The sequence below is a fragment of the Pan troglodytes genome, chromosome 20, assembly GCF_028858775.2.
Source record: "Pan troglodytes isolate AG18354 chromosome 20, NHGRI_mPanTro3-v2.0_pri, whole genome shotgun sequence".
NCBI classification, from domain to species: Eukaryota; Metazoa; Chordata; class Mammalia; order Primates; family Hominidae; genus Pan; species Pan troglodytes.
In genome coordinates, this window is record NC_072418.2 from 54,685,903 (window position 1) to 54,962,937 (window position 277,035).

Genomic DNA, 277,035 nt, shown 5'->3' on the forward strand with positions numbered 1-277,035 from the left:
AATAAATAACTCATAACTCAGCCCTTTACCTTGCTTTCTGCACATAAACACTCAGAAATTGTCAATTCTGTATTGTGAACATACTTTCCTGATGCACTGGCAAAAGACACCACTCAACATGAATATCAGGCAATCCTGTTATCAATGTTCTCACTCACCCCACTGCTTTACTCAGTTAATTTTCTTCTCCTCTTCCCTTCTGTCTCTCCTAAAGTTATTTGCATTTCCAAGGCAGAGCACTCTGCGCATTTCATTTGCACGTTTGACTCCTATAAATGCTTTAGAGTTCCCAGGAGGTGTTTATTCTTAAATGCCCAGCCAAGGTGTAGCCATAGAAAATAAGGAACAAGGCTGGGCATGATGGCTGACTCCAGTAATCCCAGCACTTTGGGAGGCCGAGGTGAGTGGATCATTTGAGGTCAAGAGTTCTAGACCAGCCTGGCCAACATGTTGAAACGCTGTCTGTACTAAAAATACAAAAATTATCTGGGCATGGTGGTGTGCACCTATAATCCCAGCTACTTGGAAGACTGAGGAAGGAGAATTGTTTGAACCTGGGAGGCGAAGGTTGCAATGAGCTGAGAATGTGCCACTGCACTCTAGCCTGGGAGACAGAGAAAGATTCCATCTCAAAAAAAAAAAGGAAAAGAAAAAGAAAAAGAAAATAAAAAGGCACAAGGACAAAACCTAGATAGGAGAGCCAGGGCTTCCAGATGGGCTAATTAAGAGACTTCCTCCACTGCCAGGACAGGGGATTCTTACTATTCCTTCCCACTGGCCTTGGTTAATTGCAGTAAAACAGTGCCTGCTACATCCTCTCCATTTTTCTTTTCCTCTTTAGGAGTTTTCATTGTGGAGTCTCAATTCCCATTGCATTATGATATATTGTGGGTTCAGGAAACTGAGATTTTTTTTTTTAAAGTTATGGGACAGTTACCACAAAGAAATACTTCCCAATGTATGTCCATGTGGATGGCTCACTAACTTCCTGTATCAGGCCTGGTCGGTCTGGGACAGCACTACTGCTTCCTGGTTTTAGATTTTTTGTTGCTTTGTGCAACTTAGTACTGCTGTTGTCAGGTGTTGCCTTGGGGACTCTCCAGAAACTCTGGTGAATATAGACAGCTCTCTGAGCCTTCAGGCTCCCCTGCAGCTCCTGGAGGGCAGGTTTCATTGTAATGAGGATGTTTCGCTATGAACAGTAGTCACTCTTTCTCCAATCAGGCCCCTGGTGACAGGCCACTACTTGAGGGCACGTTGTCCCTTGAGCTATATATGCTGCTCTTGTTACATGGGGTCTTGGTAGTAGTCTGGCCTGTACTGGGTATAAGTTGCAAAGTCCTGGTCTCCAGCCAGAGTGAGCTGGCCAGTATGGTGAAACTCTACGTCCATCTCTGCCAGGGTCCAACCTGGCCGAATGACAGATGAAAAATGCACTCTGAGACTGATATCCAGTGAAAAAGCAGGCTAGGGGACTGGGCAGCTCACAGACACCGAGGAGGGAGCTGTAAAGAGTCAGTAGCCACGGCCCCGACAAGCTGGCACTGTGGGCATTTATTCAGTACAGATTTAATGACAAAGGCCTGGAGTCAACACATCTTGTGGGTAATTAACATCGTCACCCCCCACCCCCCAAGACAGCAGTCCTGTGCACAGATGATTAAAGACCAGGTTCCGAGGCCTAAGTAAACTAACTTATCTAGATCAATTCCTTTACACTTCCTTGTTATCCATTCTGAGAAAATTCAGCTGCCTTCAGCCAAATCCCCTTCTGAAGCTATGCAAATCCCAGGCCTTCCAAGAAGGTTTGCGTCCTTTTCCTATAATTTATCTTACAATTTTTCCCACCATCCTGACCGATCTCCTACACATCTCACTGATGAGAGAGCCACAGGATACCAGGCTCCTGGGTAGCAGCAATTCCCTCATAGTGAAGTCAGAAAAGATGATAAAATGCTGGGCTTCAGTGTGTGGATAAAGGAGAGCCAGGATGAAAGGATCAAGTCACCTAAGCCTAACCTGTAATATGACAACTGCACGAGTCCCCTTGGCAATTTTCAAGAGCAAGTGCTGCTGAGGCCAGTGCCTCCTTGGTTGCTGCATTCCTTCCTGCTATCACTCCTTGTCCCCACTAGCCACTCAGAGGTCAAGTGGGGTACCTTCAAAAGGGAAACAACTGCCCACAAGGCCAGTGCAAATGGAGCTCACCCCCAGATGTTTTTAGTAACAATTTGTAAAGTCAAAACAACAGGGTGCCAAACCCAAGGTCATCTAGATTTTCTCCTGTTATCTTCTAGGAGTTTTATAATTTTGTCTTTTACATGTAGGTCTGTGATCCATTTTGAGTCCTATTTATCTGGTGGAAACCTGACTGACATAGCATATGCTTCTAGTGTTAAAAAAAAAAAAAAACAGAGGAAAGATGAAGCATTAACTAATATAAATTAGTAGAAATTGAGTGGAAGAAATGAAAATAGTCTCTCTCTCTGTCTACTTTATCATGCCATTTTCTTTTTGTGTTTTTGCCATCAGCATATACATCTGTTCTCTAATCTACTAACTGAAAACATAAAAAGCTTTTGTACCACACACGTCCTCCTGAACTTTACAACCAATTTCTCTGCTCTCCTTGACAGCAAACTCAAGGGTCACTTCCAGTTTCTTTCTCTACTTCCTCATTTCACATTTTCTCCAGAACTCATTCTAAATGGGTTCATGTCCTGATTACTGCAGTGGGACTACTCTTATCAAGGACAACAGTGACATCCATTGCCATGTTACTGCACTGCAGGTTCAGACATTTGGTGCTTGCCTATGAATCCAGTGGAGTAAATCTAAGTCATATATGCTTATCTGATAATGATGGGAATCTTAGGCCCCTAAGCATATATGACTCAGTTGTCCACACCCTTTTATTTTAAAATATATAATTCTCTTGGTGACATCACGCTTGTTTGGTTTTCTTCCTACCTCAGTGATTTATCTTTCTCAATCTCCTTGACTGGCTCTTTTCTGACTTTTAAATGTTGGTGTACCCAAGGGCTCAATTCTAGACCCCCCTCATCTATTTGCATCAATGCAGTCATCCTAGGTAATGTGTTCCTATAACTTGAAATCCCATCTGTACATAAATGACTCCCCCTAAACATCCATCATAATCCACAACTTCTCTTCAGGACTCCAGACTGGTATCTACCTCCCTCCTCTGCATTTCCACTTGAAAACCTATGGGACATCATCAAAGTAAAACTATCAATTTGATTCCCCCTAAAACAGTTGCTTGCCAAATCTTCTACATTTCTTCCAAATTTAGGAAAAGTCATCACACTCTACCAAATGTCTTAAGTCCCAAATATAAGTAATTATTGATTCTTTATTTTATTTATTTATTTTTTATGAGATGGAGTCTCACTCTGTTGTCCAGGCTGGAGTGCTGCGGTGCGATCTTCACTCACCGCAACCTCTTCCTCCCAGGTTTAAGCAATTATCCTGCCTCAGCCTCCTAAGCAGTTGGGGTTACAAGGTTCATGCCACCCCGCCTGGCTAATATTTGTATTTTTAGTAGAGATGGGGTTTCACCATATTGGCCAGGCTGGTCTCAAACTCCTGATCTCAAGTGATCCACCTGCCTTGGCCTCCCAAAGTGCAAGGATTACAATGAGCCACTGCACCTGGCCTATTGATTCTTTTAATCTAATCCATCACCATATCCCATTGACTCTATGTCAAAAACGTGGACCAAATCTGTGTGTTTCTTTCCTGTCCACTACCACCTGACTTCAAACCATCACCATCCGGACCACTACAATAGTTTCCTAATCTTTCTGCATTCACTCTTGCTCTACAGCAATCAGTTATTTACACAGCAGCCAAAGTTTTTTTTTTCTAATATAAACATGATCGTGCCCATCTCTTGATTAACACCCTCCAATAGCTTCCCATCATGCTAATAATAAAAACATCTGAATCCGCTATCTGACTCCCAAAGCCTCATATTATCTGGCTTTTGCCTGTCCTTCTGATGGTCTTCCTCAACAGTTTTTCTTTCATCGATTATGATGTTAGTAATTACACTAGTAATATCTTTATTTCTCAAACATACCAAATCATTCTTGTCTCAGAATCTTTGTAGTAACTGTTGTCCTGCTTGGAATATTCTTCCTCTTGAACTTTCATGTGACCAGTTCATGTAATTCTAATCTCAGCTTAAACATAACCTCCTCAGAATATTTTTTTCTGAGTCCCTAAGATAACGTAGCCTCTCAGGCTCTCTCCAGTCTAGTTCAGCAAATATTTTAGTTCTTTTCATAGCACTTGTTGTAGCTTTCTGTCAATCACAAAATCACCTCCCTTCTCTCATTCTTTGCTGGTCTGAGAGCCTTTGATGCCTCTGTTTTTCTTCATCTATTGTAGCAGCCTCCACATTCATCTGTCATTTTTCAGTGAGAAAGAGAGTGGGTATCCAGAAAATGAGGTCTGAACCATATACAGCAGAGTTTGTTAAGCCTGAGGTAGACACCTGGTAGCCATTAAAAGATGCAGAGCAATGTGATGATCTGCTCTATTTTTTTTAATTTGTATTGAGTCTAAAGCTTAACCATAATTTTTTTTTTTTTTTTTTTTTTTTTTTTTTTTTTTTTGAGACAAGGTCTTACTCTGTTTCCCAGGCTAGAGTGCAGTGGTGCAATCTCAGCTCACTGCAGCCTCTGCCCCCCGGGCTCAAGTGATCCTCCTGCCTCAGCCTCCCAAGTAGCTGGGACTGGAGGTGCAAACCACCATGCCTGGCTAATCAACCATAAAAATTTTTCATTTTTATGAAGTCCAACTTATTCCTTTTTTACAGATTGTGCTTTTGGTGTCATGTCAAAGAATTCTTTGGTTAGCTCTTGGTCCTGGACATTTTTTAATGTTTTCTCCTAAAAATGTAGTAGTTCTACATTTAATATTTAAATCTATAATCCATCTTTAATTATCTTTTGCAAAGAATGTGAGGCTTAGGTTGAGTTTCTTCTTTGTTAATATTTTTAATGTCCAATTACGCCAGTATCATTTGTTGAAAATAATATTCTTTCTTCATTGAATTTTTTACGTATGTCAAAAGTCAATATTGTGTGTGGATCTATTTCTGGACTCTATTGTGTTCCATTGGTCTGTCTACCGTTTAGCCAATATCACACTGTCTTGATAATTGTAGCTTAATAGCAAGTCTTGACATACTCCAATGTTGTTCCTTTACAAAAGTAATTTGGCTATTTTAGTTCCTTTGCCTTTCCATATAAATTTTTAGAATTAGGTTAATGTTTTTTTAACTTGAATCACATTGAATCTATGGATTTGCTTGAAGAAGAATTGATGTCTTAATCATATTCTGTCTGCAGTACTCTCTTATTCAGTACTAATCTTTCAACTCTATCTGCCTTGTTCTTCCCAACTCCCAACTTTATCTTCTTATTTCAAACTCATTTCAAAGAGTCTACCGGGCTCTACCTGTGTTTCCCCTCCTACTCTGTGACCTGGGAACTCTCTCAAGTCAGTAATCAAGGCAATCACGGGAATCATCTTATTTGTTTCCCCTTTTTTGGAGATTACAATGCTATACTACCTGTTGTCCAGTGTCAGAAAGCCATTCTTTCCCATTTTCCCTAGATTTTTAGTTGTTTAAGGTAGGAGCATAAATCTGGTCTGGTCTCTCTTATGCCATCACCGCTGGAAGTAGTTATGTTGATTGTGTTTTAAAAAGTCATTTTTTGCTTCTGTTCATGGAGAGAGAGAGCTGTTTGCAAAAGCTAGTTCAGGCATCCAGACAAGAGATGGCATGAGCCTGTAGGTGATTCTTGGGGTGCATAAAATCAGCAGCACTTGGATTTTGCTTACCAAATGAGAGAAAAATCAATAATAAATTTTAGACTTGGCACTTAATCTACTGAGAGGACAATGCCTCTGATTCCTAAAAGAAAGAAAACTGAGGAAGGGGCAGGTCAGGGAATAGGAGAACTGGGGATACTGTTTTCAGAATGTTTAGTTTGTCATGCCTACTGCTTGTGTTCACAGAAATTCCAAGAAGTCGACTGATTTTATGAGGCTGGAATTTTGGGAAGTGGTCAGGGCTGATGGTTTAGATTAACAGTTAGGGGTACAATATATTTTTTTCTTTTAGTTTTAGTTCACATCATAATTGTACATATTTAAGGGATACAGAGTGATATGTTGATACATGCATACAATGTGTATAATAGTCAAATCAGGGTAATTAGCATATCCATCACCTAAAACATTTATCATTTCTTTGTGTGGTGAAGATTCAAAATCCTCTCCTCTAGCTTTTCAAAAACACACAATAGATTTTTTTTTTCTAGCCACTTACGTAGCTACAAAAATAGTACTGGAGTAGGGGCAGGGTCTTGCTCTGTCACCCAGGCTGGAGTGCAGTGGCACAATCATAGCTCACTGCAGCCTTAAAACCCTGGGCTCAAGTGATCCTCCACCTCAGTCTCTGGAGTAGCTGAGGCATGTGCAGCCACACTCCTTTTATTTATTTATTTATTTTGTGGAAACAAGGTCACACTATGTTGCCCAGGCAAACTCCTGGCCTCAAGATACAGAGAATTAAAAAGCACAATCAAGTAACCTGACATTTATAAACCATTTCTTACACCTAAGAGTAGGATATTTCACATAATACCCAATATAATTCTTTTCAAGTGCTGGGTTATAAAATAAGTTTCAATAAAAATCTAAGGCTTTAAATTATACTAAGTATATTCCATGACCATAATCTATCAAATTAAAAACCAGCAATAATAACATAACTAGCAAATGCCCAAATCTTTGGAAACTAAACAACATATATGTAAATAACCCATGGGCCAAATAAATCTTAATGAAGATTAGAAAATATTTTTAACTGAAGGATAAGAGGAGTACATTTCAAATTTTGTGATTTAAAGCTAAAGACAGTGTGCATAGGATTTTTTTTTTAAGACAGGGTCTTGTTCTGTCACTCAAGCTGCAGTGAAGTGGCAGAATCACGGCTCACTGCAGCTTCAACCTCTTGGGCTCAAGCAATCCTCCTGCCTCAGCCTCCTGAATGGCTGAGATTATAGGCACTCACCACCATATCTGGCTAATTTTTAAATTTTTTTGTAGAGGTGGGGTCTTGCTATGTTGTCCAGACTGCTCTTGAACTCCTGGCCTCAAGCAATCATCCAACCTGAGCCTCCCTTACAGGGGAATTTTTACCTTAAGTGTTTTTATTAGAGAATAAGTGTGTGAACTCAATGATCTAAGTTTACACTTCAAGAAGCTAGAAAAATATCAAATTAAATCTAAAGAAAATGCAAGAAAATAACTTTAAAAGTGGAAATAAATGAAATAGAGGTCAATAGAAGAGGAAATATTAAAGTTATGTTAAGATATCAATAAAATGGATATGTTTCTAGCAATACTAATCAAGAAAAAAGAGAAAATACAAATGACCAATCTTAGGAATGAAAAAAGGAACATTATTACAGAGACTAAACACACTAAAATGATATTACAAATCACTTTATAACATTATATTTGACAATTTAGATGAAATGGACAAATTCCTTGAAAAGCACACATATGAAACTGTCATAAAAAGAACTAGAAAATCTAAATAGTCCAATACCTAGTAAAGAAATTGAATTTCTAATCAATACCCATTAAAAAAAAAAACAAAACTTCAGGCCTGCATTGTTTCACCTGTTAATTCTACTGAATATTTAAGAAAGAAGTAACATCAGTCTTACAAGAAACACCTCCAAAAGACAGGGAAAAAAGGAACACTTACTAGTTTACTTTTAAATACATCTGTTCAATACAAAAATTGTGCTTGAAGAATAAAGTGATTTTTATGAACTGAAGTTAAAATTAATATTAATTCATTTTTTATTTTAACCAATATTTCAGAAAAGTTGTGTTTTCACTGACATGGCCAGACATAACTGAAATCAGTATCTTTTTTTTTGAGACAGAGTCTTGCTCTGTTCCCCAGGCTGGAGTGCAATGGCACGATCTCGGCTCACTGCAACCTCCGCCTCCCTGGTTCAAGCAATTCTCCTGTCTCAGCCTCCTGAGTAGCTCGAATCACAGATGCCCGCCACCACGCCCAGCTAATTTTTGTATTTTTAGTAGAGATGGGGTTTCACCATGTTGGTCAGGCTGGTCTTGAACTACTGACCTCAGGTGACCCCCCTGCCTTGGCCTCCCAAAGTGCTGGGATTACAGGCGTGAGCCACCGCACCCGACCTTGAAATCAATATCTTAAGTAATGTTTGGATCATGCAATTTTAAAGTGACACATACTTTACACATTAGTGGTTTTAAAAAGTTTTTCTCACATTGATGTCACGGCAATAAATGGAAGAAAAAAATACCTAGTTCTTGAAAACAATAATAAAAACCTTTGTTTCTAGTGATTACTCATCATGTGGAAATTTGCAGTGAAACCAAAATGAAGCCAAGTAATTTAATTTCTACTCTTCAAAAATCTCTGTATGCAGTATTTCTGGAGTATCTGACTAGTATAATAAGGTTTTTTTGGCTTTATTGTCAGACACTTCATTAAATCTTAAGGTGGTAAAAACAGTGTGAAATCATCATAAAATCTTACCATTCAAATAAATTGTACTTATGTTTTACACTTTTTGAAACAGATATTCTGACGGGGGTAAGATAATATCTCATTGTGGTTTTGATTTGCATTTCTGTGACGATTTGTGATGTTTGGCTTTTTTAATGTACCTGTTGGCCATTTCAATGTCTTCTTCTGAAAAACGTCTGTTCATGTCCTTTGCTTACGTTTTAATGGAATTACCAGTTCTGTTGTTGTTTCCACACAAACATTTTCAGATGAACATTCATTGAGATTTTATTCATAAAAGCCAAACCTGGAAGCAACTCAGATGTCTGTCAACTGGTGAATGGATACACTATAGCATATCTGTATGATGGAATGTTAGAGTTAAAAAGGAATTGCTAATAAATGCAACAACACTGTGAACAAAAGTTCCTGAAAAGGGCTGGGTGCGGTAGCTCACACCTGTAATACCAGCACTTTGGGAGGCTGAGGCGGGTGGATCACCTGAGGTCAGGAGTTCAAGACCAGCATAGGCAACATGGTGAAACCCAGTCTCTACTAAAAATACAAAAATTATACGGGCATGGTGGCACACACCTGTAATCCCAGCTACTTGGGAGGCAGAGGCAGGAGAACTGCCTGAACCCAGGAGGCAGAGGTTGCAGTGAGCCCAGAGGGCGCCACTGCACCCCAGCCTGGGTGACAGAGTGAGACTCTGTCTCAAAAAAAAAAAAAAGAAAAAGAAAAAGAAAAAATTATCTGAAAAGGAATGTGAAGGAAACAGACTTTATTCCAGCAAACAGCTGCAAACTACAGAAACACAATCTTTGCTGTAAAATGAAGGTGTGTTCCAGGGAACAGAGGGAAGGCTCCGGTTTTAAAGCAAAAGTTTCTGCCCAGGTTCCCTATCACCTATGTTGATGCCAAGAAAGAGTTAAACTTACTTAGTTCTTATTGGTTAACACAGCTCAGTTCTGATTGGTTGATACAGCTGAGCCCTGATTGGCCAGGGAAGGTGAACTCTGATTGGTTGCTTCAGGAGAGCTCTGATTGGTTAGTTTCCAAGCCCCAAAATTAAAAGGTGTGAGTTTTGAGGGGACTTAGAGTACATGTATGACCTCTAGACAGCAAATGGCTGGTAGGTTCTATTTTAAATTTAAGCCCAAGTAACCACACAGGATCCATCCCAAAAGATTGGCTCTTTCAAATTCACATTTGTTCACAACATGAATGCATCTCAAAAGCATTATGCTAAGTGCACAAAGTCAGACACAAAAAACTATCTCTTATATAATTCCATATGTGTGACGTTCTAGATTACAAATAACTATAGTAACAGAAATGAGGTGAGTGGCTGTCAGGGAACAGGAGGTGGGGAAAGGGGATCAATAATTGCAAAGGGGCACAAAAAACTTTGGAGTCAATATAAATATCTATTTTCAGATGATGGTTACATGATAATATTTATAGGCCCATTTTCATTTATAAGTATAGCTACAAAAATCCTAAATAAAATATTAGCAAACCATATCCCAAAATATATAGAAAAATATTGTACTATGACTAAGTTGCATTTATTACAGAAGTGCAAAGGAACTGATTTATGCCAACCACCTGACTGAGCTTGGAGCCAGCTTCTTCCCCCGTCTTCAGATAAAAGCCCAGCCCAGATGACACCTTGGTTTGATTTTGACCTTGAGATCCTATGCAGAACATTCAGCCAAACGCATTCAGATGCCTGACCTACAGAGCTATGAGCTAAAACATGAGTGTTGTTTCACACTGCTAAATTTGTAGTCATTTCTACATAGCAACAGAGAACAAATACAAATATTATAATACTATTTATAAAACTTAAAAATCTAAATATTGAGTTCTTTAGGTATCCACATATAAGTGCATATTTCTAAAAATCAAGGAAATCACATACACAATTCTAGATGCAAATTTTTAGCGGGGTGGGAGTATTGGAATGATTAGGCAAATACACGATTGATGCAAAGATGGGACAGAAATGAAAGACTTTGTCATTTGCATATTATCAAACATTACCTTTATTAAGCAAAAAAAGCCAATGGTTAAATATGCATTTAAATGTTTAATTAGAAACTAAATTATTCGTTGTGCACATGTACCCTAGAAGTTAAAGTATAATAAAAAAATTTTTTTTAAAATAGCCATTCTCCCTGGTGTAAGAGGGTTAAAAAAAGAAACTAAATTTTTATATTTATTATATAATTATATAAATATTTATATATAAGTATAAACATAAATATATATAAATTTATATTAAATTAAATAGAATTTAATTTTAAATTTAATTTAAAAGTTTAAATATGCGTTTAACCTGATCTGCTTTATGTATTTAAGAAAATGAAATATCCATACTATGCAGTTCAATTTAATAACATAGTACAAAAGATAAGTTTGGTATAGATGGTAAATTGTAGATGCTTTTACTATTACTGCCTGGTTTTTTATTTACAAGCATGTAACAATTTTTGTAATAAATAATTGTTGTAAGGAGATCTTTATTTAAAATCCTCAGAAGTTTTCAAATATGTACTCAAAGATAAATTCATATAGGAAAACGAACTATATGAAAGCAGAAAAGGAAAAGTTAATTAGATAATTAAAATTCCCACAGAAAGGTATATATTTGAATAATAATAAAAGAACATTTCTCAATTATCTACTATAAACCAGGCACTTTGCTAGCATTTCAGGCACACCATTCCAATAATCTTCAAAAGAAATTTGCAAAGGAGATACCATCATTTTTTCCTAACAGTAAAACTTACAGCATTTCAATACCTTGCCCAAAGTCACGCAGACAGTAAATAGCAAAATCGGCATAAAGAATCAGGACTAAAATGTTATTTCAAAGGATTCATCAAGAAATAAATTATGTTAGCCAGGCGTGGTTGAGCATGCCTCTAGTTCTAGTTACTCAGGAGGCCGAGACAGGAGGATCACTTGAGCCCAGGAGGTTGAGGCTGCAGTAAGCTATGATCACCCCTCTGCACTCCAGCCTGGGTGACAGAGCAAGACTCTTTCTCTAATGATTAAACATAATAATAAGAAGAAGAAATTACACACACATACCCATACACATGTACCAAGTATTTATGACACAATTTTAATAATTGCTGAATCTAGGTGATGGGTACACAGGTGACCACCGTGTTGCTATTCCTTCAGTGTACTTGAAAGGTTTCAGTATGAAATGTTGGGAAATATGGTTGGGTACTTAGTACAGCACCCAAATCCCTGGCATCTGAAGCAATGAAGTACCTCCTTCCCCAGCCCCTCCCATCACCGATAGCCATAATGGCCCCCAACTCCGCATCGCTTGCTCGCTTTTCCTGGTTCCCCAGACACCGACTTCCACTTGACGCTGAGGATGCTCCAATCCAGACCACAGAAGCCCTCAGTGGCTAACCCCCAGCTTCAGATTCCACTGACCATTCCCTGAAGCCTTCTTACACCGCAAACCTCCTCAAGTACCCCATGCTGGTCGCATCCGGTCAAGGACCCCAACAGTGCCGGGAAACTCACCCTACAGCTGGAGTCGCACAAACATTCGCTTGAGGACTAGCAGGTTTCCGTAGCCTCTTCACTCACTGCCGTAGTCACGCTCTTGTGCAGACTCAGTAGCACCTTCGCGGAACACAAGATGTCTACAGACTTTGAAACCAGGCGTGCACATGGAAGCAGCAGTCTTGGAAGATGCTTCTTACAGATAGCGAGATGGTCATTTTCTGGCGACTAAATTCCATCGTGCTAGGAAGGAAAGAGGCAATGCAGCTGATCTTCTACTGTCCTTTTCACCACCTCCCCAGCTGCTACCAGCAGCGTTGTGCATTCTCAGGAACAACATTCAGCGTTCTCACCTGTCTACTTCAAATCTAGCAACAGCCCTAAGCCAATCACAGACAAGACCTGAGCAGAAGATGGCTGCACCTATTTAGCCCCATAGGCCCTTAAAGCAGCAGGTAAGGCGCAGCCATATTTGAAAAAGTTTTGGGATCTGTTGATCAAAGACTAGGCAGTGGAGCAAGGAAGTGGGAGCAGGCAGAGGGTGGATTCTGGGAATGTGTTTGTCGAGAGAAGTCTTAGGAAACCAGAATTGGGTCTGGAGGAGCTCAGGTAGTAAGGGGGAAGCCACCTGGGTACATTTGGGTGTGGGATTGTGGAGAGAGACCTTGAGGGGTAAGAACTGGGCCAAACTGGTTGTGGAGCAGACACTGACAACCACAACCCATTCCAAGAGAATATTAGTTGTACTTCAGAAAGATCATGTGTATTCTGAACAGTCATGTGAAATAGATGTAAAAGTCATGAAGAAATTATTAGCAATCAAATCTAGCATTATACGAAAAGAATGAACTTCAAGATCAGGTTCCCAGGAATACAAGGATGTTTTATCCCTTAAAAATAAATAGATGTAATGTATGGTGCCAGCCATGATTGAGTAAGCCCCCTAGTTTATCACTCCCACTGGTTAGAGTTAAAACTTTTGAAAAAAAACTAATAAAAACTACTTGAGAACTTTTAAAATGAATAATTGCAAAGAGATTGGAGAATAAAGTATAGAGTTGAAAACCAAGCAATGCACAGAGTAAGTTCCCTCATTTTTTTTCTGTGTATATCTCCTGCCTTTGACTTAAGGGTAAGACAAATTAGGAAATTGTTAGTCCAAACTGCACCATTTTGGAAGCCCCCCACCATTTCACAAAACCTGATCAAAGTGAAACATTCCACAGGGGGTTCGGGCTGTGAGAAACATCCTGCCTCTTATTATATTCTGCTGGGAGAAAGTGCAAGCAACACCACTTTCCGCGGGAACCGCCTCATCCTGGGAACATGTCCCCCCAGGCCCCTCTCACCCAGGCCTATAAATTGCCCCAGCCTATAAGCGGTGGGCACTGGCATTAGGCTGTTTCCTCACTTCTGTAGGTCTTATGCTGGACGTAAAGCCTGCATTTGCTGTACAGCCACCGCTCCATGTCTTTCTTTAACCCTTGCCTTCCCTTCAAAACCTAACAGAAATTTCGCTGCTGAGGTGAAGAGCAAGGACACTAAGAAAAACCAGTCTTAATGGCCAGAAAACAGAGAAAATGAATCCACATGAGCCAAAAAGTGTGTTGTGGGGATCTCTATTTTATTTTATTTTTTCCGTTTTTCTAGCATGGTCTTGCTAGTTCTACTGTTGAAACTGCACTGCCACAGTACTGGCAGTGACATGGACACCTAAAACTCAAGAAAAAAAATCTGTAGATAGAAAATATTAGGCCCGATGCGGTGGCTCACGCCTGTAATCTCAGCACTTTGGGGGGCCAAGGCGGGTGGATCACCTGGGGTCAGGAGTTTGAGGCCAGGCTGGCCAACATGGTGAAACCTCATCTGTACTAAAAATACAAAAATTAGCCAGGCATGGTGGCAGGCACCTGTAATCCCACCTACTTGGGAGGCTGAGGCAGGAGAATCAGTTGAATCTTTCTGGTGCCAATCATAAGCTTGCCACATTAGTTCTAGAGAAAAACAAACAAAAAACAATGAATTCTACCATTATCATGAAATGGAGAGGGATGGAATCTCAAGTTCATATACAAGAAAAATTCAGAAAGTGATCTGCAGATACACAGTGTAAGAGACATTCAATAAAAGAAATATATAATAGGCTTGAAGGACACAGGTGTCATCAAACTTGGAAAAGATTCTAGGAATATTTGAAAGCATACTAGAAGAGGTCTATAAATACTGGTAGGAGGTGAAGGGTGGTTGTATCTAATAGGCTGCAAAAGAAAAGTGACTAAGCAAAAAGGCAAGGGCCAAATAGGCAAGAATCTCAACCAGAGGGAGAAAAAGAGGCACATCTCCTATGAGTCATATATAGAAATATAGTGCTATGGTCTGATGTGTCCCCCAAAACTCATCTGCTAGAAAGTTAATCCTCAGTGCAGCAGTGACAGGGAAGTGGGGCCTAATGGGAGGTGTTTAGGTCATCAGGGCTCCACCTCATGAGCAAATTAATGCCATGATAAAAAGGCCTTGTGGGAGTGGGTTTGCTACTTTTTGCTCTCCTGCCATATGAGAACCCAACATTCATCCTTACTTGCCGTTCTATTATCTGCCATGTGAGGATGCTGCAAAAAGGCCCTCAGCAGATACCAGATACTGGTACCCTGATCTTGGACTTCCCAGCCTGCAGAACTGTGAGAAATAAATTTCAATTATTTGTAAATTACCCTGTCTCAAGTATTTTGTTATAGCAGCACAAGTGGACTATGACAGATAGTAAGAGGAGAAGAAATTGTTCATATTGAAGACCTCTTTTCACTCATACTCTAAGTCACCCTTAAAGGTTCACAGACTATGAGAAAATGTATTAAAATAACAAGGGTGCCAACCCATCAATGGCCAACTAGTACTTTGGTTCCACTAACTCCCATTGCATTGGTTTCACTCACCTGGACTGCACCAACTTGGGAATTCTCTCTCTACTATTCCTTGTTCTTCTTTCCCCAACTGGAATATTGCTTCTGGCTTGGCAGCTTGATAACCTGTCAAGAGGTAATCACAGAGAATCTGAGCAGCATTAGAGCTTGTGAGAAAAAGTTCTGTTTCAGGAAATGCACAGTATACATCTCAGCAGAACAGAAACCTTTCATTTGGAAAGTGAAATTACATATGGTCACTGTACGATTATAAAGTAAAAAAAGTTCTAAAAGTCAAAGTCCAAAATCATTGAGGATATCAGAGTACCCACAAATTGTGGCAATAGAAAAAAAGGCAATTAATCGGCTTACAGTGAGATATTTAGGAAAGTTGTCTTTACCCAGTGACACTAGGTTGTTGTAATTTTCCAACATCACATCCTGGTAGAGGTTCTTCTGAACAGGGTCTAATAGCTTCCACTCCCCCAGGTGAAGTCAACAGCCACATCATTGAATGATGATAAACCCTATAATAACATAATCCTTTTAAATCTGGAGTTAATGTAATAAAATTCAGTCTATAAGACTCGTAGGACATTATTCTCTTTATCTTTACCACAAAGATTCACAAACGAAGATTTTCCTGTGCCTAGTTTTGGTTTGCACTTTGTGAGTGGAATACATTAAAAACTATCTTTTCTTTGTGCATTCTTCATTCACTTGTTTACTCTTTCATTCATTTGCCCGATGTAAAGTGTCTTTTAAACCTTTAAACTACCTAAAAACCATCTGTAACCCACCTTAGGAGCATTTAATGTAATTCATTATACATATTACAATAAAAACAATAAAGGTTAGTCCTTCCTTCAAGTGTTTCTGATCTTGCACAGAGTAGCAAATACAGTCCCATGCAGAAAGCCTATGTATTGCATGGTATTATGGATTAGCAAGGACTAAGACAGAAGTATGCTCAAGCTAATATGTGAGCACAATTAGGTAAGGCCATAATTGTTCTTAAGAGGTAGACAAGCTGGTAGCATGATTAGTAGTGAGTTCTAAAGGAAGAAGTGGAAGAAATGGGGGCTTCCTTGGAAGGGGGCAACATATGTATCTGTATTAAATACCATTCTGCGTTCAAAGAAATGCAAATAGTTCATTAAGACAGGAGAAGCTGAAGAGAAGAAATGCCCATTTGAAAAGCAGGAACATGTCTTGGAGCAAAGGGTACACATTTCCTTAAGATACTCGATAGCCACTACACTTTTTTTTTTTTTTTTTTAACATACTTAAGTAAGTTACGGTCAGAATTGCATTTTGGAAATTGTGCTACAAATTAAATGATGATACTCATAAAGAAAAACACAGACTTCTTACTATGTGCTATGTATCATTCTACAAATTTTACATATATTAACATAATAATCTGCACAATAAACCTTGTTTAAGCACTATTATGTTCTTTTTATAAATAAGAGATTTTAAGTTTCCTAGCTGTGCCTTTCATATCTCCCACATTTCCTTAAAGATTACTGTTCACTGGGTCCATATGCTGGCACACAAAAACTGAAGAGGAAGAGGAAGATCCATCAAAGACATTTCTTCACACTTGATGCCCAGGAAATATTTACTGATATCAACGATTTTATGTGCTTTCTCCTTCTGGACAAAGTAAATCTTGTAACTTTTAAAAATTCTCTTGTGATGGTTGTCAGTACTGCCACAAAAATGTTTGCAACTTAATTCTAGATCCTGCTACTTATATGGCAATTGTCTAATTATTAGCACCTTTCAGGACCCTACAACATGGAGATAGATCTCCCTTCCTAACTGGCTACTCTTGATCATTTATTCTGTCTCCTACTCTAACCACATCACTGCCAGCCAGAGTGTACTTATATTCATTTTTCTCTTTGATTACATACATTGTTATAAACTTCTAAAAATCTACTGGGAAGTAAATAAACACCTCACTTGGAACTTTGTCATGTTCAAGAGCTTTCAGAAAATGGCCAGTACTTTTAGTATCTGTTTGTCCTGCAATTCTGATAATGTCTCATCAAGGGTATCCTCAACAAAGATGAATTTCTGGACATGAGATATACTTTTTTCCTTTACAGGAGCTGCCTCATTCTAAGAAGTCAGCATCTATGAATTCAAACAAAAATGTGTTTTAAAGTAGAAATAATAAAGAGCAAGTCCGCGTAAATAAAAAGACTTTTCTTTTTAAAATTAATTCATTTCCTATAACTAACAAATAAAATTGTATGTATTTATCAGTACAACACGTTGTTTTGAAATAAGTATATACTGTGGAATGGCTAAATCAAACTAATTAACATATGTATTACTTCACATACTTGCCATATTTTTGTGGTGTGAACACTTAAAATCTATTCTCTTAAGCAATTTTCAAGAATACAATACTTGGCCGGGCACGGTGGCTCACACCTGTAATCCCAGCACTTTGGGAGGCAGAGGCAGGCGGATCACCTGAGGTCGGAGTTTGAGACCAGCCTGATCAACATGGAGAAACCCGGTCACTACTAAAAATACCAAATTATCCGTGGTGGTGTATGCCTGTAATCCCAGCTACCCGGGAGGCTGAGGCAGGAGAATCGCTTGAACCCGGGAGGTGGAGGTTATGGTCAGCAAAGATTGCACCATTGCACTGCAACCTGGGCAACAAGAGCAAAACTCTGCCTCAAAAAAAAAAAAAAGAAAGAAATAATACAATACCTTGTTATTTACTACAGTCACCATGTTGTACAATAGATCTCTTAAACATAAAAGTTCATGTCCTATCTAACTGAAATTTTTTATTCTTTCACCAACATTTCCACAACCCTCTCCCTCCCCCAGCCTTGGTAACCACCATTCTACTCTCCATTTCTATGAATTAAATAATTTTAGATTTCACACGTAAGTGAGATCATGCAATATTTGTCTTTCTCTGTGAGGCTTATTTCACTTAACATAATGTATCCCAAGTTCATCTATGTTGTCACAAGTGACAGGATTTCCTTTTTTTTTTGTGGCTCAAGAGTATTCCATTGTGTATATATGCCACGTTTTCTTCATTCATTGTTGTTGGACACCTAGGTTGATTACCTCTCTTGGCTATTGTGAATAACGCTGCAATGAACATGGGAGTGCAGCTATATCTGCAAAGTGCTGATTTCATTTCCTTTCGATATGTGCCCAGTAGTAGGATTGCTGCATTATATGGTGGTTCTATTTTTTTTTTTTTTTGAGACAGAGTCTTGCTCTGTTGTCCAGGCTGGAGTGCAGTGGCACTGTCATGGCTGACTGCAGCCCCAACCTCCCAAGCTCAAGCAATCCTCCCACCTCAGCCTCCTGAGTAGTTGGGACTACATGTGTGTCCAGCTAATTAGTCCACCATGCCCAGCTAATTTTTTATTTCTAAAAACAAATAAATTTTTATTTGAGACCAGCCTGTATAACATAGTGAGTTCTTGTCTCTATAAGAAATGAAAGGTATACATTTGCATAATAATAGCTACCTTTTGTCAAGTATCTATTAATACGTATTTGCAGATGAGTCACTGGAAGGTAACTAGGGTTAGATGAGGTCATGAGGGTGGGCCTTCAATATGGAATTAGTGACCTTAAAAGAAGAGATATTGGCTGGGTGCCATGGCTAATACCTGTAATGCCAACTCTTTGGGAGGCCGAGGCCGGTGGATCACTTGAGGCCGGGAGTTCGAGACCAGCCTGGCCAATATAGCAAAACCGTGTCTCTACTAAAAATACAGAAAATTAGCCAGGTGTGGTGCAAACGCCTGTAATCACTGCTACTTGGGAGGCTAAGGAATGAGAATCACTTGAACCCGGGAGGCAGAGGTTGCAGTGAGCCGAGATCGCGCCACTGCACTCCAGCCTGGGCCACAGAGCGAGACTCCATCTCAAAAAAAAAACAAGAAGAGAATTTGCATTCTCCCCCTACTGCCATATGAAAACAGATGGCCATCTGCAAACCAGAAAAAGATCTCTCACCAAAACTCATCCCACACTGGCACTGTGATCACGGACTTCCAGCTTCCAGAACTATAAGAAAACAAGTTTCTCTTGTTTAAGCCACTCAGTCTATGGTATTTTGTTATGGCAGCCCAAGCTGACTAATACATTACATGCCAGCACTTTGTCAGGGACTTCAAATGCACTACCTCACTCAATCCTCAAAACCCATCTGCAAGGTAGATATTTTCAATTTGTCATAATGGAAAAACTGACACAGAAGTTGGGTATCTTGCCCAAAGTCACACAAAATAGGGTAGAATTGACATAAAAAGCTAGTACTAATTTCAAGTGTACACAAACACTCGTGTACGCACACACATGCACACACATAGCATTTATGACACGATTTTGACAACTCATGAATTTTGGTTGTACAGGTTATCATATTGCTATTCTTTCGAGTTTTCTATATACTTGAAATTCTTCGACATAAGATATTGGGAAATATAATACCTCAATGTAAAATAGAGCACCCAAATGTCTGTACAGCTGAGGCCTCCTTATGTTCCAGCCCCACCAGCCTCTCCCGTCGATGTCCGTGTTGCTCTCCACCCAAGCATCTTGCTGTTGCCTCACTCACACCTCCCCAGACACCTACTTTCAAGTGGAGCATAAAACGGACCCTCCAAATACTCAAACTTGGACCCCTGAAACCTCAGATCACTAACCGCCAATCCTTGTCCTCGCCGACCACATCCTGACGGCCCCCTCCATCGGTGGCTCTCCCAGGCCTCTCTCTCTGTGGCAGGGAGCACGATGAGGAGAGGATATTTCACGAGAAACGAGAGAATGGTCTCTAGTTTCTTCCTCAATCCACAGCTCTAAACACTGATGCCGGCCCCAAAAGCCCTCAACAACCCCGAAGCGGCCTTAAACGGCAACCCCAGATGGTACTCATCAGAAACCAATCCCAAGTCACGGAATTCCCACAGCACTGCGGGATTCCTAAGGGCTTTAGGCAGAGTCAAATGTAATCTCACACAGGAGTCCCGTGAATTTACTCCCTGGAAGGCAAAGCTTCCATACGTCATTTCCTCTTCTGCTCACTGGGCTGGATGGCCAGGCTTTCCAGCTATTATACAAACTCAGTAGCACTTTGGAAGGCCAGGATCCATCTACAGACGCGGATCCCGGTCCCACCAGGAATGATCGCTCAGCAATATGGTCGCGCCCAAGCCCTGACATTCTGTTGGAAGCCACCATCTTGGAAGACGCAGTACAGACTGCGAGACAGCCATTCTAGGCGACCGGATTCCGCTGACCAGGCCGAAAAGGAGTAAATCTAACTGATCCTTTCTAATCTTCTAAAGACCTCTCATCCTGTACTTTCCACCTTCTTTCCTGTCAGCGTAGGGCATGCTTAGTAGGATTTCGGCACTTTCAACTAGTCTTCCGACCTGACCAATCAGAACACACCGAAACAGAAAATGGCTGCGCCCACGCTGCCTCGTTCTTCTAAACCACACGAAAGGTGAGGCCGTATTGAAAAGCCTGGGTCCCTAGAGGAAAGAAGGGACGGAGAATTAGGAAGCTTGTACAGCTAAGACGCGGAAGACGCTGAGAATATACCCAAAGGAAATGAAATCACTATGTGGAAGAGATATCTGTACTCCCACATTTACTGAAGCATTATTCACAATACCCAAGATATGGAATCTTTCTCCATACGACTGAGAAAGATGGAGATTAGGAGACCTAGAACTGGATCTGGACGAACAGAGGTGGTATGGGAAGAGCTCTCTGGATGTGTGATTTGTGGGGAGAGATGGTGAGGGCTTAGGAACTGCTGTAAAGATGCCTGTGGAGCAGACACGGGCAACCGCAATCCAGGCCACAAGAAAAGCATTTGTAGCTCACAGGGATCCTGTGTATCTTGAAGAGCACAACCTACCCAGACATTTGTCAATACTGTGATGTAGGACTCAACTTTCTTTTTTCCCTGGCTAGATAATTATCCCAACAACATTATTTAAAGTTGATCTCTTCCCCAATTTGCTAATATTTTGTAAGGAATTGTACATCTAAGTTCATGGGATATTTGGTCTGTAATTATCTTTTATTTTAATAATGCCTCTGTCTAGTTTTGGTGTCAAGATTATATTGCCTTTAGATAATGAGCTGGAAAAAAATCATCTTTTTGATGTATGTAGTTCTAAACCATTTTTTTGTTTTAATATTCCATTGTATGAATCTGTTTTCTGCACTGACACATTCAACACAATTGCCAAGCTGTTACCCCCTTTTAAAATATGTGCACATTTTCTGTCTCTTTTATTACATAAAAACTTGAACTACTTCCACAGTTTGGGGAAGGAAACTATACACAGGTCTTTCTGTGTCATTACCTACTCTTCTCCAATGGAAAAAGGGTAAGTTTAACAAAATAGGTTGTGCATACAAAACAGGTTGTGCATGGATGGTTTATAACACTTCCTTTTTCTATGTTCTTTGTGTTTGGGTTAACCTGTCTGCAGGATGAAGATTTGCTCTTCAGAATACATTTGCTATGTTCTGAATGTGTCCCCTAAAATTCATGTGTTGAGACCTTAATTCCCAGTGCAATGGTGTTGGGAAGTGAGGCTTAATGGAAGGCGTTTAGTTCATGAGAATTCTACTTTCATACCACTTGTAAAAGGACTTACAGGAGTAGGTTCACCCCCTTCTGCCTTTTGCCATGTGAGGACACAGCAAGAAATCTTCACCAGATGTCAGCACCTTGATCTTAGACTCCCTGCCCACTACAGAACTGTGAGCAACTACATTTCTGTTCTTCATAAATTATCCAGTCTCAAGCATTTTGTTATAGCAGTACAAATAAAGACAACACTGTTAAGGAAACGATACTGGAACCCTCATACACTGTTAGTAACATTCAAAAATGGTACTTCTTTGAAAAAGTTTGGCCACTTTTTATGTTAAACAAGCAATCTAACTATTAAGCATTTACCCAAAAGAAATGAGAAATTATTCAAAATAGTGAAAAACCCAGATGCCTATCAACTGGTGCAGATAAACCTATTCCAGTTTACGTATACAATGGAATACTATTCGTCAACAAAAGAACAAACTACTGACATATACAGCAACATGAATGAAGTTCCATTTTATTATGCTAAGTGTAAAAAGGTAGACTCAAAATGTTATGTGCTGTATCATTCTTTTAATAACATTATGGAAAAGACAAAATTAGACAGAGACCTGATTTGTTCTCTGTTCTGGGGATGGGGAGAGAAGGGTTGACTAAAATGGACAGAAGGAGGGATTTTTGGGCGGTGGTGGAACTTATGAAGTAAAGCACTAATCTTCTCCAAAGAGAGGTTTGGCCCTTGCTCTCAACTCCGGGGAGATGACCTCTAAACCTCTGAAATTTCCTGCTTGGGAAGAGTATCTTTGTTTACCTGGTTGCCTTGGGCCATGCCAGATATGCTAACAATATGTTTTATGATGGGGGCCCTTAGGCCATGCAGTATGAACTCCACCTGTGCAGACTATGGTCACCCATGTGGATAGTCAATCACGTCTATGTGATTGAACCCAAGTAAAATATCTGGACACCAAGGCTTGGGCAAACTTCCCTTATTGGCATTATTCTGCATATTGTCGCAAATTGTTTCTGAAAGAAATAGGTGCTGCCTGCATGATTTCTCTGAAAGAAGACAGCTGGGAGCTCTGTGCTTGGTGTCCACTGGACCCTACCCTATGCAGTTCATCCCTCTACTGACTTTGTTCTGTAGCCTCCTGCTGTAATATACTGTACCTGTGGGTATAATGCCTTTTCTGAGTCTTGTGAGTAAATTATTAAACCTGAGGGTAGTGTTTAAACTTTGAAGTTGGTGTCAGAAATGAGAGTAATCATGGGTATCCCCAAATTTACAGTTGGTATTATTATAAAAAGTGATATTGGGGAACACTGAACTTGCAGCTGGTGTCAGAAGTGAAGATGGTCTTGGGGACTCCCAAATTACAAAACTGTTTTGCACCATAATCATGGTGGTAACATGATTCTATTTGTCAAAAGTCATAGAACTGTAGACCAAATCAGTGAGCATTACTATATGTAAACTAGTAAACAAATAAAAAATTTAAAGATACAAAACATTGTGTATAGTACGGTGTAGTTAGTAAGTTGAAGGTGATTTTTACTTTTGTTTAGGATAAGCATATAATTTTGTGATAAAAATAGAGATCACCATTTAAAATTATGGAAAGTTCTCAAATCTATACTCAAATTCATATAAGATTTAGGATATACATTTAGAAGAAAGTTAAATCAGAAATGGCATAATTACAATCTTTATAAGGTATCAGAAATGAGGATAAATATTTGAAAAATAGCTACCATTGGTCAAATACCAATTATAAGCCAGTCATTTTGCCAGGCATTTCAGATACCCCATCTTATTACTTTTTCAAAACAAACTTGACAAGTAGATATCATTTTTCTTTTCCTAATGGAAAAGCTGAAATTTGTAAGAGTCTGTGTACCTTGCCAAAGTTCACACAGCCAATGAGTAGCAGAAATAGATTAAAAATTAATCTTACTTTCAAATAGCTCAGTAGGAAAAAAAGTACAGATACACACATACAAATATACATTAAGTATTTATAAAACAGTGTAAATAATTGTTGAATATGTAAGTGGTGGGTTACTATTCTTTCAACTTTCCCATACGTTGAAAATTCATATTGCACCCAAACTTCTCTCCTGAGTCCTAACTACTAAGCTCATCAGCCATCTCCTAGCACTGACACCCATAATGCCCCCATATCCCCACACCTCACATTTGCTCCTGTTCACAACTCCCCAGACACCTTATTTCACACAGACCCTAACACAGACTCTTCAACTCCTCAAACCCAAAATACAGACAGAAGCCCCAGATGACCAAGCCAGCAGCCTATGCTCTCAATGACCATTCCCTGAAAGCTAGTGGGTCTCCCAATGCCAAGATCTGGAGCCGCCCTGTCACTGCCCCAGGAAACAACCCTTACGTCTGTCATTCCTTTTCCACCCACAAGGTATTCTTGTAAACACAATGATGTCTTTAGGACATTCGCCCCAGACACTTTAGAAGCTGCCTTTAACCAACCCCAATGAATACCCTCACGCATCACCTGCCACATCCCCAAGTCACGAATCCCTACAGTGGCGCATTCCAGCAGTTCACAGAAACTGAAACTTTGCCTTAACTTCTACAGTGACCTGCTGCCATGAAAGTATAAGGCTTCCTACACTGCACATCCGCTTCCACTCACTGGCCTGGCTGTCCTGCCTCTAGGGCTATTGCGCAGACTCAGTAGAAACTGGAACGACCAGGAGTCCCAGATTCTGATGTCTAAAGCCTTTAGCTTCCTGCTCTTTGGAAAGCTCATTTCAATCAAGTCTGCAGGAGGTAGCCATCTTGAAAGAAGTGCCACCCGACAGCGTGCTGGCCCTTCTTTTGGGCTAATGGGCTGCCTCTGAGAGGAAAGAAACAATTGCAACCCACCTTTTCTGTCCTTTTCCAAGACACGTCAGCACGAGCATTTACACCTGTCCAAAAGTTGCAAGGAGTGTGGCTCATGCTCAATAGCATTTCCGTGATCCCACCTATCTGTCATGAACCTCCAGACAGCGAAAACCAATCACCAGGTCAAACCTAAACTGAAGATGTCTTTTTGCCCTGTTAATATCTTGTCCATTTTGGAGGAATTTTGAGGTTCATAGAGCAAAGAATACATTCCCTCACCGAGGAAGAAGGGAACAGACAGGGCAGAATCTAGGTCTACCTCTAACAAAGAGGTAAGCTAGAGAAGTGAAACTGGCTGAGGGAAAGTGCTCCTGGCTTTCTCTGTGTAGAGATCTTGCCCATAGAAGGTGAGAGGTGGGATGTTTATGAGGAATGGATAAATAGGACTTCTGGAATGCTCCATTGCTTGATCTGAGTGGTATTACACAGTTGTCCACATATAGGTGTTCCCATCACGTTAAAATGTCATGTGTGTGTAATTGTGTTTAATATACTTTTGTAATGATATGAATGTTTTAATAATTGTATATGCCCTGTCTTTACACGGCTAGCTGTCAGGTAGGGTGAATGGCTCTTTAAAAGACAGTTTTCTTTTCTTTTCTTTTTTTTGAGACAGGGTTTCACTCCCATTGCCCAGGCTGGAGTGCAGTGGCACAATCTTGGCTCACTGCAACCTCCGCCTCTGCCTTCGGGCTCAAGCAATTCTCTCGCCTCAGCCTCCAGAGTAGCAGGGATGACAGGCACAGGCCGCCCCACCCAGCTAATTTTTGTATTTTCTGTAAAGACAAGGTTTCACCATGTTGCCCAGACTGGTCTCGAACTCCTGAGCTCAAATGATCTGCCTGTTTTGGCTTCCCAAAGTGCTGGGATTACAGGCATGAGCCAGGTGATGGGCCCTGACCCCAAAGACAGTTTTCTTACTTCCTACTCCTTACTCCCTTTCTCTAACTCAACACCACTGGGTCTTCAGTGGTCAGCTCAGCAATTACAGATACTTCTTAGAACCCACTATCTCAAACTTCCCAATAGGGACAACAAGTTTTGGCCAGCCCCAAGTAAAAAGTGAGCCAGGAGCCAGTAATCTCATGCAAAAAGGGCACTATCCTAAGATTTAACATTTTTTCTCTTTCTCTTTTACCTGCTGGATCTTGGGTGAACTGTGTTGTATTGGTCTTTTTACAGATGCATTAGAGGATTTCGGTCAATTGGACCAATCTAGAGGATAACGGCTGTTCAGCTTCAAGAACAGGTAACTGTACGGGAGTCTATGTAGTAGAGCCTGGTTCTGAACCTGGCCATATGATCTTTAAAGATAATGAAGGCTCTGTTGCTACCTTCTATAGTATCCCCAGATTTGTGAGCTTCTTGGCTTCCTTGAAACTTTCATTGAAAATAAGTTTCTCTTTTTCAGCTTGCTAGTCTTCTTCAGTGTGTAAGCCCCCTTCTTTCTTAAATACCACACCCCTAAAGGATTGACATCGTGAAGGTGTTGTGCTTTGTAGGACAATACATTATTATAAGCTCCAAGTTGAGGTATTTGGGAGTGAAGGGTTATGATGTCTGCTATTTACCTTCAAATAGTTCAGTCAAAAGAAGCAAACTGGATAGAAGAGCGAGATAGATTATAGGTGGAAGATAAAGCAAATATGGCAAAAATTAACATTTATTGAATCTATGTGATGTATGTAAGGGTCTCTGCTATACTATTCTTTAAGTTTTTCTATATGTCTGAAAATTTTTATAATAAAAACCTTGAGAAAAACTACCAGTGACTGATTCTGGATTGTATGTAATTGATTCTTGGGTTGCTTGTTTTCTGTGTAGCAGAAAATCCACGAATAAAGTAGAGGTTCTGTCTATCATATATCATTGGCATAAATATTCTCAGTGCTCATCTGATAATAACCATTCTGCACCCATCTGGGAAGGACCAGGTTTCTGTTTAGTTTACCAGGATGAAAGCCTGTGGAGAAGGTAATGAATTCATGCTATTTGGATTTTTTTTTTTTTTTTTTTGAGACAGGATCTCACTCTTGTCACTGCAGATGGGGTGCAGTGCCATGATGATGGCTCACTGCAGCCTTGACCTCCTGAGCTCAGGCAATCCTCCTGCCTCTGCCTCCTGAGTAGCTGGGACTACAGGCATGCACCACCATGCCCAGCTAAATTTTTTTTTTTTTTTTTTTTTTTAGAGATGAGGTCTCGCTATGTTGCCCATGCTTCTCTTGAACTCCTGGACTCAAGCAATCCTCCAATCTCAGCTTCCCAAAGTACTGGGTTTACAGGTGAGAGCCGCTGTGCCCAGCCTATTTGGAATTTATTGACCTTCTCAGATGGACGGAATAATTTTCATCAAATTTGGGAAGCTTTGGCCATTATTTCTTCAAATATTCTATCTGTTGCTTATCCCCTTTATTTACTTTCTGAGACTTTCATTACATATATGTTGGTGTGCTGGAAAGTATACCATATGTTTCTAAGAGTCTGTTCACTTTATGTTTTTCACTTTTTTTGTTTCACTTCTTCATGTTCCTCAGACTGGATAATTTCCATTGACCTAGCTTCATATTTGCTTATTCTGTCTTCTGCCACCTCAAATCTGCTGCTGAGACCTGTTCTCTTTGTTGCTACTTCATAGTTCTTTATACATGGTTTACTTCAGTTCCTTGAACATAGTTAACATAGCTGACTTTTAATCTTTGCATATTAAGTCTGACATATGAGCCTCCTCAGGGGTAGTTTCAGTTGACAACCTCATTTCCTGAATATGGACTATACTTTTCTGATTGTGTGTCACAAATTTTTGTTGAATATAGAAATTTTAGATCATATAAAGTTGTTACTTTGGAAATCAGATTCCCTCTCTCCCCAGGGTTTATTGTTGCGATTGTTGTTGCAGTTTGTTCAGTGGCATTCCTGGAGTAATTTATGTATTCCCTGCAGTGTGCAGTCACTTGAAGTCTTTTCTTAGTTAGCTAATGATTAATCAAGATTTCCTTCATTTCTCTGAGCCAGTACGTCTTCCACTCTTTGCTGAGGGTGCTGTGTGTGTGTGTGTGTGTGTGTGTGTGTGTGTGTGTGTCTACTTCAATGCTCAAGCAGTTTGTAAGTCTACTTTAGCCTTCTCTTCCTTCTTCTCAAGGGCTTCAAGATCAGCTAGAGGTGAACTACTGGTACCCTCAGGTATCTCATGGGCATGCACACATCCCTGTGTATGTGTTGGGCCTTCTAGATCCTCAGGAATATGTCAGAGTATTTAAGAGCTCCCTATTAACATCTTGTTCTTCAGATGTCCGTTTAACAATTTTTCAGAGCTCTTGTTTGCTCCCTAACAGTACTGCAGGCTGAGGCTACTACAAAGTTAAACAATTGAAGCTGATCGTTTTTGACCAGTGCCCTAGTATCGCACTTTTCCTTCAAAGTGAGCTTTGAGTCAGGTGAGAGAATGAGTTAGGACAAAGAATGGAACCACATCATGGAGCTGTAAGACAAGATATATAATGACATTGCTCTGAGGATGAGGCTTTTTGAGGATTTCCAAGCTTATTTGTCTCCTCTGATACAAGGGTGGTGGTTGAAGGCTGATGGTTTTCATGGCTACTGTGGTTCTGAGGCTGCTGTTTTCAACGGTAATGCAGATCTGGGGAAAGGGATATGGAAGTAGGCCAAATTAAAATTCCACATACCCCACTATTTTTAATGAGGTTCAAAATTTTTTTCTTGACAAGAAAATGCTGTTCAAAATATTGTAAGCCTTTGGTTATTTTCCAAAATTGACTGTGATGATGTTTATGTTGTTTTAATGAAAGGATGGATACGCAGAGGCCTTGCCTCTGCTATTCTGGACATCATGCCTTATCACATAATTTATTTTTTGCACAGTAATCTCTGGGATAAAAATTTATTAACTTTACAAGTAAATACCCTAAGTCTAATGATTAAATGGTTTACCATGGGTTATACAGTTGATACACAAAGCCATTACTGTTTATCAATATATAATACTGCACCAATTTAATAATTGTGCTAATGAACTGTTAAAAATTCGAATATGTCCCCAGATTATTTCTACCCAACCTCACCTCCATGCTTCCATCAAGTATCTCAAAGAAAAAATACAGAGAACATCAGGATAATGCTAACAGACAGTTTTGTGTTTATTTGGTTGTATGCCTGCCTTCTGAGTAAAGAGTAAAGCCTCTACATCGCTAAGTCAATGTCATACAAATCCTTTAATTATCCGTATTTTGGGTGTATGTCTGTCATATTCTAGACATCCACATATCCTTGCTTTATTAAGTGAATAACCAGATTCTTTGAAGAAGAGACACTGTTGTGAACAGGACCATCAGTAATTTTCGATTTTTTTTCACCATTTAAGACGAGAAACTTGGTGCTCGGGGACCTTGAACATCAAGACCGGGGGGCTGAGGGAGGGATAATATACTGCATGAAAGGTGGTAGTATATTGCAGCCAGAGGCTTGATTGGAAAAGAACAGCATTATGAATGAGCAGGATAGAACTGATAAAGTAAAACAAAATGAAAGTACTTCCTAGAAGCAGTATGATTTGAATGGCTTTTGCCTCAGGGGAGAATCTGTAGGAGTTGCTGAGGGTGTGAATACGCCTCACTCTCCGGTGGTGTCTATATAGGAGGAGTACCATGTAGACACTAGCTCCAACCATGAGTCCATGAAGACAACATCTGGGAAAGTCAATAGAAATGTGTATTTTGTGTAATCTCAGCACTTTGGGAGGCCGAGGCAGGCGGAACATAAGCTCAAGAGATCGAGACTATCCTGGCCAACATGGTGAAACCCCATCTCTACTAAAAATACAAAAATTATCTGGGTGTGATGGCGCATGCCTGTAGTCCCAGCTATTCAGGAGGCTGAGGCAGGAGAATCGCTTGAACCCGGGAAGCGGAGGCTGCAGTGAACCGATATCGTGCCACCGCACTTCAGCCTGGCGACAAAGCGAGACTCCATCAAAAAAGAAAAGAAAGGAAGGAAAAGAAAAGGAGAAATGAGAGAGAGAAAGAGAGAAAGAAAGAAGGAAAGAAAGAAGGAAAGAAAGAAAGAAAGAGAAAAGGAAAGAAAAAACAAAGAAAGGAAGGAGAAGAAATGTGTATTTTGCAGTAGATGTTTCAGGATTTTTAGAAGAGCATAGACCACAATTTCATATCTTGGTAGAATTGGGGATATGCCGAAGGGCCTCTACATGTATAAGAACAAAGATTTTTATTGTAGGTTGGAGAACCAATACAGAAAGCAGGAGAAACCGATGTTCTTCAAAGCTCTGTCTTTGAACCTCATCCACCCACCAGCCTTCGGGTGGGTGATTGCCTGAGAACTGCTCAAGTGGCAAGTGACTGTAGCTTTCAGGCTGCTCACCAGAAATATACAGATACATATATATCTGTACACATACACACACACACGCACACACACAAAACTCTAAGAACCTATTATCTCATGTGCTGCTTTGAAATCTACGATTATTATTTTAAAATTTTTTGTAGAGATGGAGTCTCGTTATGTTGCCCAGGCTGGTCTCAAACTCCTGGGCTCAAGGGATCCTCCAAAGGATCCACCTGTAATCCCAAAGTGCTGGGATTACAGGTGCGGGCCATTGTGTCTGGCCTGCTTTTAGTCTTTGAGCTTTACAGGGCCCTGAAGGCCTATCTTTGAATTCCCTTACTCTCACCAGATATGCTCCCACTGCACAGGAAAGGCTCCCACCCAGCTAACTCCCCAGTCAGCTGAACAAGCTGCACCCAACATGGTCCTCAATCTATATTCAGGCCATGGAATTATACAAAGCAATTGCATTCTTCCACAGAAACCATGGGCACATTACCCTCTCATTATATAAAGCCTACTTCCCACAATCTCCGTACTTGTTCACTCTATTCCTGAGTGCAATACCTATATGTAATGACCATTTCTCTCAGGCTGTATCTGTGACTAATAAACTGCTGTCAATTTCATCTAGCCAGTGTCAGGTGTTGTGTTCAGCCATTCCATACTACTTAGGGTAGGGAGTCCCTCCCTCATGCACCAGGGTGAATAGGAGGTTGTCAGAACATATGACACACACAAACACACACAGAAAAATGTTGCAATGGTCAAATCCAGATTAGTGTTTAGTACTCCTTAAACATCTTTATGTCTGAAGATTTTCATAATAAAATGGTGAAGAAAAGATTTCTTGACAACTGTCAAACAAAATGGGGAAGGGGCAAAAATCTAGAGAAAAAAATAAGCAAGATTTTGCTGGTACATTTTTACAGAATTCCTTGCAAAACAATAGGTTTCACTGATAACCAAAATAAGTCAGTTATTTCACATGGAGGTAAAAAAAACCTTGCTTTTTAATAACTAGAATACTCACTAGAAGTTTTATAGAAGATTCAGTCAAGTAAGTCTCATTTTGTTAAAAAAAAAAAGTCCATATTTGAAGTGCCAGAGTTCATGCAATATTTTTCTTTTTAAATATATTTTCTTCATGTAAAAATTCAAATATTAACCATTTTAGAGTGTACAATTCAGTGAAGTTTAGCACATTCACAATATTATGCAACCACCATCTCTATCTAGTTCAAAAACATTTTCATCATTCTAAAAGAAAACCCCATACATACTATGCAGATAGATGCATTCTCCCTTCCCCTCTAGTGCCCAATAACCACTAATTTGCTTTATTTCTCTATAGATTTACCTATTCAGAGTATTTGATATAAATGAAAGTATAAAATGTGGAATTTGCATTTGGCTTCTTTCACTCAGTATGTTTTGGGGCTCATTCATGCAACATGTCATCAGTACTTCATTCATTTGTATAACTGACTATTCATTTATGTATTCATGTGTACATGCATGTAGCACATTTTATTGATTCATCCTTTGATAGGCATTTGAGTTTTTTCAACCAAATGCTATTTTGGCTATTGTGAACAGTGCTATAAACATTCATGGACAAATATTTGGTTGAGTACCTGTTTTCAATTCTCATGGGTATTTTACTTAGGAATGGAATTCCTGGGTCATATGGTAAGTCTGGATTTAACTTTTTGAGGAACCACCAAAGGAATGGCATATTATCATAACAAATCAAGTTTCTGTGTGACACAAACTTGAAATATATAGCCATAAACTCACCTCATATAACCTCACACTTTTTTCTTCCATTACTCTAATGTGTTGCTGGTTTTTAAATATTTTAGGTAAATCTTTTATAATCTTTGGATGTTTCAGAGTTATAAGGCTCTAGAAAAATGTAAACTTCTACTTGTGATGGATCATCACAGTTGGCAAAAATACTACAAATGACAGCAAAAATAAGGAATTCACACTTACGTGGTATAATCCTTTAGACTCCTTAATAATGAGTCAAATATGTATTACAAGACATTTTGATTCATAAGAAAAAAACATTTTATTTGCACTACATTGAATTATTCAACATTTTGTCTTATGTTGAGAATTTCTTTAACCCTGAAAATTGTTTCTTCATGTAATTCCAAGTAAACAATGAAGTTTATAAATATATAAAGTACATGTCACATAGTACAGTCCACAACACAACCCCTAAGATCCTTTGTCACTATTTGACTAATCCTTATTATATTCTTATTTTTCATATATTCAAAAGGAATATTTGACAATGAAATGTCTAATATTTATAGAATATTCTCTGGAATCCTTTCTATAATAATTATGCAAAACCATTATAAAAGTATATATACAGGCAAGGGTAATTACTCAAATCTAAAGTGCCATCACACATTTTAAAAGCCCTGACAATTACTATGACATTCCAGATCATAAGATGCTTCACAATTTAAGACATGGTAGGATGTGAAGAAGTGAATCCATGAAATAAAAAATAACTTATCACTGATGCTTTTACCACTTTCATTGCATTCATAAAATCTCTGTATGGAGCAAATTCTGCTCCTATATTTAAAAGCTTATGATGCTTAATGCTATCTAATCCTCCACAGAAATTATTTCCTGTGACCAGAACCATTGCTTTTAGGTAAATGTATGACTCTGCTGAAGCAGAATAGATATGGCTCCATTAGGATTTTATACCTGCATTGAACCTAAATATTATTGCCTTCGAGAATAGGATCTTTCTGATAACTGAGTTAGGGGGCAATTCAGCTCTGAATTTTAAATAAAGAATTTTAGACAATCACTGCAATTCTTTCCTGCTATGCAATGGGTTTTGTGGCCAATGGCCAAGTTTAACTCTATCGTTCTCCCTTCTGATTTAAGTATCTGATGTATATGTCACTTTCAAAAGCTTTCCACATTCCGTTTCAGAAGGACCTATCTACCACATGAGTTTGCTGATATAATTAGTGACCTTTGGTATCTACATGAAGGCTTTACCACATTTACTATATTAATAGGGGTTTCCTCTTGTATGAGTTTGCTATAACAAGAAAGATAAACATTAACTGGGAAGACTTTATCACAATCACATTCACTGTATCTATGAGATTTCTCTCGTAAACAAGATATTCAAAGAGTTTTGACTTTCAGATTTTAATTTTTACCTGCAATGAGGTGTGATTCTTCTTAGCTTTCCTGCATTCCCTCCATCTGTAGGGTCCTTCTCCTGAATGAATACCCTAATGTGTAACAAATATAATTTGAGAATGATTTATCATTTTCATTACATCCACTGGTGCTGCCTACTAAATGGAAAGCTTCTAGTTTTCTAATAAACTTTTTTGACAATCACTGCACTCATAATTGACTCTCTCTTTTTTTTTTTTTTTTTTTGAGACAGAGTCTCACTCTGTCACCCAGGCTGGAGTGCACTGGTGCAATCTCGGCTGACTGCAACCTCCACCTCCTAGGTTCAAGAGATTCTCCTGCCTCAGCCTCCTGAGTAGTTAGGATTACAGGTGTGCACCACCACACCTGGCTTTTTTTTTTTTTTTGTATTTTTAGTAGAGACAGGGTTTCATCATGTTGGTCAGGCTGGTCTTGAACTCCCAACCTCAAGTGATCTGCCTGCTTCAGCCTCCCAAAGTGCTGAGATAACAGGCATGGGCCAATGCGCCTGGCCAATGATTCTTCTTGTGAGATCTCTACGGTAAACGAAGGATAACTTCAAAAAAGAAGGCTTAAAATATTCATTGCATCTATAAGGTTTCTCTCCCACAAGAGTTCCAAAAGGGCCCATTACAATCATAGTATTCATGGAACTTCTATTGTGTCTGAGCTGATGTGACTAATCAAAAATGCTCTCTCATATTTCAAGTCACTGCATGAAGGACTTTCTTCCTTTCTGCTGGGGTTTCTGATGATTAGTAATAGCCGATTTCTGAGTAAAGCTCTTTGACATTCACTGCATCTATAGGGCCTCTTTCCTGTGTGAGTTCTCTGGTGACCAATGAGAGTTTACAAAGTAGCGAATGCTTTCTTACAATCACTGCATTTATATGGTTTCTCTCCTGTATGAATTCTCTAATGTACAGTGAGACAGGATTTAACTATGATGGCTTTATTACACATGCTACATTTGAGGAGTTTCTCACCTGTATAGGTTCTCTGTTATATAATGAGAGTTGACTTACAGGACAAAACCTTCCCACATCCACTGTATCCATAAGATTTCATTCTTGCATGGCAAGTTTTTCGATGCTTACTGAGACCTGTCTTTTGGGTGAAAGCTTGTTGACCTTCATTGCATCATAGGGTCTCTCTCCTGTGTGAATTGGCTGATGAGTCATGAGATATACCTTACTGGAGAAGGCCCTATCACAGTCTGAGCATTCATATGATTTATTTCCTATATGAGTTCTCTGATATACAATGAGATTTCCCTTTGATGTGAAGGCTTTATCACATACATTGCATTTGAAGGGTTTCTCACCTGTATGGGTTCTCTGATGTATAACAAAGTATTTTTTGGAGGATAAAACCTTCCCACATTCACTGCATTCATGGGATTTCCTTACTGCATGATGAGTTTTCTTATGATTGTTGAGATCCAACTTCCAGATGAAAGCTTCTTGACATTCACTGCATCCATAGGGTCTTTCTTCTGTATGAATTCACTGATGCTTCATAAGCTGAGCCTTTTTCAAGAAGGCTTTCTCATAATCCAAGCAAGCATATGGTTTCTCTCCTGTGTGAGTTCTCTGATGTATAGTTAGCTGTGTTCTAACCATGAAGGCTTTATGATAGACTTTGCACCTGAAAGGTCTCTCTCCTGAATGAGTTCTGAGATGCAAAATGAGGTTTGACTTCCAAGGAAAAGCTTTCCCACATTTACTGCATCCATAGAATTTTCCTTTTCTATGAAGAACTTTCTGAGGATAACTGAGCTCAGATCTGGTCTTCAAAGCTGTTTGACATTGAATGCATTAATAGGGTATCTCTCCTGTGTGAATTCACTGATGAATCATGAATAAAGCCTTTTTTGAGAAGGCTTTTTCACAATCTGAGCAAGCATATGGTTTCTCTCCTGTGTGAGCTCTCTGATGTACAGTGAGATGTGTCCTAACCACAAAGCCTTTATCACATACTTTGCAAATGAACGGTCTCTCTCCTGAATGATTTCTTTGACATAAAATGAGTTCTGACTTCCAAGGGAAAACTTCTCCACATTTGCTGCATGTACAGACTTTCCCTTCTCTATGATGAGTTTTCTGATGATACACAAGCCCTGAATTTGTAATGAAGGCTTTTTGACATTGATTACATCAGTAGGGTCTCACTCCTGTTTGAGTTTGCTGATGAGCAATGAGCTTTAACTCACTGGGAAGGGCTCTCCTAAAATCATGAGATTCCTGGGATTTGTTTCCTGCATGAGTTCTCTGAGGCATGGTCATGAGTAGTTTACAAGTATTCACTGCACATTCACTGCATCCATATGATTTCTTTCCAAAAAGAATTGGTTATAATTAGCAAGCTCTGACTTCTGGATGTTATGAAAGCTAATGTACGCACAACAGAGTAAGTGAGATAACAAGAAGAGGTCCAGAAAAAGGCTTCTTTTCCCATTTACCATAAAAAAATATTAGTAAGATGGTTAAATTTGAGTAAGCTCTGTATTTTAGATAATAATACTGTATCAATGTCAATATTCTGATTTTGATCACAGTATTCTGATTATGCAAAAGAATGCTCTTCTTCCTATGAAATACACACTTGGGTTTTAGGGTAGAGTTCAGAAAAACCATATGTACCTGTGTGTGGTGTGTGTGTATAGATGAAATAAAGCAAATTGGTAAAATCATATTTTGGGGAAATTTGCAAAAAGAATGTGCAAGAATTTTGTGTATCATTTTGGAACATCTCATTAAATCTAGACCATTTGGAGACAAGCATTTTCAAAAGGAGAAAATAAAAATAAATAAAGATATTCATGAAAACATACATAGGGACACTAAGTATAATGGCCTGAATTATACTTAGTGTATAATTATACTTAGTGTATAATTAAAAGAGATAAACAGTGTAATATTCACCCAATGCCATTCTGCACAGGACTCAGATTCTTGATCTAGGTGCTGGTTGCACAGTGTGCTGACTAGAAAGTTACCTAGCTGTAGAATTACATTATATGTATGTTATACCAAAACATGTTTCATTAATAAGTAAACAAAAACATTTAGGCAGAAATCAGGGAATGCTCCCTTGTAGGAGGATCCTGAAAAGAATTTGGATCTTGTGCTAACAGTAACAGGATGCCATTACCAATGATAGCGGGAGCAGGATGACATGTCCTGATTTCCAATTTAAAAGCAACATCCTGTGTGTATGTTTATCAGTAATTAACACTGACCATGTCTTAAATATTATGGCATGAATATTTTTAGGCTTGCACCCTGTGAATGAGTACGGATTTGCTACATCATACAGCATTTTTTAGACCATAATTTAGATCTTTCCATCCTCCAACTAAGGTTTACCTTTTTATATGAAGCTTTAATTACTTTCCACAACACTTTTGTCAAAATCTGAAGTCTTTTAAGAACCAAGATGTTTCTGATGTTTATTTTAATGTTCAGGGATTTTGGAGGTGAGGGGCTAGAAACACTGACTCCTGCCCCTGACTCCCGCATTTATTTTCATAAATGAAAATAGTAAAATAAATTCATTAAGGGTATTATGTGGAGAATAGAAACGAGTAAAGGACTGAGAGTATATTACAGAAAACTATCATAATTTTGGCAAGAGATAATGGACATCGAAGCTTGAGTGAAAATAACTGTTAGAGAAAGGAGTAGAGGACCTCGAGATATAAGGAGAAAGTAAAGACTAAACTTGCTAAATGGACTGGATTTGTGGGATGAGTGAAACGGTGAAGCAAGGATGACTTGAAGTTTGAGTTAGCTATTAGATCTCCAAGCAATTCCCAGGCAAATGTAGGAGGATAAGGAAATATCTAGCCTGTAGAGAGAAATCTGTGAGTCATCAACATATAAATAGCATTGTTAAGTCCATGAAATCGAAGAGGTCACACTGGGAACAAAGAAAAGAAATTACCAGTGATGAAGCACCCTTACGCCCTCCAACTCTGAAGGCTTTAGGAGAAGGAGATGCCCAGAGAATGGAAAAAGTCCATCCATCACGCTCAAACAATAAGTACCCAGAAAAGAGGCCAACTTAAGTCTTAGGAACCAACATCTGTGGGAAGCAAGATAGAATGAAGTCTTCTCAGCTCTTCACATAAATGTAAGTGCTGTCACTCTGTTTCAGATTCATTCTTCTTTAATTCTGCATGCAACAGTCAATGAACTTTCCCAAAGATTTTTTTTTTCTTGAGACGGAGTTTCGCTCTTGTCAACCAGGCTGGAGTGCAGTGGCGCAATCTCAGCTTACTGCAACCTTCGCCTCTAGGGTTCAAGCGATTCTCCAACCTCAGCCTCTGGAGTAGCTGGGATTACAGGGCACTCGCCACCATGCCCAGCTAATTTTTGTATTTTTAGTAGAGACAGGGTTTCGCCACGTTGGCCAGGCTGGTCTGGAACTTCTGACCTCAGGTGATCCACCCACCTCGGCCTCCCAAAGTGCTGGGATTACACGCGTGAGCCACCATGCCCAGCCTTCCCAAAGATTTCTAACACCATATGTACAGAACACCACTGTGGTGAGCACTCCCACCTTCTAGGTTGCTTTGATACATTCTCATATGATTCACTGAGGTCTGTAGGAAATACAAAAATCAGGCCAAATATCCTTACCCCAGGATAAAAGGCAGTGCTGTGATGATGTGTCGATTGTGAGAATCTAAGTCAATATAAAGAGAGAAAAAGGCACATTTTCTTTGAAACGCCAAACAAAAGAGAGCCTCATCAATGATCTAGGTATCTGTAGTCACCTTCCAAGTCTTTGCCCTGTTAAACACATTTGGAAGGGGTCCATCCCTCATGGCCAGCTCCTTTACTTTCCAGGTCTCCCATCTTGTTGGTTCTCACTCACCTGAAATGCACTGACCTCACATTTTATCCTCTATTCTCCATGACTCTTCTCCATGTTTGAAATTAAATATCACTGGCTGGGTGCGGTGGCTCACACTTGTAATCCCAGCACTTTGGGAGGCTGAGGCGGGCAGATCATGAGGTCAGGAGATTGGGACCATCCTGACCAACATGGTAAAACCCCAGCTCTACTAAAAATACAAAACTTAGCTGGGTGTGGTGGCACACGCATGTAATCCCAGCTACTCAGAAGGCTGAGGCAGGAGAATTGCTTGAACTCGGGAGGCAGAGATTGCAGTGAGCTGAGATGGCGCCACTGCACTCCAGCCTGGCGACAGAGCGAGACTCCAACTCAAAAAAAAAAAAATTAAAGATATCTGGTTTGGTAGCTTAAGAGCCTGTTCATGGGAAATGACAAAGACTTGAACACTTATAATTGGGCTTGATGGGAGGTGTCTATGAACAGCACAGAAATGTTTCTGGAACTGACACACTTTCAGCTCGGCAGATTCAACATCTACTATGACAGAGGTTGCAGTGAGCCAAGATTGCACCACTGCACTCCAACCTGGGTGACAGAGCAAGACCTGTCTCAAATAAAAATTAAAAATAAAAAAAAAGTAAAATAAATAAATAAGAGAACCACCCCCAGCTGACAGCCAGCAAAGAAACAAATCTCAGAATTAGTCTGCCAATACCCTGGATAAGCTTGGAAGTGGATTCTTCCCAGATTCTTCCAATAAGAGCCCTGTTGGCCCACACCTTGACTTCAGTCTTTGAAACCCAGATCAAAGAAACCAGTCAAGCCAATCCTGACTTCTGACCTAAAGAACTGTGAGACAATAAATTTGTGTTGTTTCAAGCTGCTAAATGTTTGTGAGAATCTGTTTTGGCATCAACAGAAAATTAATACATTATTGACACCAGAAACATCAGAAACAGGCCAGTTGTGGTGGCTCATGCCTATAATTCCAGCACTTTGGGAGGCTGAGGTGGGCAAATCACCTGAGGTCAGGAGTTTGAGACCAACCTGGCCAAAATGGTGAAATCCCATCTCTACTAAAAATACAAAAATTAGCCAGGCGTGGTGACACACACCTTAATCCCAGCTACTCAGGAGGCTGGGGCAAGAGAATCACTGGAACCCAAGAGGCAGAGGTTGCAGTGAGCCATGATCGTGCCACTGAACCTGGGTGACAGAGTGAGATAAGAAGAAAGAAAGAGAGAGAGAGAAAAGGAAGGAAGCAAGGAAAGAAAGAAGAAAGAAAAGAAAGAATCAGAAACAACTTAAGTACATCATACATTCTTACATATTTATTCACCTGTATTCACACTTAAGGCACTCTGTATGAAGCTACATTTCCTCATTCTACCTTTACCTGAATCTTGATTTTATGGTTTCTGTTTAGTTTTCCTTAAATTTTTAAATTACAAATGTATGTATTTCCATTTGATAGTTATTTGTCTTAAGCCTGCAAAGCCATTGGAAAGAAAGGCAAAAGTAAGAAGCAAAACCTCACCGGGGCTTTTATCGTTTTTTTCTTCGGTTCTTAGGAAGAGGATATCATTTCTAAGGTATGATCTAGATATTGTCTTTTCTGATTCTGAACATCGGACAAAAGATCTCTTTTCAAGAGAAAAGAAGACATGTCAGAGAGAGGCCCAGCTTTTAGAATTGTGACAATTACTCAACTTCCCTCCCTTAATGAAGGACAACTTTTTAAAAACACAAAGCTGGCCAGGCGCGATGGCTCACACCTGTAATCCCAGCACTTTGGGAGGCTGAGGTGGGCGGATCACAAGGTCAGGAGTTTGAGACCAGACTGGCCAACATGGTGAAACCCCGTCTCTACTAAAAATACAAAAAAAAAAAATTAGCCGGGTGTGGTGGCAGGCGCCTGTAATCCCAGCTACTCAGGAAGCTGAGACAGGACAATCACTTGAAACCGGAAGGTGGAGGTTGCAGTGACCCACGATTACGCCACTGCACTCCAGCCTGGGCAAAAGAGTGAAACTCCATCTCAAATAAACAAAAAACAAAAACAAACAAACAAAAAGAACAAAGCTAGGGTTGGAAAAAGCCCTCAGAGGTCAGACTAATCAGCACCAATGAGGAATTTCCAGTCCTCTACCCCCACCCCTAAATACAGATACAGAGAAAGGCAATGAGAACCTGGAATGTCTTCTCCCTTGCATGGGATCAGAGCCAGGCAAGTTCTGGTGGGAGAGCTGACACTGGATTTCTACTCTGAGGTCTGGCAGGTTCTAGTATTTACAGACCCAAGTTCTAAACTGGGAATCAAGACAAAGTGGATGGAATCTGTAAATCTGTGCACCAGCAGTTGTAGGTTTTTAAGTGTGTCAAATTTCTTTATACATAAATCATCTTCCCACTTGTAATAGAAGTTCTTTTTAAAAGTTGCTGACTTAGTCCTCAAAGCACTGCATTGTAGACACTGTTCTAGAAGCTTTCTGTTAACAGTGATGCAGTTGTTAATAGGCCAGTTCCGGACACTCCATAGGACACAGACACCTACACACCTAAAAAAGTTTCATCTGGGGTGTAAAAGGAGAAAGTCAGCAGAGTAAGGTTAGGTAAGACCCATGCCCTGAGTCCCCTCCCCAGCCTCCAACATGGGATCCAACTGGCCCATGAGAGCAGGAAGAACAAGGGCAAACATGTCCCACACAACAATGGGATTCTGTAGGGCTGCTTCCCACCTCAGCCACACAGCAGGGCAGACTCACCAAGAACCGACTGGGTCTGACCCACCAAAGTCTGCCCCAGCCAAAGCAGAACTGCCAGATGAGCTCAGAATTAATATGCCCAAGGCCAATTCCCTCATAATGTTGCCTACAGAAGCCCCAGCAAGCACCAGCTAAGGTTCTGACTACTACCGTCTTCAACTGCCTTGAACACCCAGATAGAATTCACTCACGTGTGTGGGGGAAAGAAAGATAGATCAGACTGCTACTGTGTCTATGTAGAAAAAGGAAGACATAAGAAACTCTATTTTGATCTGTACTAAGAGAAATTATTCTGCCTTGAGATGCTGTTAATCTGTAACCCTAGCCTCAACCCTGTGCTCGCAGAAACACGTGCTGTGTTGAGTCAAGGTTTACTAGATTTAGGGCTGTGCAGGATGTGCTTTGTTAAAATGTGTTTGCAGGCAGTATGCTTGGTAAAAGTCATCACCATTCTCCAGTCTCGAGTACCCAGGGACACAATGCACTGCGGAAGGCCGCAGGGACCTCTGCCCAAGAAAGCCTGGGTATTGTCCAAGGTTTCTCCCCACTGAGACAGCCTGAGATATGGCCTCGTGGGAAGGGAAAGACCTGACCGTCCCCAAGCCCGATACCCATAAAGGGTCTGTGCTGAGGAGGATTAGTGAAAGAGGAAGGCCTCTTTGCAGTTGAGATAAGAGGAAGGCATCTGTCTCTTGCTCGTCCCTGGGAATGGAATGTCTTGGTGTAAAACCCAATCGTACATTCTATTTGCTGAGATAGGAGAAAACCACCTTATGGCTGGATGTGAGACGTGCTGGCAGCGATACTGTTCTTTACTGCACTGAGATATTTGTGTAAAGTCAAACATAAATCTGGCCTATGTGCACATCGAGGCACAGCATCTTTCCTTAAACTTATTTATGACACAGAGTCCTTCGCTCATGTTTCCTGCTGACCCTCTACCCACCATTACCCTATAGTCCTGCCACATCCCCGTCTCCGAGATTGTAGAGATAGTGATCAACAAATGCTGAGGGAACTCAGAGACCAGGGCCGGTGCGGGTCCTCCGTATGCTGAGCACCGGTCCCCTGGGGCCACTGTTCTTTCTCTATACTTTGTCTCTGTGTCTTATTTCTTAGTCTCTCGTCCCCCACTGATGAGAAACACCCACAGGTGTGGACGGGCTGGACCCCTTCAATGTGGAGAAAAATGGCCAAAGGCAGATGTGTGCCAGAAACCCCTACAGGGGCTAAACAGTCAAGACACACCAGCCGCTAACTAGAATAAGTTGTTAGGCCTCCTAACTGTACTTCCCATAAACCTCAACTGCCCAGCACAGGTGTCTCAAGCACTGCCCATGGCCAAACTACACTTCCTAGGAAGCTCAGCAGCCCTGTTCAAAAGCCTCAGTTCCCAGAAAAGGCAAAGAGGGGCTAAACACCAGGTAGACTACACTGCACAAATTCAGCTGAGCTTGCTTCTCCCTCTCAGGGAACCTGGTGCTGATTGCTGGTAATTGCCTCCTTCTGGTCCCTCCCTGGGAGGATTAACATCCTAGGGGCATTGGGTCCAGTGCGTAGACTGAGCTTCATCTGCCCCTTGTTCAGGTGGGGGGAACCCATCAGTAAATTATAGTTTTTATAATCCACTTGATTCATATGGGACATTTATAGCAGCTATTTCTAACATCCTTTTCTGCTATAAGTGTGCCACTTCTGGGTCTCTACTGAGTTTTCTTCATGTTATGGGGTTATATTTTCCTGCTTCTTTGCACACCTGGGTAAGTTTGTATTGGATGCCAGACATGGTCAATTACTGACTGGTAGATTGCTTTCTATTTCTTTATTAGTCTCTGTTTGGAAAACTGCTAACTTACTTGGAAAGTATGGCCTTTTCATGGCTTGCATGTATGCTTTGTGAGGAGAGTTCGAGGCAGCCTTTACTGTAGAGCAAATCTGAGCCACCCACAGAGGCGATACTCCTTACTTAAGGTCCACTGTGATTCTCCAAATGTTAGGAGGCGTTTCCATTCCAGCTGGTGGAAATGCTTGTGTGTAATCCAAGGATTTTTCTGCGTGTTCATTTCTTCCTGTTCTTCCTCCAGCCTAGGGGGGGTTTCCTCACATACATATGCTGATTATGACTCAAAAGGCGTGTGGGGGAAACTCTACAGAACTCTCAATTCTTGAGTGCAGCTCTTCTCCAATAATCCAATTCATGAATTTGGGCCACCTTGAATTCCTCAAACCCTAAACTCTGTCTCAATTCAGAGAGATGGCTGGGATCTGCTTGGGTTTCTCCTCCCAATCCTGCAGACTGGAAACTTTCTCCAGGCACTAAGCTGGGGCAATCATAACGCTCATTTCATTGTTTCCTTTCTCTCATGGAAAGCTGTCCTAAGCCCTTCTCAATGTCTGATGAAGTTCATTCATATATTTTGTGCATCTTTTTTAGATATTTAAGGCAGGAAATTATATACATTAGACATTTACTGTAAAAGAAAAAGGGACTGTTTGGGTTGGCTATGAAAAAGTTAGTCAATATCCAGGTGCATTATGTCATATGCATTCCGTACTCATAATAAAGTATGTTAGTTTCTTTTTCCCCCCTTTTTTAGAATCAGAGACTTCTTCTGTCACCCACGCTGTAGTGCAGTGGCACGATCATAGCTCACTGCAGTCACTGCAGCCTAGAACTCCTGGACTCAAGCAATCATCTTGCCTCAGCCTCCCAAGTAGCTGGGACTATAGGCACACACCACCATGTCCAGCTATTATTTTTTTTTATTTTTTTTGTAGAGGTAGTCTCGCTATGTTGCCCAGGGTGGTCTCAAACTTGCGGGCTCAAGTGATCTTCCTGCCTTGGCCTCCCAAAGTGCTGAGATTACAGGTGTGAGCCACTGTGCCTGGCCAGGTAGGTTAATTTATATAATTTCAGAATAGATACAAATTTATGTTTAGCAACATTTCAAGCATCATAAATCTCATGTTCTTTTTGGACATCGAGGAGTTATTTTCCAGTGCTGATGTGATTTTAACATTTCAATAGCATCTATAATGCTCACATACAACAATCATAGCATAAGATTCTCTGATTATAGAATAAAATCTTAACATACTTGCATCATAATAAGATAGGGAGATTATCCTGGCTTATCTGGGTTTTCACAGTGTAATCACAAGGGTCCTCAAACATGGAAGAGGGAGACAGAACACTCAAGTGTTTGAGTGATGTAAGACTGATTGGCCATTGCTGGTTTTGAAAGGAGGCCCCAAACCACAGAATTTGGGCAGCTTCTAGAAGCTGGAAGGGCAAAGAAAGACGCTCCCCTAGAGCCTCCAAAAAGAAAAGCAGCCCTGTCAACAGCTTGATGTAGCCCCGTGAGATGCATTTGGACTTCAGTCCTCCAGAACTGTAAGATAATGATTTTATGTTGTTTTAAGCCATTAAATTTGTGTTAGTTTGGTGCAACACTCATAAGAAACTAACACAATTTTACTTCCATATTTGTTATATTCATAGGTTTTCATTACATAATACCATTCCTGGGGTTCAAGATTTCATTAAACATGTCCCTCCAAGACTCTCAAGACATAAAAGTATGATACATGAGTTAATTTGGTGAGTTGCCATCATTTCTTACTTTCAAGAGTTTTTCTTTTCTATAAATTCTCCCATATTTTATGAAAAATGTTTTCCATATCCATTGCCTCTACAGTTGTCTATGTTTCTTTGGCACACGAGGCACAATTTAGCGCTAAAAGCACCATCACAATCTTTCATAAATATTCCTGTAAGAATTCTTTTGATACCAATTGAGATATCATCTCCAGGTAAAGACTTCCTCCTAACAGCTGCATTTCTACCCAACATGATTTCAATGGTGTTTAACAGGTTTGAATTCTCACAGAAATGTCCTCCACAACCACTGCCTCCACAGTGTTTCAGCCCTAAATGAGCTCTCTGGGATATAATGGCTGGAGGATTCCTACTAAAGATTTTCCCACCTTTCTGGTATCAGAAGATTTATTCTGATACAATATCTGTAAGATACAAGATATAATTTATTACTGATGGGGCCACATTCACTTCATTTGTGAGGCTTATTCTCTGTTCAAATTCCTGATTAACTACAAAGGCTTGATTTCTTGGAAAAGGTTGTTCCACAATCACTACATTTCTGCCCACTAGGCGCTCACTCTTGTTTAACAATGGTGGGGTTCCTGAGGAAGGCATTTCTATAGGTACTGTGTTCACAGTCTTTTGCTCTTGTATGAGTTCACTCATGTATAAGGGGGTATGACTCCTTGAGGAAGGTTTCTCCACCGTCAGTGAATTTATGGCTGTCTCTCTTATGTGAGTTTTCTTATGTTTAATGAGGACTGACATGTGGGCAAAGGCTTTGCCACATTCACTGCATGAATATGGTCTCTCTCCAGTGTGAGTACGCTGATGCTGAATGAGCTTCGACTTGCTTCTAAAGGCTTTTTCACACTCACTACATTCATAAGGTTTCTCTCCTGTATGAATCCTCTGATGTCTGGTCAGGTCTGACTTAAAATAGAAGGTTCTTCCACAATCACTGCATTTATAAGGCTTATCTCCTGTGTGAAGTCTCTGGTGTGCAGTGAGGTATGCCTTCTGAGAAAAGGCTTTCCCACACACACTGCACCCATAGAGTTTCTCTCCAGTATGTGATCGCTGATGTCTACTGAGCCGGCACTTCCGGCTGAAGGCTTTTCCGCATTCGCTGCATCTGTAGGGTTTCTCTCCTGTATGGGTTCTCTGATGGACCATGAGCTGTGACTTTCTGGAGAAGGCTTTTCCACATTCACTACATTCATGGGGCTTCTCTCCTGTGTGAGTTCTCTGATGCTCAGTGAGCTGAATCTTCCTCATGAATGTTTTCCCACATTCACCACATCCATGGGGTTTCTCTCCTCTTTCAGTTCTCTGATGTTGAATAAGCTGTGCTTTCCTGGAGAAGGCTCTCCCGCACACACAGCATTCATGTGGTTTCCCTCCTGCACAAATTTTTTGTAGGTCATTGAGCTGTGATTTAGGGCTGCTGGGTTTAACACATCTATGGTATTTAACTCCAGTAAGAGTTTTGTCACGCTTGATATGGAGGCATGATCTCCCATATCCACCAAATGCATCAGAATCTTTTCCTGCATATCTTCTACTCTGGATAACAAAACCTAAATAAGATTTCAAACTTTTACAATGCGAGCCAAACTTATTGTGTCTTTATATTAAAGGAACAATGCTCTTACATAAACCAAACTTATTTCCAAGGGCATAACTTTGTTGACATCTTTCAAAATGTTTAAGCTCATTTTGGTTTTCTGGGTACCACCGCATATGGTAAACCCCCCAAATTTCTTCTAGGAAAAAGCACAATATGAACATCCATGATAATTTTTTGTGGAGGTGGCAGAAGGTGCAAAAATGCCATGGTTTTGGCTGGCTTTTATAAGATCTCAGTCTCAGAGTAATGTACCTCACACTCTGTGAAAAAGGATGATACTATAAAACAGCAAAAGGAAAATACAGCAACTTCAGCAACAACAATGGATACTCTATAATGAATCAATACAACTTGGGCTGCCTCCCAAATCGGACCTTGCAAATGGAGACAGAATAGAAACAGAAACACATTGCAACTGGAATAAATCAAAAATAGATGGAGGGGATGGATGTATTCACCCAACAAACACTGAATAGACTGGTATTTGGGATACTACAGTGGCTAATCATTATTCTCTCTCTCCATGAACCTGTCATTCAGGTAAAGACAGAGAATCAACAGGTATGCAAAGACGTAAGAAAATTACAGAATGTGAAGAACAGTACAAAGGAAGTGGCTCGCATCATAGGGTAAGAAAAAGCAATGTTATGCAAAGAACAAAATAAAGAACATTCCAAGAAAAGGGAACAGCCAGTGTGAAAACCCAGAGGCAGAAAAAACTTAGGTGTGATAAAAAAAAAAAATGTAAGAGAAGCTGGTTTACCTGGAATATCCTGAGCTTGAGTGAAGTAGAAATACAAAAGTTTGGCAAGGCTGGCAGGATTAAAAACATGAAGATTTTGGAGGAAGACTTTGTTAGAAACTGGAATTTATGCTAAGAACAATGGCAGTAAGCCACCAAACATTTTTTTGCCAAGAAAACATGTTCTGAATTGACAGTTCCAAAACATGACTGTTCTATGGAGAATGAATTGAAAAGATGAAATTATAGAAGGGAATATGCTGGAGGTTATGGCAGAATTCAGATGGCTTGATCAGGAATAATTACAATGGAGATGGAGAAATGTGAAAAAACAAGAACATAAGTATGGAGGAGGAAAAGATAGGATTCACTCTTAGAACACATGTTGCCAGCAGAAAAGCGAAGAATTGAGGATAACTGCTCAGTATGTGGTTTAAACGCCTATGTAGGTGCTGGTGCCATTTAATAAAATGAGGGTAAAAGAAGCCTCATACCAACCAGTAAAACACACACACAAAACAATATATGACCATTACTAAGTTAGTGCAGGATAGACACAAAGGAGATAAAAGTCAGAAAAGAGGGTGGCCAGGCGCAGTGCCTCACGTCTGTAGTCCCAGCACTTTGGGAGGTAGAGGTGGATGGGAGGAGTTCAAGACCAGTCTGGCCAACATGCTGAAACCCTGTCTCTACTAAAAATACAAAAAAAAGGATTAGCCAGGCGTGGCGGCAGGTGCCTGTAATCTCACCTACTCGGGAGGCTGAGGCAGGAGAATCCCTTGAACCTGGGTGGCGGAGGTTGCAGTGAGCCAAGATTGGGCCACTGCACTCCAACCTGGGCAACAAAAGCAAAACTCTGTCACAAAAAAAAAAAAAAAAAGAGAGAGAGCTCCAAATGTGCCCTGAAATAGTCAAAAACTAGTTCTTGGAAGTAAAACAAGAGCCGACAGTGAAAGAGGGCAGTATCTGGATGTAAAAATGCAACATGATCAAATGCACAGATGTCAGTCCTCATGTTATTTGACATTATCTGCAGCATTCAATAAAATATATGTCTTCCTCCTCCTTGGAATAATTTTGTCACTTATTTCATGGACATCTTCTGACTCTCCCACCACAACCCTGATACTTTTTCTACATGGCTGGGTTCTCCTCTTTTGAATCTCTGAATATATGTGGACCTCTTCTTTCTTCAAGCAACACTCACTCCTCATGTCTTCTCATCAAGTTCCAGTGCTTTGATGGCCCCTGCCCAGAGGGGAATGAAGCCATCACATCAAATGGAACTCACAGAAAAACAGAAGTCAGTCAAACGTGCAGCAATGGAGGCGATAAGAACCTCTACTACCATGGCCTACTGTGAAGTGGGACTTCAGAGTGGAGTGTTCAAAACAATAAAAATTAACAGGAGCAGCTGAGACATTCAGACATAGAACAGAGTAAACCGAGAAGACTCAAGGCAACTCCAAGGTGACCAGGCACCGGAGTGATGAGCAATACAGCAGAACCTAAATATAATGCACAGGGAGGGAAAGGATTTTCCAGGAGGAAAGAGAATCACAGTTTCTAACCCTGAAGCTGAGGGAAGAAGAATTTCACAGAATACTCGTCCGGGGTGCTGGCAAAATATAGAATAAGAAGGCAGGTGAGATTACAGAAAAGGAGATATCTGCATGAAGCTATTTGTCAGAAGACAGAGCTGAAATCTTTAGTATATATGAGTATACTACATGATGGTAGAAACAACTCGGAGAAAGGAGGATTCTGGTTTCACATCCTGGAAGAAGGAAATATTCGGAGAGCTGTCCTGGTGGCTGGCGACACACAGCGGGTTAGAGTGCAGATGAGACATTAGTAGCAGACATGTTAATTTGCGAGTCTCCAGCAGGGGCCAGAGAGCTCAGGCCCTGAGAGTGAATTAAACTTCTACCAGGAGAATCAGCAGAAGATAAAAAAAAAAAAAACAGAAGCTGGAAAGGCGGGGAGCAGTGGGTGAGTAAGTCGACAGAGATGCCCCAAGAGACATGGTGTGGGGGCTTTGACGTGAGCTAAGGTGAGGTGATTTTCAGTGAAGGAAATCGGGCCTTTCCAGAGGGGCCGGGATACGCTTTTAAGCAACAGAAGTGCTAAAAGTAATGCAATCCAGCCAGGCGCAGTGGCTCACGCCTGAAATCCCAGCACTTTGGGAGGCCAAGGTGGGTGGTTCATGAGGTCAGGAGTTTGAGACCAGCCTGGCCAATGTAGTGAAAACTCGTCTCTACAAAAAATACAAAAAAATTAGCCAGGCCTGGTGGCCGGCACCTGTAATCCCAGCTACTCGGGAGGCTGAGGCAGGAGAATCACTTAAACCTGGGAGGTGGAGGTTGCAGTGAGCCAAGATCACGTCACTGCACTCCAGCCCAGCCACAGTGCGAGACTCCGTCTCAAAAAAAAAAAAGGCAACGTAATCCAGATGGGTTACGAGGGGAATTTCAAAGCAAGTAAGGAAGGGGCAAAAGTCAGGAGCAGGCTGGGAAGAATGGAACCAGGTAAGAATTCAAGGTCTTCGATGACACGGACTGAAATCAGATCCAGAAAATAGAAGAAAGGAAGACATTATCCTCTGAGAGCCGGCTCTATTAGGGATGGACACAGATGCAGAAAGGCTGATTAGGTTTCTGGGCCACCAACTACTGTAAAGTCCTCTAAAGAACACTTTAAAAGCATCAACCCTTCTCCGACCAGCTGGGATTTTCAGGCCATTTCTCCCCATTTTCTTAGTTTTCACTCACTTACCTGGACAGATTTGACTGTGGGCTGCTCCTTCTACTATCCCTGGGGGTTCTCCTTGCTCCAACTTGAAGAGCGAATCTGGCTTGGTGCCTTGATACCCTGTAAATGGGAGATCACTGAACACTTGGCACGTGTGCTTGGGGAATGGATGAAGATGGAGAGGGTTATGTCTCAGGAACCACAGCATTTGCACTTTGATAAAGCAAAACTCTTTCACTCAGGAAAAGAGCACAACCACTTTGTGCCAGGGAGGAAAATAACAGTCTGCGTGACACACCCATACCCATTAGGATGGCTACTATCAAAAAAACAAACAGACAAACAAAAACAGAAAATAACAACTGTTGGCAAAGATGTAGAGAAACTGGGACCCTGTGTACTCTTGGTGGGAATGTAAAATGGTACTGACATTGTGGAAAACTGTTCCTCAAAAAATTAACAATGGAATGACCATATCACCCAGCAATTCCACTTCTGGGTATATACCCCAAAGAATGGAAAGCAGGGTCTCAAAGAGATTATCTGTACACCCATATTCATAGCAACATGATTCACAAGCGCTAAAACATGGAAGCAACCCAGTGTTCCTTAACAGATAAGTGGATAAGCAAAAGGTGGTATATACATACAAAAGAATATTATTCAGCCTTAAAAAGGAAATTCTGGCACTTGCTACAACATGGATAAACCTTGAGAACATCATAATAAGTGAAATAAGCCAGACACAAAAAGACAGACACTATATAATTCCACTTATACGAGGTACTTAGAGAAGTCAAAATCCTAAAGACAGAAAGTGAATGGTGGTCGCCGGGAGCTGGGGAGAAGTGGGGGAATGAGTAGTTGTTGTTTTGTGGGTACAGAGTTTCAGTTTTAGAAGACAGAAGGTAGTGTTGGTGGCTGCAAACACTATGAGCACGAGTGCATTTAACCCACCAAACTGCACGCTTATGGTTAAGACGGTAAATTTTATGTTATATATTTTACCACCACAACAAAAAATCTATAACATACAATGCTTTAGTCTAAACCATTAAATATTTATGGGACCGTACAGTGGTCACCAAATAAGAAAGAAAAGGTAAGTGACGGCAATGCTGTCCTTACCTATTGATACTAGGTTGCTGTAGTTCTCCAACATTACTTCCCTGTACAAGACCTTCTGAGACTGGTCCAAAAACTGCCACTCCTCCCTGGTGAAGCCCACAGCCACATCTTCGAATGACAATGACCCCTATAATAACAATTCCAATGCAATCTGAGGTGGATAACAATAGATGATGCGGAAAAGAGGGACGGGGACATGTCTTGATCCTTTTCTCCATGACAACGTATGCACACCATGGCTATTTCACATACCAAAGGACCATGGAATTCCACCAATTCTGCCTACCCTAAAAGTACTAAGGCAGTACTAGCATAGATATGAAACAACGTGTAATAAGACTGTTCATTATTCCTTTGTTTCTCATAATGAAAAACTTGCCAATAATCTAAATGTCTATCAAAAGCAGACAGGGTTAAATTACAGCACCTCCATGCTATAATATACTGCAAAAATGTTAAAATCAATGAGGTAGATGTATACATACCCACAAGATTATCAATGATCTCCAAGGCAGTCTCTTAAATGCAAAAAATTAAGCTCCCAAATAATATATGATCTAAGACATATTTTAAAAATGTAATAATACGGCTGGGCATGGTGGCTCACACCTGTAATCTCAGCACTTTGGGAGGCCGAGGTGGGCAGATCACAAAGTCAGGAGATTAAGACTATCCTGGCTAACACAGTGAAACCCCATCTCCACTAAAAATACAAAAAATTAGCTGGGCATGGTGGTGGGCACCTGTAGTCCCAGCTACTTGGGAGGCTAAGGCAGGAGAATGGCATGAACCTGGGAGGCGGAGCTTGCAGTGAGCCAAGATTGCGCCACTGCACTGCAGCATGGGCGACAGAGCGAGACTCCGTCTCAAGAGGAAAAAAAAAAAAAAAAGTAATAATATGGCTGGGCATGGTGGCTCACACCTGTAATCCCAGCACTTTGGGAGGCTGAGGCAGGGGGCTCATGAGGTCAGGAGTTCGAGACCAGCCTGGCCAACATGGTGAAACCCCCATCTCTACTAAAAATACAAAAATTAGCAGGGTGTGGTGGCACACACCTGTAATCGCAGTTACTCAGGAGGCTGAGGCAGGAGAATTGCTTGAGCCCAGGAGGCAGAGGTTGCAGTGAGCCAAGATTGCACCATTGCACTCCAGCTCTGGGCGACACAGCAAGACTCCAACTTGGGGGGAAAAAAAAGTAATAATATTTACAATTACATATGTATAAGTATACACATGTATGTATACATAAATGTACATAAATATGAATATATTCTACCAGATGTCAATCACAGGGAGGAACTAGATAGAGACCCAAACTATGAACACTTATTTAGTATCCTTTGGGTTGAAGTTTGGGCAGAAAAAGGGTGAAAGGAGATACTGTCTTTTGATACAAATACTTCTGTTTGCTTGAATCTCTTGCGTGCAAATGTAGCCATGTATCATTTCAGTAATTAAACATAGAAAAAGCAAAACAAGCAGAACTGGTGCTTTGTTTTTTGAACCTGGAGTTAAGAAGGTAAGAAAGAAGCATTGTCAGTATCTGCATTCAAAGCTGTTACCAAAGAATGGAGCTGTTAGTTGTCTCCTGCTGTCTCAATAACAAAAATCTGGATGAGAGAATTCTTCTTCAGGGAGGATCATTCAAAAGTCAAGCAGCCCATTCATTCTACTGGATACTCCAGGCTTTATTACTGGGCAAAGTCAGATGACCAGAAGCCTCTATTTTCAAGGCACGCTATTTTCGAAGAATTTTGTCCAATCCAGTTTTCCTTTGGCATTACTCCTTAGCTTACCCCACTAAACAATAGGAAAAAGCCATAGAAAACATCCCATGCCTTTATTACAAGGCTGACTTTGAGGATACTGTCAACCACAAAAGCTCTCTGAAGGAAAGAAGTTTCTCAAGCTCTAACAGCAATGACACATTTACCTCCCCTGAAGAACTGCCTTGCTCTCTCCTCACAGACATTACAATCGTGGCATTTTTCATGTGTTTCCTGTTATTTCAGCTGCCAAAAAAAAGGAGACACAGTTTAAAGCAGAGAAAACCCACAGGGTCTTAACAGTCACTTAGCTATGTTCCGACATTAAGAACTTTCGCAAACCCCCTGATCCATATATCTTGTTTCTTAATTTGCCAGGATTTTAAGATTCCAACTTAAACTTATTTTCCCACAGATCCTGATTTTTATCAGCATACACTATCTCATTTAACCAGACTGCCTTTTACAAGCTTCCACAGACCCATTGGGAAACAAAGGACAAAATAGGTAAAACAAACCTCACCTGGGCCTTGCCCATTTCGTTCAACTCTTAGGGGCTAGCAACTCTAGGATGTTCTCTCTCTTCTGTCTATTCTGGGCCTTCCCAGAAGTGGTGGTCAGGTATCATCTCAGGTCAAGCTACCACTGGAAACGATGATCTTCCCCAGCCTGGAAGCTCCTTCTTCCATTACTGAAAATGTCTTGTTCCTATAGGCCAGAACCTGTGGATTCAAGACCAAATTCAACGATAAGAAGACATGCTCCTAGGATCACAAGTCTCCAATTGCCATCTGGACTCACATTAACATCAGGTTCCAATATTTCATCTGTCTCCTTAACACCCTGGAAGCCATTACATCATGGGGCAGTGATCCAGAGGAAGATATGGAATGTGCAAGAGGAATGCCTTTTTTTTTGGTTATGTCAGAAATAGAGTGGATGTGAAACAGGAGAAAGTAAACAAAAACCACCTATGGTCTTGTCCACTGCCAAGTTCTCACATATATCAGTTTTAGGTAAGACAATGAAGGAAGTGGTAAAGCCAGACATGGTGGCATGTGCCCTAGAGTTCCAGCTATTGTAGAGGCTGAGATGGGTGGATCTCACCTGAGCTCCAGAGTTCAAGACCAGCCTGGACACATGGCAAGACTCTGTCTCTAAAAATAAAAACATAAAAGAAGTGGTGGCTCAAGAAACTGACTTAAAATCACCACCGGCAGCCACATGCTCCTAAATTTTTTGTTTATTGCACTGTCTTACTAATCATACAAACCATAAGCACTGTCTTACTAAACCCTCGATACTACTTTATAAGGTACTCATTATTATTTCCATCTTAAACATGAGTGAGCTGAGGCTTGCTGAGACGAAGTGCGTTGTGCAGGTTAACATTCTTCCTAATTAGTAGCATGGGAACTTGAATCTACATCTGGGGTCTCTCCCTTGTGATACTTCCCTCCTACGACAGCCTTACAGTGCAAATTTGTTCTCTTTCCTACCCACTTTTAGAACTTTACTTCCCAGCACTTTACACTGCGGGGTGGCCACATAGTCACAGCTACACAAACAAGAGCCTGTGATCTCCTAATGCAATATTCAGTGTGGATGCTCAGCCTGCTCCTTCCACACAGACAGGAAAGCAAAGGCGGTCCCATCTTTGCCCCAGAAGCAGCAGTTCAGAGATCAGTCTCCCCAAGAACCACTCTAGAAACTCACACTCTGAGAACACCCACACTGTGAGAACAACTTGAATTTTGCTGTCATCCCAGCAAGTCATTCTCAAGACTCTCTAGCAAGCCTGTATCCTTTACACCCAGAGAGCTCATCTCCAAGCCATTTTCTGACCCACTGGTAAACACACTGGTCAAGATGCAAACCTCCTCCACCTTCAATCCTGACACCGCCTCATCCCAGCCCCAGCCCTTCAGTCTAGCCTCCCTACAGGACCAGTCCAAAAACAGTGGTACCCAACCCAAATGCAGAAATCCATATGGATAGCTAAGAGGTAGAAAAGGCCATTACGCATGAATGGGTTGGAGCTGAGATCTCCAGGGTTGAAAAATCCAGGATCCAACCACTCCTAGAAGCTCATGGCAGACTTTCCCTCATACGTAATACATCAGAATTGCACCAAATACTCACACGGAGAACATGGCAACGTAACCGAGAAGGGCAATGATACCACCCTGATTGGTAAGAATAATCTGGATTTCCTACTGAACTGAGGTTCAGGTCAAATGTCCAGAGGACACTACCTAAATTAAAGAGGAATTTTCTTAAGAAAGGGGGCTTAGTTGTCAGATTGGCAGCCAACAGTATCCAATAAAAAAAAAAACAACTAGGGTCTGCTGTGTTGGCTCAGGCCTGTAATTGCAGCAATTCTGGAGGTGAAGGCAGGAGAATTCCTTGAGGCCAGGAGTTCGAAACCAGCCTGGGCAACATACCAAGACCTTGTCTCTACAAAAAAAATTTAAAAATTTGCCAGGCATGGTGGTGCATGCATGTAGTCCCAGGTACTTAGGACGGTGAGGCAGGAGGATCGCTTGAGCCCAGGAGTTCCAGGCTGAATTGAGTTTATGACCGCATCACTGCACCCCAACCTGGGCAACACAGCAAGATCCTGTCTCAAAAAAAACAAAAAGGCAAAAAAAAGGCTTTCACTTCAAATAAAAGTTAGGATGCTTCCAAACCATTACAAGCCCTCAGCCTTATCTACTTTTGGGAGGAATGAAGCAGGGAGGAAGGAAACAGGTGATTTCTCCCATATGATGTCCTACCTTTGGATATGGCTGACTGCTGTATCACGGTATCATTTTGTGTGGGCTTTTAAAAAAAATTTTTTTTTTTTTTTTTTGAGAAGGAGTCTCAATCTGTCGCCAGGCTAGAGTGCAGTAGCGCGATCTCAGCTCACTGCAACCTCCACCTCCCGGGTTCAAGCAATTCTCTGCCTCAGCCTCCTGAGTAGTTGGGATTACAGGTGCCCACCACCACGCCCGGCTAATTTTTGTATTTGTAGTAAAGACGAGGTTTCACCATCTTTGCCAGGCTGGTCTTGAACTCCTGACCTCGTGATCCACCTGCCTCAGCCTCCCAAAGTGCTGGGATTACAGGTGTGAGCTACTGTGCCTGGCCAAATTTTTTTTTTTATAGAGACAAGGTCTCGCTATGTTGGCCAGGTTGGTCTTGAACTCTTGGCCTCAAGCAATCCTCCCACCTCAGCCTCCCAAAGTGCTAGGATTACAGGCATGAGCGACTGCTCCCAGCCTCATGGTATAGTTTAACTTGTTGTTCTCTACCTACCCAACTCCCAATTTTTCCTTTTAATTAAGTGAGTAGTTCAACTTAGAGGTTTGATTAGTCCCATGTTCAATTTTTTTAGGTAAGAATCCTTCATGGATGGTGCTGTGTACTTCCTACTGCAACATATGAAGAGGCATGAGGGCAAAAAAAACAAAGAAAAAAAAAGGGGGGAGCTGTTATAGAATTAAAGAGATCTAAGAGATACAACAAGCAAATCGAATGCACCCACATCATTTGGATCATGATTCAAACAATTCAATGTTAAAAGACAATGATGAGATGATCAGGAAAAAACTGAATGTGGACTAACTATTCAATGAACTAAAGAAATAGGCTGGGCACAGTGGCTCACGCCTGTAACCCCGGTACTTTGGGAGGCCGACATGGGCAGATCACTTGAGGTCAAGAGTTCAAGACCAGCCTGGCCAACAGGAAGAAACCCCATCTCTACAAAAAAATACAAAAATTAGCCTGGTGTGGTGGCAGATGCCTGTAAGCCCAGCTACTCGGGAGGCTGAGGCAGGAGAACTGCTTCAACCTGGGAAGTGGGAATTGCAGTGAGCCAAGATCATGCCACTGCAGTCCAGCCTCGGTGACAGAGTGAGAGTCCGCTCACCCAAAAAGATAAGGAAAGAAATTATTATTAAGTTGGATAAACTGAAAATGGTCTAGGATGGGTGAAGTGGCTCACACCCGTAATCCTAGCACTTTGGGAAGCCGAGGCAGAAGGACTGCTTGAGCCCAGGAGTTCAAGACCAGCCTGGGCAACATAGCAAGATCCTGTCTGTAAAAGAAAAAACAAAAAGGAAATGGTCTAGTGGTTATAAATTTTTTTAATGACCTTACTGGTTAGAGATTCATACTGGGATACTTACAAGTTTCAAGGCATGAAGCCTTGGATTTGCTATGAAAGTCTCCAGACTAAAACAAAAGTGGAGGCACAGATAAATATGACTGATATGACAGATGAATATGAATTGATAACCACTGAAGCTAAGTTATGGGTAAATATTATACTCAATTTCCATGAAAAAAAGTTAGAGTCATCAGAGCCTGATGAGTTCTATCTAATCTTTACAGTACAGAGATGACTCCAATATTATGCAACATTCATAAATCACAGAAAAAGTGAAGCCTCTCTAACAATTATATAAAACCAGCATTTCCAAACACAAATCAATAGAATAAAAAAAAAAAAGAATTACAGAGATAGGTGCTTTTCCATTGATTTTCATCCTTCCTTCTTTTCTAATACTTGCATTCAAGGTTATAAATTTCCTCCACTGACTGCTTAGGTTAAATTCAACAAGGGTTTACATGTAGAATTCTTATTAAAATGCAATTGAAAATATTTCCACTGTGATTTTTTGAACTCAGATTATTTAGAAGCGTATGGCATAATTGCCAATCATTCTGACAAGAAAACAGCATGTTCTGAACTGATAGTTCCAAAAAGTCACATGACTATTCTACGGTGAATAAATCATTTTGATATTGATTTATAGCTTAATTCCACTATAGTTAGAGAAAATATTCTATATGGTTTTAATCCTTTGAAATGTATTTAGATTTGCCTGATGGCCAACCATACGGTGACTTTTTATAAATGTCCTATGTGCATCTGAGGAAAATTATTGAGTGCAGTGTTTTATATTGGTCAAGTTTGTTAATTAGGTATGTCATTCTAACCTTTCAGGGGTTGGGACTACAGTGGGTTAGCTGAATGTTTTTGTAAATAATGTTTTATCAGAACACAGCCACACCCATTTGTTTATACATTCTGTACAGCTACTTTCATTCTATAATTGCAGAACCTAGTAGATGCAGACAAGACCGTTTCGCCGGCAGAGACTAAAATATTTGTCGTCTGTCTGCACCTTTACAGAAAGTTTGCCAGCAATGGTTAATCTATACCCTTTTAGCTTTTTGTCTGCCTGTTCTCTCAGTTACTGAGAGAAGTATGTTAAGAATTTCCCATTATGATTGGGCATTTGCGGTTTCTCCTTGTGTCTAGCATACTCCATTCCTCTATACTTAACACACTAAGTATATGCTCTATTGACTTTTTTTTGAGATGGAGTTTCACTCTTGTTGCCTAGGCTGGAGTGCAATGGCATGATCCCAGCTCACTGCAACTTCTGTCTCCTGGGTTCAAGTGATTCTCCTGTCTCATCCTCCTGAGTAGCTGGGATTACAGACACCCGCTACCACGCCCTGCTAATTTTTGTATTTAGTAGAGATGGGGTTTCATCATGTTGGCCAGACGTCTCGAACTCCTGATCTCAGGTGATCTACCCGCCTCAGCCTCCCAAAGTGCTGGGATTACAGGCGTGAGCTCTCACGCCCGACCCTCAATAGAACTTTTATGCACCAAAAGACATGTAGAAAAACGTTCATATCAACAATTCTCATAACTCCCATAAGCCATAACAATGTCTCTTGATAGGGGAATGGATAATATGGGGTATAATCATCAATGGAATACTACACAGTAATGAAAAAGAAATGAGCTACTGCTATATGCAGCAACTTAGATGATTTTCACAACAAAAATATTAAGCAAAAGAAGCCAGCCACAAAAGAATGTGTACCTTAGGATTTCATTTATATAAAGATGACAACCAAGCACATCTGTGGTGTTTTTAGGATAATAATTACCTTTGGAGAGGAGAGAGAAGGTGAGGGCTTCTGGGATGCTACATTATTCTATTTTTTTAACCTGGTGATTTTCAAGTATAATCACTTGAAAAAAAACTTAAGAGACCAATTTCTCTTATAAATGTATAGGCAAAAAATTTTTTAAATTTTCTACTATGAAAAATTTCAAGCAAAAGAACAGTATACTCAAATTCCACATATTCATCATGTGACTTCAAGAATGATGAACTCACATCTAATTTTGTTTTATCTATACCACCATTCAGTCCCTCTCCAGCAATGGATTATGGATTATTCTGAAGCTAATCCAAGATATCTTTCCATTTTTTTGATGCAAAAATATTAAATAAAATTTTAGCAAATAAAATCCAGTCTCATATTAAAAGAACAAACCATTATTGACAAGTATGGTTTCTTCCCTCAGGAATACATGAAATTGGGAAATAGAGCAACATAAATCAAAGAAAATTTTAAAGAGAAAAAAATAAATGAAAATAATTGTAAAGGTCAAAAGCCCTTAGGAAAGAGAAATAAAAACTTGATAAATCACAGTAATTATTTATTCAGACCATACTACGTACCTAGTACTACACTTTGAACATACTTAAAGAACATTTGCTCACTTAATCTTCATAATGATTCCATGAAAAAGAAACTATGACAGCTTTTTTCCACAAATAAGGAAACTGACTCAGAGATTAACGTACCCAAGTCAGAGGCAGAGGCAGGTACTTCTTACTCCACAGTCCATACACTTGCCACCTGGCTAAAATTATTTGCAGATGACAAAAATGCTCAACTAGAAAAAAGACGTCAATTTATAAGTTATGTGTAATGACATGAGTAGAATGAAGTGACAGAATAAACATATATATTTTTAACTTCTGTTCTTGTCAACTAAGTGAAATTAGGAACAAAAAAGGAAAGGGGGAGGGGTCTTATGCGAAAAAAAAGTCACGATTTACAACAAAAAGTATTAACTATGTAGAAATAAGCATAACCAGAAATGTGCAAGATACGTATGGAAAAACACTACAGATAGTCAAACAAATAAAAATATTGGGTTAATAGAAATCCATCACATGTTCCTGAAAGTGTTGTATCTAGATCTACATCAATTCTACCCAAATTAAAGCAACCACTTGATGAAACTCCAGCAATTTAAAAAACTCTCAAAGAGCATGTAATATGGGAATACGAAGTTGACAAGATATTATTAAAGACGAATAAAATTATACCAATACCTAGACACCTGATCCCAACATTAAACATGAAATACACTAAACCAGAGTTATTTTCTGGAGGAGTATTTAAAATGATGGGGATGTTATTACTTGGGTCGCAATGAACCTGAAAACCAATTTTCTACAGAATATACAGTAGCAGGGAAGCAAGGGGACCAGCAGGCCCCTTTTTAAGTACGCATGTGATAAGCAATGAACACGAACTGCCCAGAGCAGTCTCCAACACTGACACGATTCGCTTCCCCACCACGACGCCCTAGCGCTACTGTGCAACGAAGACCTCCCAAGCGCTGGTTCCAATGCGGAGACCATGGGCTCCCAGACTCTGGGAACCCCAACACGACTGCGAAACGAACTCCGAGCGAGGACTCCCCGAGAGCTCCCCGCAACACCGACCTCACGCGCTAGCGAACAACAGAAAAAAAAAAAAAAGCGCGCTCTCCCTGCCCCTGAAACATTCCCAGAAGCCCACGCAGACCAGACCGATGACCTGTCTCCACTGCTGGAGGCGAGTCAGAGACCCTAAGTCTCTAAACACTCACCTCTGCCCGCCGCCCCGCGAACCCCACACACTGCAGACGCGACACTCGCAAGTTTCGGGGATGGCGGCCGGCGAGGGCCATACGGCGTCTTTCCAGAGACGCGGAATACGGCACCAGCCGTCCCTTTATGACGCAATATGTCTGCGCCCAGGGGACGCTTGCTGGGAGCAGCCATTTTCAACCCTACTGCCGTAGAGCAGGCGGAGTCCCTCTTTTCGCGCCTTAAGACAGGCAGGCTCTGACGATGAACAGCAATTGAAAACGACCCATTTCACCCTTTTTCCAGTCCACGTGAACTGCTAGATCTTGGCTTTGCAACATTAGCCAGGGGCGCTACATAAACTGCTTAGTTTCTCAAAGGCTCAAGCCTGCCCTGATCTGTCTACAGGCTGGGTAGAGATGGTCACAGACATTTAGGCACTTTGATCCTAAGAAGAATGGAAAGAAACCATGTGGGCGCGGCAGTCTTACAGGAATTTCAAGAGGGAGGGACCTGAGCAACAATCGGAGGGGTTATTACTCCTGAGGATGCATCTGGCTGGAGAAAGCAGCCTTTGAGAACTGCCTAAGAAGTATCTACATCTACATCAGATGTAGCCTCAGAGGAAGGAGTCAGTCACAGAATGGATAAAACAACCGCGTGTTAAAGCTTTGGTTATAATTGGTGTGGAGAATGGAGAACACAGTTGATCAGCGGCTGACAAAGTGGGGAACCAACACTAAAACAGGGCTCTCTCACCCTGGAAAAGCCAAAGGCAGAACAAGCCTTTACATCCAGGAAGGTGGGAGCTACTTGAAATCAAAACTCTGAAGGGGAGATGATTCTGTTCAATACTGAGACTCAGCTGATCAATTAACTGATGAATTCTAGCACCAAACCTGCTCCCTATAATTTTATAACCAGCCTCAGAGAACCTTTAAAGGGATTGATCATTCACTCATTTATCCAGCGAATGTTTATAAAATGCCTAATGTGTCAAACACTGTTGTGCGTGCTGGGAATACAACAGTTGGAAATTCAGGCACAAAGACTCTCATTCATGGAGATTACATTCTACTGGCAATTTCAGTGTGTGAGCTAAATTGAGTGGTGCTAACTGTTGACTTGGCTGGTTGACTGAAACTTGGACTCAAAATTTGCCTACACTAAATGAAGTTTAAATGCCAGAAATTTCCTCATATATTATAAAGTACCCAAAGATAAATGGAGTTAGGAATGCTAGAATGAATTTATCATGTAAAATCAAGATTACCCATACCTCAAATATGTATTCCAGTAGCATCTAGAAGACAATCTCTTCACTGACACTGATCTGGTCACAGGAAATAGAGATATACTACTGTAAGATTATTTTATTATACAGTAAGTGATATAATGTCCTTGAAGTTAGAATGATAAGTTCATGATTTTCTTTCAGTCAGTTCAGGCTACTAGAAAAAAATATACCATAGACTGACTGACTGCCTTAACAAACATTCATTTCTCACATTCCAGAGGCTGAGGAGTCTCTAGAACTGGACTCTAAAACACAATCAAGGTGTTGGCAGGTCTAGTGTCCAGTGAGAGTCCATTTCCTGGTTTATGCATGGTCATCTCATTCTGTCTTCACATGGCAAAGAGCAGAGAAAGAGAAAACAAACTCTCTTCTGTGTTGTCTCATAAGACACATAATCTCATCATGAGGGTTCCACTTTCAAGATGTAATTACCTTCCAAAGGTCACACTTCCTAATGCCATCCCTTAGGGATTAGGACTTCAACATGTAAATTTGGAGAGGACATAAATATGCAATCCCTCACAATGATGTATGCTATAAAATCTCAAGGAATCAAATGACAAGGATTTACAGTTAATAAGCCAACAAAGGAGACAATATGTAATATAAACACACTCAGCTACTCTAAGGGAAAGCAGAAAAAGAAGAAAAGGAGAACAAAGAAGACATAGAATAAACAACAAATAGTAAGTTAGTAATTTAAATCTAAACACATCAATACATTAAACGTAAATGATCTAAATACCCCAGTAAAAAGACAGAGATTGTTAACTGGATAAAAAAGGAAGGCCCAACTGTATGTTGCCCACTAAACACCCACTTTAAATATGAAAGCATAAATAGGTTAAAAGTAAAACCATGATAAATAAAGATATGAAAGATATAAAAGGGAAAAACCCATGTCAAATTATTAGAGGTTAAAAATTACAATTTCTGAGAGAAAACATACTTTGGATGGGATTAATGACAGATTAAACACTGTGGAAAAAAGATTAGTGAACTGAAAGACATAGCTATGAGAACTATAAAAAATGAAATAATGAAGGGTAAAATAATAAAAAGCATGAACATCATTTTCATGTACATATGTGTATACACAAAAAGATTTGTGAACAAGGCAAGAGATACAATCTAAACTACAAAGAGAACAAAAGCTAACCCCTACCTTGGCCCCCGGAGTAAGAGATATCATTCTGAGGAACACCAAGTGGAAGCCTCTAAAACTGCCCCCCTCCCCAGCCAAACTCTATGATCAAGATAGTAAATGAAAAACAATATTGTGGGAGGGGTAGTGAGGTTTATAAGATATAAAAAAGTAAAATATATTTCATATCTTGTAAACCCCACTATACATATTAGTGCAGGGAGCCAAAGGCCCATGGGACATGACAAACTCAGCATTCCGCTGGAGGCTATATGATCAAACAGCAAACTGTTTATCATGAATGCAGGATGTGGGCAAACTCACACTGCCCTGCCACCATTGCCACAGTTACCATATTAACAGGGCTTTTCCCCTGCACATGTTCACTAGGACTTAAGCTGTGACTTGCTGTGGAAGGATTGTCCACCTTCACTGAATCCCCCTGTTTCTCCCTTGAGTGTATTCTCTTATGTTTAACAAGGCAAGACATATAGAAGTAAGCTTTCTCACACTCATCACAGCCATAGGGTCTCTCTCCCGTGTGAGTTCTGTGATGTACAATGAGCATTGTCTTTGTAAGGAAGGCTTTCCCACAGTCACTGCATTTATAGGGTTTCTCTCCTGAGTGAATTTTCTGATGTCTAATGAGTCCTGACTTCTGTGAACAGGGTTGCCCACATTCAGGACATACAAAGGGAGTCTTTCCTGTATGATATCTCTGATGTGCTACAAGGCAAGACTTCTGGCTGAAGGCCTTGCCACAGTCAATGCATCCATAAGGTTTCTCTCCAGTGTGAGTTCGTTGATGTATGTTGAGATTGCCCTTCTGAATGAAGCCTTTTCCACATTCACTGCATGTATGAGGCTTCTCTCCTGTATGAGTTCGCTGATGTACAACGAGTAGTGATTTTCTGGAGAAAGCTCTCCCACATTCGCTGCATTGATGGGGCTTAATTCCCGTGTGAATCCTTTGATGTTCAGTAAGCTCAGATTTCCTGGGGAAGGCTTTCCCACATTCACTGCACCCGTATGGTTTCTCTCCTTTGTGAGCTCTCTCGTGTTCAGTGAGCCTGTACCTCTTGTAGAAGGCTTTCCCACACAAGCTACACCCGTGGGGTTTCTCTCCTTTGTGAGTTCTCTCGTGTTCAGTGAGCCTGTACTTCTTGTAGAAGGCTTTCCCACACAAGCTACACACGTGGGGTTTCTTTCCTGTATGAATTCTCTTATGCTCAGTGAGCTGAGACTTCTTGAGGAAAGCTTTCCCACAGTCAGTGCATTCATGGGCTTTCTCTATGTTGTGTGTTTGCTGATGTTTAAGGAATTGTGACTTGGTGCTGATGGGTTTTCTACTTTCAGGGAATTCAATTTCCATAGGCATTTGTTCATGATTATCATGGAGAAAAGCTCCATCTCCATTAAACTCAGCAGGCTCCTTTCTGCTGTATCTTCTGCTCTGGTTGGTTAAACCTAAATATGATTTCAAAGTTCTTCTGTGTTCATAGCGTTGTCCCGTCCTCTTCAGTATTTTTTGGTTTTGCAAGGGCTGCTGCAGATGATCATCAGCTTTCTCAATTTCTAAGAGAGAGAACAATAAATCCTTCCATGATCATCACACGGAATAAAACTGCTTCAAAGATGCCTTGGGGTTGGCTGGCTTTTTACCGGAACCCCTATAATACCAACATGGAAGGAATTCCAAGTATAAATGTTCCCTATCTGTTAAAAAAACTTTTAAGAATTGTAGTTAAATACATATAAGATAAAATTTGCCAGCTGGGTGCGGTGGCTTATGCCTGTAATCCCAGCACTTTGAGAGGCCAAGGCGGGTGGATCACGAAGTCAAGAGATCAAGACCATCCTGGCCAACATGGTGAAACCCCGTCTCTACTAAAAATACAAAAAAATTGGCTGGGCGTGGTGGCACGTGCCTGTAGTCCCAGCTACTCGGGAGGTTGAGGCAGGAAAATCGCTTGAACCTGGGAGACAGAGGTTGTAGCAAGCCAAGATCGCTCCACTGCACTCCAGCCTGCCAACAGAGCGAGACTCCATCTCAAAAAAAAGAAAAAATTTGCCAGCCAGACACAGTGGCTCATGCCTGTAATCCCAGCACTTTGAGAGGCTGAGGTGGGAAGATCGCTTGAGCCCAGGAGCTTGAGACCAGCCTGGGCTACAATAGGGAGACTCTGTCTCTACAAAAACTTTTTTTTTAATTTAAAAAAGAATAATCCTGAGTAGGGAAACAGCAGACATAAGTAGTAGAATAAATATCCCAGAAAGGCAAGTTAGAATGTTGGATACACAGCCTTTGACTTCATCCTAATCCTATTAGACTGTTGGGTGCTAAAATATGCCCTTCTCCATTCTGTAGACCATCATCACGCTAACTTTCCTAGAGCACCAATCTCATATTTCCAGGAAAACTGCAGTCAATACTCTAACCTTTGTTAAAACAGAGATCACAAGACTGATGGAACAGACTCTTTGTAGCAATAAGATACCAAACTATAAACTAGGTCTAAGGACATACAGGTAAGGGTTAAGTCACACACCCCCTACATTTAAAGAATAAACTATGTTCTAACTGCCACGAGTGTTTTTTGTTTTGTTTTGTTTTGTTTCTTTTTCTGTAGCAGCTAAACAAACACTGGCCTTGGGACAAGCAATATTGAAACAATTGCAGCTCCTGGACCACCAGATGCTGACTAACTGATGCCCCTCACCCCCAACAGCATTCCACAGGCCATAACTGCAGCTATGATTGGACAGGAGACTGATCTCAATATCTTTCTCCTGATAAACACCAGCTGTTTTGGTCAGCTGCCGGAGTCTGTGCAGACTTTTCTTATATCCTGTAAAAGACCTGCTAGCATACAGTCAGATTCCACCTCATTTTAATGTTAAAACTCCACTGCAAAATGAAAGTGGATTATATGTTACATATATGTTTGCTCGCTATGCACATGTTTGCTGATTCTCATAAAGATATTCATTAAGACTCCCCATCTCTCACTGAATAGGTATGCAAAGCAAATCCTACAAGGCAAAAAGCCTCCTGCAAGGCAAAAAAAAAAAAAAGAGTTTCCCCTCTTCAGTGATGTGTGTTTTTTCCACTTCCTCAAAGTCACACCACTCAGATCTGCGAATCATCTTTTGTTAGAATATAAAGTTTCTCTTTGCCTCCTCAATTTTTTGGTTAACACCTTGTATCTACCTGGCTATGATATATTCTCATATGTTCCAACAGAAAGAGAAACAGGGTGATCCCTATGGACTTTCAGAACATGCAAGCAGAACACGCGGTCCTCTCCACACAGCTCTGCCACTGCACCAAATATGGAAACTGTCACCTTCTTCATCATGCCCTACTTGCACAGATGTCATATTGGATTTTTTTTCCACTTTGCTGTCCCTAATATACTAATCCCTCACCTTGCCACTAACAGCCTCTACTCTCTGAATTTTGTACTTATGTCTCTGTTGGCATCAGTGAATGGAGCCCTCAAGGACCACCTCCCTACTTCTGAATCAAGACTTGAGGCAGCTTTACTTTTAGTTTTTCTTAGAACATCAGCTATACAGTATGATTGCTACAATACTGCCACCAGGTGAAAGGTAAGCTCTACCTAGAGCTAGAAAAATACAAAACTTTACCTCCACCACTACCCTGAATTACTGGCACAGAAAATTCACAGCAGGAGCTGAACAATAAAAGTTTTACCATTACCATGACGCATCCACTTTAAGTTCCCACTTCACCATTTCCCAGCAAATATCTTCTAACTGTGGCCTCCATGTGACCAGTTTCAAGCTAATCTTTTTTTTTTTTCTTTTTTTTTTGAGATGGAGTCTTGCTCTGTCACCCAGGCTGGAGTACAGTGGCACGATCTCGGCTCACTTCAACCTCCGTCTCCCAGGTTCAAGCAATTCTCCTGCCTCAGTCTCCCAAGCAGCTGGGATGACAGGCACGTGCCACCACGCCTGGCTAATTTTTTGTATTTTATGTAGAGACAGGGTTTCACCACGTTGGCCAGACTGGTCTCAAACTCCTGACCTCAGGTGATCTGCCCACCTCGGCCTCCCAAAATGCTGGGATTACAGGCATGAGACACCGCACCCGGCCTTCAGGCTAATCTTCTGACAGTCCCCACATGGCCTTGCATTTCCAGTTCTACAACTTCTTGTCATATGTCTTCATCTTAATTCAATACCTAGCTATGTCTCTTGCATAAGATATTTTATCAGTCTGTCATTCTCCATCTAGTCTAGACCACTGTAGGTTACATTTCTTCTAAAGTCCTACAGTTCTTTCTGTATTTACTATTCACTTTAACTTTGTATAGCCCTGAATTGTAACAAAAACATTTCACACGTTCAAAAGTTTAATTTGTAAATATTACATAAAAATTTGCCCTATTTTTGCTAACAAAATCTTTGCTCAAGAAAGACATTTCTGTTTCTCACTAAATTCAGTCTCTTCTACTGTGTATTATGGCTACAGTTCATCAACTCATAAAAACAGCCCCCAAGAGAGCTTCGTGTAAAGACACGCCCAGGCCCCCAACTCAATTCTAACAAAACCAGCCTCACAGAGCAAGAGGCCTTGGTATGGACAGTGTCATGAAAACTCCTTTAATAAAGATCTAGCCTTTAAGAAATGCTTAATAGATGGAAAAGTATGACCTCTCTTCAGCCTGGCTAATCTGTCCTTCGATGAAGAAATGCATGAATGACAAAGATGTATTTCAATCTTACATGAAGAAGAATGAAAACCAGGCCCTTGACTCCAGAGTAGCAAAGGAACCTCAAGCACCACCAAATCACACTGATGTGGTATCTATGGGAGTGGCTTGTGTGTGATTGGGATGCAAAGTAGAATGGGAATTTAGACATGGAAGATATTATTATATTGTAGTGTATCAAAAACCATTTCATGAAAAGAAAATTCAAGGTGAAAAATACATAGTGTCAGAATGTGAAAAACAAACCATAATCACATACCTATGCCTCAGTTTTTTTGTTTTTTTGTTTTTTGTTTCTTTTTGTTTTTTGAAACAGAGTCTCACTCTGTCACCCAGGCTGGAGTGAAATGGCGTGATCTCAGCTCACTGCAACCCCTGCCTCCTGGGTTCAAGTAATTCTCCTGCCTCAGCCTCCTGAGTAGCTGGGACTACAGGCACATGTCACCACGCCCGGCTAATTTTTGTATTTTTAGTAGAGATGGGGTTTCACCATGTTGGCAAAGCTGGTATCAAACTCCTGACTTTGTGATCCGCCCGCCTCAGCCTCCCAAAGTGCTGGGATTACAGGTGTGAGCCACCATGCCCGGCCTCCTATGCCTCAGTTCTTATCTCACTTGATGAATCAGTAACTCTAGACAATGCTTATGGCGCTCTTTCTCCCTCTCTCTCTTATATAAATGTATATATACATATAAATATATAAAGTATATATATAAATGTATACACACACATACACACACATATACACATATACACACACGCATATACATATAAATGCTGTTCTAGCAAATTAATCAAACTTGAGGAGAGGGTCTTGGGAACCCCTACTTTACAGCTGGTTGGTCAGAAGCTGAAGTGACAACCTGGGACTTGCCACTGGCATCTGAAGTGGGACACAGTCTTGGACTGAACCCTTAACCGGTGGGATCTGATGCTGTATCAGGTAGATAGGGTCAGAGCTGATTTGAAATAGACGATACCCAGCTGATGTCTGCTGGAGAATTGCCTGGGGTGTGAGAAAACAACCCCTATATATCCAGTGGCATAAATGCTGTGTTGAGTGACTATGTGACAGAGGAAAAAACAGTTTGTCGTTTTTGCCTCAGAAACACAAAATGATCCTCTGACAAGTGATGAAGAAGACTGGGAAGATGTGAAAATCCAAGCAAGAAGAACTTATGGGAAGCAACTCAACATCTAAGAAGAAATGAATAGGGATCAGTTCCAAGAAGAGATAAAGGGGTATGTATGTTTCTCTGAATTCCTATAAGAAAAAGAGCTCTTGTATCCTAGGGGAGAAGAAGATGTGGCAGCTGTTTCTGTCTCCCTAGACACTTTCACAACTGTCATGCCTTCTCTAAATGACCAGAATGTGACTTCCACTGCCTTCCCCTCTTGCTGGTTCTCTCTCACTTACCTGGGTGGGCTGGACTGTGGATTTCATCTTCTAGTGTCCATAGTGGTTCTCCTTGTTCCAACTTGGTGAGGGCATCAGGTTTGCCGGCTTGATACCCTGTTTGTGGGAAATGGGAGAAGACTTAGGCTCACTGAATTGCACCACGTGGCTCTGATGATAGGAGAAAGGTTACATGTTAGGGATTGCATAATTTGCATGTTAGCAAATTAAAGGCTTTTTTTCTAAGATGAAGGAAGATTATGCCTCTTCCTGTGGGACCAGAGACGGGCCTGAGGATCTGCCATGTGGGAGCACAGCAGACATACCAAAGCTTCCAGAAGCTGAGAAAGCAAAGGCCACTGACTGGGCACCCTCTGAGTGACACAGGGCAGCTGTCCTCACCCACTGACACAAGGTTGCTGTAGTTCTCCAACATCACGTCCCGGTACAGGTCCTTCTGAGCAGGGCTCAGGAACTGCCACTCCTCCCAGGTGAAGTCCACAGCCACATCCTCCAGGGTCAGTGATTCCTGTAATAACACAGTCCTGCTTAATATGTTTCTCTTTTATTGACATGGAAGAAATATGAAGTTGTTCGGCCCATTTTCACCACATAAGCTGCACCTGCACAGTTGTCCCTTGGTATACTCAATGGAATGGTTTCAGGATGCCCCACATATACCGAAATTGTGCATACTCATGACCTACAGTTGGCCTGGTGGAATCTGCTTATGTTACTCTGTATAAGTGAGTTTCACAACCTGAGAATACTATATTTTTGATTCAAGTTTGGATATAAGTGGACCCTTGCAGTACAAATTCATGTTCACAAATAAACTGTATTCCTACTTTTTTAAATATACTGTGAAAGAAGCAAAGTCATAGTAAAATATTCTATATTTTATAATAACCATGCAGCCATCCATTAATCCAACAAATCATAAGTTTCTGTAATATGCAGCCATTAAATCCTCTTGCTAACATGAGAACGTCTCCAGTGTTTTTCAGCACCTACTTGCAACCCTACACTATATGCTACAGTCATATAATACGTGCAGAATAATCTAGCATGACCCCCTTCATGTAAACTATACCATGATAGTTAGCAAAACAACAAATAAACTATGCAGTGGCCATAAAAAATAAGCCATCATACATGTAAGCATTGACATGCATAGATACATGTATATGTATACAACGCATGTATACACACACATACACATGCATGCAGACATAGATGTCCTCACAGGTAAATCCCTAGAACAGGAAGACAAGCATTTGTTAGTGACATACTAGGGAATTAGGAAAAAAAGTATACAGAGGGGGAACTTTGTTTTCACACTATGTGTACTATTTAACTTGAGTCTTTCACATTGAAAATCTGTCCATGAGGCCGGGCATGATGTCTCACGCCTGTAAACCCAGCACTTTGGGAGGCAAAGGTGGGCGGATCACCCGAGGTCAGGAGTTTGAGGCCAGCCTGGCCAACATGGCGAAACATGGTCTCTACTAAAAATACAAAAATTAGGTGGGCATGGTGGCACCTAGATGAAGCATGAGAATCGCTTGAACCCAGGATGCAGAGGTTGCAGTGAGCGAAGATCACGCCACTGCACTCCAGCCTGGGCAACAAAGTAAGACTGTCTCAAAAAAAAAAAAAAAAAAACTATGAATCTGTGGTTCTTTCTGACACCAAATACACAGTGTCTTTTCCAGCAACACTTTCTCTGATGCCAGCTGGGTATCCTAGAGTTCGATGCTATGCTAACACTAACTGCTGAGGGTTATCATCAGACTCTGCAGGTTTCAGGGCTCGGTCCCACAAGACTGCCCTCACATCATGTGCCACTCTGGGGTCCCCACGTTATCACACTTCTGTCCAACTTGACCACAACTGGAGGTTGCCACAACCTCCCTGCTCAGGTTCGATAATTTGCTAGAATGACTCACAGAACTCAGGAAAATGTCACACAATTACAGTTTATTATATAGGATACAAATGACAGCCAGGTAAAGAGGTACAGAAGTCAAGGTCCAAAGGGTGCCAAGCACAGGAGCCTCTGATCCCATGGAATTGCAGTGCACCCTTCCCCCACCCCCTACTTCCACATGTGATCTCCAAACCCCATGGGGGTTTTTATGGAGCTTCTACGACGTGGGCATGATTAAATCATCAACCATGGCTGGGTGCGGTGGCTCACACCTGTAATCCCAACACTTTGGGAGGCCGAGGTGGGCAGATCATGAGGTCAAGAGATCGAGACCATCCTGGCCAAGATATTGAAACCCTGTCTCTACTAAAAAAAAAAAAAAAATTAGCTGGGTGTGGTGGTTTGTACCTGTGGTCCCAGCTACTCAGGAGGCTGAGGCAGGAGAATTGCTTGAACCCAGGAGGTGGAGGATGCAGTGAGCCGAGATTGCACCACTGCACTCCAGCCTGGCGACAGAGCAAGACTCCGTCTCATTAAAAAATAAAAAATAAAAGAAATAAATCATCAACCATTGGTCACAGAATCTGGAGGTTGGGGGTGGGACTGAAAGTCCCAACTCTGTAATCAAGGCTTGGTCTTTCTGGCAACCAGCCCCATCCTGAGGTTGTCTAGGAGCCCATTCTGAGCCACCTCATTACCATAAACTCAGGTGTGGTTGAAAGGCGCTGGTTATAAAGAACAAAATACACTCCTATCACTCAGGAAATTCCAAAGGTTTTAGGAGCTCTGTGCCAAGAACCAGAGACAGAGACCAAATATATATACATGTAAAACCATAATGAGTCATTTGCATAATTTTTTAAGTTAAGGCATTAAAAGAGGTGAGAGGTTAATAACTGGATTTGAACACAGGGAAGGGCTCTGTATTTTCTGAGACAACATGACATTCTAAAGCAAACCCTGTGAATCTCAACAACCCAAGCCATTGCCAAAGAGAACTTTCAACTCCCTTTGGTCAAATCTGTACTTAAACGCCAGTTTAGTGACCTGTTCATGGAGCTCCTTTGAAAGCAAACCTTGCATTTTTTAGGCAATTAGGTTTACTCACAGATAAACACAGACTGCAACAAGGTTGGTATATAGGCCGCAGTGCTGTGAGCTCTGGAAAAACTGTGTTCATTAAACCCTTCTTGGTATAGTCCCATAGAGGACTCAGAATAATCATGTAGAAACAGTCACACAAAACTTGCTTGTGTATCTTTTGGAAAAATGCTGTTAAGGACAAAAAGTCTATCTTGTCACCTCTAGCAAAAAGCATCAAACTAATTTCCCAAGATTTAAGTGCCATGAAATACTGACATCCCCTGAGGAACGGACCCGCATTCTCCTCAGAATCAGTGCACATCATGTAACTTACCATGATTCTCTGGGTGTGATGGTGGCCAAAGATTTTGGACACAAGCTGACACTTAATGTAGCCAACAGGGTCTGGCAGAGTCACACATTATATTCCAACACTGGTCACATGTGAACTATGTGAACAAAGTATTCGTGATCCCACTTTGCCCTGGATTAAAGGTACAGTCTAAGTCTGTTTCTCCCCAGAGCTCATTTTTTCCAATTTACACTTTTAATGTAAATGAACTGATTTCTTCAGACTTCCACAAATCCATCAGGGAATCGAGTTAAGAATAAAACAATCCAAAAGTTACCTGGGCCTTTGTCATTTTCTTCTGTTTCAGGAAATACCCAAGAACTGGGATGCTTCGTCTTTGGTTTCTTCTGGATCCTCCCTAAATTTTGGCTAAGAAATCTGAGTCTCCATTTAAGAGTGTTCCCAGAAATGATGACATCCACATCCAGGAACCTCCTCCTTCCTTCACTTGAACTCTCTTGCTTCTGGGGAGCCAGGACCTATGCAGTAAAAATCAAGTTCATTTGGTGACACATTCCCTCCGGGCCCAGATGCTGTCTCTGCTGCTGTAAACTCTCCTGCAGTCAAGGCCAAGCAATATATCTAAGCATCCCTTTGTCAGGTGTCCCCAAGTCTTTACATCCCAGGGCAATAAAATAACACTCTGAATGTGGGGAGTCATATGAGAGTGGGTTTAACCAGGAGCCGGCATATCTGGCCACTTTCCAATGCTTCAAAGGAGTGTCTTTCTCCTTAAGCACAGTGTTTATAAATAAGAGAGCAGGTCACGCTCTGGTCATGAGAACGTGATGGTAATAAGGAGGCTTTCCTCCTCAGAGGCCTCCTGTGACTTTCCAAAACTTATTGTCCCATATTTTTATGGCCAGTTTATGCCAGCACCCCATAGGCCTTTTTCCCAACAATCGTGAGACACACAGAGAAGAAACACACAGGTAAAAGAGAAGGCCATGTGAAGATGGAGGCAGAGACTGGAGTGATGCTGCCACAAGCCAAGGACACCTGAGAGTCTGTTAGAAAAGGGGAGACAGGTGAATGAATGTGGGCAGCTGTGCCGGAGCCCCTCAAGACCACTCCCAGATGCAGTGATTCACTAGGTGAACTCACAACACTCAGTCTATAATCATATTCATGGCAACCACTTATTACTGTGAAAACATACACAGCAAAACCAGCAAAGGTAAAAGGTACATGTGGCAAAGTCTGGAGGAAACCAGACATAAGTTTCAAGTTCAGTCTCTTTGGAGTCACACAGGATACACTTAATTCTCCGAGCCACAAGTCATGACAACACACGTGAAATGCTATAGACCAAGGAAGTTTATCAGAGAGAGATTGTGTGCCATGGTTTTTATTGGGGGCTGATCATGAAGGTGCTCACTGCCTAACATTCACCAAAACTCCAGAATCCTAGAGGAAAGCAGGTGTTCAGGATAAATCACATTGTTTGAAAAAAACAGCTTAGGCACAGTGAGCCACTCTTATTAGGAAATAGTGGGACTGCCTCCAAAAATCTAAGCTCCCAAATGCCAGCTGCTATGGTTTGAATGTTTGTGTCCTCCAAAATTCATGTTGAAACTTAATCTCCAATGCAATGGTATCAAGAGGTGGGCTTTTAGGAAGTGATTAGGTCATAAGGGCTCCTCCCTTGTGAGTGGCATTAAGGCCCTTATAAAAGAGGCTTTGGCCAGGCACAGTGGCTCATGCATGTGAGCCAGCACTTTGGGAGGCTGAGGTGGGAGGATCGCTTGAGGCCAGGAGTTTGAGGCTGCAGTGAGTTGTGATTGCACCACTGCACTCTAGCCTGGGCAACAGAGCAAGACCCTGTCTCTTAAAAATAAAAAAAATAAAAAAAATAAAGGCCAAGCGTGTTGGCTCACACCTGTAATCCCAGTACTTTGGGAGGCCAAGGTGGGCAGATCACTTGAGCTCAGGACTTGGCAACATGGTGAAACCCCATCTCTATAAAACGTACAAAAATTATTCAAGCATGGTGGCACATGCCTGTATTCCCAGCTACTCAGATGGCTGTGGCAGGAGGACTGCTTGAGCCTGGGAGGTTGAGAGGTTGAGACTGCAGTGAGCTAGGATGGTGCCACTGCACTGCAGGCTGGGTGACAAAGTGAGACTCTGTATCAAAAAAAAAAAAAAAAAACCTAAAGAAAGAAGAAATAATAATAAAAATAAAAGAGGCTTCACACACAGATCGGCCCTTTTTGCTCTTCTGCCTTCTGCCATGTGAGGGCACCGCATTCTTCACCTCCAGAGAAATAGCGACAAAACACCATATTGAAAGCAGAAATCAGGCCCTCACCAGACACCAAACCTGCTGGTGCTTCGATCTTAGACTTCTCAGTCTCCAGAACTATAACAAATAAATTTCTGTTGTTTATAAATTATCCAGTCTCAGCTATCTTGTTATAGCAGCACCAACAAGGCTAAGACAGCATCCTATAATTTAATTCAGTCTGAGACTGTGTATCTAGACATAGTGTCAGACACCACAGATTAAGGGCTCAGTTCAAGCCTGCCCCCAACTTCAGACGCAAGTTGCAAGCAGCAGGTTGTCACCTGTACCTCTGATGGACCAGCTATAAATCAGGATTCACACGGCCTCCTCCTCAGGTTCGATTAATTTGCTGGATGGCTCACAGAACTCAGGAAAGCACTTAACATTTACTGGTTTATTTCAACTCTTTTCCTGTCTAGAAAAACGAAGTGCAGCTCGCTGCCAGCGCTTATTTCATTTTACATAAACATGCTCTTTGAGGCTGCAGTAAATCTGATTTTCAATGTGAAAATAAAATATAAAAGCTGTTCTAGGAGTTATTTCTAAACAGAACTAACATCAGAATCATCTGAATCATCAGAATTCTCTATTTGGAATCATCAGAATTCTCGATTTGGAATCATCAGAATTCTCGATTTGGTAAAATCGGATCCATCCAGTGAGTCTTCAGCCAAGAACTGTTTGAGAATGATGTTAACATCACATGTAGGAATGCTACGTTTTCTAGGATTTGACATTTTCAGTGATCGAGAACTACTACATTTTGTAAATGGAAATACCACTACTAAAAACAGAATGCTATAAATAGAATGATGTCTTTTGTTTCCCAAGTTGACCTACTAGAGCGATGTGAAAATAATAAAAGTGAGATCGTTCATGGCAAAGTTATCTCGGGGTAAATGCTCCAGCTGCAAGCACCAAAGGTGAGTATTCTCAGGGCAAATGGGAAAAGGAATAAAGGATATTACAAAGGATACAGATGAAGAGCCAGATGGAAGGGATAGCACAGAGCAAGGTTTGTAGCAAGGGGCGTGGGACTTCCATGCCCTCCAAGGAAGCTTATTAGAGACTCAGTTCACCACCCCTCAGGCACCTCCACATGCTCAAGAATCTGTAAGTTCCCCAGAAGTTCACCAGTCCTTTTGAGTTTTTACGCTGGTTTCATTATGTGGGCATACTTGATTAAAACACTAACCACTGGTGATCAACTCAACCTTCAACTTCCCTGTCGCCGGGCAGAGCTAAAATTTCCAACCCTCAAATGACATGGTTAGTTGCCCTGGCAACCAGCCTCCCCCATCCTAAGGCCAGCCAGAGGCCCCCAGTCACCAGCCATCTCAATGCCACACAAAAAGGCACTGTTTACTGAAGAGGTTCCAAGGCTTTTGGGAGACATGTGCCAGGAAACAGGACAAAGATCAATTATACATTTCTTATAAATCATAACAATCATAGCTAGGCGCGATGGCTCATGCCTATAATCCCAGCACTTTGGAAGGCCGAGGCGGGCAGATCACCTGAGGTCAGGAGTTCAAGACCAGCCTGGCCAACATGGTGAAAGCCTGTCTCTACTAAAAATACAAAAATTAGCCGGGCGTGGTGGCGGGCGCCTGTAATCCCAGCCACTCGGGAGGCTGAGGCAGGACAGTCGCTAGAACCCAGGAGGCGGAGGTTGCAGTGAGCTGAGACCGCACCACTGCACTCCAGACTGGACAACAGAGCTAGATTCCGTCTGGGGGATGGGAGGAAACTTTGATCCCCAAATGCTCAAGGAGACTGATGCTTAAGCAAACTAAATATTGCCTGAGAACGACTCCATACGTCTATATTTGAGTCCTTGTGGATAAACTGCAACCTAGCTTAACAGACAAAATTGAAAACCGAACTTAATCGTATGCACCTGTAACAATAGCTGAGTGGTGGCCAATCCCAGCGGCCATACTCATAGAATGCTGAATGTTGCAACTGCGTTCAAATAAGGCAAACGCCGAATGGTAACCAATCTCACTGTTTCTGGACCTCGCTTCCGATTCCTGTATGTCACTTTACCTTTTTTGTCTATAAATTTGTTCTGACCACGAGGCACCCCTGGAGTCTCTGTTAATCTGCTGTGATTCTGGGGGCTGCCCAATTCGCGAATCGTTCATTGCTCGATGAAACTCCTGTAAATTTAATTCGGCTTCAATTTTTCTTTTATCACTGACTTGAGTAATAATAAAACTCCGGTCTCCCCGCACAGCCGGCTCTGCATGAATTGCTCTTTCTCCATTGCAATTTCCCTGTCTTAACAAGTCGGCTCTGTCTAGGCAGTCGGCAAGGGTGGGCGGTTATAGTTTCACAACTCAACCCCAGCCAGGGGCCTGGGCTTGTAAAATACCAGATTTTACAAGCCTCTGAGCCCCACATGCCTGGGCCTCCCCGAAACACTTAACACACATCCCCGATTCACCCCAAAACCTACACCACACACCCTCGTACGCTGCCCAGCACCCCGGCTTCATCACCGACTTTAAACTGCAGCGTTTGGAGTGATAATAATGGCGTCGGTGATAAAGCCGGCGTGCTGGGCAGCGTCCCCCTAGAGTTCTCCATCCAGTGATCCAGAGGCCTACTAACAGAGTGACCCTCAGAGACCCCAAACTCTGACGCCGAGTCTCAGTCGCTGAACTCGACAGACGTTTAACGCCCGACCACAAGAACTCTCCCACGCCGGACCGCAAAGGCACCCCAACCCGAAGGCTCCACCGCCCAGGCCGCCAGCTCTCCCCACAGGCTCCTCAGAAGCTCCTTTAACCTACTCCACGGAGAGACCCAAACACTCACCTGATTTTCTTCTGGCTACACCTAAATTCCCTGAATGCTTCCTTTCCTGGCCCTTAAACCCCGGCACTGGCACCGGCCTATGGCGGCGGACGAGGGCGCGAGTCAATTCTGCCGCGCTAGGACGATGGGACATGGGCTTCTCTTCGAGGAGGTAACATGTCCGCGCCCTGAGCCACGGCTCTCTGGGCGCGGCCATCTTGGTAGATCTGCCGTACAGAAGGGAAACAGTTGTTCTTGTGTCATTAAACCGGGATGACTCTCCTGAAAGCAAAAATCTGAGGCACAGGAGCATTTTCTAGAGTTTATCTGAACAAACAGCAATTCATGAATTAGGAAGCATCAAACCAAAAGAAGTCTCGCGCTTCTATGCTTAAAGCATTAGACACAAGTATTCACAGGGTGAGTGAAGGAGTAAAACAAAGAAATTATTTGATTAGTTACAATTATAAAAATGCATTTTTTTAAATTTGCCTTGGAAAGTCCCTAATGACATAATAGCATGTGAGTTGCCTACTTTTGATCGGTTGAGATTGAGTTTTGTCCTTCCCTAACACAAGCATTTACCAGAAATGACTCAAGTGAATTGTTGCTTATGTTTGCAGGTTAAGCAAGGTTAAGGCTGTTTTTAAGGCCTACTGGGTTTTGTTTGCTCAGGAGTTTTTGAAGTCTGGTCTGCATTTTAATTTTGCTTTGACACAGGAGACAGTGAAATGGCACTGATGTGTTCCCTCTCCTGACACCTCAACCCCTGCACTGTGAGGTTGGAGCACTAACAACAGTGCACTGTGGGGAAAAGAAAGAGAGATCAGACTGTTACTGTGTCTATGTAGAAAGAAGTAGACATAAGAGACTCCACTTTGTTCCGTACTAAGAAAAATTCTTCTGCCTTGAGATGCTGTTAATCTGTAACCCTACCCCCAACCCTGTTCTCACAGAGACTTGTGCTGTGTTGACTCAAGGTTTAATGGATTTAGGGCTATGCAGGATGTGCTTTGTTAAACAAATGCTTAAAGGCAGTATGCTTGTTAAAAGTCATCACCACTCTCTAATCTCAAGTACCCAGGGACACAATACACTGTGGAAGGCCACAGGGACCTCTGCCTCGGAAAGCCAGGTATTGTCCAAGGTTTCTCCCCATGTGATAGTCTGAAATATGGCCTCGTGGGAAGGGAAAGACCTGACCATCCCTCAGCCCGACACCCGTAAAGGGTCTGTGCTGAGGAGGATTAGTAAAAGAGGAAGGCATCTGTCTCCTGCTCGTCCCTGGGCAATGGAATGTCTCGGTATAAAACCCGATTGTATGTTCCATCTACTGAGATAGGAGAAAATTGCCTTAGGGCTGGAGGTGAGACAAGCTGGCGGCAATACTGCTCTTTAATGCACCGAGACGTTTATGTATGTGCATATCAAAGCACAGCACCTTCTTCTTAAGCTTGTTTATGACACAGAGACATTTGTTCACATGTTTTCCTGCTGACACTCTCCCCACTATTATCCTATTGTCCTGCCACATCCCCCTCTCCAAGATGGTAGAGATAATGATCAATAAATACTGAGGGAACTCAGAGACCGGTGCCGGCGCGGGTCCTCTGTATGCTGAGCGCCAGTCCCCTGGGCCCACTTTTCTTTCTCTATACTTTGTCTCTGTATCTCTTTCTTTTCTCAGTCTCTCGTCCCACCTGACGAGAAACACCCACAGATGTGGAGGGGCAGGCCACCCCTTCACTGCACAAACCACACAGATATTCAGAGGCTCAAATGCAACCAAGGCTGTTGCGGGAAGTCAGGGACCCCAAACGGAGGGACCGGCTGAAGCCATGGCAGAAGAACATGGATTGTGAAGATTTTATGGACATTTATTAGTTCCCCAAATTAATACTTTTGTAATTTCTTATGCCTGTCTTTACTGCAATCTGTAAACATAAATCGTAAAGATTTCATGGACACTTATCACTTCCCCAATCAATATCCTTGTGATTTCCTATGCCTGTCTTTGCTTTAATCTCTTAATCCTGTCAGCCGAGAAGGATGTATATCGTCTCAGGACCCTGTAATAATTGCGTTAACTACACAAATTGTACAGCATGTGTGTTTGAGCAATATGAAATGTGGGCACCCTGAAAAAAGAACAGGATAACAGCAATTGTTCAGGGAATAAGAGAGAGAACCTTAAACTCCGACCGCCGGTGAGCCAGGCGGAACAGAGCCATGTTTGTCTTCTTTCAAAAGCAAATGGGAGAAATATCACTGAATTCCTTTTCTCAGCATGGAACGTCCCTGAGAAACAGAATGCGCACCTAGGGGTAGGTCACTGAACGGGCCCCCCCGGGGCATACCTGTCTCTTATGGTCGAGACTGCAGAGATGAAATAAACTCCAGTCTCCCATAGCGCTCCCAGGCTTATTAGGAAGAGGAAATTCCCGCCTAATAAACTTTGGTCAGACCGGTTGATCTCAAAACCCTGTCTCCTGATAAGATGTTATCAATGACAATGGTGCCCAAAACTTAATTAGCAATTTTAATTTCACTTCGGTCCTGTGGTCCTGTGATCTCGCCCTGTCTCCACTTGCCTTGTGATATTCTATTACCCTGTTAAGTACTTGATGTCTGACACCCACACCTATTCGTATCCTCCCTCCCCTTTTGAAACTCCCTAATAAAAACTTGCTGGGTTTTGTGGCTTGTGGGGCATCACGGATCCTACCAATGTGTGGTGTCTCCCCCAGATGCCCAGCTTTAAAATTTCTCTCTTTTGTACTCTGTCCTTTTATTTCTCAAGCCAGTCAACACTTAGGAAAATAGAAAAGAACCTATGTGATTATTGGGGCAGGTCCCCCGATACAAGGCCAGCACAGTGCCAAGTATGTCCACCTCAGTGAGCTGCGGAGAGGTGACTGCACCCTTTATTGACTGACTACTAGGAAACTGTCAAGAGGCAGCCCACTGAGCATGGCCATCTTAAAGGAATTTCAGGTGTCCCTACAACAGAGAATATGCCTTGAGAAAGGGGGAAAAAATAGGCCACTTAGCTTGGGTAGACAAGGCTCATGACAAGTCCCTGCATCTCAGCTACTGACTTTAAAAGTTGTTTGGGGAAAAGAAAGAGAGATCAGACTGTTACTGTGTCTATGTAGAAAGAAGTAGACATAAGAAACTCCATTTTGTTCTGTACTAAGAGAAATTCTGCCTTGAGATGCTGTTAATCTGTAACCTGAGCCCCAACCCTGTGCCCACAGAGACATGTGCTGTGTAGATGAAGGGGTGGGTTGCCCCTCCACACCTGTGGGTGTTTCTTGTAAGATGGAACGAGAGTCTTGGAAAAGAAAAGACACAGAGACAAAGTATAGAGAAAGAAATAAGGGGACCCAGGGAACCAGCGTTCAGCATATGGAGGATCCCACCAGCCTCTGAGTTCCCTTAGTATTTATTGATCATTCGTGGGTGTTTCTCTGAGAGGGGGATGTGGCAGGGTCATAGGATAATAGTGGAGAGAAGGTCAGCAGACAAACACGTGAACAAAGGTCTTTGCATCATAGACAAGGTAAAGAATCAAGTGCTGTGCTTTAGATATGCATACACATAAACATCCCAATGCCTTACAGAGCAGTATTGCTGCCTGCATGTCCCACCTCCAGCCCTAAGGCGGTTTTTCCCTATCTCAGTAGATGGAACGTACAATCGGGTTTTATACCAGGACATTCCATTGCCCAGGGACGGGCAGGAGACAGACGCCTTCCTCTTGTCTCAACTGCAAGAGGCATGCCTTCCTCTTATACTAATCCTCCTCAGCACAGACCCTTTACGGGTGTCAGGCTGGGGGACGATCAGGTCTTTCCCTTCCCACGAGGCCATATTTCAGACTATCACATGGGGAGAAACCTTGGACAATACCTGGCTTTCCTAGGCAGAGGTCCCTGCGGCCTTCCGCAGTGTTTGTGTCCCTGGGTACTTGAGATTAGGGAGTGGTGATGACTCTTAAGGAGCATGCTGCCTTCAAGCATCTGTTTAACAAAGCACATCTTGCACCGCCTGTAATCCATTTAACCCTGAGTTGACACAGCACATGTTTCCGAGAGCACGGGGTTGGGGGTAAGGTCATAGATTAACAGAATCTCATGGCAGAAGAATTTTTCTTAGTACAGAACAAAATGGAGTCTCCTATGTCTACTTCTTTCTACACAGACACAGTAACAATCTGATCTCTCTTGCTTTTCCCCACAGTTGACTTAAGGTTTAATGGATTTAGGGCTGTGCAGGATGTGCTTTGTTAAAAAAGTGCTTGAAGGCAGTATGTTTGGTAAAAGTCATCACCATTCTCTAATCTCTAGTACCCAGGGACTCAATGCACTGCAGAAGGCTGCAGGGACCTCTGCCCAGGAAAGCCAGGTATTGTCCAAGGTTTCTCCCCATGTGATAGCCTGAGATATGGCCTCATGGGAAGGGAAAGACCTGACTGTCCCCCAGCCCAACACCCGTAAAGGGTCTGTGCTGAGGAGGATTAGTGAAAGAGGGAGGCCTCTTTGCAGTTGAGATAAGAGGAAGGCATCTGTCTCCTGTTTGTCCCTGGGAATGGAATGTCTCGGTGTAAAACTCGAACATACGTTCTATTTACTGAGATACGAGAAAACTGCCTTATGGCTGGAGGTGAGACATACTGGCGGCAATACTGCTCTTTACTGCACTAAAATTTTTGTGAAAAGTCAGACGTAAATCTGGCCTATGTGCACATCGAGGCACAGCACCTTTCCTTAAACTTATTTATCACAGAGATCTTTGCTCACTTGTTTTCCTGCTGACCCTCTCCCCACCATTACCCTATTGTCCTGCCACATCCCCCTCATCGAGATGGTAGAGATAGTGATCAATAAATACTGAGGGAACTCAGAGACCAGTGCCGGCGTGGGTCCTCCGTATGCTGAGCGCCAGTCCCCTGGGCCCACTATTCTTTCTCTATACTTTGTCTCTGTGTCTTATTTCTTTTCTCAGTCTCTCATCCCACCTGACGAGAAACACCCACAGGTGTGGAGGGGCTGGCCCCCTTCAGTTGTGAGGATCAATATGTATACTCATATTAAAGATTGTTTTTTGCTTCAGGCTGTTTGGAAAACACCAAGCGTAGAAACTTGAAATTGTGTTCTATGAAAAAACTGGATACAAAAGCCACTATCAAGGTAGGAGGTGGGACTTGACTCAAGAGACCAGGCTCCAACACCAGACAAAATTAAGGACTAGCTAAAACAGCAACAGGGCAGAAGCAGCTTTTCATAAGACTTACCCACCAGTATGCCATGTCACGTTTACCATTTCCATGGTAACACCTGGGAGTTATTGCTGCTTTCCATGACAACAAGCTGATGACCTGAAAGTTACCACCTTTTTCTAGAAATTTATGCATAATCCACCCCTTACTTTGCATTTAATTAAAAGTGGGTAGAAATATGACTGAAGGGCTGCCTCTGAGCTGCTACTCTGGGCATACTGCTCCACAAGGAGTAGTACCTCTGCTGCTGCTGTGCACTGCCACTTCAATAAAAGTTGCTATCCAAGGCTGGGTGCAGTGGTTCATGCCTGTAATCCCAACAATTTGGGAGGCTGAGGCAGGCGGATCACGAGGTCAGGAGTTTGAGACCAGCCTGGCCAATATGGTGAATCACCGTCTCTACTAAAAATACAAAAATTAGACTGGAGACCATCATTCTCAGCAAAGTATCACAAGGATAGAAAACCAAACACCGCATGTTCTCACTCATAAGTGGGAGTTGAACAATGAGAACACACGGACACAGGGAGGGGAACATCACACGTTGGGGCCTGTCGGGGGTGGGGGACTAGGGGAAGGATAGCATTGGGAGAAATACCTAATGTAAATGACGAGCTCATGGGTGCAGCAAACCAACATGGCACATGTATACCTATGTAACGAACCTGCACGTTATGAACATGTGCCCTAGAACTTAAAGTATATTTTTAAAAAATACAAAAATTAGCTGGGCATGGTGGCGCGTGCCTGTAGTCCCAGCTATGCAGGAGGCTGAGGCAGGAGAATCACTTGAACCTGGGAGGCGGAGGTTGCAGTGAGCTGAGATCGCGCCACTGCACTCTAGCCTGGAAGACAGAGTAAGACTCCATCTCAAAAAAAAAAAAAAGTTGCTATCTAACATCACTGTGGGACCCCTGAATTCTTTTGAAATGTAAGATGAAGTCTTTTTGCAAAATGGAGTTAGTTATGTCAAGAGTGCTCTGTACATGTTGCGAACTCAAAACAGACAACTCCCCATTTTCTCTCTTTTTTTTCCCCCCCTGAGATGGGGAGTCTCACCTTGTTGCCTGGAGTGCAATGGGACGATCTTGGCTCACTGCAATCTCGTGACCCACTATGCTTGGCCTTAATATTTTCTACTATAGTTTATGCTAAATCTTTTTAGAGAAATCCTTCCCCACATCAAGATCATAAAAACATTATCTTATATTTCCTTCTAACACTTTAAAGTTTTGCTGTTCAATTCAGGGTTCCAGGGGTTAGCAAACTGCTGCTCATGAGCCATATCCAGTCCACAGCCTGCTTTGCCCTTGAGCTAAGATTGGCTTTTAATACTTTTAAAGAGTAAAATAAATAGAATATACAACAGAGATCATATGTAGCCTGCAAAGCCTGAATACTTACTATCTGGTCTTGCACCAAAATAGTCTGCTGACTTTTATAGTCTAATACACGAAACATTGATTTGTGTAGGATATGAAGTGGCACCTGTAATCCCAGCTACTTGGGAGGCTGAGGCAGGAGAATTGCTTGAACCTGGGAGACAGAGGTTGCAGTGAGTGGAGACTGCACCAATGCACTCCAGCGTGGGCAACAAAGTGAGACTCCAACTCAAAGAAAAGAAAAAAAAATCCCAAAACTCCCCTTAAGATGCATATACCAGCTTGCCTACAATATCTTTTTTTTTTTTTTTTTTTGAGACAGTCTTGCTGTCACCTAGGCTGGAGTGTAGTGGTGCAATGTCAGCTCACTGCAACCTCTGCCTCCTGGGTTCAAGTGATTTTCCTGCCTCAGCCTCCCAAGTAGCTGGGATTACAGGTGTGCATCACCACATCCTGCTAATTTTTGTATTTTTATTAAAGACAGGGTTTCACCATGTTGGCCAGGCTGGTCTCGAACTCCTGACCACAAGTGATCCACTTGCCTCGGCCTCCAAGAGTGCTGGGATTACAGGTGTGAGCCACTGCACCTGGCCTGTCTTTTGAAAATAGGTGGATGATCTAACTCTGTTTTAAAAGCCTGATTTTGGCTGCAACTTGTGTATATAAAAGACTTCTCAGCAATCTTGTGCCTTGGTTCCCCTGAAACAGGTACCTCACCTATATTTGGTGGTTGGTGATCTGGAGACAAATAGTATCCTGTGTGACTGAAAAAGATCCCTGGAATCTGTGCCTGTGTGTCTCAGAACACCATCATATTTACATGTATTTTATTTCATTGGATTTTATTTTCCATGCTGTACTGTAGCCTTTGTCTTTCTTGGAGTCTTAGGTAAGTATAACTTGTGGAGTCACGTGAGACTGTTCAACATCTTACCCTGAGTAACTGCTATAATTGCAGTCACCTATTTTAGGGAAAAACATTGTACTTGAAAAGGAAACATATTTTTGTAAAATTAATATCAAGTTCAGTGTATTTTATAATTTATTCTCAATTTAAGAAAACCATTTAGGAGACTTTGCTGCTACATTCTAGAGAGGGATTAATAAAAACATGTCTCACATTTGGCTTATGTTGTTTCAAAGGGAAACACATCTTGCACACCTTGTGGCTATGAAGGAAAGAGAGGCTTATTTTATTTGACTATAGGATCAATCCACATTATCTATTCATGCAATAAAACCAGGACTGCAAAAATTATTTAATTTCCATCTCTCTGATATCAGGGACTATCTCTCAAACTATTTAGAATTCAGAAGTGGCATAAAACCCGTGAAGACTCATCTTCCTCAATCCCCAAGTATTTCATTGGTTTACAAGAAACAAAACCCTGTATAAAGATGACGGCTTCTACTATATTTCATCCAATCTGAGATACCTTTGGTTGTATGGCACACCACACTTTTACACACCAAGTTCTCCATTTAAATATGTTAAGCCACATATATAAATAAGTATGCCACACTTAAATTTTAGCAGTGGTAATATGTTGGAAAAATGTCTATCTTAGAATTGATGAGATAAAGTTTTACCCAAGAGTGGCACAACATCTTCCAGACCCATTTACAAATACTAGCAAACACTACGGAGATAAAGATAAACAGTATTGTATTGAGTTTTTTACTGAAACAATGAACCACTGCGGTTCTGTGGGGAGTCGAAAGCCTGAGGGTCGTGACCAATTCAGCATTCCACTGCAGGCTATATGATCAAACAGCAAACTGTTTATCATGAATGCAGAATGTGGGCAAACTCGTATCTGCACCTGCCACCAGAAAGTATGCTGAGGGCAATCACTGCCTGGCATCGTGCTCCTTGAGGTTATCTACTGGGACATCTGTAGCCTACTGTTCAAAGAATGCAGTCATGCAGGCCTGCACTAAATCAAGCAGCTGACCGACAACCGCCCCCCCTCCTTGTTTTCTTTACTCAATAAATATGAAGTGCTATAGAAGCTCAGGGGCCTTGTTCACTAGAAGCAAGGAGCCCCCGACCCCTTCTTCCAAACATATTCTTTTGTGTTTGTCTTTATTCCCACATTCATCCTCCTTTGTTCAGTCCAGTAGGGTCTGTGGCACAGTTCAATTATAAGTTACGTAGCATTATACAAAGATTCGATGCAGATATTCTATGGGAAGGCTTTATGCACATTTAATCATACATACTACAAATTCACAATTGTGATGTTAACACATGCAGTTCCCAAATATGAGCAATCATTTTTACAATAAAAATAGGCACAAAACACTTAAATATTTGGTATTGTTCTGATATTTTTTGCTTTGTTTTCTGACAAGCATATTTATTTACATATTTAATACAATACTTTCTATAATGCTGACTATATAACAAGAGCAGAAAAAAAATACAGATGAAAGCATGATTTCCCAGATTCATTAACATACAAAATTACAAATTTCTTTTTTCTTTTCCTTATTTATTTATTTATTTTTTTTAGATAGGCTGTCACCCAGGCTGGCAAAATCTTGCTCACTGAAACCTCCACCTCTTGGCTCAAGTAATTCTCTGCCTCAGCCTCCTGAGTAGCACTGTCTCCAGCTAATTTTTGTATTTTTTTGTAGAGATGGAACCCTATGTTGAAAACACTGGTCTCGAACTCCTAAGCTCAAACGATCCTTCCGATTTGGCCTCCCAAAGTGCTGAGATTACAGGTGTGAGCCACTGCACCTCACCTAAAGTACAGAATTTCTTCTTTAGTGTCAATTATCTGAAACTGATGTAACTGCATATTATGCCAACAACATCCCCATAATCAGTAATACACAGATGTTCCTTCCTGTTTGTTCCCTCTGGCTTATATTCAATTGACATTTATTGAAACAGGTATTACCTCCTGACTGGCATCATGCCCAGCACTATTCTCTGATAAGAAATGATGTGTAAGCTTGAAATTAAAGTTTGGTCACATTTGCTGCAGCCTTGAGGTTTCACTCTTACATTAACCTTGTGGTATAATGAGCTAGTCCTTCTCACTGCCAACTTTCAGATATTCACTTCATTTATGATTTCTCTCCTTTGCGTGTTTTCTGATGTAGAATGAGGTTGAATTTGCGGAAGAAGGTTTTCCAACACTCAGTGCATTCGTAAGATTTCTCACCTATATGCGTTCTTTGATGTATAATAAGATGTGACTTCTGGGCAAAAGATTTCTGACATTTGCTGCATTCGTGGGGTTTCTCTCCTGTATGTGTTTTCTGATGTAAAACCAGGCTAAACTTGACGGGGTAAGTTTTCCCACATTCACTGCATCCATAGGATTTCTCTTCTGTATGGATTCTCTGATGAGTAGTGAGACTAAACTTACGAGAGAAAGTCTTCCCGCACTCAAGGCATTCGTAAGGCTTCTCTCCTGAGTGAATTCTCTGATGGATCAGGAGATAGGACTTCCGGCTGAAGGCTTTGTGACATTCTCCACATTCATAAGGTTTCTCTCCAGTGTGAGACCGCCGATGAATATTCAGGTGTGACTTTTGGCTGAAAGTCTTCTGACACTGACTGCATTCATAGGGTTTTTCCCCTGTATGAGTTCTTTGGTGTAGGATGAGACTAAACTTGATGGAGAACATTTTCCCACATTCGTTGCATCCATAGGGTTTCTCTCCCATATGAGTTCTCCAGTGAGTATTGAGGAATGACTTTACACTAAAGCCTTTTCCACATTCACTGCAGTGATACGGTTTCTCTCCTGTGTGAGTTCTCTGATGTCTACTGAGCTCAGATCTCTGGATGAAGGCTTTCCCACATTCATTACACCCATACGATTTTTCCCCAGTATGGATTTTTTGATGTAAAATGAGGTTAAACTTAAGGGGGAATGTTTTCCCGCACTCATCACAACCATAGGGTTTCTCTTCTGTGTGAGCTCTCTGATGGATCATGAGCTGTGACTTATTGCTGAAGCTTTTCTGACATTTGCTGCATCCATAGGGTTTCTCTCCAGTATGAGTTCTTTGATGGAAAGTGAGTTTTGACTTATCACTAAAACCTTTTTGACATGTATGACACTCAAAGCATTTCTCTCCTGTGTGAGTTCGTTGATGTTTATTAAGGCACGACTTATCAGTAAAAGCTTTCCCACATTTATTGCACTCATAAGGTTTCTCTTCTGTATGGGTTCTCTCGTGTAAAATGAGACAGGACTTCCAGCTGAAGGCTGTCTGACATCTACTGCATCCATAGGGCTTCTCTCCTCTTTGTGTGCTTTGATGCTTAAAGAGGTCCAACTTCTGGGAAAAGGCTTTCCCACAGTCACTGCAGTCATACTGTTTCTCTCGTTTTTGAGTTTTCCAGTGTTTTATGAGCTGTGACTTATGACTGAAAGCCTTTACACATTCATTATATTCATTGTATTTCTCTTCAGCATGAATTTTCTCATGCTTAGGATAAAGAAAAACTTTGTCATATCCATTACATTCACCTTCATTTCTTGCATAGCTTCTGTTTTGAATAAAGTACTCTAGATTAGGATTCAGGTGTTTCCCAAGTACAAAAGGGGTATGAAGGTTTGAGCTCAGATGAGATGTTATGTTGCCAAATGTATGATATTTGTGGTGTCTGTCCATAGTTTCCAGGCTGCTTTGGTTTTCTCAGTGCCATTCTGTGTGATCATTGACTTGCCAGGCATCTTCTAGAAAGGAGACCAATTAATCCACTGTGATCATGTAATAAAAGGAGTAGAAGCTCACAGCAAGAGCCAAGGAGAGAAGAGGAAGTGAAACTGTGGGTAGAGAATGAAAGTCTGAGATATTTATAAATGGAAGAAGAAAAAACAGAAGAAACTATGAGAGGTATGAAACACATACAAAATGAAGATAAGGGAGGAAAATTTAGGAATACTTGAAAATAGGGCTATGACTATGAATTAGGGGGATGAAGACAGGGAAAAGCAAGTAAACTAAAGATGCCAGGGAGAAAGATTAACCAGGAAAGCAAGTTCTGAGATGAGCCAGAGAGGGATTTGATCAGAGTACCTAAAAGAAGAACATGGATTCTTTTAAAAGCCAAGCAAAAGAGTTCTAATATGGAGCGACTAAAAAGTGGAGGCAGTATTAAGGTATGTGAGGAGCTTATGTCAGCTGTTCTTAGTCACATTCACAACTTTAAGAACTTCAAAAACATTTCTCCGAACAGCATTTCAGAGATGCCCCCCTATTTCTGTTCAACTGGGATATTACTTTAAGTTCTCCTATAGGACTGGTTTTTCACTTACCTGGACAAACCTGACTGTGGATTTCTTCCTCTAGTATCCATGGTTTTCCTTGCTCCAACCAGAATAATGCATCTGCTTTGGTAACTTGATAGCCTAGAAAAGTATCAAGGAAAATTATAAAGGACACATGAATGCAAATACTAGAGCTACAAGACTTCTGAAGAATGATGAAGATTACTTTTTTTTTTTTTTTTTGAGATGGAGTCTCACTCTGTCACCAGGCTGGAGTGAAGTGGTGTGATCTTAACTCACTGCAACCTCTGCCTCCCGGGTTCAAGTGATTCTCCTGCCTCAGCCTCCCAAATAGCTGGGACTACAGGTGTGCGCCACCACACCCAGCTAATATTTGTATTTTTAGTACAGACAGGGTTTCACTATGTTGGCCAGGATGGTCTCGATCTCTTAACCTCATGATCCACCCCCCTTGGCCTCCCAAAGTGCTGGGATTATAGGCATGAGTCACCATGCCTGGCCGAAGATTACATTTAAGGGGTTAAATAATTCGCATCTGGGCCAAGTAAAGGCCTTAACGTCCATTGGAAATGAGAGAAAAACACTCTGTTAGAGGCCAGAAAAGTACTAAAAATCTATGATGTATTAAACTGAAGTCTAAAAAAAGTAAAGTATTTGTGAGGCCCCACCCTTTTTAATTACTCAGAAAGGAAGGGCAATTGATTGCCTACACTACCCAGGAAAACTGTGCTTACCCAGTGATACCAGGTTGCTATAATTTTCCAACATCACATCTTGGTACAGATTCTTCTGAACAGGGTCCAGTAGCTGCCATTCTTCCCAGGTGAAACCCACAGCTACATCCTTGAATGACAGTGAGCCCTGTAATAGAACATTCCTACTCAATTCTAAAGGATTACCATTGTGCAATGCTATGAACATAAATGATAATTTCTTATAATACATTTTCCCAGAGTAAGTTATTTGGCTGCCTTCCATGTAACTAGTTTTGCCTTATAATATATAGGAAAAATGTTTTAGTTAAAATATCCTATTTTGGTACTTGCATTCATTCACTGATTCACATATTTAATCATTCATTCACGAAAGAGAAACAGAACCTCCTTACATCCTTTAATAAAATATTTAATCTGCAACAGCAGTCCCCAACTTTTTTGGCACCAGGGACTCGTTTTGTGGAAGACAATTTTTCCACATACTGGGGCAAGGGGATGGTTTTGGAATGATTCAAGTGCATTACATTAATTGTGTACTTTATTTCTATTATTATTACATTGTAATATATAATGAAATAATTATACAACTCACCATAATGTAGAATCAGTGGTAGTCCTGAGCTTGTTTTCCTGCAACTAGATGGTTCCAGCTGGGGGTGATGGGAGACAGTGACAGATCATCAGACATTAGAGTCTCATAAGGAGCATGCAACCTAGATCCCTCGCATGTGCAGTTCATAACAGGGTTTGCACACCTAGAAGAATCTAATGCTGCCTCTGATCTGACAGGAAGGGGAGCTCAGGCAGTTATGTGTATGATAGGGAGTGGCTGTAAATACAGATAAAGCTTGCTTACTGACCTGGTCCACTTCCTAACAGGCCACGGACCAGTGGCAGGGGTTGGGAAGCCCTGTTCTAGAGAATCATTGAGCCTGAGGGTGGGCAAGGGACACTCAACTAAAATTCACTCAAATTCACATTTAGATATGTCAATGCTGATACAGGAAACCATAAGAATACACAAAAACGTTTCAAGATTGATTATTTTAAAGATGGTGAAAAAGGATTAAGAGGGAACTTTCAGGTTTTGCACTATAAAATTCTATATTGTTTGAAAGTTTGACACTGCAAGTTTTTTTTTTAATTCATTCAAGTTGGAGAAGTATTATAATGATGATGATTTTGTTTAGAGACAGGGTATTGCTCTGTTACCCAGGCTGGAAGCCAGTGGCATGATCACAGCTCACTGCAGCCTTGACTTCCTAGGCTCAAGCAATCCTCCCACCTCAGCATCCTGAGTAGCTGGAACTACAGGTGTGTGCCACCATGCTCAGCTAACTTTTGTATTTTTTTGTAGAGACAGGGTCTTACTATGTTGCCCAGGCTGGTCTCAAACTCCTGGGCTCAAGTGATCTTCCCACCTCAGCCTCCTAAAGTGCTGGGATTACAAGTGTGAGCCACCATCGCCCAGCTCACACTGTGAATATTTTAAGCTTCATTTATATAATTGGAATTTAAAAAAAAATAAGTAGATAAGTATTGGCTTTGAACAGAGAGCTAACACTGCATTCTTGGGTGTGAAGAGATTATGAAGGGAAACTCTAAGACTCTGTCAACATAACTTGGAACTGTTTACTAATCAATGTAAATAGGAGTTTCTCTACCTCAGCACTACAGGTTGAGCATCCCTGCTTCAAAATTCTGAAACCTATAATGCTCCAAAATCTGAAATTCTTTTTAGGGCTGAGGTGATGCACAAAGGTCATGCTCAAAGGAAATGCTTACCAGGACATTTCAAATGTTGGATTTTCACATTAGGGATGCTCAACTAGTAAGTATAAGTAAGTAAGTAAGCAAGCAAGCATTCTGAAAAAAAAAAAAAAATCCTAAATCTGAAACACTTCCAGTCCCAAGCATTTCTGATAGGGGATGCTCAATCTGCATTTGTTGGAGGCCAAGAAAATGGGGGTTGTGACCAACCCAGTATACCACTGGAGGCTATATGAGCAAACAGAAAACTGTTCTCATGAAAGCAGGATGTTGGAAAACTGAAAAATTGCATCTGCCACCAGAAGGAGGGCCAAGGGCAGTCCCACCCGAGGCAGAGTGTTCCTTGTGGTTTGTAGGGAGCCAAAGGCCCATGGGACATGATCAACTGAGCATTCCACTGGAAGCTACATGATCAAACAGCAAACTGTTTATCACAAATGCAGGATATGGGCAAACTCACGACTGTGCCTGCTGACAGAAAGTTTGCTGGAGGCTATCATTCCCTGGCGCTGAGGTTATCTACTGGGACATCTAGATCCTGTTGTTTGAGGAATGCAGTCTTGCAAGCCTACTCTGGACCAACCAACTGACCCGTTCTTCCACACCCCTTCTCACTATCCCTTTTGCCTAATAAATACACAGGGATGTGTAAAGCTCAGAGCCCTTGTCCACTAGAGGCAAGGTGCTCCCTGACCCCTTCTTCCAAATATACTCTTTTGTCTCGTCTTTTATTCCCGCATTTGCCCCCCTTTGTTCAGCCCACCAGGAATCGTGGCAGGTTACATAGTGGCCCCCCCAAACAGTGACAGAATCGGGTGCTCCACAGTGGTTATCTATAGGAACATCTGAAGCCTGTTGTATAAAGAAAGTAATTATGTGTACCTCTAATGAATCAAAGCAGCTGACCAACCATTACCTCTCTCTCCCTATTGATTCTACCTAATAAATATGAAGGGCTGTAGAAGCTGGGGGCTGTCTTTGCTCACTAGAAACAAGGAGTCCCCTGACCCCTTCTTTTAAAATGTATCTTTTTGTCTTTGTCTTCACTTCTGCATTTGTCCCATTTCGTTCAATCCCATAGGAACAGACTGTAACAGGCATTGACATTTTGGTTTGGAGAATTCTTTATTTTGGGGCCCTGCAGTGTCATTGTAGGATGCTTAGCAGCATTCTTAGCCTCTATCCACTAGCTCCAATTAGCACACCCTCCTTTCCCATGTGTGACAATCAAAAATTTCTCCAGACATTGCCAAATGTCACCTGGGGTCAAAAAATGAAAACCACTGATAAAAAAAAAAAAAGCAGAATATTGAGGACTCTTTGTGGAAGACCATATGATGGTCATAGAATCCATCCATCTTAAAAATCTCTACATTTTATCCCTGAATAAAAACAGACCCCCAGGAGGCTGTGGACTTTGGCTACACTGTTCTGGGTCCCTGAAGCACTCTGATCACTGAGTTTGGTTTTGGTATTACACCACTGGCTTATCTGTGGGGGCACTAACTTCTATATGATCTATATCATGACCCATCAAAGAAATTTCTTCTTCTTTAAGTGACATGAAATATTCACTTTTCTAGAGGAGCTTTCTCCTCAGGGAAAAGGAAACGATTTCTTATTGTGTCCATGTGGTAGACTGCATTTCCCAAAGATGACCACAATAATATCTCACATTCCAAAGAAAACCTTCTGCTAAATCTTGCCACTCCCACACGAAGAGATGGAGCCTATTCCCTTCCTCCTTGAACCTAGCTAGTCTTGGTGATTTGCTTGTACCTGCAGAATGCAACAGAGGTGACACAACATAACTTCTGAGGCTAAGGCAGAAAAGCATGGGGGAAAGAATGAGAGATCAGACTATTACTGCGTCTATGTAGAAAAAGGAAGACAAAAGAAACTCCATTTTGATCTGTACTAAGAGAAATTCTTCTGCCTTCAGATGCTGTTAATCTGTAACCCTAGCCCCAACCCTATGCTTGCAGAAACATGTACTGTATTGACTCAAGGTTTAATGGACTTAGGGCTGTGCAGGATGTGCCTTGGTAAAAATGTGTTTGCAGGCAGTATGCTTGGTAAAAGTCATGGCCATTCTCCAGTCTCGAGTACCCAGGGACACAATGCACTGCAGAAAGCCACAGGGATCTCTGCCCAAGAAAGCCTGTGTATTGTCCAAGGTTTCTCTCCACTGAGACAGCCTGAGATATGGCCTCATGGAAAGAGAAAGACCAGACTGTCCCCCAGCCTGACACCCATAAAGGGTCTGTGCTGAGGAGGATTAGTGAAAGAGGAAGACCTCTTTGCAGTTGAGATAAGAGGAAGGTATCTCTCTCCTGCTCATCCCTGGGAATGGAATGTCTCAGTGTAAAACCTGATTGTACATTCTATTTATTGAGATAGGAGAAAACTGCCTTATGGCTGGAGGTGAGACATGCTGGGGGCAATACTGTCTTTACTTCACTGAGATGTTTGTGTAAAGTCAAAGATAAATCTGGCCTATGTGCATATCAAGGCACAGCACCTTTCCTTAAACTTATTTATAACACAGAGTCCTTTGCTCACGTTTTCCTGCTGACCCTCTTCCCACCATTACCCTATAGTCCTCCCACATCCCCCTCACCGAGATAGTAGAAATAGTAATCAATAAATACTGAGGGAACTCAGAGACCAGTGTTGGTGCGGGTCCTCCGTATGTTGAGTGCCGGTTCCCTGGGCCCACTTTTCTTCCTCGATAGTTTGTCTCTGTGTCTTATTTCTTTTCTCAGTCTCTCGTCTCCACCTTGTGAGAAATACCCACAGGTGTGGAGGGGCAGGCCTCCTTCATCTGGCACCCAACATGGGGCACGAACCCATGACCCTGAGATTAAGAGTCTCATGCTCTACCGACTGAACTAGCTGCAGAATGCAACAGAGGTGACACAACATAACTTCTGAGGCTAAGGCAGAAAAGGCCCTGTGGCCGCATCTTGGCTGTCTCAGAGCTAGCATCATGCTGTGAGAAGCCCATCCATGTCACACGTGGAGGTCACACACAGGTGCTCTGGCTGGCAGCCTCTTTGAGCCTAGTTTTCAAGTAATCCCAGCCTGGCACACAGATACAGAGAGGAAGAAGCCTTCAGATGATTCCAGTCCCCAACCTTCTGAGTCTTCCAGTTGAGATTCAAGACATCATGGTGTGAAGACAAGCTGTGCAGTAAAGGATTAACAGAGCAAGTCTGGGTTACCCAGAAACTGAACATTCCAAAGAAAGGCTCAGCCCTTCCCTATACCTGGGAGGTAACTTCTAAACCAAGCTTGTCCAACCTGCGAACCATGGGGTGCACATGGCCCAGGAGGGCCTTGTTTTGTTGTTGGTGGTGGTGGTGCACACAGCCCAGGAGGGCTTTGTTTTGTTGTTGTTGTTGTTTTTGTTGTTTGAGATGGAGTTTCACTCTGTTGCCCAGGCTGGAGTGCAGGGGCACAATCTCAGCTCACTGCAACCCCCAACTCTCAAGTTCAAGCGATTCTCCCACATTCGAGCAATTCTCCTACTTCAGCCTCCCAAGTAGCTGAGATTACAGGCATGTGCCACCATGCCCAGATAATTTTTTGTATTTTTAGTAGAGACAGGGTTTCACCATATTGGCAAGCCTGGTCTGGAACTACTGACCTCAAGTGATCTGCCCACTTCAGCCTCCCAAAGTGCTGGGATTAGAGGCATAAGCCACTGTGCCTGGCCTCCAGGAGGGCTTTGAATGCAAAACAAATTTGTAAACTTTCTTAAAACATTATGAGATTTTTTGAGTTTTTTTCTTTTTTCTTTAAGCTCATTAGCTATTGTTAGTGTTAGTATATTTTATGTGTGGCCCAAGACAATTCTTCTTCCAGTGTGGCCCAGGGAAGCCAAAAGACTGGACACTCCTACTCTAAGCCGTTGGAATATATTGTCTGATGAGGGTCTTTGTTTACTGGGAGCCTTGGGTCACACAAGATCGTCTATGCTAACAATGTATGATGGAAACCTTGGGCCACACTGTAGTTATGGTGGCCTCTGAAAAGGCTGAAGAATAAGGTCAGCCACTCATGTGCTCAGCCTCACCCATATAACTAAAGCCAAATAAAAACCCTGGACACCCAGGCTCAAGTGGGCTTCCTGGACTGGCAATACATCATGCCTGTTGTCACACATCATGGCTAGGACAATCAAACATTGTCCATATGACTCCACAGAGAGAGGAAAACTCAAAGCTTCTGCACAGCATCTCCCAAACCCTGCCCTACACACCTTTCTCTGTTTCTGATTTTAACTGTATCCAGTCTATGTAATAAAATAAAATCATGAATATGACAGTTTTGCTGAGCTCTGTGTTATTCTAGCAAATTATTGAACCTGAGGAACCCCAGATCTTGCGATCCCCAGAACACACAAGCCATCACCATGTCTCACTTCCTGACTCAGTGAATCCATGCAGATCATAAAAATAAATTCACATCTCTAGGTCTTGGGCTGGCTTGCTATATAGCAACAGATTACTTGGAATAGGGAAACAGTCATAACAACATTTTAGTCCATGATGGGTTGCACACACAATGGTGGTCCCTTAAGATTATAATGGAGCTGCCAACAAACATATGAAAAAAAGCTTATCATCACTGGTCATTAGAGAAATGCAAATCAAAACCACAATGAGATACCATCTCATGCCAGTTAGAATGGCAATCATCAAAAAGTCAGGAAACAACAGATGCTGGAGAGGATGTGGAGAAATAGGAGCACTTTAACACTGTTGGTGGGAGTGTAAATTAGTTCAACCATGTGGAAGACAGTGTAGCAATTCCTCAAGGATCTAGAACTAGAAATACCATTTGACCCAGCAATCCCATTACTGGGTATATACCCAAAGGATTATGAATCATTCTACTATAAAGACTCATGCACACATATGTTTATTGCAGCACTGTTCACAATAGCAAAGACTTGGAACCAACCCAAATGCCCATCAATGATAGACTGGATAAAGAAAATGTGGCACATATACCCCATGGAATACTATGCAGCCATAAAAAAGGATGAGTTCATGTCCTTTGCAGGGACATGGATGAAGCTGGAAACCATCACTCTCAGCAAACTAACACAGGAACAGAAAACCAAACAGCACATGTTCTTACTCATAAGTGGCAGTTGAACAGTGAGAACATATGGACAAAGGGAGGGGAACATCACACACTGGGGCCTGTTGGGGGTTGTGGGGCTAGGGAAGGGATAGCATTAGGAGAAATACCTAATGTTGGTGATGGGTTGATGGGTGCAGCAAAACACCATGGCACATGTATACCTATGTAACAAAACTGCACGTTCTGCACATGTACCCCAGAACTTAAAGTATATATTTAAAAAAAAGATTATAATGGAGCTGAAAAATTCCTGCCATCTAGAGACGTGGTAGCCATCTCAAGGTAGTAGCATGCGTTACTCAGTTGTCAGTGATGATGCTGGTGTAGACAAACCTACTGCTCTTCCAGTCATATAAAATACAACACATACAATATGGATAGTATGTAATTCTTGTTAATGATATACATGACTATGTTACCGGTGTGGGGGAAAGAAAGATAGATCAGACTGCTACTGTGTCTATGTAGAAAGAAGTAGACATAAGAAACTCCATTTTGTTCTGTACTAAGAAAAATTCTTCTGCCTTGAGATGCTGTTAATCTGTAACCCTAGCCCCAACCCTGTGCTCGCAGAAACATGTGCTGTGTTGACTCAAGGTCTAATGGATTTAGGGCTGTGCAGGCTGTGCTTTGTTAAAAAGTGTTTGCAGGCAGTATGCTTGGTAAAAGTCATCACCATTCTCCAGTCTCGAGTACCCAGGGACACAATGCATTGCAGAAGGCCACAAGGACCTCTGCCCAAGAAAGCCTGGGTATTGTCCAAAGTTTCTCCCTGCTGAGACAGCCTGAGATATGGCCTCATGGGAAGGGAAAGACCTGACTATCCCCCAACACAACACCCATAAAGAGTCTGTGCCGAGGAAGATTAGTAAAAGAGGAAGGCCTCTTTGCCGTTAAGATAAGAAGAGGGCATCTGTCTCCTGCTCATCCCTGGGAATGGAATGTCTCAGTTTAAAACCCAATTGTACATTCTATTTACTGAGATAGGAGAAAACTGCCTTATGGCTGGAGGTGAGACATGCTGGCAGCAATACTGCTCTATACTACACTGAGATGCTTGTGTAAAGTCAAACATAAATCTGGCCTACGTGCACATCAAGGCACAGCACCTTTCCTTATTTATGACACAGAGAACTTTGTTCACATATTTTCCTGCTGACCCTCTCCCCACCATTACCCTATAGTCCTGCCACATCCCCCTCACCGAGATGGTAGAGATAGTGATCAATGAATACTGAGGAAACTCAGAGACCAGTGCTGGCAGGAGTCCTTCGTATGCTGAGTGCTGGTCCCCTGGGCCCACTGTTCTTTCTCTATACTTTGTCCGTGTGTCTTATTTCTTTTCTCAGTCTCTCATCCCACCGGATGAGAAATACCCACAGGTGTGGAGAGGCTGGCCCCCTTCATAAGGTTGTTGAGATTTATCTATGTTGGTGCATACATCTATGATTTGTTTTTTTATTATTGTTCAGTAGTATTCCAGGGTATGATTACACTGCAATTTGCTTATACATTCATCTACTGATGGACACTTGGACTGTTTCCTGTTCAGGGTATTATGCATAAAGGTGCTAAGAACATTCCTGTGAGTCTTTGTGAGGACATATAATTTCATTACTGTTGTATAAGTATCTAGGAGTGGAATTCCTGAGTCATAAGATTCTTGCTTTTATTTTGCAATTCTCCTAAGGAGTCATATAGTTCTGTAAAGCTTTTCACTCTTCACAGATTTGATATTTTAAGTAACACAGTATGTTTCTGAAATGGAGTTTGCATTTTGGGGCATTTTCTATAGATGTATCATGAAGGACACGTGAAAACTCTGTTATAAATATAAACACTCCACTGCATGCAGGAATTTCCTTCTCATTCTTCCAATGGAATTGTCTTAATTTAGGTTGGATCAGAATTAGAATTTACATTATGATGACTATGTAAATAATATTTATACGTCAGTCAGGTAGTATCCTATGATTACTTTTCTTGCACAACTTTTTTTTTTCTTTTTTCTTTTTTTCCTCATGAAGGGGTTGCCAAGGCTGTGTAGTGCAGTGGCTATTGATAGGTGCGATCATAGCTCACTGCAGCCTGGAACTCCTGGGCTCAAGCGATCTTCCTGCCTTGGTCTCCCCAGTAGCTGGGACTACACGTGTGCGCCATCGCGCCCGGGCTTGCACAACTTTTCATTCTCCCAGAGTCGTCTTATTTATTCCTTCCAGAATTTTAGGCACTTGGTTCTCCGAAAGCCCCGACGTTAAGATTGACTCCACCTACAGCAGAGGGAAGGCCCTTCTTCTCTCTTAAGGAAAATTCCCGCCTCCCGCATTGGATTCCTTTTCCGGTTGGCTGGTGGCTGCTCTCTTTACCTGCACTGGGCGGTGACCGTGTCCCTCAAATGTAAATGAGGTTCCAGGGGTCGCTGTTTTTTCACTTTCCGTCGACGGGGTGAACAATATCCTCGTACCTCGATTGCTTCTCCACACCCTTTTGGTCCTCAAAAATCTTCCTCTTGCCCTCCACATGTAGCTAGATGCGTTTTCGCGGTATATGACTCAGGGTGCGATTGCTCTTTTTCCTCTGTGGAGAAAGCGTTTTCACTTGTACGGACACCTAAGTGTTAAGATGGCCGCGCCCATTGTGTCATTCCCGTCATTCTTTGTGCAAAGCGGATGACTTTTCTCCCCAGCCCGCTAAGGTGCACGTAGCCATACCATGTTTGTCTTGGCTAAGCTCGACCCTCTGAAAATAAATGAAACTTGGGCGCAGGATTTAGGTGCCAAAATATGGAGTTCTTCACCGTCCCGCGCTATCCCTGAATACTTGGGCAGAAAATGTCCACTTTACCTTCCGTACGTGCGGGATTCAAAGATGGCTGCCTCCAGTATCCGTGACGAGAGGACGCGAACTTACTACCTCCCAGTCGTCCGTGCTCCGTACACCTGCAACTTCAGACCTTCCTCGGCCGCCGTAGGCCGGCTTGGAGGCTGGGCGAGGGCCCAGAAGTGGAAGAATTCAGGAAAGTGCAGGCTCTGGGAAGTCTCGGTGGGTTCCCCGCAAAATCAGGTCTGTGTGTGGGTCTGTCTGTCAGGATGAGGGGAGGAGGGTGTCTGTGGGCGTCCGTTTCGTGCGGAGCCGTGGAGTTTGTGGGGGAAGCGGGAGCAAGTGGGAGTCGGGGTATTGGGGTTGGGGCGTCTCCGGAGTCAGCCCTGAGGGATCCCAGTGGTCGGTAGTCAGAGTCTGTCCAGAGCAACACTTGGAAGTCCGTGATCAGGGTTTGGTGCCTTTGCGGGTCACTCTGTAGGGCTCGGTGATTGAGGACTGGAGTGAGGAGTGGTTTTTGTCAAGGAAAACTGTGTCTGCTTCGGATTCGGGGTTTTATTTTTTATTTTTGAGACAGGGTCTCGCTCTGTCACACAGGCTTGAGTGCAGTGGCGCAATCGTGGCTCACTGCAGCCTCCATCTCACGGGGCTCAGGTGATTTTCCCACCTCAGCTTTCCCGAGTAGCTGGGACTACAGGTGAGCGCCACCACGCTATCTATCTATCTAATCTATCTATCTATCTATCTACCTATCTATCTATCTATCATCTATCTAATCTATCTAATCTATCTATCTAATCTATCTATCTATCATCTATCTAATCTATCTATCTAATCTATCTATCATCTATCTAATCTATCTAATCTATCTATCATCTATCTAATCTATCTATCTAATCTATCTATCTATCTAATTTATCTATCTAATCTATCTGTTTATTGCAGAGACGGGGGGGTCTCACTATGTTGCCCAGGCTGGTCTCCAACTCCTGGCCTCAAACGATCCTTTCACCTTGGCCTCCCAAAGTGCTGGGATTACGGGCGTGAGCCTTCGCTCCAGGCTGTAATCAGGATTTAATATGCAACTCAGTGAGGAGGAGCTCGGGTTCATGTGAACCTAGGTGTGTGGTCCAGGTTTTTGGATTAATCTAAGGGGGTGTGACCATGTTAGGGAGGTCTAGATGTGACAGTCGTGGAGACTTGTGAAGGCTGAAGCCTTGGCAGCCAGGGCATCCTGATTGGTGTGTGTGTTCAGGTCCAACGGTACATTCCCTCTCAGTCCCTTTTAAGTTTCTCCGCAAGGACTGGTTTACAAATCTCATTTGACTTCTCACATCTCTCCTTTCTCTCATCCTGGTAAATGGGAAAGCTTTGGGGAAGATCAAAGATTAATCAAATCTAAAATGGTAAGGTGGCCTGGCGCGGTGGCTCACGCCTATATTCCCAGCATTTGGGAGGCCAAAGTGGGCGAATTGCTCGAGCCTAGAAGTTGGAGATCAGCCTGAACAACATAGCCTGTCTCTCCAAAAAATACAAATATTAACTGGGTGTGGTAACACACGCCTGTAGTCCCAGCTACTCGGGAGGCTGAGGTGGGACGATCACGTGACCCCGGGAGGTCTAGGCTGCAGTGAACTATGATTGAGCACTGCACTCCAGCCTGGGCAACAGAGTGAGACCCTATCTCAAAAAAAAAAAAAAAAAGAAAAGAAAAGAAAAGGAGAAAAGAAAAAGGAAAAAACAAAACGAAGAAAATGATAAGGTTTCTATTAAAGATTTTCGTTCTTCTTTCTCAGGTTTACTGTGTGAATGTGTGTATACACGTAAATATTTTCTTTCAGGTTCTGACACAAGTAAAACATCTCTCTTATCCCAAAATGTGTTCCCCAGTAATGACTTTTGATAAGATTTTTGTATATTTCAATTTCAGTTTTCTATGCTTGATTTTCACAATGCAGATAAGCTGCTGAAACATTGGTATAATTTGCCTTATTTAATTTTACATTATAAACGTTCTTATAGTAAACATATCATCCATGTTTTTGTTTAAAAAATTTTTTTTAAGATTTCTGTAATAGTATACCATCAAGAGGCAAAACTGCACCATTGTCACTTGAATCACTAAGTGTATGGATATATTTAGATAGAATTTTAAGACTTAAAAAGTTCACTTACCACATTTAAGAATGGGTTACAATTCTATGTTTACCCTACCATGTTTCTCCCTGACCCTCATCAGCACCTTAGTTTTTAATTTTTTTGCAATTGTAAATGGTGTGTTTTTAATTTTGATCTTTCTGTTCTCTTCTAGTTTACTCTTACATAGAAGAGCAATTAGTTTAGAAAATATTTACATTGTTTTTGGTCACCTTACTGAACAAGCTTCCCTGTTCTCCAGGTTACAAAAACTTTCAAACATATAACATGATTTAAAGAACTTTACAATTGAATACCTGTTTGCCTACCACCTGGATTTTATCATCATTTTATTGTGTTTCTTTTGTTACATATCTATCTATATATCATCCTTCTACTCATCATTAATCCATCTTTTTTTCTTTTTATAGGGATGGCGTCTCACTATGTTGCCCAGGCTGATCTTGAACTCCCGACCTCAAGTGATCCTCTCTCCTTGGCCTCCTAAAGTGCTGGGATTCCAGGTGTGAGCCACTTCACCCGGCCACATTTATCCATCTTGTAAAATATTGCTTTGTTTTTTGGTGCATTTCAAAGTAAGTTGCAGACATTCATACATTTGCCCCTGAATATTTCAGTAGGTTTATCATAATCAAGTTCTACTGACAGCTTTTCCTAATTACAGGTCTATTAGTCCCATACTGTATAATTCAGTGGCTTTTACTATGTGTGGCCATCACCAAAGTCAATTTTAGAACATTTTCATCACTTAAAAAGAAACCCCGTACCCTTTTGTTACCACTCCCTATGCCCTACCACTAAGTAATCTCTAATCTACTTTCTGTCTCTATAGATTTGCTTATTTTGACCTTTCTGTTTTCTTCTAATTTACTCTTATTTCATTTCATGTAAATGCTACAATATAATATGTGATTTTTTGTGACTGGTTTCTTTCACACAGCACAATTTTTTTTTTTTTTGAGACAGAGTCTTACTCTGTCACCCAGGCTGGAATGCAGTGGCGTGACCTCAGCTCACTGCAACCACCACCTCCCAAGTTCAAGTGATTCTCCTGCCTCAGCCTCCCAAGTAGCTGAGATTACAGGTGCCTGCCACCATGCATGGCTAATTTTTGTATTTTTGGTAGAGACGGGGTTTTGACACGTTGGCCAGGCTGGTCTCAAACTCCTGACCTCAGCTGATCTGCCCACCTCAGCCTCCCAAAGTGCTGGGATTACAGGCGTGAGCCACTGCGCCTGGCCAACATAGTATAATGTTTTCAAGGTTTGTCTGTGTCGTAGCATGTATCTGTACTTCATTCTTTTTTATGCCAGAATAGTATTTCATGGTATGGATATGGCATCTTGTATTTATCCTTTCATCAGTTGATGGACTTTTGGGTTATTTCCCCTTTTTGGCTATTATAAATAATGTGCTGTAAACATTTGTGTGTAAGCTTTTATTGTTTTTATTTCTCTTATATATAAGCCTAGAAATGGAGTTGCTGGGTCATATGGTATGTTTAGCCATTTGAGGAACTACCAGACTTTTCCAAAGTGGCTGCACCATTTAACATTTCTGCCAGCCATATTTGAGGGTGTCCATTGCCACCATATACCTACCAACACTTGTTATTTTTGGTTTTTTATTACAGGCATTCTAGTGGGTGTTAGGTGGTTTCTCATGGTTTTGATTTGCATTTCTCTGGAGACTTATGTTGAGCCACTTTTCATGTACTTATGATATACATAACTGAGGTGCATGTATTTTTACTAAATATGGAATTGTTAGTATTTTTAATAGCTAGATAGCTCCATTTCTGGATGTGTGTACTTCTAATCAGCCAATTAATCCTGTTAATAGACCTAAATCCTTTACATCAACTTTGCATGCATGTGTCGCTATTTCCTTTACAAAGATTTCCAAGGTGGATTTTTGGGTTCTAGTAATATCTCAAATGAAAGTATTCAATGCAAAGTGTTATTTCCAAAATTGTTTAGTCACTTAATACTGATAAAAAAAAGTATGTCTATTTTGGAATGCTTGCAACTTTTAGATATAAAATCATCAATCTGACTAAAAACTTATTTTTTATATATGTTCAATTGAATCTATAAAACTGTCACTCTTGCTTAGTCATATAATTTATTTCCTCTTCTCTAATATTGATTATTTATACTTGATTCTTTATCAAACTAATTGGGTAGCCTTTCCAGAATAGTTAAAATAGTGATAATCATCCTGTTCATCTTTGATACTGCTCTTGACTTTACAGAATGTACTTTTATAGTTTCATAGAACTTTTTTCTTCCTTCCTAGAACTTTTGTAGGATGTATTTAATTTTTTAAAATGAGGTAAAATTCACAAGACATAAAATTAATCATTTGAAAGTCAACAGTGCAGTCGTTCTTAGTACATTCACAGTGTGTACAACCACCACTTGCAGTCACTTCACATTCTCCCCTCCAGTAGACCCTGGCAACCAACCATGTGCTTTCCGTCTCTTTTTGTAGAGTGCCCGATTCTGTTGCTGTTTGGGGCGCCAGTTGTAACTGAGCATGATTCCTGGTAGACTGAACGAAGGGGGGCAAACGAGGGAATAAAAGACAAAAACAAAAGAGTATATTTGGAAGAAGGGGTCGGGGGCACCTTGCCTCTAGTGGATAAGGGCTCTGAGCTTTACACAGCTCTCCGTATTTATTAGGCAAAAGAGATAGAGAGAAGGGGGGGTGATTGTCGAGTAATTGTCAGTCGAGTAATTGTCAGTCGGCCTTTTGGTTCACAGCAGGCTTGTGAGATTGCATTCCTTGAGCAATAGCCTCTAGATGTCCCCATAGATAGCTTCAAGGAGCCCAGCACCAGGGAATGGTGGCCCTCAGCAAACCTGGGGCAGGTACAGAAGCGAGTTTGCCCACATTCTGTACTCATGATAAACAGTTTGCTGTTTGATCATGTAGCCTCCAGTGGAATGCTGAGTTGGTCACGATCCCTTTGGCCTTTTCGGCTCCCAACATCTTTTTTTTGAGACAGAGTTTCACTCTTGTTGCCCTGGCTAGAGTGCAATGGCTTGATCTCAGCTCACCGCAGCCTCTGCCTCCCGGGTTCAAGCAATTCTCCTGCCTCTGCTAGGATTACAGGCATGCGCCACCATGCCTGGCTAATTTTGTATTTTTTGTAGAGACCGGGTTTCTCCATGTTGGTCGGGCTAGTCTCGAACTCCCGATCTCAGGTGATCCGCCCGCCTCGGCCTCCCAAAGTCCTGGGATTACAGGCGTGAGCCACCGCACCTGGCCAGTGTGCTGTCTGTATGCATTTACCTAATCTGGGTATTTTATATAAATGAAATCATATAACGTGACATTTAGTGTCTGACATTTTCTTTTTTTTTGAGACAGGGTCTCACTCTATTGCCCAGGCTGGAGCACATTGGCGCACTCTTGGCTCACTGCAAACTCTGCCTCCTGGGCTCAAGCAATTCTCATACCTCAGCCACCCTAACAGCTGGGATTATAGGCACGCACCACCATGCCTGGCTAATTTTTGAACTTTTTGTAGAGATGGGGTTTCCTCATGTTGCCCTGGCTGGTCAAGAGTTTATCTTGAGCTCAAAGCAGTCCTCCTGCCTTGGCCTCCCAAAGTGCTAGGATTACAGGTGTGAGCCACCACGCCTGAGTGTCTGACATTTTCACTTAGCATAATGTTTTTGTGGTTGTGGATTGTGTGCTGGGCTACTCCTTTAATGATTAGCCAGGGCATCTATAAACCTGCCTTACCGTTCACTTCCTGCTTGCACTGAACCTGTAGACATCAGCCAGAAGGAACGTTTTAGAGTCTTCTTAGGTCTTTTCTCAGCCAACATCCGCCCCTGTGCATGCGTGTGGCTTTTATATATTCCTCAGTCTATATGAGTGCTTTTGAATGGTATAATTTCCTCAAGACACTTTCCTCCTACCTTTTTCTCACAACCTTTCCTCTGTGACTCAAGTGTAATCTTTTGCCCCAGGCAACTGAAGGTTGGTATTCTGCTTCACAAAGTGTTTGAGAAATGCCCATTACTTTTCCTCCCTGAGTGAATTCCAAAACAGGAAGGGGCCTGTTGCATAGGTCCTTCAGGTAGTTAGAATAGACAACAAACAATTTTTTTATTTTTATTTTTGAGACAGGGTCTCACTCTGTCACCTAGGCTGGAGTACAGTGACGAGATCATGGCTCACCGCAGACTCAAACTCCTGGGCTCAAGTGATCCTCCCACCTCAGCCTCCCAAGGTGCTGGGATTACAGGCGTGAGCCACTCCACTCAGCTAAACAAAATTATTTGTGAATAAAATCTATTCTGTTCCCTCCAGGGCCTGAATCCAGGTTCCCACATTGGGAATGTTGGCCGCAATCTTTAAGACCATCACTGAGCTGGGGAGGGGGTGGAGCAAAGACAGGTAAAAATGGCACAGAACTTTCCTACTATTTTTAAGTCACCATTTTGTTGTTGTTGTTCTTGTTTGTTTTGTTTCTTTGAGATGGAGTCTAGCTCTGTCACCCAGACTGGAGTGCAATGGTGTGATCTCAGCTCACTGCAACCTCCACCTGCCAGGTTCAAATGATTCTCCTGCCTCAGCCTCTCGAGTAGCTAGGACTACAGACATGTGCCACCACACCTGGCTACTTTTTGTAGTTTTAGTAGAGATGGGGTTTCACCATGTTGGCCAGGCTGGTCTTGAACTTCTGGCCTCAAGTGATCCTCTGGCCTCAGCCTCCCAAAGTGCTGGGATTATAGGCAAGCATGAGCCACCATGCCCGGCCAGTCACCTTTTTTTGACTCAACATTTGCTCTGTTGTTGTAAATCTTTGACTGTTTTTCAGAGTTCTGACCAAGTTTTTGTTTTGTTTTTGATTGTTTTTACTTGATTTTTTGATAGTTTTTTTACTTGAGTTTTTGATTTTTCGATAGAGGGACGGACCCTTGGACCTACCTACTCTGCCATTTTTACTCAATGAGATTTTCCTCCACAGTATATTTGCTTTTATTTTTTTTGTTGTTGGTACTTTTAAAAAAGAAATAAACTGATGCAAGTGCACCTTCAGTGATATCCTCTAATCCACCCCCTTTCCTCTCCTCCATCCCTAGGGATAACTATTCCCTTGAACTAATTTCATATAAGGCATGTTTTATTAAATGTGTACATATCCAAAAATAATACATAGTCTTATTTTATGTTTTTTAATTTTTTAAATATACTTTTCTTTGTTGTTTCTTTCATATGATGATGATTTGTGAACACGTCCTGTTTGGTAATGATGCTTTAGAATTTATGGAAATTTTCTTTATGGCTTCCTATACATACATGAGTTTTCAGGAAATATACTCCTCCAGGGAAAGGACTTAGCCACTGGAGCAAACAGGTGTGATTACATTCTCCAGAAAGCTCATAAGGGTCAAAAATGAAGTAGAAGCTCTTCAGCTATTCCTGGGAAAGGGGCCGTGGAAGCTCATGGGAAAGGAAGCCTTGCCATTTGAAATACACACCCTGGCTGTCACTGAAATGTTGCATCCACCGCCTCCTGCCCAGGAATGTTAGATCATTTGGGTTCTGCACCTTTCCACTAGCGGCGTTCTAAGAAGAAAAGTGTGAAACATCTCTTGCCACAATTATGTGCTTCTGAGATTGCAGAGGGAAGGGGAGCATTTGCAGCTGTGGGTTAAAGGATGAGTCAGTGCAGGCCCTGTGGGTTTGGAGCATGCAGGAGGGCCACGGGGAGCTTGTCACAATGATTCCACCCAGGTGGAAGGAAAGCTCAGGGTGATTCCATCCAGTTGATGCTCTCACCATGTGAGTCTCTTACTTGAGTTTTAGAATTGGGCATAAAAAAAGCCTCTGGGGCCGCCACTCTCTGACCTGCTGCTTTCAGGCCAGGGGTGTAGCGTGCAGTTTTTCCATTTGTCTTTGTGCCTGTGTCACTGTTGGCAGTGCTGATTTCAGAAGGTCAGATTATATGTCTATGACAGTGGCCATCTTCCATGATGAATGAAACTCCCTCAAGGTAGTAGCAAAGAGAGCTAAGATGTATGATGATGGTATGTAGTCCAGAGGAATTCAGCAGAGGCTAAGGTCATGTTCTTGGAGACAGGCTGTGTGGGTTCAGATTCTACTTCTGCTTTTGGACAATATAGTCAAATCTGTAAGCCTTAGGTCAATGTTGGAATGGGAAATAATGATTGATACTTTATAAGGATGTAACGCAGAAGGTAGTAATGAGAATTCAAATACGACAACTCCTCTGCTTGGCTTAGTACATTTGTCTTCAAACTGAGGCATGCCTACATGTGAGGTGTATGATGACTTTTGACCAGGCATGTGGACACACGTGGTTTTAAAGAAATAAATATCCAATTCCTCACCTTCTCTGTCCTTTTTCTAAAACCTGATCTAAGAAGTTTCTTGGTGTTGCAGCATCATGTTGGTGCTGGTTCTCCTTTCCCATCTCCCCTCTCACAGTCACTTCACTTCCATTTCACAGAAGAAAGACATTTTGTAAATGTATTGGCCATACCTGTAGAATCTTATGTTTTGTTGCTCCAGGATTTGTTGTTGCCCCAGGGTGGGTTAAAACTTCTGGGGCCCCAAATAAAGGGACAGTTAGAGATGGCCCTGCATTAAGGTGAGAACACAGCAGCAGTGACAGCACCTGGGCCTGCAGGGAATGTACACTCAAATCAATTTACTCTTCAGCCCGCAGGTCCTACTCCAGGAGCAAGACACTTCAAGTGAGGTGAGGAGGAGGTTCCAGGACCTGGATACCATCCTTTGCAGGGATGTAATTCACCAGAGACCAAGATTTCTAGCCAGAAATTGAGGGCAGCTCAAGGAGAGACTACAGACACAGCATCCTACTTACTGGCTATTTCCCAGTAACAGAAGAAAATGATCAAGTCCCAGGTGACTTTTTGTTTGTTTTAGTCTTTCCTTCATCACATGATTGATTTCTGGAAGACTTTAAAAGTCAGTTGAATTAAGTCAAAAAGTATAATTTGGTAAACTAGGATTTGCGCATCAGTAAATTTAGATTCTAATTTCAACATCTAGGCAAAGTAGGATCAGGACTATATTGTTTACATGTGGTATCATAGAAAGATATTTGGTCTTTGTCTGGCATAGAGCTCCTAAAACCCTTGGAATTTCCTGAATGATAAGGGTCTTTTTTTTTTTTTTTTTTTTTTGAGACAGGGTCTCACTTTGTCACCCAGGCTGGAGTGCAGTGGTGCAATCTTGGCTCACTGCAGCCTCGGCCTCCTGGGCTCAAGCGATCATCCCATCTCAGCCTCCTAACTAGCTGGGAGTGTGTGCCACCAGGCCCAGCTAACTTTTTGTATTTTTTTGTAGAGATGGGGTTTCACCGTGTTGCACAGGCTTGTCTCTAACGCCTGAGCTGAAGCAATCTGTCTCCCTTGGCCTCCCAAAGTTCTGGGACTACAGTTGTGAGCCACTATGCCTGGTCCTCTTTTTTTGTAGTGAAACTACTCTCAGTGGACTCCTAGGTAGCTTCAGTATGGAGGCTGGTTGCCAGAAATAACAAGCCTTGATTAGAAGCTTGGAACTTTCAGTACTACCTCTAATCTCCAGGGAGCAGAGAGAGGCTGGAGATTGAGTTCAGTCACCAGTGGCCAATGATTTATTCAACCATGCCTGTGTAACATAAAAACCCCTAAACAGCAGGGTTTGGAGAGCTGGGTTGGTAAACACATTGAGGTGCTGGGAGGTTGGTGTGTGCAGAGAGAGCATGGAAATTTATGCCCATACACCACCATACTGTGCCCTGTGCAGCTTTTCCATTGGGTTATTCCTGGGTTGTAAATAAACCAGTAATAGTAAAGTGCTTTCCTGAGCTCTGTGAGTTGTTCTAGTAGATTATTGAACCTCAAGGTGGGTTGCAGAAATCCCCACATTTGTAGCCAAGGGACAAAAGTCTTTGTAACCTGGGGACCTCATACTTGTGACTGGTGTCTGAAGTGAGGTTGGTCTTGTGGGATTGAAACCTTAACCTATGGGTCTTCCAGGAGTTGGTGTCAGAATTGAATCTAATCGTTGGACACCTATTGGGTGTTAGAGAATTGGAGAATTGGTTGATGTGAGCAAAAACCCACACATTTGGTGTCAGAAATGTGAGTAAAAACAGCACAATGGAATTCACACAAAATGACTAATGTTGGAACCTAATGTGTGACCGGAGCATCCTGTGGGTTATAGTAGCTGTCACCTTCTGTCTAATGTCTCTGACTGTCATCACATCCAGAGAGTCCTTGGTCACAGGATATGCACTGACTCTCAGGAGAAAGCAGACCAGTTCCCGAGAGGTGTCACTGTTAAATGCACTTAGGTCCCAGGACAGTTTTTGGATGATTCTTCCTAGAGGTGGTGTGACAGATGGTGTCTTTTTTCTTTTCTTTTTTTTTTTTTTTTTGAGATAGAGTCTCACTCTGTCATCCAGATTGGAGTGCAGTAGTGCAGTCTTGGCCTACCGCAACCTCTGCCTCCCAGGCTGAAGTGATTCTCCTGCCTCAGCCTCCCGAGTAGCTGAGATTACAGGCATGCACTACGACTGCCCGGCTAATTTTTGTATTTTTAGTAGAGACAGGGTTTCACCATGTTGGCCAGGCTGGTCTTGAACTCCTGACCTCAAATGATCCTCCCATCTCGGCCTCCCAAAGTGTTGAGATTACAGGCATGAGCCACCACGCCTGGCCCTGAATATAAATGCCATAAGCACAGCCTTCTCATACATGCCAAAGCACAGGTCCTCAGAGACCTTTTTGGGAAGAGGCCAAAGGAACTCAGAGGACACAGTTCAGGGGTCCAAGGCAAAGTTACCCAAGGACCCAGCCTTGTGGCTGGTAGGGTCAATCCAGGAATAAAACCTGAAAGGCTGAGGAAAATGGAAAGATTGCACAACTTTCTTTTTTTATTCTTTTTCTAAATTTTTTTTTCATTTTTCTTCTTTTTCTTTTCTTTTGAGTTTCACATTGTCACCCAGGCTGGAGTGCAGTGGTGTGAACATGGCTCACTGCAGCCTCGATCTCCTGGGCTCAAGAGATCCTCCTGCTTCAGCCCCTCAAGTAGCTAGGCATGTGCCACCACATCCAGCTTATGGTTGTATTTTTTGTAGAGATGGGGTTTTGCCATGTTGCCCAGGCTGGGATTGCATGACTTTCTAAGGTTCTCTGTATGAACAGGTGGCTGACTTACTGTTTGAGACAGGATTGGCAGTAGGGAGTTGAAAGTACTGTTGTCTGGTAAGGGAATGGGTTGTTGGGATCCAGAGGGTTTGCTTTACAACATCCCCCTATCTAAGATAGTGCACACTCTTTTTCCATGTTCAAAGCCAGTTCTTACTCCCTCATCCTTTAATACCTTAAAAAAAGTAAGTATATAAATGTACATGGATATATATATATATATATATATATATATATGCAATATGCTGTATAGGTTTATAGTCTGGGAGCAATAGGCTATACCGTAGAGCCTGGGCATGTAGTAGGCTGTATCATCTAGGTTTAAGTAAGTGCACTCTGTGATGGATGAACAACAGAATTGCCTAATGATGCATTTCTCAGAATGTATCCTTGTTATTAAATGACACATGAATAAATAAATATACATGTATACATGTTTGCATATATTTGTATGTATGTATATATATGCATATATATTTACAGATGTATCTGTCTTAGCCCTTAGATCTTTGGATAGTACCTTTCCATTATTGTATTTTCTCTTTCACAAACTAAATTGGTACATGCTAGACCTTACCTATCCTCTGTATTTATTAATCTTGTCTTTTATATATTGCATCATTCTGTCCTTTTGTTGCATTTTTGGTAGTTTTTTCAGATCTACTTACCAGTTCATTGACTGTCTCTTCAGTTATGCTGCTTACACACCTGATAACATAAATATAAATACTTCAAAACCCATATGTGTGTGTATGGTTTTTGAATAATATTTTGTATTTTCTTTTTTATTATTTATTTATTTTATTTTTATTTATTTATTTATTTTGAGATGGAGTCTCGCTCTATCACTCAGGCTGGAGTAGTGGCATGATCTTGGCTCACTGCAACCTTTGCCTCCTGGGTTCAAGTGATTCTCCTGCCTCAGTCTCCTGAGTAGCTGGGATTACAGGCATGCACCACCGTGCCTGGCTAATTTTTGTATTTTTAGTAAAGATGGGGATTTCACCATGTTGGGCAAGCTGGTCTCGAACTCCTGATCTCAGGTGATCCACCCGCCTAGGCCTCCCAAAGTGCTGGGATTACAGGTGTGAGCCACCATGCCTGGCCTATTTATTTATTTTGTAAGCCAGTCACATTTAGCAGTAGGGGGTAATAATACTTAATTGTCTCTTGTTCTTTGGACATGTTTTGGAAAGAGTCTTTTATTCCTCCTAACATATAAAATATACTTATTTATTATGTAATATCTTGTAGTGTTTGGGGTTTCTTCCTGGTTGATTCTGGTAGTGCACATGAAGATTCATTGAAGATTCATGATGAATAAAGAAGTATGCTTTATTCATCCTGATATTGCTAAAATATATTTAGTACCTGGCAAATAGGTGCTCAAAAAAGAAAAAGAGGATTAGCAAGAGGATTAAATGATTGGTTCTTATAGAAACTTCTGATTTGTTAAATGATAGATAATTACACAATTACAGAATATTTTGCTAGAGATAGATTTTGAATATAGATAGATTTTGGAGATGGATTTTGCCTCTATGACAATGTATTTTTTTAAAGATCACAGCACCTAGATATATAGATGCAGACTATTTGGTGAAAATGAGCAGAACAATGTTCTTCATATTTCTTCCATATAAATGAGAGAAATACTTCATATTAAGCAGGACTCTCTTATTACAGGAATCACTGGCCCTGGAGGATGTGGCTGTGGAGTTCACTTGGGAGGAGTGGCAGCTCCTCGGCCCTGCTCAGAAGGACCTGTACCGAGACGTGATGTTGGAGAACTATAGCAACCTCGTGTCAGTGGGTGAGGACAGCTGCCCTGTGTCACTCAGAGAGTACCCAGTCAAAGGCCTTTGCTTTCTTAGCTTTCAAAAGCTCTGGAGGGCCTGTGGTGCTCTGAAGTGGTAGATTCTGTACCCTCTCTGGCCCCAGATAAAAGAGTGTAATGTGCCCCCCTTCAGAGGGAAAATCCCTTTGCTTTGCAGACACATAAATTACATAGTTCCTAAAACAGAACATGGTCCCATGTTGATAGACCACAGCTCAATTCAATGAGCCTAAGTTGTGTATCATTTCCTATGAACAGGGTATCAAGCCAGCAAACCAGATGCACTCTTCAAGTTGGAACAAGGAGAGCCATGGACAGTAGAAAATGAAATCCACAGCCAAATCTGTCCAGGTGAGTTCAGGGTGAGAGCCAGCAAGGAGGGTGGCTGAGCAAGTCACATGATAGTTGTTCAGCAGTGTCTGAGCTGTCAGGGCATCTGAGGCTGTGTGGACAGAGCCTCCATGTATCCCTCTCCCCACACAAAAGCTCTTTCTCCTTCGGGTATTTAGAGGAACATCTGCCTCTTTATCGCGTCTTGGATTTCATCACTGTTTATTTTTTATTTTATTTTATTTTATTTTATTTTATTTATTTCTTTATTTATTTTTTGAGATGGAGTCTCACTCTGTCACCCAGGGCTAGAGCCCAGTGGTGCAATCTTGGCTCACTGCATCCTCTGCCTCCCAGTTCAAGCGATTCTCCTGCCTCAGTCTTCCCAGTAGCTGGGATCACAGGCACCTGCCACTACGCCCAGCTAATTTTTTTGTATTTTCAGTGGAGACGGGGTTTCACCAAGTTGACCAGGACGGTCTCAAACTCCTGACCTCTGGTGATCCACCTGCTTTGGCCTCCCAAAGTGCTGGGATTACAGGTGTGAGCCACCACACCCGGCCTCATCACTCTTTATTTAATCTAGGTTTGATTTGTTTTTCTCAAGGTTTCTTCCTTTTTAGGATTCTCAAATCTCATCATTTCTTGTTCCCCCATCAGAGCATCACTACCTGTTCCTTCTACTTCTCTTGCTATGAAATTCCTCCTTCCATGTCTGTCTCCAAAGAGTGGTCTTGGATATCAGCACTCTCTCCTGACCACTATACCTTTCTGCCCCTTTAGATAATGTTGATTTTTTTTTTCCAAAGGTCTTCCCACCCTATCTTGGACTCTGTGCCCCCTTAGTAACCTGGTCTATTGCTTTGCATATATTTGCTTCCTTAGCTTCTCTTTTTTCTCCCACTCTGAGGTCCTCCAGAGGTTCTGTTTCCCATTTATTTTGCTCTGTTCTCATACCCTTTAAAAATTTCCTTCATTCTAATGACTTAAGTTCTTGTTCTCTATGGAGATTCTCAGATTGACATCTCCCTAAATATTTCCTAACTTACATGTTTGTACCATATTTTTTACCCACTTGCATGTCAACTCCTTGAGTCGATCCTGGCCACCATAGGGTTACCTTCCCTGCCTCCTCAGCTACCGTATTTAAAGTCTTTGCTCTTTCAATTGATTTTTGAAGTAGTCTCATTCTCTTTCCAACCCAAACCAGATTACTACACCTCATGCCTGCTTTGCTTCAATTTCCTTTTGGAATCATTAATTCTGCCTATTATTTAGTTTCTCTTAAATTATATTGCTGGACTTATTCCCTTAAAGCTTTTCTGTTCTTACCATAGTCTGATGGCACTGAGTCCCAGTGAATCATAGCAGTCATATAAGATGGAAATTTCTCATCTGTCAGGTGATATTCTAGTTGAATCACCATGATATGGTATCATCTTGCCTACACAGAGTTTGCTTTCCTTTTCCTTTTCATAAATTCAAAGCCAACTATATTTAAAGCACTACATTTGAAGTAGTCTCCGCAGTGTGTCCCTTACTTTCCTTGTTTCATTGCCTTAAATATTTTTTGATAGACTATTACATATGGGCCCTGACAGCTGTGAACATCAATAACAACAACAAAATTCTTCTTGGAGATTACCTGCTAAAAGGAAGAGGCACAAAATTAATCAAAATGGATAAATGTCTTGTGGTGAAAAATGCTGGGAAGATCAATAACAAAGTATAATGAGGGATGCCGGGAGTGGGAATGGCTGTTTGGTCAGATGCCTTTGAGCAGCTGTATGACAGACATGAGTACGTCCCTCTGGTGAATTACCTTCCAAGTAGACAAAATAGCAGGTCCAAAGGCCCAAGGCAGGTGTGTGTTTGAGGAACTTCAAGGAAGCCTGTGTGAATACAGAGGAGTGAACAAGAGGGGCAGTAGTCGGAGATAATACGGAAGTAAGGACAGTGTGGTGGGATCTGGAGTTTGGGGTAGACAGGTCATGTATGACCTTTCAAGGACATTTTAATGACTTGATTTTTTTTTTTTTTTTTTTGGCACAGAGTCTCTCTCTGTCTCCAGGCTGGAGTGCAGTGCTGCGATCTCAGCTCACTGCAACCTCCGCCTCCCTGGTTCAAGCGATTCTCCTGCCTCAGCCTCCCAAGTCGCTGGGACTACAGGCGTAAGCCACCGCTCCTGGCTACTTTTTGTATTTTTAGTAGAGACAGAGTTTCACCATGTTGGCCAGGATGGTCTTGATCTCCTGACCTCATGATCCACGTGCCTCGGCCTCCCAAAGTGCTGGGATTACAGGCATGAGCCACTGCATCCGGCCATGACTTGATTTTTTAAAAAATTATGAGATGAGGAAACATGAGGGAGTTTTAAGTAGAAGAGTGACATGATGTCATTTATATTTAAAAGGATCACTTTGACTACTTTGTAGAAAGTATACAGGAGAAGGCAGAGGTTGAAGCCTGAAGTCCACTTGGGAGGCTATTGCTGTAGTACCAGAAAGAGTGATTCTCTTCCATCTAGGTAGAAGGGGTGAGTGTTAGTGAGTTTCAGAATACAGGAGTCCCCTGTTATCCACAGTTTCTCTTTCTACAGTTTCAGCTACCTGTGGTCAACTATGGTCTGAAAATGTTAAATGGGAAATTCTAGAAATAAACAATTCTTAATTACATTGCTCACCATTCCAAGGAGCATGAAATCTTGCACCATCTTGCGCCATCCTGGAACAGGAATAATTTTTTGTCCAGCATATGCATGCTGTGTACCCTACCCACCTGTGTCACTTAGTAGCCATCTTGGTTATCAGATCAACTGTCAAGGTATCACAGTGCTTGTGTTCAAGTAACCTTTGTTTTACTTAATAATGCCTCCAAAGCTCAAGAGTGTGATGCTGGCCTATTGTTACAATTCTTCTATTTTATTATTTGTTATTGTTAATCTCTTGCTGTGCCTAGTTTGTAAACTTTATTATAGGTATGTATGCACTGTACAGGAAAAAACATAATGGATATAGGGTTAAGTATGATTCAGAGTTTCAGGCATCCATGGTGTGGGGGGTGTCTTGGAACATATCGCCCATAGATGAGGGATTACTGTATATTTATAAAAGAGGACATATGGAATTTACTACTGAAGTAGACAAAGGGTGTGAGACAAACATACAAATGAAAGATGATAGTAAGGTTTCTGGCATGAGTCCAAGCAGGAATTAACTTGCCATTTCCTGAGAAATTTACCTTGTTTATACACTGACTGCTTTTATTTTTTGTTTTCTTTGTTTAAATTATAATGGTTTATTCTTGTCCAAGTGACAATAGGCATATCTCCTTGGAGTTTTTTAAACAGTGGAAATAGTGTGGTCAGTAGAGCCAGCCTGTACAAGACTGTTTGTGAAATAGTTCTATTCCATGCTCATGGAAAGATTTATTGTTCTCTTCTTTCCTAGAAATCAAGAAAGTTGACAATCATCTACAGATGCACTCACAAAAGCAAAGATGTCTGAAAAGAGTGGAACAATGCCATAAACATAATGCATTTGGAAACATCATTCATCAGAGGAAAAGTGATTTTCCTTTAAGGCAAAATCATGATACATTTGACTTACATGGGAAAATACTGAAATCAAATTTAAGTTTAGTCAACCAGAACAAAAGGTATGAAATCGAGAATTCTGTGGGGGTTAATGGAGATGGGAAATCCTTCCTTCATGCCAAGCATGAACAATTTCATAATGAAATGAACTTCCCCGAAGGTGGAAATTCTGTGAATACAAATTCACAATTCATTAAGCATCAGCGAACTCAAAACATAGATAAACCCCATGTATGCACTGAGTGTGGGAAGGCTTTCCTCAAGAAGTCTCGCCTCATCTATCATCAGAGAGTTCACACTGGGGAGAAACCTCATGGATGCAGTATATGTGGGAAAGCCTTCTCCAGAAAGTCCGGGCTCACTGAACACCAGAGAAACCACACAGGAGAGAAACCCTATGAATGCACTGAATGTGACAAAGCATTCCGCTGGAAATCACAGCTCAATGCACACCAGAAAATTCATACAGGAGAGAAGTCATATATATGCAGTGATTGTGGAAAAGGCTTCATCAAGAAGTCTCGGCTCATTAATCATCAGAGAGTTCATACAGGAGAGAAACCACATGGATGCAGCCTGTGTGGGAAGGCCTTCTCCAAAAGGTCCAGGCTCACTGAACACCAGAGAACTCATACAGGAGAGAAACCCTATGAATGCACTGAATGTGACAAAGCATTCCGCTGGAAATCACAGCTCAATGCACATCAGAAAGCTCACACAGGAGAGAAGTCATATATATGCCGTGATTGTGGAAAAGGCTTCATTCAGAAGGGAAATCTCATTGTACATCAGCGAATTCATACTGGAGAAAAACCCTATATATGCAATGAATGTGGAAAAGGCTTCATCCAAAAGGGCAACCTCCTTATTCATCGACGTACTCACACTGGAGAGAAACCCTATGTATGCAATGAATGTGGGAAAGGCTTCAGCCAGAAGACATGTTTAATATCCCATCAGAGATTTCACACAGGAAAGACACCCTTTGTATGTACTGAGTGTGGAAAATCCTGCTCACACAAGTCAGGTCTCATTAACCACCAGAGAATTCACACAGGAGAGAAACCCTATACATGCAGTGACTGTGGGAAAGCTTTCAGAGATAAATCATGTCTCAACAGACATCGGAGAACTCATACAGGGGAGAGACCCTATGGATGCTCTGATTGTGGGAAAGCTTTCTCCCACTTGTCATGCCTTGTTTATCATAAGGGAATGCTGCATGCAAGAGAGAAATGTGTAGGTTCAGTCAAATTGGAAAATCCTTGCTCAGAGAGTCGTAGCTTATCACATACACGTGATCTCATACAGGATAAAGACTCTGTTAACATGGTGACTCTGCAGATGCCTTCTGTGGCAGCTCAGACCTCATTAACTAACAGTGCGTTCCAAGCAGAGAGCAAAGTAGCCATTGTGAGCCAGCCTGTTGCCAGAAGTTCGGTCTCAGCAGATAGTAGAATTTGCACAGAATAAAAACCATATGAATGCAGTGAATGTGGCAGTGCTTTCAGTGATCAATTACATCATATGTCACAAAAAACACAGAGGAACAAACTGTGATATATTCAAGGTGGAAAGCCCTTGAATAAAACCTTATGGCTAATAAGCATATACTCAGAGAAAAATAGTATGAAGTGGAGACTGGGAAATTCTTTTATGGGAAGATAGATCCTCTCATCAGTGACCATAGATCACATCTTCAGTAAGCTTATAGTTGGTAGAAATATAATGATCATGGAAAAGTCCTTGTTCAGAAACAGTACCCCAGTAGGTATCAGGGGGTTTACACAGGAGAGAAACTGTTGGAAGACCTTTGAAGGCTGTGAATGTGGCAGGGTTGCTAGTGGTACATTCTGCCTTATCCTCAGAGGGAATCATATAGAAATAAAACTATGAAAATGTAACTAGAACATCTTCATCAAAATATGAAAGAACACACGAAGCAAATAAGCCCTGTGAAAAGGAATATTTTAGAGATTTCGATCAGAAATCTAACATCATTATATGGCAGATAATATACAGGATGTGTATTTTAGGACAATATACCTTGAATCACTAGTTGATATGTCAATGACTAGTTAAAAGGGGTTGTCAGTGTTACACATCATTGGTTAAATTTATAGCACAATGTACCTCTTCCCCCTTTTTTGATAAGAGTCTATTCCCAACCAAGATCATTATATGATTAGCTCTTGTGTTTCTTTAATTCCAAATTTCTTCACTTGTTATTTCAGACTACTGAAGCTCTTCAAAAGGAAAAATGTATTTAATTTAATAATGTAACACAACAAGTTTGGATGTGTTTAACTTTATAAATATCACCCCAGAGGAATGAAGTTCAAAACTTGTGAATAACCAATTGGCCATGCTCTCAATTGAGAAGGTAGTCCTCATCCTAACCCTGTGGTTTGTCTTATTGTTGGCATAAACACCATTCAGAATAGTTTGAATGATCTATTTTCTTTACCTGAAACTATTTCCTTTATCTAGGAACCGTGGATGATGGCAGTGGGAAACAAAGCAAAATTTCAAGCCAGCATTTTTAAAAAGCTGGATTATATGCATGTAGCTATTTTACCCTCCAGCAGCTGTAGTTAAAAAATGCATATGCCTATATCAGTTGAAAGAGACATACAATATAAGATCAAATTGTCCTGATAATTTCTTATTCAAGGGACATATTTGGAGTGGGAAGGGGAAAGGACTCGATTTTCCTTACATAAAACAGGATATGAATACTTTTCTAAAAAGTGTTCATGTCTTATCTCTACCTAAATTATAAATTCCTTGATAGTTTGTAGGCAATTGTATATACCCTAGCAGATACCAAAATAGAAATTAATTATATGTAGATTTGGAAGATGAATGAAGGTGCATGAATAACCCAGTGGACAATTGATCAAAATTACTTTTGCCATTGAAGGAAAGGAACTACTGGCAAGAAATTCTAAGGATTAGTATTATTCTAAAAAAAACTTTTTAAAAATTCTGAATAGAGACTCATTTCTGTCATAAGAGGGGCAGAAGAGAGAAGGAATAGGATTCACAGAATAAGCCCAATAAAAGAACAAAATAACTTCATTCTCTAAAAATAAAGGACAGCATGTAAGATGGGTAAAGGTGAGATCCTTTTGGATATCTTGGATAAGAACTCTTAAATTTATCTACAGACCTGTCACCTTGGAGAGTTGCTACTGTTTCAAAGATCCTGGCTCCTCTGTGGTATGCTGAATTGGAACATACGATTTATCTTCATCATTCCTTCTCACCTGGGGTTAAGACCCTTGTCCTCTCCTATACTCAGATTTCCTTCCCTTGATCTAATAAAGATATATCCATGTTAGAAACAGTCCTGCTCACAAGGAAAAATAAAGTGGAAATTTGCCATAAAGTGGCTGCCTCACAATGGAAACCCAAAGTCTGGGTTATCGGGTGATTACAACAAATAGTTTTTGAGCATCTGCACTGTGGTAGACACTTGTACACACAGGATACACTGAAGAACAAACATAAAGTAGTGGCCTGTAACAGGATGGATTCAGTACAGATGCTCTACAGTTAAGAGTATAAGAAATGAACTCTTCTTCAACCTGGACTTCAGAGTCTCTCTACTTCTTGCCTTGTGAATCTGCACATCCTATCATAGCAGTCGTAGCATCTTTCTCCCTGAACACATAAATCAGGGTGCACTACTGGGCTTCCCAGGCCTGTCCTTGGGACCAGGTGTTGAAATCACCTTTCAGAAGTTGGCATCCCAGCTAAATAAATTTAACTGGATACTCAGTTCCAGGTTGCCTCTTTCAAAAGGCACATCACCCCACGCCTTCATAAAAATGGTAGCCGACATTTATTAAGCATGCGGTTTGCCAAATGGTAACTGCATTATTTAGTAATTTTTAAAAATTAAAGTTTGTTTTCGTTTTTGTTTTGTTTGAGACAGGGTCGTGCTCTGTCGCCCAGGCTGGAGTGCAGTGGCCTGATCATGGCTTACTGAAGTCTGGACCTCCTGGGCTAAAGCCATCCTCCCACCTCAGCCTCCAGAGTGGCCGGGACTACAGGTGCATGCCACCACACTCTGCTAATTTTTGTATTTTTGTATTTTTTCTGTAAAGGCAGTGTTTCACTATATTTCCCAGGCTGGTCTCCAACTCCTGGGCATAAGTGATCCTCCTGACTTAGCCTCCCAAATTGCTGAGATTACATGTTTGAGCCATGGCACCCGGCCTCTTTAGTTATTTAACACTCTTACATGCTCCATTTCCATCTTCAAGTGTTTCAGGGAAATATTTGATTAAATTTGAGGCCTCATTCCTTTTTCCTTATTACAGGTAACCACACACTGTATGCGGTTGCACGTGGGCATTGGTCCTCATAGAGATCGCCCCCGTATTTGGCCTCAAGACAATTCTCGGCTAGACTAGCCTTGCCCATTCTTTTCTGCATCCGTTGAAGGAGATTCAGAACATCCACAAATTTGGTCCACTCTGTGACCGCTGTCCCCCTATTCCCCTTCAGCCAATTCGACTTTGGCACACCTTGTTGGTCCTGAAGAGGCCCTCAGAAATACTCCACATTCCGCCCTAAACTCCCAACAGATTGTATTTTCTACTGAATGGAAACTGACACCTCCTAAGATGAACTGCAGCCACGATGCTTCTTCCTAACGGCTCAATATGGGGTACAGCGCGCGGCCATCTTATTTTTTTGCTCACGCTGTTAAAAGTTTTTATAATTTTCTGACAATTTATCCAGTTTGCGCAGTGACTGAGGTGCCCTGAAATTAATTCACTGTCTTCCAACGCCGTGGTAACAGCCCTTCCGGGTTCTCTGGTGGGAGTCGCCGAGATGGGCGTGGCCATTATACGTCACAATACGAGGCCGAGGGAGGAATTCTGTCGTCTGGGAACGGCTGGTTTCGCGGTCAGACGCCGAGGGCCCTCGAAGTCCCTAGCAACGGCTGCGGAGAGAGATGTAAGTCGTTTTGGACGCAGGCTCAGTGTTTAGTCCCAGCGTTCGGTGGAGTCCGGAGAGACTCAGGATCAGATGAGTCGGGGTCTGGATGTGGCTCCAAGTGAAAGGCCTGTGGGGGTCAGTGAAGGGGAGCCCCCTGTTCTGAGACCGTGTGGGACCCCGCGTCCTGGGGTTCTTTCCGGGTTTACTCAATGGAGAAGCCTGGCTTTGGTGATAGGGCGCCTGGCGGTCAGTAATTAAGAGACTGGAAGATATTAACGACCGACTGTCAAGGTTTATGGTCGTTGAGGGAATGCCGTGGGAATCAGTGGTTGAGAAACGGGGTAGGAAAGTGTGTATCAGTGAATGAACTTGGTGTCCAGTCCGGGTTTGCAATTTAATGTGATAGAGAAGCTTGGGGCTGGAGAATGTTTTAGTGAAAGAGGTTTCAGTTTGCGGTTTCAGATTTAATTTGGAGTCAATGTTTGAGGAGGCCTGTACATGTCTGTGGTTTAGGGGCCTGAAGAGGCTGGAGCTTTGGAGGCCGAAGGGCCCTGGAGAGTGGATGGGTTGAGGCTTAATAATTGACTGCTGGTTACAGTTGTGATTAAAGCTACATTTACCTAGTGGATCTACATGCAATTCAGTTCTTCAAGTCCAAGTCCGTCTTAAAAATAACAATGAAAAACATTTCCCTTCCTATATTCATATCATTGTCTACAAATTTCTGGACGAGGAAATTATGAGTTTGCTACTAAAGTCGAGCTTTTTTCCTCTCTAGTTCCCAACTTTACCATGTCGTTTTCATAAATATTTTCTTTCAGATTTATTCCAACACAAGAAAATAATCTCTGTTACCCACACTTCTGATTTTTATTTAGGAGCATTTTTTTTTTTCGTTTCATCCTACAGTTTTCATAATTGCAATACTTTGGGTAAATATTTGATTTCATCACTTAAATTCTTATCACAAACATACATACATGTATGTATATATAGTATATATATCTCTATATTTCTGTCTCTATATAAATCTATGTATCTATGTATCTATCTATGTATCTATCTATCTATCTATCTATCTATCTATCCATCTATTTATCTATACAAAGAGAGTCAGTCTTGCCCTGTCTCCCAGGCTGGAGTACAGTGGTGCCATCAGCTCACTCTAACCTTGAACTCCTGGGTTTAAGTGATCCTCCTGCCTCAGCCTCCCAAGTAGCTGGACTACATATAAAATTTTTCAATGGCAGTATCACATCAGAAGGTTGTACCAGTGGCTTAGTAAATGGAGTCACATTAAATGTTTGCCTTAATTAGGATGGAATTGACATGTATAAAATATTCAATTCTATTTCTATATTTTCTATCTATATATAACATTCTGATACTCCAATTACTCAAGTTCTTCTGTTCCCACCCCAAGATTTGTGGTTCACTTTTTTATGTCCTAGATCTTATGGTTACATTTATTCTTAAGTAGCTTATACTGGTTTTTTTGATAATTCCTCTAGAAGAGGAAGTCATTTTTTAAAAATTGAGACAGAGTCTCACACTGTTGCCCAGGCTAGAGTGCAGTAGTATGATCTTGGCTCACTGCAACCTCCGCCTCCCAGACTCAAGGGATTCTCCCACTTCAATAGCTGGGACTACAGGCACTCGCCACCATGCCCAGCTAATTTTTGTATTTTTTGTAGAAATGAGGTTTCACCATGTTGCCCAGGCTGGTCTTGAACTCCTGAGCCCAAGCGATCCACCTGATGCATTACCTGCCTCGGACTCCAAAGTGCTAGGATTACAGGCGTGAGCCACTGCTCCTAGCCAAGCATTTCTTAAATCCAAATATTTGCTGGAGTATGCGTACCTAATGCATGTATTAAGGCCTATCCCTCTGAGAGTCTGGGTTGATAGATTTGGAGTACAATCCCTCCAGAGTGTTGATAAAATTCTCTGTGGGATGCTGTTGTGACATACTTGGTAACTCACAGCCCTAATATATGCTAAAATGGATGGAATTTTGTGAGAAACAAGAAAATATCTTCTAGTAGTGATGATTTTTTGTAACAAATATATGAAATATCTGTATGTAATACAGGATTTAAACACAAGGTATTGTTAGAATTCTAGGTTGTGTGAAGTTACATGTCAAGATGTTACTGAAATGCCAAGGGTTCAGTCTAGGTCCCGTTGCTTGCCACACAGAAAGACAATCACTGAGACAATGAGTATTGCGAGAGAAGAAAGGCTTTTTTGGGTAACATCAGGTGGGAGAGGAAAATAAATATCAAATCTGTCTCCCCACAACCGACTAAAATTGGTGGCTTATATAACAGGCAAGGAATATAAAACAGGAATTAGGGAAGGGTAAGGAAGAGGAGTTGGCCAACAGGAATCAGGTGGTCGGTTAGGCAATCATGATGGATGAGGGGTCCACCATCGCATTGTCTAGATGCAGTGATCTGGTAAGTTTCAGTTCCTTGAACTATCTGGGAGGCCTGATTGGTTTCATGAGAAACGAACTCAGATAAAATGAATATAAGTTTCAAGCTTAAGACTAGGAGGGTCAATTTCTATATTTATTCAAAAAGACTGTTAACATCATTTCTGTGGGGAAATCCAGCCAGTTTAAAAAATGATCAGCAAAGATAGGGAATATGGTAGAAATGTAAAGGAAATAGAGGTTAAAGTGATATATAGAGCATAGGGAATGATGGTATGATATGTAAAAGGCATGTCTAAATTTTGAATAAACATAATGAAGGGCAGAGAATGAAGAGATTAAATGGAAAATTTGTCAGGCCATGAGGGAGAATGCCAAAAGATTTGGTCCGAAGCCAACCATATGAAAGCCAATGTTAGAAGGTGTCTGTAGGGGAAGTAGTAGAATAGAAATGTGGATAAGTGGGGTAGTCATAGCAACATTAACTTTTATTGCCAGGCCGACTGGATTTTGTGTTAGTAATTGAGGTCGCATGGTAGAGGGTAGGTTTCTTTTGTATTTTTCTAGCCTATGGGTAGTCTTATCTTTCACCCAGTGACAGCAAGGATGCAATAATAAGGAACAGCCAGAGTTTCATATATAAATATATATATAAATTATATATATATATCTTTTGAGATGGAATATTGCTCTTTCACCCAGGCTAGAGTGCAATGGTGTGATCTCAGCTCACTGCAACCTCCACCTCCTGGGTTCAAGCAATTCTCCCACCCCAGCCTACCTAGTAGCTGGGATTACAGGCGCCCACCACCATGCCCAGCTAATTTTTTGTATTTTTAGTAGAGATGGGGCTTCACCATGTTGGCCAGGTTGGTCTCGAACTCCAGACCTCAGGTGATCCACCTGCCTCAGCCTCCTAAAGTGCTGGGATTACAGGCGTGAACCACCACCTTACATTCTGGCTGGGGAAAACAAAATAAAAACACAAGCAAACTAAAAAATGAGGTAGCTGCAAATTATGAGAGAAAACACACACTGCCTATATCCAATCAGGGAAATAAGCAGACACACTTGTTTTAAACAAATATCTTGGGAGAGGCAAGTCAGAATGTCAGATTTTGACTTCAACGTATCTGTGACACTCTTAGATGGTCATCCTGTTTTTAAAATGCATCCCTTTTCTTCATTCTGTATCATCAAACTAATTTTCCCAAAGCACCAATCTCACATTTAGAGAGAAACTTATTCTCAGTGTCCAACCTTTAGCCTCACTGTGGGCACATTCTCCTGTGCTTCTAAAGAAAGAGGGAAAGATGAGAAACAATGATCATTTGGAAAGTTTGCAACAGGCCAATGAACCATGTAGACCTCTCCAGAAGCAGATGTGCTTCTGAATAGGATAAGATGTGTTACTGAATGGGTGCTACTGCTGGTGCCCACATGTGTTGTCTGTCACCTTCAGTCACATTTGGCATGTAGTACCTACACAGATGTCAGATCTGACTTTTTCCCATTTCATTGTCCCTAATACACTGATCCCTTGTCATGTAACTAATAGCATCTTCTATAATTCTACAATTATGTCTTGGTTGGCATCACAAAAGGGGCCTAAGGGACCGCCTTCTTCCTTTTAAACCAAGACTCATGCCACCTTTACATATTTCTTAGAAAGGAGGATATATAATGGAGGAAGACAAGGCTCACTGATGAGTTCAAAACAAGGGGGCGAAGAAAGTGAGGAACTAAGGTTTGCTCCTAAGTATTTTGCTTGAGTCAAGAGACTCTTTTTTTTTTTTTTGAAAGATATATTTAACATTTTACATTATGTATATAATAGTCAAAAAGTCTTTTATCTCAGTCAATGAATATTTTATTTCAGTGAAAGGGTTTATATATCGGGGACATCTGGCCTGGGATCTAGGAAACATGGAAGGAAATTAATCTGTAATAAAGTGTTAGTCATTAAGAGGTCAAGCTCTATGACTCAGTCTCCAAAGTCAACTTTCCTCAAGTCCTAATAACTTTTAGACGCCCCCAATTTTCTTTTAGGCTCAACTTTCTTTACATAAGACATGTGAATCCACATGTCTATGCCTTCTACATTTTAGTGCAGGGATTAGTAAAAAGTATCTAATAGAGCGCTTTCCAGTTTGGTTAAAGGGAGTCCTTTAACCAAATATCATTTTAGATATCATTTCCAGTAGAAAAAAATCTCCTGGCTGAAGTTCATGGGTTTTAAGTTCTTTGTTTCCTGGGAGTTCACTATAAAAAGAGTCTTTTTTCAAATTATGATTTTTAGGTAGTTGTTTTATAAAGATGTCAGAAAAATTTAATATGTCTTCTTTTAGCATTATGGATTTATACTTTCCTGGGGATAGTTTCATGCATCTACCTGTTATTATCTCAATTAGGGAAAACTGATGTCTAAAGGGGTGGATTTTAGGTTAAGGAAAACCAGTGGAAGGGCCCTTGGCCAAGACATGTGAAAAGCCTGGGTTAATTTTGCCAATTGAATTTTAATTATTTTGTTTATGCATTCTACTAATGCAGATGACTGAGGGGGATATGCAGAATGGAAGTGTTAAAGAATTGGCCATATTTTACATAGTGACTGAATTACATGGGCAGTGAAATGAGTACCTCTGCCCCTATGAAGTTCTAGAAAGACTCCTCAAGTCTAAATAATTTTTCAAGGAGAATTTTACTTAATGTTAGGGCTGTTGCTCTTCTGCATGGAAATGCTTCTACCCAATGAAACTATACAGACTTTCATTACTAGAACATACTTGTATCCTTGTGATGGGGTAGTCGAATAAAATCTGCCACACCTCAAAGGGGGCCTCAGGTAAAGAAAAATGTTCTTAGGAACTATGTAAAGGTTTCCCTGGATTATATTTTGGGCAAATATGGCGCAACTAAATGCTTTATGAGCTATAGTTGAAGAAACTTTTCAAAATACTATTTTTCTCAAGTAACCACTTTATCAGGGCTCTGGTGAATTAAATAAGTCCATAGGGTTGAAAATGATGACTGTAATTCAGTAGGAAGTATAGGCAAGTTGTTTAGTCCACACTGTATTTCACCTTTTTGTTTTATATTTTCTAATTCTGTTTTTAGAGCTCTGGATTGGGTTAATTTATGTCAAATTTGGGGGCTTCTTTCAAAGTTAATATGAATTGTTTTTATTGCCTAGATGTATTTAGGCAGTCCTCACTGTAACCTTATGAGCTAGCTGACTTCCTTCACTTTCTGGAGTATCTGATTTGGAATTTTTCGGAGTATCTGATTTGGATTTTAATAATAGGTAGTGAGTTTTATAATAATGTTTTTTTAATAATAAAGAGATAAGGTATCCATTTTTTATGGACTGGCCGGAAGAGGTTCAGGACCCTCTTTATTTATTTTCACAGTATTACAAAGTCACGAATGACTTCAAAGGTATATCTGTTGCCTGTATATAAATTAGCAGTTGTTCATTTTGCCAACTGACAAACTCTAATTAATGCTGTCAGTTTGGTTTGTTCAGCAGAGATTGCTTCTAGAAGATAAGCACTTTCTATTTTTTTCCCCTTGGGATATTATAACATAACCTGCTTGTAAATTTGAGATTAATCTTTAAGTAAGATCTATCTGTAAATCAAACCACACCAGTGTTACTAAGATGAGTTTCTTGCAGGTTTGTCCTAGGAGAGAAAAGCTGACCAGTTAAGGTTATGTAATCATGAGGCATTTCATCCAAATTTAGGGGGAGAAGAGTAGCAGAATTTAGGTTATTACATGTAGACATTGTCATATGAGGTCCAGAAAGAAGTAAGACTTCTAAAGGGACTAGCTTGCTAACTAAGTAATTCTGAGCATGAAGTGAATTTAGAAGTGCTTCCAGGCTGGCATGCTGGCTCATGCCTGTAATTCTAGCACTTTGGGAGGCCAAGGTGGGTAGATTCCTTGAACTCAGAAGTTCAAGACCAGCCTGGGCAACATGGTGAAACCCCATCTCTACTTAAAATACAAAAATTAGTCAGGGGTGGTGGCAGGCACCTATAGTCCCTGCTACTCAGAGGCTGAGGTGGGAGGATGGCTTGAGCCCAGGAGGCGGAGGTCGCAGTGAGCCAAAATCACACCACTGCAGTCCAGCCTGGGCAACAGAGCCAGACCCTGTCTCAAAAAAAAAAAAAAAAAAAAAGATTATGCAATCACGAGGCATTTCATTCAAATTTAGGGGCAGTTTCATATGAGGTGAAGAAAGAAGTAGGACTTCTAAAGGGACCAGCCTGCTAACTAAATATTTCTGAGTATGGAGTGAATTTAGAAGTGCTTCCAGGCTGGGTGTGGTGGCTTATGCCTATAATCCTAGCACATTGGGAGGCTGAGGCAAGAGGCTCTCTTGAGCTCAGGAATTTGAGACCAGCCTGGGAAACATAAGGAGACACCCCTGCCTCCAGAAAAAAAAATTTAAAACTTAGCCAGACATGTTGGCATGCACCTGAAGTCCCACCTAGGTAGGAGGCTGAGGTGGGAAGATTGCTTGAGCCCAGGAGGTTTACCAGTAGGGTGATTGCTGTATTAACCCCATGCAGGCTGGTAGTCCTCTAGCCACTGAATCCAATTGCTGACTGTTGTATTATATAGGTCTCTTTTGAGCCCCATGTTTTTGGGTCATAATGCCTAGGGTATTTTCTTGATCTTCCTGTACAAACGATGTAAACAAAATAATTTGGATTTCCTAGTACTGGGGCATCTATAAGATCCTTTAAATTGTTCCTAACATTAATTGATTTTTCTCTGTCCAATCCAGAGAGTCTGCTTGTCTCATTTTAAAAGGGTATAGAAAGGTAAGCTTTTAATGAAAAATTCAGAATCTAATTTCTGCAATAATTTTCCACTTCCAGAAATCCTCTTAGGTGTTTTCTTAGTTTTTAGGGTAAGCAAGGAAAATATTTGTTTTATTCTATTTGCATCAATAAAAAGCCCTTTCTTGGACAATAGATAACTCTAAATATTTTACTCACTGTAGACAGAACTCAAGATTTTTTATTGGAGACCCCGTGTCTCTTTGAAAGCAATTTTTGTAGCAAGTGAATCCCATCTTTTTGTAGCAGCTTTCTCATCTTCTGAACAAAGAAGGAAATCATCCACATATTGTATTAAAGTATAGTTTTCAAAAATGCAGCATATAAGACATTTGGTTTCAATATTTCTGAGAAATAAGTTGGACTCTGAGTATATTCCTGAGGCACAATCATCCATGTCCATTGTTTGTCTTTCCATGTGAAGCCAGTAGTGTGGGGGAAAGAAAGAGAGATCAGGCTGTTACTATATCTATGTAGAAAGAAAAAGACATAACAAACTCCATTTTACTCTGTACTAAGAAAAATTCTTCTGCCTTGAGATGCTGTTAATCTGTAACCCTAGCCCCAACCTTGTGCTTGCAGAGACATGTGCTGTGTTGACTCAAGGTTTAATGGATTTAGGGCTGTGCAGGACGTGCTTTGTTAAAAATGTGTTTGAAGGTAGTATGCTTGGTAAAAGTCATCGCCATTCTCCAGTCTCAAGTACCCAGGGACACAATGCATTGCAGAAGGCCGCAGGGACCTCTGCCCTAGAAAGCCTGGGTATTGTCCAAGGTTTCTCCCCACTGAGACAGCCTGAGATATGGCCTCATGGGAAGGGAAAGACCTGGCCATCCCCCAGCCTGACACCCATAAAGGGTCTGTGCTGAGGAGGATTAGTGAAAGAGGAAGATCTCTTTGCAGCTGAGATAAGAGGAAGGCATCTGTCTCCTGCTCATCCCTGGGAATGGAATATCTCAGTGTGAAACTTGATCATACATTCTATTTACTGAGATAGGAGAAAACTGCCTTATGGCTGGAGGTGAGATATGCTGGGGGCAATACTGCTCTTTACTGCACTGAGATGCTTGTGTAAAGTCAAACATAAATCTGGCCTACGTGCACATCAAGGCACACACAGCACCTTTCCTTAAACTTATTTATGACACAGAGTCCTTTGCTCACATGTTTTCCTGCTGACCCTCTCCCCACCATTACCCTATAGTCCTGCCACATCCCCCTCACCGAGATTGTAAAGATAGTGATCAATAAATACTGAAGAAACTCAGAGACCAGTGCTGATGTGGGTCCTCCATATGCTGAGTGCTGGTCCTCTGGGCCCACTGTTCCTTCTCTATACTTTGTCTCTGTGTCTTATTTCTTTTCTCAGTCTCTCGTCCTACCTGACGAGAAACACCCACAGGTGTGGAGGGGCTGGCCCCCTTCATCTGGTGCCCAACGTGGGTGCTTTTCTCTAGGGTGAAGATATGCTAGACTGTGGTCATTGAGGACAAGTCAATGAGAGATTTCCATGTACGTCCATGGTCAGCCTTGTGGTAAGCTTGTGCGCTTGGAGGAACCCAGAATAAAAATGGGACAAACTGATAGTAAATATGCCTCTTATCTCAGCTTTATTAAAATTCTTTTAAGAAGAGAGGGAGTTAGAGTCTCTACAGAAAATTTAGTCACGCCATTTCAAACAATAGAATAATTCTGCCCAGGTTTCCAGGACAGGGAACTTTAGATCTAAAAGATTGGGGAAAAATTGGCAAAGAATTAAAACAAGCAAGTAGGGAGGGTAAAATCATCCCACTTACAGTATGGAATGATTGGGCCATTATTAAAGCAGCTTTAGAACTGTTTCAAACAGGAGAAGACAGTGTTTCAGTTTCTGATGCCCCTGAAAGCTGTGTGATAGATTGTGAAGAAGAGGCAGGGACAGAATCCTGGAAAGGAATGGAAAGTTCACATTGTAAATATGTAGCAGAGTCTGTAATGGCTCGGTCAACGCAAAATGTTGACTACAATCAATTACAGGAGGTAATATATCCTGAAACATTAAAATTAGAAGAAAAAGGTCCAGAATTAGCGGGGCCATCAGAGTCTAAACCACGATGGCCAACTCCTCTTCCAGTGGTTCAGATACCTGTAACATTACAACCTCAAATGCAGGTTAGACAAGTACAAACCCCAAGAGAATATCAAATAAAAAAAGACAGAGTCTCTGTCACAGCAATGCCAATCCAGATACAGTACCCACAATATCAGCCGGTAGAAAATAAGACCCAACAGCCGGTAGCCTATCAGTACTGGCCACCAGCTGAACTTCAGTATCAGCCGCCCCTAGAAAATCAGTATGGACAGCCTGACACCTGTAAAGGGTCTGTGCTGAGGAGGATTAGTGAAAGAGGAAGGCCTCTTTGCAGTTGAGATAAGAGGAAGGCATCTGTCTCCTGCTCATCCCTGGGAATGGAATGTCTGGGTGTAAAACCCAATCGTACATTCTGTTTACTGAGATAGGAGAAAACCGCCTTATGGCTGGAGGTGAGACATGCTGGCGGCAATACTGCTCTTTACTGCACCAAGATGTTTGTGTAAAGTCAAACATAAACCTGGCCTATGTGCACATCAAGGCACAGCACCTTTCCTTAAACTTATTTATGACACAGAGATGTTTGCTCACGTTTTCCTGCTGACCCTCTCCCCACTATTACCCTATAGTCCTGCCACATCCCCCTCTCTGAGATGGTAGAGATAATGATCAATAAATACTGAGGGAACTCAGAGACCAGTGCCGGCGCGGGTCCTCCGTATGCTGAGCGCCGGTCCCCTGGGCCCACTGTTCTTTCTCTATACTTTGTCTCTGTGTCTGAGTTCTTTTCTCAGTCTCTTGTCCCACCTGACGAGAAACACCCACAGGTGTGGAGGGGCTGGCCCCCTTCAGCTGTACACAAGCAAACACCAGATTCTCCATTCTCAGGTTCCATTACTCTATGCTGTACATTTGATTCTTATTCTGCCCCTTCTGAGGTATCTTGTGGTCTTATACGCTACCAGGAATTTGCAAGTACTTTCCCTTCTTGTGAAGTGTTTGGCACACAGGAAAACATGAGGGAATATTAGTTACTCTACTTGTCCTTTCATGAATCATTTGAAATGTCACTTCTTCAGACAGCATTCTGGGATGCCTCTCAGTTTTGTCTTATTTATAATAATGCAATCATTAAATATAAAATTGCAACTCTTAAGTGGGGCTAAGGAAGGGAACTATAGAAGGCATTCAATAGGGAAATAGAGGAAGCATCTCTCTTCCGGGGATAATTGAAGATCATTTTTCCTGATCATCATCATCTGCTCACTTAACTGCTGTTCAGAATGAACTGTGAGTTCCACAAAGGCTGAAGTCTATAATTTTTTTTTTTAGCACCAGTGCTCACAACAAAAACTGGAACACAGCACTTCAATAATAAGACTATTGAACAAATAACCATATTTTGCTGACAGGCTACAGTCTTTCCTTCTTCACTTACCCTCAAGGTGCTGTGCTGCTACTCAGTGATAATTAAACATAGAAAAGATGCAGCTGGGTGCGGTGCCTCACACCTGTAGTCCCAGCACTTTGGGAGGCCGAGGCGGTGTATCACGAGGTCAGGAGATAGAGACCATCCTGGCCAACATGGTGAAACCCCATCTCTATGAAAAATACAAAAAAATTAGTTTGCTGTGGTGGCACGTGCCTGTAGTCCCAGCTACTCAGGAGTCTGAGGCAGGAGAATCGCTTGAACCTGGGAGGCGGAGGTTGCAGTGAGCTGAGATCGCGCCACTGCACTCCAGCCTGGCAACAGAGCAAGACTCCGTCACCAACAAACAAAACATAGAAAAGATGCAAAAGAGTGTATGCTGTATGCCACCCTTTGAAAAAAGGACAAATAATAATATATACTTGTATTATAAAAAGAAACACTGGACGGATTCACAGTAAACATGTTTACCTGTAAAAGCTAGAAGGTCAGGGGAAAACTAGGATTGAGAACAGGATAAGATATTCACAAATGTGCTTTTTTGTACAGCTTTAAGTTTTGAATCGCATGACTACGTGACCTAGTCAAACTATTTCAGAGTAAAAATAAACAGCCAGTAGAGTCTCTATCGCCCTAGGAGTGGAGGCTGATCACAGAGTAATCTAAGGATGAGATCATAAAATAAAACAAACCCTCCAAGCAAAAAAAAAAAAAAAAAAAAAGTTTTAGATGCCAGAAAACATTTGAATCTACAGCCTGCCACTTGGCAGCTAAGTAGCTTGAAAGCTGTCGGAGCAACACTCCTTAATTCAACCAAATACTGTCTCAGCATCTGCGAGGTGCCTGATCTAGTGCCCAGTGTTGGAGGTGAAATGATGAGGAAAAAACAGACCTGCTCTCTTGAAGGGGGCCAGCCCCTCCAGCCCTGTGGATATTTCTCATCAGGTGGGATGAGAGACTGAGAAAAGAAATAAGACACGGAGACAAAGTATAGAGAAGGAACAGTGGGCCCAGGGGACCGGTGCTGAGCATACAGAGGACCCACATCAGCACTGGTCTCTGAGTTCCCTCAGTATTTATTGATGACTATCTCTACCATCTCGGTGAGGGGGATATGGCAGGACTATAGGGTGATGGTGGGGAAGGGTCAGCAGGAAAACATGTGAGCAAAGGACTCTGTCATAAATAAGTTTAAGGAAAGGTGGTGTGTGTGCCTTGTTGTGCACCTAGGCCAGATTTATGTTTGACTTTACACAAACATCTCAGTGCAGTAAAGATCAGTATTGCCCCCAGCATGTCTCACCTCCAGCCATAAGGTGGTTTTCTCCTATCTCAGTAAACAAAATTTACGATTGGGTTTTACACTGAGACATTCCATTCCCAAGGACGAGCAGGAGACAGATGCCTTCCTCTTATCTCAACTGCAAAGAGGCCCTCCTGTTTTACTAATCCTCCGGGGCCCAAACCCTTTATGGGTGTCGGGCTGGGGGACGGTAAGGTCTTTCCCTTCCCACGAGGCCATATCTCAGGCTGTCTCAGTGGGGAGAAACCTTGGACAATACCCAGGCTTTCTAGGGCAGAGGTCCCTGTGGCCTTCCGCAGTGCATTGTGTCCCTGGGTACTCGAGACTGGAGAATGGCGATGACTTTTACCAAGCATACTGCCTGCAAACACTTTTTAACAAAGCACATCCTGCACAGCCCTAAATCCATTAAACCTTGAGTCAACACAGCACATGTTTCTGTGAGCACAGGGTTGGGGCTAGGGTTACAGATTAACAGCATCTCAAAGCAGACTAATTTCTCTTAGTACAGACCAAAATGGAGTTCCTCATGTCTACTTCTTTCTGCATAGACACAGTAGCAGTCTGATCTATCTTTCTTTTCCCCACACTCTCTGCCTTCAGGAAGTTTAGAATCCAGATGGGGAATGCACATGGAAATCTACAAAATGTTAAACTGCAATTCCCCTAAGTGCTAGGAAGAAGAGGAACATGATCCTATGGAAGGCCAGACTGGTGAGGGAAAGCTGCTCTGAATTAGTGATGTTTGAAGATCCTGAAGGAGGAAAAATGCAGAAAATGGGGGGAAAGAAAAGTTCAGGCAGAAGAAAGAGCATGCACAGAGGCCTGAAGGTGATGAAAGGATGTCAGCAGCATATGAGGGGCCAAAAGAGGGCCAGTGTGTCAGAACAGGGAGAGCAAGGTGGAGTATGGGAGAGGGAAGAAAGAACCAGAACATGCAGACTTGATGGCCATTTTAAGGATGTTTGCCATTGTCCAGACCCCAAGCAGAACAGTCATTGCAAGTTTCAAAGTTTAAAGCTAGAGAGTTTCATAATCACAGCTCTATTAAGCTTAAAAAGTATGCTATATGAGGAATCCTTGGCTCAGTGCATGGCAACCTTTTTGTCATCAAGTCACAGTTTTGATTAAGTTCAGGCACACCTATACTCTTGATTCCTCCTCTTCCCCTCACTGGGACTAATAACATTACTTGTATTAATTGTGTTTCTTGCTAGACACTGTTTTAAGGACTTTACATTTACTTCTCACAACAAACCTGAGGCAGATATTTTAAAGCTAAAGTCAAGACCTTGGTCAATTAGTTGCTCTATGGCACATGGCTTGGGCATGGCAGGGCAGGATTCAAACTAAGCAGTGTGACTTCAGGATACATTCCAAATCACTATGCAGGACTGCCTCTTGGCCGAGGAGGGACTGAGGTCATGGGAGCAGATGAAGGGTGATCTTCATTGAAACTATAAGGATCCTGGGTTTGGGAGCAGACACGATGTGTACCAAGCTTAGGTATGCACTGGGCCTCCTTCATCTGGGAGGTCAATCTCTGAAAGGTACGTTAAGCAAGTGCTCAGGGTAGGCCTGGCCAACTCATCCTTAGACCCTGATAGAGCATAAGCGACCTGACCTTACCATGGAAGGATGTGCAGATTCACAAAGGCCAGATGTGGATAGGGCCTGGTTGGTGGAGTGCCCATTTCTGATTCTTTGCTGGAGAGTATCTGCTCTGAATCTATCCCATTATAATGTGGGGGTAATGATGGGGCACTAATCCAGGATTTAGGGCAAAGATGCACAAAATTAGGTGTGCACCAGAAAGCCCTCATTACAAATGCAGAGTGCCAGGTTCCAGCCCCAGAGGATCTGGTTTAGGAAGTCTAGGGGTGACTCAGGGATTTGCATCTTTTTAAATTTCTGAGAGACTTGGGGCAAGAAGCTCACAGACAACAATTACAAATACTCCTGGAGTATTCTGTGCTTACAAATGCTGTAACAGGCTCTCCTCAGTACACTTAGGTCTTGGCTCAAATTACATCCAGAAAAGCCTTCCCTTGGAGAAAAAAAATAACATATTTTTAAAAGCCCCCATCACTAAGTATGCATTAGTATCCACTACTAGTCTTTTTCTCCTTCCTAACATCGTACAATCTGTTTCTCTGCCTCACTCAATGGTAAAGTTTATAAAGGTTATTCCTTTGCCTGTATTGTTCACCGATCCATCCTACTGTATCTAAAACAGTGCCTTGCACAGTGATGATACATAAAAGTTACTTAGTGGCCAGGCGCAGTGGCTCATGCCTGTAATCCCAGCATTTGGGAGGCCGAAGTGGGTGAATCACGAGGTCAGGAGTTTGAGACCAGCCTGGCAAACATGGTGAAAGTCCATCTCTACTACAAATACAAAAAATTAGCTGGGCGTGGTGGCAGGCACCTGTAATCCCAGCTACTCGGGAGGCTAAGGCAGGAGAATCGCTTGATCCCGGGAGGCAAAGTTTGCAGTGAGCTGAGTTCGTGCCACTGCATTCCATCCTGGGTGACAGAGCAAGGCTCCATCTCAAAAAAAGGTTACCTAGTAACCCAGGATTTCTGTTGAATTCTGACCTAGCCACAAGGCAAATTTCCATTTATTTTCCTATGAGCAGCACTTACTGTAACTTGGACAGTGTATCCATATGGGATGAAGGTTAAAAAACCGGATAAAGAAGGCCAAGAGACCTACTCCCAGAAAAGTGAGAATGATGAAGATAAATCATGTCTCAAAAAAAAAAAAAAAAAGAAAAATCATGTCTCAGTTCAGCAGGTCACAGAGAAGCTGGGATCTCTGAAATGGTAACCCTAGCGGGTGATAGGTCTTATGGACAAATAAAAGCGTCATCTCTAAGACGTCCCAAAAGAAACCCACCTCCTCTCATCTGTTACAGTCTCATCCATTCTCAGAGACTAAGATTTTCCTCCTCCTTTGTGTTCTACTTATTCTAAGAGTCCTTTTCCTTTTCTGCTCTGCCCCTTTTATATTTGGCTAAGTCTTTCTAATCACACAAAAGTTGTGAGTGACAATTCTATTCTTTACAACTGTCATTCCCTTCAATGACAAAATACACTTCTCTTTCCAAATCATTCTCTCTCCAAATCAATACATAATTAGTTTTTGTTTTTCTATGTGTTGGGAAATATGAGATCATGCAAAGCAGCCTCTCCAGCATAACTTTCTGGGATGTTGGAAATAATGACAAAGAGTCCTCATTGTCTGAAAGTTCTGTTCACTCTGCTGTCCAGTTTAGTAGCCTCTACTCACATATACAGCTCTTGAGCAGTGAGGGAACTGAATTTTTAAATTTTGTGTTCAGTTTCTTTAATTCTAAAATTTAAGTAGCTACAAAACTTAGCAGGGAATTTGTAATCTCTTGGAGAGATAAGACACGGGCAAAAACAAACAAAAAGCCCTCCTTTTTGTACTAAGGTGCTTAAGTACCATTAACAGCAGTCCTTCTGCTACTCCTTGAACAATAAATTATCGTGTCCCCTGGACACAGTTACTCCATGTCCATTTCACCTAATGTAGATATTTGCACCGCCTGACTAGATTGCCTGAGTGTAATGATACCACTTAAAATTAACCCCACAAACTCTCCAAGAGACCACAAACTTTTTCTTCTTTGACCTCAGCTCCTGGAACGGGACAAGGTACAAAGGAAATAATTTTAAAATATTTGTTTAATGAAACAAATTGACTAGTTTCACAGATCCCTCTGCATAATACAAAGTTCTGAAAGTTTATGGTCCTGGCTTTCAATTAATCCTCCACACTGGCACTGGTCTAAGGAAACTGAGTTGACACATATGTGTCCCACATTCCACCATTCCAGTATTAGCCCTTTCCCACCAACTGCCCCTTATGAAGCTTTTCAGTCACTGCAACACTCCCGACACCAATTATCTCATCTCTTTTAAAAATTCACAGTACTTCATTTCCTCCACTTAAAAGTACTTGGGCTTCCTTTACTCATTTAATTGACACAATCGAGCAATTGCTGTGTATGTGCTTAGGTTAACATCAAATTTGCCTGTGTATCACAGCATACATTTTAATAGGATGAGTTTATCAGGCTGCCTCAGCCTTATACATGTTCTCTCAGTGTCTGCTTTTCGGCCACATAATGAACTACAAATTTTTGCTCAACCCTTTTCCACATAGATCTGAGTTTTCTTCCTATGGGTTTTCTGTAACATAAAATAAGACATAATTGATCACGGAAGGCACAACCACATTCACTGCATTCACAAGGTTTCTGTCCTGTGCAAATCCTCTGTTATCTCCTGAGGCTGCACATCTGACCACTGGCTGTCCCACAAGGACTACGTTCCTGTTTGCGAGGAGGCCGCTGATGTTTAATGATGTCTGAGGGGCCACAGAAGGCACTTGTGTAGTCACCCCGTTAGCAGAGTTTTTCTCCTGCATGACATCACTGGTGTGCAATGAGCTGTGCCTCTCTGCAGGAGGATTTTCCACCTTGGCTGCCTCTTGTTTCTCCCTTGTGTGTATTCTCTTATGCTTAACCAGACACGACATATACGCAAACGCTTTCCCACACTCGTTACAGCCATAGGGTCTCTCTCCTGTATGAGTCCTTTGATGGACAATGAGCTTTTGCTTTGTGCTAAAGGCTTTCCCACATTCACTACATTCAAAGGGTTTCTCTCCTGTGTGAATTCTTTGATGTTTAATGAGACCTGATTTCTGAGAACAGGATTTTCCACATTCACTGCATACAAAGGGCGTCTTTCCTGTGTGAAATCTCTGATGTGCTATGAGACACGTCTTCTGAATGAAGCCTTTTCCACATTCATTGCATATATAAGGTTTCTCACCTGTATGAATTCGCTGGTGTACAATGAGATTTCCTTTCTGGATGAAGCCTTTTCCACATTCACTGCATATATAGGGTTTCTCTCCGGTATGTGTTTTCTGATGTATGTTGAGCCGTGATTTCTTGAGAAAGGCTTTGCCACATTCAGGGCATTCATAAGGTTTTTCTCCTGTATGAGTTCGCTGATGTTCAGTGAGCATGAACTTTCTGGAGAAGGCTTTCTCACATAGACTACATCTGTGGGGTTTCTCTCCTGTATGCATTACCTGGTGATCGGTTAGCCAAGACTTCTTGATGAAGGCTTTCCCACATTCACTGCACACATGATGCTTCTCTAATTTTCGTGTTTTCTGATGCTTGGGACTGATGAATTGGGACTTAGTGCTGATGAGTTTTTGACTTGCAGGGAATTTAATTGCAGTATGAAGTCGTTCATGGTTAGCATGAAGAAAGGAGTCCCCATTTCCAGTAAACTCAACAGAGTTCTTTATTTCATAGCCTTTGCTCTGGTTAACTAAACTTAAATTAGATTTCAAGCTTTTTCCATGTAAGTCAAATATATCATGATTTTGCCTTAACAGAAACTGACTTTTGCTGCAATGAACGATATTTTCAAATGCATCATGTTCATGACATGGTTTCCTTCTGTTCACCAGGCTTTCACTCTGCAAGCGCTCCAGCACATGATCAACTTTCCATATGTCTAGAAAGAAAAGAACAAAGATTTCTATCATTTAGATTTGGGGTAAAAGTTTGTTGTGTTTTTTTTTTTTTAAGATGGAGTTTTACTCCGTTGTCCAGGCTGGAGTGCAATGCTGCGATCTCAGCTCACTGCAACCTCTGCTTCCTGGGTTCAAGCAATTCTCCTGCCTCAGCCTCCCAAGTTGCTGGGATTACAGGTGCCTGCTACCATGCCCGGCTAATTTTTGTAGTTTTACTACAGACGGGGTCTCACCATGTTGGCCAGGCTGGTCTCGAACTCCTGACCTCAGGTGAGCCATTGCGCTCAGCCAAAGTATTTTTTGTTTTGTTTTGTTTTTGGGAGACGGAGTCTCACTCTGTCACCCAGGCTGGAGTGCAGTGGCACAATCCCGGCTCACGGCCAAAGTATTTTTTGTTTTTTTTCTTTTGTTTTTTGGGGACGGAGTCTCACTCTGTAGCCCAGGCTGGAGTGCAGTGACATGATCCCGGCTCACTGCAACCTCCACCTCCTGAGTTCAAGCGATTCTCCTGCCTCAGCCTCCCGAGTAGCTGGGATTACAGGCATGCACCACCGCACCCAGCTAATTTTGTATATTTAGTAGAGACAAGGTTTCACCATGTTAGCCAGGCTGATCTCGAACTCCTGACCTCAGGTGATCTGCCTGCTTTGGTCTCCCAAAGTTCTGGGATTACAGGTGTGAGCCACTGCACCCGGCCCCAAAGTATTCTTTTTTTTAATGCCTTGATGTGAGGTGTCTCTTAGTAATAACCCTATGACCTGAGTGTAAATAAAACTCCATGTTTAATGTTCCTTGCACATTGGCAAAAAATAATAGTATAAACAAACTAAAAGGTGAAAGCAGAATAAAACAAGGTTAGATCACTAATAATAAAGACAGATTTGGCTGCTTTCTAAATGTGCCTTGCAAAATAGACCTTAAAATACAAGCAGTTCACTGTGACCAGCAGACCAGAGGCTGGAGGCCCATTTCGTCCAAAGAACAGATTCATTCATTCCACATACTCTTACTGAATGACCACCATGTGCCAGGTATGGTGCTAGTGTTGGGGATAGGCACAAGAATCGCTTGAATCCAGGAGGCGGAGGTTGCGGTGAGCCAAGTTCGCACCGTTGCGCTCCAGCCTGGGCACAGAGCAAGACTCTGTCTTAAAAAATAATAAATTAATAAAAATAAATAATAATAATGAATAATTTTTAAGGGAATGAGTCAGGGAAGTAATCATATGTGTGGAACACACCAGGCAGGGTTTAGGAAAGAGGATGGAAATCTCTTTGTGAGCAAGATGGTATTATATCACAGAGATCACTGAAACGAGAAATTTGACAGGTAACATGGTTTACTGGGACTTGGTGTCATCAGAATATGATGGGGAAAAAAACAAAAGCAAATTATTAAATACAGAAAGGAACCAAATGGAAGTAGGCGGGAGTTGAGAATGTAGGATGTTAAAAAAATGACTTTTTTACTTAGAGATTCATCATGACTAGCAGAGACCTTTAAAGAAGAGAGCTCTTCAGGCAGGTAATACCCAGATGGCCAAGATTCAGGATGTACAGGAACAAACGAGAATCCAAACTTAACGGTTTTCTTGGAGGAAAGATGATTCTAGTTCCTTGCAGTTACTAGGAACTCAGGGGAGAGTTGCCATGAAGTAAATTACACAGAACTAAAATCTGTGTTAGGTAACAACAGGGAGATGTCAGTTTGGGACTCTCCTCCAGGGAGCGGAAGGAGTTTAACTTACTAGAATGAAGGCAACTTTGAAGAGTGAAGGGCACAGATGAGAAAATGGAGAACGGGGCCTTTGGAGAACCTAAGAATAAGGAAAAAGAGAAGCGAAGGAAGCCAAGGCACAGCGAAAGTCCAGTTTACCCTGAGGAAGCCACATCCAACACAGGGGAGGTGTTAGGAGGGGAGATCAGCATTAGCCAAGGGGCATAAAGGGGTGGGAGTCCGAAAACAGTGAGGACTTCAAAGTTTCCTCTTTGGAAAGAGGCCTGGAAGGTGGAATTTCGTAACAAGAGAGGTGGAACGACATGAAGAAGGGAAATATTTGAAACCCGAGGAAGAAGAAAATTATGCAGGCAAACAAAAAATATGTAGATAAAATAATCAGATCTCTGAGGAGATAAAGAGTTTTTGTTTTGTTTGTTTTTTTTAACTCTAAATTCCTACAAAGAAAAACCGGTCTCACACTGGGAGACAGATGAGTAGAGGAACTGTTTACATATCCTCAAACCCCCTTCACAGCTGTGTTGCCTTCTCTGACTGACTAGAATGTGACTTCCATAGCCTTCTGCCTTGTGGGTTCTCTCACCTGAACAGGCTCCACTGTGGATTCCATCTTCAATTGTCCACGGTTGTTCTCCTTGTTCCAACTTGAAGAGTGCATCCGGTTTGCTGGCTTGATACCCTGTTCATGGGAAATGATAGAGGACTTAGACATATCAAATTGGGCTGGCAATGTCAAGAAGGAAGAATGTTACATTTTAAGAAACTTGAGTTTCTTAAAATACCCAAAATTTAGTTTCTTATCTGAAACTATGAAAGTTTCGTTTCATATCTGTAACATCAAGGTTTTTCTCTCACAAGAGGGTAGATTACACCATCTTGTGTGGGAGCAAGAGAAGGATCTGAGAATCTACCACTTCAGAGTACTGCAGGCATTCCAAAGAGGTAGGCATCTGAGAAAGGAAGGCCACTGACTGGGCACCCTCTGAGTGACACAGGGCAGCTGTCCTCACCCACTGCCACCAGGTTGCTGTAGTTCTCCAACATCACGTCCCGGTACAGGTCCTTCTGAGCAGGGCTCAGGAACTGCCACTCCTCCCAGGTGAAGTCCACAGCCACATCCTCCAGTGTTATGGATTCCTGTAATAACAGTCCTGTTTAATAAAGTGATGTCTTTTTGATGATGTGGAAGAAATGCTAAAGTTTTTCTGCTCATTTCCACTCTACAGGCTGTGTGCATATACCAAATAGTTTTTTTTTTTTAATACAATGTGGAAGAAGTAAAGTCCTAATATAATATTCTGTAATTGTATATTCAGTCATCCTCCATTCACCCAATTGGAAGTTTCTATAAAGTGTAGAAGTTAAATCTTGCTAACCTAAAAACAACATATTTATACATTTTATATATGTAAATATATATGAATATATGTACATATATTTATTTTAGATACATGCAAATGAAAGACATATATACAGCCATCCTTTAGTATCTGTAGGGTATTGGTTCCAGGACCTCCTGAGGATACTGAGGTGTCTGATATAAAATGGCACAGTATTGGTCAGGCACAGTAGATCACACCTGTAATCCCAGCACTTTGGGAGGCCAAGGCAGGAGGGTCACTCGAGCCCAGGAGTTCAAGACCAGCCTGGGCAACATGAGACCCCATCTGTACAAAAAATTAAAAAATTAGCTAGGCACAGTGGTGAGTGCCTGTGGTCCCAGCTACTTGGGAGGCTGAGGCAGGAGGCTCATTTGAGCCTAGGAGTTACAGACTACACTGAGTTATGACCATGCTACTGCACTGCAGCCTAAGCAACAGAGCAAGACTGTCTCTAATAAAATAAAATAAAATGGAATAGTACTTGCAGATTTGCATGTAACCCATGCACATCCTCCCACATACATTTGTTTTTTTGAAATGGAGACTCACTCTCTTTCCCAGGCTGGGGTGCAGTGGCATAATCTCAGCTCACTGCAACCTCCGCCTCCCAGGAGCAGGCAATTCTTCTGCCTCAGCCTCCCAAGTAGCTAGGACTACAGGCATGTGACACTACACCTGGCTGATTTTTTTATTTTTTTATTTTTTTGAGATGGAGTTTTGCTCCTCTTTCCCAGGCTGGAGTGCAATGGTACGATCTTGGCTCACTGCAACCTCCGCCTCCCAGGTTCAAGCGATTCTCCTGCCTCAGCCTCCCGAGTAGCTAGGATTACAGGTGCCTGCCACCACAACCAGCTAATTTTTTGTATTTTTAGTAGAGATGGGGTTTCACTATGTTGGCCAGGCTGGTCTCAAACTCCTGACCTTAGACGATCCACCCACCTCAGCCTCCCAAAGTGCTGGAGTTACAGGAGTGAGCCACTGCGCCCAGCCCCATATACTTTAAATTATCTTTAGATTACTTATAATATCTAATACAATGTAAATGGTATGTTAACAGTTGTCATACTGTATTGTTTAGGGAATCATGACAATAAAAAAGTCTGTATGTGCTCAGTTCAGATGCTTAAAAAATATATTTTTTCAATCCTCAGTTGGTTGAATCCATGGATGTGGAAGCCATGGATATGGAGGGCCAACAATATATCACAAATCCAGGCCTCCTATTTTTCTGATGGACTAATTATAAACTGAGGGTTCTTATGACCTCCTTGAGTTTGATAATTTCTCAAGAAGAAGGAGAAAATCAAGTAATGGAGAAACAATATCCAAAGATCTAACACTGAACATTTTTCAGAACTGATTAAACACTCCAAAATTCAAACTCAAGAAATCCAACAACTTTTCAAGCAAGAAGTCTACATGTAGGCACAACAGATTGAAACTAAATTACACCAGATACAAAGGGGAGACTATAAAAAAAATCCAGAGACCAATGACAGGTTACCAACAAAGGAGACAAAATTTTCTGACAGCTGACTGCTCCACAGAAATCATTATAGCCAATAAATATTGGAACAATAAATGTAAGGTCCTCAGCTCTTGGACAACACAGCCCAACCCTGAAGACCATTTAGGACTGAAAGGCATGGCTGGCAAAGGACCTACAGCCCTGTAATAGTGACAGTTAAGACTACTTATCAATGAAATTGTCAATCTCCTGTCTCAGGATGCAGGATGGCTTTAAAGGATACTGCTGGTGGGAAATTGGGTCATTGAAGACCCAGGGAACAGCAGAAGGTACACTCTATACTCATTTTATTACAGAGGCCAGTGAACACACTTGGTAGATGATACAAGTACTTAATCCTGGTTGGTTTACCCATTCTAAATTATTTATGTGAGATAGCTATCTATTTGGAAAAAAGTAAAGTCTTACCTCAATCCACACTCAAAAATAGTTTACTATATGACAGATCTATGGCAGGCAGATTTGATGGCTCAATGAACTCCACCCTCCCAGTGTTCACACCTTTATGTAGTTCCCACTTACAGGGAGCCAAAGGTCCGTGGGACGTGACCAACTCAGCATTCCACTGGAGGCTATATGATCAAACAGCAAACTGTTCATCATGAATGCAGGATGTGAGCAAACTCACCACTGCTCCTGCCAACAGGTTTTCTGGAGGCAATCACTCCCTGGTGCTGAGGTTATCTACTGCAACATTTAGAGAATGTAGTCTTGCAAACCTCCTCTGGACTGAGCAGCTGACCCCTACTTCCACTGCACCACCCCCAACTATCTCTTTTGCCTAATAAATGCGGAGGGCTGTGTAAAGCTCAGGGCCCTTGTCCACTAGAGGCAAGGTACCCCCTGACCCCTTCCTCCAAATATACTCTTTTTTCTCTTGTCTTTTATTCCTGTGTTCACCTCCCTGTGTTCAGTCCCCCTAGGTCCGTGCGGGTTACAAGTGGCGCCCAAACAGGGACAGAATTGGGTGCTCTACACCCTCTCCTTGAGCAGGGACTGGCCTAGTGACTTACCTCTATTCAGAAGAATACGGCAAAGGCGTTGGAATCTCACCTCCTTAATTAAGCTATACATGTTTAAAAAATATTATTCAATGAGAATTGTTAAAGCACAGTAAGGAAGACTTTATTCAGGGCCATTATGACAGGTATATAGACAAATGTAATGGGATTTTGCAGTAGTAGAGGGTGAATGGACTTAACTCCAAATACAGCATAAGCAAGTGGGAATTTATAGCCAAGGAGCAGAGTACAGGTCAGTAATACAAAATTATCAAGAGGGCCAGGCACAATGGCTTATGCCTGTAATCCCAGCACTTTGGGAGGCAGGAGGATCGCTTGAGCCCAGGAGTTCAAGAGCAGCCTGGGCAACATGACAAGACCCCATCTCAATTTAAAAAAAAAAAAAAAAAAAAGGAAGAAAGAAAAAAAGCAGAAAAGTAAAAGTAAAAAATAAACTCATAGTCAACCCACCCCCGCCACACACACACACACACACACACACACACACACAAAACGTTTATGATCTTTTATCATTTTTCAGATTAAATACTTGATTCTCTCCTAACCCCCAATGGTGACAAATGCATTTTTTTCAAGTATAGCTATAAACTGATGGAATTTTATATAATTAATGTTCTTCAATCATTTGCAATCATTGGTCTTTGGATGTTCAAAGTGTAGCATCTTCGGCCAATGAAGAGTCCCTTCAAGTTGGCTGCTATGTTCTTTGAAATATGATTCTATCATGTAAAATATATATATGTGTATATCATAATGGATGTATATGTTTATATCTACAGATAGATTCATATATACTCACACTTTTATTAATACATATATAGACATAGATCCACAAACAGATACAGTGACAGGAAGTAAATATTACCAACCATTTACAGAAGTGGATTAGGAAGAAAATATGTGAAAAGAAAACTTTTTCTTTCTTTTCTTCAATTTTATTAAATATAGACAAGGTCTCACTAGATTGCCCAGGCTAGTCTGAAACTCCTGGGCTCAAGGAATCCTCCTGCCTAAGCCTCCCAAAGTAGGCATAAGCCACTGCACTCAGCCAGAAACTTTTTTTTTTTTTTTTTTGAGATGGAATCTTGCTCTGTCACCCAGGCTGGAGTGCAGTGGCACCATTTCGGCTCACTGCAGTTTCCATCTCCTGGGTTCACGCCATTCTCCTGCCTCAGCCTCCCAAGTAGCTGGGACTACAGGCACCTGCCACCACGCCCGACCAATTTTTTGTATTTTGAGTAGAGATGGGGTTTCACCGTGTGAGCCAGGATGGTCTCGATCTCCAGACCTCATGATCCACCCACCTCGGTCTCCCAAAGTGCTAGATTACAGCCATGAGCCACCGCGCCCAGCCGAAACTTATTTTTTGATATGTGTACTTTCTTATTTTACTGGGACACAATCACAGATGACCTATGTGGCTGATCTTAGGTCCACACCCTCCCAGAAGTCAGGTTTTAACTTTAGCCTCTAGTTCTGGAAGTTTCTGACCTATCATAGATCACAGATCTATCATAGCTCATATTTTTAGGCTGTCCAGTGGCCAAAGGACCCAAGCAAACAAAGACACTACCATTAGCAAGACATTCCAGAAGCCCAGAGCTCACCCTCCATTAGCTTGAACACAAAGGCCAAAACTCCCTTTGTTCAATTATTTACTATACAATAAGGACTTGGCATTTTCTACAAGGTGAAAGTCTAAAGGAAATCTGTAAACTCCAATCCAAGTCCTGTCCAGACAATATCACTTTCAACTCCCTGTCTCCAAATCTATATTCAAACACCAGTTCAGCTATCTGTTCATTGAGAACCATTTGAAAGTCCTGGAATCCTGCCATATTCCCAGGATGTCTAGGTTTTATTCCAAGTTAAATCCAGACTGCCACAAGGCTGAAATTAACTTATGTTAGTCCCTGTGTTTACTGAGTTTGCTTAGTCTATTCCATAACAGTATATAAGGAGTCCTTCAAGAAACAGCCACAGGAAACCTGCATCTGAATTTATGAGAAGGCTGCTATTCTGGACACCATCCGCCACATCAACTCTAGGAAGAACCACTGAAGAAATTTCCTGAGACCAAAGTGCCATGAAATAATGGCAACCCCCAGGAAGTAATCTGTTTTATCTTCAAAAACGGGACATACCATGTAAATTATGATTTTCTTGTGACATTGGCTGTCAGAGATATTAGATGCAAGCTGACAGCTAATATAATCGACAGGATCCTCCAGCCATGCATGGTGTCATAAAATTCATAATTTAGTGTTAATGCTATGAACATTATATTCCTTATCCTACTATTTTGCATGATATTGAGTTTAGAAACTAAGCTTACTTCTCTCCAGATCCTGCTTTTTGAAATTTATACTTTTTATATTAGTGAAATTGATGTTTACAGGCTTCTACAAATCTATTATGGAACAAAGGGAAGAATAAAACCAACCAAAAGTCAGTTACCTGGGCCTGGATCATCTTCTTCTGTTCTTGGAAGACAGCATTCAACTGGGATGGTCTGTCTTTGTATCTTCTGGCCTTCTCTTCAGAAGTCTCAGTCTTCAATCAAGTGTGCCCCTAGAAATGGTGAACCCCAAATCCACTTCCTTCCTCTTCAGGTTATGTTTTTTGCTCCTGAGGAGTCATAACCTGTGGGTTGAAGAGCAAATTCAATGTAAGTGGTACATTTTTTCCAGGCCCAGATACTGTCACTGCTCCTAGGCACTCATCTTAAAGCAATGCCCTCAATATAGTTAACTATATACCTTTGTTTGGAGCCCCAGAGGATTTTATACCTGTGGCCAATAATGTCTAGGATTCTTAATGTGGTGGAGGTATGCCTTTCCTCTGTGACGTTTCCGTGGAAGGACTGTGAAGGCAGGTAGGAAATGATACCCACCACAGCACCAGCCTCAGGAGATAGTGAACTCTTAGGCAGATGAGTTTTAGAAAAGAGACAATCAGCAAGGAGAGGACCTGGTCTTTGTTTTCCTTTAAATCATGTGTGCTCCCACACCTCTTCAAAAGTCTTTGTACGTACACCCTGTGAGGACATGTACTTCAGTTTGAAAGCCAATGTACTGGGCAAATCATAAGCATTGTCATAAAAACAGTACTGACAATATTTTAGGAGGTTTTAAATACATAAAAAGCTAAAATACACAATAATTTACTGGATAATTAGGTGGTAAAGTTGACGTGCTCTAAGGTTTCTGTAGAATGGAAAAGTGCTAATTAGCAGAAGAATATGACAAAGGTTGCACACTACAGGTGATCTCTAGTTACAATTAACACTAGTAAGTCCAGGCACAGTGGCTCACGCCTGTAATCCCAGCACTTTGGGATGCCGAGGTGGGCGGATCACCTGACATCAGGAGTCCGAGACCAGCCTGGCCAACATGGTGAAACCCCATCTCTATAAAAATACAGTTATTCCAGAAGCTGAGGCAGAAGAATTGCTTGAACCCAGGAGACGGAGGTTGCAGTGAGACAAGCCTGTGCCATTGTACTCCAGTCTGGGCAAAAAGAGCGAAACTCCGTCTAAAAAAAACAAAAAAACAAAAAAAAAACAAAAAAAACCCCACAAACTAGTAATTGTTTTAAAGTACGTAAGTTCCATGCCAACAAAAGGGGGAAATGTAATAACAAGAAATTCATCCAAAAGAAGAGAATCAAAAACAGAGAGCAAAAAGAGCAAATACAATGCATTTAGATAGCTGTTTTAAAATAAAATGTGCTAAGAAAATTACATTACATTATTTTATGCTAAGTAAAAACAGAGCATGGATCCCAGTTAATTACATTAAATATAAATGCCTCAAAACTGTCAGAATGGATTAAAAATTAAAATCCAATAACATCTGGGGTTTATTTTATTTTATTTTAATTTTTGAGATGGAGTCTCACTCTGTCGCCCAGGCTGGAGTGCAATGATGTGATCTCGGCCTCCCGGGTTCAAGCAATTCTCTGCCTTAGCCTCCCAAGTAGCTGGGTTTACAGGCACCTGCTGCAGGGAGCCGAAGGCCCGTGGGACGTGACCAACTCAGCATTCCACTGGAGGCTACAGATCAAACAGCAAACTGTTTATCATGAATGCAGGATGTCAGCAAACTCATGACTGCTCCGGCTGACGGCTGACGAAGGTTTGCTGGAGGCAGTCACTCCCTGGCGCCGTTATCTACTGCGACATCTAGAGAATGCAGTCTTGCAAGACTACTCTGGACCGAGCAGCTGACCCCTTCTTCCACCTCCCCTTCTGTCTCTTTTGCCTAATAAATATGAAGGGCTGTGTAAAGCTCAGGGCCCTTGTCCCCTAGAGGCAAAGTGCCCCCTGATCCCTTCTTCCAAATATACTCTTTTGTCTCATCTTTATTCCCGTGTTCACCCCCCTTTGTTTAGTCCACCTAGGTCCGTGCAGGTTACAAATGGCAACCAGAACAGGGACTCCAAGCACGCCCAACTAGCAGCATCCAATCATGGGACTTCAAAGACGTGAATGAAGAAGGTCTGCTGGAGCAGAGGAACTGAAACTGACTAGGCGAAAGGGGACCCGGGGAAGAGTCTGCCGGCAGCAGATATAAGGTTTATCTTTAGATATAAGGTTTATATCTTTAGATATAAGTACCTAAAGAGGTACTGGGAGCAGTGCTTTAAAGAAGTACTGGGAAGTTTTCTGACTCAGGGTAACAAGGGAAAGAATTTGTCTATTGAAGAAAAACATTATGTGCAGTTGCTTAAAGTTCTGTTGAGACAAGTCTGCAGCTCAGGTTAATTCGCAGACACTAACCTCCTGCAGAAGCCACAAAAGGTTATTACACATAACCATGGTTTCCACAGGCAGGCACTCTTGATGTGGAAAATTGGGATACAGCAGGAGAAGGATTAAAACAGGCTCATCAAAAAGGTCTTAAAGTTGATTCTTCTGTTTTCCCCACTTGGAGTTTAGTTCGTACTGTACTTCTGCCATTATCTCATTATTATTCTGCAGGACAGCAAGCTGAATCTAAAAATCTGAAAGAATCTGTTGACCCACCCACAGCTCCAATTAAAAATAAAAAACAGGAGAGGGAGGATAAAAATTGGCCTATACCGCCTCCTTCAGTTGCAGAAACATCTGTACTGCCTCCTTCGGTGGCAGAAATAGAAACCCTAATACAAAGAATTTAATGCTCTGCTGCCGTAGCTGGAGAGCCCTTAGGACATTGTGCTTTTCCTATTTCCATCAGGCCTGATCCAAAAAATCCACAGCAGATTATTCATGAACACACCCCACTAGAGTTTAAGTTGTTGAAGGAATTAAAAGCGAGAGTGGTAAATAATGGCATACAGAGCCCATTCACCTTAGGATTGCTAGAATCTGTGTTTGGTGCTATGCGTTTTTTACCCTTTGATGTGAGACACTTGGCGCGAACTTGCTTGTCTGCTAGTACATATCTGACATGGAATTTAAATTGGCAAGAAATGTGTGCAGACCAGGCTAAACAGAACCATGCTGCTGGACACGGAGACATTACAGAGGATATGCTGTTAGGTCATGGCCCTTATTCAGATGTAGAACGTCAAATGGCACTCCCAGATGCTGCTTATCAGCAGTGTACACAGGCCGCTAAATGCGCCTGGGCCACAATCCTGAAGAGGGAGTCCCAGTACAATCCTTTTTACATATCATGCAAGGGTTGCAGGAACCCTATGCACAATTTCTTGCAAGATTACATGAGGCACTGAAGCGTCAGAGTCCTCATACTGTGGCTGCAGAAATGCTAACCTTAACTTTAGCTTTTGAGAATGCAAACATGTACTGTAAACGTGCACTGGCACCAGTGAGGTGTACAAAAAACTTGGGAAATTTTCTCAGAGCTTGTCAGGATGTAGGAACTGAGCTTCATCGATCTGCAAAGTTAGCATAAGCAATGGCTAATTTAGCAGTTGACAAATCTAAAAGGAGCCAAGGGTCAAACCCTAAAATGGGAAAATGTTGTAATTGTGGAAAAACTGGACATCTAAAAAAGGAATGCCGCCAGATCTCAGGACAGAAAGGATATTACAATGCAGTTCACTCCCTAGCAGAAAAAACACCAGGACTCTGTACTCGCCATAACAAAGGAAATCACTGGGCTACCCAGTGCTGCTCAAAATTTCATCAGAATGGCACCCCATTGGTAAATGAGATAGGGGCCTGCACCCGGGCCCCTCAAACACTGAGGGCATTCCCAATGCAGACCACAACCCCACTTCAGGGATGGGTTCCTGGAGGCACATTGATTCCCTCAACCCAGGAACACCAGGAAGTGCAGGATTAGATCTACCCACCAGAGAAAGAATCACATTAGTTAGGGGAGACAAACCTATTTGGGTATTTGGGGACCTTTACCAACAGGATACACAGGACTAATTTTAGGTAAAAGCTGCCTTAACTTGCAAGGCATCACTGTAGTCCCAGGAATGACTGACTCCGATTATGAAGGAGAAATTCAAGTAGTTTTAATGTCACAAGATCTTTGGGTTTTTGAACTGGGAGAATATATTGCTCAATTATTGCTTATTCCCTGTGAATTACACCCTTCCCCATGAAAAGAGAAATGATGAAATAAAGGGTTTGGGAGCACAACTACACGGGAAATCTATCTTTCCCAACCCATAGCCTCTAATAGACCTACCTGTGTAGTACACGTTAAAGGAAAGAAATTTTATGGGCTTATGGACATGGGAGCTGATGTGTCAGTCATATCTATAGGATGGGCACATCAAACATTACAACGTATGTTGAAAAAACAAAAAGGGGGTATAGGAGGCCAACTACCACCTCAATCAAAACTACATTTAGCCTTATTTACTTTAAATTTTCTGACTCCTGGTATGGATGGTAAGACTCCAGCAGAAAGACATTGGCAAGTGTTAGAGGAAAAAAGCAAAGTTTATCTGAAAGTGTTATGGAAATCCCCAGAAGGACGACAATGGAAAGGCCCGGTAGATTTACTGACCTGGGGAAGAGGGTATGCTTGTGTGTTTACAGGAGATGGACAAGCCATGTGGGTGCCCTCAAGGTGCATGCGACCATGGAATGGGAGACTGGAGGAACCCAGGGTGGCCAACCATGGGCCCAGTCCCTCCTGTACGAGCTATGAGTCAGCTGAGCCTGAGTGCAAAGATGGAGAGAAGGCCAACCAGAGTCATGATGACATCAACCCCTATAACCTGGAGACAACTCAAGAAAACCATGCAGGAAGCTGAGAAACTACTGGAGTGTCAGGGACAGGCAAAACCCCTGATTCCATGCTCTTGGCCATGTTAACCATAATGTCCTGTGTGCTACGTTTTCCCTGTGCATAGGCAAAAACATATTGGGCATATGTTCCCAATCCCCCAGCAGTATGGCCTATACTTTGGAGCTCACTCCTCCTGAGATTTATCACGATCAGGTAGAGTGGGCTCCAGGACCCCTAACTCCCCGTGACATAGAACAGTTAGACTCTCAGAACAATGTCATTAATTATACCACTCCACTGGAAGGACTCCCATTGTTTATCACCACAAAGACGTCGCTCAGCCATAGCTGTCTTGCAATTCAAGCTCAAACATGGTTGAGTCACTATGGAAAAATTATGTACTTATTAGGTCTTGGTTCTATTAATGTAACTGGTGTGCTAACCAATCATTCCCAGTCCAGTCATCCTAATTGTGCTGATTATACAGAATGGATTCCATCCAATAGTTCCTACCCCACTCCGTGGACCCAGTGTCTTGATCCACTGGCTAGTAAACAATATATGTCAACTGAAGACACTGTGGATTGGGAACCTAAAGGTCAATTAGATGGAAAAGGTGAAAGTCAGAAATCATGGCACAAACTTCACTGGCATTGGCGGCAAGCTTTTAATGCTTCTTCTTTATACAACACCAGAATCCAATCCCAGTCTGCTGCTCAGATTGCTTGGCATGGAGCAGGCTTTAGCCCACCTCTTCCTCAGTTGCATTATCTGGGGAGGAAAGGACCAATTCAAGAAACTATATGGAAGGCAGCACTCCCATTTATGAATGGCAACATCTGGATTGGAACACTGTCTAATAATAGCAATAGTAAGCAACACAGTCTTAATGTTGCATTTGTAAAGAATATCACCACTCAGTTTACAGTTTGTGTTTTTAATCCTTATGCCTTTTTGGCAGCTAAGAAGAACCAGCTTCAGGTAAACAATACCCAATTGACCTGTAAATCTTGCCAGTTATATCACACTGCATTAATCATAGCACATTACGAACACATAATATCTCTACTTTGATAATGTTGGGTTGCATCCCTGGGCTATGGATTCCTGTTAATCTGTCTGAGCCTTGGGCTGCCACACCTGCTTTGCATTTTTGTAACACTTCTTCTAACTCAGCTTACTCACTGTGTCTGTAGAGCCTTAGGCATAATTTTTGCTATTGTTTCCTTGGTCAAACTAATAACTTCTGTTGTGATATCTTCTGTAACTCTGCATAATTCTATTCAAACATCTCAGTAGGTGGAGAACTGGACACGCACAGCTGACCAAGCGAGGCTACTTCAGAATAAAATTAACACTGAGTTACAAACTGAAGTGGCAATGTTGAAATCCACGGTTCTGTGGTTAGAACAGGTACAAAGCTTGCAGTTGCAGCAGCAATTGCGTCATCATTTTAATCACATTCATATTTGCGTAACTAACTCAGAATAATATAACCAAAGTGAGTATCCGTGGGACCTTGTGAAAGCCCATTTGCAAGGAGCTTTCACATCCAACATCACCTTTGATATTGGTGAATTACAAAACAAAATTCTTGATTTAAATAGGCAAACTCAAGAATTTCAGCCTTCTTTAGAAGACTGGACTGAATTCCAGGAAGGCCTGGAGAGCCTCAACCCTTGGACCTATCTAAGGCACCACATTAACATCTTATATGTAGTTCTTGGAATAATGTTGTTTTGTCTCTGTCTTCTGTTTATAGTCTGTAAAATCGGATGGACCGCCAATTGGAGAATGAGAGCTGCCCAGCCTGGTCTTACATTCTTTCAATTAATACATAAACAGAAAGGGGGATATGCAGGGAGCCGAAGGCCCATGGGACGTGACCAACTCAGCATTCCACTGGAGGCTATATGATCAAACAGCAAACTGTTTATCATGAATACAGGATGTGGGCAAACTCAGGACTGCTCCTGCCAACATAAGGTTTGCTGGAGGCAATCACTCCCTGGCACCGAGGTTATCTACTGCGACATCTAGAGAATGCAGTCCTGCAAGCCTACTCTGAACTGAGCAGCTGACCCCTTCTTCCACCCCCCCACCCTCCTATCTCTTTTGCCTAATAAATACGGAGGGCTGTGTAAAGCTCAGGGCCCTTGTCCACTAGAGGCAAGGTGCTCCCTGACCCCTTCTCCCAAATATACTCTTTTGTCTCCTGTCTTTATTCCCACGTTCACCCCCATTTGTGCAGTCCCATAGGTCCATGTGGGTTACGGCCCGCCACCACGCCTGGCTAATTTTTGTATTTTTAGTAGAGATCGGATTTCACCATCTTGGTCAGGCTGGCCTTGAACTCCTGATCTCATCACACACCCGCCTCAGCCTCCCCACATGCGGTTATTATAGTTGATATGTCTGAACAAAATGATATGGGAAGTTTGAGAATAAAAGGTTGGAGACAATATGCCACAGAGAGAGTAACCAAAGATAATCTATAACAGACAAACAGACAAAACTGACCAGAAATCCTAAAGAATTAACAGAGAGAAAGAGAAACAATGCTCACTGAAAAGAGGTGAAATTTGGCTCTTCATTCATAGAAATACACCATATGTATACCCCTAACAACAGTCTTGAAATGTATACAGCAAAAAATAGAACCAAAAACAAGAAATAGAAAATTCAGACTAAAGACTTTAACAGACCTTTCCTAGTAACTGACAGAACAGACCATCAACAAACAAAATAAAATTTATAAATGAGAAAGAAATGAATCTTGTATCTGAGGAATGTGACTCCCTTTAAATTATCAGGTCTAGAGAGGCATTAAAATGTGACAGCAGTCTTTCTGACAGGGGTTCCCCTGAAAAAAAAGAAAAAAGAAAAAATTAAAAACTAAAAAAAAAAATTTAATGTGACAATAGTCACATCTCATTTCCCCCTCAAGCTAAATAATTATCTCTTAAAGCCACTTGCTATGTAGGCTCTAGACTAACTCACACCGAGTAGCCATAAAATGCCATTCACTGGACATCCATTCACTGGACATCGTAACTCATAAAACCCCATAGTTAACAATGTGTAGCCAATTGTTAATTGATATTATTTCTGTAAACCAATGAGAATTCTTGCCAAACAACTTTATGTCAGCTCACGGTTTGTTCCCTTTTGACTTTAAAACCTGTTTCTAACAAAATTCTAACAGAGCACTTAACCAAGGCAACCTGAAAGTATTTTCCCAGGCAGCTGTCCTCATTTTGGCTCAAGTAAACTCTTTAAAATTGTATTTTGTGCAGTTTCCTCTTTTAGGCTGACATAAACAATATCATTTAGAAGAACTCGAATATATTTTTAAAATCAGATTTACTGAGATAAATTTTAACAGTTTTAAATAAATGCAAAGATGTACTATAAAGATGGGTTGGAAAACAAAGCATTTTAAAAATGTCAAGTCTCCCAAATCTACAGATTCAGTGAAATCACAGTCACAATCCCAAACTGATAATGAAAAGTTTAAATAGCTATAAACTTTTTTTTTAAGTTTGAAAAAAAAGTTAGAAGACTTGCCATATCAGTTATGAGGACTTATAAAGCTACTTTAATTAGGACAGCACAATATTAGTACAATAACAGGCAAATAGGACAAAGGAACAGAATAAAATCCTTATAAGCAGAATTAAGCACATATAGAGACTCAATGACAATGATAGCACTACAGGGAAGTAGATAAAAGCTGTCTTTTCAATAAATGGAACTAAGGGCACCATGGCTCATGCCTGTAATCCTAGCACTTTGGGAGGCTGAGGAAGGTGTGGGGGAAAGAAAGAGAGATCAGACTGTTACTGTGTCTATATAGAAAGAGGAAGACATAAGAAACTCCATTTTCATCTGTATGAAGAAAAATTCCTCTGTCTTGAGATACTGTTAATCTGTAACCCTAGCTCCAACCCTGTGCTCAGAAACATGTGCTATATTGACTCAAGGTTTAATGGATTTAGGGCTGTGCAGGCTGTGCTTTGTTAAAATGTGTTTGCAGGCAGTATGCTTGGTAAAAGTCATCGCCATTCTCCAGTCTCGGTTACCCAGGGACACAATGCACTGCGGAAGGCCGCACGGACCTCTGCCCTAGAAAGCCTGGGTATTGTCCAAGGTTTCCTCCCACTGAGACAGCCTGAGATATGGTCTCGTGGGAAGGGAAAAACCTGACCATCTCCCAGCCCAACACCCGTAAAGGGTCTGTGCTGAGGAGGATTAGTGAAAGAGGAAGGCCTCTTTACAGTTAAAATAAGAGGAAGGCATCTGTCTCCTGCTCCTCCCTGGGAATGGAATGTCCCGGTATAAAACCCAATCATACATTCTATTTACTAAGATAGGAGAAAACCACCTTATAACTAAAGGTGAGACATACTGGTGGCAATACTACTCTTTACTACACTAAGATGTTTGTGTAAAATCAAACATAAATCTGGCCTATGTACACAACAAGGCACAGCACCTTTCCTTAAACTTATTTATAACACAGAGTCCTTTACTCACATGTTTTCCTACTGACCCTCTCCCCACCATTACCCTATAGTGCTGCCACACCCCCCTCACCAAGATGGTAAAAATAGTAATCAATAAATACTAACAAAACTCAGAGACCAGTGCCAGTGTGGGTCCTCCATATACTGAACACCAGTCCCCTGGGCCCACTTTTCTTCCTCTATACTTTCTCTCTGTGTCTTATTTCTTTTCTCAGTCTCTCACTTCTGCCTTGCGAAAAATACCCACAGGTGTGGAGGGGCAGGCCCCCTTCAGGCAGGTGGACCACTTGAGCCAGAGTTGGAGACCAGCCTGGCCATCATGGTGAAACCCCATCTCTACTAAAAATACAAAAATTAGCCAGGCAAGGTGGCACCTGCTGGTAATTCCAGCTACTCGGGAGGCCGTGGCACAAGAATCACTTGAGCCCAGAAGGCAGAGGTTGCAGTTGAGCCAAGCACGCCACTACACTCCAGCCTGGGTGACGAGAGCAAGACTCTATCTAAAAAAAAAAAAAAAAAAATCAATAAATGGTACTGGGAATGGGGACAGAAAGTTAAAACCCCCCTCACAACATACACAAAAACCATTTTAGAATCAACTGTCAATTTCAATGGTAGAAACATATCAATAAAGCTTTAAAGAACATTAATATAGGAGAATCTCTCAATGTTATTAGGGTATGGCCAGATATTTTAAAGAGGCCACATAAAGCACCCCATAAAGCAAACTATATCCTGCTAGGGGAACTGTAAGTGGTACAACCACTTTAGAAAACAGTTTGACATCTATTTAGATGGAGGTTATACACACCCTATGAAGCAGCAATTTTCCTCCGAGGTGCACATCTAGATATACATCTCTGCCTCCCCCATATGAGAGCACATATGAACCAAAAGACATTTACACAAATTTTCACACATGCATTATTCTTAATAATACAAGCTTTAGGTAATACAAATGTAATTAATAATAGAAAAAACTGCTATATTTTACATAATGGAATGTGATAGAAAACCTATTATACCTTTGGTCCAGCCTGCAAGAATGCTTTTTACATTTTTGAAAGACTGTAAAACAAAAAGCAAATTAGCATATGCAAGAGACCATATATAGCCTGCAAACCCTAAAATATTTACTGTAAATTTGCCTGATCCTTGTCATTGAGCAAAGAAAATATACTCAGATGCAACAGGAAAGACCCTCACCAATAATGAGCAAAAGAAGGCTGACACAAAAAAAGAGTGATGTACAATTCCACTGATATACAGAGTTTAAAATAGGCAAAACTGTATTAACTACGATGATAAATAATGATTAATTATATAAAGAAAAGCCTAAAATACTTTTCGGTGTGAGGATGGAAAAAGGCTCACAGAACACCACTGGTGTGCTGACCATATTCTATTTCTTGACCTGGGCAATGACTGCTTATACATATATTGCCTCCATGATAATTAAATTGTACATTTAAAATATATAAATCTAGAAAAATTAACAAAGTAAAGGAAGAGATCAACCATACCAAACAGTTTACCTCCAGGAAAGGTGTTAACTCCAGACAACACAACGGGTGAATTTTACAGGTGGGTAACAAAACAAGAACGTCCACTAACACCCTATTTTCCTACTTTGTACTGGAAAGTTGAGCCAGTGCATTAAGATAAGAATGAATTATAAGCATTAGAAAGTAAGACAGAAAACTAAGGTTATTTTCAGGCGATATCATCACGAACATGGAAAAAGAGATTCAAGAAATTACATATTTAAAAAAGAAAATGCTCCCTCAGAAACTCCCAGGCAGATTTTCGCATACATAGTTGGCTACAATTGCGCCATAAGCCTAAGCTCATTTCCATGTCAAACCTATCACTAGCAATGGCAGTTGGAACCAGCAAGATTGGCTAAGACCAACCAGGCCTTACTAAGAAACTGGGATTTGGGTCGCCTTGCCACAGGGATGAATACTTCACGAAATGGAGATTCTGTCAAGAAAGTGTGAATATAAGGCGGGCAAGCAACACTCACTATATATTAAGAAGTGAAGGCCGGGCGCGGTGGCTCACGCCTGTAATCCCAGCACTTTGGAAGGCCAAGGTGGGCGGATCACCTGAGGTCAGGAGTTCGAGACCAACCTGCCCAACGTGGTAAAACCCTGTCTCTACTAAAAATACAAAAACTAGCCGGGCGTGGTGGCGTGCACCTGCAATCCCAGCTACTCAGGAGGCTGAGGCAGGAGAATCGCTTGAACCCGGGAGGCGGAGATTGCAGTGAGCCGAGATCGCGCCATTGCACTCCAGCCTGGGAGACAAAAGTGAAACTCCGTCTCAAAAAATAAAAAAAAATAAATAAAAAATAAAAGAAGTGAATGCAGAGGTTGGCAACATTTTCGATTTTGCCGGCCACGAGGTCTCTGTCACAACAACTCAACCGCTGCCTTTGCAGCCATAGACAATATATAATCGGAGGGTATGACTGAACTTGACCCCCCGATCTGTAAATAGCCACCGCAAGGATCAGAAGAGTAGATATATGGTTTCGAACTAATGCTGGGGGCTGTGTCGCCTTTTGCCCCAGTAACCGAGGTTCGAACCTCAACCCAGGACCCAGGGCTCCAAAGTCCCAAAAGCTTCAGCCCTCACAAGCCTTTGTACCACAGACACTGGCCCCATGCCTCTTACTCATCCGAACCACGGACCAGACACTCTACAGCGATGGACATCCTCCCAGACTCCAACATCACTGAGTTCCAAATTAAATCCTGAACCCGAAGCAGACGCCGCATCGATCCTAATCGCCACCTCCATCCTTTACGAGCAGAGTGATCCATACCTTGACAGTTAGGACACGGTCGTTGATCACTACAGACCCTTAGTCATTGTACTCACACCAAAGGCACGCGGACCACAGACAGGGGGATCACAGACTCCCACCAGGTACCTCCCAAATGCCTGTACCCCGGCGCTCCCCAGTCTTCCTGCCAAAAACTACGTGGTCCAGGGTACACCACGTCCTCAGATCTCCCAAACCTTCCACTGAGACAAAACCTGAACTAGGACAAAAAAATTTCAGGGACAAAACCACACACTGACCTCTATTTTCTCCAGATACACAAGAAGGGCCTCAACGTTACACTTCCGTAAACTGCTCCTACTTCTGCAGTCCTCGCACGGGTTTATGGTCCACCTACGGCGGCCGAGGAGAACCTAAAATGTTTAAAAGAGCAAGGACAACCGTATTTACGGCAGTTCCTACTCCGTAAAATGGCCGCGCCCATAGCCGTGGCTCCTGACGGCAGCCATGTTTGAAAATTGGACGCACAGAAGGCAGTGGCAGGTTTTTGAGCCAGCAGCCAGGGAAGAAGAGAAGTCACTGAAATCGCCTCGTTTCCTGGCACTTAAAGTCTTGCGAAAGGGGGCAGATTTTCAGAGACTCAGGCTTTATCAGGCAAATATGGGGCAAGCTAAATTGCCTTTAGCGCTTTTCCATCCACTTTGTTAAATTAAAAAAAAAAAGGTTTTGAAAAAGACAAGTAACAGTGCAGCCAGGTGTAGGTATCCCAGAGAATGAATTGGAAATGGAAAAGGTAACAGATCAGGTAGAAAGGGAAAAGGCAACACATCAGGTAGGCAGACACCCACGGGAAAGCGTCTGGCGAAAAATAGCTTGCAGGAAGCGGTTTTTAAGAACAGAAAAATAGCAGGTATTCGGGGGGGCGGGTGGTGAAGAAAGAAAAAAATTATAATTTTTTTTGAGACGGAGTCTTGCTCTGTCGCCAGGCTGGAGTGCAGTGGCGAGATCTGGGCTCACTGCAACCTCTGCCTCCCTGGTTCAAGCGATTCTCCTGCCTTAGCCTCCCAAGTAGCTGGGACTACAGGCACGCGCCACCACGCCCAGCTAATTTTTGTATTTTTAGTAAAGACTGGGTTTCACCATGTTGGCCAAGATGGTCTCGACCTCCTGACCTCGTGATCTGATCTGCCTGTCTCGGCCTCCCAAAGTGCTGGGATTACAGGTGTGAGCCACCACGCCTGGCCTCGAAAAAATGATTATTATTTACAAAAAAGAAGAAGAAGGAGGAGGAAGAGGAGGACGAGAAGGAAGAGAAAAGAGAAAAGAGGAGAAAAGAGGAGAAAAGAAGAGAAAAGAGGAGAAAAGAAGAGAAAAGAGAAAAGAGGAGAGGAGAGAAAAGAGATTTTGAGAATGAATTAGGATGTGAGCCTGGCCACGACAGACTAAAGGAATTGGGCCTCCTAGAAAGGCCACTTTTAGTAAAGGTGCCAATGGGAAGAGCAGAACCAGAATTGACAGTATAAAAATATTGTTAAGAGTTTTTGACAAAAGTGCCAAGACAATTCAATAAGGATAGTCTTTTCAACAAGCGGCACTGGGATAATTGGATATCCACATCCAGAAAAATGAGTTAAGACCCTCAAACCATACACAAAAGTTAACTCAAAATAGATCATAGATCTAAGTTTAAGAGAAAGTATAAAACTTAGAGAAGGAAAAGGGAGATAATCTTCATGGACATGAGTTAATTCTGAGAGGAGAGTAAAGGATGACCCATAAAACGAAATAAAATTAATAAAGTGGACTTTATTTTTTTTTAAGTTTGTGCTTCTAAACACAACATTTAAGAAAGTGAAGTGGGGCACGGTGGCTCACACCTGTAATCCCAGCACTTTGGGAGGCCGAGGCAGGCGGATCATCTGAGGTCAGGAGTTCCAGACCAGCCTGGCCAACAAAGCGAAACCAGTCTCTACTAAAAATACAAAAATTACCCGGACGCGGTGGCGCGCGCCTGTGATCCCAGCTACTCGGGAGCCTGAGACAGGAGAATCGCTTGAATCCGGGAGGCGGAGGTTGCAGTAAGCCGAGATCGCGCCACTGCACCCCAGCCTGGGCGACAGAGCAAGACTCCTCGGTAAAGACACCACTTCGTCACCCTGAATTACTCTGATTTTTATGGGTACAATGAGAATAGTGGACGTACGAAGACAAAGTTTTTAAATAGAAACCTTCAGGACAGATTTGGACTTGAAAGACTGACAGGAAGTGTTTCCAGCATCCAGTTAGTCTCAAAGCAACCACTAACCTTCAACTGCACACCTCAAAGCCTCCAGCCTCATTACATTCTCAAACACAGACAAGCCCCGTCTTCCCCTAAATAAAATTGCCTTCAAATTCAATTTAAAACTTACCACAGAGGCACTCCTTTGACACTCCTCCCCCTAGACCTTTCATTCACGCCACTCCTCTTCCTAGCTCGGGCTTCTCTGTATCTGAGCCCCATATTAAATTGCAAATCTGAGCAAAAAACAGCATTCACTGAGACACACTTTCCCCAGTTTTCTATTACTGAGACTCATGAAAAGTGAACATACAGACCTCAAGCTCTGTCCGTGGGACCCTCAGTCATTAAACTCTTAAAACTAAGCCTTAACCTTTGACATCCCAAGGGTCCCTTTCTCACACCCATATTCCTCGGTGACTAAACTGAAATAAAACCCCTGAACACGGACATTCACATGCGTTTCCACTTCATGGTCCCCACAAGCTCCCCATCCGGATTCACACGCAGCATCAGGCTTTCAAGGCTACAGTAGCAGCTGCCAAAGGCTGAACACGTATCAGAACCTACTTCCGATTCTGGAATTCTGGTGCTGCAACCCCATCCTTCGCCATCTCTAAGAACACCGAGAGACTGGGAAGTGGGCTTCCGGAGAGGGATATGGGACATTTCCCAAAGTCCAGGTTCTGGCTTTGAACATTTTATATGAGGTAACATAGCTGTTTTACCTCATAGAGCATATTATGTCATTTCTGATGGGAGTGACTGTAGATTATTAGTGGAGTGATAGACACGCACATCAACAGAATAGAGTCAAGAAATGGACACAAGAACAGGCAACTGATTTTTACAAATGTTCAAAATCAATTTAATGGAAAGAGGACAGTGTTTTCAATACTGTTGAATCAACTGGGCAACCATAGGCTGAACTTTAAATTAACCCTTACCCTATATACAAAGATGAATTTAAATGGATATTGCTAAATATTAAAAAGCAAAACTGGTTGGGCGTGGTGTCTCACGCCTGCAATCCCAGCACTTTGGGAGGCTGAGGTGGCCAGATCACGAGGTCAGGAGATCGAGACCACCTTGGCCAACATGGTGAAACCCCGTCTCTACTAAAAATACAAAAATTAGCTGAGCATGCCGGTGCGTGCCTGTAATCCTAGCTACTTGGGAGGCTGAGGCAGGAGAATCACCTGAACCCAGGAGGCGGAGGTTGCAGTGAGCCAAGATCATGCCATTGAACTCCAGCCTGGGTGAGAGAGTGAGACTCTGTCTCAAAAAAAAAAAGAAGCAAAACTACATTATTTTGTCAAAGGAAGTAGAAAAAGAATTATCAATTACAGTAAGGAAGGAATACTTAGATGTAATGCCAAAACCCCACAATCCATTAAAAAAAAAAAAAGGCTGGGTGCAATGGCTCACACCTGTAATCCCAGCACTTTGGGAGGCCATGGTGGACAGATCACCTGAGGTCAGGAGTTTGAGCCCAGTCTGGCCAACACGGTGAAACCCCAATCTCTACAAAAGTACAAAAATTAGTGGGACATGATGGCAGGTGCCTGTAATCCCAGCTACTCGGGAGGCTGAGGCAGAAGAATCACTTGAACCTGGGAGGCAGAGGTTGCAGTGAGCCGAGATCATGCCATTGCACTCCAGCCTGGGCAAGACAGCAAGACTCCATCTCAAAAAAAAAAGGTGGACTTCATCATAATTAAAATCTTTTTCTCTGAGAAAAAAAAAGAAAGAACCACATCTATGGAAAAATATTTGCAAGTGATATAAAACCTTTATCCAGCTGGATAAAATCTTTATCCAGCATTAATAAACAACGCTCTAAGCAGCGCACAGTGGCAAATGCCTGCAGTCCCAGCTACTCTGGAGGCTGGGACAGAAAACTTCTCAAGACCAGGAGTTTGAGACTGTAGTGTGCTATAATGGTGCCTGTGAATAGCCACTGCACTCCAGCCTGAGAAACATAGTGAGACCTTGTCTCTTAAAAAAAAAAAAAAAGCCTTTAGGGAGGTGCAAATGGAAGGCCACATACAATTGGTATGTTTGTATTCATACCAATACACACACAATAGAATAGGTAAAATAAAACATTCCAGTCCTGCGTGGTGGCTCACGCCTGTAATCCCAGCACTTCAGGAGGCTGAGGTGGGTGGATCACAAGGTCAGGAGTTCGAGACCAGCCTGGCCAAGATGATGAAACCCCGTCACTACTAAAAATACAAAAATTAGCCAGGCGCAGTGGCAGGCGCCTGTAATCCCAGCTACTCAGAAGGCTGAAGCAGGAGAATCACTTGAACCCGGGAGGCAGAGGGTGCAGCAAGCCAAGATCGTGCCACTGCACTCTAGCCTGGTCAACAGAGCAAGACTACATCTCAAAACAAAACAATACAAAACAAAAAAAATACTGACAGCATCAAGTGGGAGAATGTGGAGCAACTGAACCTTTCTATATATTGTTGGTGAGCAATGAAACACCACTCTGGTTAGTATCTTACAAAGGTAAACATACACTTACCTTATGACCCATGAATCATACTCTGCAGTAATTATCCTAGAGAAGTAAAAAATTGTGCTCACACAAAGCCTGTGTGTACAAATGTTCATAGGATTTTTATTTGTAACAGTAAGAAAAACTGGGAACAAAACTAATGTCCTTCAGTGGGTGAATCAACAAATAGTGGTATATTCGTATCATAGATTATTAGTGGCCAATAAAAACAGAACAATGATACGCAGAACAACTTGGATGGATTTCAGGTTAATTTGCTTTAGTTGAAATAGCCAATACCAAAAGGGTACATGCTGTATGATTCCATTTTTATAACATGCTACTAATGACAAAACTAAAGATGAAAAGATTTCTGATTGCCAAGGGTTAGGGCTGAGGAGAGGTTGTGACTATAAAAAAGGAGCATGAGGGAGTTTGCATTGATGCAACATTCTGAATCTCGATTACGGTGGTGGTGACATGAATCAATATATGTGTTAAGATTTCTTAAAGCTACATATAAAAAACAAACAAAAATGCATGCATGTTAAAACTGGTGATTTCCAAATAAATTCTGTAGTTAACAGTATTGTAACAATTTCACTTTCCTGTATTTGGTAATGAACTATGCTTATGTAAGTTGTTATCTTTGGAAGAAGCTGGGTTAAGGGCATTCAAGAACTCTGGAATATTTTGGTAAGATTTTGTGAATCTAAACTTATTTCAAAATAAAAACTTACAAAAACATCTTATTTATATTAATTTCATAACACCTGATGTTACTTATAAACTTAAACATATTCAAGTATGGTCAATTACACTTATGAATTGAATATACTGTATCCAGTTTCATTCTGAAGTACTTTAGCTATTCTGAAATAACACAAACTTAGAACCAAAGAAATGCAGGAGCTAATCATATAATAAAATGAGGCAGGCATAAAATACTCCGGTATTATATACAATATTAAATTTTAGTTCGTGATTAGAGGAAGTCACAATTTGAAATGTATAAAATCAGTGACAAGGCAACTAGGAATATGGCTCAAGCTATCCTGTTCCCAAATGCACATGAGGCATATTATCTGTTAAGGTTAGAATTGTGACAGAAAGCTCTCATCCATCATTTTGCCAAGGCTTCTTTCCTTCATTAAATTCTCTGATATTTTCCTAAAAGTCTTCTACATTGAATGCTTCCATAAGTTTTTTTCTGCATTATTTCCTAGCACAGGATGAGGCAAAACATTTTACTGAAAACTCTGCCACATTCACTGCCAGAGGAAAGTATTTCTCCAGTGTGAACTCTCTCAATCTGTTGAGGTTTTATTTTTGGGCAAAGACGTTCCTATAATTATTACATTTCCACGAATTAGTAGTTTATTCATGATCTATGATCACTTCTGAGGGGGTTTATCTTCCCACCAAAGGCTTTTATAGTCTGCCACATTCATAGGATTTTTCTCAGTATACAATTTTTAGACATAATGTCCTAAAATATTTTCTCAAATGTTTTGTACATGTTTTCTCTGACACAAAACATGAAGTAACTGATCACTAAATAAACAACCACGTAGTCTGCATTCATGAAATTACTCTTCTTTGCAGATATCTTAAGGGCCTACATCTGGCAAGAGGCTTTCCCAAAATGACTACCTGTGAATTCTCTTGTGTTTAACAAGGATAGACAAGTGTGCAAAAGATTTCCCACAATCACTACATCCATAGGGCCTCTCTCCTGTATGTTTTCTTTGATGAACATTGAGCCCTGATTTTGTAGTGAAGGCTTTCCCGCAGTCACTGCATTTGTACGGTTTCTCTCCTGTGTGAATTCTCTGATGTGTAATAAGATCATTTTTGCGCAAAGAGAATTTTCCACATTCAGTACATGCAAAGGAAGTCTTTCCTGTGTGAAATCGCTGATGTTGTATGAGGCATGTCTTCTTCCTGAAGGTTTTATCACATTCATTGCATTTGTATGGCTTCTCTCCAGTATGAGTTTGCTGATGTATACTGAGAGTACTCTTCATGGTGAAGCCCTTTCCACATTCATTGCATATATAAGGTTTCTCCCCAGTATGAGTTCGCTGATGTGCAATGAGCATGCTTTTCCCAGTTAAGCCTTTGCCACATTCACTGCATACATAGGGTTTCTCTCCTGTATGAGTGCGCCGATGTACATTGAGATGACTCTTCTCAGTGAAGGCTTTTCCACACTCATTGCAAATATAAGGTTTCTCTCCTGTATGAGTTCGTTGATGTCCCATTAGCCGGATCTTTGCTGGAAAGCCTTTTCCACACTCACCACATACATAGGGTTTTTCTCCAGTATGAGTTCGCTGATGCACAATAAGGCGGCTCTTCACAGTGAAGCCTTTTCCACAATCATTGCATATATATGGCTTCTCTGCAGTATGAGTTCGCTGATGTACAATGAGGTCACTCTTCATGGTGAAACCTTTTCGACATTCGGTGCATACATAGGGTTTCTCTCCAGTATGTGTTCGCTGATGTCTGATGAGTGGGCTCTTCAAAGCGAAGCCCTTTCCACACTCATTGCATTTATAAGGTTTCTCTCCAGTATGAGTTCGTTGATGTACCATGAGACAGTGCTTCATTGAAAAGCCTTTTCCACATTCACTGCATGTATATAATTTCTCTTCTGTATGAGTTTGCTGATGTGTGATAAGACTGTTCTTCAAGGTGAAGCCTTTCCCACATTTATTGCATATAAAGGGTTTCTCACCAGTATGAGTTCGATGATGCGCAATAAGACGCCTCTTCTCAATGAAGCCTTTTCCACATTCACTACATATATAAGGTTTTTCTCCTGTATGAGTTTTCTGATGTGTAGTGAGGCTGAACTTTGTAGAGAAGGCCTTCCCACATACACTGCATCCATGGGGTTTCTCTCCTGTATGAGTTCGTTGATGATAAATGAGCCGACACTTCTTGATGAAGGCTTTCCCACATTGGCTACATGTGTAAGGTTTCTCTCCCATATGAGTTTTCTGATGTATATTGAGCTGTGATTTCTTGAGGAAGGTTTTGTCACATTCAGTGCATTCATAATGTTTCAGTTCTGTATGAGTTCTCTGATGGTCCATTAGCCTGGATTTTCTGGAGAAAGCTTTCCCACACATACTGCATACATGAGGTTTTTCTCCAGTGTGAACTCTCTGATGATCAATAAACTGAGACAACTTGAGGAAGGCTTTCCCACATTCACTGCATACATGGGCATTCTCTATGTTGTGAGTTCTCTGTTGCTTAATGAACTGGGACTTATTAATAGGTTTTGCAATTGCAGGAAACTTCATTTCAGTATAAAATTGTTTATGGTTAGCATGAAAAAGGGATTTCCCATCTCTATTAAACGCAGCAGAGTTCTTTAGGCCAGAGCTCCTTTTCTGGTTTTCAAAACTTAAATTTGATTTTAAAGGTTCTTCATGTAAGTCAAACGTATCACAATCTTTCTTCAGCAGGAAATGACCTTTGTTCTGATTAACAATATTTCCAAACATATTCTGTTCATGGCACTGTTTCACACTCTTCTGAATACTTCGATTTTGCAAGTGATGCTGCAGAGGATCATCAATTTTCCTGATTTCTAGGAAAGAAGAGAACAGTCAATCACTCCATCATCTTGTTTTGAAATAAACTATTTAAACTATTTTTTAAAACTGCCTTGGTGTGAGGTGACTCTTTAGTGAAAACCCTATTTTATTTATTTATTCTTTTGTGAGCAATAAAGCTTTTTAATCACCTGGGTGCAGGCGAACTGAGTCCAAAAAAGGAGTCAGAAAAGGGTGATAAGGGGAGGGCAGTTTTATAGCATTTGGGTAGGTAGTGGAAAATTACAGCTAAAGGGGGTTGAAAACCCTATTTTAGTATAAAGGGAACTCCATATATAAATATCCCTCATCTCTTACACATTGGGAGAGATGTGTAAGATTCCTTTTATCTCTTACACATAAAGGAAATTCCAGGTATAAATATCCTTCATTTCTTACAAATAAAACACAATAATATAAACACACCTAAAAGTAAAAGCAACTGTACAAACAAGGCTAGATAATTCACAATCACAAATATAGATTTGGCTGCTTTCTAAACAGGTCTTTATACAATACACAGATAGTCAAATATAAACAGGTCACTTTTTGCAGGGAACCCCAAAATTTGGCAGGACACCAGACCATAGAAATAAGAGAAATATCAGACCACACAGGTTGATCCCAAATGACAAAGGCTGTATTAATTTATTCTACAAATGTTTGCTGAATGACATCTATGTGTAAGTCACTATGCTCATGTTTGGGATATACAAACACCTTCCTTCTTTTTTTTTTTTTTTTTTTTGAGACAGGGTCTCTGTCACCAAGGCTGGAGTGCAGTGGCATAATCTCAGCTTACTTGCAACTATAACCTCTCCCTCCCAGGCTCAAGTGATCCTCCCACCTCAGCCTCTTGATTAGCTGGGACCACAGGCATGTGCCACCACACCCAGCTAATTTTTTGTATTTTTGGTAGAGATGGGTTTTTGCTGTGTTATCTAGGCTGGTCTTGAACTCACAAGCTCAAGAAGATCCACCTCCCTCCGCCTCCCAAAGTGCTGGGATTACAGACATGAGCCACTGCACTCAGCCAATTTTCACGAAGGTTTAATTTTAGTTAGGAAAAAATGAAATCACAAGGAAGCAAAAAAATAAGGTAATTGCATTTTGTGAAATGTGGTTAATGGAACAATGGAGATATAAGAGGTGGAGAAAATCAAGATATAGTTAAAGAAATGACAAGGTTCACTAATAGGTTCAACGGGACAAGTGAAAGAGGGTTAATGGAAGTGAGGACTCAAAGATTATTCCAAAAATTATATGGTTTCAGGCTGGATACAGTGGCTCACACCTGTAGTCCCAGCACTTTGGGAGGACAAAGTGGGTAGATCACATGAGGCCAGGAGTTCAAGACCAGCCTGGCCAACATAGTGAAACTGTGTCTCTACTAAAAATACAAAAATTAGGCATGGTGGCACATGCCTGTAGTCCCGGCTACTTGGGAGGCTGAGGCACAAGAATCGCTTGAACCCAGGAGGTGGAGGTTGCAGTGAGCTGAAATCACACCACTGCACTCCAGCTGGGGTGACACAGCAAGACTCTGTCTCAAAAAAAACAAAAAAAACACAAAAAACAAAAAAAACGCAAAACTATATGGCTTCTGCCATTGGATAGGAAGAAAAAACCTCATGATGAAAATAGGAATATTACTATCTGGAATGAAGGGAAAAATTTAGCATGCCTTGTGAAACACATAAAGTTTAAGACGATTACCACATATCCAAGTACAAACATTAAGAAATTGGTTGAATATATAAATCTCGAAAAGGCCTTATCTGGAAATAGCAATGTAGATGACATCCAACATTTACAAATTATTCAAAGAAAGAGTACTGGATGAGACTTTAGTTGGAAACATGTAGAAAAAAAGAATGAAGGCACAGGGCCAGGGATCTTGTCAATCCAACATGTAGAGTTTGGGAAATCGTTAAGTCCACTGAAATGAACCATACGCTATTATGATCAGGTGCACAAGTGGAGACCCAGGTGTACAAAACAAACATCTAAGAGTGGTAAGAATGTAATAGCCTCTTGAAAATTGCTAAAATAGATTTTAAGTGTTCTCACAAAAAAAGTAAGTATGTGAGGTAGTATATACGTTAATTTGTTCAATTTAGCCATTCCACAATGTACACATATTCCAAAACAACATGTTTTACATGATAAATATATGTATTTTTTATTTAGGAATTAAAAAGTAATCATGTCCTGGTGTGGTGGTTCATGTCTGTAATCCCAGCACTTTGGTAGCGTGAGGCAAAGAGGATCACTTGAGCCCAGAAATTTGAGACCAGCCTGGGCAACATAGTGAGACCTTTCTCTATAAAAAATACAGAAATTAGCTGGGTGTGGTGGCATGTAGTCCCAGCCAGGCTAAAGTGGGAGGATCACTTGAGCCCAGGAGATTGAGGCTGCAGTGAGCCATGATTGTGCCACTGCACTCCAGCCTGGGTAACAGAGTAGAAAAATAAAAAAAAGAAATCATAAATTTAAAAAACAGAAGAACATGAGATCCTCAGCATTTGATTTAAAGTGTCACATGCTGAGTGATTATCACATTCCCCAAACTTGCTATTCTTCTTCATTCTATGTACCACCATTAAACTAATTTTCCCAAAGCACAATCTCAAGTTTAGATGAAAGGTTCTATACTTAAGACTCCAACTAATGACCCAACTGGATCATACTATCCCATGTTGCTACAGAAAGAGGGAACAATTATTTGCAGCAAAGTGTTAACTCAGCAGGCCTGGGCTATTCCATCCCTACACATTCCAAAGAAAGAACTCGTCTTAACTGCCTTCTAAAAGATAACCTCTGAGCCCCTGGAATATTCTGCCTGCTAAGGGTATCTTTTAATGCCTGAGGCCTTGGGTCATATCAGATAGTTTATGCTAGCAATGTGATTTATGGTGGACACCTGGTTTTGCATGTCTCAGGCTCTGGGCCACATTTGTATTGTTTTGACTGTGGGGGGCTACAGACACTGGGCTTAGATGAGCTTCCCTATTATTTCACTGTCACAAACTGTAATCATGAGTGTAGCAGTTCCCTCTCCTCCCCATTAACGTCTACCTTCTACGTAGCAGGCAAAGTAATCTATCAAATAAATTAGTTATATCATGTCACTTCTCTACTCAAAACTCCCTACTGTGTTCTCAACTCATTTGGAATAAAATCAAGGTCATGAATGCCCTTGACAGGCAGTATGTGACCTCTGTACCAAAACTTCCAACTATGCCCCCACTGTTCTTATTTCCAGACAGTTTTGCTTTTGCTCACTCTACTCTATCCATTCAAGCTTCCTAGAAGTTCCTCAAACACACTCCAGGGTCATTTTTCAACTTCTCATTGTCTCACACCTGGAACACTCTTCATCCAGGGAGCCTACACATGTTCATCATCTATCTGCTCAAAGGCACCTTAACAAAGAGCTGTTCCCACCCTACAAGCACAGTGCCAACTCCTAACACTTACTGTTCCACCAGCTGCTTTAACTTTCCTTATAGCAATTTTTACTCCAAGATATGTTATTTATATATCTGCTTATTACCGGTTATATGGTTACTTCTGAGAGAACAAAAGCATTGTGAAGAATAAGGACATGGTATGTTTTTTCTTTCTTATTTGTACTGTTGATAGCGTTGGAATATAGTAGGCTATCAAAACACAAGTTTTGGGTGTGTGGTGGGGGCAGGGGGGTTTGTCACCCAGCCTGGAGTGCAGTGGCATGAACTTGGCTCATTGCAATGTCTGCCTCCAGGGTTCAGGCAATTCTCCCACCTCAGCCTCCTGAGTAGCTGGGATTATAGGCACATACCACCACACCCGGCTAATTTTTGTATTTTTAGTAGAAACGGGGTTTCACCATATTGGCCAGGCTGGTCTCGAACTCCTGAACTCAAGTGATCCATCTGCCTTGGCCTCCCAAAATGCTGGGATTACAGGCATGAGCCACCGCGCCCAACCCAAAACACAAGTTTTAAAGGAAGGAATCATATGACAAGAAACATGATTAACTGGGACTAGGTGTCATCAAAATATGATAGAAAAGTAATTAATGTTATTTCTATATTCTAGCAATGAATAATCTGAAAATGTAATCAAGAAAACAATTCCATTAACTGCAGAAACAAAAAGAAAACTATACTTAGGAATATACTTAGCAAAGGATGTACCAAATTTATATTCTGAAAGTGATAATGCATTGTCAAAAGAAGTCAAAGACCTAACAGGATATAAAACTGTCCAGTGTTCATGGATCAGAATACTTAATATGATGAAAATGGGAATACTCCCCCAAATTGTTACACAGACTCAGTGCAGTACCTACCAAAATCCTAGCCACCCTTTTTGTAGAAATTTACAACTGATTCTAAACTTCAAATGGAAATTCAAAGGACTCAGAATAGTCAAAACAACCTTCAAAGCAAAGAACAAAGATGGAGAACTCACACTTCCCAATTTCAAAACTTACTGTAGAACCATAATCATCAAGACTATTTGAGAATATATATTTATACATAGTATATGTTCCAAAATTGATTGTGGTATGGTTACACAACTAGGTGAATAGATTAAAAACCACTGGCTTGTACACCTTAAATGGGTGAAATCATGTGATATGTGCATTGTATCTCAATAACAGTTTACAAATATGATGAAAAAAGCAAAAGCTATACAGAAATGAATGCAGTCAAAACATCTAACATGAATTAAAGAAAGTTCAGAATTAGCGAAACTAGGAAGGAAGTAATTTGCAGCAGGCATAAATGTCTGATGGTTTGGGCTAGAAATAATATACGATATTAAAAGATCTTTTCTAATTAATCAAAACATTATCTTAAAGTAGAGAACTTTAAGAGAGTTCAGCATGTAGAAAACACTTAAGGTAATGCCAGAATTTAAGATGTGCCGTAATGAAGGAGACCCTGGATTTAAACAGGACAGCCTGCAGCATGATTCACAACAGCAAAGACATGGAATCAACCTAGGTGCCCATGAATGGTGAACAGGATAACTGTGGTATATATACACCATGGAATACTACAAAGCCATAAAAAAGAACTAAAGCATGTCATTTGCAGCAACATGGATGCAGCTGGACGCCATTACCCTAAGTGAAATAACTCAGCAACAGAAAACCAAATACTGTGTATTCTCACTTGTAGGCAAGAGCTAAACATTGGGAACACAGGGACATCAAGACAGGAACAATAGACACTGGGGACTCCAAGAGGAAGAAGGGAGGAAGGCAAGGGTTGAAAAACCACCTATTTGGTACTATGTTCACTACTTGGGTGACAGGATTGAGCTTCTAGTGAATCCTCGGCATCAGGCAATATATCCATGAGACAAACCTGCATATGCACCTCCTGATGCACCTCCTGAATCTAAAATAAAAACATAAAAGATAAAATAAAATTAAAAAAATACAATTAAATAAGAATAGCCAAAAGCATTATTCTTAGAGGGAAGATGATTCTTGTTCCTCATACACAAAATGGGAAGTTACAGGCTAGTTGTCATGAAGACAAGTAAAATACATGGAAATAAAGTATACATTAGATAATATTAAGGCAGAAGTTAATTTGGTAGTCTCTTCCAGAGAATGAAGAGTTAACTCATGGGAATGAAAAAAACTTTTAAAAGTTATGAGAACAGTAAAGAAAATGGAAGAAGGATGGGCTGGGCACGGAGGCTCACGCTGTAATCCCAGCACTTTGGGAGGCCAAGGCTGACAGATTACTTGAGCCAAGGAGTTCAACACCAGCCTAAGCAACATGACAAAACTCCACCTCTATAAGAAATACAAAAATCAGCTGAGCATGGTGATGTGTGCCTGTAGTCCCAGCCACTTAAGAGGCTGAGGTGGGAGGATCGCTTGAGCCGAGGAGGTCGAGGCTGCCGTGAGCCTGGGTGACAGATGAGACCTTGTTTCCAAAAAAAAAGTATGGAGAAACTCAGGATTCAGTATAGGAGGAATAACAGAACTTAAGAAACACATAAATGCCAATTAGAGACCAGGTTATCATGGGCACAGCATCCAGAGTGGAGAAAATGAGGGAAAATAATGATTCCCAGAGTGGGAATAATGAAGGAAAATTATTATTTTCCTACTAGGGCAGGAAGATGCAGTAGTCAGAAAAAAGTAATGAGTTCAAAGGTCTCTCTTTCCGGAGAGGCCTGGAAAGTGGAATTTCATAGCAAGAGAGGTAATACACGAGCAGAGACACTGTGACAGTGGATGAGAAAAGGCAGATTTGAAAATCCTAAGATAATTATGTAGACAAAAACAAGATGTGCATAAAATAAACAAAGATGAAATCTCAAGGAAAAAAAAGTGGGGGCCGGGCGCAGTGACTCAAGCCTGTAATCTCAGCACTTTGGGAGGCCAAGGTGGGCAGATCACGAGGTCAAGAGATCAAGACCATCCTGGCCAATATGGTGAAACCCCGTTTCTACTAAAAATACAAAAATTAGCTGGGCGTGGTGGTGCGCACCTGTAGTCCCAGCTACCCAGGAGGCTGAGGCAGGAGCATCCCTTGAACCGGGGAGGCGGAGGTTGCAGTGAGCCAAGATTGCACCACTGCACTCCAGCCTGGTGACAGAGCAAGACTCCATCTCAAAAAAAAAAAAAAAAGACAAGAAAAGAAAGTGGGGCATATTTTCCATACTACAACAAAAAAGAGCTCTTCCCTGGGAAGAAGGAGTCATGGAGGGGCTGTTGCTGTGTCCTCAGAAGCCCTCACTGCTTTGACGCCTGCTCTGTGTGGGCAGAACATGGTGTCTGTGGCTGTCCACCTGGCTGCTCCTCTCACTCACCAGAACAGATTCGAGAGTAGATTTCATCTTCTGTTGTGCAAGTTTCTTCTCCTCGTTCCAATTTGGAGAATGCATCTGGTTTGCTGGCTTGATACCCTGTTCATGGGAAATGACAGAAGATTTAGACAAATCAAATGGGGCTGGCAATATTGAAAAAGGAGAGTTACATTTTAAGGACTACACAAGGTATCAGATCTGTAACAAGAAGGTAGATTATACTCTCTTGTGTGGGGCAAGAGAATGATGTGAGAATCTACCACTTCAGAGTACTGCAGGTAAGCAGCTGAGAAAGGAAGGCCACTGACTGGGCACCCTCTGAGTGACACAGGGCAGCTGTCCTCACCCACTGACACCAGGTTGCTGTAGTTCTCCAACATCACGTCCCGGTACAGGTCCTTCTGAGCAGGGCTCAGGAGCTGCCACTCCTCCCAGGTGAAGTCCACAGCCACATCCTCCAGTGTTAGGGATTCCTGTAATAACACACTTCTGTTTAATGAAGTGATATTCTTTTGGTGATAGGAAAAGAATGTCAAGGAAGTCATTCTGCTCATTTTCACCACATAGGAAGCTGGTGGGGTTTTTTCTTAGTACATTTTGACAGAATAAGAATTCTAGTAAAATATTCTGTAACTGTGCGGTCATCCATTCATTCAACAATGTTGAAAAGTCAAAGAAATGTCTGTAATACACAGCTATCCAATCCTCTTGCTAATGAAAGAACATCTATAACATATAGCATCTATTTCCCAATACCAAACTAGTCATAAGTATATGCCAGTTACAAGTAGATGAATAATTCAGATTCTTAAATTCACTATGAGCTTTCAGGCCAATATCAAACTCTGTAATGAAGACATGGCAGATGCTAGTATCACAAGACAATGCATTCTAAATAACTATGGTTAATATAGTTAACCATATTATTATTTTATTCTGAATGAAATAAAAGAGACTATATAAAACATGTATAAAGCACAAAGATTATTAGATGATTAAACAAATCTGTTTTTTTGCTTGCTTGTTTTTTTTTTTTTTTGAGATGGAGTCTTGCTCTGTTGCCCAGGCTGGAGTGCAGTGGCACAATCTCGGCTCACTGCAACTTCTGCCTCCCGGGTTCCAGCAATTCTCCTGCCTCAGCCTCCCTAGTAGCTGGGATTACAGGCGCACGCCACCACACCTGGCTAATTTTTGTATTTTTAGTAGAGATGAGGTTTCACCACGTTGGCCAGGCTGGTCTCACACTCCTGACCTCAGGTGATCCACCCGCCTTGGCCTTCCAAAGTGCTGGGATTACAGGTGTGAGCCACAGCGCCTGGCCATGATTAAGCAAATTTGGAAAAAAAAAAATCCTTAGAATATATATGCAGACACATGTATGCACACAGACAAATTCATATATATGTGTATGTTATTAGACAGCGTTAATAACATTAAATACAATGAAGAAACAGCTAAAAGAAATCTACTTTTGCATTTATGAGAAGGCTACAGTTAAGAATACCACCTACCCTAACACCTCCGTGAAGAACTATCAAAGATGTATTTGAGCCTCAGAATTATAAGCCATGAAACATTAACATCCCTCAAGAAACTGGTCTGCTTTCTCACAGTTGATATAACTTATCATGTTTCTCTTGTATAGCTTGTCAGAGATACTAGAGGCAAATTTATAGCAAATGTAACCTACGGGGTCCCACACAGTCACAAATTCCAACATGAATCATGTAGTATGAATCCTATGAATAATATATCCCTGATCCTTCTTTGCCCAGATTTCTCCAGGTCCTGATATTTCCAATTTATACTTTTCTGATTAATTACCCTGATTTTTACAAGACTTTAAAAATACATTGGAGAATAAAGGAAAGAATAAAACAAACCAAAAGTCACCTGGGCCTGCATCATTGTCTCCTAAATTTGGGAAATGACTGCTAACTTGGACGTTCTGTATTTGTCTCTTCTGAATCAGCTCTAAATTTCGGTTCAAAAACTTCAATCTCCAATCAAGGATGTCCCCAGAAATGATGACACCCAAGTCTTGGAAACTCCGCCTCCTTCCTTCACTTGATTTCTCTTGTTCTCAGCACCTGTGGGCTGAAGAGCAAATTACTCTGAGTGGTACATTCTTTTTAGGCCCAGATGTTGTCACTGTTCCTATATGCTCACCTTAAATCAAGGCCCCCAAATATCTCTCTGTTCTTTTATTTAGTGCTCCAGAAGCTTTTATATCTGGGCTAGTAAAATATAACATTCTGAATATATGGGAGGTACAGCACCCTTCTATATAAAGTTGACATGGTATGACTACTGCTAGTAAGTGAAAGAGAATGTGGGAAAAAGAATCGTCACAACGTGATGCCCAGCAGCAGGGCAATCCTCAGGCAGACCAGTTTTAGGAAGGAGGTCACATAGACAGTTAAGATGCACACATTTTTCTTTAAAACCATGTGTACACATCCACCTTTTCAGAGGTCTTTTTACATTCTAGGATACTGTAATCTGAGAACACTGTCCTAAGCAAATAATAAGCACTATCTTATTTAAATTATTCATTACCACCCACATCTTTAACTTTTTTTCTTTTTTTTTGAGACTGAATCTCACTCACTCTGTTGCCCAGGCTGGAGTGAGTAAGACTCCAGTGGCGTGATCTCTGTTCACTGCAACCTCCATCTCCTGGGTTCAAGCGATTCTCCTGCTTCAGCCGCCTGAGAAGCTGGGATTACAGGTGCACGCCACATGCGCGGCTAATTTTTGTACTTTTAGTAGAAACGGGGTTTCACCATGTTGGCCAGGCTGGTCTTGAACTCCTGAGCTCAAGTGATCCACCCATCTCAGCCTCCCAAAGTGCTGGGACTACAGGCATGAGCCACTGCACCTGGCCGCCATCCACATCTTGATACTTGCAAAGTATTCTAAGTATAAATGTATAAAGGATACTCAGCAAAAATATTCTTGAGGAATTACATATTACAGCAAATCCTAACGGATATTCTTCAAGCAAAAGAAAGATGACTCCAGTGTAAGCAGAGGAGCAAGGTCTGAAGAGGAACAAAACGGTAAGTAATTAATAAAGCCTAAATCAGTATTGACTGGAAAAATAATACTGATAATAATATATTAGGAAGTTTTAATATATATAGTGTTAAAATATTCCATAAGAACATATAGGCCGGGTGCGGTGGCTCACACCTGTAATCCCAACACTTTGGGAGGCCAAGGTGGGCAGATCACGAGGTCAGGAGTTCGAGATCAGCCTGACCAACATAGTGAAACCCCATCTCTACTAAAAATACAAAAATTAGCTGGGCATGGTAGCGCATGCCTATAATCCCAGCTACTCAGGAGGCTGAGGCAGGAGAATTGCTTGAACCCGGGAGGCGGAGGGTGCAGTGAGCCGAGATTGTGCCATTGCACTCCAGCCTGGGTGACAGAGTGAGATTCTATCTCAAAACAACAACAACAAAAAAGAACATATAAAGTAGGAGGATGGCAAATGAAAACGTATTTTAAGATATCTGCATAGCAGAAGAGTATAAAATACTAATTACCATAACATTAACAAATAAGTTTATATGTTGTTCGTAATCAATAGTGTCAGCAATAAAACTAATTTTTAAAAAATTATTTCCATGTTAAAAGAGAGGTCTATGGTTTCCGTGGCAGCTACTCAACTCTACTGTTGTAGTTCAAAAATGCCCACATACAAAAAAATAGACAAATGATTGTGGCCAGGTCCCAACAAAACTTTATTAACAGAAACAGGTGCTGGGAGATTTAGTCCATGGGTCTAGTTGCCCAACTGTGAATTTGTGCAGAAAAGCCATATGGTCACCTAAATCAAGAGTCAGTAATATAGTATCCAGGACCTGGACCACCTGTTTTGTAAATAAAGTCTTATAGGAACACAGCTACATGCATTCCATGACATCTCATCTCAGGCTATTATCACATTACAATGGCAGAGTTGAGAATTTGGGTCTAGAATGTCACTCAGTAGAATGCAGTATAAAAAAATAATCAAAGATGACTTTTGAATATAAGGGGCAAATTATCAGTATTTGCCTAATACGTCTGTATTCCTTTAGTCAGGTGGCTGGATACAAAATTTAAATAGAAAAATCCTATATCCTCCTAAAGCATATACAGATCGGGTCAGTATTAAGAGCAGAACCTTTCTTGGGAATAATTTAACATTCTATTGAAAATTGCCAATAAAGGTATACCTGGTAACCCAAAACCCCATTCCTAAAACTTTCTTAAAAGGTAATATTGGCAAAAGTGTGCTATCTGACAGGTCATTTTTACTTTCTTCACTTGATTTTTCATAGGGAAAACACAGGTTTACATCAGAAAAATATTAGCATTCTACATTTAAAATAAAATTGCTGATGGTAGTTCAGTAATATAAGTTTACAGCTTTAAATGTTTTCATTAATAGAAAAAAGAGAGAAACCAGGTGGGAGGAAGGGAGAGAAAAAAATGAATATAAATACAAATTTTACAAAAGACAAAACCAAAAATAATCCTCAGAGATAATCGTGAGGAAAAGATGTTTAACTCCTCTTTTGGCCAACAAGTAAAGCGACACAAGTTATGACAATCACACAATGAGCAAGAAGCAGAATCAGGGCTGAAAATCCACTTTTGTTTCACTTCGAAATCCACTTTTACTCTACTTTATACCGAACCAAAATTATCTGTAAATCAGATGCCTCCCTATTAAGTAAATAAAGCAATTAAAGGGTTATTAGTAGAATTCTAGTTAATCATATACAGAATTATTTAGAGGAATGGTACTTATGTCTGTAACTTACTTTGAAATATACCAAAATCGACAACAAATAAGGAATGATTCACAAACAGAGGAATGGATGAATACTTAGAAAACCAGTAGGCATATTGGTATTAACATTAAACTTCTTTCAATATTTCCATAGGTTCAAAAATTTTCACAAAATAATATGTTAGGCAGAGAGAAAAATATTGTAATACTAAGAATTAAGATGACCAAATATAAAATAAATATTTAAAATTAATTTATCTTTTGTTATAGATTATAAGGAAAGGGGAGTCAGAAAGCAATACACTGCAATAAAAGTAATAGTCTAGATTGAAGATTAAAGGCAGGAAAAACAAAATTCATGGATAAATGGATAATCATAAAATGTTCCTAAAAATAATACCTAAACATTTTAAAACATTTCACTTCTATCCAAATGTACGCATAAACTTAATGTGAATGCACTTATAGTACCACCGGCTCAAACAGTAAAAACAACTTCTAAATGTTTATTACATAATATAAAGCGAAAAAGTTAATAGTACCATTTACGTAATTTATCTGAATTATGAATATTAAGCACATAACATACACGTCTAAAATTGAAATATTCTGAAAATTTGACAAAGGTTATCTTTGAGTAACCGAGCTTACCATGGCAGAGATGTTATCTTACTTGTGTCAGAAAGACCCTGAAAAGAAATATCCAAGAGGATACGCTGGAAACTTGCAGGACAAAGAGTAGAAGCCGCATCTTAAATATAAAACATACTACTTTTAGGTATGCTAGATGACTGATCTCGCCAAAAACTTCCATTTCTGAGGATTCAAGACCAAGGGGTGATGGAAGGTGCCAAAGGGGATTTAAAAACCAGTCGTGGAGAAGGGTCTTGGGCAGAAGGGGAATGCTAATGAGCATCAATTCTGTTCCAGCAGCCAGGGCTGGGGCTAACCCATCACCTGCCATGGTTCCCAGGCCTCCAGAGCTGCAGCCCACATCGGAATCTGTGGCGCTACCACCACCGCCACCCGGATTAATTCCAAAACCTGGATCAGAAACCTCCGTACCTTAACCCCCAAGACAGTTCCTCAATCATTTAGTCCCAAACAAAACCTGAACCATAAACCGATTCGCTGACAAAACAAACCCTCCAGTTCGCAATCACTGAGCCCCGCCAAAGGACAACACCAAAGACACCAGAATGTGACTTGGGCACTCAGTAGCGGATCTCTAGAGATCTTTAACCACAAACTACACGAGGACCCTGTGACTGGTCCCAGAGGTACCCCGATCACACACATACACACCCTATCACGGACCTCTTATAGTTCCCCTGCGATAGGAATCGGACCCACGCTAAGCTCCTGAAAGAATTCCACTGGCCTCGCCAAACGCTGGCGCCGACAGATACCAGTCCATCACCACTGTCCACGAACACGCCCAGCCACGGACAGAATTTCCTCCCCCGTTACCACAGCGACCACCCAGTGACTGAACTTACTTCCCAGAACTTGGTGGGCTCTGGCCTCATCTCTCGGCCTCCTCAGTGCCTTACGGCGACTACCCAGGGTCGGAGGCGTTCCCAGCGTTTGCGCAGATGCAAGATGGCCGCGCCTTCGTCGCCTTGGCTCCATGGGGGCCGCCATGTTTGAGTATCTGACGTACACAAGGCAAAGGGCCCGTTTTGGCGCTGGTGACCGGGGGTGACCGGGGGTGACCGGGGATGGCCGGGAAGATGAAAGAGCACTGAAACTGTCCCATTTCCTGGCACCTCAACCCTTCATAAATACGGGTCCATATACAGAGGCTCCAGTTTACACAAGACAAAAATGGTGTGGAGGTAGATCCCTTTCATCAGCTGAATAGAAGGCTAAGATGGCCGCGACGTTTACACTTTGTACAAAGGTTAGGAAACAGTTCCTTGTGAGGGAAAAGGAGAACCGGCCGAGAGGGGACACTTCGGCCAAAGCCAGATTTCTAACAGAAAGTAGCTTGAAGCGCCTTTTGAACGCAGAAGAGGGCTGTTAGCTACGCTGACGGAACAGGGGTAGCAGTCACAGACTAGGTAATGAAAACGGTTGGAACGTGCCAAAATTATGTTGGGTGAAAGGCATGGGGAAAAGCCAGTAAAAGCCAGAAAGTATAGTTCCCAAGGCGGAGGGGAGAGCCTGGGACCCAGGTGGAGCCAAATATGAGGGCTGGACTCAGGAGAAGTGGCCAGAAATTAAGGGAACAGGACCACTTCAGTGAGAAAAAAAGGTTGGGAAAGAGGCCGGGCGCGGTGGCTCACGCCTGTAATCCCAGCACTTTGGGAGGCCGAGGTGGGCGGATCACCTGAGGGCGGGAGTTCGAGACCAGCCTGACCAACATGGAGAAACCCTGTCTCTACTAAAAATATAAAATTAGCCAGGCATGGTGGCGCATGCCTGTAATCCCAGCTACTCGGGAGGCTGAGGCAGGAGAATCGCTTGAACCCGGGAGGCGGAGGTTGCTGTGGGCGAAGATGGCGTCATTGCACTCCAGCCTGGGCAACAGGAGCAAAACTCCGTCTCGAAAAAAAAAACAAAAGAAAGAAAGGTTAAGAAAGAGATCACGTTATACTACGTGTGCCAACCGCGAATAGTATGTGCAAAGTCATGGCAATGCTGAACTGTAAATATAAATCCAACCGAACTTCCTATATTAGAAGAATGAGAGAAAGGAAATGCCTGTGTGAATCCATGTGTGTGATATAGGTATCAGTATATAAATATACAGAGAAATTGTCAAACTATTTTTCAGAGTCAAGTTCGTGTTCCATTTCCTATTCTCATATGAGAGTTTTTCTTTTTTTTTTTTTTTTTTGTTTTTTTTTTTTTGTCTCTTTTTTGAGGCAAGGTCCACTCTGTTGCCCAGTCTGGAGTGCCTGGGGAGATCACAGCTCACTGTAACTTGGAACTCCTGGGCTCCTGAGTAGCTGGGACTACAGGTGGGCACCACCACACCTGGCTAATTTTTTAATTTTCTGTAGAGACAGGGGTCTCCCTATGTTGCCCAGCTGGTCTTGAACTGGCCTCAAGCAGTCCTCCCACTTCATCCTCCAAAAGTGCTGGGATTACAGGTGTGAGCCACTTCACCCTTCACCCGGCCTATAAAGAGATCTGAAAAGAAATAAGAAAAAAGATGGGCACGGTGGCTCATGCCTGTAATCCTAACACTTTGGGAGGCCAAAGCGGGAGGATTGCCTGAGTTCAGGAGTTTGAGATCAGCCTGGCCAACATGGCGAAACCCCATAGCTACTAAAATACAAAAAAAATTAGCTGGGCATGGTGTCTCAGGCCTATAGTCCCATTTACTCGGAAGGCTGAGGCACGAGAATCGCTTGAACCCAGGAGGCAGAGGTTGCAGTGAGCCAAGATCATGCCACTGCACTCCAGCCTGAGAGACAGAGCGAGACTCTTGTCTCAAAAAAATAAAAATAAAAATAAGGAAAAGATGATCAACTTAAAAGCTCCCTAAAATTTTCTATAAACAGATGAAGGAAATAAACAGGACACTTCTTTTAATGTAAATGATCCTAAACAATTTAAAAAATACCAGTTTTACTAATATTCAAACAAATGCAAAGTAAACGTGAAATATAAATGTTTTAACCCTTATTAAGATTTGTAAAGATTGAATGACAAATCATATTTAGATTATAAGGCCATGGAACAAAGGCATTCTGTTATGCTAAGCTTCTTTAAGTCTTCTTTTTCTGCATGGTAGGTAATAATGTTGTCAATTACATACTGCTTTAAATGAATTGAGATATTATCATACTTGTCATAATTCGAAGTTCTTAAGCATTACATTATTTCTAGGTATAGGATTGTGTTTCTATATAAATTCGTAAAATGTTTTTGTAGTACAGTCTGTTATTACCCAGTTTAAACTTTTCCTTCTCTTTGAGCCATGAATTTTAAGAATTGATTCAATAGAACTTTTCTTTGTGAGAATATGTGCAAGGATATTTATGGTATTGATCTGACAATTATAAGGAAACAAATACTTTTGTGGTTATTGCATAAATTTATTCTTGCATCTCTATATTCACATCTTTGGATAGTATTCTCCATAGTGACTGACTAATGTGTCCAATAGGACAGTAGCAAGCGTAACACAAATGGAGGTGAGAAATAAGCTTGCTCATCAAGGCTTGCTTGTCTCTTAGAGATCTTCCAACACATTGCAAGAAAGCCCAGACTAGCCTCTTGTTGACTGTGTAAATAAAGGCCTCATCCATTCCAGCAGAAGCCCAAATATGTGAAAAAAGCTATTTAGACCATGCAGCCCCAGTCAAAATCCAACCACTAGAACCTCCGGCCCAGCAGTCCCAATTGTTACTAAACTCTGTGGACAAACATAATGCCATGAGTGGGTGGGGGTCACCTAATCTGCCGTCCAAGTGCTTATCCCTGCTCCTAGCCAAGCAGGACTTGCCAGCTTGGGTGGTGTCCAAGTAGGGAGGGGCCCTCACTCTTGGATCACCGTAAGAGTTGAGACAGCTGGGTCTGCAGGACATTGGAAAAGTCGGGTGTGCCTTCCTCTGTAGGGCCACCTGGGAAGGATACAGCTGTCTGCAAACCATGATGTCTTCCTGAGGGAGCCCCATGAGCAGAGGATGCCCAAGGCCTTGGGAACCCACCCCTTGCACTAGATTTAATGACTACCCTGCTGGGTTTTGAACTTGCATGGAACCTATAGCCCTTTCTTGTGGCTTTCTCCCTTTTGGAATGGGAATGTTTACCCAACGTCTATGCCCCCATTGTATCTTGGAAGCAAATAACTTTTTATTTTACAGGCTCATAGGTAGAAGAGACTTGCCTTGTCTCAGATAAGACTTTGGACTTTTGAGTTAATGCTGGAATGAGTTAAGACTTTGGGGACTCTTAGGAAGGCATGATGGTATTTTACAATGTGAGGACATGAGATTTGTTGGGGAGGGGGACCAGGGGCTGAATGATATAGTTTGGATATTTGTCCCTGTCCAAATCTCATGTTGAAATGTAATTCCCAATGTCAGCCAGGCGTGGTGGCTCACACCTGTAATCTCAGCACTTTGGGAGGCCGAGGCAGGTGGATCACAAGACCAGGAGATAGAGACCATCCTGGCTAACATGGTGAAACCCTGTCTCTACTAAAAATACAAAAAAAAATTAGCTGGGCATGGTGGCGGGCGCCTGTAGTCCCAGCCACTCGGGAGGCTGAGGCAGGAGAATGGTGTGAACCCAGGAGGCAGAGCTTGCAGTGAGCCGAGATCGTCCCACTGCACTCCAGCCTGGGAGACAGAGTGAGACTCCATCTCAAAAAAAAAAAAAAAAAAAAAAAGGAAATGTAATCCCCAATGTTGAAGGTGGGGCCTGGTGGGAGGTGTTTCAGTCATGGGGGCAGATCCCTCATGGCTTGATGCTGCCCTTGCAATAGTGAGTACTAGCAAGATCTAGCTATTTGAGTGTGCAGCACCTACCCCCTCCACTCTGTCTTACTCCTGCTCCCTCTTCACCTTCCACCATGATTGTAAGCTTCCTGAGGCCTCCCCAGGACCAGATGCCAGTGCTATGCTTCCTGTACAGCCTGTAGAATCATAAGCCAATTAAACCTCTTTTCTTATAAATTATCCAGCCTCAAGTATTTATTTATAGCAATGCAAGAATGGCCTAAAACATGCTGTCTCTACAAAAAAAAAAAAAAAAAAAAAGCCAGGCATGAGGGTGCACACACATAGTCCCACCTACATGGGAGGCTGACGCAGGAGGAACACTTGAACCCAGGAGTTTGAGGCTGCAGTGAGCTATAATCGCACCACTGCACTCCAGCCTAGGCAACAGAGACTCTTTTTTTGTTTGTTTTTGTTTTTGTTTGTTTTTCAGACAGAGCCTATTCCGTTGCCCAGGCCTGGAGTGCAGTGGCAGGATCTCAGCTCACTGCAACCTCTGCCTCCCAGGTTCAAGTGATTCCTGCCTCAGCCTCACAAGTAATTGGGATTACAGGCACCAACTGTAGAGCGCCTGATCCTGTCACTATTTGGGGCGCCACTACGTAACCCACAAGGACCTAGGGGGACTGAAAAAAGTGGGGGAAACGGGAATAAAAGAGACAAAAGAGTATATTTGGAAGAAGGGATCAGGGGACACCTTGCCTCTAGTGGACAAGGGCCCTGAGCTTTACACAGCCCTCCATATTTATTAGGCAAAAGAGATAGTGAGAAGGCAGGTGGAAGAAGGGGTCAGCTGCTCAGTCCAGAGTAGGGTTTGCAAGATGGCATTCTCTAGATGTCCCAGTAGATAACCTCAAGGAGCTCAGCACCAGGAAGCGATTGCCCTCAGCAAACCTTCTGGCAGCGGAAGCAGTCATGAGTTTGCCCACATCGTGCATTCATGATAAAGTTTGCTGTTTGATCATATAGCCTCCAGTGGAATGCTGAGTTGGTCACATCCCACGGGCCTTCGGCTCCCAACAGCCCAGCACCATACCCAGCTAATTTTTTGTGTGTATTTTTAGTAGAGACAGGGTTTCGCCACGTTGGCCAGGCTGGTCTTGAACTTCTGACCTCAAGTGATCCGCCTGCCTCGGCCTCTCAAGAGACCCTGTCTCTTAAAAAAGAAAAAAAAGAGGTTAAGATTGTAAATCCTAAAAAAAAAAAGCAAAAGCAAAAGCTGTATGTAGATTTCACAGCATCTTTATTTATAGCACTTAAAACCAGGAAAACAGTGCAAATATATCTGATAGGTGAATGGATAAACAAACTACTACATCAAATATGTATACTACTCTCTAATATAAACAACTTTCATCTGGTTAGATACATGGTGGTAAAACAAATAATAAAACAACTATTCATCAACTCATATAAACCTTAGGAGTAATTTGCTGAGTGACAAAAATGCCAAAAGCTTACATACTATCAATAAAAATTCATAACTTATTTATATAAAATTTATAAAAACCATTTACAAAAACAATTTTATTTTTATCACATTCATGAAATGATGAAATTATACTGATAGGAGAAAAGTGGTTGGCAGAGTTAGGTTTGGATGGAGTGTAAGCATAAAAAGGTAGCATGAGGGACTTTGTGTTCATTAGTTTTATGTGGTTGCAGTGGTTACACGAATCTGTACATGTAATACAACTTCTTAGAGTACAAACTAAAAAAGAAAAAAACATGTAAAAATTAGTCAAATCCAAAATAAGATTAGTTTACTTTATAGTATCCTACCAATGTTGTTTTTCTGGTTTTGATAATTATGGTTATATAGGACATTTTTACTAGAAATTGGTTGAAGGATACTAGCAAAGCCTCTAGACTGGTTTTGCAATTTCTTTTGAGTTCAAATTTATTTAAGTTGAAGGTGGTTTTATAAACTGATCATCTCTATAATCTTAGTTAAGCAAGTCCAAATATGTTGTTATGTTAATATATTTAACATATTCAGTTTCTTTTCTACTTAAGTTTGCTTAATGTACAATTAAGCTCAGAGCCAAAGAAAGGAAAAGAGCTAATCATAATATGGGGTGGTTGTTCTGGAGTATTTTCTGACACAAATAAATTCTCTAATTCTCCCACACCAATTGGGTGTTCTACAATTCAATTCTGAACAACTGGGTGTTCTACAATTCAATTCTGACACTAACTTCTCCAAGTTAGTGCAGACTCCACAAGTTAGTGCAGTCCAAGTTAGTTAGTGCAGTCTAAATTAGTGCAGACTCCACAAGTTAGTGCAGTCCAAGTTAGTTAGTGCAGTCTAAATTAGTGCAGACTCCACAAGTTAAGGGGCTCAGTCCAAGACTTCCCCCACATCAGATGCCACTCACAAGGACAACCTGCAGTTCTGAATGGTGATAAATTCCGAGTTCCCACTACCCTACTCAGGTTTGATAATTTGCTACAGGGCTCACAAAACGCAAGAAAACAGCGTACTTTGTTTTACTGGTTATAAAGGACACAAATGAACACTCAAATGAAGAGGTACATAGAGTAAAGCCTAAAAAGGGTTCTCCTAATCTCAGGAGCCTCTATCCCTATGAAGTTGGGGGTGCACCACCCTCCTGGGCTATTTGGAGTTCTCTTAATCTCATTGTCTAATCTAATTTCCAGCACCCCTCCCCTTCCAGGAGGTGGGAGAAATGGGGCACAAAGTTTCCATCCTCTAGTTACTTGATCTTCCTAGAGAACAGCCCCATTCTGAGGCTGTCTAGGGGAGCAACCATAAGTCACTTCAGTAGTATAATCAGGTGTAATTAAAAGGGCAGTGCTATGAATAACAACAACAGCAAAAACAAAACAAAACCAAAAAACTCTTATCACTCATGAAGTTCTAAGCGTTTTAGGAGCTCTATGCCAGGAACCAGGAACAGAGACCAAATGTATTTCTCATTACACCACAATTTTACACAACAGTAAAAATAAACAGTAATGAGACAGTATATTATGGAATCATTGGCAAGGCAACTAGAAATGAGGATTAAGGTATCCTGTCTGAAAATGCACACCAGGTGTATTAGCTGATGTTTAAGGTTATACTTATTAAGAAAAAGCACTCAAATATTCATCATTTTCACCACATTTCATGCCTTTATGAGCTGTTGATAGTTTGCTAAAGGTGTTCCACATTTATTTGATAGCATGTTCGGAACAATTTTACTTTCTATGTGATCTCCTGACAAATGATGAAGCAGAGTGCGTCGCTGAAATCCTGCCATCAATACTGTCACCTTAAAGTTATTTTCCAGTGTAAACTTTGACACTCACTGAGGTCATATTTCTGAGTAAAGACTTTGTCATGGTCATCATGTTTCTATCAACAATAAGCTCACTTACGTTGAAATCTATGATGAAACCTGATAATAAAGTCTATCTTTCCACAGAAGACTTTTCTTAGTCTTTGTATTCACAGAATTTATCTCTGTATACTTTTCAGACATATGAGCAGAAATTATTGCTCAAAACATCTCCACATTAATATAGTTTATTCAACGTGTTTTCATTGACAGAAAATATGAGGTAAAAGACCACTAAAGGCACTACCTTATTTACTGTATTCATCAAATTGATCTCTAGGGCAAATCATTTCACCTCCTGAGGACAGACACACATCTGTCAACAGGCAGCACCATGTTTATGTTCCAATTGGCTAGAAACACACTGATGTTTAATGAAGTCTAAGTTGCCACAAAAGGCATTTCCATAGTCACGGCACTAGTAGGGTTTTCTTCTGCATGAGTTCACTTATAAGGAAGGAGCTGTGACTCTCCATTACAGGAGTTTTCAACTTGACTGATTCTACCCATTTCTCTTGTGTGCATCTTCTTATGTTTGACAAGGTTTGATAAGTGGGAGAAGGCTTTCTCACAATCACTGCATCCATACGGCCTCTCTCCTGTATGCGTTCTTTGATGTACATTGAGTACTGACTTTGTGGTGAAGGCTTTTCCACATTCATTGCACTCATAAGGTTTCTCTCCTGTGTGAATTCTCTGATGGGTAATGAGGCCATATTTGTGTGAATAGGATTTTCCGCACTCGGTACATACAAAGGGAGTCTTTCCTGTATGACATCTCTCATGTTGTATGAGGCATATTTTCTGGCTGAAGGCTTTACCACATTCATTGCATTCATAGGGTTTTTCTCCTGTATGAGTTCGCTGATGTATAATAAGAGTGCGCTTTGTGGTGAAGCCTTTACCACATTCATTGCATATGTAAGATTTCTCTCCTGTATGAGTTCGCTGATGTATAATGAGAGTGCGTTTGACAGTGAAGCCTTTTCCACATTCGCTGCATATGTAAGATTTTTCTCCTGTATGGGAGCGCTGATGTACAATGAGATTGCTCTTCACGGTAAAGCCTTTTCCACATTCACTGCACATATAGGGTTTCTCTCCAGTATGAGTTCGCTGATGTACAACAAGATAGCGCTTCATGGTGAAGCCTTTTCCACATTCACTGCATATATAGGGTTTCTCCCCTGTATGAGTTCGCTGATGTACAATGAGATTGCTCTTCACAGTGAAACCTTTTCCACATTCTTTGCACACATAAGGTTTCTCTCCACTATGAGTTCGCTGATGAGCAATTAGATAGCGCTTCATTGTAAAACCCTTTCCACACTCACTGCACATATAGGATTTCTCTTCTGTATGGGTTTGTTGATGTGTAATGAGACTACTCTTCACAGTAGAGCCTTTTCTATATTCATTGGGTATACAGATTTTGTCTGTTGTATTAGTTTTCAGATGCTTAGTGAACAGGACACTTCTGGATAATTTCTCACATTGACCACTTCCAGGATTCTCTTGTATACAAATGTTCTCATGGTAAATGAGCTGAGACTTCCTAAGGAAGGTTTGCTCACATTCAATGCATGCATGGGGTTTCTCAATTTTCTGAGTCCTCTGATGCTTGAAGACTTGGAATTTAGTATGGATACATTTTGCATTTTCAGAAAATCTAGTTTTAGTATGCGTACGTTCATGCTTACCATGTAGAAGTGTTTTCTCACCTCCAATAAACTCAACAGGGTTATTTATTCCATGTCTTCTCTTCTGGTTGATTAAACTTAAACTTGATTTCAAATTTTTTCTGTACAAGTCAAATGTATCATGATTTTGCACTATAGGAAAATGTGTCTTGCTGAGATGTACAATATTTCTAAGTGTATTCTGTCCATTGCATTGCTGCACGCTCTTCAGAAGTCTTTGGTTTGGAGAGTGCTCTTGCAGATGACTGTCAACTTTCCCGATTCCTAAGAAAGAACAGAGTAACAAATTCTTCCATGAGAATTGTATGAGATAAAAATGCTTATGAGGCCGGGCACGGTGGCTCATGCCTGCAATCCCAGCACTTTGGGAGGCTGAGGCGGGCAGATCACGAGGTCAGGAGTTCAAGACCAGCCTGACCAATGTGGCGAAACCCCGTCTCTACTAAAATTACAAAATTAGCCAGGCGTGGTGGCACATGCCTGTAATCCCAGCTATTCAGGAGGCTGAGGCAGGAGAATCACTTGATCCCAGGAGGACGAGGTTGCAGCAAGCCGAGATTGGGCCATTGCACTCCAGCCTGGGTGATAGAGCGAGACTCAGTCTAAAAAAAAAAAAAAAAAAAACTTAGCTTATGAGATGATTTGCTGGGGGCTGGCTCTTTATTGTCAACTCTACGATCCCAGTATAAAAGGAAATTATGAAGATATAAGCTGAAATATATCCAAGAAATCAGATCCAAGAAAAGACAAAAAGTCTTTAAAGCTATAACAACATTAAAAAAGTTATCAGATGGGGAGACGAATATATGGTGGAGCTGCTTAGGTACCCTCAGATAATTCACATCTGTGACACCTTTCCTTAATGACTACAATAAGACTCCTATAGCCACTGTCCTTGCTGGTTCTCACTTACCTGGACAATTTTTATTCTGAATTTTAGCATCTGTTATCCATGGTTCTTGTCCATGTGCCAACTTGGAGAGTACATCTGGTTTGCTAGTTTGATACCCTGTTCATGAGGAAAGACAAACAAACATCCTGAATTGGAGTCCAGTATGTCAAGATGGAAAAATAATACATTCGATGAAGAAAACAATTTCAAAGTAAGCATTCTCTCTTAGAAGAGATTATACCACTTTGGGGTCAGAGAGGGGACTGAAAATGTAACTCTTCCAAACACCACAGTGACTGTAAAGCTTTGATTAGGTGAGCATAGGACGGTGTCTGGGCATTGTAGGCACCTCTAGGTGACACAGGGGAACTATTCTTACCCAGTGATACTAGGTGGTTATAGTTCTCCACCATCACATCCCGGTACAGGTTCTTCTGAGCAGTGTCCAGGAGCTGCCACTCCTCCCAGCTGAATTCCACAGCCACATCCTCCAGGGTCAGTGATTCCTGTAATTACAAAGTCCTATTCAATATGATATAAACTCCTATTGTTAATATAGAAGTATAAGATAATTTTTTAAAAATTTTCACAATACAGCCTGCATCTATATTTCTTTCTCAAATATACTTTGGTAGGAGCAAAATCCTCTATCTATACATTTTAGCGCCTATTTCTAAATATTAAACATAGGCAAATGACATCAGGACAAATAAAACATCCCTACATTACCAATGACTTCACAACCAATATAAGGATCTGTCATGAATAGACTTCACATCTTGAATTCATAAAATAGTGCTTTTAAATAAATGTAAGAGAAAAGATGAAACTATATCTGTATAAAGCACAAAAGGCCCCTAAAGTTGATTAGATTTTTATTTATTTTTTAATTTTTAAAGAGAGAGGGTCTTGCTCTGTAGCCCCAAATGGAGTGCAGCGTCACAGTAATAGCTCAATGCAACCTTGAACTCCTAAGCTCAAGCGACCTTCCCACCTCAGCCTCTCAAGTAACTAGGACTACAGGTGGATGCTACTACCAATTTTTGTAGTGACAGGGTCTTGTTATGTTGACCACGCTGGTCTTGAAGTCCTGGCCTCAAGAGATCCTCCTGCCTCGGCCTTCCAAAGTGCTGGGATTACAGGTGTGTGCCACTGCGCCCAGCAAAAAAAAACTTCTAACAGAAAAACATATATACATATGTGTATTAATGGACAGATTAACAGCATATTAGATACACTGAAGATTATTGGTGAATTGGAATATATAAGTGGAAATGGCAGAAAATGCAGTACAGAGAAAAAAGATAAATCATAACAAAGAAGTTAATAAATATGAAATACAGAGTTGCAAGACCTAGTGTATGCTCGCTCACTTATGGTTTCTAAAAGGGAAAATAGTGTAATAGAGAAGCAATATCTATTAATAAATATCCAAAACCTAAAATATTTCAGGACTAAATACCTCAAATCTCAAATTCAGAAATCCCAACAAGTTCAGAGCAGGAAGTCACAACTGGTGTGACACATCAGACTGAAACTACCATACATCAAATGCAAAGGGAAAACTATAGAATCATCAAGAGACAAAAGACAGATTACCTACAGAGAAATAACAAAATATACTGATGGCTGACATTTCAATAATAGAATCCAGAAACGTATGGAATACAATCTTCAAAGTCCTAATTCTTGCAACAAAAAAGGCCAATTTTGGAAGGCCATTTGGGATTAAAACACATGGCTAGCAGATGACTTGCTGTCTTACAACCATGATATCAAGGACCTGTTTGTCAACTAAACTGTCATTCTCCTGCTTCACAATAACTTTTCAGAGAACTGCAGAGTGTGAAGTAGAGGTAACTAAGATCCAAGGAAATACTGATAAGAGAGTCTATGCTATATTACTGTGTGGGATGCTGCATAGTCAAGAAAGTAGATTCATGAGAGTGCGCAAATATTCAAGCCTGGTCAGTTTATCTCATTCCAAAATCTTTATGTGAGATGTCTATCGACTGGGTAAGTGTAAAGTTAAATTTCTACCTCACTCCACAGTCCAAAAGAATTTATTACTGGATGGAAATCTTGCAGGCCAACTCTAAGGTGTCCTCTGATAATCTCATTCTCTAGCTGCAGTGACTTCTGACATCAACTACCTGGGTTAGGCCAAACTTCCCAGGTTAAAAGCACAATCCTCCACAAGACTGCCCTCACTTCAGACACGAGCTGCAAGCTTAAGGCTACAGAGACCACCCTCAACTCCAGCGAGCTGGCTACAAATGTGTGGAGCTACCATGACTCCCTCAGGTTTAATAACTTGATAGAACAACTCAGAGAACCCAAGAAAGTGCTGTGTTTACAATTAGCACTTCACTATTGCAAAATGACACAAATCAGAATCAGCTAAAGGAAAATATGCACAGGGTGAGGTCTGGGAAGGTTCCAAACACAAAGCTGCTGACTGTCCTCTCCTCATGGAATCCTTGGTGGCATTACATCTTCCTGACTACATTGTGTAACAATATTCAAGAGTACTTGCCAGCCAGCGAGGCGCACCTAAACTCTGATGTCCAGAGATTTTATTGAGACTTCATGATGTAGGCACAGTTTATTGAGGCATTGCCCATGTAGCTGAGTTCAGTCTCCAGTTCCCTCCCCTTCCTGACTGGTATTACATGGCTCAAAGCCACAACTCTCTAATCACTTAGTGCTCTTTTTGGCATGGGCAGCCCCTATCCAGAGTCATGTCATTGCCATAAATTATCTAGGGATCCACTATGAGTCACCACTATACATACAGATATAAACTATCAAATATGAGTGGCCCACCATGAATGACAGAGACACTCATAACTTGGGTAATTACAAGGGTTTAGAGGTTACCTCCCAGGAACGAAAACAAAGGCTAGCCAAATTCTTTATTACACTCTAGGTGTTCCTGCCCCTGTGCAGTACCATCCTCCTGAGTATGAAGTGGCCTAAAAGCTTGTTTCTAAAGAAAAGAATACAGCAAAAATGACAAGATGCCACTTTAAGATTACACTCTATATGACTTCCATCTTGCTAGCAGAATCTGTCATTTTCTAGCTTTGATTAAACAATTTGGCACATAGGGGAGGTGCATGTGACAAAAAACTAAAGGTGGGCTTTGACAAACAGACAGGTAGAAACTGAGGACCTCAACTAAACTGCCTCATTTCTCATTCTGGAAATGAATCCTCCCAACAACCACATAAGTGAGCTTAGAACTGCATCTTTCCCCATTTCAGCCTTCAGATCAGATTCCAACCCAGCTAACACCTTGACGACAACCCCCATGAGAGACTGTGAATCAAAGTAGCCAGGTAAGCCATGCCCTTATTCCTGAGCCACAGAAAGTGTGAGATTTTTTTAAGTGTTGTTTCAAGTCACTACATTTTGGAGTAATTTCTTAGGTATTAATAGACAATGAATATAAGATGTAAACTTAAGAAGAACTTATGAGGCCAGGAGTGGGGCACACATCTGTAATTACAGTACTTCCAGAGGAGAGTTTGAGCCCAGGAGTTTGAGACCAACCTAAGCAACATAGTGAGACTCTGTCTCTATTCTCTACAAAGAACAAAAAATTAGCTGGGTGTGGTAGTGGATGCCTGTGGTCTCAGCTATTCAGGAGGCTAAGGCAGGCAGATGGTGGTTGAGGCTGCAGTGAGCCATAATTGTGCTACTGCACTCCATCCTGGGGAAGAGAGCGAGTCCCTGTCTCAAATAAAGAAAAAAAAAAAAGGAATAAATGAAAACATGTTCATGATATAAGTAAAAAGCTTTAAAAAAAATGACTTCTGCATGGGAAAAAATATTTTGAACAAGCTAAAAGAGAAGTAAGACTCTAGAAAAATATTTGCAACATATAAAAGAATCAATATCCAGTCAAGATAAACAATTATAAATCAGTAAGACCACAAAAAAATTAAATGAACAAAGACTAAAGACACTTTATGACAGAATAAATAATCCAAAGAAACAACAAAGAGATGAGAAGGATCTGAACCTCACTGGTGAATGGGAAAATGCAAAATAAGGCAAAATAATACTGGATCATCTAGATCATGGAAAATACACAATTTGATAACATAGTAAGTGTTGGCAAGATTTGCAGCACTGAATGTTTTTGTGCAGTGTTTTCCAACACTAACAACCAATTCTCCAATTATCTAAACATAAACTAGACGTCCAACAATTCAATTCAATTCTGACACTATCTTTGTCAGAATCCACAGATTTAAGGGTTCAATCCTACAAGACTGCCTCCTCTTGAGTTCCTCTGCCCGGCCGCCCCACTGTCTGGGAAGTGAGGAGCGCCTCTGCCTAGCCACCCACCATCTGGGAAGTGAGGAGCACCTCTGCCCGGCTGCCCCACACCACCGCCGCCATCTGGGAAGTGAGGAGTGCCTCTGCCTGGCCCCCGCAACGTCTGGGAAGTGAGGAGCGCCTTTGCGCAGCTGCTGTGCGACCCTCCAAGTGTGAAGTGACAGCCTTGTGTGTGATCTTTCTGCCCTCCCCAAGTTTGCATTTTCGACATTAAAGTTTACTTTTCAATTAAAATTTTTAAATTGGAGAATATATAATTAAAAAAAAAAAAAAAAAGACTGCCTCCTCTTAAGATGCCAGTCACAAGTCCTGGGCTACCGGTATTTCTGACTAACTGGCTATAAATTAGGGGCTCCCACAAACCCCTCCTCAGGTTTGATAATTTACTAGAACAGCTCATAGAACTCAGGAAACACTTTACCTATGGTACCTAGTTAATAATAGAGGATATAACTGAGGAACAGCCAGACTGAAGAAATGCATAGGGCAAGATATGGAAGAGGGTGTGCCAAGCTTCCATTCCTCTCTGGGTGTGGCATCCTCCCAGCACCCTGGTATGTTCACAAACCTGAAGCTTGTTCAAGAGTACAAAAAATTAGCCGGGCGTGGTGGTGGGTGCCTGTAGTCCCAGCTACTCGGGAGGCTGAGGCAGGAGAATGGCATGAATCCGGAGGCGGAGCTTGCAGTGAGCCAAGATCATGCCAGTGCCCGCCAGCCTGGGCATCAGAGCGAGACGCCATCTCAAAAAAAAAAAAAAAGAAAAAAGAAAAAAACTCACAGCCTGGGCGACAGAGCGAGACTCTGTCTCAAAATAATAATAATAATAAATACAACTTTTTTTTTTTTTTAGATGGAGTATCACTCTGTCACCCAGGCTGGAGCGCAGTGGCACGATCTCAGTTCACTGCAACCTCCACCTCCCGGGTTCAAGGGATTCTCCTGCCTCAGCCTCCTGAGTAGCTGGGACTATAGGCACGTGCCACCACACCCAGCTAATTTTTGTATTTTTAGTAGAGACGGGCTTTCACCATGTAGGCCAGGATGGTCTCGATCTCTTGACCTCATGATCCGCTCAGGATTACAGGCGCGAGCCCCCATGCCCGGCCTGTTCAAGAGTTTTTATAGAACTTACTCTCCAGTCCATTCCTCCTTTCAGTTCCAATCCTCTAATTGCTTGGTCTTCCTGGGGACCAGTCTCATCCTGACACTATCTAGAGGTCTCATCAGTAGTCACCTCATGAGCAGAAATTCAGGTGTATCACAGGGTTTCCTTATGAATAACAAAAGACACACCTATTTCTCAGGAAGAAATTCCAAGGGTTTTAAGCATACTGTGCCATGAACTGGGAACAATGACCAAATATACTTCTTATCCGTGTCACTTTCTATATACCAGACTGTGAAAAATAAATATACATTTGGTCTCTGCCCTCCAAATCTTTGGAATTGCTGAAGTGTCTTTTATATGCTATTGAGATGACTGGTGCCTGGGGCTCTTCCATGGCCTCAGGAAGGGAGCTGGTTGCCAGGGGAACCAACCTTGTGATAGACAGTTGGAACTTTCAGTCTCACCTCTCCAACCAACCCCTGACCTCTGTGGAAGGGAGAGGTGATGGAAATTGAGCTTACCACCAATAGTTAATGAATTAATAAATTATGCCTATGTAATAAACCCACCAAAACAATAAAAGGATGAGGTTGAGAGCTTCCAGGCTGCTGAACATAGGGTAGTCCTGGGAGGGTAGAATACCCAGAAAGGGCATGGAAGCCCTGAGGCCCTTCCCCATTACCTAACCTATGCATCTTTTCCAACTGGCCATTCCTGAGTTGTACCCTTTCATAATAAGCCAGTAATCTAGTAAGTAAACTGTCTTCCTGCATTTTTTGAGCCTTCTAGCAGATGAATAGATCTGAGAAGGGGGTTGTGGGGACATCCAATTGGTAGCCAAGTCCAAAAGAAGTTATGAGTAACCTGGGGACCCAGCACTTTTCAGGGGGGCAGTATTGTGGGACTGAGCCCTCAACCTGTGGAGTCTGTCCTAAGTCTAGGCAATTAGTGTCAGAATTGAGTAAATTTTAGAATACCTAATAGGTATGGAGAATTGAATTGATGTGTGGGAAAAACCCCACATATCTGGTGTCAGATGTGGGGAAAAGAAAGAGAGATCAGACTGTTACTGTGTCTATGTAGAAAGAAGTAGACATGAGACTTCATTTTGTTCTGTACTAAGAGAAATTCTTCTGCCTTGAGATGCTGTTAATCTGTAACCGTAGCCCCAATCCTGTGCTGGCAGAAATATGTGCTGTGTTGACTCAAGGTTTAATGGATTTAGGGCTATGCAGAATGTCCTTTGTTAAAAAAGCACTTGAAGGCAGTATGCTTGTTAAAAGTCATCACCATTCTCTAATCTCAAGTACCCAGGGACACAACACACTGCAGAAGGCCACAGGGGCCTCTGCCTAGGAAAGCCAGGTATTGTCCAAGGTTTCTTCCCAAGTGATAGCCTGAGATATGGCCTCGTGGGAAGGGAAAGACCTGACCGTCCCCCAGCGTGACACCGGGGGATACCCATAAAGGGTCTGTGCTGAGGAGGATTAGAAAAAGAGGAAGGCCTTTTTGCAGTTGAGATAAGAGGAAGGCATCTGTCTCCTGCCAACTACTTGGGAGGCTGAGGCAAGAGAATGGCGTGAACCTGGGAGGCAGAGCTTGCAGTGAGCCAAGACTGCGCCACTGCACTCCAGCCTGGGCAACAGAGCAAGACTCTGTCTCAAAATAAATAAATAAATAAATTAGTAATTTAAAAAAAGTTGGTTGGCAGGCACCAGCATGCAAAGAATGCCAATATTCCAAAAATGGTCTGGAGTATGTACATTAAAATGACAACCATAGTTCCTTCTTGAGTGATGATTCATGTATCATTGTAATGGTCAAAAGTTGAACTACCAACAAAGCATGGATTCTTTCATATTGAGTCTACTTTTTTTTCCTTCTTTTTGAGACAGGGTCTTACTTTGTCACCCAGGTTGGAGTGCAGTGGTGCAAACATGGCTCACTGTAGGCTCGTCCTCCTGAGCTCTAGCAATTCTCCCACCTTAGCCTCCCGAGTAGCTGGGACTACAGGTGTGCACCACCACACCCAGCTAATTTTTGTATTTTTTGTAGAGACGGGGTTTCACCATGTTGCCCAGGCTGGTCTTGAACTCCTGAGCTCAAGCGATCCAGAATCTACTTCTTAAGGCAGAATGAACCCCCACCTCTACTCCCAAAAGCAATGTAAGTTAATTTCTCCCTAGAACACAATTATCCCAGTATATACTTCCTTAAGTTCAACTGACTTCTTCAGGCCACCATAAATCTATCAAAAAATCAAAGGGAAAATATCACCTGGGTCTTGATCATTTTCTTCTGTGCTCAGAAAATAGTGGATAACATGGACTATACGTCTTTGTCTCTTCTGCATTTGCCATGAAGTTTTTGAAGTTTTCCTAGTCAGAAATATTAGTGTCCACTTAAAGTTGTCCCCAGAAATTATGATATCCAAGGCCAGCAACCTCCTTCTTCTTCCTTCATTGCTTCACTTGAGTTATTTTGCTTCTGGGAGCCAGGACCTGAGGACTGATAAACAAAATGGCTTTAAGTGTACATTAACCCTGGGTCCAGACATTGTCACTGCTGCTCTGCACTTACCTTAAATAAAAGACCCTAATATTTCTAACAGTTCCTTTATTTGCTGCCTCAGAGGTTTTCATGGTTCTAAATGTGTGAAATCTATGCCTTTCTTTTGTGAAGTAGAAGTGGCATGACTATTACAGAGAAGGTGGGAAAGCAGAACCAGCACAGCACAATGCCTCAGAGGCAGGTGTCTGGGGAAAAGAGAGATCAGACTGTTACTATGTCTATGCAGAAAGAAGTAGACATAAGAGACTCCATTTTGTTCTGTACTAAGAGAAATTCTTCTGCCTTGAGATGCTGTTAATCTGTAACCCTAGCTCCAACCCTGTGCTAGCAGAGACATGTGCTGTGTTGACTCAAGGTTTAATGGATTTAGGGCTGTGCAGGATGTGCTTTGTTAAAAACGCGCTTGAAGGCAGTATGCTTGGTAAAAGTCATCACCATTCTCTAATCTCAACTACCCAGAGACACAATACACTGCGGAAGGCCGCAGGGACCTCTGCCTAGGAAAACCAGGTATTGTCCAAGGTTTCTCCCCATGTGATAGCCTGAGATATGGCCTCGTGGGAAGGGAAAGACCTGACCGTCCCCTACCCCGACACCTGTAAAGGGTCTCTGCTGAGGAGGATCAGTAAAAGAGGAAGGCCTCTTTGCAGTTGAGATAAGAGGAAGGCATCTGTCTCCTCCTCGTCCCTGGGAATGGAATGTCTCCGTGTAAAACCCCATTGTCTGTTCTATTTACTGAGATAGGAGAAAACCGCCTTAGGGCTGGAGGTGAGACATGCGGGCAGCAATACTGCTCTTTATTGTACCGAAATGTTTGTGTGCGAAATGTGCACATCAAGGCACAGCACATTTCCTTAAACTTATTTATGACACAGAGACCTTTGTTCACATGTTTTCCTGCTGACCCTCTCCCCACTATTACCTTATTGTCCTGCCACATCCCCCTCTCCGAGGTGGTAGAGATAGTGATCAATAAATACTGAGGGAACTCAGAGACCAGTGCCGGCGTGGGTCCTCCGTATGCTGAGTGCTGGTCTCCTGGGCCCACTTTTCTTTCTCTATACTTTGTCTCTTATTTCTTTTCTCAGTCTCTCATCCCACCTGACAAGAAACACCCACAGGTTGTGGAGGGGTGGCCCCCTTCAAGGTGAATTATCAGACAGATCAATTTTAGGAAAGAGAACACATGGAAGGCTCCAAGAATGTCTTTAAAAACCATGTGTGCCCATGTACTGGTTCGAAAGTCTCTGTAAGCTCTTTGGGTATACATACCTCATGTCAAGACCAATGTACTAAGCAAATCACAAGAACTGTCTCATTTCACATTATGCGCTAAAGGAGTAACTTTACCCAAGAGAGCTTTGTCCTTTGCCCACAGTTCCTATGAGGCAAACTCTAAGCCTTTGGAATACGCTGCTTGATAAAACTGTCTTTGGTTATCAGGGCAATTTAAGCCATGCCAAATTGTCTATCCTAATAATGTGATTTACTGTGGGAGGCCTTGGACCACGTGGTATTAGTTTGATATCTGGAGGAGCTGGAGATTGAAGTCAGCCTCATAGGCAGTCAATTGTGTGTATGTTAACTGATATCCAATAAAACTCTGGACACCAAGGCCTAGGTGAGTGGCAACAATGGTTACAATGGCTGGCAATAATAATATAAGGGTGTATATATAAGAATATGATAATTTAAAAACGTATGAAGCAAAACAGAATGAGAGAGGATTAGACAATTCAACAATAATAATTGAAGACTACATCACCCTACTTGCAATAATAAAGAAAACAAATAGAAACTCAGCAAGGATACCGAAAACTTGAACAACATTATCAACTAACTAGACTTAACGAACATTTAACACTGCACTCAACAGCAGTAAAATATACATTTTTTTCAAGAGCACATGTTATATTCTTCAAGAAAGATAATATCCCATGTGATAGCCTGAGATAGGGCCTCATGGGAAGGGAAAGACCTGACCGTCCCCCAGCCCAACACCCGTAAAGGGTCTGTGCTGAGGAGGATTAGTAAAAGAGGAAGGCCTGTTTTACTGGGATATGCTGGGATATAAAACAAGTGTCAATAAATTCTAAATATATTTTCCAACCACAACAACTTAATTATAAATCAATATCAGAATGAAATTTAGAAAATATCCAAATATTTGGAAATAAAATAGCACAGATCTGAAAAACCATGGTTAAAAAGAAAATCATGAGCCAGGCACGGTGTGGCTCACACCTGTAATTCCAGCACTTTGGGAGGCTGAGATGGGTGGATCACTTGAGGCCCGAAGTTCCAGACCAGACTGGCCAACATGGTGAAACCCCGCGTCTACTAAAAATACAACAAATTAGCCGGGCATGGTGGCCCCGCCTGTAATCCCAGCTATTCAGGAGGCCAAGATGGAAGAATCACTTGAACCCAGGAGGTGGGAGCGGAGACAGCGCCATCGCACTCCAGCAAGGGCGAGAGTAACACCCTGTCTCAAAAAAAAAAAAAAAAAAAAAAAAGGAGAGAGAGAGGAAAAAGAAAATCACATGGGAAATTGGACAATATTTTGAACTGACTGGAAACAAAAACACAACATAAACATTAATTAGCTGTCCCTAAAGGAGTTGTTTTAAAAAAATAACTTTAAATCAGAAAAGAAAAAAAAAAACCTGTATCAGAAAACACCCTCAAATGATTACTCATTGTCCAAACTGAAAAACTACAAAACGAGGAGCAATTAAAACACAAACCAATTTGACTGAAAAAATAAAGAGGAAAGTGGAAATCGGTGGAAAAAAAAAACCAGAAACACATTTTTTTAAAAAGCGCCCAACGAAGAATACGAAAAGTGACTGAAAAGATCAATAAAATTGATACCCATTAATTAGAGTGATCAAGGAAAAAAGACACAAGTTACCTTGTGTCTAAAGAAAGGCATAGCTTTCACACATTTAGAACCTTATTTTATTGCCCCAGGGTGTAAAAGCCTCCGAGGCACCAAATAAAGGAACTGTTAGAAATATTAGGGTCCTTTAAGGTAAGTGCACAGCAGCAGTGACAATCAGGAATGTAAGATGTAACACTATCACTGCTGACTCTACAAAACTTAAACAGCTTATGAAATGACGTCATGAATTTTACGTCACAGATCTCTGTCTCCCTATGAGAAGAGTGGCGATGTGGAAAGACAAAAAAGTTTTTGGTACGGCCCGCGGGGACGGACTTGAACTTGATGGAGGGAAGTGGATTTGAGCACGGGAAATGCAACCTTCAAGTCTGTCCCCGCATTCAAGGTTTCAACCAATTATCAAGGGGCCCTGGACCTCCTCACACACTGACAGTCCCTACCAGGCTTCTCCGTGACTCAGCCCTATATTAAATCCCATATGAAACTCCAAACACGTCTAGGAAATCGAGAGGATATCTCCCCAACCCAGACATCTCTAAGGCTGAGCCCCACATTAAATCGCGACCCTGAACGAGGCCCCCGCGTTCACGGGTACAAACTTCTCATTCCAGTTCCCAATCACTGAGCCCCATAAGCCAAGTGACTCACAAGGGCCCCAAACCCAGACAGAGTCGGACTCGTCGCTGATTTCCTCAGACTCTTCATCCCTACAGCCAAAGGACCCGTCATTAACGCCCCGCTTCCTCAGCGACTGCGTTCAAATACAGCCCCAATCAGGACGCTCCACGCACCATCGGTACGCAGACCCACAGGCCGCGAGTCCATGCCCAGAACTCGACTCACCCGAGCCCGAACCTCTCCAGACACCACTGGCAGCGACAAAACGCCGCATCCACGTCCGAAAACGCTTCCTATTCAGACGCGCTCCTGCGCGGCCTCCGGGAAGCTGAGCGGTAAAGACCGTGAAGTGAGGCGAGGACCACGGAGCCTGCCCGGGATCGCGAGTTCAGACTGCGGGCGCCGCTCTATGAGGTCACAGGGCTGCGCCCATCGCAGCGTTTCTGACAGGAGCGGCCATAATGGCTGTGGGGATCACTCTTAGTCTCCTCAGTGCCTTTCTCTCTTCGTTGCAAGGGACACTCAAGAGTCGGGTGCCCAGCCAAGGCCAACACGGCGCAGTGGCATTCTATTCAGCCTGCTGTGGAAAAAAGATGGCGGCGCCCTTTGTGCCCATTATAGCTGAGAGTGGAGCCTTAGCTGGAGCACCATGGGCACGGCCATCTTAGAGGAAGGCAGCAGCCGTACGGCAGAGAAGATGCTCATATCCAGGACAATTTGGAAAAATAAACAAGGTTTGAAGAAGTCACGGTGCTGGCCAGGAAGCGGTCACAGAGTTGCCAAAACCAGTGGTCACTGAAAGTGTTAGATTTGGGGATAGGGCGGGGGTTGTGGGCTGGGTAAGGCTTTTGTGGGTTAGATTAGACTCTGACTGAATGGACGAAGCCGAGAACAGGAGTGATGCTCTATTAAATGCTAATACCCACATGGGGCTTGCTATTAAAACCACTGCCAGTGGGGAAGGGGATGAGGAGGTGAAGGTGCAACTGTGTTAATATCTACATGTTTCCTTCCAGAAGTAAAGGAAGATGACAGTGGGGCACTTAAGAATATGAAATTATTAGAATGCGATCATCCTACTTTGCAATGTTTCCAGATTTTTTTAAAAGTCACACTTAAAAAATATTAGTTCTATTTTTGCAGATGTTGGCGTTGTAACTGTAGAAGATTTAAGTAAATATTGTATTTTTGGAAGGCAACCTAGAGCCAATTTAATTTTTTCGTTTTCTTTGACACAGCAATTCTAAAAGCTATTTAGGCAAATCTGTCTTAATATTAACCACAACTTTTGTAATTTACAAAAAAAGGGAATTACAATGAGAGATGAATACTTTGGTAAATGATGGAACATCTGCTGAACTGGAAGAGTATATATCAATTTAAAAGAATATGCTACAATTGTTTTATAAAAAAGAAAACTATTTGTCAGAGGACAAAAAAATGATCTGCAGGATAGTATATATTTTATGGTCTTGTTATTGGAAGAAATCATAAACATCTTTTGGAAAATTGTGATTGGTTAAACAAGACATTTAGTTTGAATTAATATTGTTTGTGTTCATAGGTAGAGAATGCCATGTTTTTACTTGAAAAATATTCCCAATTTATACTTAATTTTACTATCTTTGTACCATAATCATGAATATATTATAAAACATGTTGATCTTAGAAAATAGGTATGATGATGTATAAGTTCATGGCATGATAAATGCAAAATAGGCTGTTTTCTTTCAGAAAATAAATATACTCATGCATTTGAAAAATTCTGGAGAATATACTAACAATATTTGACTGTTCTGTACAATTATGGTGACTTAAAATTTCTTCATTTTACTTACGTTTTGTTATTTCTAGAGAATAAGAATTTCATGTTCGTATTTCTTGAGTGTTATAACATATTCCATCCAGGATTAAATTTCAGCCCCGTTCATCTGGAATGTTAATCTCTGGTAGGTAAGTTTAGCACCTGGTCCACAGGACTATGAGCAGCCCATGATGGGACCTTCACTGATCATTTCCAGGAGTGGGCTGATACAACTTTGCCGTGGCAGGCTGTGCTGATTCACGGGACAAGGAAGGTAATTCAAGGGCCTGGTTGGTGGAGCACTTTTGTCTGATTCATTGCTGGAGACAATCTGCCCTGAATCCATCCTGTTACAGTGTGGGAATGGTGATGGGAGCACCAATCCACAATTTAGGGCAGAGATGTTCAAATTTAAGAAGGCTCTTTTTATAAATGCAGAGTCCGAACCCCATCCCCAGAAATTCTAGCTTGGAATGTCTGGGGAGTGACTCGAGAATTTGCCTTCTTTTACAAGCTTCTCAGAGAATGCTGAGGCAGGAACCCCAAATAAAACACTTAGAAAGTTCTATAGTGTTCTGGACTTAAAAATATGATGGCTGTGTCCCCACAGTATATTTAGGCTTTGGTTCAAATTATATCTGCACAGAAAAGCCTATCCTGAAAACTCTTCCTAAAATAACTCAGGTTACAATCTATGAACTTACCAGGCTTTATATTTCTTCCCAGCACTTAACTGAATTCGATTTTGTATTTATCTTACTCAGTCTCCTTCACCAGACTGTATGTCATATCAAAGCCAGCACTTTGCCTGTTTTGTTCATTGATGTGTCTCCATTGCCTACAACATGCCTGCCATGGTGTAGAAGCTCAAAAAATATTTTCAAAGAAGTAAATTACTCAATATGGAGTCAGGGATTGAATTCTGCCACAATACTATATGGCAAATGTCTATTACTTTTATAAAGAGAACTCACCATTTATAAACTGGATTAAATCTCATTAGATCAAGGGAAATAACTCTGGATAGAGAAAACAGGAACCCTGTTTCTAGGGAAACTAATAATTTTTTGCCACCAGGCCTGCTCAAAGAGAAATGATTAAGGAAGTTCGCACAAAAAGGAAATAACTAAAGGAAATATTACATCAGGAATGAAGAAAAAGGAACAGAAAGGGTAAATATGTTATAAAATATAATATTCTTTTGAGTTTTAAACATTGGGTTTGCTGGTTGGAAGCAAAAGTTACAATTTTACTTGATATGGTTCTCAGTGGATGTAGAGATGCTTAATATCATTTTGTGTTAGGGGTGTGTAAGTTGAGGCCATGATCATATACCACCACACACCTAATAGGAAAGCTAAAGCACACTGGCAATGCCAAGAGCTAGAAAGGGCATGGAATGCTTACACATTGGTGGTGGGAATGTAAACTAGTACAGCCACTCTGGGAAAGAGTTTGGCCATTTCTTATAAAGTTAAACACATTTACCATATTCGCCAGCAGTCATGCCCCCAGTGTCTATCCCAAATATATAAAAACTTAACGTTCGCACAATATTGGGTACACAAATAGTCACAGCATCTTTATTTATAACAGCAAAACACTGGAAACAACCCAAATGTCCATCAACAGTGAATGGATACACAAACCCTGGTGCATCCATTTAAAAGAATACTAACTCAGTAACAAAAATTAAAACTATTTAGACACCTAACAACTTGGATAGATCTTAAGGGTAATTTGCTGAGTGAACAAAGCCCTATCTCAAAGCTTGCGTACCTTAAGATTCCATTTTAATAGCATTCTTGAAATAACAAAATTAGGGTAATGGGATCAGTGGCTACCATGGGTCATATTGGGAGGACAGTGTGAGTATAAAGAGGTAGCAAGAGGAGGCCAGGCGTGGTGGCTCATGCCTGTAATCCCAGCACTTTGGGAGGCTGAGGCGGGTGGACCGCCCGGGGTTGAGAGTTCAAGGCCAGCCTGGCCAACACAGTGAAACCCCGTCTCTACTAAAAATACAAAAATTAGTCGAGCGTGGTTGTGGGTGCCTGTAATCCCAGCTACTTAGGAGGCTGAGGCAGGAAAATCTCTTGAACCTGGGAGGCAGGGTTGCAGTGAGCCAAGATCGTGCTATTACACTCCAGCCTGGGCAACAAGAGCAGAACTCCGTGGTTTTTATTATTATGGTTATGTAAGGTAACATTGATGATGCTAAGCAAAGAATACTCAGGAAACTTTTGTATATTTTGTAATCTCTTGTGAATCTAGAATTATTTCAAAACAAATTTTAGAAAAATAACATTTAAGGCATTTTTGTAAACTACATAATGGTACCTAGTAACTTGGATAAACACATCCAAATATACTGAATTACATTTATCAGTAAATTGAAAAAAATAAATTTGGGGCCTATAATATGTAAGAACTAATAAATAACACCAGGTTGGCACAGAAAACACCTGTGTTATATATAGGATTAAAATTTAATCGGTGATAAGAACAGCCCGCTTTACAATTATGGAATCATTGATAATATGATGCAAGGTATGCTGTCACAGAATAGATATCAAGTGTATCATGAGTTTAGATTTGTGACAGTCCTCAAATATGGTTTTTTTTTGTTTTTTTTGAGGCAGAGTTTCACTCTTGTTGCCCAGGCTGGAATGCAATGGCACAATCTTGGCTCACTGAAACCTCTGCCTCCCAGGTTCAAGTGATTCTCCAGCTTAGCCTCCAGAGTAGCTGGGATTACAAGCATGAGCCACCATGCTCGGCTAATTTTGTATTTTTAGTAGAGAGGGGGGTTTCACCATGTTGGTCAGGCTGGTCTCGAACTCCCGACCTCAAGTGATCCACCCACCTTGGCCTCCCAAAGTGCTGGGATTACAGGTGCAAGCCACCGTGCCCGGCATTATGTATCATTTTCATGAGACTTTTTTACTTCATGAATTTCCTGATCCTTTTTAAAGTTACTCTTCATATAAGTTTTATCTCTGTATGAAGTAATGATGAGGCAGCATGTATCACTGAAATCCTAGTGTATTCACTGCCATCTGAAACTTTTTCTCCAGTATGAAATATATCTGCCAACTGTTAAGGTTTTATTTCTGGGCAAAGGCTTTCCCAGGATAATGCTGCTAGTATGTGTAAGTTCATTGATGATCTATTATGATCACTGAAGAGATAGGGTCTTTCTTCCCATAGAAGGCTTTCCTAGCCTCCTCCTTTGTAAGATTTATCTCAGTAAATACTTTTCAAGACATAGTTACTTAGAAAATTTTCAAGAGTTTTCTGCATTGGATGTATCAAGTTTATTTCCTACATGTTTATTGTGACATAAAATATGAGGTAATTAATCACTGAAGGCACTAGTGCATTCTCTGCATTCATTAAAATTCGCTCCTGCAAATTGCATTGTCTTCCAAGGGTGAAAATCTAGCAACAGGCTGCTCTACACTGCCTATATGCATGTATGCTAGGAGCACACTGCTGTTTAATCAGTTCACATTACTAACATGGTTTTCTCTCTGCATGAATTTGTTTGTATGTAATCAGTTCAGATTCTCTGCAAAAGGACTATGTACCTTACACATTTGTCATGTGGACGTTGTCATAGTTTTAATGAAGGTTGACAAATGAAAGGTTACCCCCAATCCACAGACTCTCTCTCAGATAAGTAATTTTCTATACATTGGTACATCAAAGAATTCAGAGCCTGAATTCATGTTGAAGCCTTTCTGACACTGATAGCATTCATCCTAGTGAATAACACTGGATTTTGAAATATGATTTTTCATACTCAGTACACATGTAGAAAATCTATACTGTGAAATCTCTGATGTTGTACAAGACAGATTTTCTTCCCAAAGGCATGAACATGTCCATTGCATTGTTAGGGTTTGTTTCCATTATGAGTTCGCTGATGTACAATGAGATTTCTCTTTGAGGAGAAGGCTTTTCTACATTCACTGCATACAAAGGGTTTCTCTCCTGTATGAGTTCGTTGATGAACAATTAGACGGCTCTTCATAGTGAAGCCTTTACCACATTCATTACATCCATAAGGTTTTTCTCCAGTATGAACTTGCTTATGTAAAGCAAGCTCAGTTTCCTTGGCAAAGCCTCTTCCACATTCACTACATATACAAGATTTCTCTTCTGTATGAATTTGCTGATGTACAATGAGATAGCGTTTCATGGTGAAGCCTTTTCCACATTCACTGCACATAAAGGGTTTCTCTCCAGTATGAGTTCGCTGGTGTACAACAAGATTGCTCTTAAAGGCAAAACCTTTTCCACATTCATTGCATATGTACGGTTTCTCTCCAGTATGAGTTCGCTGATGTAACATCAGTCCGCTATTCACAATGAAACCTTTCCCACATTCACTGCACCTGTAAGGTTTCTCTCCAGTATGAGTTCGCTGATGTACAATCAGCCGACTCTTCAAGGGGAAGCCTTTCCCACATTCACTGCATGTGTAGGGCTTCTCTCCAGTATGAGTTCGCTGATGTATGATGAGCATGCTTTTCACAGTAAAACCTTTTCCACATTCACTACATAGATATGACTTCTCTACTGTATGATTTCTCTGATGTACAATAAGATTACTCTTCCTGGGAAAGCCTTTTCCACATTCATTGCATATGTAGGGTTTCTCTCCTGTATGAGTTCGTTGATGTTCGATCATACGGCTCTTCATGGTGAAGCCTTTCCCACATTCATTGCATATATACGGTTTCTCTCCTGTATGATTTCGTTGATGTATGATGACATAGTGTTTTGTGGTGAAGCCTTTCCCACATTCACTACAGATGTAGGGCTTCTCTCCTGTATGAGTTCGCTGATGTATAATAAGCATGCTCTTCCCAGTGAAGCCTTTTCCACATTCACTACATATATAGGATTTCTCTCCAGTATGATTTCGCTGATGTACAATGAGATTACGCTTGCCTGGGAAGCCTTTTCCACATTCATTGCATATGTAGGGTTTCTCTCCAGTATGAGTTCGCTGATGTTCAATCAGACGGCTCTTCATGGTGAAGACTTTTCCACATTCACTGCATATAAAAGATTTCTCTCTTTTATGAATTCTTTGATGTTCATTTAGCCTCGACTTTCTGGAGAACACTTTTGCACACAAAGTACATCCATAAGGTTTTTCTCCTGTATGAACTCTCTCATGATCAGTGAGCTGAGACTTCTTGACAAACGCTTTCCCACATTCACTGCACATGTGGTTTTTTTCTATTTCATGAGTTCTCTGATGCTTACTGACTTGGGATTTAGTGCTATTGGCTTTTGTACTTACAGAGAATTTAGCTGCAGAATAAAGTTCTTCATAGTTACCATGAAGAAATGATTTCCCATCTCCACTAAATTTAGTAGAGTTGTTAATTTCACAGCTTTTGTTCTGGTTGACTAAACTTAAATTTGATTTCAAAGTTTTTATATATAACTCAAATGTATCATGATTTTCCCTGAAAAGACAAAGGCTTTTGGTTTGAGAGGCAGTATTTCCAAATGCATTATGTTCATGGTATTGTTCCACACTCTTCAGCATCCTTTGATTTTCCAAGTGATCCTGCAGATGATCATCAACTTTGTTGTTTTCTAGGAAAGAAGAGAACAATGAATCCTTTTATAATCTTGTTGGGGATAAAACTGTTTTCTTAGAGAAAAAAATCCTTGGTGTTTTATTTTGTTTATTATTATTATTTTTTGAGACAGAGTCTCGCTCTGTTACCCAGGCTGGAGTGCAGTGGTATGATCTCAGCTCACTGCAACCTCCGCCTCCTGGGTTCAACCAATTCTCCTGCCTCAGCCTCCCAAGTAGCTGGGATTACAGGCATGTGCCATCATGCCTAGCTAATTTTTGTATTTTTAGTAGAGACAGGGTTTCAATATGTTGGCCAGGCTGCTCTTGAACTCCTGACCTCCAGTGATCCCCCTACGTCAGCCTCTCAAAATGCTGGGATTACAGGCATGAGCTACCATACCTGGCCAGGTGTTTTTAAATATCGCTATTTAATGACAATACTACAATAATAGTATAAAAGCAACTTCATGTATACACTTTGGTAAAAACATAATAATATAAACAAACCAAAAAGTAAAAGCAGTCTGTGTGCAAATAAGGTGAGGCAGTTGACAATCTATATCGATTTGACAGCTTTCTAAACAGGACCTTGCAAAACATGCGGACACAGTAAAATACAAGCAAGTCATTATTACAAGCAAACAACAGGGCTTGGAGGAACACCATTCCACAAAATTTTGGGAGACACCAGACCACAAAGGTGGAAAAGGCAACTGATTCACAATTCTGAGGGTTGTATTTATTCACTCCACTAGTTATTTGTTAAATGACTCCTATGGACAAGGCACTCTGCTGGCATTTGGGATATACAAAATATGCCTTCTTTTCACTCATGCTGAATTCTAATTAGGAAAAACAATAAGAAGGAACAAAAAAAGAAGGGAGTTGGTGATGTTAAGTGTGGTTTGATGGAGCAGTGTAGATGATGAGAGTTGGAGAAAAGCAGGATATTTTTGTATAAAGAAAAGACAAGGTTAAATGATGAATTCAATGGGGAGAGTGAGGAAAGTGAGGGCTCAAAGATTACTAACTATATGGCTTGAGCCACTGGGTAGATGACAGCATCTGATAATGAGATGGCAAATATTACTGCAGTCCAGCACATGTAAAGTATATACTGTGAAACACACTTTGAAATGGTTATCAAATATGTAACACAGACATCAAGAATCTGGTTGGAGGTATAAATGGAGAAGGCAGCATGGAAATAATCAGTACATACATATTATTTGAGAAAAAAGGACTGAATGACTTTTTTTTTTTTTGAGACAGGGTCTCACTGTCACCCAGGCTGGCATGCAGTGGCACAATCTTGCATCACTGCAACCTCCACCTCCTAGGCTCAAGCAATTCTCCCACCTCAGCCTCCTGAGTAGCCGGGACTACAGGCACATGCAACCACGCCTGATTGATTTTTGTATTGTTTGTAGAGATGGAGTCTTGCCATATTGCCCAAGCTGGTCTTGAACTCTTGGGCTCAAGTGATCTGCCCACCTCTGCTTCCCAAAGTGCTGGGACTATAGGTGTGAGCCAAGGCACTGAGCCAGGATACCATGTTGAGAAGACATGTAGAATGAAAGATGAAGGTACAGAACCAAGGTTGTAGACATTCCAACATTTGGTTTTGGGATTATTTAAGCCCTGTTAGAGGAACCAAACTGTGAATACAAAGATCAGGGTAATATGCTTACTGAGATATATAGAATAAATACATTCACGTACATGTTGCCTGGCAAGTAAGAATTGGAAATCTCCATCTGTTGAAATTAAGTCAACTGAGATAGACTCTTGTGTGGTAATTGTTACTAAATTTGCCGCTCTTCAATCTGTAGACTACCATCTAACTTTCCAAAAACATCCATCACGTTTAATGAACAACTCCTATAGTCAACACTCCACCCTTTGGTTTAGCTGTGTTGCGTTATCATATGTTCCATTAATTATGAAACAGGAAAACAATGATAGGGAATTTTGCAACTGGCCAGTGTACCATGTAGTTGCCTTCAGAAGAAAATGTGCTGCTGCATGGGATATGAAAACTGTCATTTTCTTCAATCACATTCTGCATGCAGTAGAAAAGTCATATCAAGGCCAGGCACGGTGGCTCACACCTGTAATCCCAGCACTTTAGGAGGTCAAGGTGGGCAGATCACTTGAGCTCTGGAGTTCCAGACCAGCCTGGGCAACATGGTGAAACACAAAATACAAAAATTAGCCAGGCATGCATGGTGACATGCGCCTGTAGTTTCAGCTACTTGGGATGTTGAGGTGGGAGGATCGCTTGAGCCCAGGAGGTCGAGGCGGCAGTGAGCCGAAATCGTGCCACTGCACTCCAGCCTGAGCAACAAAGTGAGACTCTACCTTAAAAAAAAAAAAAAAAAAAAAAAAGGTCATATCCAATTTTTCCCATTTCAATGTCCCTGATACACTGTTTCCTCATCTGCCACCAATAACATCTACTTCAGTAAGCTACATTTATGTCTCAGCATCAGTTAAGTTGTACTAAAGGATAAACTTCTTCTAGACAAAGGTTGTGGCATCTTCACCTTCAGTTTTTCTTAAGATATTTAGCTGTTTCTTATTATTGCTACACTGCTGTCATCCAAGTGAAAGGTCAGACTAGCAAGATATTTTATGAAAAGACAAAAATATAAAATTAACCAACCCTCAACCATGCTACCTCAATTACTCATATATACAATCAAAAGTCATCTTGATAAAAAAAAGTTTACATTACCATGAATATTACCATGTTTCTGCTCCACGATTTCTCCAACAAGCAGCTTCTATCACTGACCTGTATTTGGCCAACTTGAGGCCAATCTTTTGATAGTCAGGCCCATGGCCTTGCACAATTCCTATTTCATGCCTTCATTCTTTTTTTTGAGATGGAGTTGTGCTCTTGTTGCCCAGGCTGGAGTGCAATGGCACAATCTTGGCTCACCACAACCTCTGCCTCCCGGGTTCAAGCGATTCTCCTGCCTCAGCCTTCCTGAGTAGCTGGGATTACAAGCATGAGCCACCATGCCCGGCTAATTTTGTATTTTTAGTAGAGACGGGGATTCTCCATGTTGGTGAGGCTGGTCTCAAACTCCCGACCTCAGGTGATCCCCCCACCTAGGCCTCCCAAAGTGCTGGGATTACAGGCATGAGCCACCGCACCTGACCCATGCCTTCATTCTTAATTCATGTCACCATCTTCCTAATTCAAAATCTAGATATGCCTTGTGCACATCATACTCTTGCTGCAATTCTGACTATCCTGCCATATGCTCTATGTTCTCTGTATTCCTTAATTAACCCCTTTATTGTTAATTTTTATGGTAATCTTCTGTGTAGTGAGGATCTAGCTCTAACCTCATCCAAAGAGAGATCTAGCATTTGTTCTTAGCTATTAGGAAATGATCTCTAGGCCCCTGGAATGTCCTGGCCCATAGGAGTGTCTTTGTTTGCCTGGTGGCTTTAGCCACTGGACAGTTTAACAATATGATTTGTGATAGGGGCTTTGGCCCATGCCATATCAGTTCCAGCCTTTGGAAAAACTAGACACTCTAGGTATTAGCCTGACTTCTGTGAGAGGCTGAAGACTAAAAGCCATGTGGGCTGTATGTGACTGAAACCTAATCAAAACTCTGGCCACCAAAGGCTCAAGTGAACTTCCCTAGTTGTCAATACTCTGTGTTGTCACACACTGTGGCTGGGAACAGATGTAACATCCACAGTGAGAGGAGGACCAGAAGTACTGTACTTGCACCCCCTCCTGGACTACAAATGACCTGGCAATTCTACTCCTAGGTGAAGGCTCAAGAAAAATGAAAACATACGTTCCTGAAAAAGTTGTACATGAACGTTCATTGCAGCATGATTCATAAAAGCCAAAAAGTAGAAATAACCCAAATGTCAATTCAATAGATGAATTGATAAATAAAATGTGGTATATCCATACAATGGAATATTATTCAACAATAAAAAGAAATTAAGCACTGATACATGCTAAAGAATGGAAGAATTTCAAAAACATTATGCTAAATGAAAGAAGCCAGACACAAAAGACCATATATTTCATGATTCTATTTATATAAAATGTCCAGAACAGGCAAATCTATAGAGATAAAAGGTACAGGCCAGGCACGGTGGCTCACACCTGTAATCCCAGCACTTTGGGAGACCGAGGCAGGTGGGTCACGAGGTCAGGAGTACGAGACCAAACTGGCCAACATGGTGAAACCCTGTCTCTACAAAAACACAAAAATTAGCTGGGCATGATGGTGCGTGCCTGTAATCCCAGCTACTTGGGAGCCTGAGGCAGGAGAATCGCTTGAACCCGGGAGGTGGAGGTTGCAGTGAGCTGAGATCACACCATCGCACTCCAGCCTGGGTGACAGAGTGAGACTCCATCTCAAAAAAAAAAAAAAAAAAGAAAAGAAAAGAAAAAGAAAGTAGATTAGTGATTGCCTAGGGCTGGGGGCTTGGAAACAATTTTTTTTTTTTAAGTGATACTTTGAAAATCTTCCAAAATTGACTATGGTGATGGTTACATAACTGTTCATACACTGCAAAGCACTGAAAAATAAACTTTAAATTGGAAAATTGTATGGTATGTAAATTATCTAAGCTGTTGAAAAAACAAATCTATAATGGGAAAAACACATTAGGGAAATGAATACAATGCTACTGTCTAAGATGAACTAAAGGAAAAGCAGAAATCAAATGTACAAAGGAAGTACTCTGAGACAGACATAAGTTATGACCTGGTTTGGTCTAGAACTGATGTAGGACATAAAACAGTCCTTTCTAGGTAAACAGTAAACAAAAATAGTAGAGACTTTTAAGAAGAGAACTCCATAGGTAGAGGACATTCAATACAACACCAGGACAGATGTATGGTACTAAAGGAGAATGCAACCTTAAAATAAGATGGGAAGGGTTTTTTGTGGAGGGAAAATGATTCCCATTCCTAACGTAGGCACTGCTTCTGTGTCCTCAGACACCCATACAGCCTTCTTTCACTGACTATAATATGACTTACGCATCTTGCTGCTTCTCACGTACCTGGACAGATTCGACTGTGCCTTTCATCTTCCATTGTCCATGGTTCTTCTCCTCGTTCCAACTTGGAGAGTGCATCTGGTTTGCTGACTTGATAACCTGTTTATGGGAAATGATAGAAGACAGACACACTGGATTGGGCTGGGGTATGTAATGTGAGAGAATGTTGCATTTAAGTAACTAGACAGTTTTCACATCTGAAAGTAGAGGCTTCTATCTCAGGAAAGGGCAGATTACAGTCGGACCTTAATATCTGAAAATTTCACATCCAGGGATTCAACCAACCATGGATTGAAAATATTTTTTAAAAAACAATAAAAAAAATACAATAAAAAAAAAACAAAGTGCAGTGGCTCTTGCCTATAATCCAAGCACTATGGGAGGCTGACATGAAACCAACATTTGAAGCCAGGAGTGGGAGACCAGCCTGGGCAACACAGACTCCATCTCTACAAAAAAAAAAAAATTAGCCAAGCATGGTGGTTTGCACCTGTAGGCATAGTTCCTCAGGAGGCTGAGGCAGGAGGAACACTTGAACCCAGTTCAATGCTGCAGCGAGCCATGAAGGCACCACTACATTCCAGCCTAAGCGAAAGACCGAGACACTGTCTCTAAAGAAAAAAAAAAAACAATAAAAAAAAAAATTAAAACATATAGTATAACAACTATGTACATAGCATTTACATTGTATTAAGTATCAGGCATAATTTGGAGATGATTTAAAGTATTCAGGAGGAGGTGTGTGTAGGTTATATGCAAATACAATGCCATTTTATATGAGACTTGAGCATCTGTGGATTTCATATCCATGGAAAGTTGTGAAACCAATCCCTCTTGGACACTGAGGGGTGACTGTATATCCTTTTATCAGAAGCCAGAGGATGTGCCAAAAATCTAATATTCAGAGCACTGCAGTAACTTCCAAGGGTAAGCAACTGAGAAAGCAAAGGCCACAGACTGGGCACCCTCCAGGTGACACAGAGCAGCTGTCCTCACCCATTGATAGCAGGTTGCTGTAGATCTCCAACATCACATCCCGGTACAAATCCTTCTGAAAAGGGCCCAGGAGCTGCCACTCCTCCCAGGTGAACTCCACAGTAACATCCTCCAGTGTCAGCAATTCCTGTAAGAAAACAGAGCCTTGCTTAATAGGAAGTGTTTATCTTTTACTGACATGAAAAGAATGTGAAGGAAAGTTGTCCCGCTCACATTAACCATATAGACTGCATCCATCTCTAAGTCTATTGTATTTTTTAATATTGCCAGAGAATCTCCAAGTATTCTATAATTGTACAGTGCCCCATTTGCTCAACAAAAATTAAGGTTTTATATCAAATCCTCTCAGTAAAAGCAGGTTTTATGTATAAATTTTAATTTTGGTATCTATTGACCAGTCAAGAAAGTATATGCTACTGACATCTAGATATCTGATATAAATTGTTTCATTCACTGTAAGCCTTCCCAGCTAATACTAGCATAGGACATGGAGAGACTTCAGATGCTAGAACCACAGGACACTACATTCATGTTTAATTATTAAATGGATTAAAAAATAGAAATGTATAGAAAACATGAGAAACTATTAAAGAGTAACCAAATTGGGAAAACTTATTCTTGGAAACATATATTAAATATATATGTATGCACACATACATATAAATATACGTTTATGTATATATACGTATACAGTCACAGGTATGTGTGTCTATTAACAGGTTATATTAAATACACTGAAGAGATAATTAGTGAGTTGGAATTCACAGTAAAAAAAATAACAGGGCCAGGTGTGGTGGCTCACACCTGTAATCCCAGCACTTTGGGAGGCTGAGGCAGGTGGACAGCTTGAGCTCAGGAGTTCAAGACCAGCCTGTGAAACATGGTGAAATCCTATCTCTACCAAAAAGACAAAAATTAGCCAAGTGCGGTGGCACACGCCTGTGATCCCAGCTACTTGGGAGGGTGAGGTGGGAGGATCGCTGGAGCCCAGGAAGTTGAGGCTGCAGTGAGCTGTGATCATGCTACTGTACTCCAGCCTGGGTGACAGAGTGAGACCCTATCTCAAAAAATTAAAATAACTGAAAAAGGAAGCAGAGACACAAAGTGACGGAAAGTATGAAGGAGAGTTTACTAAATATGGAAGACAGAGTGAGGCCTAACATATGCCTATACACAGTTTTTGAAATATTATATTCAAATAAGAGAAGCAATTTCCAAATATCTGAGAAATTTTCAGAACTGATTAAATATCCTATAACTCAAATTTAATAAATCAACAAAGCCAAGCAGAAAATCTGCATCTAGACACATCAGACTGAAACTACTGAACATCAGATGCACATATAACATTATGCAAACAACTGTTAATAGAAGGAAAAGATGCATTACCATCAAAAGAAAGATAAAATGTCCTAACAACTGACTTCCACAGAAACAAAAGAAGCAAGAAAAGGGCAGAATAATGTCTTCAATGTCTTGATTCTGCGGCAATTGGGCAAATTGTATGGTATGGCCTAGCCCTGAATGCCACTGGAAAATAAATTGAGACCCTCTTGTCAACTAAACTGCCACTCTCCTGTCTCAACATGACTTATAATCACATGGTAGTAGGAACTTGAGGCAGGAAAGAGCTAGGTGCAAATTGATGGGATAATCTATCCCCATATAATCACAGAGATTAATACACAGAGAAAAGAACAGACTTGCTGGAGTCTGCAAATTCTTAATGCTGCTGATCTCATCATATTCGGGAATTATTTCACACGAGAAATAAATCTGTTAGAAAAAAAAATGTAGGTTTCTACCTAATTTCATACTCAAAAATAAGTTTTTCCTGTTTAAAGTCCTTGCCAGAAAGCAAAAGAACCTGTGGAAGCAGAAGCAAATATGAAATATATTAATGTTCAAAGCCATAAAGGGAAAAAAAAGGGAAAAATTTTATGAGAAAAAAAATTTAATTTCTACATTGAAAAACAGATCACAAACAAAGCTGAAAGAAAAATGACAGGGTAAAAAAAACTTTGCAATAAACAAAAGATCAATATATAGTAGATATAAGCAACTCATTAGCCAGTAAGAAAAAAGTTTTTTTAATGTAAAAATCATAAAGTCAGGCATTTCACAAGAGAAAAAAATCCAGTTGGCCAAGAAACACACAAGAAGGCTTTCAACGTCACCTGTGATGAGGAAAATGCAAAATAAGACAAAAGAATATTGGATCATTGAAAATTGTATAATTTGATAATGTCATATTTTTAAGTATTGGCAAAGATTTAAGGCACAAAGGACTCCATGTATCAGTTTCTATGTGGCAGGCACTCATCTAAATACTTTACATAGTTTAACAATGTTTTCATGTATGACTTTAGACAAATGGAATTTTATACGGTCAATATTCTTCAATTAATTGCAGTGATTATTCCTTTATATTCTAAAACTATACTATCTAAAGCAGGGGTGTCCAATCTTTTGGCTTCCCTGGGCCACACTGGAAGAAGAAATGCATTGGGCCACGCATAAAATACACTAACACTAACGATAGCTGGAAAAAAAATGCAAAAAATTCTCATTATAAGAAAATTTACAAATTTGTGTTGGGCCACATTCAAAGCCATCCTGAGCTGCATGCAGCCCACAGGCCACAGGTTGTACAAGCTTGATCTAAGGTGACCAACAGGTGGAATGTGATTCCACTGAAGCAAAAGAAGTCATAATAAATGTGTTTATATATGCAGACACATACATAAAACACATAGATTTATAAATACACATACATACAGAGATGCACACATTTCAGTGACAGCAAGTATGTGCTACCAAACATTTGTTGAAGCAGTACAAGAGGATTCGGAAGAAAGTTATGAAGGGGGAATCTATTTTTACTTTTTTTTTTTTTTTTTGAGATGGAGTTTTGCTCGTGTTGCCCAGGCTGGAGTGCAATGTCGTGATCTCGGCTCACCACAACCTCCACCTCCCGGGTTCAAGCGATTCTCCCGTCTCAGTCTCCTCAGTAGCTGGGATTACAGGCATGCGCCACCACACCCAGCTAATTTTGTGTTTTCGGTAGAGATAGGGTTTCTCCATGTTGGTCAGGCTGGTCTTGAACTCCCGACCTCAGGTGACCCGCCTGCCTCAGCCTCCCAAAGTGCTGGGATTACAGGCGTGAGCCACTGTGCCCGGCCTGGAAATTTACTTTTTTAACCAGTGTGTACTTCATCATCAGAATTTATTTCCCTGTGGGGCCAGGTGCAGTGGCTCACACCTGTAATCCCAGCACTTTGGGAGGCCGAGGCGAGTGGATCACCTGAGGTCAGGAGTTCGAGACCAGCATGGCCAACATGGCAAAACCCCATCTCTACTAAAAATACAAAAACTAGCCAGGCATGCAGGTGCACACCTGTAATCCCAGCTACTCAGGAAGCTGAGGCAGAAGAATCCCTTCAACCCGGGATGCAGAGGTTGCAGTGAGCCAAGATCACGCACTGCACTCCAGCTTGGGCAACAGAATGAGATTCCATCTCAAAAAACAAAAACCAAAAAAAAAAAAAAAGAATTTTTTCCCTTTGGAATCCATGAGTAATTTATGTAATTACAAAAAATAAAAGCAATATAAGTATGCAAGAATTGGAGGTGAAAATGCAGAAGGATACTGTATATTCTGAGATGAGGTGAGTTATCAAACGTGGCACCCAATGACTCAAGATCTTATCAGACAACTCCCTAATGCCAAATCTGCAGTTAATGCCAGTTCAGCCACCTGTTCAGGAAAATGGAAGCTATGCACACCTTCCATTTTCCTAGGTCACTTAGATTTTATTCCTAAATAAGCTCACACAGACACGCAAGACTTGAGTGTGTGGCCTTGCTTTCGTCCCCTGAAAAAACTGTTTCCACTGAGTTTGCCTGGTCTATTTCCATAGGAGTCTCTGAGGAACCCTGTAATAAACAGCAGTAAGAAATCTTCTGCCTTTATTAGAAAGCTAGTTCAAAACACTGTTCACCATATCACCTCTGGGAAGAATAGCAAATTTTTCTTGAGATCTAAGTGCCATGAAATAATAATCTCCTGAGGAACCTGTCTGCTTTCTCCCCACAGTCACTGTATAACTTAGCGTGACTTTCTTGTACTGGCTGTCAGAGACATCAGATGCAAATTGAGAGCTAAGGTAATGGAAAGGATCTTCTAGTCAGGCATTATTTTCCAACATCAGTCATTTTGTAGGAATCACATAAACACTATATTCCTGATCTTACTTTGCCATGATGTTGTAGTTAGATTTAAAGTTTATTTCTCTCTAGATTCCGAAATGATTTCTTACGGGTCTCTACAAATCCACTATGGAATAAAGGAGAGAATAAAATAGAGAAAAAGTCACCTGGGCATTGATCATTTTCTTCTGTTGTGGGAAATGGCCAGCACCTGGGATACTCTGTCTTTGTCTCCTCTGGATATGCCTTAAATTTCTATTTAGAAACTTCAGTCACCAGTGAAGGGTGTCCACAGAAATCATATCTAGGTCCTGGAATCTTCCTCTTTCTTCATTTACTTCTTGTCTCTTCCCAGGGTAGCCAGGACCTGTGGACTGAAGAGCAAAACAACTTTCAGGGGTACATTCACCTTAACACGTGGCCCTGAATATTTGTCTCTTTATTTGGTTCTCTCAAACCAATGAAAACACAAGACCCTCAATGTAGGCCAAATGCCTTTCTTTGGTGAAGTGTGGAAGTAACATGAAGATGAAAGGGGAGGTCACAAAGGAGAATCCACATAGCATCATGCCTAAGCAGTAGGTAATTCTCACATCAGTTTTTTAAATCAGGCCATATGGATGGTGAGAAACTACATTTTTTCCTTTATACAATGTTACCCTCACACCTCTTTAAAATTCTTTATATATATTTAAAAGTGTTTATATACGGCCAGGCATGATGGCTCACACCTGTAATCCCAGCACTTTGGGAGACCGAGATGGGCAGATCACCTGACGTCAGGAGTTCGAGACCAGCCTTGTCAATATGGTGAAACACTGTCTCTACTAAAAATAGAAAAAATTAGCTAGGCATGGTGGCAGGCACCTGTAATCCCAGCTACTCGGAGACTGAGGCAGGAGAATGGCTTGAACGCAGGAGGCGAAGTTTGCAGTGAGCCCAGCCATTGCACTCAAGCCTGGGCGACAAAAGCAAGACTCCATCTCAAAAAAAAAAAAAAAAAAAAAGTGTTTATATACACACTTCAATATGAAGAACAAGAAACACATAGAAAAAAAGAGGGAGACAGAGAAAAGGAATACGAGTTATAAATACAAATTTAGAAAACAATTCAAAAATATAAATACTGGGAAAATAGCCGCCTTTATATACTAACATACAAAACCTGAAACACCCATAAAAATATGCAGTACATTTGCAAGAGGAAGGATAAAAATAGGCTCTTGTTAATTTGTGCGCAGTAATTTAAAAACATAATGTTAAATAGAAAGCTTATTCATCCGCTCCCCTTCACCCCCAAAAAACTTTCATTTTCTGCAGGTTCAAGAGCATGGGTTGTTGTGGAAAGCCAGAGGATTAGAAAACGCATCGTGGAGGAGGTACTCGGACCTGAAACTTTTAGGAAATGTTAACGTTCATCAAGTCTGTTCCAGCAGCCAAAGTTTGAGCTCAACACACACACACACACCCGCCAGGGCTCTTGTGAAAAGACTTCAGCTTTCACTTGTCTCTACACAAAAGACCACCACCCCGCCAGATAAAATACGAAAACCTGGAGTAGACACACACGTACACTGGATTCCCTTAATGATTCATCGATCACTGAGCCTCAGATTAATCCAGAATGTGAAACAGACGTCACATTCGTTGACAAAAGCCACCCCATCGATTCTCAATCACTGAGCCCCACTGGGGAGTGACCCGCGAGGACCACAATCCCTGACCTCAGTACTCTTGGTCGTTGATCTATTCAGGCCTTTAATCACTGACCACCAGACCCTCCATGAGGGACCCCAAAGATATCCTATCACAGACACCCACCAGGGACTCCTACCAGCTCCCCTCCAAAAGGAAACACCCGCCCCCGCCTCCCCCAACCCCCGCGCTACCTCCACCATATAGCGCCACCAACAACGCAGACGCCCTCAGAAAGCTCCCTCCCACCACGTTTCCACGCCCTGACCCACACACTGACCTGACTCTCCTTGGAATCGCCGCGACCTCTTAAAAGCTGAACTTAGTTCCCTAAACTTCTTCCACTTCTGGGCCCCTCGCCCAACTCCCTCCCCCTCTAAACCTCCAGAGACGGTCAGCCGCGTTTCCATGGAGAGCGGAATGCGGCCTTCCGGCTTTTCCTCAGGAGGAGACGCGTCCGCGTCGGCGTCGCCTCGCCGCTCTGGGGGCGGCCATCTTTGAGTACGTGACGTACAGAAGGCACAGCGGCCAGGAGACGCGGTGGACGGAGGCCTCTTAAACTGTCCGATTTCCAGACACCTCAGCCCTGGCAGAAAATGGAGAGCTTATCAGAGGCTTGAGTTCACACAGGCAGACACGGCGTGGGGGTAAAGTCCTCTGAACAGACAGGGAACAGAAATAAGTTGGTCTTCTCCTCGCAGGGGACAGTGAACGGCGCAAACTTCTCAAAGGCCAGAACCCATAATTACCACAAAGGCGCGGCATCCCTTCTTAGCGGTTATGATGGCTGTGACGTCTCAGCTCAATGGAAAATTAAAGTCACCTTTGGGCCCCTCAATCACTATTGTAAATGCGAAGCGTTTTAGAAGCCGTGTAAAAACTGAAGCAAGAGGGACTAGAACAAAAAATAGGCGAGCGGTGCGTTGCAGGTAACGGAGCCAGAGCCCTTAGGGGAGAGCACCATGGGGGCGGCCATCTTAGGGGACGTTCGGTGTCCGTACGGCAGAACATATTCTCTCTGAGAAGCTTGCGGTGGAACTGGCCCATGGAAATGTCTTTAGAAGAGAAGAACCACCTGGCTCTGTTCTTGACTCTGGAAAAGAATCCTCTTCTAGAATTATTTAGGTTGTTGCCAGATTAATTTCCTTTAGAGAGTTTCCTTGCCCCCACGACTTCCTATCTTTAAAGCCAACAATAGTATGTCAAATCCCTTTCATATTTGAAACCACTGACTATTGCTGCTGCATCTCTCCGGTTTCTCCTATTCTTAAGTGCTTGGGCAATCCAGAATAATCTCCCAATGCTAAAGTCAGCTGATTAATAAACTTAATTACAATGCAGAGTCCTTTTTGCCATGTAACATAACCATGGGAATTACTCTGGGGTTGTAGATCTGGCTATGATATGATGACACTAATGAATATTTTGCAATAAAAACATACTATTTTAAAATATATATATACATATATCTTTATGTATGTATATTTCTACAGAATTATTACAAGTTATGTCTTATGATGGTTTCTTATAAGAAGCAAGGAGGAAAAGGTCCTTAACATTTTCAGTTGTTTTTTTTAATAATAAAGCATGCATTCTAATTTACAAAAAGCACAATAAAGGTACTTTCATCATATCAGTCTTGAGGCTGAACAACACTTAACATTCTTTTTCCTTTTACCTGTCTGCCTTCTCCCTTCCCCTACACTCTCTATACCCCACCCTCCAGGCTCTCTGTTCCATCATCTTATGCGTATGGCCCCTTTCCCCTGTGCCCTCTTATTACTTCCATCTATCACGCAGACACACACTGTCACTCCCCTAAACACTCTAGTGTTAAACAATTGCTGCTGATTGTTTTTGACAAGTGCCCTATGGGTAGGAGTGTTCACATAGATAAAGTCAAGCCAAATAGAGAAATACTATGAGAATAGACCTATTCAGCAGGCTGCAAAGCAGGCTTAGTAGTGAACATTCTGTGGGGATGGAGGCTTTTGGGTGTTTCAGAGCCATTTCTGCCATTTTCAGAGCCATTTCTACCTCCTCAAGTGCAGATATTCTGCTAGGGTGCAGATATTCACTGTTACTGTTGTTAAAAGGTGGTTGCTTTTCAAGGCTACCTTGAAGCTGAGGATATGGGGATAGGATTAGGGCAAGCTAAATACCACAAGCTCACTGTGGCCGGCATTGTAGACTTAATTGGCCATTCTAGAAGAGGAACTAACTGGCTTCTAGCCAGGGCCTAAAAACTAGATCTAGATAGCCAAAAAGATTACATTAAACTTCCTCTAGTGTCCCATCTATCAGATTCCAATCCTGAAGGACCAAGTCAATCTCTCTTCTATTTCATCTCCTTTCTCCCATCTTATAAAAGATCTTTGGAAAACTCTGTTTATTTCACATATAACAGAGCTGATATTTGTATGTTTTGTGGAGATGATGTTTCATCATGTTGCCCAGGCTGGTCTTGAACTTTTGGGCTCAAGCAATCCTCCCACCTCGACCTTCCAAAGTGCCAGGATTACAGGCATAAGCCACCATGCCTGTCTTAACATTTAATCTTTTCAAATTACTTCACTATGTATTCTTTTTTGTTGTTGTTCTTTTTTTCTGTTTACTTCACTGTGTATTCTAAGCACAAATAAGAAATTCTTATTTCCTAATTAGTTTATTTCCATATATATAATATATTTTTTTAATAAGTTTTTTTTTAGACTGCATCTCACTCTGTCACCCAGGTTGGTGCGCAGTGGTGCAGTCTCAGCTCGCTGCAAACTCTGTCTCCCGGGTTCAAGCAATTCTTCTGCCTCAGCCTCCCAAATAGCTGGGATTACAGGTGTACCACCACACCCAGCTAATTTTTGTATTTTTAGTACAGACATGGTTTCACCATGTTGTTCATGCTGGTCTCAAACTTCTGAACTCATGTGATCCACCTGCCTTGGCCTCCGAAAGTGCTGGGATTACAGGCATGAGCTCCAACACCTGGCCCATTTCCTAATATTTGTATACACTTGCTATATTTTTATTTTTACCACACATAAAAATCAAGGCAAATGCAAGCCATGGATCTTATACATACAAAGGCATGTAGAACTATAATCATATAGTGAATATTCATGCATACTGAGGCAGGTTTTTAGATGCTCAGAGTCTGAAATTGCACTGCATGGTATTTCCATAAAATGTCCTGGGGCATACTCAGACAGAATAGCTCAAGTGCAAATTATAAGCATATATTCCCCAAATTGTATCCTGTTTGAATTCATCAAAGTTGAAATGAAGGAAAAAATAATAAGGGCAGCTGTGGGGAAAAGAAAGAGAGATCAGACTGTTAACTTGTCTATGTAGAAAGAAGTAGACAAAAGAGACTCCATTTTGTTCTATACTAAGAGAAATTCTTCTGCCTTGAGATGCTGTTAATCTGTAACCCTAGCTCCAACCCTGTGCTTGCAGAGACATGTGCTGTGTTGACAGAAGGTTTAATGGTTTTAGGGCTGCGCAGGATGTGCTTTGTTTAAAAAGCGCTTGAAGGCAGTATGCTTGGTAAAAGTCATCACCATTCTCCAATCTCAAGTACCCAGAGACACAATACACTGCACAAGCCCACAGGGACCTCTGCCTAGGAAAGCCAGGTATTGCCCCAGGTTTCTCCCCATGTGATAGCCTGAGATATGGCCTCATGGGAAGGGAAAGACCTGACTGTCCCCCAGCCCAACACCCATAAAGGGTCTGTGCTGAGGAGGATCAGTAAAAGAGGAAGGCCTCTTTGCAGTTGAGATAAGAGGAAGGCATCTGTCTCCTGCTCATCCCTGGGAATAGAATGTCTCGGTGTAAAACCCGATTGTATGTTCTGTTTACTGAGATAGGAGAAAACCACCTTAGGGCTGCAGGTGAGACATGCTGGCAGCAATACTGCTCTTTATTGCACCGAAATGTTTGTGCTCGTGCACATCAAGGCACAGCAGCTTTCCTTAAACTTATTTATGACACAGAGACCTTTGTTCACATGTTCTCCTGCTGACCCTCTCCCCACTATTACCCTATTGTCCTGCCACATCCCCCTCTCTGAGATGGTAGAGATAATGATCAATAAATACTGAGGGAACTCAGAGACCAGGGCCAGCTGCGCAGGTCCTCCATATGCAGAGCGCCAGTCCCTGGAGCCCCCTTTTCTTTCTCTATACTTTGTTTCTGTCTCTTATTTCTTTTCCTGGTCTCTGGTCCCACCTGACGAGAAACACCCACAGGCTGTGGAGGGGCTGGCCCCCTTCAGGCAGCCAGAGAGAAAGGTCGGCTTACCCACAAAGGGAAGCCCATGTGACTAACAGCAGATCTCTCAGCAGAAACCCTACAAGCCAGAAGAGAGTGGGGGCCAATATTCAGCATTCTTAAAGAAAAGAACTTTCATCCCAGAATTTCATATCCAGCCAAACTAAGCTTCCTATATGAAGGAAAAATAAAATTCTTTACAGACAAGCAAATGCTGAGAGATTTTGTCACCACCAGGCCTGCCTTACAAGAGCTCCTGAAGGAAGCACTAAACATGGAAAGGAACGACCGGTACCAGCCACCACAAAAACATGCCAAATTATAAAGACCATAGATGCTAGGAAGAAACCACATCAACTAACGAGCAAAATAACCAGCTAACATCATAATGACAGGATCAGATTCACACATAACAATATTAACCTTAAATGTAAATGGGCTAAATGCTCCAATTAAAAGACACAGACTGGCAAATTGGATAGAGTCAGGACCCATCAGTGTGCTGTATTCAGGAGACCCATCTCATGTGCAGACACACACATATGCTCAAAAAAAAAGGGATGGAGGAAGATCTACCAAGCAAATGGAAAACAAAAAAAAGCAGGGGTTGCAATCCTAGTCTCTGAGAAAACAGACTTTAAACCAACAAAGATCAAAAGAGACAAGGCCATTACATAATGGTAAAGGGATCAATTCAACAAGAAGAGCTAACTATCCTAAATATATATGCACCCAATACAGGAGCACCCAGATTCATAAAGCAAGTCCTTAGAGACCTATAAAGAGACTTAGACTCCCACACAATAATAATGGGAGACTTTAACGTGCCACTGTAAACATTAGACAGATCAACGAGACAGAAAGATAACAAGGATATCCAGGAATTGAACTCAGCTCTGCACCAAGTGGACCTAATAGACATCTACAGAACTCTCCACCTCAAATCAACAGAATATACATTTTTCTTAGCACCACATTGCACTTATTCCAAAATTGACCACATAGTTGGAAGTTAAGCACTCCTCAGCAAATGTAAAAGAACAGAACTTATAACAAACTGTCTCTCAGACCACAGTGCAATCAAACTAGAGCTCAGGATTAAGAAACTCACTCAAAACCGCTCAACTACATGGAAACTGAACAACCTGCTCCTGAATGACTACTGGGTACATAACGAAATGAAGGCAGAAATAAAGATGTTCTTTGAAACCAATGAGAACAAAGACACAACATACCAGAATCTCTTGACACAGTTAAAGCAGTGTATAGAGGGAAATTTATAGCACTAAATGCCCACAAGAGAAAGCAGAAAAGATCTAAAATTGACACCCTAACATCACAATTAAAAGAACTAGAGAAGCAAGAGCAAACACATTCAAAAGCTAGCAGAAGGCAAGAAATAACTAAGATCAGAGCAGAACTGACAGAGATACAGACATAAAAAACACTTCAAAAAATCAATGAATCCAGGAGCTGGTTTTTGAAAAGATCAACAAAATTGATAGACTGCTAGCAAAACTAATAAAGAAGAAAAGAGAGAAGAATCAAATAGACACAATAAAAAATGATAAAGGGGATATCACCACCGATCCCCAGAAATACAAACTACCATCAGAGAATACTATAAACACCTCTACGCAAATAAACTAGAAAACCTAGAAGAAATGGATAAATTCCTGGACACATACACCCTCCCAACACTAAACCAGGAAGAAGTTGAATCCCTGAATAGACCAATAACAGGCTCTGAAATTGAGGCAATAATTAATAGCCTACCAACCAAAAAAAGTCCAGGACCAGACAGATTTACAGCTGAATTCTACCAGAGGTACAAAGAAGAGCTGGTACCATTCATTCTGAAACTATTCCAATAAATAGAAAAAGAGGGAATCCTCCCTAACTCATTTTATGAGGCCAGCATCATCCTGATACCAAAGGCTGGCAGAGACACAACATAAAAATAGAATTTTAAACCAATATCCCTGATGAACATCGATGCAAAAATCCTCAATAAAATACTGGCAAATCGAATCCAGCAATACATCAAAAAGCTTATCCACCAAGATCAAGTTGGTGTCATCCCTGGGATGCAAGGCTGGTTCAACATACACAAATCAATAAACATAATCCATCACATAAACAGAACAAAAGGCAAAAACCACATGATTATCTCAATAGATGCAAAAAAGGCATTCGACAAAATTCAACAGCACTTCATGCTAAAAACTCTCAATAAACTAGGTATTGATGGGACGTATCTCAAAATAATAAGAGCTACTTATGACAAACCCACAGCCAATATCATACTGAATGGGCAAAAACTGGAAGCATTCCCTTTGAAAACTGGCACAAGACAGGGATGCCCTCTCTCACCACTCCTATTCAACATAGTGTTGGAAGTTCTGGCCAGGACAATCAAGCAGGAGAAAGAAATAAAGGGCATTCAATTAGGAAAAGAGGAAGTCAAATTGTCCCTGTTTGCAGATGACAAGATTGTATATTTAGAAATCCCATCGTCTCAGCCCAAAATCTCCTTAAGCTGATAAGCAACTTCAGCAATGTCTCAGGATACAAAATCAATGTGAAAAATCACAAGCATTCCTATACACCAACAACAGACAAACAGCCAAATCATGAGTGAACTCTCATTCATAATTGTTACAAAGAGAATAAAATACCTAGGAATCCAACTTATAAGGGATGTGAAGGACCTCTTCAAGGAGAACTACAAACCACTGCTCAACGAAATAAAAGAGGACACAAACAAATGGAAGAACATTCCATGCTCATGGATAGGAAGAATCAAGATCGTGAAAATGGCCATACTGCCCAAAGTAATCTATAGATTCAATACCATCCCCATCAAGCTACCAATGACTTTCTTCACAGAATTGGAAAAAACTACTTTAAAGTTCATACGGAACCAAAAAAGAGCCCACATTGCCAAGACAATCCTAAGCCAAAGAACAAAGCTGGAGGCATCACGCTACCTGACTTCAAACTATACTACAAGGCTACAGTAACCAAAAGAGCACGATACTGGTACCAAAACAGAGATATAGACCAATGGAACAGAACAGAGCCCCCAGAAATAGTACCACACATGTACAACCATCTGATCTTTGACAAACATGACAAAAACAAGAAATGGGGAAAGGATTTCCTATTTAATAAATGGTGCTGGGAAAACTGGCTAGCCATATATAGAAAGCTGAAACTGGATCCCTTCCTTACACCTTATACAAAAATTAATTCAAGATGGATTAAAGACTTAAATGTTAGACCTAAAACCATAAAAACCCTAGAAAAAAACCTAGGCAATACCATTCAGGCCACAGGCATGGGCATGGACTTCATGACTAAAACACCAAAAGCAATGGCAACAAAAGCCAAAATTGACAAATGGGATCTAATTAAACTAAAGAGCTTCTGCACAGCAAAAGAGACTACCATCAGAGTGAACAGGCAACCTACAGAATGGGAGAAAATTTTTACAACCTACCCATCTGACAAAGGGCTAATATCTAGAATCTACAAAGAACTTAAACAAATTTACAAGAAAAAATCAAACAACCCTATCAAAAAGTGGGTGAAGGATATGAACAGACCCTTCTCAAAAGAAGACATTTATGCAGCCAACAGACACATGAAAAAATGCTCATCATCACTGGCCATCAGAAAAATGCAAATCAAAACCACAATGTGTTACAGGAAGTCAGGGACCCCAAACAGAGGGACCAAATGGAGCTGCGGCAAAGGAACATAAATTGTGAAGATTTCACTTTAATATGGACATTTATCAGTTCTCAAATAATACTTTTATAATTTCTTATGCCTGTCTTTACTGTAATATCTTAATCCTGTTATCTTCATAAGCTGAGGATGTACGTCACCTCAGGACCACTGTGATAATTGTGTTAACAGTGGTTCTGCTTTTGCCCTTTGCCCTGTGATCTTTGTTGGACCCATATCAGTGGTTCTACTTTTGCCCTTTGCCCTTTTCCCTCAGAAAGATGTGATCTTTGTTAGACCCTTATCAGTGGTTCTGCTTTTTGCTCTTTGAAGCATGTGATCTTTGTACCTACTCTCTGTTCTTACACCCCCTCCCCTTTTGAAACCCTTAAAAAAAACTTACTGGTCTGAGACTCAGGCGGGCATCACAGTCCTACCGATATGTGATGTCACCCCTGGAGGCCCAGCTGTAAAATTCCTCTCTTTGTATTGTCTTTATTTCTCAGCCGGCTGACACTTATGGAAAATAGAAAGAAACTACATTGAAATATTGGGGGCAGTTTCCCCCAATAACAACGAGATACCATCTCACACCAGTTAAAATGGTGATCATTAAAAAGTCAGGAAACAACAGGTGCTGGAGAGGATGTGGAGAAATACGAACACTTTTACACTGTTGGTGGGACTGTAAACTAGTTCAACCATTGTGGAAGACAGTGTGGCGATTCCTCAAGGATCTAGAACTAGAAATGCCACTTGACCCAGCCATCCCATTACTGGGTATATACCCAAAGGATTATAAATCATGCTGCTATAAAGACACATGTCCACGTATGTTTATCGCGGCACTATTCACAATAGCAAAGACTTGGAACCAACCCAAACGTCCATCAATGATAGACTGGATTAAGAAAATGTGGCACATATACACCATGGAATACTATGCAGCCATAAGAAAGGATGAGTTCATATCCTTTGTAGGGACATGGATGAAGCTGGAAACCATCATTCTGAACAAACTATCACAAGGACAGAAAGCCAAACACCACAGGTTCTCACTCATAAGTGAGAATTGAACAATGAGAACACTTGGACACAGGGTGGAGAACATCACATACCAGGGCCTGTCGTGGGGTGAGGGGAGTGGGGAGGGATAGCATTAGGAGAGATACCTAATGTAAATGACGAGTTAGTGGGTGCAGCACAGCAACATGGCAAATGTATACATATGTAACAAACCTGTACATTGTGCACATGTACCCTAGAACTTAAAGTATAATAAAAAATTTTAAAAATAAAAGATTAATGGGCCGGGGTTGTGGCTCATGTCTGTAATCCCAGCACTTTGGGAGGCTGAGGCAGGTGGATCACCTGGGGTCAGTAGTTCAAGACCATCATGGCCAACATGGCAAAATGCGGTCTCTACTAAAAATACAAAATTTAGCCAGGTGTGGTGGTGCACACCTGTACACACTTGTAATCTCAACTACTCAAGAGGCTGAGGCATAAGAATCGCTTGAACCTGGTAGGCAGAGGTTACAGGGAACCGAGATCATGCCACTGCACTCCAGCCCTGGGCCACAGAGCAAGACTTCGTCTCAAAAAAAAAAAAAAGAAAACAAAAGATTAATGTTCCCTCTGAAGAATAAACATACATGGTGGGGTATTCTGCAGGGTAGGTAAAGTAGAAACTTTATATATTCAACCCAAAGCATATTTTGTTAATTAGCACTGTGGCCACTCCACTAGAACACAATGGAACCCCACCCACACTTTGATTTGGATGCTGGGACTGATGACGTCACATAGTGAAGTTATCATGAGAATATTTGTTACATAATGAGACTCCGGAAAGAGCAGGAGACTTCCCAAGCTGGTTCAAAAGTGGCTTGTGAGAGCAGGAAAATGTGTTGTGACTATGGTTAAGGAGTAGGGCAAGGGTAAAGGTACCCAGGCATGTCTTGAACTTCCAGCATATACCAAAGAAGGGAGCACTCAGGCTTTATTATCAACTTGCCCAAATAGTGTGGCTTAAAAGATGTCAGTAATCAATCAAAAAATAGATTCAGATTCTTTCATTCAACACTGAATGTTTACTCTTGAAACTCCTGACTTCTAGGTTGAGAAAGACTTAATTTCCTCATGCTAAAAACCTTATACATGTCCTTTCTTCAAGCATAAATAGGACCCTTTACATAACTGTTGAAAGTGCTTCCGAAATACTGCTTAGACAAATTGTCTACAATATTTTTACACTAGTCTTGTGAAAATTAATGTTTATAAGACTATAAAAATTGAATAACAAAAAAGCCATTTTTCAAAAAGCTGTAAAAATTTCTATATGAGGTTATCATAATAAGCATGGCATTCTATAATTTCTCAACTATAGCAAAACTTCATTTCTATTATTTATTTATTTATTTTGAGACACAGTTTCATTCCAGCCTGGGTGACAGAGACTCTGTCTCAAAAAAAAAATAATTATTATTATTATACACTTTCCTAGAAATCATTTAACCCAATTTATAGATTTACATTTCTTCCCTCGTACTTCAGTGAAAAACTTGGAGGATCCATAAATCGAGGTCGTATTTTCAGATTTGTGTGGCAAAAAATTTGTACAGAGAGGCTGGGAGCGGTGGCTCACACCTGTAATCCCAGCACTTTGGGAGGCCGAGGTGGGCAGAGCACGAGGTCAGGAGATCGAGACCATCCTGGCTAACATGGTGAAACCCTGTCTCTACTAAAAATACAAAAAAAATTAGCCAGGCGTGGTGGTGGGCGCCTATAGTCCCAGCTACTTGGGAGGCTGAGGCAGGAGAATGGCAAGAACCCGAGAGGTGGAGCTTGCAGTGAGCTGAGATCGCGCCGCTGCACTCCAGCCTGGGCGACAGAGCAAGACTCTGTCTAAAAAATATATATATATATATATATATATATATATATAATATATATATATATATATATACACACACACAGAGAAATGACAGATGCAAAGCATGTGTTCTACCAATATGTAGAAGGTCCCTTACATTTTAAGTTCAGTGAAATAATTAGAATGATACAAGATACTGAACTGAAATTGTATAATGTGGAAGCAAAAGCTCTGTTACTAATGTGCAAGTATATCAACAGGATTTTTAAAACACAACATGCTAATTATACCTTAAAATATATTTCTCCCAGTCTGGGCAACCTGACGAAACCTCATCTCTACAAAAAATACAAAAATTAGCCAGGCATGGTGGCGTGAGCCTGTGATCCTGAGGCAGGAGAACAGGGTCTGGAGGCAGGAAACCTAAGGCTGTTTCACGCTAACGTCCTTGAGCTAAATTGATGGGAAAACCCTAACTTTCCACACCTAAGTAACAAAAGGACCAGAGACTACTCCCTTTGCAAACCTCTACCTTTTCTGCCTGGCAGATGGGAAATTAAAAGTACCTCTGATTGGTTGCTTTTTGCAACCAATCAGATATTTGCGTAGGAGTGTGACTTTTGTAACTTTACTTCAGCCTCTGATTGGTTGACTGACTGCAGGTCACCATTTTATTTACATGAGGTCAGCACCAAGCAGCCAATGGGAAACCTCTAGTAGTCACTTGGACCCAAGAAGATTCTGTATCTGGGCCACTGCTTGGGCCTGTTCCCACACTACGGAGTGTACTTTCATTTTCAATAAATTCCTGTTTTCATTCTTTTGATGCTGCATTCTTTCATTGCTTTGCTGGGTGTTTTTTCCAATTCTTTGTTCAAAATGCCAAGAACCTAAACAACTTGCAGTCAAGACCCTCTACTGGTAACATATTTTGGTGAGCTAGCCAGCAGAGAAAGTAGGCCCAAAGTTTGGGATTTCTTTTTCTCCTTTCCCCTTTTACATACAGGGAAATCTTCCTCTCTCCATCTTTTCCTTTCCAACTGAGGACCCTCAGTGGACAGCACCTAAGCACGAAGACACTTGGAAGTTTCTGGCCAGGGCCATTCTCTGGTGAAACTGGAAGGTTTCCGTGTGGAAGTGCCTAACTGCCACCGCTTGGTTAAGGTGAGGAAACTGAGTCCTTTTCCTCGTTTTTGTTTTTCTGAGTCCTATTCCTTTTTTTCTTTTTCTGAGTTATTTTCCTTTTCTCCTTTTTCATTCTTTCAGCAGCTGTTTCCTAGTAGCTCGTTGGTAATTGAGGGGAACTGACTGGGGCCACTCTCTGGTATCCTCTGAAGGCCAAGGAGTGAACAGGGATGGCTGCCCTGCCCAGAAGGGGAAAAGACTCATTTCTGTCCTTTTCAGTTATAATCCCTGATCCCTATGTGTGATGCAGTTAGCAGCAGCAGCTCGTCCAGGGCAAACTCACAGGTTTCAGGTGACTTATGCTTCTTTTATTTATGCTAAATTCTTCCCTTCTCCCACTCAACTGGCAAAGGACAGAAAACCCACCTAGCTATGCACAAAAGGTTACACAAGTCAGAGGGTCCGGGCATGTGGTCTGTGTGGTGCATGGTGGTGGAGGGAAGTCATGAAAAGGAATTTATTATTGCCTAAGTTGAGAGCGTTAAAGGGTTGTTTTAAGTGAGATAGAAAAACTTTAAGTCAGGTCCTCAGTGATGGAGAGAACCATTCCAAAGTGGTGCCAGCACCCATCTAAGGTCAGAGATGTCTGACAGACTAAGTTGGGGCCCTAAAGGGGGGATGCCCCAGGTAAAATTTGGGTCACCTAATGAGCCCTCCACTTTTCAAAGTCCTCTTCTCTTTTCCAAACCACTATGGGCAACTCTCCACCTGATTCCACACTTGGCTACATCCTCAATCACAGAAATCAATTTGACCCTGACACTCTAAAGATAAAATGTAAAATTTTTTTTGCACTATTGTCTGCCCCCATTATGAACTGCCCAGCCTGGAACAATGGGCAGTCTTGGTAGCCTTAATTATGACACCATCCTGCCATTAGACCTATTTTGCAAGAGGCAGGGCAAATGGTCAGAAATCCCATATGCACAGGATTTTATGACCCTATACCAAAACCTAACAATCTGTCAAACTCCCAGAACCCACCCCCACCACCAAAGGAAAGTTCTAAGGTAGAATTAGATATTATAGATGATCCCCCCCCACCTTTTTATTTTTTGAGACAGAGTTTTGCTCTTGTCGCCCAGGCTGGAGTGCAATGGCTTGATCTCCGCTCACCGCAACCTCTACCTCCCAGGTTCAAGCAATTCTCCTGCCTCAGCCTCCCAGGTGGCTGGGATTACAGGCACACACCACCATGCCCATCTAATTTTGTATTTTTAGTAGAGACGGGGTTTCTCCATGTTGGTCAGGCTGGTCTCGAACTCCCAACCTCCGGTGATCTGCCCACCTCGGCCTCCGAAAGTGCTGGGATTACAGGCATGAGCCACCGCGCCAAACCAGATGACCCCCTTTTACAAGAGCCACTTGTCTCTAAGGGTGAAGAGCGACCATCCCTATAGCCCCCTTACCAAGTGCTCCTGAGGCTAAAACCAGGAGCAAACACTGGGGACCCTACTAAGTCCCCCAAACACTCAGTGGGGAACACCATATTCTACTCTCCCTCCAGCCTTGCTACCCCGTAGGGAAGCAGCAGGAGCCGAATGGCCAGTCCTATTGCAGGTCCCCTTCTCTATAACTGATATACAGCAATGTAAGGAAAAGCTAGGAAACTACTCTAAAAATCCTAGGAAATTTGCAGAAGGGTTCCAAAAGTTGACCTTATTACTATTGCACTCCAGCCTGGGCAACAGGGTGGTTACATGATAATAATGTCAATTTACAAAGATGATTTGAGAATCTTGTCTGTATGCACTTAAAACCAGCTGCAAAACATGTGAAGCAACAAGTGACAGAAGTGAAAAGAATGTACAAATCTAGGTGGAGCACAGATTTTTAGGTTAGTGAAACATACTCCATATGTTTCCCATATCCCAAAGCAACACTCTATTTGTCAAAGGACACCCTGAACACAACAAACTCAGTGACTTACATTGTAAATTTACATCATTCTCCACCATATTCCATGCTGCTTAACTCACACAGACCTTAATCTTCCAGAAAACATGGATATGAAGGAACCACACCTAATGAAGCAGGCCCTCTCAACTTACTGATTTATTCCCAGAGACCACAATGAAAGATGTGTAGGAAAGGCAAGACTTCATACTTCAGGATGAAGGTCACAAATAGTCAACTAGCCTTTTTAAGAAATGTCAAAGTGAATACAATTATTTTATATACTGAATTGGCCATTTCCACACATGCTCTTGATCCTTTGATGTACATATTACCTGGGGTTTTAACAAATTTTGTCTTGTGGTTATTTTACTGTATGTACCATTCCAGGTCAATCCTGGATGGAGAAGCAGACTTAGTTATCCATAGTATGATTTACCTAACATGGAATCTGTTGAGAAATTTTTTTTTTTTTTTTTTTTTTTTGAGACGGAGTCTTGCTCTGTCGCCCAGGCTGGAGTGCAGTGGTGCAATCTCGGCTCACTGCAAGCTCAGCCTCCCGGGTTCAAACAATTCTCATGCCTCAGCCTCCTGAGTAGCTGGGACTACAGGCACGTGCCACCACGCCTGGCTAATTATTTGTATTTTTAGTAGAGACGGGGTTTCACTGTGTTAGCCAGGATGGTCTCGATTTCCTGACCTCGTGATCCGCCTGCCTCGGCCTCCCAAAGTGCTGCGATTACAGGCGTGAGCCACCGTGTCTGGCTGAGAAATGGTTTAAAATTTTACCACGTTAATTACATTTGCAAGGTTTCTATCCAGTATGAATAATTTGGTAAAGCCTGAAGACACACTACTGATTAAAGGTCCTTCCATGTTAAGCACACTGATATGACGTTTTTCCTGTATAAATTCTCTCAAACTCCAAAAACATGAACATTTGATTTTTTTATTTTTTTGAGACAGAGTCTCACTCTTGTCACCCAGGCTGGAGTACAATGGCACAATCTCGGCTTACAGCAACCTCCACATCCTGGATTCAAGTGATTCTTCTGCCTCAGCCTCCCAAGTAGCGGGATTACAGGCACCCACCAGTACGCCCAGCTAATTTTTCTATTTTTTAGTAGAGATGGGGTTTCACCATGCTGGCCAGGCCGGTCTCAAACTCCTGACATCAGATGATCCACCCACCTCGGCCTCCCAAAGTGCTGGGATTACAGGTGTGAGCCACCATACCCAGCCCATTTGATTTTTAAAAAGGCTTACCACATTCGTTACCTTTGTAAGACTGTTCTCCGGTATGAATACTCTGATGTTTCCATTTGGATGTTCGGGTAAAAAGTCTTAGCACACACATTACATTTGTCAAAGATGTATATTCTGAGGTCTAGTGAGTTCAGACACCTCGGGGAAGCCTCTAGCACATACATTTATATGATTTCTTTCCAATATAAACTCTCAAGTAGTGACTGAACTCTGGTGAAGCTTCTGCCACCCTCACTTCATTTGTAAAGCATATCTGCACTTCGAGTTATAGATCCACAAGTTTTGACCTTTAAGTAGTATTCTTGCCACATATACTACACTTCTGTGATTTCTCTCCAGGATGTATATTCTTATGCCTAGTGAACACTTGCTTAAAACTTAGCTATATTCACTCCATGTGTAAATATATTAGGCCATAATTGCATGGCTAGACAGAAATACCTGAGGCTAGGTAATGTATAAAGAGGTTTAATTGACTCACAATTTTGCAGGCTTTATAGGAAACATGGCGCTGACGTCTGTTCACCCTCTCGGGAAACCTCAGGAAGGTTAAAATGATGGTGGGAGGTGAAGGGCATGTCAAATGGCCAGAAGAACAAACAAGAGGGAGGTGCCATTCACTTTCGTGCGTGCGTGTGTGTGATGGAGTCTCACTCTGTCACCCAGGCTAGAGTGCAGTGGCGCGATCTCGGCTCACTGCAACCTCCGCCTCCAGGGTTCGAGCAATTCTCCTGACTCAGCCTCTCGAGTAGCTGGTACTACCAGTACCCGCCACGAAGCCCAGCTAATTTTTGTATTTTTGGCAGAAACAGGGTTTCACCATGTTGGCCAGGCTGCTCTTGAACTCCTGACCTCAAGTGATCCGCCCACCTCAGCCTCCCAAAGTGCTGGGATTACAGGCATGAGCCAGACCTCATGAGAACTATCACAAGGACAGCAACAAGGGGATGGTACTAAAACTTTCTTGAGAAAGCCACCCCCATCATCCAATCACCTCCCACTAGGCCCCACCTCCAATACTGGAGATTACAATTCCACATGAGACTTCAAAGGGAAAGGACAAATATACAAGCTATATGAGTAAGTATAAATTATTTGGGGATCCCAGAAGTTAGGACAACATCTAACGGCCTTTCCACATTGAGTTTAGTTGTAAGGTTCTCTCCAGCATGTTTTATCTGATGTTTAGTGAGGCCTGAGCGACTAATGTAAGATTTGCCACACTCATTACATTTATAAGGTTTTTCACTAGAATGAATTCGTTGGTGTTTAGTGAGGCAAGACCGCCGCCCAAACGCCTTGCCACATTCCATACATTTGTATGGCTTCTCTCCAGTATGGTTTCTCTGATGGTAAACCAAGTTTGACCTTTCGATAAAAGCTTTACCACATTCATTACATTTATAAGGTTTCTCTCCAGTATGCATCATCTGATGATTAAGCAGAATTGAACGTACTCTAAAGGCTTTGCCACACTCATTACATTTGTAAGGTTTCTCTCCAGTATGAATACTCCAATGACGTGCGAGGCCTGAGCGATAACGGAAGACCTTGCCACATTCATTACATTTGTAAGGTTTCTCTCCAGTATGAATTCTCCGATGCCTTGCCAGGGTTGTAGTGGAGTTAAAGACTTTCCCACATTCAATACATTTGTATGGCATCTCTCCAGTATGTCTTCTCTGATGGTACACCAGACTTGTTTTATGACTAAAAGTTCTACCACATTCACTACATTTGTGTGGTTTCTCCCCAGTAGGATTTCTGTGATATCTTGCAAGTTTTGAACTTTGGATAAAAGCCTCACGAAATTCATTACAGTGGTAAGGGTTCTCTCCAGTATGAATTACTAGATGTTTAGTGAGGCTTGAACGCTGAGTATAGGCTTTGCCACAATCATTACATTTATAAGGTTTCTCTCCGGTATGAATTTTCCGATGACGTGCTAGGCATGAGTAGTAACTGAAGACCTTGCCGCATTCGTTACACTGGAAAGGTTTCTCTCCGGTATGACTTCGCCTATGAATTGAAAGGTTTCCACTGTCAATGAAGACCTTGCCACACACATTACATTTGTAAGGTTTCTCTCCGGTATGCATTCTTTGATGACGTGCTAGGCATGAATAGTAAGTGAAGACCATGCCACATTTATTACAATGGAGAGGTTTCTCTCCAGTATGACATCTCATATGAACCGAAAGGTATCCACCGTAATTAAAGACCTTGCCACACACATTACATTTGTAAGGTTTCTCTCCGGTATGAATTCTCTGATGTACAGTTAGTAATGAGCCCCAATTAAAGGCTTTGCCACATTCATTACATTTGTAAGGTTTCTCTCCAGTATGAACTCTCTGATGCACTGCAAGATGTGAATGTTGACTGAAGACCTTGCCACATTCATTACATTTGTAGGGTTTCTCTCCAGTATGAATTCTCCGGTGCCCTGCAAGACGTGAACGTTGAAAGAAGACCTTGCCACATTCATTACATTTGTAAGGTGTCTCTCCAGTATGAATTATCTGGTGCCTTACAAGTTGTGAATTCTGATAAAAGACCTTGCCACATACATCACATGTATATGGTTTCTTTCCTGCATGGATTATATGATGTGCAGTGAGGCTTGAGTTCCGTTTAAAGGTTTTGCCACATTCATTACATTTGTAGGGTTTGTCTCCAGTATGAACTGTCTGATGAGTTGCAAGAGAGGAACTTTGACTAAAGCACTTCCCACATCGATTACATTTGTAAGGTTTCTCTCCAGTATGAATTCTCTGATGAACTGCAAGGTGGGAACTTTTACTAAAGGACTTGCCACATTCATTACATATGTAGGGTTTGTCTCCAGTGTGACTTCTCCGGTGATTTACAAGATCTGAATTTTGTCTGAAGATCCTGCCACATACATCACATTGGTATGGTTTCCCTCTTGTATGGACTATCTGATGTACTGTTAGTAGTGAGCCCCGATGAAAGGCTTTACCAGACTCATTGCATCTGTAAGGTTTCTCTGTAGTATGTATCATCTGATGATTAATAAGACTTGAAGACACTCTGAAGGCTTTGCCACACTCATTACCTATGTAAGGTTTTTCCCTAATATGTGTTTTCTCGTCTTGTGTAGGTAACGAAAGTTGCAAAAAATCATTCCCATATTTCCTAGAAATGTTGGTTGGGACACCAGGAAAAATTCTTTGAAGTGGTGAAGCTAAAAAACCATTATTAACTGTCCTCTCAATTTGATTACATCCATAAATTTTCTCTGCAGTTTGAAATTTCTGCAATTCACCCAGACTGGACTGAAACCTTAATATAAGCTGATTTTCCATATGCTTGTTTTCTACGTCCCCTTGACTATGTTGACCTCTTTTACCATTAAGATTGTTTTTATGGGTCATTGGCCCTTCTTTATAATTTATTTCACCATCTTTCCATTGAAAGTCAAGTTCCTGTAGATTTTTCCGGATTTCCCTGAAGTAAAAATTTTCAGTGTCATAGCTTTCATGTCCTTCCAACATCACTGTTTGGAATTTTTCTCCTGTGTTACTGTTCTGTATTGGTGGTAATTCCTTGATCACACATTTAGGAGAGATACCTGCAAAATATAATGAACACGGGGTTTTAAAATAACTATTATTGGTAAATATTATTTTATACTGAAAACACACTACGCTAAACATAATGTTTACACTAGCAAGTTGTGAAACTTTTCTACCATGATCTTCTATTTGTAGAAATGCAAAATGAATAGAATTCTATAGTAAAGTGATTACATGTAATTTAAATCAATTTTAGGAAAGCCTAGTTTCAAACATCCTTCGACCAAAAGACTCATGTTATGCAAACATATATGAGCACCAAAACAAGTATTTTGCAATCGCTGACCCCAAATGACACACCAATTGGCAGTAAACATATGGCTCCCTCATAATAGGAGAGAAAAAAAGTTACATATATTTATTTCATACAAATGAATGCCAAGCAACAGCAAGATATACTGTAATGGTAAATATTAACTAATAAATAATCATAATATAAATTAATTAATAAAACATTCTAATAGCCAGTGATAAAACCAGCAGGTAAATAATGAACAACCACAAAATACAAATCTATAGTATGAAATTCTAAACAATTCTCCATCAATAATAAGCAAGAACTTATATTCTAGAGGCAGTATATAACTAGAAAATATGTTGAGATCACTGGCTTTTAAAGATAAAAGAAAGGTAAATATGTCTATGGCCATACCACCGTGAATGCATCTGATCTTGTCTGATCTCAGAAACTAAGCAGTGTCAGAACTGGTTAGTACTTGGATGAGAGAAAGGTAAATATATAACATAATAAAGAATAAAAATTGGGGACAGGTCAGCCGGGCACGGTGGCTCAAGCCTGTAATCCCAGCACTTTGGGAGGCTGAGGTGGGTGGATCACGAGGTCAGGAGTTCAAGACTAGCTTGGCCAACATGGTGAAATCTCGTCTGTACTAAAAGTAAAAAAAATCAGCCGGGTGTGGTGGCACGTGCCTGTAATCCCAGCTACTCCGGAGCCTGAGACAGGAGAAACATTGGAACCCAGGAGGCGGAGGTTGCAGTGAGCCAAGATTTCGCCACTGCACTCCAGCCTGGGCGACAGAGCAGTCTCAAAAAAAAAAAAAAAAAAAGGAGACAGGTATGGTGGCTCAGACCTATAATCCCAGCACTTTGAGAGGCCAAGGTGGGCAGATCACTTGAGGCCAAGAGTTTGAGACTAGCCAGGCCAACATGGTGAAACCTCATCTCTACTAAAAATATAAAAAATTAGCCAAGCGTGATGATGCATGCCTGTAATCCCAACTACTCAGGAGGCTGAAGCACGAGAATCACATAAACCTGTAAGGGGGAGGTTGCAGTCAGCCAAGATCACGACACTGCACTTCAGCCTGGGCAACAGAGAGAGACTGCCTCAAAAAAAGAATAAAACTTGGGAAAGGAAATCAGAAATCCCAGTTATGATTTCATGCCTACAACTATGTAACAAACAATAGAGCAAGTCCCTATGTATTCATTGTCTTTTTTTGCTTTTGGCTGAGATGGAGTCTCACTCTGTCACCCAGGCTGGAGTACAGTGGCATGATCCCACCTCACTGCAACCTCCAACTCACAGGCTCAAGCGATCCTCCCACCTCAGCCTCCTGCGAGCTGGGACCACAGATGCATGCCATCATGCCCGGTTAATTTTTTTGTAGTTTTGGTAGAGATGAGGTTTTGCCATGTTGCCCAGGCTGGTCTGGAACTCCTAAGCTCAAACAATCTGCCCACCTCTGCCTCCCAAAGTGCTGGGATTATAGGCATGAGCTACCATGCCCAGTCCTATTCACTGTCTTTATTATCCAGTTCATTGGCCACAAAATATATATGATACAGAGATTGTACTTGGGAAATGCATGAACTGAGATAAAAGACAACACCGTTTGGACCAAACTGCAAAATGAAAACTTACAGATACAATGTAGACTGCTCTGATATAAAGACTTATGTCTGCCAAAATTCCTATGTTAAGGCCCCATCCTCAATGTGATAGTATTTGGAAGTGTGGTCTTTGGAAGGCAATTAGGTCAGGATGGTGCACAGAACTTCAGGAATGCAATTAGCAGAAACGTGAAAAAGCTTCTGCTTTTTGCATGACAATCTCTCTGCCACATGAGAACACAGAGTCAGCCATGGCACACCAGAAAAAAGTCCACACCAAGAACCAAAGTGGCTGGCTCTGACATGTTGAACTTCGCACCACCCAGATCTGTGAAAAGTCAATTTCTGCTGTTTAAACCACCCTATCTATGGTATCTGATATAGCTAGTCATGCTGACTAAGGTAAAGCCAATATGCTATCTCATTATAAACATGAAACAATGTTGATACACGTTATTAAACAAATTTGTGAGTCTGTACTATAAAACATGCAATATTCTAAGCTAGCTAACAGCACTAACTTGTTTAAAAAGTCTTTAGGTAAATTATCACTATTTAACGAACAAGCACACTAAATATGCCCACAGGATTTATGTATCTATACCCAATTTACAAACAAAGTAAGACACAAGAACCTGGGTTTGCAAGATCAAACATGTTTTTTAAAAACAACTTCCCAAACAAGCAGTGCAGATAACAGGTCAACCCAAATATCAAGAGTGTAGAAATACTTCAAGAGCCATTTTGTGTAGAGCACCTGATTCTGTCGCTGTTCGGGGTGCCACTGTGTAACCCACATGGACCTAGGAGGACTGAACAAAGGGGGCGAATGCGGGAATAAAAGACAAGAGACAAAAGAGTATATTTGGAAGAAGGGGTCAGGGGCACCTTGCCTGTAGTGGACAAGGGCCGTCCGTATTTATTAGGCAAGAGAGACAGTGAGAAGGAGGGTGGAAGAAGGGGTCAGCTGCGCAGTCCAGAGTAGGCTTGCAAGACTGCATTCCTCAAACAACAGGCTCTAGATATGGCAGTAGATAACCCTGGCACCAGGAAGTGATTGCCTCCAGCAAACCTTCTGTCAGCAGGAGCAGTCATGAGTTTGCCCACATCCTGCATTCATGATAAACAGTTTGCTGTTTGATCATATAGCCTCCAGTGGAATGCTGAGGTGGTCACGTCCCACAGGCCTTGGCTCCCTGCAATGCTGTGTTGCCAAAAGCATTATTCAGCCATCCGTCATTAATAACGAACGGTATCTGAGTCATCATCCCCTGCACACATTGATTTACGCAGTGTTATCAGACAGTGGTCAAGTGAATGAGTAGAGGTTACCCCTTACACAGTGAGAGTAGCATGGGAGGTGAGGGAGTTCTGCAATAATGGGAGTATAAAATTAATATGCTAGTCAGTAACTGGGTAGTCCATCTGGACAAAGTAATATGTTAGGAAAGGCCCAGGAGGACAAAGGGCAAGAGGGGAGATCAAGGAGTAATGAGCATGGAGCAGCAGGGTTTGTGCTTGCAGAGCTGTGGGAATAGAATTGCACAAGAAACAGCTAAAATCCTGGCTTTGGAAGAAAAGAGAAACTAATGGAGAGGTAGCATTGTACTGACTAATACTTAAACATGAGAATTATACTATGGGTGCAGGACAACAAGGGAAGACAATTAAAAAGGAGGTGGTGTGATGATATGGGAAGAAAACAGATTTATGTCTCTATAATATTTGCTATGAAATTTATCAAACTGAATGTCCCATAAGTTCTATTTCCAGGTATATGCTCAACAACCCTACATATCAAGAGATATGTGAAAGACTGTTCTTACAATTCAATCCTTAAGAAAAAACCTGAAAATGGCCATGAAGAGAGGATGGATGAATTCATTTTGTACACACACATAAAGACACCATAAAACTTTACTGATAGTACAAGAACGTTAAGGAGACGGGGTGCAGAATGAGGACCCGTAGCACAACAGGCGAAGATTTGAAAAAATAAAGAAAGCAGGAGACTCTTGTCAAGGTTTAAATATATGTTAATGGAGACACAGTATATACGATGAAAGTATCCTGGGATATCAAAAACACAACATGGAAGCAGATCTGTAAAAAGTCATTTCTGTATGTAATTGAAGTTAAGCTGTTATTAGTTTAAAATAGGATGTTATAAATCTAAAGTGTTTTCTGTAATTGCAACGGTAACCACAGAGAATGTATAGAAGACACACACAATGGAAATAAAACTATTTCAGGAAAAAAAAATCAACTATATAAAAACAAAGGCAGTAAGACAAACAGAACAAAAAAATCTAAAAGAGATACAGAAAGCACTTAACAAAATGGCAATATAAGTCCTTTTCTATCAGTAATTACATTAAATGTAAGTGTTTATACTCCACAGTCAAAAGACAGAGACTGGCTGAATAAATTTTTAAAACTGGCTTCAGCTGCACATTATCCAGAAAATACTCATTTTAATTCAAAGGACACACATAGGCTGAACTGAAGGGATGAAAAAAGATATCCCCTAAAAATGTTAACCGAAAGACATCAGAGGTGGCTAAACTGATGTCAGCCAAAATAGACTTTATGTCAAAACTGGTACAAGAGACAAAGAAGGGCATTATATAATGATTAAAAGGTTAATTCACTAGGAGGATATAACAATATGTGCCCATATAGAGATCCTCAATATGTGAAGCAAAATTAACGTAACTAAAGGGAGAAGTAGTTCCACAGTAATAATAAGAGACTTCAATGGCCTATTTTTACTAATAAATAGGACAATCAGACAGAAGAAAAACAAGGAACTAGAGAACCTAAACTATATATCAAATTGAACCTAACCTATATATGCATAACACATCACCCAAAAACAGTGCAATACAAATTTTTCAGAAGTGCACATGAAACATTTCTCAAAAGAAATATTGGAAAAGAAAAAAATTTTTAAACTTTTTAAAGACTAAAATCATAAAGCATAACTTATTCCATCATAATAAAATAAAACTAGAGATCAACAGCAGAAGAAAATTAGATTATCAACAAATATGTGGAAACAACATACTCTTAGGCTGGTGTGGTGGCTCACGCCTGTAATCCCAGCAATTTGGGTGGCTGAGGCAGGTGGATCACCTGAGGTCAGGAGTTCGAGACCAGCCTGGCCAACATAGTGAAACCCTCAGCCAGGCGTGGTGGCAGATGCCTGTAATCCCAGCTACTCGGGAGGCTGAGGCAGGAGAACCGCTTGAACCCAGGAAGTGGAGGTTGCAGTGAGCCGAGACTGCACCACTGCACTCCAGCCTGGACAACAAGAGCGTAACTCCGTCTCAAAAAACAAAAACAAGCAAACAAAACCATACTCTTAAACAGCCAATATGTCAAATTAGAAGTCACAAGGGAAATTTTAAAAATCTCAAAACAAAGGAAAATCAAAATAGAACATACCAAAACTTGTGAATGCAGGAAAAACAGTGCTAAGATAGAAAATCTGCAGATATAAATGCTAACATTAAAATAGAAGATCTCCAATGGAACAGAATAGGAAACCCAGAAATACAGCCACACACCTACAACCAACTGATCCTTGATAGTCAAAAAAACAAATGGGAAAAGACATTCTATTCAATAAAGGGTGCTAGAAAAACTGGCTAGCCATAATATAGAAGAATGAAACTGGACTCCTATATCTTGTCATATACAAAAATTAATTCAAGATGAATAACGACTTACATTAAGACTTCAAGCTACAAAAATTCTAGAAGAAAATCTAGGAAAAACTTTTCTGGACAAAATACAAGTTGTTGTTTTTTTTTTCTTTTTTTTTTTTTAGAGACAGGGTCTTGCTCTGTCGCCCAGGCTGAAGTACAGCAGTGTGATCTCAGCTCAATGCAACCTCTGCCTACTGGGTTCAAGCAATTCTCTTGTCTCAGCCTCCCAAGTAGCTGAGATTACATGCATGTGCCACCACACCCGGCTAATTTTTTTGTATTTTTAGTAGAAACAGGGATTCACCATGTTGGTCAGGCTGGTCTCGAACTCCTGACCTCAGACCTCAAAATGATCCGCCTGCCTCAGCCTCCCAAAGTGCTGGGATTACAGGCATGAGCCATTGCTCCTGGCCCAATACAAGTTTTTTAAGAGAATTTATTCTTCATTGCTTGAGCATCACGAAAAAAATATATAGGTTTTATAAATAGTAGAGAAGTCCCTGAAGTGTAAGAAATGGGCTAAGTTTAAAATAAAGTTAGATTTTTAAATAATGATTCAGTATAACATGATGGACATGAATGTAGATAGGAGAATAGTTATTATAATACAGCATTTGTTCCAAGAAAGAAAAAAACAGTGCAATTTGAACAAAACCCAGCAAGCTATATTTAGGAAACTGAAACTTACCACAGAAAAGCAATGTATGTTATATAACAAAGAACGATCAATCTATTAAGTGGCATTTCCACAATTAAGATAGTAACTTAAAAAATTATGCTCAAGATATTAAAAATTTCCAACTTAAAAACTGTAATCAATTTAACCGACAAATATATACTTTCATAGTAGGAATTAAGTCAGGTGAAACAGAAGTAAAAGGAATAACTGAAACTATCAACACAACACTATGGAGTTTCTGTAAGTTTTAGGGAAACTGCTGCTGAGCTATACCATCTGTACTAAAGAAGGAAATCTTGTAAAATACATAAAACAATATGCATTCTCCAACACAACACTACCACAATAGAAACATAAAGAAAACTGAGTATCCTCAAAAATATGGAACTGATTAAATAAATAAAAACAAAGTTCATTTATAATACATGAAAATGCATCAGATGAAAGCAATGGTTGCTTAAAACGAATTTTGTGGACTTAAAAAAGATAAGCCTCATTCAACTTCATTAGCTTCCTCAAGATCAAAGACGTACTCACTGTAAACAAAAATACTGGGGAAGAAAACTGTGGCATGAGCAGTGGTTCAGGCAACAGCCCTGCAGAGATGAAGCTGTGAACCTGGACAATGTTCTTCCCGGGAGAAATTTTTTTTTTGAGACAAAGCCTCGCTCTTGTTCCCCAGGCTAGAGTACAATGGTGCAATCTCGGCTCACTACAACCTCTGCCTCCCGGATTTGAGAGATTCTCCTGCCTCAGCCCCCCAAGTAGCTGGGATTACAGGCGCCTGCCACCACGCCCGGCTAACTTTTGTATTTTTAGTAGAGACGGGGTTTCACCAAGTTGGTCAGGCTGATCTAGAACTCCTAACCTCAGGTGATCCACCCGCCTCAGCCTCCCAAAGTGCTGGGATTACAGGTGTGAGCCACCGCGCCCAGCATGGGAGAAATTCCTACACCATTCACTGCTAGCTCAAAAAAGAGGACCATTAGTATATGAGATCAACATTGCCACAGTACCCTTGAGAGATACTTTTGTGACATTTCTCAGAAACCAGGCTCTTGTGATGGTCTCTATCTGAATATCATGACAAATGCTGATCATTCTACCCTGGCTTTAATAGTTACCTCTGTATGTAGCAAGATGATGTTAAAAACTCATTACTCAGAGTGCTCTCCCTCAAAAATTTTCTCTTACCCAGTAAACTCACTCCATACGATAGTCCACAAGATATTCATAACCCCAAGATGGGTTATCACAGCAGGAAAAAAGCATAAAATGTCAGACCCTAGAAATGCATTTATTCAAAGGAAGTCTCAGAGGCAAAAAATCACACAAACATAAAAGAGAATGCAAGATCAGAAAGAGCCAAGGCATAAACAAGACAGAGAAAAACACAGGAATTGGATTGTGAGGGATCTTGAAATGAGACAGTGCTCTGTCCACAGATCCCAAACTAAGAGTGTGAAGACAGAGATACGCTCCCTGTGTAGGACTAAGAATAAAGAGAGGACCTTTGTGTCAACTGTCTTTACAATTCTTCTATGTAACAATCTCAGGAGACCCAACTCATTCCCCTGTCACAAACCCAAGAAGAGTGTCCAAAGAAGAACTAAGAAAATGGCTGAGGGACCTGAACAGGCAGAGAGGGCTGAAGATAGTCCAGTTCTAGGACCCCAGCTTCAAAGGAAGGGCAACCAATGTTTCCTCATCTCCTGACCAGCACTTTCAAGTATAGGAAATGGGGTGGAACCAGAAAAGCTCCAGGCACCAGGACTATGGAGCCCTCAGCTCCAATCTATATGGATCAGAGAACTGAGGATCAGATGGAATCAAGAACAGGAGGAGAGACCACACGGGAAAGAGACTTCTTTGAAAAGGCCCTTCCCATGCCACAGAGTCAAAGCATCAGAGTTCACAGAATACAGATGACACTGTGGTCCATCATAACAGTCTTGTACTTTGCTCTGTTTGAGCTGCAGCAACCCCTGGAGAGTGAAAGGTAAAGTTATACGTGTCTGGAGAGCAAAGTGATAAGCAGGAAAGAAGAAAACTTCCGGAGCTCACAGAAAATCAAATTTGTTTCCCCACAGAACTCTCCCACTTGCAGAGTCTTACACACACAATTTCATGGTACCACTTCCATTGTGCCCATCTGAGCTCTTACCTGTGATCATGCCTTTCATGCATTCCCCACAGTTTGGGTTCCTTGCTATTTTCACTTGGCTCACCACAGTCCAGGGCTCTTTCCCTTGCTCCAACACGGAGATAATATTCAGGTCAGGAAGGCAGAGTCCTGCTTATAAAAAAAGAAAGAAGATGTCCCATGGTTTTTCCAGAACCCAGCCTAATGTCTACATAGAAGAGAAAACACTGCAGTTGAATCTACAAAATATTTCACAAACTCATCCATTGATTGCCTCCCTCTGAATGCTTAGTGAACACTGTAAAATGAAGATATCTAGCTCTCTCCCAAGAAATACTGAATCAAAAACACAGGGATAGGCCAAGCGTACTGGCTCAAGCCTGTAATCTCAGCACTTTGGGAGGCCAAGACGGGAAGATGGCTTGAGCACAGGAGTTCAAGATCAGCCTAGGCAACAGAGTGAAGCCCTGTCTCTACCTGGGCATGGTGTTGCACACCATATTCCCAGCTACTTGGAAGGCTAAGGTGGGAGGATGGCTTTATCCCAAGAAGCTAAGGTTGCAGTGTGCCGAGATCACAAGATCACACCACTGCACTCCAGCCTGGGTGACAGACTGAGACTGTGTCAAAAAAAAAAAAAAAAAAAAAAAGCACAAGGATAGAAAACAGGAACAGGGAATTGGATATATTAACTCCACCATAAGGTTTTACATGTACCTCAGCTCTGGAACCACCACTAATGTACAAAGAAGGAAGCAGAATATCCATAGAAATGGGACAGTTAAAGGCCAGATGCAGCATTATGAAGCTTTTTATTTGTGAATAAACAAGGCTTCAGTCTCTGACAAATAATGTAGGGCCTCACAAGAAACACAATAAGGAAAGTACAAAAATGCACAAGGGAAGATCCTAACTTCTGGAGGAAAATTATCCTCACCCAGGAAGCCGAGGTTCCTGTAGTTCTCCAACATCACGTCCCTGTACAAAGCTTTCTGAACAGGGTCCAGGCATTTCCACTCCTCCTGAGAGAATTCTATGGCTACATCCCTGAATGTCAAAGATCCCTGAAATGAAAAACACATTTCAATATGAGCAATGGGTGAGCTCTTATCTTTACATAAAATGAGAAGAGGAGAGAACTGTCACATCAATTTGACTGAAGTGTGTTTTGACATATCCATTAAAAGCATCTGTGGGATAATTATGTGTCCCTAATTTTGGGTTTTATAAAATTCAACAGGAGATTAGGATTTTATCTAAATCAGTGCACATTTCTCACTTTTGTGGACAAAATAAGAAATAAACACACGGTTATCCCTATGAAAGTTTTAGATATTATATTTGTTACACCAAGTGAGGTGTCCAGATGAGCTAGAATACAAGTGGTGTCTTCAGAGATGACAATGTTCTTAGTGGCTTTAAAGAAAGGTCAGAAACTAAAAACTGTGATGACAAGAGCAACAGCAAGGACTAAAGTTTTGGAACACTCCCCATGTACCGGGCATTACTCCAAAAGGATTTACATGTTCTAACTCAAATGACATAATCACCTATGACAGAAATATTTCTTCCCATCTTACTAGAAGACAACTGTGTCACAGACAGGCTAAGAAAGTCACCTAGGTCAACAACCTGCAAACAGCAGAGCAAGCACCTGAACCCAGATGTCTAAAAATTAGAGTTGAATCAACAGAATCCGACAGTTATGTAACAGAGTATGTCCTAGTCTTTCTGTGCAGCTATAACAAAATAAGAGAGACTAACTAATTTATGAACAATAGAAATGTATTTCTCATGATTTTGCTGGCTGGGAAATCCAAGATCAAGGTGTCAGCAGGACTGATGTCTGCTGAGGGCTAATCCCTGCTTCGAAGATGGTCTTGTTGCTGCCTAGGGGACGAATGCTACAGTACACTGACAGAGGGTTGCCTGAGAAAACTTGAAGCAAGTTCAAGATTAACTTGGAACCGCATAAAGGATCATTATATAGGCTGGGTGTGGTGGCTAACACCTGTATCTTAGCACCTTGGGAGGCCGAGGTGGGCGGATCACAAGGTCAGGAGATCGAGACCATCCTGGCTAACACGGTGAAACCTCATCTCTACTAAAAATACAAAAAATTAGCCGGGCGTGGTGGCCGGCACCTGTAGTCCCAGCTACTCGGGAGGCTGAGGCAGGAGAATGGCATGAACCCGGGAGGCAGAGCTTGCAGTGAGCCGAGATCGTGCCACTGCACTCCAGCCTGGGCAACAGAGCAAGACTCCGTCTCAAAAAAAAAAAAAAAGTTTTTAAAGAAAAAACATTTTAAGGCCATAGAAACATTTAAGATATAATTTTCAACAGTGTTCCCAAGCCTGTATCTTATGTAGAGAAAAGAAAAAAATTAAAATAAAACCAAGTAAATAATTTCAACTGTGAAAAGATAATAGGCTGATTTATGAAATGATGATGCTGTAAATAAAAACCAATGCATACAAACATTTAAATTAACTGAAATAAGAAGCTATCTCTCAATGACATATTTTTTGGATGACTTTTTAAATCATTATTCTTAGACATGTATGTTTTAGCATGCTTGGGACAATGAAAATGTATAAATTGTATTTCATTTACTTTGTACTTAGTACTTCATTTACTTATTTATTTTGTACTTATTCAATACTAGGCTGGAGAAAATAGTACAAAATTTTAAAAGTATATAAACTTTTATTACAATTACTATTAAATGCCTATATTTAAATATCTAAGTGCAATTTTATCCAATTAAATTTAGCTACTTATGCATTAACAAAAGCCAAATGGAATTTATTCGTTTATTCCACCAATAAATAAAACAGTGATTCAAGATTAGGTGGTTTATAAGTGTAATACATTAAAATTTAACAGATTAAGATAGAAACAATATGTATTGCAGCAGTATATGCTTGCATAAATTATTAGAAAATTTAAAAATCATGTCGCAAAGGAAATCTGTAAAAAAAAAAAAAAACCCAAAAACTGTTAAGGAAAAATATTTCACCCAACAAGTGAAACACTGGATTCATTTCCTCTAAATTAAGTAAGAGAAAAGGGGGTTTTTCATTTCCTCTAAATTAAGAGAAAAGGGGGTTGGCCAGACCTCCTGTCATTCACCACTGCACTGGATGTCTGAGCAGCAGCAAAGAGAAAAGGTGGGAGGGAAAAAGGCAAGGAGGGGGTAGAGCCAAAGAGTTAGATCTACTAAAATTAAGAGATAACATGATTGTGGCCGGGCACGGTGGCTCATGCCTGTAATTCCAGCACTTTGGGAGGCTGAGGCGGGAGGATCACCTGAGGTTGGGAGTTCAAGACCAGCCTGACCAACATGGAGAAATCCCGTCTCTACTAAAAATACAAAATTAGCCGAGCATGGTGGCACATGCCTGTAATCCCAGCTACTAGGGAGGCTGAGCCAGGAGGATCGCTTGAACCTGGGAGGCGGAGGTTGCGGTGAGCCGAGATCGCGCTATTGTACTCCAGCCTGGGCAACAAGAGCGAAACTCCATCTCAGAAAAAAAAAAAAAAAAAAGATAACATGATTGCAACCCAGAAAAAGAATGTTTAAGTATACAAGCTAACAATGTACTGAAATAATCTTCCTACTTTAGTAACACTAATTTAAAAACAACACACACACTTCTAAATTTTCATTAGCATATATACCATGGCACTTAAGTACAAAACATTTTCAGAATTATGTGAACAAATTATAAAACTACACTGAGTGATGTCAGCAAGATAAAGGAACAAGAATCCCCAAACTCTCCAGTCACCACAGTGAAATGATTTTAACAACAATTCATGGACTAATTGCCTCGGGGATAAATCCAGAAAACAGTTACGAGGTTTCTACACCTCAGGCTGACATAAAGCAAACAGTATAGAAGCTCTGAAGGAAAATTTGAAGCATCCACTTGACAGAGATCCAGCCCCTACCATGCAGTAGGGTAATAGAAAAGAAACCTACAACTCCCAAGATCATCTAGGGGATGGAAAGGAGCAGAATATCTGTCCAACATCCTGACTTTTTAGATGACCAACTGATGGGCTGGTTTCTCTCTTCCTGAATATAAGCACTGACAAGAACAAGGTGAAAGGTTAGGGGCCACTGAGAAAAAGGATGATTTACATAAACCAGTGTGTGCAGTAACACAGACAAACGCTAAGTGAATATCTAGTACTACAGCTTACTGTAGCACCAAAGTCTGCAATATCAAAGACAGACAACAGGGGAGCTTCTGGGTAGAAACTAGCAAACGTTTTCAATGAAGAGATGACAAGCAAAGGCCCAGAGAGGACAAAATCCCCAGCCAGAAAAGGTGTGGAAGGTCTCCACAATCTAGTTGAGTTGACTCCAGAGTGTCCTCCCTGAACAAAGCAACCACCAAAAACTGGGGAGGCAGATGATTTTTAAAATAGGGAAGTGCCAAAAGAAGACAATGAAACTTACAAAGAAATAGGAAAATACGGTCCATAAAAAGAAACCAATTAAGTCTCTACAAACCTACACTAAAGAAATGGTGATTTAAATCTTGGCTTTGAAGAACTAAAAGGAAATGGGGATCACCCTCAGTATATGCAGGGGATTGGTTCTAAGATTCCCTAAGGGGACCAAAATCTATGGATACTGAAGTCCCTTATATAAAAAGGCATAGTATTTGCATATAACCTACCTATATCTTCCCATATGATTTAAATCATCTCTACATTACTTACAATAGCTAATACAATGTAAATGCTACGTAAGTAGTTGTTATACTGCATTGTTTAGGAAATAATGACAAGAAAAAAAGGACCGTACGTGTTCAACACAGATGAAACCATCCATTTTTTTCTGGCTATTTGTAGTTCATAGTTGGCTCCATCTATGGCTGCACAAGCCATGAATACAGAGGGCTGACTATATGTGAATTACCAAAGAATTTGAAATAGCAGCCACAAGAATGCTCAATGAGTTAAAAGATAGCACACACAGACAAGCTCACGAAATCAGGAAAACTATATGAACTATGCATGCAAAGAAGAATATCAACAGAAATAGAAGCTATAAAGAAAAATCAAGAAATTCTAAGGCTGGGCACCGTGGCTCATGCCTGTAATTCCAACACTCTGGGAGGCCAAGATGGGGGAATTGCTTAAGCCCAGGAGTTCTGAGATCAGCCAGGGCAACATGGCAAAATCCCATCTCTACAAAGGGTACAAAAATTAGGCAGGTGTGATGGTGCATGCCTGTAGTCCCAGCTACTCAGGAGGCTGAAGTGGGAGGTTCATTTGAACCTGGGAGGCAGAGGATACAGTGATCCAAGATCGTGCCACTGCACTCCAGCCTGGGAAAGAGTGAAACCCTGCCTGAAAACAAAACAAAAGAAAGAAAAAAAGTCGAGTTAAAAATACAATAACTGAGTTGAAAAATTCGCTAGATGAATTCAACAGCTGACTTAATGAGGCAGAAGAAGGAATTGGTGAACTCAAAGGCGATTTTGACAGGGAGGAAAACAAAAACTATAAAAAATAAAGAAAAATAAAGAGAGTCTAAAGGGCTCATGGGGAAACCATCAAGCACCAAGAACGTATGTATCCTGAAAGCCCAATAAATAATGTGAATATAGCTAACATTACTAAACTGTAAGCAAACAAACAAGCTTTACTGAAAGACATAATAAAGATATGATCACTGACTGACAAACTCAATTCTTATAGGAAGAAGTGATGGTGACAAGACCTGCAACTGTAAAAATTCACGGCCATTCAAACACAAACAAAATATGTGGGAATTTAATAAAATGTGACTGTTGTATAAAAAAAGAACCAACAAAATTTTGGAAAGAAAATGGAGGGGTTTGCCAATCTTCATATGAACCTATTATGACATTTATAATCTGAAACTTTAAAAGCAATCAAATATAATCTACAAAAAGATATACACAAAAATTCAAATTAAAGATTCAATCAAAAAAAATTCATGCAAAGAAAATGTAAGCAAGAAACATGAGATTTTAAAGAAACTTCATATTTTATAATCACACCGTGAGCCAGGCCTTCCAGAAGATAAAACAAACATTTATTTATTTTTGCTTTTGTGGTATACCATCCTAAAAGAAGCAATCATTCTTTGAACTGCCATTAAAGTAACCCTCAGACACTTGTGGTGAAGACAGCATGCACAGAGGAAGCCACAGTGACATTCTTTGCAAAAGTGAAAAATTGTAAAAGATCCATATGTCTTCATTTAGAAATTGCTCCAAAGAGGATGCAAAATATGCTATTAGTGTTTATTAACATAAAAACATGTATATTTCAGGCCGGGCACGGTGGCTGACACCTGTAATCCCAGCACTTTGGGAGGCTGAGGCGGGCAGATCACTAGTCAGGAGATCGAGACCATCCTGGTTAACACGGTGAAACCCCATCTCAACTAAAAATACAAAAAATTCACCGGGCGCAGTGGTGGGCGCCTGTAGTCCCAGCTACTCGGGAGGCTGAGGCAGGAGAATGGTGTGAACCTGGGAGGCGGAGTTTGCAGTGAGCCGAGATCGCGTCACTGCACTCCAGCCTGGGCGACAGAGCAAGACTCCGTCTCAAAAAAAAAAAAAAAATGTACATTTCAAAAACTTGCAAAATACAGCAGAACATTCACTGAAGAACTGTTTTCTAAAATCTCATAATGACGTGTAAATGCATCTTGACACCTCTCACTGACTCTTGCCACAGAACTTACAACAGTAGCTCCTCAATGAAACATGAGGCATGGTGGAGAATGTGACAGGGAAAAGGAACCTGGGTTCCTCCGGGTGGGTAATTGAAAGAGTGATTGCCTCTTCTAGGATGGTGCATTTCCTATTTTGGTGAATCTGGCAAGATTCCCCACTACCCCAAGTTCAAGGGTGCCCCCTCCCACCAACGACACATGACATGTCCCACTCTTTAAAAAAAAAAAAAATACTACTATGTTCTTTTTTCTCTTTGAGGATCTAAAAAAATAAAAATTCTTTGTATTTCCATTTTCCAATTCCTTGGACTGTGAGGACATTTCATTATTTTGTGGAAATCAAAATAAAATAATTTTCATTTTATGCTCAATTTTCTTTTACTGCATTCTAGGAGCTATTTCATGTTCTGTAGTTATAAGTTTTTAAATATATATGCCTTGATGTTCTTTTTTTAGGTTATGAAGTGTGTTCTTGATGCCCTGTTTTTTACTTGTTTGCTTACAAATTTTATTGTGTATATTTAAGGTACACAATATAGCAAGGTATAGATAGTAAAAAACTCATGACAGTTTAACAAATTAGTATATCCGTATCTCATAGTTACCTTTTTTTTTTTTTTTTTGCTTTTGTGGCAAAAACAGCTAAAATCTCATTTAGCATAAATTTCACATATAATAACATGTTATTCCCTACCATCCTTATGTTGTATCACCTTCTTAATGTCTAAATTCCATCTCTGCTTGGACTTTTACCACAAAACAAATATATATATATCATGTGATGTTTAAAATAAATGTAATATTTAATAATAATTGGTGGAATGACAGAATTTGGCTCCATCTTCTCTGACATCAAAAAAGTTTGGCTCTTACATCTGAGCAAAATTATAACCGTTTTACAAAAAACAACTGCCGGTAAGAGTCCCAGCAGGAACACCGCATTCTCTGTGGGATGGATATGCTGAGAATGGCTAAATTAATCTGACATTCGGGTTGATTTCATATTTTAAAATCAATGATGGAATAAAACAACCTCTATCACTGATGTCTGTACCTAGTTTTCCATTCCATTCCCGGTCATTAAGATTGTGGAGTTAGAAAGAGTGACTGATTCATTATAGCTTCAAATGTGGTATAAAATCAGGCAGAAAAGATCTCCCCTTAAAGGCATCTTTTCAAGAATTTATGAGGTATTTTTGCATATCAACATGTGACTTCCACATACAGCTTCTCTACTCCTGGTCTACTGAGAGCTGACAGTGCATTCAGATGCTGCCCCTAAACAATCTCTGCTGCCCAAAAGCTGACACCACAGGACTCACACCCTGTCTCCATCCATGTCTGGGTGGGAGCCCTTCCCAGGACCATGCCCAGTGGAGCCTCTTCCCAAGCTCATGTCACTGAATCACTGTGAGATCTGGAATCTAAGTGCAGATGAGAGGGACTGAAGGAAGGCATGGGTGAGTGCGAGCAAATGCGTCAGGCAGGATACTTCAGACTCAGAGAAGATTTGCAGCTCCAATGCCCTGCATTTCAAAAAGGGAGGAGACAGAACAATCCACCAAGATTATCACTTTACCTGAGGAAGAGCCATCCCTGGCTCCTTTTCTTTCTTCTTTCTCTCCTGGGCCTCTCTCTCAGTCAATATAATTAATTCTTTAAAAGTCAAATCTGAAAGTCGAAAATATGTTGTTTAATCCTTGGAAACAACACATTCCTTTCTGTGCCACAACCATGCCCACAGGCAAGGCCTCAGCATGTGGAGAGACAGCCCAGTGCACCAGGGGGATGCAAGCATAATAAACTCCTACACAAAGACCAAGTAAGTTTTTCACCCTTTTCTTCAGAACTTGTTCCCCTCCCAGAGAAGCCCCCACACACCCTGCAACAGTGGGGAGCTGGGCTGGACTATGCTTCCCTTCAGGACACAGACCCATCCCTGATCAAACCCCATACAGAGCACAGCCCCCTCACCTCCCTGTGGATCACAGGCTGAGCTCAGCTCTCAGAAACAGAAGACACAAAGGCTGGATGCTCAATGCTGGATACAAATTAGAATCAATTTGGGTACCTTAAACAATATGGAGGTTGAGTCCATCCTACCTACTGGAAGTGGAATCTATGGTAAAAGGGCACAAAACGTGTATTTGCAAACTGCCTCAGCACGCTAATGTGAAGCCAGGGTTGAGCACATCTTAAAGGGGGCAAGACTAGCACAGCCCCATCCTCCCAGCTCTGCTCTCCCCTTGGGGCTTCATTGTTACCAGTTTGTAGACAGTAGAACACAATGGACCAGAAACACAGAGACACATAATATGCACCAGGGGTGGGGTGAGGGTGTGGCTGGAGTGTTAAATGGTGAGAGGAGGGTGAGGCACAGAAGTCCCAATGGAGAAGGTGATATCAGAACAAAGACCTCAAGAAGGAAGGATGTTTGCACCTGCAGCTGAGGGGCCAGACAGCCCAGGTAGAGGCCCTGAGGCAGGAGCAACCTCAGCCCAGGGAACAGGAAAGAGGCCTGTGTGGCTGGAGCAGAGGGAGCAGGAAGGACACAGGGAGGAGATGAGGTCAGAGAGGTTCTGGGGAGCAGATTAGGTAGAGACGAGGTATTCAAACATTTTTCTCCCACAGCTCACAGTAATTTCAGAAACTATGCATTTCCTCACCCTTTTTAAGTAAACATAACTTTTCTTTATCACATGAATTAAAGCACTTATTTTTAATGTCATGTTTTCTCTGTTTCAAATATATGCTGACATGTAAAGCTAAAGCCAGGAAGTACAGGGTCACCATCATCTGAGATGTGCAGGAGCGCAGGGGAATGTACTTGGTGAGTTCAGGCAATCACTTTTGGTGGAGATACCTGTTAGATGGCTGAGCAGAGAGAGGAGAGGACAAAAGGACACAGAATTCTAGAGTTCAGGGGACAGGTCTGCAGGGGACATGGAGACGTGTAGGTGGGTAGGTGGGTGATATGGATCAGCTCTGTGTCCCTGGCCCAAATCTCACACTAAATTGTAATCCCCACTGTTACTGGTGGGGCCTGGTGGGAGGTGGATGGATCATGGGGGTGGATTTGTGTTGAATGGTTTCGCACCACCCCTTGGTGCTGTTCTTATCATAGTGAGTTCTCACATCTGGTTGTTTAAAAGCATGTAGCGCCTCCCCCCTCACTCTCTCTTGCTCCTGCTCCCGCCATGTGAGACGCCTGTTCCTCCTTCACCTGCCATGACTGGAATCTTCTTGCAGCCTCCCCAGAAGCAGATGTCGCTATGCTTCCTGTGCAGCCTGCAGAACTGTGAGCCAATTAAACCAGTTTTCTTCATAAATTACCCAGTCTCCAGTATTTCATTATAGCAATTCAAGAATGGACTAATACAGTGGGGTTTAAATTCATAAGATGAGATGATGAGGAAAGACAGTGGGTGTGGACAGAAACAAGAAGAGGTTCAAGGACTAAGCCATGAGTCATTCCCACATTGGGAAACATTCAGAGTCAGGACACAGCAGCAGAGGAAAGTGTGAAATGGTCAGGGAGGTGACAAGAAAATCAAATAGCTCCTGACAGGCAAAGAAAGAGTAAAGCAGGAAATGAAATACATTGGATTTAGAAATGGGGAGGTCACTGGTGACTCTGAAAAATAAAGTTATCAGTGGAATGGTGGATATGAAAGTTTCATCCAATGCATTCAAGACACAATCGGAGGCAACAAGTGAAGACAGAGACTCTGAACAAGATTGTATTGTATTATGCTCTTAAATGAAGCACAGAAGAGGGGTACTCACTACAGGCAGAAACACAGTTAATGGTATGTTTTGTTTTAATTAGGGCACAGTGGAAGGAAACTAGAGGCTTTAGGGTCTGTGTGTGTGCATGCATTTAATGGGCAATACACCACCATCAGTAAACACTGTTTAAAGTAATTCTGTAGAAGTAAAAATGAATGACACAGTTAAACAAATTTTATGGAAGCCCAAAGTATTTTTGTTGTTTTCTTTTTAACTTATATTTTAAGTTCAGGGGTACGTGTGCAGGACGTGCAGGCTGGTTACATAGGTAAATGGGTCATGGGGATGTGTTGTACACATTATTTCATCATCCGGGTATTAAGCCTAGTATTCATAAGTTATTTTTCCTGATCATCTCCCTCCTCCCACCTTCCACTCTCAGGTAGATCCCAGTGTGTGTTGTTTCCCTCTATGTGTCCATGTGTTCTCATCATTTACCTCCCACTTATAAGTGAGAACATGCAGTATTTGGTTTTCTGTTCCCGTGTTAGTTTGCTAAGGATAATGGCCTCCAGCTCCATCCATGTCCTGGGAAAGGACATGATCTCGTTGTTTTTTATGGGAAGGCTGTTGTTTTGGACTAGCCTCCCGAACTACCAGACCAAGCCAGAATGAAGTCTCTTGTGCTGAGTGCCACATTATCAAACTGAACCTTGAAATGGGCCAGGTTTAGGGGAAAAAAAACTCCAAAAAATAAACAGAGAGGCCGGGCGCGGTGGCTCACACTTGTAATCCCGGCACTTTGGGAGGCCGAGGTGGGCGAATCACCTGAGGTCAGGAGATTGAGACCAGCCTGGCCAACGTGGTGAAACCCCGTCTCTACTAAAAATACAAAAATTAGCTGGGCATGGTGGTCCATGCCTGTAATGACCCCACCCCCGAATACTGGCACCACTATCTACTAAAACAGATGTCTTCAATGATGCACACATGCCCCAATGAGACCCCAACATCTTCCAAGGAAACTCTCCATATTGACATTTAGATATTCCAAAATGCATCTATAATCATCTTAACGTGCAGCCCAAAATACTCCAAAAAAAAAAACAAAGGTAGCCCCCTAAATGATCTCTGTGATTTTCCAGATAATACTTCGGTAAGTTGCATGATTCCTGCACTCCCAAAAGACCCGGCAGAAGTCACCATGAAAAGTGCTTATGGCAGTACAGCTCTGGGTTCCAAGCTCTCAAGACCAACGAACCAACTCTCCAGCTGCCCAACCTCCCTGTGGACTCAACTTAGGCCTTGCTTCTCACTTCAGTTGACGATAGAACAATATGAGTTTGGATTGTATGGGTCCATTTATAAAAGAATTTACTTCAATAAACATCTGAAAAATATTTTGAAGACTTGCAACAATTTGAAAAAACTCACAGATGAAACATGTACCCTAATTAAGAAAAAGGTATGCCAGAAATGCATAAAATATATGTAAATATTAGTCTATTTTATCACTTAGTACCATAAAACACACACAAATCTATTCTAAGTTAAAATGTACCAAATTTATATAAACACCTCTAGACTGTATATGGTTCCATCTACAGTCAAAATAAATGTAAAAAAATGTAAAGACGCAGTATTCAATCATAACTGCATTAATGAACTGTAGTACATACTGAACTTCTATAATAATTTCATAGCCACCTCCCATTGCTGTTGTGGTGAGCTCAAGTACCTGCTTAATGTGCCCCGTGATGTTAATCATCTCCATGTGAACTGTTAATCTCTCTAGTAAATTGCAGACCGCAGTAAAAATTGATCTCTGTGGTTCTGGCACATTTTTCATTGTTTGGTGCAATACGATAAACTCTGAATAACAACACAGGACCCATCTGAAGTGCCACTAGTGATGCTGGAAGTGCTCCCAAGAAGCAGAGAAAAGTCATGACATTACAAGAACATGTTGAATTGCTTAATAAGTACCATAGATTGAGGTGTGCAATTCAGTTGCCCGCCATTTCAAGATAAATTAATCTGGTGTAAGGACCACTGTTAAAAGAGAAAATTCATGAAGCTGTCACTGCAGCTACACCAGTAGGCACGAAAACAATGTACTTTTTGCTAAATACCTTTTTTTATCTCATATTGAAAATGCAGCTTTATACAGGTGCAAAATCACTATAATGAAGGCATACCTGTAGACTCTAAAATGATTTGAGAAAAAGGGAAGTTATTTTATGACAACTTTAGGAAGGTAAAGGATCTAAAGCTGGAGAGTTTGATGCCAGCAAAATATGGACTGATAATTTAAGAAGTTTGGCTTAAAAAACGTCAAGATAACAGAAGCAGCCACTCCAACCAAGAGGCAGTAGATGGGGTCCCAAATGCTATGAAGAAAATCATTAATGAGCCAGGCATGATTGCTCACCCCTGTAATCCCAGCACTGTGGAAGGCCAAGGTGGGCAGGTCACTAGAGCCCAGGAGTTCCAGACCAGACTGGGCAACATGGCAAAACCCCGAGTCTACTAAAAAATACAAAAAAAAACAGCCGGGCATGGTGACACACGCTTGTAGTTTCAGCTACTCGGGAGGCTGAGGTGAGAGGATGCCTTCAGCCCGGGAGGCGGACATTACGGTGAGCCGAGGTCATGTCACTGCACTCCAGCCTGAGCAACCGAGCAAAAAATAAAGAAACTGTGGCATTCCAAAATGATCCATGCACCCTCACAACCACTCATAATCCCACTTCCAAGTGCTTCTGCCAGACCTAAGAAATTCCTTTCCGAGAGTTCCACATACCCCTTGCTCTTATAACCACACTTGGGACAGGTGCACACACCATACCATGGCTCATCTGAAGGCCCACCCTTGCTTTCTGGAGCCTTCTATGGACTCCCCTCCATTTTCCCCCATTTTTCTACCTCTCCTCCATGCATGCATGAACAAACTAGGCTAAAAGGTACAGGATCTCTGGGCACATGCAACACAGCAGGAATGTACACAAACTGCAAACTGAAGGACCCTGGGCCTTCAGTATGAAGACCACAAAGTTGGGCCTGCTGAGAAAATTGCCAGCAAGTGCTGACAATATTAAATCTAGTTTAAAGGCAGCTGGGCATTGGCTAGATTAAGTTCGGTGAGGATGTCTCAGAAGAGGGGCCCTAAATCTTTCTATACGCTAAAGACAAAATATCTGAAAAAAGAAATAAAGAAAACAGTCCCATTTGTAATAGCATCAAAAGGAATAAAATACTTAGGAATAGATTTAACCAGTGAAGTAAAAGATCTGTACACTGAAAACTCTTAAAACACTGATAAATGATATTGAAGAGGCCAGGAAAGTGGCTCATGCCTGTAATCCCAGTGCTTTGGGAGGCTGAGGTGGGAGGATTGCTTGAGGTCAGGAGTTTGAGACCAGCCTGGGCAACATAGTGAGACTCTTTCTCTACAAAGAAAAGAAATTAGCCAGGTATGGTGGTGCAAACCTGTAGTCTTAGCCCTTCAGCCAGGTATGGTGGTACATACCTGCAGTCTTAGCTACCTGGGAGCCTGAGGCAGGAGGGTTGCCTGAGCCCAGGAGTTCAAACCTGCAGTGAGGTATGATCGCCTCACTGCATGCCAGCACTCCAGCTTGAATAACAATGTGAGGCTGGTCTCTGAAAGAAAGAAAGAAAGAAAGAAAGAAAGAAAGAAAGAAAGAAAGAAAGAGAAAGAAAGAAAGGACTGTAGAGAGCAAAAAGCCAGAGGGTCATGACCAACTCAGCGTTCCACTGAAGGCTGTATGATTAAACAGCAAACTGTTTATCATGAATGCAGGATGTGGGCAAACTCACATCTGCCCTGCCACCAGAAGGCATGCTGAGTGCAATTACTCCCTGGCGCCATGCTCCTTGAGGTTATCTACTGGAACATCTGGAGGCTACTGTTCAGAGAATGCAGTCGTGCAAGCCTGCACCAAGTCAAGCAGCTGACTGACAACCACCCACTTCTCTTCATACTCAATAAATATGAAGGGCTCTAAAAGCTCAGGACTCTTGTTCACTAGAAGCAAGGAGCCCCTGACCCGTTCTTCCAAATATACTCTTTTGTCTTTGTCTTTATTCCTGTGTTTGTTCCCCTTTGTTCAGTCCAACGGGGATTGGGGCTGCAACAAAGGATAAAAAAAAACTGAAGAACACACAAAGAAATGGAAAGCTATCCCATGTTCATGGAGTGTAAGAATATTTTAAAATTATTAAAATGTCCATACTACCAAAAGTCATCTGCAAATTCAGCACAATGCCTATCAACACTCCAATGCTATTTTTCACAGATAAAAACAAAACAAAAAAACCCCTAAAACTTTTATACAACCACAAAAAACTCCAAAGAGCCAAAGCAGTGTTGAAAAAGAACATGCTAGGGTGTCATACTTTCTGATTTCAAACTATATTATAAAGGTACAGCAATCCTAACAGTATAATACTGGCATAAAAACACACAGAGAACAATCAAACACAAGACAGCCCAGAAATAAACATGCACATATACAACTAGCCTTTGACAAGGGCACCAAGAATACACAATGAGGAAAGGACAGTCTCATCAATAAATCCTGTCGGGAAAACTGTATATTCACATTCAAAAGAATATGAAACTGGACCCTTATCTCACACTATATGCAAAGATAAACTCAAAATGGATTAAAGATTTAAATATATGATCTAAAACTGTAAAACCCCAGAAAATAGAAAAAAAGCTCCTTGACATTGATCTTGGCAATGATTTTTTTGGATATGACACCAAAAGCCCAGGCAACAAATGGTGGGACTACATCAAACTAAAAAGTGGGACTATGTCCAACTAAAAAGTTTGGCCAGGTGCAGTGGCTCATGCCTGTAATCCCAGCACTTTGGGAGGCCAAGACAGGCAGAGCACTTGAGGTCAGGAGTTCGAGACCAGCCTGGCCAAAATGGTGAGACCCTGTCTCTACTAAAAAATTAGCTGGGAGTGGTGGTGCAACCTGTAATACCAGCTACTAGGGGGGCTGAGGCAGGAGAATCATATGAACTCGGAAGGCACACATTGCAGTGAACTGAGATTGCGCCACCACACTCTAGCCTGGGCAACAGAGTGAGACTCCATGTTGGGGGTGGGGTGGGGGAGGGGCAAAGCTCCTGCACACCAAAGCAAACAATGAACTAAATGAAAAAGCAATTTGTAAGATGGAAGTATGTATCTGTAAACCATATATTTAATAAGTGGTTAATATCCAAAATATATAAAAACTCCTACAATTCTACAGCAAAATACCCCAAATAATCTCAATAAAAATGGGCAAAGGACCTGAACATTTTCCAAATAAGACATACAAATGACCAACAGGTATATAATAAGGTGCTCAAGATCACTAATCATCAGAGGAATGCTAATCAAAACCACCATAAGCTATCACCTCATACCTCTTATGAAGGCTATTTTAAATAGGCAAGAGATAACAGGTGTTAGCAATGATATGGAGAAAAATGAGCCCTTGTACACTGCTGCTGGGAGTGCACATCAGTACACCCATTATGAAAAACACTGTGGACATTCTTCAAAATATTAAAAATAGAACAACAATGCAATCCAGCAAACCCATTTCTGGGTATAAATCCAAAGGAAATAAATGAAACCAGTATCTTGAGAGACATCTAGGCCAGGCATAGTAGTTCATGGCTGTAATCCCAGCACTGTGAGAAGCTGAGGCGACAAGATCACTTGACACCAGTAGTTAGAGACCATGCTGGACAACATAGCAGAGACCATGTATCTGCTGAAAAAACAGAGACAAAAACAAAAAAATGGCTGGGTGTGGCGGCTCACGCCTGTAATCCTAACACTTTGGGAGGCCAAGGCGGGCAGATCACGAGGTCAGGAGTTCGAGACCAGCCTGGCCAACATGGTGAAAACCCGTCTCTACTAAAAACACAAAAAGCTGGGCGTGGTGGCGGGTGCCTGTAATATCAGCTACTCGGGAGGCTGAGGCAGGAGAATCATTTGAACCTAGGAAGTGGAGGTTGTAGTGAGCTGAGATTGCACCATTGCACTCCAGCCTGGACAATAGGGTGAGGCTCTATCTCAAAAAAAAAAAAAAAAAAAACCTTACAAAATATCTATCCCCCATGATCACTACAGTATTATTCATAACAGCCAAGATATGGAAACAACCCAAGTGCCCATCCATGAATAAATAAATATGTGTGTATATAGACAGATATACAGAGTGTTTGTGTGTACATATATATAATGGAATATTATCCAACCATAAAAAGAAGAAAATCCTGCTATTTGCAACAATATGGATGAACCTGGAAGACATTACGCTAGGTGAAATAAGACAAACACTAAAAGCCAATTACTGTATGACCTCACAAGTAGAATCTAAAAAAGTCCAATTGATAGTAACAGGGTAGAACAGTTGTTGCCACAGGCTGCTGGGGGGGTGAAAATGGAAAATGTTGGTTAAAGGGTACAAATTTTCTGTTATAAAATGAAGAAGTTCTGAGGAAGCTAATGTACACCATGGTGACTATACTATATTGGACACTTTAACAGTTTGGAAAGTTTTTGAAAAATCTAATAAATTATGGGGTGAAAGTTTAAAAAATGATGGCACTTAATATTCAGAAATGAATGAGATCAGCTGATTATTGGATGCCACCAAATCTTATTTCTGGAGTTGGCAACTATAGGAAAGAAGCAATTGAATAAAATGTATCTCAAGCTTCCAAAATAACAATGAATTAACTGTAAAGCAACTACAAAGAAAAAAGTAAATTCATTACCAAAAAAACAAGACTTTCAATGCTTCTGCGAAGACATACCTTGTAGGCCTAGTGTGGTGGCTCACATCTGTAATTCCAGTGCGTTGAGAGGCTGAGGTGGAAAGACTGCTTGAGGCCAGGAAGTAGAAGCTGCAGTGAGCCGAGATCATGCCACTGCTCTCCAGCCTAGGCGGCAGAGAGAGACCATGTCCCCCCCCAAAACAAACAAAACAGAACAAAGCCACAAAAAACACCAAAGACATATCTTGTAGTGACAGTCAGTCATTTCTTGCCCCATTTCTCCCCTCCTTTATCCTCTACTCCATCATTGGGAAGAAGAGAGTTACCACAAATAACTGGATCAAGTCACTGCCCTCTGGCTAAATAGGAATTCCAAATATCTTTTGATACAAATACATACAAAATGCACAAGGCTTATGGAAAAAACTTTGGTGATTTTCATCCTCATGAGTACAACTTAAACATATTTCAAATCGGAGTATAAAGCCACAAATCAATATATAATAACCACCATCCATATCCAATCAACTGTCACGCATCTGGATGGGGTCCTCTCCCGCTTTCTTCACGGCTATGTGTTTCCCTCTCTCATTCTGCGCGTCTTTTTTTTCTCCTTTTCTGTTTTGCACCCCTTTCTTTATTCCCTCTTTATGTCTGTTCTGCCCAATGCTCTGCAACTTACTTCACCTCTCGTAGCTCTTTCTCCCCAATCTTTCCGATTGTCCCCAATCTCCACGTATTTCTGCCTCTTTTCCCCCATCTAAGCTCCCTCTCTGCTCTCCTTGTTAAATTCCCTCTTCCCTGTTACACCTCCTTTGTTCCCACTCTCTAGCACCCCCAATTTCCTAGGCTTCCTCCCTGCTGTGGTTCTCCCTCTACTCTGCTTGTCACCCACTGCCCTCTCTCCCTCTTTCAGTCCCAGCACCACGTGGCTCTGTCAGCCGCGGCTCCAACTCTTTCACCTTCTCCCCACTGTCTGTCTGCAGTGCCTCCTCCTTTGCCGCCCCATTCTATTTTGCTGCCCTTCATCTCTCTGAAGGTCCCCTTTTTTTCTAAATTTCTCTGTGTGCTTTTCTCCCCCTGCTACTTTTTCCATCCGTTCTCTTTCACTCTTGCTCTCTTTGCAAGTCCCTAAAGTATCATCCATTTTGCCGTGTATTTATGGGTCTCCCTCATTCTCTTCTCCTCAGTTTTTCCTTTTGCTCCGTCGTTCCCCGTCTTTTCCTCTCCTGATCCCTCTCACCCGCACATTCGGGAGGAAAGGGGGAGGAATAGGATGCCCACCTCCCGGAAGAGCACATTTTCCAGTGGAGTAAAATTTGGGAAGGAAGAACACTGGGTGTCACAAGACAGACTCAGGCAACCTGTCCCAACGGGGAGTCAAGAAAAGCAGTGGCTGTGAAGGGGAAGCCTGGGGAGCGGAAGGACCCGGCGTGAGGACGACACAAGGTGGCGCGGAGAACGATGTCTCACGACAGGGAGGGTCTGCAGAATCCCAGGACGTGGGAGGAGAAGCGGCTCCTTCAGGAGCCGGACAGTGGGCGCTCCCCTCCAGGGGCAGACGAGGGAGGAGCTCGGGGATCGCGAAGGGCGCTAATCCACATCCCGAATGAGGACTCGACTTGGCGCGGGGCCCAAGCAGAGGGTTTTAAGCAGGAACACGACCTGAATGGGGTTGTCTACATGGTCCTAAGGAAGAAAGGCAGAGAGCAAGGAACAGCCTCAGAGAGATTTTAAACCGAAAGGGAAGCAATTCTCCTACTTACTTGGGACGAAGGGGCTGTTGCGGGTATTTTAAGGTCCGTAGCGATCCCCAGGTCACGGGTATGGAGAACCGAGGACTGCGAAGTGCACGTTTAATCAAGGTAGACGAAGAGAAGCAAACGTTTAATCCAGGTAGACTGAAACACACGCATAGCGACGTGGCCTTTCCCCAGCGCGATCTGCTTCCGGGTGTGCAGGAAACTGGGAGCGGAAAGAAAAACTGGGCGGCCTGGGGGCGGGGCCTAGGCGGGGCGCGACTAGGAAAGGGCTGGGCGGAAAGAGTGGCCTGACTTGGGAGTGGCCCGAAAGGGTGGTGGGAGGCCCAGGGCGGTAGGGGGCGTGACTAGGTGGGGCTTGGCTGGACCGAAAACTGGGATGAAGCGGGGCCTCCAGGGGTGGGCGGGGCCGAGGCGGGGCCTGATCTCCACTCCGCCTCTCACCCAGCAGGATTTTGTTTTCCAGATTTGGGAGTACTTGTGACTATTTCTTGTCCTGTGAAGCAGCGTTGCTCCTTGCCCATTTTAAATTAATGTTTCAGAATTTAAGGTTGAATCTTAAAGTTGTGGTCCACTTATACTGGAAACTAAGATGATTTATTCTTAACAAGTTGAACTGATTTAAGTCAAAACCGATTTTTCCGAGCCTGGTGGACTCCATCCAGTCTTACCAGAAAAGCTGAAGCTACTTAGTAGTCAGGGAACTGGGATCTCGGTGGGGATTGGATGTGGAGCAGTGACTGGATCCAGGAACCCAGAAGACATTATGCCAAGCGAAATGTGCTAGACACAGTGTAGAAAATGAAATAAGTAGAGGTTCCTCTTCAAAAGGACTTTCCTCCCAGTCTAATTGAGAATAGATAGTAACCTCTCTTAGAAGCAAAATTTACTCAAAGACCTGTGCTAATATTCTTAAATATCTGCTAGCCATAATAGAGAAATCAATATACTCTGTGTTCTTAGCTCCCACATTTTAGCCTAGATATTTGCCCTGGCATGCCTGAATTGTTCCAAGCAAGCATTAGGTCACAGCCTATTCCTCTTCCTTATTTGGAAGTGTTTTTGCCTCTCTCAGCCTTCCACAAGTTACTTCCTCTCTTCCTTTGCTCTCCTCTGCCTTTGCCTCTTTTGGGAAGTTCTAAGGTGCTAGCCAATCAGGTCAAGCACAGAATTGGGTCCAATTCCAGCCAATGGAAACCAAACACAGCAGTAGGGTGGACGCGTCAGGTTATTATTATTATTTTTATTATTTTTTATTTTTTTGAGATGGAGTCTCCTTCTTTCGCCCAGGCCTGAGTGCAGTGGCGCTATCTCGGCTCACTGCAAGCTCTGCCTCCTGGATTCACGCCATTCTCCTGCCTCAGCCTCCCGAGTAGCTGGGACTAGAGGCACCTGCCACTGCGCCCGGCTAATTTTTTGTATTTTTAGTAGAGACGGGGTTTCACCACGTTAGCCAGGATGGTCTCGATCTCCTGACCTCGTGATCCGCCCACCTCGGCCTCCCAAAGTGCTGGGATTACAGGCATGAGCCACCGCGCCCGGCCAGATGCGTCAGGTTATAAATGACCCTTCTCCTTTGTTCGTGTGTACTCTCGTGGCAAGACTGCTAGTGAGCAGCACCCTTTCTGCAGAAAGTAAACTAGCCTTGCTGAGAGATCCTTTGTCTCAGTGTTGATTTTTGCGACACTGAGCACCCATTCCCAACACACACAAAGAAACATACTTCATGCACTTACTTACATGTGCTAAGTACAAACATCAAATTCAGAGTAACAAAGTAGAAGGGTGGTTTCCAGGGCTGAGGGTCTTTCCTATGCCTGTCCCACCATTGTATTTTGGAAGCAGATGACTTCTCTGGCTTCACAGATTCACAGCTGGGCAGAAACTTTGCCTCAGGATGAACCACACCTTGTGTCTCACCCATATGTGATTCAGATAATATTTAGGTGATATTTGGGCCTTAGAGTTGATACTGAAATGGATTAAGGCTTTTCAGATGGGCCAGGCAAGGTAGCTTAGGCCTGTAACCCCAACAATTCAGGAGGCCAAGTCTGGCAGATTACTTGAGCTCAGGAGTTCAAGACCAGCCTGGACACATAGCAAGAACCCCGTCTCTACAGAAGATATAAAAATTAGCCATGTTTAGTGGCACACTCCTGTAGTCCCAGCTACTTGGGCGGCTGAAGTGTCAGGATCACTTAAGGCCAAGGGTTTGAGACCAGCCTGGGCAACATAGTCAGACCCCATCTCTACAAAAAATTAAATTAGCCAGGCATGGTGGCCTGCATGTGTGGTCCCAGCTATTGGGAGGCTGAGGCAGGAGGATCACTTGAGCCCAGGAGGTCAAGACTGTGACAAGTCATGATTATGCCACTGCACTCCAGCCTGGGTGACAGAGAGAGACCCCGTCTCAAAGAAATAAATAAAAGATTTTTGTTCTGATGGGAGTGAAGGGATCTTGCATGTAAGAAGGACATAAAGTTTAGGAGTCCAGAACACAGTGTGTTCTGAGCAGAAAAATTTCCACTCACCAAAAAAACCCTATCTTGAAGTCCTAATACCCAGTACCTCAGAATATAACTGTATTTGGATATATGGCATCTACAGGAGTGATTAAGTTAAAATAAGCTTGTTAAAGTGGGTTCTGATCCAATCTGGCTGATTTCTTTATAAGAAGAGGAGATTCAGCTGGGCAAAGTGGCTTGCCCCTGTAATCTCCACACTTTAGGAGGCCAAGGTGGGCAGTTCCAGCCCAGCCTGGGCAACATGGTGAGACCCTGTTTCTACTAAAAATACAAAAATTACCTGGCAATGGTGACCCACACCTGTACTCCCAGCTACTGAGGAGGCTGAGGTGGGAGATTTGCTTGAGCCTGGGAGGCAGAGGTTGCAGTGAGCCAAGATCACACCACTGCACTCCAGCCTGGAAGTCAGAGTGAGACTCTTGTCTCAATAAATAAACAAATACATAAATGAAAGATAACGCCAAGGAAGCAGGGAGCTAACTTGCCTTCTTCTGTTAGGTGTTTGATGAAAAATTGAAGCAGAAAGTTTATGAGCTATGTATGTTATCTGCGCAGAAGGGCTATATGGCCTAAGCCAGAAAGAAAAACAGACCTACAGCTTATCCGCTTCCTGTATTTTGTTTATATGTCCTGGACCAAGAAGAAAGGCAGTTTTTTAAAATTTTGTTTTGTTTTGTTTTTTTGAGGCAGAGTCTCCCTCTGTCACCCAGGCTGGAGTGCAGTGGCATGATCTCAGCTCACTGCAACCTTCGCCTCCTGGGTTCAAGCAATTCTCGAGCCTCAGGCTCCAGAGTAGCAGGGACTACAAGCACCCACGACCACGCCCAACTAATTTTTTTCTTTTTTTTGTATTTTCGTAGAGACAGGGTTTCACCATGCTGCCCAGGGTGGTCTGGAGCTCCTGAGCTCAGGCAATTTGACCGCCTTGGCATCCCAGAGTGCTAGGATTACAGGCGTGAGCCACCGCACCTGGCCTAGAAAGGCAGATTTATAGCTTATTTGCTTTATCTCTTTGCTTTCCCCTGGTCCTGCCAGGCTGACTCCCTTTCCCTAATTAGGTGTCCACAGACTATACCATAAAAGTGCATTTTTCTCACCCTCCTATAAAATCCCTGGACTCCTAGTTTTACTACAAATAAACCAGGATTCTATTTCCCAGTATGAAAAGTTTGTCAGAAAAAAACAGAGGTAGCATGGGACCTTCTTTCTTTTCTTCAAAACTAATTCACCTCCTCTTCTTCTCTTTCCTGTCTCTCTCTTCCTAGACTGGCCTGCGCAGTTCTAGATCCCCAGTGAATCCTTGGGTTGACATACAAGGGACGAAGAACCTATAGGAAAGGGAAATCTCTAGCTCTCAGAGGTGGCTTTTTGGATGTCTGGATGCATTCATAACCATCCTCGTGTTGCCAGAAAGGGGTCCTGATCCAGATCCTGAAACCGCCATTGCAAATTATAACTGAGAATTATTACAGTGAAAGGGATCCGACCTAACAAACTCCATCTTGCTTTTAACCTCCAAGCTGCCTTTGTTCACTCCTGGGTGTAGGCCAAACTAGCTTTGGGAGGAACTTAGTTTATCTTTTAAAATAAAGGCATTAATAGCCCTTTCCCAAAACAAATGCCCTTTCTGCTTGGGACTAGACTGCCTTTATAGGATTAACAAGTTAGTCACAAGATTAGAAACTATAGTTTAGGAGTCATGGAGCTAGAGGCTACAAGATTGTCACCTTTCCCAAATTGTTCCTGGGAATAACATCAGTATTTTAAAACCTAAGATCAGTGTTTGAGAAATTTTGCAGACCCTGCACTTGATGGATCACCTGACACCCAGATCAATAAACTGACTCATCTGGTCTTGTGACACCACCCAGGAACTGACTCAGTGCAAAAGGACAGTGTCAACTCTCTGATTTCATCTCTGAACAACCAGTCATCACTCTGGACTCACTGGCCCCTACCCATCAAATTATCCTTAAAAACCCTGATCCCCAAGATTTCAGGGAGACTCATTTGAGTAATAATAAAACTTCAGTCTCCTGTACAGCCAGCTCCACGTGAATTAAACTCTTTCTCTATTACAATTTCCCTGTCTTGATGAACTGGCTCTGTCTAGGCAGCAGGCAAGGAGAACCTATTAGGCAGTTAAACCCAGAAGAAGGGGTTCTTGGATCTTGTGCAAGAAAGAATTAGGGGTGAGTCCAGAGAGTAAAGTGACAGCAAGTTTTTTAAGAAAGTAAAGGAATAAGGCAGGGTGCAGTGGCTCACACCTGTAATCCCAGCACTTTGGGAGGCTGAGGTGTGAAAATTGCTTGAACCCAGGAGTTTGAGACAAGCCTGGGCAACATGGAAAAACCCCATCTCTACAAAAAAAAAAAAAAAAAAAAAAATTAGCCAAGGGTGGTGGCATGCACCTGTAGTCTCTGCTACTCGGGAGGCTGAGGTGGGAAGATTGCTCGAGCCTGGGAGGTGGAGGTTGCGGTGACCTGAGATCACGCCACTGCACTATTGCTTGGGCAACACAACCACTCTCTCTCTCAAAAAAAAAAAAACATATATAGATAGATAGATAGATAGATTCAGACAGTTTTTATTTCAACACTGAATGTTTACTCTTGAAACTCCTGACGTTTAAGTTGATAAAAACTCAATTTTCCCCATGCTAAAAACTTTATACATGTCCTTTCTTCATGCATACATAGAACCCTTCACACAATATAATTGTTGGAAGTGTTTCTGAAATACTGTTTAGACAAATTACCTATATTTTTACACCTGTACTATAAAATTAATATCTAACAGACAATAAATATTAAATTATTTAATAAAAGAATTATTTTTCAAAGGCTAATGATTTCACAGCTGTAGCAAAACTTTTTTCTTTTTTTTTTTGAGATGAGGTCTCACTCTGTTGCCCAGGCTGCAGTGCAGCGATGTAATCACACCCCACAGCAGCCTCCACCTCCCCAGGCTCAGGCGATACCCCAACCTCAGTTTTTGTATTTTTAGTAGAGATGGGGTTTCACCATGTTGCCCAAACTAGTCTAAAACTCCTAGGTTCAAGCGATCTCCCCACCCCCACATTCTAAAGTGCTGGCATTGCAGGCGTGAACCACTGTGCCTGGCCAAAATGTAATTTTAAAAATAATTTTTAAAATCATTATACAATTTCCTAGAAACGATTTAACCCAATTTAAAGATTTACATTTCTTTCCTTGTACTTCAGTGAAAAACTTATAGGATTCGTAAATCAAGGTGGTATTTTCAGATTTGTGTGGCAAAAAAATATACGGAGACCTGCCAGATGTAAAGGATGTATTCTATCAATATGTGGAGGGTCCCTTACATTTTAAGTTCAGTGAAAGAACTGGAATGATACAAGATAATGAACTAAAATTGTATAATGTAAAAGCAAGAGCTCTGTTGCTAATGTACAACTATATCAGTGGGATTTTTAAAAACCCAACATACTAATTTGGCAGGGTGCGGTGGCTCATACCTGTAATCCCAACACTTTGCGAGGCCAAGGTGGATGGATCACTTGAAGTCAGGATTTCGAGACCAGCCTGATCAACATGGTGAAACCCCATCTCTACTAAAAATACAAAAATTAGCCAGGCATGGTGGCAGGCGCCTGTAATCCCAGCTGCTTGGGAGAATTGCTTGAACCTGAGAGGCAGGGGTTGTAGTGAGTCAAGATCACACCACTGCACCCCAGCCTGGGCAACAGAGCGAGACCCGGTCTCAAAAAAAAGAAAACAAAAAACCACAACATGCTAATTATACCTTAAAATATATTACTCTTAGGCTGGGCAACATGGTGAAACCCCATCTCTACAAAAAAATACAAAAATTAGCTGGATTTGGTGGCATGCACCTGTAGTCCCAGCTACTTGGGAAGCTGAGGTAGGAGAATTACCTGAGCCCAGGAGGTGGAGGTTGCAGTGTGCTGAGACTGTGCCACTGCACTCCAACCTGGGTGACAAAGCAAGATCCTGTCTCAAAATATTATAACATGTGACAGTGCAGCTTCCAGCAGAAATAATCTGTTCCTCTTTTGCTCACACCAAATATTCACCCCCACTTCTAAAAAATATAAAAGAATAAGCCAAAATGTAACTTCAAGTCACAAGCAAGGATCTCATGACAGTCTCATGAGACTTCTTTTCATTGAGAGCCCAATAGAGTCCTCCTCACTCACAACACTTCATTGTGGAACAGAAAAATGAAACCTGAATAAACCCTCCCATCCAGAAAAGGAAAATAAAGAAGGTACCCCGTAGTTTCTGTTTCACAGCAAATGTGCAATGTTGCTGAGAAGATGAGTCAGGGACTGATTCCACAAAGTCAAGAATGAACAACAGTCCTTTTCATGGCTACAGTTCTCCTGAGAATGTTTCCAGTCCATTGTGATTTGTTGTTCTTGACTTCACCTGATGACATCCCTAATACAGTATCAGAAAGTATGCCTTCCTTGTGCAGTAAGCACCTTTCTCCAGCTACTTCTATTTATTTATTTATTTATTTATTTATTTATTTATTTTTAAGACAGGCTCTGTTGCCCAGGCTGGAGTGCAGTGGCACTATCTCAGCTCACTGCAACCTTCACCTCCCAGATTCAAGTGATCCTCCTGCCTCAGCCTCCAGAGTACCCAGCTACTTCATTCCCACAAAAATTTACCATCCAAAGGATTATTATAAATCTATATTTAGTTTTGTTTTTAGAAAATACTATGGACTGGTAGAAGTCTCAAAATACAACACTACTAAAAATACAGAAATTAGCCAGGCATGGCAGTGTGCATCTGTAATCCCAGCTACTCTGAAGGCTGAGGCAGGAGAATCACTTGAGCCCAGGAGATGGAGGTTGCAGTGAGCTAAGATTCAGCTATTGCACTCCAGCCTGAGCCACAGAGAGAGACTCTGTCTCAAAAATAAATAAATAAATATTTTTGGTAGGAAAGCTTAAAGAAAAATAATTCTATATGAGAAAGAATCTTGTATCAGAAATTTTGTCCTGGAATAAAATGACTGATTGTATAAGAAAGATGAATGTTCAGGAAAAACAAGAAATCCCACACATGTCATGAATGGTCTGTGTAAGTCATAATAACATTTATGAAAAAAAGTTTTATGTGATCAAATTCACTATAATTAAAGGGAAATTATAATGGTCTTTCTAGAGATTGGGTTTTGATTTTAAAAAACACCACTTATACACTAAAGAATTGGTTCAAACTACAAAATTTTGTTAAGCGGTGCTTTACTCTAAATAAATTATGAAACATAATTTATTCAATGTAAAGTTCAAATTTTATGGAATCTCACTGTTTTCAGCTTTCTCTCCCCTCTTAAAAGGCCTGAAATCATAACTTTTTCACCTAATTTTCAGCTCCTGTAACCTTTTTTTCTTTGGGTTCTAACTGTTGTGGCCTGACACTATAAAATGTTTTATTTTTGAGGTCTAAAGGAAATGTTTCTTTCCAAACATAATATCTCCCACAGGGAACAGCAGTCACACTGTAGAAGGGCTTTTCTTTTGCCTTTGGAAAACTGGCCTACTAAACAGATCTCACACTTTATCAAAGTAATTCCTGTGTCAGTATTACTAAGTTTGGTTTGGTTACAAGGAAATTTAAATTAAATTTTTTAAAATTAAGTTTATTATATCCATATAACTTTCCATATATGCTTTTAAGTCCCTGTTCCATTCAGTTAAAGGGCTTTGACTCCTGGGTCTAAAAAGGACACCAAGTCTTGCTAAATCTTAAACACTGACAGCAGTTCAAGCCTCATCTTCAGACCCAGTAGAAGTTCCTAATCAAAATAAACTGTGTTTGTGAAACACAGGGCAAGAAATTAAAACTATTCAACTCCTCAAGTACCAGTGGTTATACTGAAAGAAGTGGTCATGTGAGATTGTCAGGGTCAATTTTTAGAGCTGAAATAAGTTTGGTTTCTCTAGAAATTAACTATCAATTTCAAAGGCAAATTGTTGCAAGACCAGCATATGAGCCCCTGCGTCAGATTAACAAGGTTGTCTTGGAGCATTAGCCCACCTTTTTTTTATTCTGGAGATGGAGTCTCACTCTGTTGCCCAGGCTGGAGTGCAATAGTGCGATCTGGGCTCACTGCAACCTCCACCTCATGGGTTCAAGTGATTCTCCTGCCTCAGCCTCCCAAGTAGCTGGGGTAACAGACATGTGCCATGATACCCAGCTAATTTTGTATTTTTAGCAGAGATGGGGATTTACCACGTTGGTTAGGCTGGTCTCAAACTCCTGACCTCAGGTGATTCACCCGCCTCGGCATCCCAAAGTGCTGGGATTACAGGCATGAGCCACCGTGCCCAGCCTAGCCCACTATTTAATAAAGATTATATAGTGTATAAAAAGGCTCATGGAAATTATACTTACAGTCAAGATGATTAAAATTTTATAGTTTGTTTATAAAATATTGAAAAACCAATTTAATTGGCCTTGTAC

At 41.5% G+C, this 277,035-nt stretch overlaps 9 protein-coding genes, 2 long non-coding RNA genes and 1 pseudogene across 70 annotated transcripts; 3 read left to right on the forward strand and 9 right to left on the reverse strand.

Moving 5' to 3' along the window:
• Positions 28,960 to 29,315, reverse strand: PANTROV1R-PS277 (vomeronasal 1 receptor panTroV1R-ps277 pseudogene; annotated as a pseudogene).
• ZNF577 (zinc finger protein 577) lies at positions 32,013 to 53,071 on the reverse strand. Of its 3 annotated transcripts, none has more exons than XM_054672681.2 (5): positions 52,932 to 53,071; positions 52,576 to 52,654; positions 50,642 to 50,768; positions 49,538 to 49,633; positions 32,013 to 33,232 (listed from the first exon to the last, which is right to left on the reverse strand). In XM_054672681.2, exons 2-5 carry the CDS (start codon positions 52,633 to 52,635, stop codon positions 33,180 to 33,182), a joined length of 336 nt encoding a protein of 111 aa, XP_054528656.1. In that variant the 5' UTR covers positions 52,636 to 52,654; positions 52,932 to 53,071; the 3' UTR covers positions 32,013 to 33,179. The 3 variants fall into 3 exon arrangements, with proteins under 3 accessions (XP_054528656.1, XP_054528655.1, XP_054528654.1); XM_054672680.2 differs by lacking the exon at positions 32,013 to 33,232 and adding an exon at positions 44,263 to 45,793; XM_054672679.2 differs by lacking the exon at positions 32,013 to 33,232 and adding an exon at positions 44,263 to 45,970.
• Positions 53,072 to 61,406: 8,335 nt separating this feature from the next.
• On the forward strand, positions 61,407 to 72,590 carry LOC104003422 (uncharacterized). The gene is made up of 3 exons (XR_001711904.4): positions 61,407 to 61,494; positions 68,419 to 68,554; positions 72,381 to 72,590. It is a non-coding gene; the product is annotated as an uncharacterized LOC104003422 (long non-coding RNA).
• ZNF649 (zinc finger protein 649) lies at positions 61,493 to 77,296 on the reverse strand. 2 transcript variants are annotated; one of them, XM_054672678.2, is made up of 5 exons: positions 77,184 to 77,296; positions 72,351 to 72,552; positions 69,111 to 69,237; positions 68,730 to 68,825; positions 61,493 to 64,148 (listed from the first exon to the last, which is right to left on the reverse strand). In XM_054672678.2, exons 2-5 carry the CDS (start codon positions 72,363 to 72,365, stop codon positions 62,869 to 62,871), a joined length of 1,518 nt encoding a protein of 505 aa, XP_054528653.1. In that variant the 5' UTR covers positions 72,366 to 72,552; positions 77,184 to 77,296; the 3' UTR covers positions 61,493 to 62,868. The 2 variants fall into 2 exon arrangements, with proteins under 2 accessions (XP_054528653.1, XP_024207408.2); XM_024351640.3 differs by having other exon boundaries at positions 72,056 to 72,552; positions 77,184 to 77,293.
• An 8,715-nt stretch (positions 77,297 to 86,011) lies between these two features.
• Positions 86,012 to 99,338, reverse strand: LOC129137965 (zinc finger protein OZF-like). Its single transcript, XM_054672702.2, has 5 exons — positions 97,931 to 99,338; positions 90,395 to 90,452; positions 89,821 to 89,947; positions 89,114 to 89,206; positions 86,012 to 88,531 (listed from the first exon to the last, which is right to left on the reverse strand). Exon 5 carries the CDS (start codon positions 88,464 to 88,466, stop codon positions 86,904 to 86,906), a length of 1,563 nt encoding a protein of 520 aa, XP_054528677.1. The 5' UTR covers positions 88,467 to 88,531; positions 89,114 to 89,206; positions 89,821 to 89,947; positions 90,395 to 90,452; positions 97,931 to 99,338; the 3' UTR covers positions 86,012 to 86,903.
• A 66-nt stretch (positions 99,339 to 99,404) lies between these two features.
• On the forward strand, positions 99,405 to 120,062 carry ZNF613 (zinc finger protein 613). Of its 7 annotated transcripts, XM_054672697.2 has the most exons (7): positions 99,687 to 99,789; positions 100,144 to 100,243; positions 102,114 to 102,278; positions 108,409 to 108,615; positions 112,596 to 112,722; positions 113,005 to 113,097; positions 116,526 to 120,062. In XM_054672697.2, the coding sequence occupies exons 4-7, from the start codon at positions 108,601 to 108,603 to the stop codon at positions 118,142 to 118,144; spliced, it is 1,854 nt and encodes a 617-aa protein (XP_054528672.1). In that variant the 5' UTR covers positions 99,687 to 99,789; positions 100,144 to 100,243; positions 102,114 to 102,278; positions 108,409 to 108,600; the 3' UTR covers positions 118,145 to 120,062. The 7 variants fall into 7 exon arrangements, with proteins under 7 accessions (XP_003316634.1, XP_054528670.1, XP_063658225.1 ...); XM_003316586.6 differs by lacking the exon at positions 100,144 to 100,243 and having other exon boundaries at positions 99,405 to 99,789; XM_054672695.2 differs by lacking the exon at positions 100,144 to 100,243 and having other exon boundaries at positions 99,405 to 99,768.
• A 1,441-nt stretch (positions 120,063 to 121,503) lies between these two features.
• Positions 121,504 to 154,372, forward strand: LOC134809121 (uncharacterized). The gene is made up of 3 exons (XR_010153944.1): positions 121,504 to 121,642; positions 149,363 to 149,545; positions 153,932 to 154,372. It is a non-coding gene; the product is annotated as an uncharacterized LOC134809121 (long non-coding RNA).
• On the reverse strand, positions 137,408 to 162,455 carry ZNF350 (zinc finger protein 350). 2 transcript variants are annotated; one of them, XM_063802158.1, is made up of 5 exons: positions 162,338 to 162,455; positions 147,428 to 147,613; positions 142,049 to 142,175; positions 141,622 to 141,717; positions 137,408 to 139,282 (listed from the first exon to the last, which is right to left on the reverse strand). In XM_063802158.1, the coding sequence occupies exons 2-5, from the start codon at positions 147,440 to 147,442 to the stop codon at positions 137,922 to 137,924; spliced, it is 1,599 nt and encodes a 532-aa protein (XP_063658228.1). In that variant the 5' UTR covers positions 147,443 to 147,613; positions 162,338 to 162,455; the 3' UTR covers positions 137,408 to 137,921. The 2 variants fall into 2 exon arrangements, with proteins under 2 accessions (XP_063658228.1, XP_003316632.1); XM_003316584.5 differs by lacking the exon at positions 162,338 to 162,455 and adding an exon at positions 159,786 to 160,010.
• Positions 162,456 to 164,370: 1,915 nt separating this feature from the next.
• Positions 164,371 to 181,163, reverse strand: ZNF615 (zinc finger protein 615). 29 transcript variants are annotated; one of them, XM_063802146.1, is made up of 8 exons: positions 180,998 to 181,089; positions 180,150 to 180,187; positions 177,321 to 177,627; positions 176,603 to 176,806; positions 175,056 to 175,182; positions 174,713 to 174,808; positions 173,161 to 173,280; positions 164,371 to 167,880 (listed from the first exon to the last, which is right to left on the reverse strand). In XM_063802146.1, the coding sequence occupies exon 8, from the start codon at positions 167,792 to 167,794 to the stop codon at positions 165,923 to 165,925; it is 1,872 nt and encodes a 623-aa protein (XP_063658216.1). In that variant the 5' UTR covers positions 167,795 to 167,880; positions 173,161 to 173,280; positions 174,713 to 174,808; positions 175,056 to 175,182; positions 176,603 to 176,806; positions 177,321 to 177,627; positions 180,150 to 180,187; positions 180,998 to 181,089; the 3' UTR covers positions 164,371 to 165,922. The 29 variants fall into 29 exon arrangements, with proteins under 29 accessions (XP_063658216.1, XP_054528662.1, XP_054528659.1 ...); XM_054672687.2 differs by having other exon boundaries at positions 173,248 to 173,280; positions 180,150 to 180,249; positions 180,998 to 181,087; XM_054672684.2 differs by having other exon boundaries at positions 173,248 to 173,280; positions 180,150 to 180,249; positions 180,816 to 181,074.
• Positions 181,164 to 185,622: 4,459 nt separating this feature from the next.
• On the reverse strand, positions 185,623 to 203,037 carry ZNF614 (zinc finger protein 614). Of its 7 annotated transcripts, XR_010153948.1 has the most exons (7): positions 202,665 to 202,848; positions 198,623 to 198,853; positions 191,928 to 192,065; positions 191,270 to 191,396; positions 190,912 to 191,007; positions 188,546 to 190,262; positions 185,623 to 186,110 (listed from the first exon to the last, which is right to left on the reverse strand). XR_010153948.1 is itself a non-coding variant. In XM_063802159.1 (6 exons), the coding sequence occupies exons 4-6, from the start codon at positions 191,301 to 191,303 to the stop codon at positions 188,743 to 188,745; spliced, it is 1,650 nt and encodes a 549-aa protein (XP_063658229.1). In that variant the 5' UTR covers positions 191,304 to 191,396; positions 191,928 to 192,065; positions 198,623 to 198,853; positions 202,665 to 202,856; the 3' UTR covers positions 186,181 to 188,742. The 7 variants fall into 7 exon arrangements, 3 of the variants coding, with proteins under 3 accessions (XP_063658229.1, XP_001174401.2, XP_054528678.1); XR_010153946.1 differs by lacking the exon at positions 191,928 to 192,065 and having other exon boundaries at positions 185,623 to 186,104; positions 202,665 to 203,037; XR_010153945.1 differs by lacking the exon at positions 191,928 to 192,065 and having other exon boundaries at positions 202,665 to 203,037.
• Positions 203,038 to 207,206: 4,169 nt separating this feature from the next.
• Positions 207,207 to 222,237, reverse strand: ZNF432 (zinc finger protein 432). 2 transcript variants are annotated; one of them, XM_009436172.5, is made up of 5 exons: positions 222,075 to 222,237; positions 220,267 to 220,473; positions 215,891 to 216,017; positions 214,898 to 214,993; positions 207,207 to 209,859 (listed from the first exon to the last, which is right to left on the reverse strand). In XM_009436172.5, exons 2-5 carry the CDS (start codon positions 220,279 to 220,281, stop codon positions 208,139 to 208,141), a joined length of 1,959 nt encoding a protein of 652 aa, XP_009434447.1. In that variant the 5' UTR covers positions 220,282 to 220,473; positions 222,075 to 222,237; the 3' UTR covers positions 207,207 to 208,138. The 2 variants fall into 2 exon arrangements, with proteins under 2 accessions (XP_009434447.1, XP_009434449.1); XM_009436174.5 differs by lacking the exon at positions 222,075 to 222,237 and adding an exon at positions 221,673 to 221,749.
• A 14,449-nt stretch (positions 222,238 to 236,686) lies between these two features.
• Positions 236,687 to 268,444, reverse strand: ZNF841 (zinc finger protein 841). Of its 15 annotated transcripts, none has more exons than XM_016934287.4 (7): positions 268,035 to 268,414; positions 266,308 to 266,433; positions 262,988 to 263,118; positions 257,309 to 257,400; positions 249,940 to 250,066; positions 249,024 to 249,155; positions 236,687 to 240,612 (listed from the first exon to the last, which is right to left on the reverse strand). In XM_016934287.4, exons 2-7 carry the CDS (start codon positions 266,415 to 266,417, stop codon positions 238,109 to 238,111), a joined length of 3,096 nt encoding a protein of 1,031 aa, XP_016789776.2. In that variant the 5' UTR covers positions 266,418 to 266,433; positions 268,035 to 268,414; the 3' UTR covers positions 236,687 to 238,108. The 15 variants fall into 15 exon arrangements, with proteins under 15 accessions (XP_016789776.2, XP_016789780.2, XP_054528681.1 ...); XM_016934291.4 differs by having other exon boundaries at positions 266,308 to 266,373; positions 268,035 to 268,243; XM_054672706.2 differs by having other exon boundaries at positions 266,308 to 267,957; positions 268,035 to 268,243.
• Positions 268,445 to 277,035: the final 8,591 nt, after the last annotated feature.

Coding starts and splice junctions, on each gene's coding strand:
- ZNF577 (XM_054672679.2), bottom strand. CDS start 52,635: ATGAAAAATGCCACGATTGTAATGTCTGTGAGGAGAGAGCAAGGCAGT. Junction 50,769..52,575: donor AAGGCAGTTCTTCAGGGGAG/GTAAATGTGTCA, acceptor TTGTTATTATAG/GGGTCATTGTCATTCGAAGA. Junction 49,634..50,641: donor CAGCAACCTAGTATCAATAG/GTAAGGACAGCA, acceptor TCCCATTTACAG/GGTATCAAGGCACCAAGCCA.
- ZNF649 (XM_054672678.2), bottom strand. Junction 68,826..69,110: donor CAGCAACCTTGTGTCAGTGG/GTGAGGACAGCT, acceptor TCCCACAAACAG/GGTATCAAGCCGGCAAACCT. Junction 64,149..68,729: donor CCACAGTCCAGCCCACCCAG/GTAAGTGAGAGA, acceptor TCTCTCTCTTAG/AAATTGAGAAAGCTGATGAT.
- LOC129137965 (XM_054672702.2), bottom strand. CDS start 88,466: ATGGACAGACACCACAAATATCATACATTTGGCAACATAACATCTCAT.
- ZNF613 (XM_003316586.6), top strand. Junction 112,723..113,004: donor TAGCAACCTCGTGTCAGTGG/GTGAGGACAGCT, acceptor TCCTATGAACAG/GGTATCAAGCCAGCAAACCA. Junction 113,098..116,525: donor CCACAGCCAAATCTGTCCAG/GTGAGTTCAGGG, acceptor CTTCTTTCCTAG/AAATCAAGAAAGTTGACAAT.
- ZNF350 (XM_063802158.1), bottom strand. Junction 141,718..142,048: donor CAGCAACCTGGTGGCAGTGG/GTGAGGACAGCT, acceptor TCCCATGAACAG/GGTATCAAGCCAGCAAACCG. Junction 139,283..141,621: donor CCACAGTGGAGCCTGTTCAG/GTGAGAGAACCC, acceptor TTTTCTTTCTAG/ACATATGGAAAGTTGATCAT.
- ZNF615 (XM_016936747.4), bottom strand. CDS start 181,027: ATGAGGCCAGAGCCCACCAAGTTCTGGGAA. Junction 174,809..175,055: donor CAGCAACCTGGTGTCAGTGG/GTGAGGACAGCT, acceptor TCCCATGAACAG/GGTATCAAGCCAGCAAACCA. Junction 167,881..173,247: donor ATCAGGAGGTGCATATGCAG/GTTTGTCTCATG, acceptor CTTCTTTCCTAG/AAATCAGGAAAATTGATGAT.
- ZNF614 (XM_001174401.7), bottom strand. Junction 191,008..191,269: donor TAACCACCTAGTATCACTGG/GTAAGAATAGTT, acceptor CCTCATGAACAG/GGTATCAAACTAGCAAACCA. Junction 190,263..190,911: donor TCAGAATAAAAATTGTCCAG/GTAAGTGAGAAC, acceptor GTTCTTTCTTAG/GAATCGGGAAAGTTGACAGT.
- ZNF432 (XM_009436172.5), bottom strand. Junction 214,994..215,890: donor CAGCAACCTGCTATCAATGG/GTGAGGACAGCT, acceptor TCCCATAAACAG/GTTATCAAGTCAGCAAACCA. Junction 209,860..214,897: donor GCACAGTCGAATCTGTCCAG/GTACGTGAGAAG, acceptor CTTCTTTCCTAG/AAAACAACAAAGTTGATGAT.
- ZNF841 (XM_054672706.2), bottom strand. CDS start 266,510: ATGTCTTTGGTGTTTTTTGTGGCTTTGTTCTGTTTTGTTTGTTTTGGG. Junction 250,067..257,308: donor CAGGGATGGCTCTTCCTCAG/GTAAAGTGATAA, acceptor TTTTCATTTCAG/GGATCTTTGACATTCAGGGA. Junction 240,613..249,023: donor CATGAAAGGCATGATCACAG/GTAAGAGCTCAG, acceptor TATATTTTGCAG/GTATCTCTCCTAAATGTGTG.